General features: G+C 45.9%; 3 protein-coding genes across 3 annotated transcripts; 1 reads left to right on the top strand and 2 right to left on the bottom strand.

The window, feature by feature from the left end:
- The first annotated feature begins 124,005 nt into the window (after window positions 1-124,005).
- LRPAP1 (LDL receptor related protein associated protein 1) lies at window positions 124,006-131,627 on the top strand. The gene is made up of 8 exons (XM_054172392.1): window positions 124,006-124,220; window positions 125,621-125,765; window positions 126,142-126,266; window positions 127,971-128,091; window positions 129,545-129,703; window positions 130,202-130,284; window positions 130,427-130,603; window positions 130,897-131,627. The coding sequence occupies exons 1-8, from the start codon at window positions 124,041-124,043 to the stop codon at window positions 130,960-130,962; spliced, it is 1,056 nt and encodes a 351-aa protein (XP_054028367.1). The 5' UTR covers window positions 124,006-124,040; the 3' UTR covers window positions 130,963-131,627.
- Window positions 131,628-136,656: 5,029 nt separating this feature from the next.
- DOK7 (docking protein 7) lies at window positions 136,657-186,762 on the bottom strand. Its single transcript, XM_054172281.1, is given in 12 exon segments — window positions 136,657-137,454; window positions 139,531-139,683; window positions 141,068-141,139; window positions 142,216-142,281; window positions 146,867-146,909; window positions 166,802-167,676; window positions 169,057-169,164; window positions 175,812-175,931; window positions 179,243-179,443; window positions 183,031-183,261; window positions 186,327-186,471; window positions 186,474-186,762. Coding segments are annotated over 12 exon segments (2,253 nt in total). The 5' UTR covers window positions 186,576-186,762; the 3' UTR covers window positions 136,657-137,317.
- Window positions 186,763-190,679: 3,917 nt separating this feature from the next.
- HGFAC (HGF activator) lies at window positions 190,680-233,020 on the bottom strand. The gene is made up of 14 exons (XM_009910098.2): window positions 232,901-233,020; window positions 231,126-231,180; window positions 227,816-227,912; window positions 224,935-225,008; window positions 219,231-219,344; window positions 217,963-218,094; window positions 217,301-217,411; window positions 207,705-207,879; window positions 204,613-204,698; window positions 203,408-203,648; window positions 200,322-200,461; window positions 198,406-198,546; window positions 197,004-197,152; window positions 190,680-191,026 (listed from the first exon to the last, which is right to left on the bottom strand). The coding sequence occupies exons 1-14, from the start codon at window positions 232,964-232,966 to the stop codon at window positions 190,856-190,858; spliced, it is 1,752 nt and encodes a 583-aa protein (XP_009908400.1). The 5' UTR covers window positions 232,967-233,020; the 3' UTR covers window positions 190,680-190,855.
- Window positions 233,021-240,283: the final 7,263 nt, after the last annotated feature.

Consider the following 240,283-nt stretch of genomic DNA (forward strand, 5'->3'; position numbering starts at 1 on the left):
TTTGCTGATGCCTCTCTGAGCGTTGTGCTGCCCAATGCGTGCTCTGCCCAGCCCAGTCCCACACAGGAGACTGTTGGAATGCATCCAGAGAAGGGCAACAAAGCTGGGGAGGGGTTTGGAGCACAGCCCTGTGAGGAGAGGCTGAGAGAGCTGGGGTTGCTTAGCCTGGAGAAGAGGAGGCTCAGGGGAGACCTTATTGCTCTCTACAACTACCTGAAGGGAGGTTGTAGCTAGGTGGGGGTTGGTGTCTTCTCCCAGGCAACCAGCACCAGAACAAGAGGACACAGTCTGAAGCTGCGCCAGGGGAGTTTTAGGCTGGCTGTTAGGAAGAAGTTCTTGATAGAAAGAGTGCTTGGCCATTGGAATGTGCTGCCCAGGGAGGTGGTGGAGTCGCCATCCCTGGAGGTGTTTAGGAAGAGACTGGATGGGGTGCTTGGTGCCATGGTTTAGTTGATTAGATGGTGTTGGGTGATAGGTTGGACTCAATGATCTCAAAGGTCTTTTCCAACCTATTCTATTCTATTCTATTCTCTGGAGGGATGAGATGCTGCCAGCGTGTTATGCCTTAGCATCTTTCTTACTTTTTGGTGAGGCTTAAGGAGTTAAAAACAACTTCTGGATTGCTTTTACAGCATGCAGCTCTTCCAGTCTGGCTCACATACTACCTCTGACTACCCTGAACAAACTCTGAGGTTTACTTGTGCTTCAGTGTTAGGTGGTTTAGTATGTTCTGCTCAGCTCTTCTCATCCTCTTCTGCTATAATTCTCTCTCAGCGCCTCAGCTTCTTCCTTGCTGTTGTTCAAAGTGCAGTCTGCACAGCGTGATCCTGTTCAGCATCGTTTCTCAGGCAGGCTGTGAAAAACTCAGCCCTCAGAAGTTCTCTTAATTCATGATGCAGCTGCCTTCTCTATGATGCTGCCTCTTTCTGGAGAAAATGTGCTGATCTTGGGAATTACAGCCAGTTCCTTAAAAAAAAACCCCAACAAACAAACAACCACTAAGCAATTTCCTAAATCTGCCTTTATAAGACTTTGTGTTCTTCACCTCTTCTAGTAAAAATGATGTGGCCTTTTATTCCTGCCTCCTTCCTGAGGAGAAATGTCAGTGTGCAAATATGAACTCTCTAACAAAGGGGGAGCTCCTCCTCCTCAGCTGGGATAGCAGGAAGGGCTCTCTCCAGATATTCAGCTTCATTAAAATTGTAGAAATTTCATTTTAACCTTTTCCCTGCTTTAGTCATGAGGTCTGTGGTGAAAGGTTGGACTTGATGATCTCTGAGGTCTCCTCCAACCTTGGTGATTCTGTTATATTCAACTAACATTCACCATCAGTTCTAAAACTCTCTAGCAGGACAGCCATATCCACACACAGATCTCTCATTTCCTTAGGAAACCAGGCTAAGGACACAGTTCCTGAGCAGGGCAGATGAAAGAATTGCAGAATAGCTCGAGTTGCAAGGGACCTCAGAGAACACCTACTCCAACCCCCCTGACACGGGCAGGGAGAGAACAGTAGGAAATGAAGTAACAGGGAGGAGAGCAGAGCCAAGTATAAAACTCTGTGTTTTTATTTTCCCTTGGTCAGTTGAGCTTTCTCTCCCCCTTAGTACATATGTGTTATAAATGAGAATCCACGCCACCTACTCTGCATTACGAGCAGCAACCCCAGCGACTGGGGGATTTTAACAGGAGACAGACTGCTGAAGAAAAGCCAGACATCTTTGAGAACCATTTTCTCTCCCCAGATGAGAGCATTAAAAGAAAGACCATAGCACTTTTGACCTACAGTGGCACAAGTTCTCACCAAGGAGACCGAACAAGCTGCGGTATCCTTCAGGAGAGCCAACTACTTCACGCCATGGAAAGACAAAGAGCCCCACACCAGACTTGCTTTTCTCTCCTTTCTGTTACTCAGGGAATCACTCCTGCCCTGAAGTTTCCCATCTGTCCCACCTCCACTCCTCCTTCCACCATGGAGATTATAAAAAACAGTCTCATTTTTTGTGTTCTTGTCTGGCACAGCTTTAACATCCCACAGCAAGCAACCTCCTATATGCTAACTGCCTTCTCTCCTCCCTTCTACTTCACCAAAATACCTTCAGGCCCCTTAACAATCATGTGTAAAAGAGAACTTACAGAGTCTGCAGTGAAAACTGGCAAAATGTAATTAAGCAGCTTCCAGTGGTAACCCAGTTGGACTTCTTGATTTGCAACCAGACTGCACACCAGGCAACCCTCCCTTTGAGCAGGGGTGACTCTGAAGGTTTGAGATCCCTTACCAGAAAATCAGAGTGGCAGTGACAAGCATCCTTGTGCAAACCTCACATCTCCTCCCTTCCCTCCTAGGATTACAGCTGCCTTTGATACGATCTTCATGCTCTTCCTGAAGCCCAGTGCCTCGAAGCACCACAAACACTGGACACCAGAGATGTTCTGAGACTTCTGTTCTGAACTCACAAACTGGGTTAGATATTCCGTGAAGCTTCTGTCAAAGCCCAAAGCACCCCAAGGCACAGCAGCAACTGTCTGCTTGACTGCTTGTCTTAGGAGTATGCTGTGACTGCACAAAGGTAAATCCAGTGACACAGCACCCAGTTTGAAGAGAGCTTTTATAAAGGTGGGTTGCCTAGGTTTTGGTACCTGCCAGGTGGCCACCTGAATGGCCAGTCACACCACAACCATACAGGAACCATACATCATGCTACCTCTAGTAAAACAATCCTCAGTTTCCTACTCACTTGCCAGCACTGGCAGGGAGTGAAAGGAAGCCACAGGCAAGCACTCAGATGAAGCAGCCCAACATCAGGCTGTCCTCCCTCAGTACCACTGCATTTTAATGGAGACCCACAGCTGAAGGAAATCTGGTTAATATCACAGTAAAACTAAGGTTGGAAGAGACCCCAAGGATCATCGAGTCCAACCTGTCTCCACAGACCTCATGACTAGACCATGGCTCCAAGTGCCATGTCCAATCCCTCTTGAACACCTCCAGGCATGGTGACTCCACCACCTCCCTGGGCAGCACATCCCAATGGCGAACGACTCACTCAGTGAAGAACTTTTTCTCCTCACTTCGAGTCTAAACCTCCCCTGGCACAGCTTGAGACTGTGTCCCCTAGGACAGACACAGACACACCCCCCCTTATGAAATCCAGGAGGGACAGGGTAGAGGCATGCCTACAGGGACTACAAAGGCAAGGCAGTCCCCCACACTTGCCAGCCTGCAGAATAGCTGGATAGATTTGAGATCTGAACATGCAAGTGAGCAGCAGAGCATCAGAGAGCCGCTGGTGCTGATAACTGACCCTCTCCTCTGGGAGGTCACAGCTGTGTCTGTAGCTTTAGAACATAAACCTGAAAGAAGAATTGCTTTATGTTTTTATCTTTTATTTTCTTTTTTAAACCAAAGCTGAAGCCTATAATAATCTAACCACTGGAACTGATCTCACAGCAGGCCTGCAACACACAGAAACCCTGACACTGCAAACCCACTCATTGTCCTCTGCTTTGTGCTCTGAAGAATAAAAGCCACCTAATGGCCTCCCATATCCCTTTCTTCACCAAAATCCTGGCTGCTGGAACGTAGTAAAATCAAGCAGCTGCATTCTAAATACCAACAGCTGCAGAAGCTCCTTGCAGAAACCATGCTACTCGCATTATGAAAGGTTGCTTGGGAAGGAGATTTGCTAGCCAGACAAGCTAGAACAGAAAGGGAAACATTTTCCTTCCTGGTGCTGTTTTTAAATCCCTCTCCCCCATCCTTTCATTGCTCAGCTTGTTTTTCCATGTTAAACATATGGTAATAGTGCTGATATAAAAATCTATAGACAGCTTCTCAAGTACTCCCCAGTCTGGGAAAACCTTCATAGAATCATAGTATCAATAAGGCTGGAAAAGACCTCAGAGATCATCAAGTCCAACCTGTCACCCAACACCTCATAACTGCTAAACCATGGCTTCAAGTGCCACATCCAGCCGTTTTTTGAACACCACCAGGGATGGTGACTCCACCACCTCCCTAGACAGCACATTCCAATGACCAATTACTCTTTGTGGGAAGAACTTTCTCCTCACCTCCAGCCTAAACCTCCCCTGGCACAGCTTGAGGCTGTGTCCTCTTGTTCTGGTGCTGGTTGCCAGGGAGAGGAGACCAACCCCCACCTGGCTACAACCTCCCTTCAGGTAGTTGTAGAGAGCAATAAGGTCTCCCATGAGCCTCCTCTTCTCCAGGCTAAGCAACCCCAGCTCCCTCAGCCTCTTCTCATAGAGCTTGTGCTCGAGGCCTCCCCCCAGCCTCATTGCCCTTCTCTAGACACATTCAAGAGTCACAATATCCTTCTTAAACTGAGGCACCCAGAACTGGACACAGCACTCAAGGTGTGGCCTAACCAGTGCTGAGTGCAGGGGCACAATGACTTCCCTGCTCCTGCTGGCCACACTAAGATTTATGGGGTTAAAACCCTGTTATCCTTTAAGGAAAAGCCAGAATGCCACTTTTCCTTCAGAAGTGTTCTGCCTGTCTTCAGTGATATTGCCACTAGCAGGAAATGTAGTCTTGCAACAACTTTTCCAATTCCTCCAAACACTTCTAGTCCATTAATCCACTTTATATCACCTAAAAGTGTCATACTCTTTAGGTGCCTTGCCAGTGCTCATCTTCCTTATGGCCTTGTTTGCAACATTCCTCATTTTGATCAATGGTCACATTCAGAAAAGGGTTTGGGAAAAAAAATCATCTCAGCATGCAAATAGGAATTCTGACCACTGGTTCTCTCAAGAGAGTCTCCAATTACTTGGTTGGTAAAAGAGATTAATAAAGACCATGCCAGGAGGAGATTTGTCTTCTGTCAGCCAAAAGAAGGAAAATATTCTGGATGTATTAAAGTACAAATCTGATTTAAAAACAGGTATAGAATAGAATAGAATTAACAAGGCTGGAAAAGACCTTTGAGACCATTGAGTCAAACCTATCATCCAGCATCATCTAATCAACTAAACCATGGCACCAAGCACCCCATCCAGTCTCTTCTTAAACACTTCCAGGGATGGTGACTCCACCACCTCCCTGGGCAGCACATTCCAATGGCCAATCACTCTCTCTGTGAAGAATTTCTTCCTAACACCCAGCCTAAACCGCCCCTGGTGCAGCTTGAGACTGTGTCCTCTTGTTCTGGTGCTGGTTGCCTGGGAGGAGAGACCAACCCCCACCTAGCTACAACCTCCCTTCAGGTAGTTGTAGACAGTAGCTGCTATTTGTCTTCCATTTATTCTCCACATTTTCCTCTACCTACCATGGAGTCATAGAATTGGTTTGGCTGGAAGAGACCTTTAACATCATCAGATCCAACCATTCTCTAAACTCCAGCAAGGCTAAGCCATGTCCCTCAGCATGAAATCTCTGCCTCTTTGAAACACCTCCAGGGATGGGGTCTCAACCACCTCCCTAGGCAGCCTGTTCCATGCATGACATCATCTCAAGACTGGAAGTTATCAATGAGCAAGGAATTTGTGCTGCTGCTGTGCTTTTTGTGTATCCTAGAGCGAACTTCCTGTGCAATGTTAGGTTCAGAGCCATAATGCAACTACAGAAGCCCAAACTCCTGTGCTAAGGGGAACGGCAGGGGAGAGACATTTGTACATGAAGACAGAATCTGAGCTTCAGAATCAACATCAGGCTCAGTTACAGCATTTACCTAGCAGTGATGTCTGCTGGGTTGTAACAGATAATAGTGCAAGTCTGCCAAAAAAGACACCATTTAAATATGCTCCTCCCCAAGTGCTGTTCCCCACAATCTCACTTTCTGCCTGTCAAGACTTGTAATTGTCACATTTGTTAACGGCAGAAGATACAGAAATCATAGAACATTCAGCTCTGAAAGCAGTCATGAAAATAATAGCAGGACTTGATAATGCCCAGATCGTTTTGTGGAAGAAAAGGCTCAGGTAGAATGCAATGATTAAGGGAAGAGTTTAGATCTGGAGGCAGCTATTCACTCTAATTTAAGGTTCAATGAATAAACAGATGGTATTTCTACCACAGCCAGCACCTGGGGTGTAACAACACAGAGACTATGCAAGAGACTTGCCTTGCCCAGGTGTTAAATACCCACTTTTCAGAATCTTTTGTCCTCCATCCGTGAATAAAGAGAATCATTTCATTGTGCTGCTGCAATCTCCTGCAAGTTTTCATCACCAGGGGAACTGAGGGTGACCCTCATACACATCAGCTGATGTTTTGACAAAGCATCGTCAAACTGATACCACGGAGCATCTGCCCCCCAGGCCCTTACTCACTGCTCTGACAGACCTCCAGAAGCAGGAAGATTCTGGTGACAAAGCACTGCATCTCTGCACCCAAGCTATGAGAATGGAAAGATTAAATGTGCTTGATGAAGGCATATCAGACTTGTCTGCTTCCAGAGCACACACCGACCATCCCCAGCCAATCCTTCATCCTCTGATCAGAGGCACTCCTGCACTTTCTGCTTCAGTCTGCTTCATTAAGGCCATCTCTGTATTCTCTTCCTTGGCTTTATTTCTCCCAAATGCTGTAAAATTTAGTCTTTGCAAGCTTCTGTCCAATTAGAGGATAAAAATACAAAGGATGGCACAGGAATTCTGCTCCTAAAGAAAGCAACACCTTGAAATGTCAGCCACTTGTCCCCCCACAGTTGCTATGAGAACATCAAAACCTCTTCCCCAAGTCCATCCTCCTGGCCAAGGCATCACCATTTAATGAAGAGCACTTTGTGTTTGTTAAAACTCAGCAGGGCTAAACACTTTCTAAATTCTTCTAATAAAGGCCTGACAAGTGGTTGAATGAGATAGTCAAAGGTGAGGGAACATGGATAGGAGAGAGGAGGATATGCAGAGAGGTTGTCTCTTCTGCTCTGGTTTTGCTTCCCTTGGTACACAGCACTGCTCATGACTATGATGCCTTCTCAGTTCCAGCTGTCACAGAGCCATCAGCATCTTCATGCTGAATATGAATTTCCAGCGAAACCACTCACTCATCTCAACTCCATGTAGTCCTCATGTCACTGAAGGGCTGCATAAAACATCTCCTTTAATACTTGTGAATTAAGTGCTGCTTGTGGAGCATTTTTCCCACAGAGAAGATCTGAATTGTGTTACCTTAGCAACAAAAGCAGTTTAATGTGTGTGTGTGTGTGCTTGCATTCACTTCTTTCTGCTGATGTTTTACAGGAATGAAGATATACTGAAAGATATTCCCAGTTTCTCAAACTGGGATTTTAGATTACATGAGTAAGAGTCGTGGAGATCAACACAATCATGAGTGGGTCACACTGCTGTTCATCTCCAACTCAGCCAAGCAGAAGGTTGACCAGAGAGGTTGTGGATGCTCTCTCTGTGGAGGTGCTCAAGGCCAAGTTGGATGAGACCTTGAGCAACGTGGGCTAGTAGGAGGTGTCCCTGCCAACAGCAAGGGGTTGGAATGAGATGATCTTTAAGGTCCAGTCCAAGTCAAACCATTCTATGAATCCAGATAAACTGAGCTGACCAGAGATTGCCATATGCAGTTTGCCCTTCCTTATGACTCCTAGATTATCTCTGTTGCAGGTAAGGGCAGTTCCGTGCTGGATCACTTTGCCACAGGCTATACCAATCACTTATCTAGTGGCCCTAAAACGCCACTTCCAACTCTACTGTAGTCCAGAATCTGTGAAATTAATTGAATTAACAAGCTGTGTAAATGAACATTTCTGTTTGGAAGTTGGATTAGAAATAAAAGAAATACATTTAGTCTGGAGGAAAGGAGGCTGAAGAGAGTCTACAATTCCCTGAAAGGAGGTTGGAGTGAGGTGGAGGTTGGTCTCTTCTCCCATGTAACAAGTGGTTCAAGAGGGGATTGGATATGGCACTTACAAGCCATGGTTTAGTAGTCCTGAGGTGTTGGGTGACAGGTTGGACTTGATGATCTCTGAGGTCTTTTCCAACCTTATTGATTCTATGATTCTAAGTGACAGGATAGGAGGAAGCAGCCTCAAGTTCCACCAGGGGAGGTTTAGGCCGGAGATTAGGAAGAATTTCTTTGGTGCAAGGGTGGTCAGGAATTGGAACAGGCTGCCCAGGGAGGTAGTGGAGTCACCACCCCCAGGGATGTTCAAAAAACCATGTGGACATGCCATTCTGGGACATGGTTTAGTGGCCATGGCCAGACCAGACACCACTCCACAAGTTTTAGAAGTGGGACAACTAGGACTATGATACTTTCCTGTGCTGGCTTTAATTCCACCTAGCTCCCTAGCAGCTCTGGAGGGAATTTCTATTGGACAAAATCGATACGGGGTGATCCCCCATTTTCCTCTCAAGAGATGCTTCATTATCTTCAGGGAATTATTGTTCTTTTATTGGTTTCAAGCAGCAATGAGAAGAAAGAAATGCAGTACTTTGATGTGTGCACAGGAACAAAGGCCAATACAGCCAGCACACAGACAAAAGCCAACAATGCTCCAGTCACTGTCTCCAAACCATTTAATTGCATTTTACACTAGGTTGCAATCACCTAATTCTGGTGCTGACTTGAAGCATCTGAAACAATAAAGCAGAATTTGGTGCTCTGTTCAATTTTTTTTTTAATCCACTTTAAAGAGAGGACCAAAATGGTCTCAGCATGAGCAACCAAGAGGGATGTTGACTTTTTGGCTTGAGCTGGCTGGCAGGGAAAGAAGTGGGGTTCAGGCAGGACACTCTTTCTGTGAATCTGCAAACCATCAGCTGAAAACAGCAAGGCTGGAATTATGCTTCCTAACTCACTTAAATGGGTCAGACAATGAAAAAAAAAGGAAGATTTCTGCTTGGCAACAGCATTTTAACCTGTGACTGATGGATTGTGACACTCAGCAGGACCATGATCCATTGCACTGCCGTCAAGATGACAAGACACATAAACAAGCAAACATAAGAACTGTCCTCTGGCTTTCAAGAGGTTGAGTACCAAAGCACTGCCTCAAAGGAAGACCTCATCTCTTCTTTCCCCAGTGTGTGAGATGGTATTTGGATTTTTGTCTGTTGGTTTGTTGAGGTCTGCTGGGGTTGAAGGGGGGTTTGTGTTGTTAAAGATGAGGACATGTGAAGAAAAGAAAATAAGCAAAATCCTGCCCTGTAGAGCAGTTGGATGCACAGCATGGATGCACATAAATGGAGTTTCTCACCTCAGAAGAGAAGGCATTGGAACTATAGAATGGAAGGGATTGCAAGGGACCTCTGGAAATCAGCTAGTCCAATTCCCCTGCTAATGCAGGTACACCCAGAGCAGGCTGCGCAGGACCAGAAGAAGCAGAGCTGACTGGAGTTGTTGCTCAATTCTAAGATCTTGAGCATGGGATCCTTCATTTTCACAGGTGCACAGGCCAAACACCCAAGTCCCCCCATACATCTACTGCCCCAGAAATCCACATTGTCCCTCTGATGACAGATGACACAGCCAGCAAAATCCAGAGCCAAGTAATAGCTCTTGGTCAGCTCCAACAAGAACCAGTAGCATCAGCAAGTTCTTAATGCCCTACTGACTCTGCTTCTGCATGATGCAATGCAGGTGGTGCAGTGAAAAAGAGAGGAGTGAGAAGAGCAACATAAAATGTACCTCTGAAGAATGTCATCATGTTGAAACACATCTGTTCAGCTCCAGAGACAAGCTGTGCTAGCTGCAGATTAATCTAAACCAAGCCTCAAGAAGGTACCCTACAGTCTGGACTAGAACAAGGCAGGGATTAAAGCATCTGCCAGTAGGGGTTTGAGTTTGGACTAATTTTGACTCACAGTAGAAAGAGTAAAGCAGAACAAGTATGTTTTTAAAGGCTCCCCAGTTCAAGAGAGACAGGGGAACTGCTGGTGAAAGTCCAATGGAGGGACACGAAGGTGCTGAGGGGCCTGGAGCATCTCTCTGAGGAGGAGAGAGATGGGGCTGTTTAGCCTGGAGAAGGAGGTCTGATCAATCAGGTGAATATGGATCAGTTCTCTCAAGTAACTAGCCATAAGATGAGAGGAAGAAACCTTAAGTTGTGCCAGAGGAGGTTAGACACATTGGACAAATTTCTTTGCTGCAAGAGTGGTCATGGATTGGAATAGGCTGCCCAGGGAGGTGGTGGAGTCACCATCCCTGAAAGTGTTCCTGAAACCTGTGGACATGGCACTTGGGGACATAGTTTAGTGGTCATGGGGGTGTTAGGTTGATGGTTGGACACAATTATCTTTGAGGCCTTTTCCAACCTCATGATTCCATGAAAAAAAAACAACAAACAAATGAACCAACCAAAGTCTCAGAGCTTTAGCCATGGATATTATTTAGGACTGGAGGGGGGGAAAAAAATCCTTTAAAGTAAGTATTTAATTAAAAATTGTCCAGACAAGATATCTTACACTTCCCTCTAAGGACTCTGGCTGCTTTCAGAGCACAACAGCAGAGTGACAGCTTTCCCCTGGAGTGATGTCTGTTCTTTTTGCCTCTGCTCCCAGACTGGGTAATTGGGAATTGACATTATTATTATTATTTAAATCCTCTTTCATTAATGACAAAAGAAAGACAGAGTATATGTGTGCCACTGGGTTGGTTGGGTTTTCTTTTCCTCACAGAGTAATATCATCAGGTAAGAGTTGGGGCAAATATTTTATACTTTTTATTCCCTGCTCTTTCCAGAACCGGAACAAACACACTGCTCCTGCCCTGGATAACATCCTGCCCCTAAAAACTGTTCCCTCTCATGGTGCAGTACAAATGAAAGGACACCTCAGCTCTCCCACAGCCCCTTTGACTGCACAAGAAAAATGCGTCTTCAGGAGGGGATCTTTCATAGTCATCAGTTTCAAAGCTACCAGGAAGCTAGGGATGCTCATTTCTAGAGTGTAATGATTTGAATGATGGTTCTCAGCCTTCTAATTGAGCAGCCAGATGACTTTCCCAGTTCCTAAGAACCTTTTAGGAACATGTTCTAGGTTTTCTTACTAAGACAAGTAAAAATTTAGGGGGGAAACAATCTAGGCAACTCCAGAAGGAATAAATCAATCAATCTAGGTTCTATGCTGTATCTATATATATATATGATGCTATTAGTTGCTAGGTGACAGCATTGTTACCTGTCCTGTCAGAGTACTTGCACAATACTTACAGCCAAGAATATGACTGTTTCAGGATCTCATCAATTCTCTATTAGGTGCACATGTGTGAAAAGGAAGTGAAAGAATAAGTAAAATGAAAAGGAAAATGGTAAAATAACTAAAAGATAAGTTTAGCCATCTTAGGGAAGAAATTCCTTACAGTGAGGGTGGTGAGACACTGGAACAGTGCCCAGGGAGGCAGTGGATGCTCCCTCCCTGCAGGTGTTCAAGGCCAGGTTGGGTGAGGCCTTGAGCAACCTGGGCTAGGGGAAGGTGTCCCTGACCATGGCAGGGAGTTAGAACTCGATGATCTTCAAGGTCCCTTCCAACCTAAACCATTCTATGAACCTATGAAAGAAAGCCATGCTTGAGAAGGAAGCCAACACTGCAAACAGCAGTGAGAAGTGAAACCATTTAGGAGAAGCCGTTGAAGTCAGATATGCAGCTGGAAAATTATGAGATGAGATTAAACCAGCCATTGGAATGTGCTGCCCAGGGAGGTGGTGGAGTCACCATCCCTGGGGGTCTTTAAGAGGGGATTGGAAGTGGCACTTTGTGCCATGGTTTAGTAGTCAGGAGGTGTTGGGTGACAGGTTGGACTTGATGATCTTTGAGGTCTTTTCCAACTTCATTGATTCCATGATTCTAACAAGCCATGCATATCAGGGGAGAACTAAAAGAAAAGCTAAATCTGCTTGATAGCCATCATGCCCACAGGTAAATTGCTCCTGCAGTGTGAGATGAGAGCAGAAAAGCAGCATTTCAGGTCTCACACACGAGGGTAACCATCACTGAGTTGGATGCTTTGCAGCTTTCCACTGCAGCAGCCGGTAAAACACAGGGCAGGCTCGCAAGGACTACATCTACTGAAACAAAAAGCAGCTGGAGGAATCCTGGAATAGTGCAGAGCAATGGTGCCATGGATACCAAGATGGATTTATGCAAACAAGTTAAAAATCATTGCTTATACCTTGATTAAGGGATTACTGAAGAGAGACACGGGGAAATGCCAATATATTAAAGCAGAGGGATGGACAGGAATCAAAATCTGGGGAGATTTTTTTTATGCTTCCAGAGGATTCTCTTAATTCTGAAAGCAAGAGCAAACAGTTTTGACATGCAAAAAAATCAACTAAACCCCTCACATTTTTTATTAATGGCCATAAAAATTAAATGGGAAATGAATATTTAAAGGATTTTTGCTTTGATGAATTATGTACAACCCCAAACACCTCGCAGTTACGTTCAGCCTAGCCACACAGACCCAGAAAGAAAGGGGGCCTGGAAAACCAGAAGAGCAATTTCCATACAAAATATCAACTATGCAGTGGGAATTGTTTTCCAGGCTTCAACCTCACTTTGTGACACTGGCCATGATGTCACTAAAAAGAAGTAGGACACAAACCAAAGCCAGTATCCTCCTCCCCACTATCAAGTCATAGAACACTGCATGAGCCAGCAGTGTGCCCAGGTGGCCAAGGCAGCCAATGGCATCCTGGTCTGCATCAAGACTAGTGTGGCCAGCAGAGGCAGGGAAGTCATTGTGCCCTGTACTCAGCACTGGTTAGGCCACACCTTGAGTCCTGTGTCCAGTTCTGGGCCACTCAATTTAAGAAGGACATTGAGACTCCTGAACGTGTCCAGAGAAGGGCAACAAGGCTGGGAAGGGGTCTGGAGCACAGCCCTACGAGGAGAGGCTGAGGGAGCTGGGGTTGCTTAGCCTGGAGAAGAGGAGGCTCAGGGGTGACCTTATTGCTCTCTACAACTATCTGAAGGGACGTTGTAGCCAGTTGGGAGTTGGTCTCTTCTCGCAGGCAACCAGCAGCAGAACAAGAGGACACAGTCTCAAGCTGTGCCAGGGGAAGTTTAGGCTGGAGGTGAGGAGAAAGTTCTTCCCAGAGAGAGTAGTTAGCCATTGGAATGTGCTGCCCAGGGAGGTGGTGAAGTCACCATCCCTGGAGGTGTTCAAGAGGGGATTGGACGTGGCATGTGGTGCCATGGTGTAGTAGTCATGAGGTGTTGGGTGACAGGTTGGACTTGATGATCTTTGAGGTCTTTTCCAACCCTATTAGTTCTATGAGGCCTCAAGCAGCCAAGTCTGGTCGAGAGCTGCCCCTGGCCATGGTGAGGAGGTTGAAGTAGATGATGTCTGAGGTCCCTTCCAACCTGAGCCATTCTAAGATTCCATGAAAGGTCTTTTCCAACCAAACCAACTCTACGCTTCTATGATTTGGCAGTGTGATCCTTCACACTGCTGTGCCAGGGGAGGTTTAGGTTGGATGCTAGGAAGCACTTCCTCACAGAAAAGCTGATTAGGCACTGGGATGGACTGCCCAGGGAGGTGGTGGAGTCACCGTCACTGGAGGTCTTTAAGAAAAGATTGGGTGTGGCATTTGGTGGCATGGTTTAGCTGATGTGGTGGTGTTAGGTCATAGGCTGGACTTGATCTCAGAGGTCTTTTCATAGCCTCAATAACTCTGTGATTCATCATGGTGGGGATCAAAGGACACAGCTTCCCTGCCCTGCCTTGAGCTCACAGCTGGCCAGCCTGCTATACCTGCTTGCAGAGAAGTCACCAATGTGGTGGCAGGTCCCTTCAGCTTTCAAAACACAGGTACTAGAAAAGGTGTCTTGAGTAGTTACCCCTTCAAATAATCCAGGACAGTTATGGGAGCACACTTCACCTATCACTACGAGTTGTGCACTTGGTGACAACAGGAAAACAATTGGAATTCCCTGGCTCTCCAAAGTGAGCACAAATCAAACTGTGAAGCAGGTGTGAAGCCTCATCTAAAATAGTATAGAACATTAGTGCCTGATTGCTCTCTTAATCACCCTTGTTCTGTACAGAGCATCTTTCTTAGTCATTCTTTTCCCCTATCCCTAACAACCCCCATGTAATTATGCTGCTTTAACATGAGACTATTTTGGATTAAGGAAGCTCCTCCTCTGCTCTTAGTGACAATTAAGTCTCCTCTCTACAAGAAATTGGTTACTTTCCCCCCAACAACAGAGCTGTCCTCCACTGTGACATCAAAGATGCTGTTTGATTAGTTAAATGGTGATGGTTTTCAGCAATCACTGTGTGATGACCATCTACCTCTTCTTTTTTGACACCATACTGTCAATGATTTGGGTTTTTTTCCTCTTTCTCCATATATGGGGTTTGAGAACTCCTTGCTAGGCTTTAAGCCTCAGTCTCAGTAAAATAATAGAAATTGCACCAAGTTTCTGTGTGTGACACAAACCTCAGATCTGTTTATCTTCACTATCACTTGCCATCTATAGAATCATGGAATTGCTTTGGTTGGAAAAGACCTTTAGGATCATCCAGTCCAGCCATTCTCTACCAAGGCTGGGGCTAAACCATGTCTCTCAGCACCACATCTCTGTCTCTTTTCAACATCTCTAGGGATGGGATTTCAACCACCTCCCTGGGCAGCCTGTTCCAGTGTTTGAGAACCCTTTCAGTGAAGAGGTTTCTTCTAATATCCAACCTAAACTTCCCCTGGTGCAGCCTAAGGCCTTTTCCTCTCATCCTGTCACCTGTTGCTAGGAAGAAGAGACCAACCCCCACCTGGCTCCAGCCTCCTTTCAGGGAGTTGTAGAGAGTGATGAACGTGGCTCCCACTCAAATGTCTACCTTTAGGGTTTTTTCACCATACTTGAATGCAATTCATCACTCTGTAGATCTCCTAAGGCTCACAAAACCTTGTCTGTCTTTGGCTGCATAGCGGTCAAGGCAAAAGAGGCTCCAAGTGGACACACATGCATTCTGGGTATGATTAGCATCATGTCAATAATAAGAAGCACCCCCTCAAAGCACCAGCAATGAAATGAATGAATCAATCAGTGATGCCTAAGCTCCTCCTGTCTTTGGAAAACATGGGTACCTGTGGAAAAACCAGAGATGCTGCAAAGTCTGTGTGCAGAGTATCCAAAAGGGGGAGTAATCTGCAGGTGGAGATCCTGCTGTCTCTGAAGTGCTTTTATAGAACCAAAAGATGGACCACATGCTTGCAGAAAATGAAGAAGAATGCATTTACCACTCACAGAGGAAATTATCTGCATTGTAAGAAGTACAGAATGACAAGCCATGAGGACAGTTTTCCCATGGCTCATAAAAGCCTCATTACAGAATTACAGAAGGGTAGGGGTTGGAAGTGACCTCTGGAGATTATTAAGTCGCCCCCCTGCCAAGCCAGGTGCACCTAGAGAAAGCAACATGGGTACATGTCCAGGTAGGTTTTGAAGGACTCCCAAGATGGAGACTCCACCACCTCTCTGGGCAGCCTGTTCCAGTGCTCTATCCTTACATCCTCTTAACTCATCATGGCTAATTGCTTTATAAACCAAAACAATTTCATGTAGATGCTTTCTTTTCTTTCACCATTGCTTTGCCACGTTCTTTGTGAGCTCTTCTCCTAGCATAAATGCTTTAGATAAGTTTCAGAATGATACCCCTGTAATTCTGAGCTCTCCTCCACCTATTATCAAGATCTACAAGCAGCAGCCTGGGGAATGTTTGAAATATACTAAATAAAAAGGAAGATTTCAAAGGCAAAGGCATGAACAGAACTGTTGTGTCTGGCACTGCTTGTACTCGAGATTGTACCTGGGACTGGTTTTGAATCAAATGTATCTTGATTTCTCTTCCCTCTTTGCAATTGGTGATCCCAAGTATATCTACCCAAATCAAAACTTAATAAGTGTGGGAACTGAGAGCAAAAGTATCTATTCATAGCAAATTCACTGACACCACAGTGCCAGTCCCAGCCCATCCAAAATGTGTGATTAAAAAGAAGGGCAGAGAATCAATGCAAATTGCTGCAGACAGCAATAAGCCAGCAGAGGCAGTGCTGGCCAGGAGCCCAACGACTCCTTTTGTTACCTTGCAAAAATGTTACCACATAAGTTTTTAATTAAGATTAGAGAACTATTACCCTCTGTAATTTATAGCTCCAGGTACATTGCCCAGCACGTGGCAACACTCCTCTGAAAGCAAAGGAGAATTTCTGCTCTTGCTCTGGGCTTTTTCCCTTCAAGTGGCACATTGCTCACCCTGCTACCCCTCTGGTGAATCCTTTTTACACAGCACACTTTGTTTAAAGGATGTAATAACTTCCCCCTTCTCCTCTGGGTACCTGCTTCATGTAATCCAGAATCTCCCCACGCCCCAGCAAAGAAACAGAGTCACAGACTCACAGATTACATTGGCTTGGGAGGCATCCTCAAAGTCCTCACTGGGAAGTGTCATTTCTTTCCTTATCTTTCCAAAGCAACACTTGATTCTTTTTGGTTTTCCCCTCAGAGGTATTTCTGCAGCACTGAGTGCCATGATCTGGGAGCATTTCATGAGCCATAATGAATTAGCCTAGCATCATCCAGGGAGATAGAATAGAGTAAAATAGAATAGAATAGACGAGGTTGGAAGAGACCTTTGAGATCATCATGTCCAACCTATCACCCAACACCATCTAATCAACTAAACCATGGCACCAAGCACCCCATCCAGTCTCTTCCTAAACACCTCCAGTGATGGTGACTCCACCACCTCCCTGGGCAGCCCATTCCAATGGGCAAGCACTCTTTCTATCAAGAACTTCTTCCTAACATCCAGCCTAAACCTCCCCTGGCACAGCTTGAGAATGTGTCCTCTTGTTCTGATACTGGTTGCCAGGGAGAGGAGACCAACCCCCACCTGGCTACAACCTCCCTTCAGGTAGTTGTAGACAGCAATAAGGTCACCCCTGAGCCTCCTCTTCTCCAGGCTAAGCAACCCCAGCTCCCTCAGCCTCTCCTCAAAGGGCTGTGCTCCAGACCCCTCCCCAGCTTTGTTGCCCTTCTCTGGACACCTTCCAGCAACTCAACATCTTTCCTAAACTGAGGGGCCCAGAAGGGGACACAGGACTCAAGGTATGGCCTAAGCAGTGCTGAGTACAGGGGCAGAATGACCTTCCTGCTCCTGCTGCAGACTTCAAACTGCCTCAGCAACCAATCTCCTTTTCCCACTCCCAACAAAGTGAACATGACTATGAAAAAAAATAATAATCAGATAATTAGGCAGCAGCAGGTCAGGATTGTGTAGCATTTTGTTAAAGAGGAAAAAAAAAAAGGCAAATAAAGAAATAAAATCTATAATATCCAGCTCTTTGTTGTTCTGCAGTGAAGTGCATAACATTTGCAATGCATGAGACAGCTACTGTCATGTTCTCAATATACACCTCTGGAAATTCTCCAGTCTTCACTAGTCAGAGTAGATATTCCCATTAAAATCCATTCATTTAGTCCATTAAAGGCCATTAAAAACTCAGAGGATGCTGGACCATCCATAACCTCAGCCCTCAGAGAACTCTTGTTAATGGGAAATCCTCACATTTCAGTGCAAACCTCAGTCCCACCAGAGCAGCTTTCAACTGCTGACACACCAGAGTTATTTGGAAATGTTCATTTTGTGGCTCATCTTTATGCTTTTAAATATTAACCTGACTTGGAGGAAAAGTGTTTGGCTCCGGTGTGAGTTTGCAGGTGAACTACAGCAACTTGAGGGCAAGTCACTGCAAATAACATCTTCCTTGGCTCACTTCTGAGTAACTCTCTCCCTGGCCTATTTTGACAGACTCATCAGCAAGGAAATCAGCTGGCACTGTACCTGTTTGTGAATGCAAGGCTGACAGGTCTAGATCATACAGATTTTCCAGGGCTTCAGTGCCTATTTCCTGCTTAAAAGTGAACAAATGAGCAAAACATCTTATTTCTTGTTGTTCTCTGCCTTTTAATACTCTCTGCCTATTTCTTCTGGTGCTTCCCTGCCAGGTAGCCTCCTCTGTGAAAAAAATTGTTTATCTTGTTACAGTCACACAGAGTCTGTAGATCTCATTTGATACCATCCTGGGTTTGGCTAGGATAGAGTTAATTTTCTTGGCAGCAGCTGTTACAGGGCTGTGGTTTGGATGCTGCTAACACACTGATGTTTTAGTTGCTGCTGACCAGTGTCAAAGGCTTTTCATCTTCTCATACTGCCTTGTTAGGGAGGAGGGCTAGGGGTTGGCACAAGAAGCTTGGAGGGGACACAGCCAGGACATCTGATCCCAGCTGCCTAAAGGCATATTCCATGCTGAATAAAACTGGGTGGTGGGCTGCTGCTTGGGTATCAGTGAATTGGTGGTGAGCAGCTGCATTGTGCATCACTTGGTTTGTCTAGTCTTTTACAACTACCTTTAGGGCCACAAGGATGATCAGAGGGCTGGAGCACCTCTCCTATGAGGACAGACAGAGAGTTGGGGCTGTTCAGTCTGGAGAAGAGAAGGCTCTGAGGAAACCTTACTGTGGCTTGCCAGTACCTGAAGGGAGCCTACAAGAAAGCTGGGGAGGGACTTTTTAGAGTGTCAGATAATGATAGGACTAGGGGGAATGGAGCAAAACTAGAAGTGGGTAGATTCAGATTGGATGTTAGGAAGTTCTTCCCCATGAGGGTGGTGAGACACTGGCACAAGTTGCCCAGGGAGGTGGTTAGAAGCCTCATCCCTGGAGGTTTTCAAAGCCAGGCTGGATGTCGCTCTGAGCAACCTGATCTAGTGTGAGGTGCTCCAGTCCACGGCAGGGGGGTTGGAACTGGATGGTACTTGAGTTCCCTTCCAACCCTAGCAATTCTGATTCTATGATTATTTCCCCCTTCCTTTTCTGTCCTATAAAACTGCCTTTATCTTAACCCAGGAGTTCTACCTGTTTTCTCATTCTCTCCCCCATCCCAATGGGGGATGGGGTGAGCAAGTGGCTCCCTGGGGTTTAGTTGCCTGTTGGGTTAAACCACAACAAAGACTCAAACCAATATTTATCTATCAAAGACACATAGGAACAGCTCATCCAAAACAAAGCTTCTGCTTGTGCTGCCTTTGAAAGCGCCAGGCTGCAGAGCAGTGCTAAGGCAAACAGCAGTGCAGTGTCAGTGCAGGTAACTACAAATACCAGCAGGCAGTTTGTAAAGAATGTAGAAAGGCTCTGTTGAAAGCCTTGAATCCACCTGAGCAGTAGTCTGGGTCACATGTACTACATAATCAGTTTGGTGTTTCTCTCTCTTCTCCTACTCCCTGTGTTAGCCCTTTTTAGCCACCTAAAAATCACTTAAACTCTCCCAATTATCAGTGCTTACAGGAGAGCTTGCTGAGAACTCTCCTGCCGAGAGGATTTGTCAAGTTAAGAGATGTCCCCAGCTTCAGTCACACACAGATCTTCTGGCTGGCTATGGGAAGTATAAACCTTGCTGCTTACAGATGGCAGAAGAGAAAAGATACACAACCATTCCTGCCCTGCCTCTGCAGCTGCAGGGTCCCAGCACCGCTCAGCTAGAGATTGCCTTAGCAACTGGAGAGAAACCTAAAATACCACATGATACTGGAGAGAAAGCTAAAATAATCTGTGCAGTCTTGCTACAAATTGAACTGAGATCTTGTGAAGCCCAGCAGTTGTGACCTGTCCTAAGGCATCCTGCTTTGGCAGGGGGTGTGGAGTTGGACCCGATCTCCAGAGGTCCCTTCCAACCCTGCTTAAAACTGAACAAATGAGCAAAACATCTCATTGCTTGTTGTTCTCTGCCTTTTAATACATGTTCTCTGCCTATTTCTTCTGGTGCTTCCCTGCCAGGTAGCCTGATCTGTGAAGAAAATTGGTTTACAGTCATGCAGCTGGTTTTGTTTTCACAGTCAGAGTCTAGATCTCATTCAATATTATCCTGGGTTTTGGTTAGGACAGAGTTAACTTTATTCCCAGGAGCTGGTACAGGGCTGTGGTTTGGATGCTAACACCTTGATGTTTGTATGATCAAAAAGCATGTGAATCTATGCTTCTATGGAGCAAAATTGGAGCTCTTTCCTCGTACTTACTTTCTAAGAAGCGTTTCTGCTTTGCCTAGCAGTAGAGGACTCCACTTGGAGCTCGAACAATCATTAGTTTGATATCAGCCCACAAAAGAAAGGTTAGAACAGTGTCACCTTATAGGTTTCACCTCCAAAAAGGCTCTTCCTGCCAAAGCAGAGCAGGCTTTTTCCCTGCTGAGTAAACGACAGGAAAGGAGGGTGGCATTTGACAAGAGCAAGGGCAGAGACAGGTCAGCCAGCCATGTACATGGCTGTGGTTAAGCACAGCTTCCCTGCAAACAAAGGAAGGTTGATTTTGGCAACGCTTACAGAAGAGCTGATTCCACTTCTCCGCTTCCTGTCCCTGACCAAAGCAAAGATTTGTGTCTTGTGATGCCTGCCTGTCTTTGCTACAGGCCACACTTGAGGTGAGCTGTGAGTAAGCCCCAGGATTTCTGGTACAGTTTCAAAGTGTGATACAGCTTTCCTTGAACAGTCAGAAGAAACTGAAGAGAGAAAGATGAGATCAGGAAGGCAGCAGCTGCTGGCTTGCTGGCTGCTCAACATCTGCTGTCATCAACTCAAAAGTACCCACATCTGATGTGTGTGCAGGGACAGCCTGCTAACATTCATTAGAATTCAGGACTCTTACTGCTCTTCTTCTCTCCCATCTCTAGCTCCACGCTAAAAAGTATGAAGCACTTTTGACTAATTATTTGCCATAGCATAAAAATTGTCCTAAGCAGCACTTGCAGAAATGGGGAGCTCACAGAGTAGCTTCCAGATGAGACCTTTAAGCATTTGGAAAGGGTATGTTCAGGCTTTTCCTTTGGGTTTTTGTCTTAACTACCTAGATAATGACATAAAAACCTGAAGGATGCTGTTCATACATATTAATGAACTACATTTTTCCTGCCTCTGGAAAGCCAGTAATGTAAAGCCCCTGAAACAGCACCGAGGTTGAACTGAGAGAAGAGAGGGGGTCCTGATCCTCCTGAACATTAGCACACAAAGAAAGGACTCTCTTTAATACAGTGTTCTAATTTACACCCCATTCTCATTTAGACAGTATGCTAATTTAGCCAGTAATCTAATTTTCAGTTTAAGCATGGATCCCTGTCTAGACATGTGCTAAATCTCTGCAGCAGTGGTTAGTAATGTGTGGGGAGTAAATTCTACAGCCCAGCTTTCAGACTGGCCATTTTCCTGCTTTATTGAAGTACTGGGAAGTAGAGAGGAACACAGAGTAAATGTGAAATACAGTGCAGTATGAGGAAAGAGCTCTGGCAGCTTTATTGATTCCCTGGGTTTTTTTTCTGATCCTTTTATCATCCACTCTTGGGCAGTCTAGTCAAAGGTGCTTAAATTTGTGGCCAGCAATACTATAGATTTCTAAAGTTTACACTAGAACTGCAAACCCAATTTGCTGCTTCCTCCTTGTGCCATCTGCTTTTTTCCACCCCTCTCTTTCATTTGTAGAGCACAATTGCTAGCATAGACTACAATCACAGAATCATTAAGGTTGGGTAAAAAACCCTCCTAAGATCATCCAGCCCAACCATCAACTCAACACCGCCATGCCCACTAAGCCATGTCCTCAAGTGCAATATCCACACATTCCTTGAACACCTCCAGGAAGGATGACCCTACCACCTCCCTGGGCAGCCTCTTCCAGTGCCAGACCACTCTTGCAGCAAAGACATTTTTCCTCATGCCTACAATGTTGCTCACCACAAAAATGAAGCTGATAGCAGCTGCTGTATCTGGGGGCACTGATGAACAACACAGGAGTTCCCTCCCTTGGGTTGGTCTCAGGTCTACCAAGTCCACCAGCCAAAATCTAGCAACCCTAGTAAACACAGCATCCAATCTGGGGTGTCTTGGGAAGGGGAAGAAGTAGTGGGAAAGTTAACTGCAGCAGGAGGGATGCTCAGGCAATGCTGAGAGAGCAAGACCAGCACTTCCAGCATTGCATCATGTCAGTGTTGTCTTGGTAGGAGACAAAATGGATCCAAATTGGCTACTCACACATTTTGCTGCCTGAGGCTCACATTAATCTGCCTGCCCTTTTACACAGTCCTTGCCCTCATAAACCTGCAATACAAAAGCATCACTTTTTCCATGATCTGGGAGCTAAAGAACTATTTCAGGGTCAACTCCACCTCTGCCAGCTTTAATGTAACACTGAGAGGTCTCTCAAAGCCCTCCCACATCTGGGCACAGAATCTGTCAGGTTGAGTTTGCCTTGACCTGGGCTATGGACTAAAACTGATGACAAATCTTTCCACATCTTTTCATTTCTCTGGAAACCTGGGAGAAAATGAAGATGACAGAGAGAAGTTGATTGGCCTCTCCTTGTACCTCCTCCACAAAATTGCCTTTTAAGTTCAAGTCCCTTAAACTTAGAGAAAAATCACTGAAATACCCAAGACGATGATGGGGGTCAAAAGTGGGAGGTGAAACTTTTGTTCATGCCACTGATGCCAAGTGGTAAACGACCTTGTGGAGGGCAGTGTGAGGGAGAGAAGGTGAGTTTAGGGGGAGAATACACTGCAAGTCATGACTTCTGTGAAACCCAAGCCTTTCTGAGGAGGGAACCACAGAGATTTCTGTGAGCTCAAGACTGTATCCCATCTGACTGATCCCAGCTCTGCACAGTACATTTGTTCAAGCTAGAGAGCTCTTAGACCTCAGGCTGAGTTGATGGGGAGGATTTTGTACAGTCAGAAGAGATGCTTAGGCACAAGAGCACTGTGAGGCTCGCCCTGTTGATGGTCTTTGTGGACAATTCAAACAGTCTTGTTCCTACAAAAGCTTCTTAGGAAAACTGTTTGTCTTTGAAGAGCCTCAGATGTTGGACAGCACAGTCCCAGCCAGCTGTCAAATTCTTCTGGATGTTTATGCCCCTTTTAACCTGAAGGTTACCACCACAAAAGGCAACTTGCCCAGGAAGGCAGGGATCAGCTTCACCCACTTCAGGGAAAGTTAAAAACCCTACAGAAGAAGTCAAAGGGGTTTGAGCTAATGCTATTAGGAAGGCCAGGAGGAGAAAATTGTTCTCTGAGCAGCCTGATCTATTTGGGGATGTCCAACAGGGGTAAATGACCTTTCAAGGTCCCTTCCACCTCAGCGCCTTTTGTGACTCTATGAAAATTAAACATACCTGAGAAGAGGAGAGGATGTCAGGCTGTAAACTTGCATCACTTTGACCATCACTTCCAGCAGGCTGATGTAAAGGTCAAGAAGTTCATGCAGCTAGCTTTGCACCAAAGCAGGCTTTGAGCAAGCTCCCTATGTTCTGCAGCTGACCTGCGGGGCAGTAAGAGAGGGAACGCTTTTATCTAGGGTCATTCCTGCTACTCCTCTGCAGTGACTGTGCATTTTAATGACTGCTCTTTGACAAACAGCAATTAGCATGCTGAAGAGCTTGACAGACACCTTCGTCTGTCTGAAGGAAAGGATGGAGTGATGAGCAAGTTGAAGTCTCCCAGACAAGATGGAGAGACAAAGGTGAAAAAGGGGCAATAGAAAAAGGCACCACAGCCATGAACCCCCTGAAAGGCAGCAAGGGGCAGGGGGGATGTCAACACCCCACACAAATGCATCTGCTCCTCTGTTTCCTTATTCCACATCTGTCAGGTTGGCTTCTCAGCTGGATGCTCAGATTGAAGAAGTCCAGGAACACTATTAATGCAGCAATGGGGCAGTAGTGCTGGGGTCTCCACTGCCAGGAGCTGGTGGTGGTGTCACTGCACCGCCAGACCCCTGCTCCTTCCTCACCCTTATTTTCTGTATGGCTTTTTCACTGCTGCATTAATCTGAAGTACAGGTGCTCAATGCTGCTTTAGTGCTTTCAGCTCTATTTCAGCAAAGCACAGAAACACTTTCCAAATCCCAGGAAACCCCAAAAAATCACCACCTAGGACCCTCATCTGATGCCTTCTTGGCATCTCAGGGAATCACCTCAGACTTAAAAGCCTTGCTGGAAGATGTGTTTACTGTGATTTTTCTTTGTAGAGTTTTTCTGTTTAAAGAAGCTCTTTCTGCTGTCCCTGGAGCTCTCTGCTTTCTCCAGACTTCCCAGCATAAAGAGACAACCTATCTCCTGTTACCTTCCTTGCAGTGAAGCACCTGGGACACGTGCTAGCAAGTTAATGTGTTTCCATCAGTTGTAAGGCTCAGAAATCCCACAGGGTGATAGCTACAGACTCTTGATGCAACCAGAACTGCAGAATGCTATGTCTATAATAATCTCTAGTGAAAAAAAAAACCTGTGTTCTAAATGTTCCAACAAGCATACAACAAGTATGTGCCCAGCTTTACCTGGATGGATTGCCCTAAAGGGTGCACCCTCACTAGTGTTTTAGTTCAGACCAGGAGGATCACAGAATCATAAAATCATAGAACTCTGGAGGTGGGAAGAGACCTCTGAGAGAGCATCAAGTCCAGCCACTTGCCTCAAGCTCACAATCCCACCACTGCTGCTGAGCCACTAAACCATGTCCCTCAGCAACATATCCACACATTGCTTGAACACCTCCAGGGATGGGGACTCCACCACCTCCCTGGGCAGCACATTCCAGTGCCTGAGAGCCCTTTCTGGGAAGAATTTTTTTCCTAATATCTAACCCAAACCTCTGTGGCACAATGTGAGGCCATTTCCCCTTGTTCTGAAGGGAGTGAGCCCCACCTCCCTCCAGACTCTTAAGGTAGTTGTAGAGGGCAATGAGGTCTCCCCTCAGTCTCTTCTTCTGCAGAGTAAACAATCCCAGCTCCCTCAGTCATTCCTCATAAAATTTGTGCTTAAAGCCCTTCATCAGCTTGGTTGCTCTCTCTGGCAGATTTACTTCATCTGCTCTCCTTGGCAGCTGAAATAAACCTGCCAAGCATCCCCAGTTCCTATGCTTTGATTCATGTGGTGGAGAGGGTTTTAAGAAGCTGAACCTCATGGAGGTCCAGCTGCAGAACTGGTCCCAGCCACATCTCCATTCCTGTGCATGGACACTTTGGTCACCTTCACATTCCCAAAGCCTCCAGACTGCAACACAAGGCGGAGTTTTGGTGGAGGGAGGCTTGGATGGAGATGAGCACCAGGAATGAGCTGCGCTGTGTTCTCTGTCTGGTTTGTCATGGTGCAAAGGAGATTTAAAGGCCTGCCCTGCATTTCTTGCTTCTCAGGATATCAGTATTGCTGTGCACAAATTCCCAGGGTCAGGAAAGAGAAACCCAGCACTTAAACACTTGCACTCTGTGTTCTGCTCTCTGTCACTTCCTATTCTGTGGCAGATTTGTCAGACCTGCCCACAGCTCTCCATTTATCTTCAGCAAGCCTTGCAAATACTGGGGGGGGGGGGGGGGGGGGGGGGGGGGGGGGAAATAATATTCTTACAGAAATAGAAACAGGAAGAAAAAATTAAGCAGCTGGAAAGCAGCACACATGCAAGGCTAAGACAGTGCTGGAGCTGACAGCACTGTAATTATTATGCAGGGCAGTGTTGATTTGATTTTCTGTAGTGATAGACTTTCTTTTGATTTTGTTTTGTTTGGGGGGGTAACTCTTTCAGTCCTAAATTCTCATAAGAGAGGCACCTTAATATTATTGTCATGTACAACATGTATCTTCATGTATCATTTTCATGTAGGGTTTTTTTTATGCCATTAAAAACAAATATCATTACACTTATTTGGGCTACTGGTGGAACATGCTAGAACTAAGATCAATGTTATCAAAGCCTTTTCCTTTACACATCCTCTTCTCAGCTGGGCCAGGCCACAGGTGTTCTTTCTTTTACTTTCAGTCTGGAACATGCAGATTAAGGTAAGTAGGTAAAATTGCAAGTGGCAGCCTGCATTATCTTCCATATATTCTCTTGCAGGAAAATAATCTCTGTTTCCTGCTGCTTTCTGGAGGGCCAGAACAAATTTCCACAAGAGGAATGGCTTACAGAATCGTGCAAGGCACTGAGACCTTTAAAGCTCATCTAGTACAACTACCTGAAGGGGGGTTGTAGTAAGGCGGAGGTTGGTCTCTTCTCCCAGGCAACCAGTACCAGAACAAGAGGGCACAGTCTCAGGCTGCGGGGAGGTTTAGGCTGGAGGTTAGGAGGAAGTTTTACACAGAGAGAGTGATTGCCCATTGGAATGGGCTGCCCGAGGAGGTGGTGGGGTCGCCGTCGCTGGGGGTGTTCAGCGCGAGGCTTGACAGGGTGCTTGGTTCCATGGTTTAGTTGATTGGGTGGTGTTGGATGATAGGTTGGACACGATGATCTCGAAGGTCTCTTCCAACCTGGTTTATTCTATTCTATTCTGTTCAATGCAGTCAGCAGGGACATCCCCAACTGGATCAGGTTGCTCAGAGCCCCATCAAACCTGACCTTGAATGTCTCCAGGCATGGGAGCCTCCACCACCTCCCTGAGCAAGTTGTTCCAGTCTTTACAACCTGATGGGCCTGTGCTGCATGATATTTAGGTTTAAACCTCATGTTTACCTCATGGAATTGCACTTAAGTCAGTCTCTTCAAGGTATTAGTCCTGATAAATGCTAAAATGCCAGTCAGGATGCAGGAGTTAACAGGGAGCTAAACAACAGCGAAGGACCAAAAATAAAACCTAGCCCTGGAGACTACCTTCCATTTCAGACAAAAAAAAATGACTAAGATTTAAATAAACAAACAAACAAACAATACAAAACTATCACAGATGTAGTTTCCTCCAAACAGCTGCAGCCTTAAGCAAGCTATCCATGAGGTGCTGTAAGATCTGCAGCATTTCAACTGCCTTGCCTCCTAGATGAGACAGGATAACAAATTCAGTTCTCTACACCACTTCAGTCCCAAGCAATTTATTGGACTTATGTGGGTTTCACACCAGTACTGCACAGCTGAAATTCACTTAATAACCTGAGAGGCCTCCAGTCTTTTTTTCCAGTTTAACTGCACCAAGTCTGGACATCATAGTCAAAACCCTGCATCACAGTTTGCCTTTGAGCTGTTTGAAATGGTGAATGACTGAGAAGTAGCAGGGCACTGAGTGCCACCTTAAAGGAACTAACCTGTGAGCAATTCAGGCATCATTCCTCTACAAGAAAGGCATTATGGAATCAATTCCTTGGGGCAGTCAGTCACTGAAGCAGCCAAGCACCACGAATCAGCTCTGAAATTTGGACATTCAGAAGGAGTTCTTTACCATGAGAGTGGTGGAACACTGGAATGGGATGCTGGTGGAAGCTGATTTCCTTCTAACAGGACATGGAGTAAAAGACATTGGAAATTCTGCTTATGTAGTGGTTTACCCTACTAGCGCCAAAGAACCACTTGCACCATAGCAAGAGCAATTTTCAGTCCTCCTAGCTCCAAAAATTCTCCCAAAGTCTGTTTGCATGATTTGTTTGGGTTTGTTCATCTTGCAAACAGAAGGTGCTGTGGGCATGTCTCTTTCAGACAAACTCTAGGCCAGCTTAAAATCCAGACAAGCTCTATTGAAGCTTTACCCAGGGTTTAGTCCCTGATCACATTCAGTTGAAAACACAGAGGGGAGGCCTAGAGGGAGGACTCTTCAGAGCACAAATCCTGTTGCTTTAGTAAAGATGCATCATTCCTCTTGCCCTTGCACAGCCTGGAAGCCCATTGCTGCTGGCACTTTTTCCTGCCCAATCCTCTTTTCCTACTCTTTTTCTCCATCACACAGTCCTCATTTCTAAATATGTCTGGGAATGGTCTGCTTCACCCTCCCTGTTGTTCAAAGATTGGTGACTTCAGCTTCCCCTGGTGCTTTTTCACAAGCATATTTTCCTCACTGGACAACTTGTCCAGCACAAGGGTTTTTCTCAGAGATTGCCACCATACAGCACTTTTATCAAGAGGGAGGCAGCACATACACCTCATCTCACCATGCTCATAAAGCTCTTCCTAGAGCTGACATATTAATAAAAGAATTGCCATGAAAAGTGGTATTCTAAATTACTTTCCCTTCCCTCCACCCATGCACTCCTACAAGTATTGTCAGTTTGGAGGAAGGGGCAGGACTGCTGCCAAACAAGATTTCCATGCTAACAATTGTGAGAAACAGCCTTACAGTGATGTCACAGGATCTAAAATCCCTCACATCTGCTTTCCCCACCTCTCCCTTGGCTGCCCCCAGGGTGCTCCACCAAGTGCTGGCTGCCAGATGAAGTGTAGCACCAGGGTATCAGAGGTATGATGGAGATTCACCTCTCTGGGAATTGGATGATTGCTCTTCATTGAGCTTTGGGATGTGACAAATAAAATGGTGATGACCAAGCCTTACCCGAGAGGACCCTGCTGCACGGTGCACAGAGGCTGGCAAAAGCCTTTTTTGTTAACTGCTGGGTTAGATCAGAGAGGCACAAAAGGAAATAAGCAGTCACGGCTCAAGGGCTAAAGAAACACCTGATAAATTGTTCTAATTATTTGCTGTGACAGTCAGCAGAGAGCAGCTTAAACACAGAAGCCTTTCTGGGGCTGGGAAGAAGGCACAGGCTGGAACAAGTCCTGTTCACTGAGTCACAGAAATCAGCAAGGTTGGAAAAGACCTCTACAATCACTCAGTCCAACTGTCAACCACCATGCCCACTAAACCATGTCCACATGTGTCTGGAACACCTCCTGGGATGGTGACTGCACCACCTCCCTGGGCAGCCTGTTCCAATCCCTGACCACCCTTGCAGCAAAGAATTTTTCCTGCTATGCAACCTAAACCTTCCCCTGGTGCAACTTGAGGACATTTCCTCTTGTCCTATCACTTGATCTTTGAGAGAAGAGACCAACACCTACCTGGTTCCAACCTCCTTTAAGGTCACCATAGAAATAAGGTCTCCCCTCAGCCTCCTTGTCTCCAGACTGAACAACCCCAGTTCCCTCAGCTGCTACTCTTCTCCCAGACAACCAACACTAGAACAAGAGGACACAGTCTCAAGCTGCACCAGGGGAGGTTTAGGCTGGATGTTAGAAGTTCTTCATAGAAAGAATGATTGGAGTCACCATCTCTGGAGGTGTTTAGGAAGAGACTGGATGGGGTGCTTGGTGCCATGGTTTAGTTGATTAGATGGTGTTGGGTGATAGGTTGGACTTGATGCTCTCAAAGGTCTCTTCCAACCTGGTTAATTCTATTCTATTCTACTCTACTCACCAGCCCTGTCCTCCATCAGCTTTGTTGCCCATCTCTGTACACATTCCAGCATCTCAATGTCTCCTGCATACCACAGCACCCAGAACTGAACCCAGCACTCGAACTGTGGCCTCACCAGTGCTGAGTGCAGGAGCAGGATCACTGCTCTACTCCTACTGGACACACCATTGGTGACAGAGGCAAAGATGCTGTTGACCTTCTTTGCCAGCTGGGCACATTGCTCAATCACCGAATCTCCCCCAGCTGGGAGGAAAAACAAGCAAACCCCAGAGGGCCAGGCAGAAGAGATTGCTTTTTGCTTCCTCTGAGATGGAAAGCAGCCACACAGCCAGGCATGTTCTCCCTGTCACCCCAAGAACTTCACCTCCCTTTCTGCCATGTGCTCAGCTCCAGGCTCAGTCCCCCTCCCTGCTGTCTCCCCTGTTTGTGTGTTCATGCAAGAACTCAAAAAAACCACGTTTCTGAACTGACCTTACCTCTGTCTCATTGCCTTACTGTCCTGGAGGGTGCTGCCAACGCTTCTTTCTCCTCTATGTATGCTAAAAACAACCCAAAACCAAACCCAGAGTCATCCTCATGAGAGATGCAGGAGCAGGTCTGGGGGAGGGATTTCCATTTTCATGCTGGTGCTGAATTCAGCTACCAGGGCAGACTCAGGCTGTAAAACTGGGATCTGCCTTTTGCAGGAAGTTTTGGGTTTGTTTTCTGGTGGTTTTTTTTTTTTAATACTAACTTTAAAGGAATAAAAAAAGCTCTCTTTCCCCTGCCAACTGAAGAGCTTTTAAATATGGAGCTTCCTGGAGACTACAGTCACCTGCCACAAATTTCAGTGTTTTGGAAATGCACTCTTTCAATTTTCTGAATCAATCCCTTCCTGAAAGCAATATTTTGAGATGAAATCAAACCCCAAGCACACCACTCAGAGGGGTTTTTAAACATTCAAACATTACCACCTTATGTTTTCAGGAGACCACTTTATGGTTTTTTCTTTTTTCCTTTGGACTTCAACAGGGAAGATTTCAGCTTTTAGCTTCCATTTCAGACAGGGTAATCAGCACATTAATTATTCTTTGTTTGCAAATGTTGGGGAAATTATTTCCTCCCTGGACTTCCTGAGGAAGTCCTTCACATTTTAGGGTAATTGCAAAGGAATTATTCCTTTTTCAGGCCGCCCAGATTGCTCACACATAGGAGCAGTAAACTATGTTTGGCAACAAGGTGGCTCCGAGTGATGTCTCTCCCTGATTCCACTGCAAGGGGAAGAAAGAATTGCCTCTGACTCCACAGCCCTTTGTGATAGAATAGAATAGAATAGAATGGAATAGAATAGAATAGACCAGACCAGACTGGAAGAGACCTTTGAGATCATCGAGTCCAACCTATCACCCAACACCATCTAATCAACTAAACCACGGCACCAAGCACCCCATCCAGTCTCCTCCTAAACACCTCCAGTGATGGCAACTCCACCACCTCCCTGGGCAGCCCATTCCAATGGGCAATCACTCTCTCTATGAAGAATTTCTTCCTAACATGAAGCCTAAACCTCCCTGGCACAGCTTGAGACTGTGTCCTCTTGTTCTGGTGCTGGGTGCCTGGGAGAAGAGACCAACCCCCACCTGGCTACAACCTCCCTTCAGGGAGTTGTAGAGAGCAACAAGGTCCCCCCTGAGCCTCCTCTTCTCCAGGCTAAGCAACCCCAGCTCCCTCAGCCTCTCCTCACAGGGCTGTGCTCCAGACCCCTCCTCAGCTTTGTTGCCCTTCTCTGGACACCTTCCAGCAACTCAACATCTTTCCTAAACTGAGGGGCCCAGAAGTGGACACAGGACTCAAGGTGTGGCCTAACCAGTGCTGAGTATGGGGGAGAATGATCTCCCTGCCCCTGCTGGCCACACTGTTCCTGATGCAGGCCAGGATGCCGTTGGCCTTCTTGGCCACCTGGGCACACTGCTGGCTCATGTTCAGCCTACTATCAAGCAGTACCCCCAGGTCCCTTTCTGGCTGGCTGCTCTCCAGCCACTCTGACCCCAGCCCGTAGCGCTGCATAGGGGGCAGCCTGTAGCACTGCAGGGGGCCCAGCCCGCAGCGCTGCACGGGGAGGGGGGCAGCCCGCAGTGCTGCGATCCCACAGAGTACTACCAAGTGAATTAAATTTTGATCTGCAAGGTATGATTTGCTGCAGGTTTTGCCACATTAGCCTCAGCTAAACACAAATTATTTATGTCTGTGTTTGACACACCCTGCTATGTAGATGATTATCCATCTACTTGTCATGATACACACATCTCCACTGCTTACACAGCAAATACTTTCCAGCCCCTGCAATTACAGCGCTATGGAACACGCAGAGGTCTCCATTTTTATGGTGGATTGACAGCAGGACTGATTGCACAAAATTAACAGAGAAATCAGACTGCTGCCTTAGAGGTTTTTACACTTGTGCAGTGCAGACAATGAATCCATACAGGGCACCTAAAGAGCCTGGTCAAGGAAAGCAGTTTGGATTTGCTGAAGAAAGGGCAGTGTTTATTTGGATTGGCAGAGAGAGAGCAGTCACTGGCAGCCTTCTGGGCTGATGGAGACCTGCTCTGTTTGGACACCACTGCATTCTCAGGTGAGGCAAACTTAAACAGCAGACCCTCACAGAAACAGCAGCAGAGCCTGCTTGGTATAGCACACTCTGACCTGCTGCTGGGGTGAGATGGAATCCACTGCCTTGTATTATGTACACAGAATGATGGGGGTTGGAAGGGACCTCTGGGGATCATCTAGTACAGCAACCCTGCTGCTTCTCCTAGATCAGGTTGTCCTGAATCACAGTGTCTAGGAGGGTTTTGAATGTCTCCAGAGAAGGAGACAACTTGTTTGGGAAGCCTGCTTCAGCACTTTCAAATTAAAGAAGTTTCTCCTTAAGTTCAAGTGAACCCTCCTGTGTTCTAGTTTGTGCCCGTGGCCCCTTGTCCTATCACTGGCCACCACTGAGAAGAGCCCAGCCTGATCCTCATGACCTCCAGCCACTAGCTATTGATCACCACTGATCTTCTCCAGGCTGAACAGCCCCATGTTTCTCAGCCTCTCCTTGTAAAAGAAATGTTCCAGTCACCTCAGCATCCTCACGACCCTCTGTTGGACTCTCTCCTGTAGTTCCTGCCTCTCTTGAACTGGGGAGCCCAGAACTAGACACAGTACTCCAGATTTAGCCTCACCAGGGCAAAGTAAATGAGGAGGAGAACCTCTCTCAAGGTTTTCCTTTCTCTCTGCCCCCCGCCCCCTCTTCTCTTCTTTTTTGTCTATTACAAGTTTTATTTCCAATGATAGTGGATCCTGGGCAAGCAAAGCTGGCAAGGCAAGAAGAGCTAATGATAATTCCCCAGGTTAGCACATGACTGTTTGGATTGCTTCAGCGTTTGTTTTATGACAGGGCTGAAGCAAACGTCAAGCTAAACAGAGAGATTCCTGCCTGAGGAGGCATGTGAACATCAACTAATAACAACAACAATAATTACATCCAGCTGGAATTCAGATTCCCTTCAGAGCTCCATCAGTGCTGTTCAGTAAGTGAGGTGGAGTCACAGCTTTCATCTTCTTCAGTTAGGCAGCAAACACCAGCACAGCCTCGGGAGGACATGTGGTTAGCGACGCCCCTCGAGGACAGCAGCTCCTCACAATGCTCTTGCAAGATGCATGTTTGCAAGAAAGATGTTAAGCTTTTGATTTCTGATCTCCTTTAAATTACCTGATTCTTCAAATTCCCTGTACAGCTCCCTCATGGAGAACTACATATTAGGAATGCAAAACAATCTTAATTAGCTGTTATGTTAATATTCTCATAGCCCTTTGTCGTCACTGCAAAACTCTCCTGTTTGAAAAAGGGAGCTCCATGCATATTTTTCTTTCCCCTAATGCAGCAAGAAAAGCTGTGTGAAAGTAACTAGGAGCTCTCCAGATAGAAGCAGTTATAATTACCTATTAATTTGGGCTTTCTTCCCAAGCCTGTGAAAATTCCTCTGAGTGCACGACAAGCATCTGAATGTAGAAAAGCTTCATCTTTCCTAGTGAAAAAGATGCTGCTAAGCATCTCCCCATGCTCAGCAAGGTGAGGAGATGGACAGACTTCCAAAGCATCCCACTGCTAATTCTCCAGCTAGCCTTGATAGGCAGAGAACAGGGTTGGAGGAGAGAGCCAAACACAACAAACAATCTAGAGCTTTCTTAGATGCCACCTGAGCTGCCACCTCTGACAAGAAGAAATGAAGTTGCAGGAGGGTGGATCTGGATTGGAGATCAGGAAGAAATTGTTTCCAGTGAGGGTGGTGAGACACTGGAACAGGTTGCCCAGGGAGCTTGTGGATGTTCCCTCCCTAGAAGTGTTCAAGGCCAGGTTGGATGAGGCCTTGAGCAACCTGGGCTAGTGGGAGGTGTCCTTACCCATGATAGAGGGGTTGGAACTTGATGATCTTTAAAGTCCCTTCCAACTCTACCATTCTATGATGCTTTGTCTTTTATTTATTGGTTGTTCTGATTAATTTAGGCAATTGCAGTTCAGTTAAGATACATTGATTTTTAAGTATTTTTATGCTTCAAAAGTAAATAATATGCTGCTGGCTGCAATCCAGTCCAGTCTGGTTTCTCCAATCTGACAAGTTAAAATGAGGCTCTGGTATGGGAACCATAGAACGCATTGGGTTGGAAGGGTTCTTTAAAGGTCATCTTGTCCAACCCTCCCTGCAGTCAGCAGGCATAGCCCCAGCCAGATCAGGTTGCTCAGAGCCCCAGCAAACCTGACCTTGAATGTCTCCAGGCATGGAGCCTCTACCACCTCCCTGGGCAACCTGCTTCAGCGTCTCACCACCCTCACAGTCAAGCATTTCTCCTTAATATCCAATCTAAATCGACCCTGCTTTAGTTTCAAGCCATTGCATTAAACCCAACAGAACTGAAGGCAATCATGAACATTTTATGAACAATGCACTTTTAATTGGATGGAAGGGTTAAAAAAAAAATGGGGAGGCCAACCCCAGGTAATTTTCTCTTCATATTTTTGTCATATTGTAGAGCTGAAACTCTAACAGCAGCTTCAAACATTTGGTAACAGTTGCCTAATAAAAAGAGAGAAATCTTCAAACATTTGGTATCTGCTCTTGTTCAACAGAAAGAAAGAAATCTCCAACACTGCAGCCATTTTGCTTGAGCTATTGAAATCCTTGGCTCTGTGAATAAATTTTCCAGCAATGCACATATTTGCTGCATTAACTTTAGACATATTAGACTCTTGGCTCTAATAATAGTGCATACCATAATATCAAGCTCCTGAAGCTGGAAGAGCAGACATAGAGGCAAAATGCAGGACACAGAGCCTTTGACTCCAGTCAGTTTCCCCACAAGTCTACTTGCATGATGAAGCTTCATTTTTATCCAGTCCAACCATTCTCTAACCCTACCAAGGCTGGTACTAAACCATGGCCCTCAGCACCACATCTCTGCCCCTCAAACACCTCCAGGGATGGGGATCCAACCACCTTCCTGGGCAGCCTGTTCCAGTCTTTGAGAACCCCTTCAGTGAAGAAGTTGCTTCTAAGATCCAGCCTGAACTTGGTTCAACCTGGGGCCATTTGCTCTTACCCTAGAATGGGCCTTGATGTCTGCCCCACAGCACACCTCTATAGGGCACTGAGACAGGATGGGTGAAAGGCCAGGAGCAAGGTGTGACTGAGCAGGGTGTTGGGTGGCAAGCTGGGAGCTGGAGCCATGGGAACCCACCGAGCAGCTTCAAAGGAAGCTCCTGATTAAAGCTCCCCAGAAAACAACTGAAAAGGCCCCAAATCCCACTGCATTTGTCATACAAGCAGGAACTGCTCTTCTGCAGGGAAACAATGACAACACGCAGCAAGAGTGTCCAGAGAAGGGTGACAAAGCTGGGGAGGGGTCTGGAGCACAAGCCCTATGAGGAGAGGCTGAGGGAGCTGAGGTTGCTTAGCCTGGAGAAGAGGAGGCTCAGAGGAGACCTTATTGCTCTCTACAACTACCTGAAGGGAGGCTGTAGAGAGGTGGGGGTTGGTATCTTCTCCGAGGCAACCAGCACCAGAACAAGAGGACACAGTCTCAAGCTGCACCAGGGGATGTTTAGGCTGGATATTAGGAAGAAGTTCTTCACAGAAAGAGAGATTGGCCATTGGAATGTGCTGCCCAGGGAGGTGGTGGAATCACCATCCCTGGAGGTGTTTAAAAGGAGATTGGATGAGGCGCTTGGTGCCATGGTTTAGTTGATTAGATAGAGTTTGGGTGAGAGGTTGGACTTGGTGATCTCAAAGGTCTCTTCCAACCTGGTTAATTCTATTCTAAGAGCAGTGCTCTTGGGCTCCCCCTTTTCAGTTTGCACACAACAGCAGACAGGGAGAAGATTAACTTCTTAGTCCCCTCCTTTTCCTCAAGATAGGAAACCATCCACTGGAATGATTTCAAGGCTTAATGAGCACCTTACTGCAGAAGAAAGAAAGAGAAGTTTGGAAGATTTCTTGCCTCCAGTAGACAGAAAACATTCACAGATACTAAGGGATCTAGGGAAGAAACTCCTCATGAGAGCCACTGGCTCAAAACCAGATGAGATATCTTCAGGCACAGATTTTTAACACTAGGTTCACTTTCTGCCTTTGGATCAACACCAAATGCCTTTCTGGGGAGTATACTTCAGGCAAACACAAGTTAATGGTTCAATAAGAGACACATGAGGAGAAAGTCCGTGCCCAGATAAGATGAACTAAAAGTCCCTTCTGATCTGCTAAATCTATTACTTATCACAAATATCATAGAAATATTGAATATTCATCATTCCACATTTTGAAGGTGATCTTGTTTCCATGGCAACTTGTAGGCAAGCCAGCAGCTGGGTCACCACCTTTCTGGGATGCTGTCTGTTTTTCCTCTGAACACTGTCAGCCTGCCCCTACTTCAGTTCCACCAATTCTGCAAATCACTTAGTTTTAAATAAATAAATAAATAGCAATCCCTATTTAAGCCCAGCCTAGCAAATCTTCTGTTTGCATAAAACAGAAGCAGGCCTTTGCATTTTCCTTCCTTCCTTGGGGTGATTATTTTTCTCTTTTGTGATTCATAAATTCCAGCAGATGCAGAGGGGAGGTAAGGGGAGGAAAAAAAAGTTACATAAAAAGCTTTTTAGGGTAATTATGTCTTCAGCTGGAAATTTTGACATGTGTGATCTCTCCCTTTGATCACTGCTATTAATATCTTTGTAGCAGATATGACTTGCTGAGAGTTAACTAATTGATAGGGAGGGGGGAAAAAAGACCTGCTTGGAGTTGCAAGAGTTTTCCTTTCTTTGTTTCAGCTGAAGTGACAAGCTTGCATTGCACAGGAGCATTACCTTTCCAGTTACTAGAACGCTCCATAGGCAGTGGTAAAAATATGACTGTGACTAGCAAAGAAAAAAAGAGAAAGATTAATGACTCTTATCTAGGATTTAGGTGTTTGTTTATGGTGTACAGGCATATGCATTGACAAAGTGCCTGCAGCTTCAGCATCTTTCAGCATCCTGATGCTTTAAGAGAGGAAGAGCTGCAAGGTAGCACTCCCAACGTCAGAGAGCTGGTGAGCTAAAGAAATAGAGAATGTAAGTGCACAGTGAGAAGATGTTGAGTTGCTGGAAGGTGTCCAGAGAAGGGCAACAAAGGTGGGGAGGGGTTTGGAGCACAGCCCTGTGAGGAGAGGCTGAGGGAGCTGGCGTTGCTTAGCCTGGAGAAGAGGAGGCTCAGAGGAGATCTCATTGCTGTCTACAACTACCTGAAGGGAGATTGTAGCCAGGTGGGTGTTGGTCTCTTCTCCTGGGTGGCCAGCACCAGAACAAGAGGACACAGTCTCAAGCTGTGCCAGGCAAAGTTTAGGCTGGATGTTAGGAAGAAGTTCTTCAAAGAAAGAGAGATTGGCCATTGGAATGTGCTGCCCAGGGAGGTGGCGGAGTCACCATCCCTGGAGGTGTTTAGGAAGAGACTGGATGGGGTGCTTGGTGCCATGGTTTAGTTGATTAGATGGTGTTGGGTGAACTTGATGATCTCCAAGGTCTTTTCCAACCTGGTTAATTCTATTCTATCTGTACTGAGAGACAGGAAAGTGACAGAGAGGAAGATTCAACCCTTCCAGCTGCACATTGAGAACTGCAGGGTTAGAAACCCAAGAGCCATACCTCTGTGGAGCACCTACTGAGAGAAGCTGTACTGCCTTTGATGGTCCCATTCTCTCTCCATGGACCATACAAGCAGCCTAGAATGTTAGGTTTCTCAAGCAATTCAGAATTAGGCGGCATCAATCTACCTCAGAAGAGAGGGGTTGGAACTAGATGATCTTTGAAGTCCCTTCCAACCCAAACCATTCTATGACTCTCTGACCGAGGGACTTGCCCACTATCAGATAGTCCTTGGCTAAAGTAGGAGTCCTGCCCAGACACCATTTTGCCCCAAATTATGGCCCAGACTAACCTGCTGTCAGAAATCCTTCCTCCTTCAGTTTGCACTTATCTTCCACATCCAACCTGCAGTTGTCTGGCATATTATCACCTCTTCTGATGCAAGATTTTTGTAGTGCACTGTCTGTTCCAGGCAGATACTTAGCTTTTGGGTCACTCCATTGAGAAGCAGCATTGTAGGAAATTCTCTTTAAGAAGATGACATTATACAAGTGCCAGCACTTACTTTGTTTGGAGAACAAATTAAGCTCTTATTTGCCCTTTCCATACATAAATTAAGCTACACCTTTTATGGCCTTCAAACCTTGAGACTCACAGATGAGCCCCGCTCCTGATTAAATGCAGTGTGTATTCAGCAGACATTTTGCCATCACATGAAATATACCACACCCTGTGTGCTTCAAATACCCATCTTGATAACTAGAACATTCCCTGACTAACTTGAACAAGCAGTTCCTCTGACCATGCTAGTGGAAAAGCCTCTATGAAGATGACCTTCCCATGAGTGCCATGTTCCTCTCTACAACTCTGCACCGTGGTTTTATCCTTTCTTGCAGATAAGGAGGAGCGGATTTGTGTTTCCTACTGTTCATCCTCCACTTTGACAGGGGGGTTGGACTAGATGATCTCCAAAGGTCCCTTCCAACCCTCACCATTCTGTGATTCTATGATTCAATTCTTGTCTGTTTCAAAGTAGGATTTCCTAGATCAGGTTGCCCAGGATCACATCCAGGTGGGTTTGTGTGGTGGTTTAACCCACCTGCATTAACAAAAGCTCAGCTATCTTAGCCGGGGAAGCAAATCAAAGCTGTATTATACAAGCAACAACTACACTCTACCATGGAATGCAATGAATATGTACAAATATACAGTATTTACAATATTATACAGGCATTTACAGAGAGAAAACAGCATGGAAATCCTCCTTGTCCAGGAGGACACTGCCCCGCTCTCCCCCTCCTAACCTCTCCCTCCCCGGTACAGTGCAATTAGCAAGTACACAACTACTATCTCTCCAGAGAAGGAGACTCCACAACCTCTCTGGGCAGCCTGCTCCAGGGCTCCAGCACCCTTTAAATTCAAGTGAAATGTCCTGTGTTTCAGTCTGTACCCATGTCCTATCAAGGGAAGAAAACTACTGCCTCATTCAAGCACATAAGCCCACATACTCCTAAGTGCTCTAACATGCACAGAAATGGAGAACAAAAATGATTTATCACCACCAGAAGTGCCAGAGTATGTGAACTGGATAGCTGTAACATGGCATATCTTTTAGCTAGCACAAGGTTTTATTACTTTTTATGAGTATTTCTTTTTTATGATTGAAATAGCAGCTTCTTCATAGAAGTTATGCACCATGGATTCAGTTACTTATTTTTCACAGCCAGGAGAATTACTCTCTTCCTTTACTCCCACCCCTCCCAAAGCTGACAGTAGAAAAGATGGAATTAGAAAAGAGAGTTCAAGGAGGAAGAAAAAAAAGGATAGTGTGTGTTTCTTAGGGTGAGGCAAGGATATGGCTGCTGTCAGTGATGCATCAAAGACAGGCCTCTGCTATCAAAGGTCACAGGATCACAGAATTGATTGGAGGGAAAAAACCTTTCAGATCCTTCAGTCTAACCATTCTCTCACTCTGTCAACTCTAGTGCTAAACCACGTCCCTCAGCATCGCATCTCTGCCTCTTTTCAACACCTCCAGGGACGGGGATTCAACCACCTTCCTGGGCAGCCTGTCCCAGCGTTTGAGAACCCTTTCAGTGAAGAAGTTTCTTCTAATGTCCAACCTCAAGCTGCCCTGGTGCAACCTGAGGCCATTCCCTCTTGTCCTGTCACTTGGTACTAGGGAGAATAAACCAACCCCCACCTCACTCCTACCTCCTGTCAGGGAGTTGTAGAGAGCAATAGGGTCTCCTCTCAGCCTCCTCTTCTCCAGACCAAGCAACCCCATTTCCCTCAGCTGCTCCTCACCAGACCTGTTCTCCAGACCTTCCACCAGCTCAGTTGCCCTTCTCTAGACACCCCAATGTCTCTTTTATACTGCAGTACATAAAACTGAACCCAGTGTTTTCCACAAATATAGAATGGCCAACCTATGCCTCACCTGCACTCTATCTCAACTCATTCCTTAAGGACCCATCACTACACAGCACCAGTAGGGAACAGTCTGCCTTTTACCCCCTGTAATCACTGCCTTGGTGCTGCTTAGAAATGCTTCTACTTTGGTAGGAGAGCAATCACTCTCATTAGATGTCAGAACCAGACAGCAGAGTGCTTCTGTTTGAAGGACAGCGTGCAGAACAATGATTTAGAGTCTGAGAGCTGGAGAGAGCACTCCTGTGGAAATTCAGCAACTGACAGCTGTTAGAACATCATTAAACATGCACAAGAGCTCAGGCCCTTCTTGCAAAGTTCATTGCTGTACACAAAATTGGCTCCCACAAAGAAGGAGCTGAAAGGAGAGGCTGCCTGCTGCAGCAGGGGTTGCTCAGCCTGATCTCCTGTGAGAGTGCTGGACTGAAAACGAAGGTGGCAGTGATGACCTTCCAGGAGCATCATCCAATTAATCTCAGCAGCAGAGACTTTTAAATGCCATCCAAATCTCATGCATGGGGGCATGCCAAAAATGTTTTGTGCTGCTTCACGAGCTAACTCTGCTGTACAGGCAGTGACTGCTGTCTCACAAGAGTGAGAGAGCTCGGTCCTTATGCCTTGGGAAACAAGCAATTATTAATCAAGTGTGAAATTTTATTGACAAGCCAGTGATGAGAAAGATGTTCATGCACAGAGTTCCAGTCACCAGAGCTGATTGAACTGTCTAGTTTGGTCTTCTGCACATCTAGTGAACCTAGCAAAAGATGGATTGCAAGTCTAGAAAGAGGAAAGATTACTTACACAAGACTGCCTCTCTGATAGGAAGTAGGAGTAGGGCAGTGTTTGAGAGACTTCCCATCTGGAGAAACCAGGAGTGACTGCAGCCAAAAAAAACCCAAAAGGATAAAAAAACCAACCTAAAGAGAGAAGACTAGGACAGGATGTTTAAGGAAAACAGGACCTAGCCTTACCAGAGGCTAAGAAGAGATGGGAACAGAGAGAAGAGGCTGCCATGATCAGAGAACCGCAGAACCATTAAGGTTGGAAAAGACCTCTAAAAGGAAGTCCAACCATCAACCCAACACCACCATGGCCACTAACCATGTCCTGATGGGCCATGTCTACACGCTTATTTAACACCTCCAGCTCATTAATAAGTCCTTTATCATGAGCTTCAACCTACAAAAAACATCCTCTACAGAAAGAAGCAAACCCAGTCAGTATGCGCACCTGATGGAGACAAACAAGCAAGTTCTGTTCTAGCAGCAAGCAATCAGGGTGAGGACTAGTTGACAGATGGTGAAGGACTTGACACAGCTGGCTCCAATTCAGCTTCCTGAAGGGTTTGAAAGAGCCCCACAGTCTGACAGTACAGTGATGAACAAGCTCCAGATGAAGAAAGCTGGAGCAGTGTTTTCTCCTACCCCAGCTGAGACATCTGCTCAGCTTCCAGTCCTTGCTCACTTCTAGGGGTGGATTGAAACAGGACATTTGCTAAAACCTCCTTATTTCCACTCAAGGGAAATTACTATGAGTAGGGTTCCCTTAGAAAGGAGAAATGAAAACAAAACTTGATCCTTCAACAAGCCACAGTGCTTTCTGAGGACAACCTAGAATCACTGGAGGCTTTGTTCTCAACCTGAGTGGTCTAAAATCACTCCTACCGATTCAGTATGGATGCAGCACAAGAAGTCTCCTTTTTTCCACTCCATTCCCATGTAAATTGAAGAAAATATTTTATCACCAAGCTAAAAATGCTGTGTTATTATCAAAAAGCACTAAAGAGATAAAATACTGAGGTGCATGAAGTACAAACATTAACATTGCGGGGTTACCCCACTCCAAGCTCAAACAGCTAACACACTCAACTATCTAACATGGAATTAACTAGTCCCTAATTCTCACTAGAAATAATTAGACATGTTAACCTGATTTAAAGGTTTATTATATTTATGTCCATCAGAGAGAACAGAAATAATTCAGGCCAATGTCATTGATAATCTGATGTCACTCACAACTAAGATTTAAGTAATCTTGAAAGAGGTAAGATCTTTTATTGCAAGTATGAAGTGGCTGGACAGATGGGCAGAGTCCAACAAGATGACATTTAACAAATCCAGGTGCTGGGTGCTGCACTTTGGCCACAACAACCCCATGCAGTGCTACAGGCTGGGGTCGGAGTGGCTGGAGAGCTGCCAAACAGAAAGGGACCTGGGGGTACTGACTGACAGCCGGCTGAACATGAACCAGCACTGTGCCAAGGTGGCCAAGAACACCAATGACATCCTGGCCTGCATCAAGAACAGTGTGGCCAGCAGGAGCAGGGAGGTCATTCTGCCCCTGTACACACCACTGGTTAGGCCACACCTTGAGTACTGTGTCCAGTTCTGGGCCCCTCAGTTTAAGAAGGACATTGAGACACTTGAACGTCTCCAGAGAAGGGCAACAAGCACAAGCCCTACGAGGAGAGGCTGGGTGAGCTGGGGTTGTTTAGCCTGGAGTAGAGGAGGCTCAGAGGAGACCTTATTGCTGTCTACAACTACCTGAAGGGTGGTTGTAGTCAGGAGATGTTTGGTCTCTTCTCCCAGGCAACCAGCACCAGAACAAGAGGACACAGTCTCAAGCTGCACCAGGGGAAGTTTAGACTCAAGGTGAGGAGAAAGTTCTTCACTGAGAGAGTTGTTAGCCATTGGAATGTGCTGCCCAGGGAGGTGGTGGAGTCACCATCCCTGGAGGTGTTCAAGAGGGGATTGGACGTGGCATTTGGTGCCATGGTTCAGTCATGAGGTCTGTGGTGACAGGTAGGACTTGATGATCTTTGAGGTCTCTTCCAACCTTGGTGATTCTGTAAGCTGGCTGTTGAAGTCAACCTTCCCATAGCTTTACAGGTCACTCCTTTTGATGAATGACAGTTGAAATATTCAAGTTTTAAGACAGATAAGAGAGATGTAGGATGAAGCCTTTAGAAGTAAAGACAGCACATAAAAATCCACACTCAGTTGTAGATTTCAGGTTAGTTTGGCTTTCAAGGCATCTCATCACTTAGAGGCATAAGAACTGGCTTGCTTAAAACTGATTCTTTTTATATAGGATTTCATGCACATGAAAAAAAAAAAAAAGGAGGAAAAGGAAAAGTGTCATTTGCAAAGGACACAAGGTGGAACATATGGTCAGCATGAAGGGGTGATGTACAGAAGAAGTTATGACCTCAGAAACAAGAGTAATATTAAAAATGTGCTGGTCACAGAATGATTGAGGCTAGAAAAGACCTCTGAGATCATCCAGTCCAGCCTATGACCTAACACCACCACATCAGCTAAACCATGCCACATCCAGTCTTTTCTTAAAGACCTCCAGTGATGGTGACTCCACCACCTCCCTGGGCAGCACATACCACTGCTTAATCAGCCTTTCTGTGAGGAAGTGCTTCCTAATATCCAACCTAAACCTCCCCTGGCACAGCTTCATACCATGCCCTCTTGTCCTCTTGAGTTGCCTGGGAGAAGAGCCTGACATGCACCTGACTACAACTTCCTTTTAAGTAGTTGTAGAGAGTGATAAGGTACCCTCTAAGTCTCCTCTTCTCCAGGTTGAACATCCCCAGCTCCCTCAGCCTTTCCTCATGTGACTTTCCCTCCAGCCCCCTCACCAGCCTCATGACTCCCCCCTGGACCCGCTCCATGGTCAGTTCCATGGGGAAGAGACACAAGGTGGGGGTTTGCCACAGACTATGAGCTTCCTGTCTGTAAGTGCTAATGAATGAGGCAGGGGTAGGTGTTATCAGTCAATCATGAGCTGACTGTGAGCTATCAGCATGATGAAGATGACAATGGTAATTCTAGATTATATCAGACAAAGTGTCTTCCATAGAGACAGGGAGTGATTAATGTCACTTTACAAGGGGCTGGGAAAACTTCATTTGTTACACTAGGCACAAGCCTGGCAAAGTGATGCTGAAGAAAGATGAACTGAAATAAGGCAGGAAAAGATGTTAAGATGATCAGAGGAACAGGCGGCTAACTGCTGAGAACAGAGTTTGTTTAACCTTACAAAACCATAGCTGTGATGGGTAAAATGTTACCTCTCTGTCAACACAGCAGTGAAGTAAAGACCAGGCAAGAAAGTTACTTAAGATTAAGGATCATGATGGAGGAAAATGATGAGCCTAAATTGATCATGAATAAATGTAAACTGGAAGTCAGAAGCAGCTTTCTAAATCATTAGAAGAAACCAAACTTGGCTTCCATTGGATTTTTGGCTAATGGCAGATTGGGCCTTGAGGCATCTCGGCGTGGGAATGCCACTTGTAGTTCTGCTGCTAATTTATTTCTTTGAAAATCTCTGTTTAAATGCTGCCACACCTTCACCAGAGGCTACAAGGAGCTCTGTAAGAGGAGAAGGAAGGTGCTAGGGAATTCTGATCAAGGCACTCTGTCAATCTTTGTTGTCCTCTAACAGCCAATACCTCTGCCTGCCTGGGCAGCTGCCTCCAAGCAGGTCAGCTCAATCTCTCTCTTGCTTGAAGTCCTGCACACTGGTCTAATTTCCAGCCTTCAGATGGGAACAGCATGCCAGTGAGAGCCAGCCTGAAGCATTGATGCTGTTCCCTTTCAGAAGTCACCTCCTCCCTTGTGCTAGCAGTGGGAGTTGTGTGCCCCTGGTACTTGACCTGCACAGCGAGCAGAAGGCTATGCTTTTCTGCTTGTTTCCTTGCTTGGTTGTTTCTTCTGGGCTAATGTTTCAGCTCCTATCATAGAATCAACAAGGTTGGAAGAGACCTCAAAGTCCAACCTGTCACCCAAGATTTCATGACTACTAGACCATGGCACCAAGTGCCACGTCCAATCCCCTCTTGAACACCTCCAGGGATGGTGACTCCACCACCTCCCTGGGCAGCACATTCCAATAGCCAACAACTCTCTCTGTGAAGAACTTTCTCCTCACTTCCAGCCTAAACCTCCCCTGGCACAGCTTGAGACTGTGTCCTCTTGTTCTGGTGCTGGTTGCCTGTCTCTAGTTCATACTGGGATCAGCTGAAACCCAGTGCTGGATGGGGGAGATCATGTCCAGGCTAGAGAAGGAAGGGCAAAATAAAACCACCACCTTCCCAGGTGCTGCAACTGAAACTGCATCTCACTGCACCCAAATGATGCTGCAGTGCCAACCTGCTTTCTGTCCCACGTCTGCCTCCATGATACATTGCTGAAAATTCTTGCTGATGGTCTTTTAAAAGGGATCAAATACATGGAAAGAAAAAAAGTACAGCCTACAACCTGAGTACAGACCATGGATTCACTCAGTATGAGACTGATTGCTCCAAACCTGCCTGGTTCTAGGCTCCAGGAGAGCAAGGAGGGACAGGAACGACGTGAGGAGTAATTTCTTCACCTTGCTCCCTGTCATCAGCTGATAAGCAGCCATGACTCTTTCCTGCCTTTCCTAGGAACATCATCTGCTCAGGACAGCCATCCTAGATGGTTTGAGAATTTTTTACATCTGCACAGGTTGGTGCCAGGACCCTTTTGATTACTGGAGCATCATTCCCAGAGGGCCAGAGCTCAAACTTCAGCCCCAGAATTTAAGTGACAGTGATGCCCATTTCAAGACACTATGTGGATAACAAGAGTAGTTTAAGCTACCTGCCTTCACAGAGTGCCCTTGATGTTACTCACTCTTGGTTCACAGGCCCTTTTCTTCAACCACTGACCTCTTTGTGGGGCAGCATAATCGTACCTTCAATGACACCCTTGGGAGCTGAGGTTCCCCCACCATCACAGCAAGCATGAAAATACTAGACCCCAGGGTGCCAGATGTTTGTCTTTTGGAAGCTGGCAACGCTCATGTGTTGATTTAGAAAGTCTAGAGTTCAGATTTTAGCTTCCAGGTCTGGGCTAAAGGGGAAAATTAAAAAGTGATGAGGAAGTGGCTGTACTCTGACAGTGTTTCTTCTTCACAGCAGTGAGCACAGCAGGGCCCCTCCAGGCACAAGTGACAGAAAGCAGTCACTTCTCAGAACCCAGGAGCAAACTGCAAAGCTTAATGTCAAGACATAACATTAACCCTTCAAGCTGCACATACACCTCAGCCTACAGTCAAAAGTTACTCTTCCCTCTCTAGAGACAATGTTGAATGAATTGGTGATTTCACCAAATTCCTGTCATTCCTTGCCAAAGGACTATTCAGATCCCTCTTAGTTCAAGTGGTCACTGCAGAGACACAGTTGCTGACTTACACAATACACCAGGTTGGAAAAGACCTTTGAGATCATCGAGTCCAACCTGCCACCCAACACCATCTAATCAACTAAACCATGACACCAACACCCCATCCAATCCAGTCCAATTCCACCACCTCCCTGGGCAACCTGTGCCTGTCTCTCACCACCCTCATGGGGAAGAACTTCTTCCTAACATCCAATCTGAATCTAACCATTTCTACTTTTGCTCCATGAGGCTTATCTTCAATTTAGGGGGATTTTGCCCCTTTAGTTTTTATTTCAGGTAGCAACCACTGAAAGGTCATGAACCACCCAGCCTACAGCCCAGAAGACTGACTTTGCTCGATCCAGGATTAATCTACCACTCCTTAAAGAGCAGAGAGATGACTGAGTCATTGCATTGTCTGCATTGACAGAAGAGAGCCTGGAGGGATTGTTGCATTTGAGAGAAGTGACATGATCTTAAAGGTCTTTTCCAACCAAAACAATATTCTGATTCTCTGATTAACATGAGGAAAGAACAACTGGGAGGGTAAAGCCTGGTCAAGTGGAAGGAACCAGAGCTGCTCAGAACTCTTCTGGAATTAAAAGATAAAATACATTGGAGTTTTCTTCTGTTTTCTTTACACCTGTAGACCTCAGAAGTACTCTAATCAGGCAATTAACATAGAACCATTTTGGTTGGAAAGGATCATGGAGTCCAACCATTATCTAACTCTACAGAATCTGGTGCCAAACCATCATTTGAGGGGTAGACTAATTCAAACAATTCCAGTGCTGGCTGCCCAACAAACAACTGCAAACCTTGCAGCTGATCTTTCATCCACTATAGAATGGTTAGTGTTAGAAGGGACCTTCAAGATCATCTAGACCAAAGACCCCTGCCATGGGCAGGGACACTTTCCACTAGGCCATGTCTCTAGAGCTCAGCACTGCTGGCAGCTCATTCTTCCAGAGCAAACAAGTAGAATTATTTAACCACCACATTTTTTTCCCCCATATCTATCCCTTTTCTAATTCCATTTATCAGACAACCTCATGCTAGAATTAACAAATGACATGTTTTCTTTTCCTCACTCCTGAGCTCTGCTGCTTTGACTTGTCGGTGTCAGCAGATGTTGATGGAGTACAGGAAGGAATGAGAGGCTGGAATTTCAGTCCTGCAGTTCAAACAGATGGCCATGAGGCAAGGCAGCCAAGACAGCAAGCTACGAGCACCTAGGAGAGGAACACCCAGTTGTGCACAAACTTTCAGTCCTAGATTCATGGTACATTACAATCAGTATCACCATGACTTGGAAAGCAAACCAGGCATCAGTTTGCAAGCCCACCACAGCCATTCAGTGGTCTGGTTGCACTACCTGCAATGCAGTGCTTTAGTGATATGTTCCTTCAGACAGGCAGCCCACTGAAGGTCTCTGTGAAAGGAGTCAGCAGCTTTCTGCAGGCTGGCTGAAATTCAAGCATAGAAGTGACCTAGTTGCATAAACCTGGTCTACAGCTTGAGAAGTGTGCAGAAGTGACACTCAGTGATGTGACTGCCACATAACCTGTCCAAGTGAATCAGCAGAATGAAAGCTGGCTTTCAAGTCTGTAAAGTCACTTGTAATGGCACTCAAAAAAAAACCCCAACAAGCCTGTTTTGATACATTATATAACATTAGGGGAAATGTCTACCTGCCTCTGCTTCTCCAAGGGTTTGAGGAGCACAGCCAGCAGATACATTCACTGTCTTTCAGATTAATTGTACCCTTCAGGTGATTTTTCTTGGCCAAACATTTGCCAGACTGTGACCTGGCCTTTGCATTGCATGATCTCTCCAGCCTCCTATAGAATACTGAGAACCAATGTTAGGATGGAGATTCAACCTGAAGTGAAGGAGTGGCTCGATTTCATGGACTTTTTCTGCACACACCTGCAGTCAGATTGCATGGCTCAGCTGGGGGATACAAATGTTTCAAACTCCTTTGTTTTGCCCTGGAAATGGGGCTAATTTCAGAGGACCCAGGATAGGACAGATTGGGAAGTACAGAAAGCAAGGTGCCAGGTTGATAGTCGTGTTGCTATCTCATCAAGGAACTCGTGTAAAGCCAACTTCCATTAGACATCCAGCAAAGAGCACTGCTACTGATTGCTCTGTGCAGCCTGCATTCAGTTTAGCAGCTGCTGCTACAAAAGGAAAATATTTTATGTCCACCATCTGCACTGGGATTGAAAAGGTTCTAAGTGGACACCTTCCTGGACATTACCTGTTGGAAACCTCTGACATTTATTTCCACTTTGAAGGCACACAAACCCAAGAGCAAGGGGAGAGTTTAGGTCAGAACCTATGATAATGCTCTTATTTTGAGTCATCTGACAGTTTATAGCCTTGAGGGTGGGGGGATCACCATAAATGATGAGAAAAACTAGTTCATCTCTTGTACTAGTAGACTGCACAGCCTAACACCCTTGGCTTTTAGTCTAGGCATCCTTTCAATCCAAAAGTTCCTGAACAGATAGAAAGGACTTGTCCCCCTCCTCTTTCTGTCATATAAACAAGCTGAAGAAGCCAAAGTTTTCAGCTATTTTTTGCTTTCTTTCCAGTGAGAGCCTGTCTCAGTTACAAAAGAAACAGGAACTCTGTGGTAAGGTCACCATGTACAAGCATCCCAGATGCTAAAATAACTTCTGACGCTGAGGAAGGTGAGAAACACTATGAGGTGGAACCCTCTGAAGATCAGTTCTTGCCCAGCAGGTATTCCACTAAGAGCAGGTAATAAGAAGCAAGGGTGAGGAGAGGTGTCTAAAGGTAAACACCTCAGACAGGAGTGATTCATAAATACCTGCTCATGGTGTCCAAATGAATTCCTCTATTTCGTAGCCCTTAGATTGGAACTGTTTGCGCCTGTACATTTATGCTTTACAACATAAATGTTGTAAACATAAATGTTTGACCAGCCCCCACCTCCCATCCCCAGTGCTCTGGTGAGTTTTGCAGACAGAAACCATAGACTGCATTGGGTTAGATGGAATTGCAAAGGTCACCTAGTCCAGAGAAAGATGGTGGCACTGGCTCAGGGTTTCCCCTAACCACCCCATTCCATATCCCTTTTAATTGTGTATCAAGAATTAAAGCTTGCACTAATGCTGTGATATGTGACACATACCTCCTAAATATTCACTTACATCAAGATGAGTTCAAATGATTTCTCTGGAATAACTTGTCAGCTGCTCTTGCAATTCTTAAGTGACCCAATTGAAAAGAACATTTTGGCTATAAATAACCCCTTTAAACATATTAGAACTCAGATCAGGCAGTTTTAAGAAGGCAGAATACATAAAACTAAGCAAGTCAGTAGATTAAACAGTAGATTAAATAGTCAGTGCTATTATTACTGATATCTGAATCCCTAACAAACAGCAGAGTTGCTAGGTTGACGTATAATCTAACATTTAAGTCACCAGAAATAACTCAGCCTGAGCAAAATTTGCTGCAAAGGTCTTAGTGGAGATCTTTTCTTCCCACCATGCACCATGGAAAGTTCTTTCTATGAAATGAAATGGTTGTTCCCCTTGGAATAAAACCAACAAATCTCTGTTTCCTGTCTCTCATGCAGATAGCTTCTCTACAACTTACATAATAGAATAGAATAAAACAGGTTGGAAAAGACCTTTGAGATCATCAGGTCCAACCTATCACCCAACACCATCTATTCAACTAAACCATGGCACCAAGCACCCCATCCAGTCTCTTCCTAAACATCTCCAGTGATGGTGACTCCACCACCTCCCTGGGCAGCACATTCCAGTGGCAAATAGCTCTTTCTACAAAGAACTTCCTCCCAACAGCCAGCCTAAAATTTGCCTGGCACAGCTTGAGACTGTGTCCTCTTGTTCTGGTGCTGGTTGCCTGGGAGAAGAGACCAACCCCCACCTGGCTACAACCTCCCTTCAGGTAGCTGTAGAGAGCAAGAAGGTCTCCCCTCAGCCTCCTCTTCTCCAGGCTAAGCAACCCCAGCTCCCTCAGCCTCTCCTCACAGGGCTGTGCTCCAAACCCCTCCCCAGCTTTGTTGCCCTTCTCTGGACACCATCCAGCAACTCAACATCTTTCCTAAACTGAGGGGCCCAGAACTGGACACAGGACTCAAGGTGTGGTCTAACCAGGGCAGAGTACAGGGCGCAATGACCTTTGTGCTCCTGCTGGCCACACTGTTCCTGATCCAGACCAGGATGCCATTGGTCTTCTTGGCCACCTGGGCACACTGCTGGCCCCTGTTCAGCCTACTATCAACCAGTACCCCCAGGTCCCTTTCTGCCTGTCTGCTCTCCAGCCACTCTTGACCCCAGCCTGTAGCACTGCATGGGGTTGTGGCCAATGTGTAGAACCCAGCACTTAACTGGAAGGCTCTCTTCAAAACCAATCTTTTAAAGGTGTATCTCCTGCCTCAGTTTTACAGTTGGCTTGTCAGAACCCCCAAGAAGCCTGGAGGTGTCCTGGGTGTTACTGGCAAATTTCAGGGGTATTTGAAAGTCAGCTACACACCTTCCTCAGCCTGATTACTGTTCATCAGATTTGAAAGGTGTGGAAGTCATTAAGGTTCCTTCATCCTCATCGCTGCAAAGATCAGCAGTGAAGAGTTAAACCAGGAAAGCTCCTTGAGCTCAGGTATTTCTTAGTTTAGTTACAAACATTCCCTTAAAATCAGATCTTGCAGTGCTTTCCATGCAAAACACAAGTAGCTGGCACACCTGTTCATAGAGAAATTGAGCAGGTGAGCGTGGATCAGTTCTCCTAGGTGATGGGAGAAGAGGAAATGGCCCCAAGTTACACAGGGGGGGTTTAGGTTGGAGATTAGGAAAAATTTCTTTGCTGCAGGAGTGGTCAGAGATTGGAACAGGCTGCCCAGGGAGGCAGTGGAGTCACCATCCCTGGAGGTGTTGAAGAAATGTGTAGACATGGCGCTTGGGGACAGGGTTTAGTGGGCATAGTGGAGATGGGTTGATGCTTGGACTTGACCTTAGAGGGCTTTTCCAACCTTAGTTATTCTATGAACTTACCAAATTTCATTTTCCTCTGCCAGCTGGGCAGGACAGAGGGGTTGTGACAGATTACAATGGGCAAAACCCACTTAGATCAAAAACTGATCATCTACTTGCAGATGTAATCATTAAGTTCTGCATCTTTCCCAGCTTTGAAATGGGCAAGACATTCCAGAACTTGTTTTCTACCATTGTTTGTCCCCTCTGCTGTGTGTGAGGCTCTCATCAGGAGGACTGAGTAGTTCATACCATGTTGTTACTCCTGATAACTCACATTGCTCAGATGTGCTACTGAGCTCCTCTGCTACCAATCACCATGGCATGTCTTAGAACAGATCTGCCTGTGCCTGTCAGAAGGCACACAGGGCCATAAGAACAAGGAGCCACAGAGGAACTATTTGTGTAGGCTACACTTTGGGTTTCTTACTGATAAAAGAAACAATACTGAACAAAGCATTAAACAAGTCCTGGGGTTGTTGGGTTGGGGTTTTTTTGGTGGTGGTTGTTTGTTTTTCTCCTCTTGCAAAAGTTGGAAAATTAATTTCCTTTAAAAGCCATTTTTTGCTCACTGCTGAGCTAGAAGGCAGCCCTGCTCCCTGAAGATATTGGTTCATCCCCTCTGCCTTCCCCACCACAGGAGGATTAAACTATTTCTCAGTGCAGCGAGCCAAATCATTTTGTTCAGCCAATGCAGCTCCTCTCTGGGCAGGGGAGCATTACAGATTTACAGTTTTCATTACCTAAGGCTGGAACTGTTAATGAGGTTTGTGTTGGCTGCAGGGGGGTTGAGGGAAGGCAGCGCTCCACTTGCATGGCTGGGCTGAAAGGACCTCTTGGAGAAGGCACAGGGTGCGACTCCAGACCCATGCACACTCTATAAATGGTTATCTAATTTGCTTGACATGAGCAATTCTCTCCTGATTCACAGCCCCTGGGGAAGCCTTGGGGCTCTTTCCTACAGCTTCACATCATGACCCAGGTTACACTGGTGGTTTGCCCTAGCAGCCAGCTCTTAATCCTGACTTTAGGATATGGCCACGGACCTCAACCCTGCAGACCCTCTCATGTGCACTAACTGCACTAGTGTCCCCTTAAACTGTAGCAGCCTTTTCCCCTTCTTTCTTCTATTTTTCAATTACCTAAGGAGAAGGAAGGAATCCCTTTAACACAACAATAAAACTGCTCTGAGAAGTGAGACATCCCTTCCCAGCCTGGCTCCTCTCTTCATTCCCAGGAGATCTCTCTAGCCAGACAGCTGGGAGATGATCTCAGTGAGAAACATTCAGTATCCTTCCTGCTGAAGCTGTGCCACCGTGGGAAAATAGCTCCCAAGGGCTGGAAGGGGAAGTGCAAGAGAAGCCAACACACATGGCCCTCTGGAGCTGCAGGGATCTCCCTGTTCTGGAAGCTCTGCAAGTCCGCAGTTCCCCAGCAGCTGATCAGCTGCTGCAGAAACAGAGCTCCTCTGGGCTTCAGATGTCTTGGGGTCACAGAGACATTTCAGCAGCTTCTTTTTGGGCAAAGATGAGTGTGTCCTGTTGAGAGAGTGTGCCAGAATCCTTTGGCACATAGGGATATTGCTACAGAGCTGGAGCTGAAGAAGATCCTAGGCAGCTCTGAGGTCATGGGCTGCCCCTCTCGTGTGGATGGGTGTATCCACTGCTACCAGTGACCCAAACACACCAGTGGGTTACAGATGCTTAGTATCTGGGACAAAAAGGAGCCTGAAAAGACAAAGTGTTTCCCCCTAGGTAGGAAAGAGTTACTTGTTTGGATGCAGAGCAGCAGCACAGCGCTGTTCAAAGGCCACATTACACAGCTGAGCACAACCTCTAGGCTGTTGATGTAAGCACTAAGAAAAGATGAACTGCTTTATGAAATAATTACATTGGACAGGTTTTAGCCAAACCCATCCAACAATACACTGTATTTAATGTGTCTAATTACAACTTAAATGGAATAACAGTGCTGTCCTCCTTTCAGCTTTCTAGATCACAACAGGTCTTAAGCTAATAACATATTTACTGTTAGTTCCTGTGCCTGAACAGAACAAAAGTGACCATAATTCTTATTTTAGAACACACAGAAAAGAGTCCTTTTTACTAAAGAGGATATTCCTGAGTGCCAGAAAAGGAACCAGCTTCTACTGTGCAGTGTAATATACCACCCAAACTTTGTGTCCTTGCCTCACTAGACACAAGGCTCTTCTGGAGCCAAAGATCAGCACATGGAGCATTTAGACTAAAAACAACCTAAAAGCATTCACAGAATCACAAAATGGTAGGGGTTGGAAGGGACCTCTGAAGATTGAGTCCAACCCTCCTGCCAGAGCAGGATCACCTAAAGCAGATCACACAGGAACAGATCCAAGTGAGCCTTAGAAGTTGCCAGAGAAGGAGATTCCACAACCACTGTGGGCAGCCTGCTCCAGGGCTCTGCCACCCTCATAGTACAAAATCCCCTCCTCATGTTCAAGCTCATGCCCATTACTTCTTGTCCTGTCACTGGGCACTAATGAGAAGAGTCTGGCCCCATCTTCCCTTAGATATTTGTAATTCAATAAGTCAATTCAACAGCTCAAAGAAACAGCAAGCTGCAGGCATGGGGACACCACCAGGAATAGCAGAGGGTACAGCAAGCACTTGGGAATCCAGGTTTTCTTTATTTATCTATCTCTAAGCTCAAACTCCTGTGTAGCTGTAAAGTTTGTCCTTCACAGGCTTCGAACTGTGAAGGGTTTTGCAAGCTGTTATTATTTTAATCTGATGAGTAAGCTACTCAGAGAATTCAGAGCACAAAACATTGAAAACCTCAAATCAGCTGGGTTTAGGGAGATTTAGGTTGGGGGTTTTTTTTCCCCACATACAACTAAGCCTAAAGAAAATAAAATATTTAATTTGTGTAAGTTAGCTGTGCAGCAAATGTGCTCTTGAGCAAGGCACTGACTGGGCTGAAATGCTTTGAAGTGAGTTTTGCTTCAAAGGGGGTAACAGCCCAGCTGTGATCAAGAGGAAAACATGGTTAGATGTGAAAACAGAGCAGATAGAACACAGGTCTTTAGGAAATGTGTTTTAAGAACACAGGCTCACAGGATGTCAGGGGTTGGAAGGGACACAAAGAGATCATCAACTCCAACCTCCCCTGCCAGAGCAGGGCCATACAGTCTAGCTCAGGTCACACAGGAACATATCCAGACAGGCTGTGAAAGTCTCCAGAGAAGGAGACTCCACAACCTCTCTGGGCAGCCTGTTCCAGTAGCCTGTGACCCTTACAGTAAAGAAGTTCCTCCTTGTGCTAAGGTGGAACCTCCTGTGCTGCAGCTTACATCCATTGCTGCTTGTCCTATCCCAGGGAGCAAGTGAGCAGAGCCTGTCCCTTCCCTCCTGACCCCCAGCCCTCAGATACTTATAAACATCTATTAAATCCCCTCTAAGTCTTCTCTTTTCCAGACTAAAAAGCCTCAGGTCCCTCAGCCTCTCCTCCCCAGGCAGTGCTCCAGTCCCCTAATCACAGTTCTCCACTGGACCCTCTCCAGCAGATCCCAAACTACTCTGGAGCATTGTGATTTAACACAGGAAGAGCTGGTTTATGGTGAGTAGAGCATTACACCCCAAATCCTCAGAGTTTAATTTTCCATAGCCAAAGCACCACACTGTGCCTAGCTCTGCTGAATTTCACACACACACACACAAATCACCCAGATTGGTTACACTGAAAATCAAGCAGGATGCCACTAGGGTTTCAATGGCTTGGGAGAGTGAGGCTGAGTGTTGTTTGGAAGTACCCTCCTGTGATTAGTACCTTGTTTGGCTTTTCACTGATGTGTTTCCTCTCCCTCAGAGTGGAAATAAATTGGGTGAAATGCAATTTTTATTCACAGAATAGGCTTGTGCTTGCTTGCTGAAAGCTCATATCTGGGTTAATTTAAAATCTCCCTCTGGGTTACACTTTGAAATGAGCATTTAATGAAGACAAATATATTCACCCACCCAGAAAAAAAACACAATACCTTTTAATTGCTGTATCTTTGATATTCCTGTTTTCCAGCAGCATTCCAAGGGCATCAAGAGTGCCAGCAATGCAGCAGGCATCGGTATTTCATGCAAAAGTAGAAGATTGACACTGTTCAGTGCCTGATTAATCAGTCCCCTTTGAAGGCAGGGCAAACATGTCTCTGGGCTACAAGAGATGTTGGCTGAAACCTGAAGAGGGAACATGCTCTCATAACCACATGTACCCAGCTGCCAACAGGGCTGCACACCTGAGCTGCATCAAAATCCACCCAGAGCCTGTGTTGGTCTGCATTGGCATTTCTCTGGGCTTTTATCAAAGAATGGCTCAGGTTGGAAGGGATCTCAAAGATCATCTACTCCAACCTCCCCACCATGGACAGGGACACCTCTCAACTAGACTTGGTTGCTCAAGGCCTCATCCAACCTGGCCTTGAACACCCCCAGCAGGGACAAGGCAGCCACAACCTCCCTGGGCAACCTGTTCCAGAGTCTCACCACCCTTGTACTGAAGAACTTCTTCCTAAGATCCAGCCTAACCCTGCTCTCCCTCAGCATCAAACCATTCCCCCTTGTCCTATCTCTAGACACCCTTATGAAAAGTCCCTCTCCAGCCTTCCTGTAGGATCCCTTCAGCTCTAACATCCCCCCCTGAGGAGTCTTCTCTTCTCCAGGCTGAACAACCTCAACCCGCTCAGCCAACCCTCATAGCAGAGGTTCTCCAGCCCCTGGATCACCTTTGTAGCCTCCTCTGAACTCACTCCAACAGCTCTGTGTCCTTCTCATGCTGGGGACCCAGAACTGGACAGAGCATTCAAGGTGGGGTCTCAGCAGAGCAGAATAAAGGGGCAGAATCCCCTCTCTTGCCCTGCTGGCCACACTCCTCTTGATGCAGCCTAGGATATAATTAGTATACATAAATAAGAAACAAGAAGTAGAACCCAGTAAAACTTGCATGCTCCTGTCAAGGGAAAACTCATCCTGGTAGAAGAGAGATGGCAACTTTAAAATGCTTTCAGCCTATTTCTCTAGTGGGTGTTTTTAATTTTATTTTTACTTCACATCTTAACTCCACAGCTCAGCTACAAGCCAGAGGTCTAAATGAGAGGAAACAAGCCTAAAATCCCCTGTGCCTTTTCTAATTTCACCCCAGTCCCTCTGCAAATCAGGGCTATTTGTTCCAGCACCAGTAGGGAAAAGAAACACAGCCCTACTGCAGGCCAACTGCACCCCTGCTAAAGCTCTTCAATCCACTTCTCTGATGGAAAGGGTTTCATTAATTACAACACACACTCTTGACACCAGCTCTGGAACAAGCCATCAATTTGTGCATGAACCATCACCCTGTCTGCATCTGCTCCTTCCACAGCCCGTGCCTTTGTGCTCTTGCTGAAATCTCTCACTACCCCATAGGCCCCAAGTCACAACGATGTTGTCATGTAAATTGTTTCTCTGTCCTTGCTAAATGAAGGGAACACAAACAGCCAAATCTGTTCACTTGCTGGAATGCTGCAAAACCAGCACAACAGCAGCACCTCGTTGTCTTTTTCATGCAAGACACTCACATAACCCCAAAACAACCATGGCTTCAACTAGTCTACAGCTCCCATTAACTGGGTTGATTCTGCTGAAGTAAAACAGTTTCATATTGGACCAAACCCTGAACAACAATAATTTAGTCCAAAAAAAACAACTGTCTGCAGCCCAAGCCCTCACAGCTCCTTTTTCCTCCTCTCTTTCTCCCATCATATTAAGCATGGCATTAGAACTTCAATAAGGCATGGAGCAATAGGATGAGGGGCAAGGGTTTGAAACTACAGTAGGCTAGATTTAGACTGGATATGAAGAAGCAGCTTTTTACTGAGGGTGGTGGAACAGGTTACCCAGGGAAGTGGTGGAGGCCCCATTCCTGGAGACATTCAAGGTTAGGCTTGGTGGGACTCCAAGCAACAAAATCTAGTTGTGGATGTCCCTGCTGACTGACCTCTAGATGTCTCTTCCAACCCAATGCTTTCTTTGATTCTATGAACAAAGCAAGATAATAAACACATCCCTTTGGGGGAGCAGAGCAGCCTTACCAAGTGACAAGAATCATGGAATTGTTAAGGTCGGAAGGGACCTCAAGGATCATCCAGTTCCAGAACCAGGATCAACCTGCACCAGCACAAGAGGACACAGTCTCAAGCTGCACCAGGGGAGGTTTAGGCTGGATGTTAGGAAGAAGTTCTTCCCAGAAAGAGAGATTGGCCATTGGAATGTGCTGCCCAGGGAGGTGGTGGAGTCACCATCACTGGAGGTGTTTAAGAAGAGACTGGATGAGGTACTTGGTGCCATGGTTTAGTTGATTAGATGGTGTTGGGTGATAGGTTGGACTTGATGATCTCAAAGGTATCTACCAACCTGGCTAATTCTATTCTATTCTAGCAGTTATTGTGCCTTCCCAACACACTCTGTGCCTAACAAACTAGGCCTCATAAAGCTGGAAAAGTCAAAAGCAAGGCTAGAGTTGCTAGTCTGATGTGCCACAAATCACATTTCAACCAATAACTCAACCACAGCTTCCTTCAGAAAGAAAAAAAAAGGCAGCTCAGCAAAAGGACTCTGTGAAGTTAAAATCTGCATTAATTTCAGCATTAAACTTGCAACTTTTCAGTCAGCACTTTATTATAGGTACCTAGAGCATGAATACCCATAAATATTTTAAACCAAAATAGACTGAATTTAAAACAAGAGCATTACAAGTATTTTCACTAAACCAATAGCCTTGTGCCTGCACAGGCACACAGGCACTGAAGGATGTGTTCTCCTAAATACCATGGTTGTGTCAGTCTGGGTACCACCTGCAAGAACTCTTTCTGGACAGACAAACAAGTTGGGGAATGAATATATATCACTAACAAATAACAATATCAGCCATGAGAAAGGAGGGAGCCCTTTCTACACCACTGCAAGCAAAACCAGCAAGCAAACCTCCTGCTGGGAACAAAGCTGTCTGCTTGATAACGTGCTTGATTCTTGCCAAGTTGTGTGCAAAGAGGCTCTGTGCCATTAGCAAACACAAATGCAGGTTCAAAGGGATCTTTGAAGTGACAAACCTGAAATGACAGGGGATGGAAAAGCAAACTGTGCACCCAGCAAGGCAGAGCTCTCTTTAATGAGGGGTGTACCTGGAACACACACCAGAGCATAAACATTGGCTGTAAGACCCATTGTCCAAACAGCTCTCAGTGTTCCAGGTTAGTGAATTACCTTTGCAGGGATAGAATCAGAATTGTTAGGATTGTAAGGGACCCCAAGGATCATCTAGTTCCAGCCTCCCTGCCATGGGCAGGGACACCTCACACTAGATCGAGTTGCTCAGAGCCACATCCAGCCTGGCCTTAAAACCCTCCAGGGATGAGGCTTCCACCACCTCCCTGGGCAACATCTTCCAGTGTCTCACCAACATGCAGCAATGCAGCTGCTCAAATCCACAGGACCCATTGTCCCTCCCCAGCTTTGTTGCCCTTCTCTGGACATGTCCCAGCAACTCAACATCTTTCCTAAACTGAGGGGCCCAGAACTGGACACAGGACACAAGGTGTGGGCTAACCAGTGCTGAGTACAGGGCAGAATGACCTCCCTGCACCTGCTGGCCACACTGCTCCTGATGCAGGCCAGGATGCCATTAGCCTTGGCCACCTGGGCACACTGTTGGCTCATGTTCAGCCTACTATCAACCATTATTTAGGTATGCAGAGAAGTTTAAAGCTGAGATGATATTGAATGGAAGCCAATTGCCCCCTGAGCTTTTTTAGGCAGTGACTTCCCTCCTCTCTGCTGCCAAGAGCTAAGCTCCAGCAGGATTCTCACCTTAAGATGTTTTCTCAAGAGCTGATCTATCTGGGTCTCTTAAACCAGATCTGACCTTACACAGGATTTTCCTAAAACCTGTGATACACAGCTAGGGGAGGTTAGGAACAGAGTTTAATGCACAGCTGAAGGTAAAAAAAGAAATTAATAATAATCTCATTGCTTCAAGGAAAGGCTCCAAGGCCTGAGGCCAGAAATGTCAGCATCTCCTGGGCCAGGCAGCAAGATCTGAGCAAGTGCTCTGAGGGTTTCAGTGACATATGACCCATGCCTCTGTGACTAGCGTGACAATGACCTAGCCTGGTCCCTCTGTGGATTTAGTTCTATACATCCAAACAGTTGTGTGAACCTGAGCTTTGATCTGCATCCTCCTTTTATCCACTCAAGAGTGCTTTGTGTGCTGTTTCATGCAGCCTACAAGGACCAGTGTCAGTTATTGTTCTATCCTCTCTGCTTTGGGCACTTTAAACTCAGACACTGAAGAACAAGAAGCTACCAAGGGCACACAGTATACACCTGAGACCTGGGAGCCAACATCTGAATCAAGTGGATTAACAGTCAGCAAAAGCATTCCAACCTCTCCTTGAAATCTCCTACTGAAGCATTTAAAAAGAGGCAAATTCAGTGCCTTGCTTTAAAAGAACTTTCAAGGCAACTGGGATTTGAAGGTGACCTAGTTTGACTTTGAATAACAAGAAGTGAGGGCAGAACAATAAAAAGATAGTGCCTAATACTACACAAATTTACAAAACCAATTTGTTCCATTTCATTAAGGGAGAATGTAAACAGCAGCAAACAGGGAGCAGGAGGTCTCATTTCTGTTTTCTGACAGCACAGGAGCTAAAGAGCATCCAGTTATAACATAGAATTGTCAGGGTTGGAAGGGACCTCAAGGATCACCTAGTTCCAACCCCCCTGCCATGGGCAGGGACACCTCACACTAGAGCAGGTTGCTCAGAGCCCCATCCAGCCTGGCTTTAAAACCCTCCAGGGATGAGGCTTCTACCACCTCCCAGGGCAACCTCTTCCAGTGTCTCACCAACATGCAGCTGCTCAAATCCACAGGAGCCATTGTCCCAGGAACTCACCATGATCAAAAGCAGAGGCTGGCTGAGCATTTTCTAGGGGAGCACTTTTGTTTCATCAGAGAATGGCTACTGGGTAAAAACTACAACAGAGCTGCAGAAACCTGCTTTGACAGAACTGGTTTCTGCCATCTAAGATGGGAATACTGGTGAATAAGAAAGAAAGAAATAGCATTTCTTTACCTGCTGTCCCACCAAAACAGCCTGCTGGGCACTGCACCTCTTTGGCATGTAGAGCATGTTCAAAACTTCCCTGCCACTTTAGAACTTTAATTTCTTTCCTCCCTTTCTTAAGCAAGCAGTGAATGCAATGAGCTGTGAGCTCATTCTGGCTGACCCAGCAGGAAGCCTGAAATTACAGAAAATAGCAACCAAAGGGGGAAGCAACAGGTTTGGATGGAGGAAGGAATTGAGCCACAACTTGGCATTCAAGTGCACACTGCAGCTACAAAAGCAGGGAGAGCTTTCCTCCCCACAAAATGCCCAGAAAATCTGTGAGCATAAATTGATTTTTAAATTGTCCTTTTACTTCCCCCACCCTCCAGCCATCCACTCAGCACTCAACAACTCTGAGAAGGAAATAGCCAGCAGAACAGGTACTGGAGCCATCACAATACATGTTGCCTATGTTTATACTCTGTCTGTAATCATCAACCTTCCTTTTTAATTGTTTGCTAGTCACAGAATGGCTCAGGTTGGAAAATACCTCAGAGATCATCTACTCCAACCTCCCCAGGGCTGGGCCACCTCTCAGCTAGACTCAGCTGCTCAAGCCCTCATCCAGCCTGAGGTTCAGCACCCCCAGGAGGAGACAGCCACAACCTTCCTGGGCAGCCTGTTCCAGAGTCTCACCACCCTTGTACTGAAGAACTATTTCCTAAGATCCAGTCTAACCCTGCTCTCCCTCAGCATCACACCATTCCTCCTTGTGCTGTCTCTAGACATCCTTATGAAAAGTCCCTCTGCAGCCTTCCTGTAGGATCTAAGAACCCCCCTGGGGATCTTAGCTGGAGATCTTAGTTGGTTGGGTGGTGTTGGATGATAGGTTGGGCACGATGATCTTGAAGGTCTCTTTCAACCTGATTTATTCTATTCTATTCTTCTCTTCTCCAGGCTGAACAACCTTTGCTCCCTCAGCCTACCCTCATAGCAGAGGTGTCATGGCCAGGCTCTGCTGCACCAACATAAAATGAGTAACTTCTCCTTGTGATCCTGAGTGGCTCACAAGACTTCCTGGGCAATATTTCTGTTCCAGAGATATGCTGAATTCCTGAAGAATGATGAAAAGCTCTGATTGCACAGGAGCATAACTGCACTTTTCTTTGATGTACTCCAAGTGTCATGTGTTAAACAGAATAAACAAGCAGGTAATTGCTAGGTAGGGCTAAAGTAGGCTTAAAAATTGCATTATGTTCTGAAAATTGTGACAAGGGATGAGGGGGAAAAAAAATTAAATATACATTTTAGCTCAATCATCTTCACAGGCTGGCTTGGGAAAAATGAAAACCTGAAATCACAGCTCTAAATCTTGGGGACTGAACGTCTCAAATGCTTTGGGCTGAATGGGCAAATGTGGGTGTGAAAAATAATGCTTTAAACACTGTTTTCTAGGTGAGCAGCTCAGTGCTTCTCCAGGCAATCACTCACATGCTCTTCCCTGTGGCAGCTGCTGTTAGTGCTCTTCAACCAGATCTGCACTGCCTAAACCAAAACCTACTGTCCTTACTAGCCTCAGGTGAGTTCCTGCCACTCCATTTAAATTGAAGGGAATCTCCCCAGAATAGGAAGTTCAGCAGCTGTTCTTCATGTTCAACAACAAACTGGCTTTTGCAGAGGAACTAATGATGGGAAGTCCAACAGGAAACTCGGGAGTGCATGAAGAACTGATTTGAACCGTGCCCTGCAGGGTTTTCCTATCAAAAGTCTCTCTGCTATGTTGCACTTCCCAGCCATAAAAGGACAGGATTATTTTCTCATAATTATCAGAAGGAAACTACTTCTTTGACCCTGGATGCACAAGCCCTATGAAGAGAGGCTGAGGGAGCTGGGATTGTTTAGCCTGGAGAAGAGGAGGCTCAGGGCAGACGTTATTGCTGTCTGCAACTACCTGAAGGGTGGTTGTAGCCAGGAGGTGGTTGGTCTCTTCTCCCAGGCAACCAGCACCAGAACAAGAGGACACAGTCTCAAGCTGCACCAGGGGAAGTTTACACTGGAGGTTAGGAAGAAGTTCTTCACTGAGAGAGTTGTTAGCCATTGGAATGTGCTGCCCAGGGAGGTGGTGGAGTCACCATCTCCGGAGGTGTTTAAGAGGGGACTGGATGTGGCACTTTGTGCCATGGTTTAATCATGAGGTCTGTGGTGACAGGTTGGACTTGATGGTCTTTGAGGTCTCTTCCAACCTTGGTGATTCTGTGAGGTCTTTGCCAACATTAATCATTCTACTATTCTACAAAAGATGTGCAACCACCTCAAGTGGTGAAGCACCACAGCTGGCTCACAGAGCTCCCACAGTCCCTGATGCTTTCGCATTCTCTTGAAACCCCAAGCACACAACCCTACAAAGTGTAGCAGTGCAATGCATTCCCCAATCCTGTCAAATTCCACCATGGCTGGCTGCACCAACAATCACTCACTGAGCCAAATACTCACACCCCTAATCCCCCCTTACACTCCTGGTTTGCATTCTTCTCTCCAGTGTCTTATTTCGCACGTTCTCACCACCCTTATAAATTTTCATCTGTGTCTCTTCTTTCTTGCTTAAAATGCAAACATCTGGATTAAATCAGCTGAATTCACCCTGTCAGCCTTGCATATGCTCAACAGCTTTTCAGACAGAGCTCCCAGCTTCTCTGTGTTTTCAAAACTCCAGCATTAAGAAAACATGAACTCCCAGCTGATAGATTCCACTGTCTGGTCATGTTCCTTTGACTGATTTGTGCTGAAATGTAAATATAATCACTGCTGTGGTTTGTTAACAAGCTGCAAATTCACAAATAAACACAGATCTGTACAGGCTGCAGAGCCTTCATCTTTTAGCAACAACAAATGGAACTCAGTCGAGTTTCAACCTGAGTGAGCAGCTCTCGCCAGGTCTGAGGCAGTCAGATGAGACTTCACAGAATGGCTTGATTTGGAAGGGACCTTAAAGATCATCTAGTTCCAACCATCCTGCTGTGGACAAGGACACCTTCCACTAGACCAAGTTGCTCAAAACCTCATCCAGCCTGGTCTTAAACAGTTCCAGAGATGAGGCATCCACAACTTCTCCAAACAGCCTGTTCCAGTGTCTCACCACCCCAATGGCAAAAAGTTTCTTCACAATGTTCAGTCTAGAGCTACCCTGCTCTGCTTTAAAACTATTGCCCCTCATCCTGTCACTGCAAATCCACATAAGCTGTTCCTCCTCAGCTCTCCTGTAGCTCCTTTCACATCCTGGAAAGCTGCTCTAACGTCCCCCCAGAGCCTCCACTTCCCCAGGCTGAACAGCCCCAACTCCCTCAGCCTGTCCTTATAGCAGAAGTGCTCCATCCCTCTGATCATCTTCATCCTCTTGACCCTTTCCATCAGGCCTATGCCTTTCTTGAGTTTGGGGCTCCAGAGCTGGACGCAGTACTCCAGGTAGGGGTCTCACAGGAACAGAAGGATATTCTGAGACTCCAGCACTAGAAATCCTGGTGAGTCATATTCCTGCTTAGCACAGAAAACTTTCCCCAGCTGCAAGACCAGCCCAGCTCCAACACAGATTTGATTCTATTTTGGTTTTTTTTTACACCTTGGTGTGTTGACTAATAAACCACATTTCTAACTCGCTTTCTGAATCATGCTTTACTGACATCTCCTCAGCAGGGCACCTACAGGGCACTGCCAGAGCAAACAAGCTGTGTCACAAACAATTATGTGGCAAGCATCTCCAGAGCACAAAGAAATGTGGAAGCTACATGTGGGATAAAAGCTTAATGGAAACAAAATACAGGAAAATTCCTTGCTAACCACACTGAAAACTGCAGCCAGCCTTCAGATTAGCAAGAAAAAACCCCCACCAAGCCTGCTGAGCATCTTTATCAGATAAGGTGTTACCCTCCTCCAACAGCACCCTACGAAAGGAATTCTGAGTCAAAGGGGGCATGAAAGCAAAAACATGATTAACAACAGCTTCTGCCCAGAGGATTCAGATGGAAAATAATGTTGGTATAGCCTCACTAAACCCAAATGTGCCTTGGTTGTTACATCCCCTCTCCAACACATTTCCTCAACAGCCCTCCACAACACCTTGGTATTTTGCTATGTCTCACAGCAACAATTTTTAGGGCCACTCTACGCTTCAGGTGTATAGAATCACAGAATCAATGAGATTGGAAAAGACCTCAAAGATCATCATTCCAACCTGTCAGCCAAGACCTCATGACTACTAAACCATGGCACCAAATGCCACATCCAATCCCCTCTTGAACACCTCCCTGGGCAGCACATTCCAATGGCTAACAACTCTCTCTGTGAAGAATCATAGAACCATTAAGGTTGGAAAAGACCTCTAAGATCATCCAATCCAACTGTCAACTCAACACCACTTTGCCCATGAAACCATATCCCAAAGTTCCACATCTACCTGTTTTTTGAACACATTCAGGCATGGTGACTCCACCACCTCCCTGGGGAGCCTGTTCCAATGCCTGACCATTCTTGTGGCAAAGAAAAATTTCCTAATCTCCAACCTAAACCTCCCCTGGTATAACTTGAGGCCATTTCCTCTCATTCTATCACTTGTAACTTGGGAGAAGAGACCAACCCCCACTTGGCTCCAACCTCCTTTCAGAAAGTTGTAGAGAGCAATGAGGTCTCTCCTCAGCCTTCTTTTCTAACTAAACAACCCCAGTTCCCTCAGCTGCTCCCCATAAGATTTGTTTTCCAGACTCTTCACCAGCTTTGATACCCTTCTCTGGGTCTGCTCCTGCAACTCAATGTTCTTCTTGAAGTGAGAAGCCCCAAACTGAACCCAACAATTGAGACAGCAGAGTGGAGCTGCTGCACATTTAGCCAGGCTGCATGAAAACAACCAGCAAGGGATGCAACAACAAAATGCCTCTTGCTTGAAAGGGGCCCTGTTTTATGCTACCCTTCCAAGTTGGTGGGACATGTGGCTGTAGAGAGGCCTTGAAATAGCATCCACTACAATTATAATTCAAGTAGAGAGGAGAAGCAGGGCTGCAATTCAAATGGCATTGTTTCCAGGGCTGGTTTATCACTATCACTCTTGTCTGAAAACAAGTGGTGTCCATCCTTGGTGCCTGGAAGCCTTCTGCTAGTATACAGAAGTAGTTAGTATTACAAGTATGGAAAACATTCTCCCTCAACATTTTCCCTCAACCTCTTTCCGCTCTTCAGACTAAGAAGAACCTTTAGGAGCATTTTGTTTGGATACACAGCAGAAGATGATAGCCATCAGGTATCAAAAGCTTAGTAACTATTTGAAGAAGGACTTTTCATAAGGTTGTCCAGCAATAGGACAAGGAGGAATGGCTTGAAGCCAAGGGAGAGCAGGGTTAGACTGGATCTTAGGTAGAAGTTCTTCAGTATGAGAACTGTGAGACTCTGGAATAGGTTGCCCAGGGAGGTTGTGGCTGCCTCCTCCTCCCTGGGAGTGTTGAGGTAGGTTGAATAAGGCCTCGAGCAGCTGAGTCTAGTTGGAGGTTGGAGTAGATGATCTTTGAGGTCCCTTCCAACTTAAGCCATCCTAGTTATTCTGTTTATTCTCAACACCTAAAAATATTCTTCCCATGCTCTCCACTTGCCAAAATGTATTTTCAAGGGCCTCTAAGATGACTGAGTGAAATTTTTCCACCCTTTCTAGAATCATAGCTTTCAGCTGGCATAGACACCGAAATAACCCCAAAGAAGCTTTGACAAACCCAAAGTTTTTAATGAGCTAGCAAGTGCTTCAGGCTGTTAAAAGATGTCATTTTTATCCCACCTCAAAATTACTGGAAATTAATTATTTACCCTTCAAGTGGCTTTCAGCTAGCAAACAGAAGTCATTTTCCAAATGCTAATACAAGGTGCTTCCAAAACCTTCAAAACTTTTAACAAGTTTGTCTCTAAAAAGTCACAGAGCTGGGGATCCTCCTCCAGCCACTTCTGCTTTCATTTGATTATTGCCAGGGAAAAAAAAAATGACTCTGGTTATAAAATGTCAGGGAAGTGGCATCTTCAGGGATGAGAAGCAATTAAATGTTCAAGCAAAACAATAAAGTGGAGGAAAGTGCTCAAAAAGTCAAAAGTCACAGGGCCAGCAGAGAACATTTGGAAGATGAACAAAGATATTGCAAGTCAGTAAAAGGATGGAAACTTCTGGGGACTCAACATGAAGTTATTGGCCTCCTTTGTGAAAGGAATTAAATTGCTCCTCGTGTCCAGCCCAAACCTCCTCTGGCCCAATTTTAGGCCATTTCCTCTCATTCTGTCACCTGAGCCTAGGCAGAAGACACCAATCCCTCACCCGCAATAAGTAGAAAACCCAACAGAACAAAAGGGCAACAAAGCTGCGGAGGGGTCTGGGGCACAGCCCTGTGAGGAGAGGCTGAGGGAGCTGGGGTTGCTTAGCCTGCAGAAGAGGAGGCTCAGGGGAGACCTTCTTGCTCTCTCCAGCTCCCTGAAGGGAGGTTGTAGCCAGGTGGGGGTTGGTCTCTTCTCCCAGGCAAGCAGCACCAGAACAAGGGGACACAGTCTCAAGCTGTGCCAGAGGAGGTTTGGGCTGAAGGTGAAGAAGAAATTCTTTCCAGCAAGAGAGATTGGCCATTGGGATGTGCTGCCCAGGGAGGTGGTGGAGTCCCCATCACTGGAGATGTTTAACAGGGGACTGGCTGAGGCACTTGGTGCCATGGTTGAGTTGCTCAGATGGTGTTGGGTGAGAGCTTGGGCTCAATGATCTCTGAGGTCTTTTCCAACCTGGCTAATTCTAGTCTTTCTATTGTTAAGAATAAGTGGAGAAGAAAACAGAATATAGATACCGTTGGCAGCATGAAGAAAGGTGTGAGGAGAGGTTAAGAGATGTGCAGCTGATAAGATGTAGAAAAGGGATTGAAAGACTGGAAAGGGAAAATGGAAAGCACCAGAGGAAGGTGACTTGGTTTGATTTCTCTGTAGGAATGATAATGTTCACTGCTCTTACTGGCTTGAACACAGGAGACAGCAGCAGTCCAAACATCTCTGCAACACTTAAGGCTGTTACCATCAAATTCCCAAATGACTATATTTTTAGCAAATTACTAATTTCATGTATTCAGGCTATCAAATACACCCAGGCTATTACAAAGTACTTCACAGTTTTCAGTACACACTGGAAGAAGGAGATTAGCATTTGTTAAACTCAAAACAGAGAGGTAGGTTGGGGACTGACCTGTTGGAGAGCAGCTCTGGTGAAAAAGTCCTGGGGTCCTAGTGGGCAGAAGGATGACTGTGAGCTAACAATGTGTCCATGGGGCCAAAAAGGACAAAGGTATCCTGGGATGTAATTAATAGGTTGATAGCTCAGAGCTCACCTGTGGAAGGTGTACTCAGGTGATGTGTTCTGCTTGGTAACAGAACTCCAGGAGCAGGTGAGAAGCATCAGAGAGTATGAGTCAGAGGCACACCGGTGGAGGCACTCCCTGCTTTCCCCTAAACAGGTTCAGCCAGCAGTTAGAGCTCACAATGAGGGTGAAGGGAAACAGGTCCCTGCTCAATGCAGCAGGTCACAGACATACATGGCTTCTGTCACAATTATGTGGTTCTGATTCTGAGAAAGGTTCTCTTTCCCCTCTACTCTGCCCTGGTGAGGCCACATCTGGAATACTGGGCCCCTCAGTTCAAGAAGGGCCTCAGGGAACTGCTTTAAAGGGTTCAGCACCAAGCCACAAAGATGCTGAAGGTGGTGGAACATCTCCCTGCTGAGGACAGGCTGAGGGAGCTGGGGCTCTTGAGCTTGGAGCAGAGGAGCCTGAGGAGTGACTTCATTCATGTTGATAAAGATGTGAAGGACAGGGTTGGGAGGATGGAGCCAGGCTCTGCTCAGAGTTGTCCAATGGTAGGACAAGGGGCAATGGATGCAAGCTGGAGCAGAGGAGGTTCCATGGGAACATAAGGAAAAACTTTTTCACTGTGAGGGTGCTGGAGCCCTGGAGCAGGCTGCCCAGAGAGATTGTGGAGTCTCCTTCTCAAGACATTCAAAACCTGCCCAGATGCATTCCTATGTGACCTGCCCTGGGTGATCCTGCTCTGGCAGGGGGAGTTGGACTAGATGATCTCTGGAGGTCCCTTCCAACACCCTAACAGTCTGTGATTCAGGTCTCAGAGTGTAGAGGTTTATAGCAATAGCCAGCACTTCACAGTCAAAAGAATGGATTTTAAAGCAAACATTTCTCTGACACCACAGGGGAGAGGAATCAGCCACATTCAGGTAACATTTTACTCTCCAGGAATGCAAAGCTGAACGTGTAGATGAACTTCACACCCCCAAAAGGAGCCGAATCAAATCCAGCCTGCTGAAATTTTTGCCATCAGATATTAAGCAGGCAAGAGAAGGAAGAAATTAAAATAAGCTCTAAAAATAAGCCTGGAGTTGCTGGGATGAAGATTCTTTGCTCTCTCTTTAATTTGCTGTGATGGTTTCTTATGTACCACTGGCTCTTCTCGTTTGAAAGTATATTCAAGTCTTAAAAACACTTTTGAAGATGCATAACGAGCTCTGTGATTTGCATAAAGTAAATTGTGTCTAGAAATGTCTCTTCCACTCTTGTTAATGTAACAGAAAGAGGCTTCTCTTCAGCTGCATTTCTTCTCTCCACTCTCTCTGAAGGATGAAGGCTTCCCTTTGATCATTTTACATCAACCTTTTCCCAGCCTGTGCTCACGTTACACTCAAACACTTTGGTTGTAGCTGTCCTCTCCCCATAGCAACATTAGATTTCATTTCCTTCATTCTGACATCAGTTTGAAAACAAATAAATAAATAAACTGTGGGGATCTGCAGCTGCTGTATTTAACAGGAAATACTTGGCTCATCCTTTCCCTCCAGCCTGTGTCACACTGGATAGGCAGCACCGATGAAGTCTTCCTCAGCAACAATACCTGTGTGCTTTGTACCACGATACCTTCTAGCAAGACAGCTGCCTTTAATCTGTTTGCTTAGCATGTGGGGCAAGAAAATAAGTTTGGTTTGTTTTTTGTTTTCCCTTTTCCACTTGGGTGTCACAATAGTGAAAGAGATGGAAATGTTCTTTCTTTAATATTAAACCCAACGCTGCTGCCCGCCTTCAGCTGAGGCCACGAAACAGAAAGCTGTGAACGTGGGAGGTGACCTGGGGTGGGGAGTGACTTTAACACCAAGAACCTCATTAAGTGTCCTCCTCAGCTAATTTGTTGCAAATTGGCTGGTTCCTCTTGTGAGCAGGCAGGGTGCTTCCTGGCACAGAGGGAGACCTGGAGGGCAGCACGCTTCAGCTGACTCATTGTTTAGTGCATGCGTGAGTCAGGAACTCCGGCTCTGAGTACCAGCTCTGACACTCAGCCTCCCTAGGGAGAAAGTCCAGCACTGCCAGAGTACTGCAGCCAAACTCCTGCAGAGCTCAGGCATGTAGGAGCTCAACAACTGCCTGTTACTCTCACTGAAGAGTAAAAATAGTCAGGAAGTCATGAAGAGCATCATTTGGTGGTGTTGGCCTGTTCTCCCAAGGTGACAAGATGAGAGGAAGTGGCCTCAAGTTGCAGCAGGGGAGGTTTAGGTGGGATATTAAAAGAAACTTTTTCACTGAAAGGGCTCTCAAAGCCTGGAACAGGCTGCCCAGGGAGATGGTTGAATCCCCATCCCTGGAGGCGTTGAGGCAGAGATGTGGTTCTGAGGGACATAGTTTGGCACCAGAGTTGGCAGAGTCAGAGAATGGTTGGGCTGGATGATCTCAAAGGTCTTCCCCAGCCTAAATGATTCTAGGCTGGACTTCAGTCACCTTCCTCCTTAATGCAGTGTCTGGGTGCTCATGGCACACACTCTCAAGCTCTCCATTACTGCAATTGCATAATTAAAATAATTAGATTTCTTAACTTTCAGGCTTTCATACTATTACTTTACCCTAGAATGAGATTTCTAGATCAGTGAAATCTTAAAAGCTCATTAATGTCATTATAGCACAACCCTGAAGAGGGGAGGAGAGAAAATGTGACATTAGGGGGTGGGGAAGGGGAAAAAATGGGGGAAAAAGTTTTCAAAGAGATACTGTTTTGACTGCTTTGTCACAGGCAACTGCTAGGTCCATGCTGCTATCTCACCACTTCCTTGTCTTGCTGGTGAGGAGATGACAAGGTCTAAAATGTCCCCAGCATGTGAGGCTGGCATATTTCCTGCACAAAACCACTTTGCTTTCTTTTTCTTTTTCATGATCGCAATTAGCATTTTGCATCTTTTAAGCCCCTGATCCGGGAGCAATTGGCACTGTGCTCTTTGCTCTCTTCAGTGGGCTGTGTTTACCCCTCCTTTTCTCATCCACATCACACCCCAGGCAGTTCCCCCCCCCCCCCCCCCCCCCCCCCCCCCCCCCCCCCCCCCCCCCCCCCCCCCCTTTCTGTTTCACTTTAATGCTCTTTCCCATTTTAATATCCCTTGATTTCAGCTCATCCTTCTCTGCCTGTCAGCAAGCTTTCCCTTTTTCTCCTGCACAGAGGCACGCTAAAGGCACCCTGATCTGAAATGTCATCTATAAGCTTGGGTTTCATTTCAAGCACTTCATGAATTCTTCCAAAATTTGGAAGGCCCTGGTCTGCTTTCAGTTTGCTAACACAACTCTAATCACCTTCCCAGCAGTAGTTCCAGATTTACAATGGGCATGAAACACCCCACCCCACCCCCAGCATTTTGCACTAAAGCTGTACTGTGGGAAGAGCAACCAAGCTGGTGAATGGCTTTGAACAAAAGTCTGATGAGGAACAGCTGAGGGAACTGGGGCTGTTTTTAGCCTTCAGAAGAGGAGGCTGAGGGGAGACCTCATTGCTCTCTACAACTCCCTGAAAGGAGGTTGGAATGGGGGGATGGGGTGGGGCTGAATTTGATGTCTTCTTACACGCAACAAGTGACAAGACAACAGGGAATAGCCTCAAGTTGGGCCAAGGAAGGTGCAGGTTGGATAGCAGGAAAAAATTCTTCACAGAAAGGGTTTTCAGGCATTGGAACAGGCTGCCCAGGGTGGGGTGGTAGGGTCACTATCCTTGGAGGTGTTCAAAGAACAACCAGATGTGGAACTTCAGGACATGGTCTAGTGGCCACGAAGATGTTGAGTAGAAGGTTGGACTTGATGATCTTAGAGGTCTTTTCCAACCTTAATCATCCTATTCTCCCCCAGCTGAGGGAGCTGGGGTTGCTTAGCCTGGAGAAGAGGAGGCTCAGGGGAGACCTTATTGCTCTCTACAACTCCCTGAAGGGAGATTGTAGCCAGGTGGGTGCTTGGTCTCTTCTCCCAGGCAACCAGCACCAGAACAAGAGGACACAGTTTCAGGCTGTGCCAGGGGAGATTTAGGCTGGATGTTAGGAAGTTCTTCATAGAAAGAGAGACTGGCCATTGCAATGGGCTGCCCAGGGAGGTGGTGGAGTCACCATCACTGGAGGTGTTTAGGAAGAGACTAGATGGGGTGCTTGGTGCCATGGTTTAGTTGATTAGATAGTGTTGGGTGATAGGTTGGACTCAATGATCTCCAAGGTCTCTTCCAACCTGGTTAATTCTATTCTATTCTACTCTATTCTATTGTATGATTCTAACCACTACACACAGAGAGCAAGAGCTAGTTTCTAATCACGACAGTAGAAGCAAAGCAAGGGAAGTTCAAACTAAAGCAAAATGAGGTGTTCAAGAAGCCATAAGGATCAGTGCTTAATAGGAGCATGGCCTCCCAAAAGCATGCTCCCCGTCCTTCCCAAGCCAGCCCTCCATCATATTGACTCTGATTTAAGCTTCAGCCCATATACACCAGAGAGAAGTTTTACTGTCTCAGCTCTTCCTCCTGCCATGATTCAGTCACTATTGTTCCTTCAGTGCTGGAACTCTTGCTGAGTTATTGTGGCAGCCATCAGGCCATGCTGCAATAATTTGGTGTCTGGAGGAGTAAATTAGGGAGAAAAACCTCAAAACAGTCTTTAATGCATGCCCTGTGTTGTATATTGATAGTCAGAGAGAAAACAAGACCAATAAAAAGTCTGGACTGGGGAAAAATACTCAAAATCCTTCCACACTGTGGATTTCCACAGCAAGAGTAAGGTGAAAGACTGCTCTAAGTCATTCTCATCAAGATGTGGAAGGCAGAAGGAGATTTATTCTCAGAGAAAGGTTCTGGACAACCCAAAGTAGGAGGACAAGGCTTCTGCTGTAACAGGACAGTCCCTGTGTTCACCACCTCTGCTCAGACAGTGTGTGAAGACTGGGGATGCACTGACAGGTTAGGATTTTACTCTCAACCCATGGAAATGCCATACTTTTGGACCAGAAAAGCTCTTCTGCCAGCTGCTTGTCCAATTTGGTGTCACTCTGCCTCCTACAGCATTGCAATGTGCATCTCCACTTTTGGAGGCTCATGGAAGAAATCAGTGCAACAGCCTCTCAAAAGAAATACAGGATAGGATAGGATAGGATAGGATAGGATAGGATAGGATAGGATAGGATAGGATAGGATAGGATAGGATAGGATAGGATAGGATTAACCAGGTTGGAAGAGACCTTTGAGATTATCGAGTCCAACCTATTACCCAACACCATCTAATCAAATTAACCATGGCACCAAGCACCCCATCAAGTCTCCTAAACACCTCCAGTGATGGTGACTCCACCACCTCCCTGGGCAGCACATTCCAGTGGCCAATCTCTCTTTCTATGAAGAACTTCTTCCTAACATCCAGCCTAAACCTCCCCTGGCACAGCCTGAGACTGTGTCCTCTTGTTCTGATGCTGGTTGCCTGGGAGAAGAGACCAACCCCCACCTGGCTACAACCTTCCTTCGAGTAGCTGAAGACAGCAATAAGGTCTCCCCTGAGCCTCCTCTTCTCCAGGCTAAGCAACCCCAGCTCCCTCAGCCTCTCCTCATAGGGCTGTACTCCAAACCCCTCCCCAGCCTTGTTGCCCTTCTCTGGACACCTTCCAGCATCTCAACATCTTTCCTAAACTGAGGGGCCCAGAACTGGACACAGGACTCAAGGTGTGGCTTAACCAGTGCTGAGTCCAGGGGCACAATAACTTACCTGCTCCTGCTGGCCACACTATTCATGATACAGGCCAGGATGCCATTGGCCTTCTTGGCCACCTGGGCACACTGCTGGCTCATGTTCCCTTACTATCAACCAGTACCCCCAGGTCCCTTTCTGCCTCGCCGCTTTCCAGCCACTCTGACCCAAATATGAACCCACACAAAACTTTTTAAACCCTTCCTGACAGACCTGTACAGCAAACTATGGGGCAAAGAGGAGAAGCAGGGCATCTGCTTTCCAGCTCCAAACAAAACCACACAGCACTCTGTGGACTTTTAACTGAGAGGCAGTGGAGTCCTTAATGTCATTTCTTAGTGCTGGCTTCATTTCATCACCAATATGTGCTCCATACATGAGATTTGTCCAGTTCATGCCCCTTCTGCCTCTATTTTGGTAATGTGAAGGCTTAAGGGAAAGGAGTACAGGGAAACAAGCTGGGTTTTAAACTCTTACAGGTTGCTTTGCAATGCATTTGGTGGTATCTCTGCAGTTCAAGCTCCTATCTCATGTCTGTACATAACAATCACAGCTTCCATTTGGAGAACAAAACAGAAGTATCCAGGTTCCTGGAAGATAAGTGGAAAATGTACAGCCTAAGGGCTTCCACACCAGAAAAAAACACCAAGCAACAAATAAAATAAACCATCATGTCAGGGGTGATCTGCTTTCAAATCACCATTTATAATCTGCTCTGGCACCATCTTTGGCTTCTGATTGCATTACTTTTGGAAGCATGAGGCTGTAAATGGTTCCTATACACATATTCAGCAGGAGCCTGGCCCCATTTAGGATAGGATAGGATAGGATAGGATAGGATAGGATAGGATAGGATAGGATAGGATAGGATAGGATAGGATAGGATAGGATAAACCAGGTTGGAAGAGACCTTCAAGATCATCACGTCCAACCTATCATCCAACACCACTTAATAAACTCAACCATGCAACCAAGCACCCTAACAAGTCTCCTCCTAAACACCTCCAGTGATGGTGACTCCACCACATCCCTGGGCAATCACTGTTTCTGTGAAGAGCTTCCTAACATCCAGCCTAAACCTCCCCTGGCACAGCCTGAGACTGCATCCTCTTGTTCTGGTGCTGGTTGCCTGGGAGAAGAGACCAGCCCCCACCTGGCTACAACCTCCCTTCAGGTAGTTGTAGAGAGCAAGAAGGTCTCCCCTGAGCCTCCTCTTCTCCAGGCTAAGCAACCCCAGCTCCCTCAGCCTGGATAGGATAGGATAGGATGGGATGGGATAGGATGGGATGGGATGGGATGGGATAGGATAGGATGGAATAGAACAGAACAGAACAGAATAGAATAATCCAGGTTGGAAAAGACCTTTGAGATCATCAAGTCCAACCTATCACCCAACACCATCTAATCAACTTGTCCTCATCCTATAGGATTTTTGGGTTCCCTCCATGTAAAACTGGCCTGTACAATATTTTTAGGGATACTTGGTTTTGTTGTTGTTTTTTTTTTAACATTTGCTTATATTAAGCTATTTTAATATTCTGTTGCTGGGATGGGATCTAAGTGGCATTTCTGGCAGCTGCAAAAACACCACCACGGATAAAGCACCTCAATGGGATGTTTTCTTCTCCTCCTCCCCCACCTCAGTGCAGATTTGTGATTTCCAACCCAGAAATCATCCTATTTCTAATGCAAATGAAGTTACCTCGCTTCCCTCTCCATCACTGCACAATCAAATAAGTGGCAAAGGAAATTACTGCAATTCCCTGAACTTGTTTTGCTAAGCACAGAAACTTCTGACTGCATCTCGTGTGAGGCAGTAATTAAGTTCCTAACTTATTTACTTCTTCTGTTGCTGCTGCATCATCTGAGGCACAGTCGTTTGGCAGGAATCCCACACAGTCTTCTATTCTAGGGTGTATGACATCCTGAGCTATTCTAGCTGCTCACAGTTTAATTTGGAGATCAACCATAGGCACAGCTGGGATTAGACACAGTGGCCTTACACTGCCTGGCATCAAGTGGTTGTAGAAACACCCCCCTGTGAAAAATCTCCCAGGAAGACAGAAGTGTTATTCATGAGGAACTTAAATCAGGGCTCTCTTCCAGAGGGATTTGAAGTAGAAGCAAAGTGAAAGAGGCAATGGCTGGAGGAAAACTGCCTTTGTTTTACACAGGTCTCAAACAGGGATTGAAGTAAAAGTGGATTTTGCAATTCCACAGCCTCTGAGGATTTTCTGGAAGAGTTCAAGGTGGATATTGCCAAGTGGGGAGAGAATCAGATGTCTGGCTGAGGGTGACTGTCGTGACCAGCCACGTAGTCTGAGGAGGAACAGCAGTAAAGGACCAGAAGCAAAAGTCACTGGGTCAGAGCCACCCACCTGTACACCAAGCACAGATCCTCCCAAGGGCCATTCAATATTAAAGTTATACAACAATCAGGCCAGAAATGTGATGCCATCGAGGTTCAGTGGGTGAGTGAACCTTTGCTAGCAAAAGCTTCTCCTTTTCCCCATTATCTTGCTGTTCTGCCAATTTTGTTTCCATACATGGACTGCTTTCAAGCAGAGGCTCTGCCTGCAGATTCTGCACAGACACCCAATACCCGGCAGGATAAAAAAACCCAAACATAAATCAATCTGCAGCAACAATTCCAGATGTGGAGACATTCCTTTGTGCTTTCCACAACTACCTACACTTCCTTTCTACTGCAAGCATTACACTCCTTGTTGATTCAAAATTCCGTTATTGTCTTTAAATAAAGGCAGCTAGAACAACTGTTTTCCAGACTTGCCCAGCCATATCTCGTTGACTTGTTCTAATTCCAAAGGCTAGAGGTGAATTTTTGGAGTTTAGTGTCATATTTATTGGGGTTTTCTGCCTTAAATCCGTGCTAGGGTTTTATTGAGGGAAGAGAATCACAATTAAAGACTCCCTGCGACATAAAATGCTGCTAACCAGCATAAAATCACAAGAATCTTTAGGATGCAACTTATTACTTAGTAGCTTACTTAGTTACTTTGCTCCCAGGAGAGATGTTCTAGACAATCTCATGAAGAATTCTTTCATTCTTTAGCTCTTAATTGCCAAATGTGTGTTAGCTGCTAGTTAGGGGGTAAAAATGCTGTGATGATAAAGCATCTCCAAGCTGAAGTCCATGGGTATGAGTGAAAATGCCATCTAGGAATGGAAGTAAAGCATCTGAAAGAGGAGCATGGATGTGAGATTTTTCAGACCTCAGTTAAAATAAGAGCTCCTCATCTGGAGCAGGTACAGAGGAAGCTACAAAAATGATCAGGGGGTTTGGAGCACCTCTGCTGTGAGGATGGGATGAGGGAGCTGGGGTTATTCAGCCTGGAGAAGAGAAGGCTCTAAACAGACCTAACAGCAGCCTGCCAGTACCTGAAGGGGGCTGCAAGAAGGCTGCAGAGGGACCGTTTCCAAAGGCCTGCAGTGAAACGAGGGTCAATGGATTGAAATGAGAGAAGAGCAGATTTAGACTGAATGTTAGGAACAAGTTCTGCCCCATGAGGGCAGTGGAACTCTGGAATAGGGAGGACAGGCAAGTGTGAAGCAGCTTGGCCAGAGAGGCAGCTTCTGTCCTGCAGAGGCTTTTCCAAACCCAGGTGGGTAAATTCCCGAGAGTCTCTTTCTGCCCACCCAGCTGACCCAGCTTTGAAATGGAAGCCACTTCCAGTTTGAATTCTCCTGAGATCCTGCATTTCAGCAGCACCTAGGTGACCCCATTTAGCTTCCTCCTAGCTGTCACATTTCCCACCCGAGGAGATCCATGTGTATCAGTGGCCTGTTACTTAACACAGCTAAAGACAGAGTCAGACACTGATTCACTTACTCCAGGACAGGTCTGCTACCCATCACTCCTGCAGCCAAAAGGAGCACAGACCAGACCCATCTCTTCATATTCATTTTTCTTGCCTTGTGTAACCTGCACATGACACAAAGAGGTTTTATCTGCCTGTCTCCATGTTTTGAATGGCTTTGTCCTGTTGCATCTAAACATCATCAGTAAGCCTCTTGTACCCTCCACAGATTATTGTTGTCTCTTTAACAATGTAGTGCAATCTGAGATGCTTTTAAATAACCTGCCTTGCCCTGCCAAGGCTGTGATCTTTGCCTTGCTGAGACAAGTGTTACAATGGCCAGTTAATTATAATGGAAGGGAACTGATTGCTTTCTTTGCCAGCAGTGAATGACAAAGGTTTCCATTCATTTGCTGCTGCCTGCTCTGCTCTTGCCACTGATGTATGTAAAACACTCTGATAAGAACACAGAGGAACCTGCTACTTCACTAGCATCAGGGCAGGAGAAATGTGCTGCAATCCTGCTGTGCTGGAGGCAGGCTTGCACTTAACACTGGAACAGTTACAGACCTGCCTGGGGGCACCTTGGTTGTGAGATTACCAAGTTGGTTCCAGCGCAAATCACAGAATCACAAAAATCACAGAATGTTAGGGTTGGAAGGGATCTCCAGAGATCTTCCAGTCCAACCCCCCTGGCCAGAGCAGAATCACCTAGGGCAGGTCACACAGAAACACCTCAAGCAGGTTTTGAACTAGCATGAAGTAGAAAATAATGCAAGCAGGTCATCCTCATAGGGACAGGTTCTCAAAGAGCCTCTGCACTTCTAGATGGACCAGTTCCAAGGAAATTCTAACTGTGGAGCAAGGGTTGGAGGCTGGAAGAGAGATGTCCTTAAAAACCAAGCCAGAAAAGTGTGATTCTTAGACAACTCCCTGGGTTATTCACTTGAGATGGGAAAATGCATAACAGACTCACAGAAACATTCAGGTTGGAAAAGACTCTCAGGATCACTAAACCCAACCCAGAACCCTACTCTGCAAGGTTTGTTCCTGAACCATATCCCCAAGCACCACATCCAAACCACCTTTAAACACATCCAGGCTTGGTGACTCAACCACCTCCCTGGGCAGCACATTCCAATGGCCAATCTCTCTTTCTGTGAAGAGCTTAACATCCAGCCTAAACTTCCCCTGGTGCAGCTTGAGACTGTGTCCTCTTGGTCTGGTGCTGGTTGTCTGGGAGAAGAGACCAACCCCCTCCTGGCTTGTGGGGGGAGAAAGGGAAAAGGGGGGAAGGGGAAAAGGGGGGAAGGGGAAAAGGGGGGAAGGGGAAAAGGGGGGAAGGGGAAAAGGGGGGAAGGGGAAAAGGGGGGAAGGGAAATAATAAGAATTAACCAGGTTGGAAATGACCTTCAAGATCATCAAGCCCAACCTATCATCCAACACCATCTAATCAACTAAACCATGGCACCAAGTGCCTCATCCAGAGGGATGTGTGTGAAGGAGAAGCTGGGCTATGAATTCTGGGCTCTGCAATGATAATAATTGAATATAAGAGTTGAAAATAAGTAGATTTCAAGGTTTAGTCTTTTTGTAAGAGCTTTTGTCTCTGGAGTCAGTTTTGGATGAACTGTCAGAGTCTTCAGTGGCATAAAAATCTTCAGTAGGCTGATAATAAGCTTTTACTAAAGTTCTTCATTTTGATTAAGAAAATAACTTCTGCAGTATGGTGCCAGCCACGAAGCTTCTTTCAGTAGGTTCACCACGTCACTGGAAGTTTGGGATTGCATTTCTTCCCATTACTGCTGGCTGTGAGAAAGGTGAAACCACAGGAGCCTGTGAAAAATACACCAGCATTTTCTTACCATTGCCTACAGAAATATTTTCTGCTGAATCCAAGCAGGCTGAAGTCAAAACTCCCAGCAAAAACTGTGTAATAAAACTCAGTGGAGTGGATATAGATCCGTGCTTGGCATTCTTTTTTTTTTCCTCTTTCCTTTCATATTCTCCTTCTTTCTTGTCTTTTGCCCAGCTTCTCTAAGCCCAGCTTCCAGGCTTAGTACTTTGCATGGCTTGCCTCCACTCCTCACTATGTTAAGCACTGGGAAACTATGCACCAAAGTATTGGGTTTGCCCAAATGGTCACCCAGATGCAAACCAGAGCACAAGAGGCTGGGAAAATAACTTCTGGCAGGAGTGCTGGGTAGAGGAACAATCTGTAGAGGAACAGAGAGGAACACTGAGGACTGGACAACTACAAAGTTCCCCAGCCTGAGCAAGCAGGGAATATAGACAATCAGGGTGCTCACTGGGCTAATAAACATCTTATTTTGTATGTGATGAGTGGCATTCCTCACAAAATGGTCATTATCAGGCTTTAATAGTTCACAGAGGTTGCAAAGCCCAGAATTAATGAAGCATTTCTTCTCAGGGAGTACCTTGCTAAGAAAATGCTTTGCTTTTTTTCTTCTTCTTCTTTTATTCTTTCCTTTTATTTTTTTTTTTTTTTAACCAATGAATCATCTGAATTAATTAATGGCAAATGACTTCATTTCTGCAAGGATGTTCTGTGCTTTCACCCTGGATCCTGCCACTGTAGTCTACACAGAGGTGATGGAATGGCTTAATAACTGTGGCCCATCAAACAGCAGGTCTGCTGTGAGAGCAGCACAGCCCCATGTCCCTCTGTGCAGGCTGTCCTGCCTGCAGCTTCCATGCAAGAACTGCTAAGTTTGAAGCCAATTCCCTGACATGGGAAGGATAGGGCAGGAAAAAAACAAAGCTTAATTAAATGTTCAGGCTGGGTGTAGGGCTTGGCTTAGCCTTGAGAAATAAATTGTTTGAACTGCTGTACTCTGCAAAGACACAGGAGCCAGAAGCATCCAGAACAGAATGAGATAGTGGCTCATAGCAGCTTTCCTTTGCAAGGAGGGCACTCAGATGGAGAGCTGAGGAGGATGGAGAGCAGAGGAGACTATTTCAGTTGGAAGGGACTTAAAATGATCATCTAGTCCAAAGAAGATGCCCTGTAAAAGAAAATCTGCAGATACCCCTTCATAATTTGATATCCACTCTCCAAACTGCCTTAGAAGCCAGTAAATGATGATACAAACACCACACAGCTGCCAGATGGGTAACTCACTTGCTGCACTAAAAGATATTATGAACTCCATAGGGCTGAGGTTCATCACCTGGAAGAAAACAGCCAAGTGGTTTCTGATTCACTCTTCAACCCAGTGGGTTGGAAAGGTCCCTTAACAGTTAATATTGAGAAAGTCCCCTAAGGAAACTTTAAAAGAAGGCAAATAAGGAAGCTCTTTTCCCAGAACAGAATAGTGAACTCACTTATCCACTTCCCATCTTATAAAATGAAGCTAAAAATATATACTCAGAGCTGGACTATAACATTCTGCAGCACTGACTCCAACAGAAGAAATAAGACTACCTCATGTCCCTTTCTTCAGAGCTGTCCCTAGAATGGTTTCTCTAACATAATCACTCTCTGGTCTTTCAGAGTAACACCTCTAAGTCTCTGGTGACTGCATACCCCTGGGACAATCACAAGCCTTTGGAAGATGGCAGTTCCCGAATAATTAACTGACTGGACATTTGCTGTGTCTCCTCCTGGGCTATGCAGCCAGGAACTCCACCCCAAGGCAGGTAGCATGGCATCGCCTGCTCCTCAGGGATGGCAAATTAAGGGGTTCCATTTCCACCTCAATGTTAACCCAGCCCTGGCTCACCGGCTCCAGAGGGACACCCAGAGGAGGAGCAGGGCAGCTGATTGCTCTTGTCACTGCCCACACAGTGCTGTGGTCTGCAGAGGGTAACCAGTTCTTGGTTCCAGAAGATGGTGTCCATACCTCAAGGTTTCAGTCTCAAAAGCTTACCTACTGAAGCATTCTGTCAGCTTACATTTAACAACATCTGAGCTAGAGAGCTGTCCAATTACACACTCTGCCAAGGGGGGAAAAAACCCCAAGAATCATAGAATCAATAAGGTTGGAAGAGACCTCAAAGATCATTTACTGAAGCTTGCACATCCCAGTCCTTCAGTCCCTGTCATTCACATCTTGCTTCATTTGCATCTGAAACATCATTACATTCAGAGCAAGATCACACAGGGCATGAATTCATCCCCCATTAACCTTCCAGTCCCAGAAAGGTCATCAGTCCACACACTGGGAGCAGCTTTAAACATGCTGCTGCTTCAGCATCTCCGTGTCAGGTTTCTTTTGACCTCATGGAGGCTCCCCAGGGACCTGGGATCCTGTCAGCATGAGATTCTCTGTCCAACATCTCAGCATGGCTGTAATTATGAAGCCATTTACTTAGGACAGTTGTTGTTGTTGTTGGGGTGGGTTGCTTTTTTGACAGACACTTTCTAATTTATAGATGCCTTGAAGATAATTGCTTCATTTCCTTAAAAGTTAAATCTGAGGGGGGGGGGGACAAACTGGGCTGCTGCAAGTGGTCACATTTCAGTGTAATGAAAAGAGATGGGGCCACGTTTTAGAAGTAAACAAACTAGGGAGCTCTAATGAGTATGGGCCACTTAGGCTGATTGAAAAATGAATGAATATTGGCCACATTAGTGTGGGCAAAAGTGGCTTTCCTCTTGAAAAATAATGATGTTTTTCTGTCCAGCTGGGGAGCCTGCATTGTTTCCTTTGGTCAACAGATGAAAAGGATACAAAGGTGGAGCTATACATTTAATTTAGGCTCTTTTTTTGTCTTTTTCAATGGAAACATTGCCATTTGGAAACAATGGCAGAGATGCAGGATTTGGCTACTTGAATGCTCTCCTCCAATTTTTCGTGGCCTAAACAATTTACACTGGAACTAGAAACCTCAGCTTAGCTCTCCCCCTACTGCTCAGGTTTTAATTGAATGTATTTCACTAGGGGGAAAAACCCAACATCAATCTCATTCTGCCTCTGCTGGGAGTATAAAGGACCCATTTTAAAATCTGTTGTGTTCACAACCAAGCATTTTCATCAGTTATACAACCAGACTGCATTTTGCTTTGAAAGATGTCACAAAGTACATGGCATCAAGTGACCAGGCTATCCTGAGAAATCAAAAAGCAATAATGGACTGTCCTCCTCAAGTGGGGAGGAGGAAAGTTATTATCTCTGTTTGCCCTTTTGTTAGCATCATTTTTCCATCATACATTTTTCCATTCCAAGCAGCTTAGAGAGAGAATATTTTATCTCGAGGCTTCTCTCTTTCAACACCCTGGGTAACGGCAGAGTAAGATTATGTCCTGCTTCCAGAGCTCACAGAACAGATGAGCCACAGTGGAAGGAGAAATTGCACAGATGGACTAAGAGATAGGACAGGTCAGTGGCTGGGAGATGAGTCCTTGTGCCTCCTGACTTGCCAGCCTGCCATCCCATACCTTTCTGCAGGCTATCTTCTTCCCTGTTTATCAGCACTGGGACTGGAGGATTTCAGATTGAAATCCAGGTAGCTTGGTTCTGTAATGGCTATAAAGAAAGAGACATTAACCAGGACACTACACAAGCAAATCCACTTATACAGGCAAGGGACACATTGCTGCTCTGCTGTCCCATGGCTTTATTAATGACCATGTGATGCAGCATCTCACAGCTGCCTCAGGAATTCACAGAGTTGGAAGGGACTTTAAAGATCAACCAGTTCCAATCCCCTTACCTTGGGCAGGGACACCTTCCACTAGCCCAGGTTGCCCATCCAACCTGGCCTTAAACACCTGCAGGGAGGGGACATGCACAACCTCCCTGGGCAACCTGTTCCAGCGTCTCACCACCCTCACTGTAAACAACTCCTTTCTAATCTCCAGTCTAAATCTCCCCTCTTTGAGCTCCTCATTTTGAATGGAGTTAAAGCTGAATTAATCAGTTTAAATACAGAGGAACCAGAAATTAGTTCAAAAGATCCTCTCAGGCAAACATACCTGAAAACACTGGGAAAGATTTTAAATAGCTGCAAGCAGAATGTGAACTTTGTGGTGTTGTTTGTATGATGATCATAGTTACCTTACATTTACAGTCTAGCTTCCCAAACCAAGACCCATTTAAAATGCCAGAGAGGATCTGAAATGTCTTGGTTTAATATCAAGAGAAAATGAGCACTGAGAGGTCACTGGAGGTAGAGAGCTGTGGCAGTGTGCTGTCCTCCAGAATATGTTACTTGAAATTATCAGACAAGCTCTGTCACTTCAGAATTGAATGCCCAGGTAGCAGGGATGTAAACAAAGGAAGCACACTAAAAGCCAGGCTGTGGAGCAGGAGCAGAACATCACTGAGGCAAGCTGCCATCCTCTTCTCCCCACTGGGAGATCTTAATACCATCCCTTCAGCTCTGGATGGCAGCAGAAGCAATGCCACCACCTTCAAGCAGCACCCCATAGGCTGCTGGGTTTAGACAGCACAGCTTTGATCTCGCACTACAGGACCCAGTGCAGCATAAAGCCTGACTCAGGAGGCACGAGGGAAAACAAAGCTAAAGAAAACCCCACAACAACAAAATCTAATCTGACCTTTCCAACCCACTGGCCACAATTCACCTGAAAGTACATTTCTTGATCAATGCACAGCCCCCCAATCACAGAAGGCTGGAATTTTCTCCAAGTAGGATGAAGATGGTAGGAGTTGCCAAATAGATGAACTGGCAGATGTCTGGAAGGGGGAAAAGAAAATAAATGATTGCAGTAATTAAACCAGTATCATAATAAATATACACTCATTAGCCTAAGTGGTTTTCATTCTGAAATGTCCTACATTTCTGTGCTTTTCTCTGCTGTCTTGCAATTCTTTACTATCTTTATCTAAAGCAAAACAATACTTTCATGATATCTCTCCCAGACAATTAAGGCTGCTTTCTGATGGCTTCTGTGTAAAGCCCCCCATATGTCAGTACCACTGGCTTGGGAAACAACAACATTGACTGCAAATATCTTCAAAACCTGCCAGGGAAGGCTCTGAAGTCCTAATTTGTATCTTCTGGGGTATCTGTGACCTTTCTGAATTGAATGGGGCAAGGCAGATGGAGCAAGGCTGGAGAGCACTGGAGGCCTCATGGGGTTAGAATTGTGGTTTTGAAACTGTAGGTCTAACAATAAAGACTTACACCTTGTGGGGGTCAGAATTATAGCTTTGAAACTGTAGGCCTAACAATAAAGACTTAAAACACCAATGAATATATTTCATGTTTGTCACCATAGAAAAAACTGAAACCACAACCAGAGCTGGATTGCAAGTCCCTGCTGAGTGGGCACAGCCTGTGAAAGGTGCATAGCCTCCAAGTCTTGCAGCAACAGAGGGGAAAGGACATCCTGAAACCAAATAGCTTCAACTTGCATCTTCACACAGGCTCATGAAGCTTCTCAGGTTGCTCATGTGTTGTTGAGCAGCAACATTCTCTCTGAAGAAGGAAATGTAAATTAAACAGCAGCTGCCCAACTAATTTAACCAGTCACTACAGCTGTTTATCAGACTTACAAAGCAACAACACTCATCTTTGCTTGGCCACACACCATCACACTTGAAAAAATCCAGCTTGGCCAAGAGGCCAGGACCCTGTGCCATGGATATTGTCCTTCTCCTAAGCTGTCAAGTGTATGCAGTGCTCATGCTGTGGATCCAGAAAACATCTGAGCTGCTTGCATTAGCCCTGAAGATCCTCTCTTGGTTCACAAATGAGGCTTCCAGTTCAGACAAATAAAGCACAGTTGTGAAATGTTCATTTGTAGGAAACCAGTCCTCTGCCCACCACACTGGCAGCTACAGAAATTAGAAGCTAGATGTAGATCACCCTCTCTACTCTGTGCAGCCCCCTCCCCCCCCCTAAAAAAAAACCCACTTCAAATATGGCTTAACCCTCAGATATAAAAGGTGCTTATTGTGATTAACACCCTCCTTTGTTTTGCAGCAGAATTGATGATTCTGCTCACATTTGAACTAACACATGCAATATTTTACAAGCTTATTTTTTCCCACAAGCAACAAGGACAGGTTTTTCTATCACTTCCTCCCAGGTGACTCCCCTGGCATAGAATCATTAAGGTTGGAAAGGACCTCCAAGATCAAATCCAACCACCAACCTAACACCCCCCATGCCCACTAAACCATGCCCTGAAGTGCCACATCTACTTGGTTTTCAAGCACATCCAGGGATGGTGACTCCACCACGTCCCTGGGCAGCTTGCTTCAATGACTCATCACTCTTTCAGCAAAGGAATTCTTCCTAATATCCAATCTAAACCTCCCCTGGCACAACCTGAGTCCACTTCTTCTTGTCCTACTGCTTGTTATTTGGGAGAAGAGACCAACAGCCAAGTGCTGCACTTTGGCTACAACAACCCCATGCAGAGCTACAGGCTGGGGTCAGAGTGGCTGGAGAGCAGCCAAACAGAAAGGAACCTGGGAGTGCTGATTCACAGCTGGCTGAACAGGAGCCAGCAGTGTGCCCAGGCGGCCAAGAAGGCCAATGCCATCCTGGCATGCATCAAGAAGAGTGTGGCCAGCAGGAGCAAGGAAGTCATTCTGCCCTCTACTCAGCACTGGTTAGGCCACACCTAACTGTAGGGCCAGTTCTGGGCCCTACAGTTTAAGAAGGACATTGAGACTCTTGAACATGTCCAGAGAAGGGCAATGAGGATGGGGAGAGGCCTCGACCACAAGCCCTATGAGCTGAGGGAGCTGGAGTTGTTTAGCCTGGAGAAGAGGAGGCTCAGGGGAGACCTTCTTGCTCTCTACAACTACCTGAAGGGAGGTTGTAGACAGGAGGGGGTGGTCTCTTCTCCCAGGCAACCAGCACCAGAATGAGAGAACACAGTCTCAAGCTGCACCAGGGGACATTTAGGCTGGAGGTGAGGAAGAAGTTCTTCCCAGAAGGAGAGATTGAGCATTGGAATGTGCTGCCCAGGGAGGTGGTAGAGTCACCATCCCTGGAGGTGTTCAAGAGGGGACTGGACGTGGCACTTGGTGCCATGGTTTAGCCATGAGGTGTTGGGTGACAGGTTGGACTTGATGATCTTTGAGGTCTCTTCCAACCTTGGTGATTCTGTGAACACCCACCTCACCACAATCTCCTTTCAGGGAGTAGTAAAAGGCACACTTCATTTTTGTCTACCAGTGTGAGGGAGGAAAAAAGAAGAACCAGACTCACAATTTCCTCATTATTGTTAGATTTATTATCTCTTTGCCTCTCTGAATATTTCTCCTTGGCTTATACCCATCATTGCCTTCTATCTATTATTGCTACTCTATCACCTCTGCAGGAAGACAAATAGAAAGGAATTCAGCAATGCCCTCCCTGGCTGTTCACATCAAGCTGTAATAACTTGTTCTAGTTTTTGCTCACTATTTCCATTAAGAGTGTAGGTTCTTGGGTGCAGGTCACTCGTAGAAAGGAAAGTTAAAGTTTATTACAACATGAAATAGTGAATTATTTTCTGCTGGAAGTCAGGGCACATAAAATATTAAATGATAAAAAAAAAAAGAAAGAAAGTTTTCCCACTCTAAGTGCCAAAGCACTCTGTTAACCTGCTGCAGCTTTGTAGCCATTTCAGAAGGTCAGAGGTTTCTTTAGGAACTTTCTACCACAGTGCACTGGCAGCCTCCCACCACCCAATGCAAGCCAGCCCTCTCTGAAGTCAAGCAGAGCAACAGCAATTTCTGCAAAACACTTGGGGCTCTCCATTATGAGCACCACTGCTCTTTATCTCTCTGATTTCCTTATTGCCTGCTCCATTTTACCAGCACAGCCAGGGAGATGCTGTCAGTGCAGAATGTCTCTCTCATACTAAATAGAAAGAATTTGTCATTTCAGTCAGCTCTTGTGCCTTGTTATTTCTGTGCTGAGGGAGTAACAACCATTTCTCCATATGGCCAAAGTAGCTCTTTAATAGAGATTGCCTGAGCAGAGAGCTTTGTCTTTGTTACTGGGATTATAGAGCCTGTGAGCTTTGGTTTGTCTTTTGGTTTCATGCCAACAACTTTAAAGTCAGAGTGAAATACCACAGATAAAAAACTAAAACATGTTAACTGGCTCCCACAAGCCCTCCACTCAAATCGAGATGCATTTACAACAGTCAATGTCATCAAGTCAAATGAATCTGTGTATGATGAGAGCAGCTGATCAAATGCTCCTCAAAGTAAGGCCTAATAGGGGAATTATTAGGTTACTTTTACAAAGTGCTGTCAGCCAGGACTCTGGGGTCCCTGCTGCTCTAAAATGTGACTGCAAATGTTGCATGAGCTGGTACCTGGCCACACAACAACCAGAGCTTTGCAGCTTCCTGCCAACACTTACTTGGGTAGACCAGAAAGAAGACTTGGTAGAAATCAGGATTGTCTCCTTGCAGAGCTGACACCTGAATCCCCTTGCAGCTCACATGGCTGTATGATGGGGCAATAAACGCCAAATCTTGGTGCTACCAAGCTGTTGTGCAGCTGCTCCTCATTCAGTCAAGGCTGGGTTTCTGCAGATCCTGTAAAAGAGAGGAAAGAGGTAAGGCAGAAACTGGAAGCTTCCTGGAAAGAAAGGGCACTTTAGGAAGGATTATGGGCTTGGCAAGAGGACACATCTCAGCACTTGGACCAAGCCCTGCTCCTGCTGAGAACAAGAATGCCAGCAAGAACAGCCCTGGGATCCCACTGATTCTGATTGCTGAAACATGATGCTTTGGCTTTCCAGCTCTGCCCCTGTCAATAATGCTGTCTGAGTAAGGCAGATGGGAATTCCAGAAATGCAGTTCCATCATGGATCTTTGCCTCTTACTTATTTTATTTCATTCAGAAGTTTTTCTACATTATTTAAAGGGCACCTGCCTGCAGTTTAAGAGTGAATAATCCAATAACACAACTGCAGAGCAATCTGAATTGATTGGAATGTGGAGGAAGGCTGTTCTAGTTACTAGAAATGATGTTGTTTCTGAACAGGCACACATACATCACTGCCTCCTGCCTGCTTCTCACATTGCACTTCATGGAGTAATATTTGCATGAAGTCATCTTGGACCTAGTAGCCTTGGTGATGTGCTGGGGCTCAGCAGTGTGCCCAGGTGGCCAAGAAGGCAAATGCCATCCTGGCCTGCATCAGGAACACTGTGGCCAGCAGGAGGAGGGAAGTCATTGTGTCCCTGTACTCTGCACTGGTTAGTCCACATCTTGAGTCCTGTGTCCAGTTCTGGGCCCCTCCATTTAAGAAGGACATTGAGACACTTGATTGTGTCCAGAGAAGGGCAACAAGGATGGGGAGAGGTCTCAAGCACAAGCACTATGAGGAGAGGCTGAGGGAGCTGGGGTTGCTTAGCCTGGAGAAGAGGAGGCTCAGAGGAGACCTTCTTGCTCTCTACAACTACCTGAAGGGAGGTTGTAGCCAGGTGGGGGTTAGTCTCTTCTCCCAGGCAATCAGCACCAGAACAAGAGGACACAGTCTCAAGCTGCACCAGGGGAAGTTTAGGCTGGATGTTAGGAAGCTCTTCACAGAAAGAGAGATTGGCCATTGGAATGTGCTGCCCAGGGAGGTGGTGGAATCACCATCACTGGAGGTGTTCAAAAAAAGCATTGGATGTGGCACTTGAAGCCATGGTTTAGTAGTCATGGGGTGTTGGGTGACAGGTTGGACTTGATGATCTCTGAGGTCTTTTCCAACCTTGTTGATTCTATGATTCTGTGATTCTATTTTCTAGGTTTTCAATAGGAAAAAGGAAAGTTGGTCACTGCTCCAGTAATTTAGAGCCAAAATGGAGAAAGAGGTATAAGAGACACAAATGCCCTTGGCACAGATGGATAGATACAGATAAGGAAGAGAAACAACACCACCCCTGGAAACAACAGTCAGTAGGAAAGATGACAGCCTCTATCTGCCAGTGGCCCAAACATCAGTGGGTTTCAGGAATAGAGTTGAGATGCTTTCATGAAAGATCCCTGGAAATTGCTTAAATAGGGGGTAGTTTAATTTACTTAGCTCACCAGCAGCTCAGTGCAAGTGATGAGTTCTCAATACTGTGTTAAAAATACAGATAAGGAAGCTACTGGGTTGGCAAATACAGGAGAAGCATTTTGCAAAACTCATGGGAGAAAGTCCAGGTTTCTGCAAATCCAGCTGGGGGGAGCTTAGTGTTAAAACCTGCTTAGGGGGATGGAGAGATCCAAGCAAGCTGTTGCCACAGCCCTGTTCACCACAAGCTCCAGGAAGGCTGGTAGGTTTTGCTTTGCTGGGGAGAGTCTGTAGCCTGCACTTGTGTAAATGAACAAAGAATAGAAATGGGGGGACACTTCTCTGGAATGGCAGAAGGCTGCATTCCATCAGCTAAAACCTTGCTTAATTAGCAGATGAAAGAGGCAAATGAGCCACATGCAAAATAAATAAATGAACTGGGGGATTACACACTCTGGGAGTTACAGATTTTGGCTAATTGAAAGAAAAACTCTGGGGGACACAGAGGGAGTGAACTCGCCTACACCGGTGGCACGAAAGCAAGAACGTGAGGGAACTCACAGACCTACTGCCTGACATTTTGCTTTCTGCAAGATTCTTAATGCCACAGGAGGTAATGACATTTTAAAGGACTTGAAGGCAAAAGCTAGGCAGCAGCTTCTAGAAACAGCTGAATGAGAGGTTTTGTGGGTGATGTGTGAATTCTGTCCCTCTGGATCTGTGTATTAACCTGAAATAGAAATCACAGAGCTGAATGGATCCTAGAGAAACAAGCTCCTGAAGGGGCTAATCAAAGCCATTCAATGTGGATGTGAAAGGCTGCCATTAGGCTGGATGTTAGGAAGAAGTTCCTCATAGAAAGAGAGATTGGCCATTGGAATGTGCTGCCCAGGGAGGTGGTGGAGTCCCCATCACTGGAGGTGTTTAGGAAGAGACTGGATGGGGTGCTTGGTGCCATGGTTTAGTTGATTAGATGGTGTTGGATGACAGGTTGGACTTGATGATCTCAAAGGTGTCTTCCAACCTGGTCCATTCCATTCCATCCCATCCCATTCCATTCCATCCCATTCCATCCCTTCACTAACTAGCCTTGTCCTGAGGCACTAAGTGAATTTGCTCTGGGTGCCTGCTACGAATGTTCTAGCTGTCCTATGACTGGAAAATGGAGTAAGTTAATAGTCAAAGAAAGGGAACTTTGAGTCTATGATAAGACAGGCTCCAGAGGTACTAAATCCTTGTACTAAAAACTGTGTTTCTTTTAACTGGGGACTGAGATGGAAAAGTTTGCGATCACAGAAAACACAGAATCACAGAATGACTCATATTGGAAGGAACCTCAGAGCTCATCTACTCCAACCTCCCTGCCATGGACAGCGATGCCTCTCAACCAGACTCAGCTGCTCAAGCCCTCCTCCTCCAGCCTGGCCTTGAACACCCCCAGGGAGGAAGCATCCACAACCTCCCTGGGCAGCCTGTTCAGAGTCTCACCACCCTTATACTGAAGAACTTCTTCCTCAGATCCAGTCTAACCCTGCTCTCCCTCAGCTTCAAACCATTCCCCCTCATCCTGTTGCTAGACATCCTTATGAAAAGCCCCTCTGTAGCCTTCCTGTACTGCCAATGATCTCAAACACACACTGAGAGAACCAGCCAGCATATATATAGCTGCCTCTAGGCAGAGACCAATAATCAACAAATCACTTTGTATTGAAAGCAAGGCCAATGATATATTCCTATACAATCCATAACCAGACCATGAGCTCCTTGCTTGCTCTGACCTAGTTTCCTTCTTTACATAATGTCTTGACCTGGCCACTTTACAGACTTCAGTCCCTAGATGAGTTTGCCTGGTATGACTCACACTGAATTTCCATGGTTAGAGCAAGTTTACATGCTGATGTTGACGCTCCTGGCCCCCCAGATCACACATTCCCATTTTAAGACCTTCTTGCTGAAGCTATTACTGCAGCTGAAAAAAAAAAAGAGACTTCACCACACAATGATGATCCTGAAGAAAAACATGTCACCTGATATCCCCTTGTGGAAAAGGGAGATTTAAGATGAATATAGCTTTTCTAAGACATGTTACCTAGGAGAAAAGCAGTGGGGAGATTTACCTTCAAAAGAAGAGCAGAAAAATTACTGTAATAATTAACAAAAAAAAAAGAGAGAGAGAGAGAAAAGAAACAGAAAAGAAAAAAAGCAACCAGAGGAAAATTTAGCTCCTGAAATGTTTTCTCTTTCACTTTGCTGTGAAAGCTTTCTGCTGGTGAAAAGATTCCGTAGCATGGAGTGTCCCTAGTTTAAGTGCTTGCAGCGTTTGGAGTTGAAATTGGTGACATTTGGAAGGGAAAAGACAAAAAAGAAAGGGGAAAAAAAGCAAAATAAGTAAAGGAATAAGAGAGAGAAGTGAAAACTTCCCTGGTTTGGAAATGCAAATTCCATCTCCTGTGCATTAATTATTAGCAATTGCTTGTCTGACTATGGGCTGCAGTGGTCTCAAGTGGGATGCTAATCCCATGCCTGCAGTTACTTGTCAGGACAAGCAAAGGCCAGCAGACCAAACCAACAAATTAGATGTCCCACCTTGTCCAGGCAGAAGTGGAGGCTTTGGTAAAAGTGGTATGTCCTCTTCCCAAGAAGGTCTGGTCAATTAGGTTTCACCTCCACTCCAGCTAGGTCTGAATTCCCACAGTGATCAGGCAGCTGGTAACCACAAACCCAGCACCCACCACCATCATCTGGGGAAAGCACCTTCTCCTTTAGGAAGAAATTCTCCCCCTTGAGGTTGGTGACACACTGCAACAGGTTGCCCAAAGACATTGTGAAGGCTCCAAGCCTGGCAGTGTTCAAAGTCAGGATGGATGGGGCCCTGAGCAACCTGGTCTAGGAGCAAGTGTTCTGTCTGTGGCAGGAGGGTTGGAACTAGGTGATCTTGAAGGTCCCTTCCAACCCAACCTATTCTATGAATGGCTGCCTGGGGAGGTGGTGGAGTCAACATCATTGGAGGTGTTTAGGAGACTGGATGGGGTGCTTGGTGCCATGGTTTAATTAATTAGGTGGTGTTGGATGATAGGTTGGACATGATGATCTTGAAGGTCTCTTCCAACCTGGTCTATTCTATTCTATTCTATTCTATTCTATCCTATCCTAATTCCCCTACAGGGAGTGACCTCAAAGGACAGGATTAGCTCATGGGACAGAACTGCCCCTTTATTAGCTTCCTAGGTGGACAAGTCTCTGAAGCAAAGATTGGCTGCAGTTTCTGTTACAGCTTTTCTAACCACCTTTGTGAAGTGCTTTACACTCAAAAACCCCCAAACCTAGGTGTCATGGCTATTATTTTACTTCAAGGTGAGTCTAAATGTGGCCCTAAATCCAGCACCCATCACTTTATACCCTCAATATGGCTTCCATTGCTCGTCCCTACCTTACTAACATTAGAGATGCCACCTGCAGATTGCTATTTCCACATAAAACATTTGATATCAACGTAGGATTGAATGTAGGAAGGAAGAGTGGCACAAGAGATATGCAGAACATCCCTGGCACAGACGCAGATCTGCATAACAAAGAGCTTTGTGCCTCTGCTGAGAAGTGAATTCCATGAAGCTCACACAACGTTAACCCTGCCTGTGCTAACATTTGGTTTCAAGCCTACCTGGCAGTAGATAAATGACTTTTGGGGAAGCAGGAATCTTGTGAGTCTCACAGCTGATTTCTGGGGGTGGCAGGCTGTGAGACACTGCTGTGCTACAGCAGGGTAGGGAACATGCACCTCTTCCAGCCATGAAGCAGAAAATACAGTGCATTCCAGCATGGTTTTTCTAGATGATTAGCAAACTTGTTTGATAAAAAATGTGCAACTCAGTAGGATAAAGAAAAAAAAAAAAAACCAAGAAAATAACATTGGGGAATGTCTGATAGCAAACATTAGCTGCAAAGCAATTTCAAAAAGGAGAATGTAGCAACTGGCAGATGATTAGTCAGTCTCTTCTATCACCACTGCTCTGAAAGGAGCTTGTTTCAGAGCCTGCAGATTAAAGACTAAAATACATCTACAGCATGGCATGCCTAGATGCTATACCAGCATCATGGAATCAATCATAGGATGGGCAGGGGTTGGAATGAACCTCTGCCCTATGAGGAGAGGCTGAGGGAGCTGGGGTTGCTTAGCCTGGAGAAGAGGAGGCTCAGGGGAGACCTTATTGCTCTCTACAACTCCCATCAAGACTGGTCAGGCATTGGAATGTGCCGCCCAGGGAGGTGGTTGAGTCACCAACCCTGGATGTGTTTAAAGGTTGGTTGGTGATGGTGGTGGTGCTTGGGGATATGGTTTAGGGGTGAACCTTGTAGAGCAGAGATCTTGGTCAGACTTGGTGATCCTCAGGGTCTTTGCCAACCTGAATGTCTCATCAGAATCATCAGAACTACTTGAGCCACCTGCACTGCTTTGGGAGCCAAGGCTGCAAGGCAAGACTTTCTTACCTCCTCCACACTGCATTTCTCCACCTTATCTACAAGTTCTTAAGGCACCTACCAACAACCAGTGCTTTGCAGCCTTACCCCTCACTGACTCTTCATCTTTACCTAAGCACTGCCATGTCTCTTCCAGTATCCTCTGATCACAGGTTTCCAATTAAAGCCTCCACACACCTTGAATTAGGGATTTACTGAAAAAAAATCCACCTCTGTTCTATTGCCTCTATCTTATTTATCCATACCCCAGAGCATGCTTAGCAGCACTTCTACTTGGCAACTGTGTGTACCTTTTTAAGATTAATATCAAAAAACCAAACAGCTGAAGCAGGAGAATGTGCTGGCAAGATTAAATATGATTAATTTGGAACTAATAGGACACTGTCACAGACTTTAGGCATACTTTAAATAAAGGTCAAAGAGAAAGCAAGAGTGGCTTCATCTGTGTAACTGAATTATCAAAGCTAGGGAATTTAAGGCTACTTACAGAAATTGTTCTGGGAGCTGCTTTGCCCATTAGCTTCACTAAACAAATGAAGATAAACAAATTAAAAAGCATACCTTATTTCTTGCCTGAAATCTTCTGCTTTCAGCCTGCAAACCTTGGATCTTGTTATACCTTTCCCTGGCAGACTTGAAGAGTTACCTACAATCAGACTGCTTCCCACAGCTGTAGCCATCTTCTATGAACTTCTGGATCATTTTTCCACTCAGATGTTGCTCACTGATATGTTGTGAAGGGATAAGGTGAAGCTGGAAAAGAAGATGAGCAAAAGGTGATCTTTGAAAGTCACTAACAAGAGGTTTGCTTAAGGAAACAGGAAACTGCTCCTTTCACCATTTCTCCTGTCCTGGTGTAAAACATGCAGTCCCAGTTCACTGCTCTGGCTACAGCTGCATGGCTCTTTTCTGGCCCATTCCCACTAAAGCTGTCTCTAACTTAGTTCCCAGCAGATGGGCCCCTGCTCTGCCCATGAACTGCTGAGACACCATGAGACTTGCTTGACAGATGCATAACAACATTCTACTGGACACGTCAAGCACATCAATCCAAGGTTCAGAAGTATCTGCAGTATTGGAAGAAATGCCCCAAAAGTGGTGTTTGTGTCACTCCTCTATAAAACATCCCAGGAAAGGAGCAGCATCTTGGTTGCTTAACTTCCACAGAACCATACAATCATAGAATGGTAGGGTTGGAAGGGGTTATCCAGTCCAAAACCCCTGCCAGAGCAGGATCACCTAGGGCAGGTCACACAAGAATGCAGCAGGGTCTTGAAAGTCTCCAGAGAAGGAGACTCCACAACCTCTCTGAGCAGCCTGCTCCAGGGCTGCAGCGCCCTTCCAGTAAAGAAGTTTTTTCCTCATGTTGAAGTGGAACTTCCTGTGTTCCAGGTTGTGTCACAGGACACCACTGAGCAGAGCCTGGCCCCTTCTTCTTAACACCCACCCCACAGAGAGTTATAAACATTACTAAGATCACCTCTCAGCCTTCTCCAAAATGAACAGCCCCAGGTCCCTCAGCATTTCCTCATCAGATGAATAGACTAGACTAGACTAGACCAGACCAGGTTGGAAGAGACCTTCAAGATCATTGCATCCAACCCACCATCCAACACCATCTAATCAACTAAACCATAGCACCAAGCACCCCATCAATTCTCCTCCTAAACACCCACAATGATGGTGATTCCACCACCTCCCTGGGCAGCCCATTCCAATGGGCAATCACTCTCTCTATGAAGAACTTCTTCCTAGCATCCAGTCTAAACCTCCCCTGGTGCAGCTGGAGAGCTTGAGAAGTTCTAGTCTATCATCCTCTCAGCCTCCACTAGACGCTCTCTGGTCTATCACCTCTTCAAGCTTATACACACAGTTGAAACTTATATACACAGCTTGTATACATGTGCTGAAACTATCCATTAACATGCCCTGCTCCATCTCCCACTGCAGTCAGCAGAAAGCAGGAGTGTTTGAGGTCCGACAGGTCTCATGAAGGTCTCTGTGTTTGTGCCTGACCTGGAGCCGCGTCCATCTGCTCCACACCACACACCAGCCAGCATCACCCTTTGTCACTTCCCGAACACCAAAATCTGGAAGGAGAACCTCTGTGAGGAACTGAAAGCCACACCACATGGAAAGGAGAGCAGATGGCTGCCTGTGGAGGGAAGCAGAATTATGAAGCCTCATAACCAAACTGCAGCTCAGGCGTTTAAGGAGCCCTTTTCCTTTTCAGCAGCATTTCCGTGCCCTTCAAAACTGGTCAGCTAGAAACAAACAAATCTATTTTGGTTTTTACCTGATGCTTTCACTTTATCTGCAAAGGACAACTAAGTTTCCAGACACAAATAGGGAACCATTTATTCTGAAATATTGCTCTCTACAACTACCTGAAGGGAGGTTGTAGCCAGGTGGGGGTTGGTCTTATTTGATGTCATTCAGAAGGTTTTCTACATTATTTAAAGGGCACCTGCCTGCAGTTTAAGAGAGGATAATCCAATAACACAACTGCAGAGCAATCTGAATTGATTGGAATGTGGAGGAAGGCTGTTCTAGTTACTAGAAATGATGTTGTTTCTGAACTGGCACACATACATCACTGCCTCCTGCCTGCTTCTCACATTGCACTTCATGGAGTAATATTTGCATGAAGTCATCTTGGACCTAGTAGCCTTGGTGATGTGATGGGGTTGAGCAGTGTGCCCAGGTGGCCAAGAAGGCCAAAGGCATCCTGGCTTGCATCAGGAACAGTGTGGCCAGCAGGAGGAGGGAAGTCATTGTGTCCCTGTACTCTGCACTGGTTAGTCCACATCTTGAGTCCTGTGTCCAGTTCTGGGCCCCTCCATTTAAGAAAGACATTGAGACACTTGAATGTGTCCAGAGAAGGTTGTTTAGCCTGGAGAAGAGGAGGCTCAGAGGAGACATGATTGCTCTCTACAACTACCTGAAGGGAGGTTGCTGCCAGGTGGGGGTTGGTCTCTTCTCCCAGGCAACCAGCACCAGAACAGGAGGACACAGTCTCAAGCTGCACCAGGGGAGGTTTAGGCTGGATGGTAGGAAGAAATTTTTCACAAAAAGAGTAATTGGCCACTGGAATGTGCTGCCCAAGGAGGTGGTGGAGTCACTGTCCCTGGATTTGTTCAAAACAGGATTGGTTGTGGCACTTGAAGCCATAGTTTAGTAGTCATGAGGTGTTTGGTGACAGGTTGGACTTGATCTCTGCGGTCTTTTCCAACCTTATTGATTCTATGATTTATTGGAATATACTCACTGTTTTCCAGGCCATTTTTGTGGTGTTTATGCACACCAGCCTCTGCCCCTGACCTGCATTACTAAGCACTGTTATAGAACAAGCAATAAGTAACTGCAGCATCTGACTTCACTTCACAGACTTGAGTTTATGAATCACAGCTACCTGAACCTGATGCTACTTTCAGCTACAAAGGAATTATTTTCTCTTGAATATTCAAATAGGAAACAAATGTTACCTGTCAGATAAGGACACAGAAACATTCCAACATTTTGGCTGATGTAGTATTTGGGGTTAGGGAAGGGCTGCTGAGGCACTGGAACAGGTTGTGGATGCTCCTTCCCTGGAGGTTTTCAAGGCCAGGTTGGATGAGACCTTGAGCAACATGGGCTGGTGGGAGGTGTCCCTGCCATTGGCAGGGGGGTTGGAAGTGGATGATCTTTAAGGTCCCTTCCAACCCAAACCATTCTGTGATTCTCTGGTTTTGTGAAAATGTGTTTCCAACAGCTCAGCTCCTGAGACAGAAGGAGGTTGTGGCCACTCTTGTAGCTCTGTTTTGCAGTGGTGGTTTTGTTTACTTCTTTTCACGGTGTTCAAAATCTAGAGCATGAAGTCCCCTAAGAAGGGAAGGTATCCTCCTTTTTAATTAATTAGTAGTTTCTGTGGTGTGGGGAAGCAGACAGCAAAGATTTATCTGCCTTTGTGGGGGCATTACATAAATAATGCTAAATGGAATATGTGGAGATTATGCTGAACGCCAGCTAAGCAAGGGCTGAAAAGCTCTGCCCCTCCCAAGCACTTGTCAGTACAAAGGCAGGAAAACCAATCACTTCTGTTCTGAATATCCCAGGCAAATGCAAACACCCAAGCTGGATCTCTCCCTGGTTGGGTGAGAAAGTGGAGTGAAAACAATACCTGTACATTTTAGATGTTGCTATACACAAAATGTAGCAATACCAAGAACGTGTTTGCATGACACACAGGATGCCACAAGATGTAGTAAGCTCCTCTCAGAGGATAGGATAATACAGGATAGGATAGGATAATACAGGATAGGATAGGATAGGATAGGATAGGATAGGATAGGATAGGATAGGATAGACCATGTTGGAAAAGACCTTTGAGATTGAGTGCAACCTATCATTCAACACCATCTATGATTAACCATGGCACCAAGCACCCCATCCAGTCTTTTCCTAAGCACCTCCAGTGACGGTGACTCCACCACCTCTCTGGGCAGCACATTCCAATGGCCAATCTCTCTTTCTGTGAAGAGCTTCCTAACATCCAGCCTAAACTTCCCCTGGTGCAGCTTGAGACTGTGTCCTCTTGTTCTGGTGCTGGTTGCCTGGGAGAAGAGACCAACCCCCACCTAGCTACAACCTCCTTTCAGGTAGTTGTAGACAGCAATAAGGTCTCCTCTGAGCCTCCTCTTTTCCAGGCTAAACAATCCCCCAGCTCCCTCAGGAAGCAGAGAACTGAATGTTTGTAATACCTGCACTTTCAAGGGTGGCAGGAAATCATCTAGATGAGAGGGTTAGATGGGCAAAAAAACCCCAACCCAAACCAAGTGTAATAAGAAGCAGAGCCAAATATCCAGACAGTGCAAACTGGAACAACACCACTGAAGTCAATCAAGCTCTGACAACTTGCAAAAGCCAAACTGCTGCTCTAGAGTCTGCTCTGAGCAGAAATCTTTTGCATTGTGCTGTTTCCCTTCATCAAACAGAAGCTGCTCAGAGGGTCAGAAAATTTATTAGCTCCAAAACAGGCATGCTTCCATCAGCTTTGGGAAGGTCTTGGACAAGTGCATGCTCTGTGATTCTGAGAATCCAGCAGGCTCTTTCTGAATCAGGACTTTTGGTGGTAAATTAAAACTTCTGACAGGTATTAATGGGAGTCTGCAACATTCCGCTGCCTCAGCTAGCGAGCTGGATGGTCCTGGAGCTGGGATGCAATTAAAGTATGTGAAATGAAACCTAACTCTCAGTTCATCTGTCAGTTACTGAAGCAGCACAAAAAAAAAAGGTCTAAGCTCCTGAAAGTGAACAAGCCCTGGATACAGATATGCAGATGAATGCCTTCCTTTTGGGAAGGACAGGTTAATCCTTCAGCTGACTTCAAGCATTAAACTGAAATGCTGTCTTGAAGGTTTTTTACTCTTCACTAAAGCTGGAACCTGTGAATCTGATAGAGGGCAGGGTCACAGAATCCTAGAATGGCTCAGGTTGCAAGGGACCTTAGAGATCATCTATTCCAACCTCCCCACCATGGGGAAGAATCCTAGGTGATGTAATGAGTCACTGTTACCAATTGCTGCAACTGGAAGATCAGTTGGAAGTTTGGAAATGGCAGAGTTTGTTAGACACTATGCCAAAGAAATTAACATGCTAAACAATCACTTCATTGATACAGAAATGGTTTTGCTTTGAATGATAGCAAGAAGGTGCTCATACTCTGAAAGACCAGAAAGGACCTTTGTGAAACCAAGCTGGACAGGTGGGCAGAGTCCAGCATGATGGCATTCAACAACTCCAAGTGCCGGGTGCTGCGCTTTGGCCACAACAACCCCATGCAGTGCTACAGGCTGGGGACAGAGTGGCTGGAGAGAAGCCAGACAGAAAGGGACCTGGGGGTACTAACTGATAGTTGCTGTAGTAGTTGTAGCTGCCTTTGCAGCTATCTTTTCTTAAAGGCACAGCCTAAACTGTCAAAATAGTAGGCTGAACATGAGCCAGCAGTATGCCCAGGTGGCCAAGAAGGCCAATGGCATCCTGGTCTGTATCAGGAATAGTGTGGCCAGCAGGAGCGGGGAGGTCATTCTGCCCCTGTACTTGGCACTGGTTAGGACACACCTTGAGTCCTGTGTCCAGTTCTGGGCCCCTCAATTTAAGAAGGACATTGAGACTCTTTAACATGTCCAGAGAAGGGCAATGAGGCTGGGGAGAGGCCTCAAGCACAAGCCCTACAAGGAGAGGCTGAGGGAGCTGGGGCTGCTTAGCCTGGAGAAGAGAAGGCTCAGGAGAGACCTTATTGTGGTCTACAACTACCTGAAGGGAGGTTGTAGCCAGGAGGGCATTGGTCTCTTCTCCCAGGCAACCAGCAATAGAACAAGAAGACGCAGTCTCAAGCTGTGCCAGGGGAAGTTTAGCCTGGAGGTGAGGAGAAAGTTCTTCACAGAGAGAGTTGTTAGCCATTGGAATGTGCTGCCCAGGGAGGTGGTGGAGTCACCATCCCTGGAGGTGTTCAAGAGGGGATTGGATGTGGCACTCGAAGCCATGGTCATACTAAGCCATGAGGTGTTGGGTGACAGGTTGGACTTGATGATCTCTGAGCTCTTTTCCAACCCTATTGATTCTAGGATTCTAACTTTCTAGATAAGGCAGAGTAACAAACTTCCCTGATTTGAACCCTGAGCACACCCTTTAGATAATCTGCATTCTTGGCTTAGAGTTGCCAGTGGTAGAGACTCCATCCAGCACTTCATTAACTGCCCTGCTGACTGGTGACCCTTGCTTGCTTTAGTAAAAATTATCACATACTCAGAACACAACAATGATGCTTATGCCTAGGCTAGATGGAACCATGTTCAAGCCTCCAGGCTTCTGCTCTGGCAGCATATTTGCCTGCTTGATAGAAGAATTCTAGCCACAGTCAGTAGTATTTAAGCACAAAAGTAAGGAGGTAGTGCAAAGGAGCAGCGTGACCCACAGAATACGAGTCCCTTGTGCTCTCACTGCCTTCTTCAAGACAAAATAAAAGGGGAATCATAGTATTACTTTGGTTGGAGAAGCCCTTTAAGATCATCCAGTCCAACCATTCTCTAACTCTACCAAGGCTGGTGCTAAACCATGGCCCTCAGCACCACATTTCTGCCTCTTTTCAACACCTCTAGGGATGAGGATTCAGCCACCTCATGGTGGAATGGATGAGCCCTAGTTGCAGAGCTAGAGTACACTGCTTCCTGAGAGGCCAGGGATGCATCATAGAAAACCCCTTCATTTTGCCTTCCCTTTAGTGCCAGAATCACAGCATGTTAGGGGCTGGAAGGGACCTTGAAAGATCATCTAGAGAACCCAGCACACATTTCCAGGAGTGCAGAGGTCTCATGCCATGAGAACTGGGTTTGGCACACAGACACTTTCTCTTCTTTCTCTGCTGTATAGGCAGAACTAAAGGACTGAGTTTCTGAGAGTCAAATATAGCTATATATGCATTAAAAGCTATTTCTGCAAATGCCATTTAACACTTCAACCTTCCACTTGATGCAGAGCAGTTATTGTGATCTAATGGGCTATCATGGTGACCTTTCTCTGTTGGAATCTCTAAGCATTCCCAGATGTTAAATTCTTTGGCATCAATCATGAACAGTTGGGTGGTTTGTTGGGGGTTTTTTAATTGTTTTAATTGGGGGTTTTGTGTGGTTTTAAACTTCAGTAAAGCCTGTTATCTACAGGAGACCACAAACTAAAGCCTTCTGAAGAGATCAAATATATCAGAGGCCTCATTTATGAGCTGGTTAAATAGGTATAAAATAAATTGCAATGACTGCTGCCTCCCTGAAACAGGGATGTACTTAGACTTGCATAGGTTGGATTCCAAAGCTCTTAGGAATGTAACAGGCCTCGTTCTGTGAGTTGCAAACTTCTGCCTGAGCTAGTTTTTGGCATGTTGTTCTGAAATGGTAATCATGTGGCTGGGACAGAATACAATAAATAAGAAAATGGATGACTTACCAGGACAGCAATTGCTCGTAACGGATTACTGGACACACCTCGTATTTCTGTAAGGTTAATACCTCTTAATGCATACAAAGTGTCAGCAACCTATTTGTTGCCAGATTTTCTCTTCCCCCCCCCACCCTGAAGTTCACTATGGAAGTGGATTCACAGCCTTGCTGCTGAAACTTCTTTTGTAAGAACAAGGGATGTCAACACATAAGCCTGAATCTCTGCTCAAGGGTCTAGTTCCACACACAGACAGGCATGGCTGACACAGCAGAAGGTAGCTCCATGCGCCACAAAACATCTGCAATTGCCCATTTGATCAGTAGCTTAGAGAGCTGTCTGCCACTGTTCTGAAACCTTGAAGATTTTCTTACATCAGTTCTTCCATACATCTGCCCAAGAGCCTTTTTAAAGACTACCTGACAGAGACACAGACCTGGTGAGCACAAAGCGATTGCAGGTTTGTTGCAGTCAAGAGGTTGAAAATTGTGTTATTGAAGCATCAGAGGAAAAGCAATACATTCCCATTTCTCATTTTCAACACAGCTGGATCCTCTTTAAAAAGTCAATGCAGTGCTCTAAAAGCTGTCTTTATGGCATTGCTTCCTTCTTAAAGGAAGCCTCCCTATACAATTTCATCCCAATCACTAAGTCCTCTGGTCCTCCCCAACAACTCCAGGCAGGTCTCTTACCTAGGCAGAAAGGAGCTTTTGGTTGGATTTGCTGTGTTTGACGAGGAGACCACCCTTCTGCTCTCAAAACTGCTGCTGCTGCCCTCCAAATCTTCAACAGGTATTCTCAGAATTCTGTGGCACAGGGGGAGCAATCAGTTTTGTGTGCTGACCAGTCTGACATCATGCTGCTCACTAATAAATGAGCTGCTCTGCTGTAAATGGAAGTGAACACACAGGCTGCAAAGAAATAAAAACAAACTATGTCCCAACATTCAGAACTGTTTGATGGGCTTAAGTCAAATTCCTTATCCCAGCATTTCCTGTAACAACTTAATATTCCTGCTGGTGTGTTTTTCTCTGGCAGCATTCCCTTTGAAGTCAGGACACTGAAATGCAGTGGGTCTGTAGAAAACATGATTCCTGGCAAGAGGCAATCACACACACAGGTGTGGTGGGAAAAGAAATAGGACAGCTCTTCCATGTGTTGTATCCTGGCATACAACAAGTAGCTGTGAAAGGGCTTGATCGGCTTGAAGCTATCAAAGCAATCTTAGAATTGGAACCTTCAAATCATATTATGGTTGCCCTCATCAGCCCGGGGTATCTTAGGGTGAGCCTGTCACTACCAATCCTTTTTGGAGATGTTTATTAACAGAAGAGGTCAAGAAAACACGTGTTACTTTTGATTTCAGAATCGTCCAGGTGGAGCACAAAGCTGTGTGAAGCAACCACTACATGATAGCCGGCAACACAGAGTTAGGATTTGGGGTGCCTAAGTGTCTTCCCAGCAATGGAGAGAATGAGACAAGACCCTGGGCATGTGAGCTCTCCCTTGGACCAGTCTTCAGACAAACAGGCTGTAATCCCCTGGGCTCTGAGCACTCCACTGATAATACCTACAGAAAGCTATGAGATTGTTACACAACAGTGGAAATTTCACTGCAGCTCAGGGGCTTTGATGCTTTCTTTGTAGGATCCAGAAGTGTTACACAAGTACCAATGACTTATTACTCCTCAGCCCTTATGAGAAGCAGTAAGTGTTAGGCCAGTTTTGAAGATGAGGAAAAGACAAAGTTAGGCTTAGTTTATATTTCACTAATCCCAGTGTATGATGAGTTGATTAGGAATACAGTGCCCTTCACGTAACCAGGAGAGCTCTCTATCATGTTTCCATCAAGTACACAGCCAGATGAAACAAAGAATGCAGTGGAAACCATGAAATGTTAAGGCCTGATTTCAGAAAGAAGGACTCTCAGATGAGCTTGGTGAAATTACTTCCAGTTCATTTTCTAGTACCTGCAAGCCAAAATTCCCTTTTATTTATTCCTAATATTTATATCTGAGGCTGAAAAAAACTTGGGTTCACCTGTATTTTATTTGCTACATGAAATCAACCCACTCTGGTCACTATGCTTGGGGGTTTATTTTCACTTCTACTTGAGCCTGCTTATGCTTTCTCTCCTGTTCTCTGGCCTTCTCCAGCTTTTATCAGAGAGGAGACATTTCCAGCTTGACTCAGTTTGGGTTAAGATCCCAAATCCAGAGCTGAAAGTGTTCCAACTGGCCAAGTAGTTAAAACCCAATAATGTCCAGAGCTAACTCCCTCAGCACAGAAAAAAAACCACTTAAAACTACATGATATGGATGTAGAGCAAGACTGACATCGGTGTAATACAGTCACTGCTATGCTCCACTAGCATTTTATCCAACAAAGAATGGTGCAGGTTTCTCATGGGCAGAATGTGCTTATTTTGTGACCTGCTTGACTAGATGAACTGCACCATTTGCTATGACAATTCATTCAAAATACCATTTCAGATGTTTTTCCAACCAGGGCTGAAGAAAGATAGTAAAAAGCAGCCCGTTGCTATCAGGCCTGCACAGCTGTGGGACAATATCATATCTGAAAACTGGGGGAAAAGCAAATTCAAACCAGTGAAGCCTTGGGCATGTCAGGTTGGGAAAGATGTTGAGTTGCTGGAACGTGTCCAGAGAAGGATAACAAAGCTGGGGAGGGGATTGGAGCACAGCCCTGTGAGGAGAGGCTGAGGAAGCTGGGGTTGCTTAGCCTGGAGAAGAGGAGGCTCAGGGGAGACCTTATTGCACTCTACAACTACCTGAAGGGAGGTTGTGGCCAGGAGGGGGTTGGTGTCTTCTCCCAGGCAAGCAGCACCAGAACAAGAGGACACAGTCTCAAGCTGCACCAGGGGGAGTTTAGGCTGGATGTTAGGAAGAAGTTCTTCCCAGAAAGAGAGATTGGCCATTGGAATGTGCTGCCCAGGGAGGTGGTGGAGTCACCATCAGTGGAGGTGTTTAGGAAGAGACTGGATGGGGTGCTTGGTGCCATGGTTTAGTTGATTAGATGGTGTTGGATGACAGGTTGGACTCAATGATCTTAAAGGTCTTTTCCAACCTGGTTAATTCTGTTCTACTCTATTCCAAAACCATTGGCAGTCATCTCAGCTGGAGCCCTCTCTTAGAGAATTGTCATTACCACACTGAGTAGAAACTGACACAAATCATTCTATGAAACTACTTGCAAGACTTGAACCATCAGGTGTGGCCATAACACCTGCAATTGCAATTTAGGCTGAAGTGGGGGGTTTTTTGATTGTAATTAAACTCTAATTCCAAGACAGGAAAGATGAATTGTCACGTTTGCCACAAGATGTTTAATTTTCAGATGCTGTTCCCTCACCTTTTCCCTCTGGAGTACAAATTATCAAAAGAGAGCTATAATTTTGGATCTGACATAAAAAAATCCATGGGTGACTCACACAGACTATGCATCTGTTAGCTTAACCCTAAACACTCAAACGTCTGCTAGATTGAGCTTCTCATTTCCAGAAGAGAAAGCTGAAGTTTCTCCTTTGAATAACATTTCAGCTTTGGTAAACAAGCACAGGCACACTTTGACAGATGATAACTCCAATCAAGGTAAAGCACAGAGCACTTGGTAAGTGGCAGGTGTATTTAAAACAATAAAGATCATAGAATGGTTGGAGTTGGAAGGGACCTCAAGAGGTGTCCAGTTCTGGGCCCCTCAGTTTAGGAATGATATTGAGTTGCTGGAAGGTGTCCAGAGAAGGGCAACAAAGCTGGGGAGGGGTTTGGAGCACAGCCCTGTGAGGAGAGGCTGAGGGAGCTGGGGTTGCTTAGCCTGGAGAAGAGGAGGTTCAGAGGAGACCTTATTGCTCTCTACAACTACCTGAAGGGAGGTTGTAGCCAGGTGGGAGCTAGTCTCTTCTCCCAGGCAACCAGAACAAGAGGACACAGTCTCAAGCTGTGCCAGGGGAGATTTAGGCTGGAAGTTCTTTACAGACAGAGAGATTGGCCATTGGAATGTGCTGCCCAGGGAGGTGGTGGAATCACCATGACTGGAGGTATTTAGGAAGAGAATGGATGGGGTGCTTGGTGCCATGGTTTAGCTGATTAGATGGTGTTAGGTGATAGGTTGGACTCAATGATCTCAAAGGTCTCTTCCAATCTGGTTAATTCTATTCTATTCTTAGTTCAGGTCATCTTGCCCAACCCCCCTGCTTTAAGCAGGGACACCCCCTGCTAGATCAGGTTGCTCAAGCCTGACCTTGAATGTCCCCCAAGGATGGGGCCTCCACCACCTACTTGGGCAACCTTTTCCTGTGTTCCACCACCTTCACAGTATAGAACTTCTTCCTAATGTCCATAGATGATCCAGGGTTGAGAGCTAGGACCCAAGAATTTCACAATGTGATATGGAATACATCTAATGCTTCAACAGAGCCCTGGATATGATGCAAAACCCATCATATTGACAGGTTTATAACACTGCATGGTCACAAATAGGATTAACACACTATGGAATACATAAAAAGAGTGGTTAAGACTCCATCACCAACACTGTCACCCTAGTGATTTGTATTTCAGTGCTATAAAAGGAAGGTGGTGCAGTGGTTATGGTACAAGGAACCGGTGGAGCAATTCATGAATGTGTGACATATTCCCTGGGTTTGCTTTGGGACTGTATCTGTGTAAAAAGCTGAGATGCCTTCCCACAATATTTGGCCTCTCAAAACTCCTTCCAATTCTCAGGGAGGCTTAAAATGGCCTGAACTGCCTGTGTCTTGATGGATACATGAAGGCAAGACCCTGCCCAGCTCTTAGCCCCATCCAGCTCACACTGCAGCACAGCCCCCTTCCTGTCTCGCTTGCAGGATGGCTGATGTTTGCAGATAAACCCAGTCAAACAATAAACCTGAGCCAGAGAAATATTTAATCCCTGTTAACTCACTGCTCTGACTGTCAGAGTATTCACCTAAACCAGGTGCAATTTGTCTGCCTTCCCCACTCCTGTCTGAAGATACTTTTCCACACAGCTCACTTTGAATTTCTTCAGACCTTCTTATTAAATCTATGCTCTTCAAAGAATAATGTTGGAAAAGGAGCCCCTTCCCCAGCACATGTTCCCAGTATTTTCTGCTAGCTGCTCAGCAATTGGAGTCTAGCACTGACCTCTCTGAGGGAAACACCACAGCTACTAGGCTATAAAACCATTCTCACACTTATTTGCCACGGTCTAGTAAGCTCCTCATTATTTTACACTGAGTGAAAGTGCAACAGAAGGAATTGAGAGCTGTGCCCCCAGCTCGGGTCAGGACACCTCTTGCAAAGCAAGGGCTCCTGCTCTCCTCATGAGCTGTCTTTTCTCATCTGCTGCTCCTTGAAGTAAACTTCCCAGCACAGAGCACCTAGCTGCAGTACAGCCACACAGCCCTCTGTGCGGGCAGCCAGTGTCTACAGTTGACTTTGCTGGGACAGCACTGGGACACAGGTGACCATTCCTGCTGCCCCCACTAGCAATGTAAACCCCTGGGGGAGTACTGTCAGACTCCACTGAGCAGCTGCATTTATAAAAATCATACTTGCCACCAAAGTTTTTTGGCTGGCAAGAGAAGCAAGCTCCTCCATTCTGACATCCCCTGAAGGATCCGTGGCCGTCATTTCTTTGTTCCAGTCTCTTCCTTGTTCAGCAGAGGCAATGAATAGGCAGCAGGCTGCCAAAAACCCTTCATCACCTTCTGTAATTGAGTGCTATCTCTTAGGCACCTCAGCACCAGTCACCTTGGGATTAACATTTAGCCCATAACAAAGTAGCTGAACTTTAATTCCCTTGTTCATATGAAGAAAGCCTCTGAGTCCATAATTAAATCAACCTGCTGTTCAAACACTCAGGAGCTGTGAAGCTCATTTTGTAACACCAGCTAAGCAAACTACATGGAGGTTGAATCTGTGGTTCCTGTCCATGCTGTGTGGTGTTTCTGTTCTCATGGGGCAGAGTGAATTGCTACCCAGCCCAAAGTTACTTGCCAGTGTCAGTTTTTCCTTTGGTCTAGAAACATCTGCAGCTCTACCAGGTTGCCCAGGGACATGGTTGAGGCCCTATCCCTGGAGACATTCAAGATCAAACTGGCTGTGGCCATGGATAGCTTGATCTAGTTGGAGATGTCCCAGCTGGCTGCAGGGGGGCTGGACAAGATGACCTCTGAGGGTCCCTTCCAACCCAATGCAAGCTGTGAATCTCACAGAGCTGGCAAATCTAAAGAACATCCCATGTGTGTCTCCTAGCCTACAGCTGATTAAATCTTTCATTTTTCCATAATAAAACACATCTGGTAAAAAAAAAAAAATCAATAAAAATAAGACAATTCTGCTGTTTCAAACTTCCTGGGAGATTTTTCTGGATTTGGGGCAGATTCCTGACCAGGCACATTCTTGCCAAAAAACGCTGCTTCACTACGTGTGCCTTTGTGCTTCACAAGGGTCTGTACAGGCTGTGATTTCTGCTAAACAAGAAAGAAAACTGGACCTTGAAATAGAATCATAGCATCCTAGAATGGCTCAGGTTGGAATGGACCTCAGAGATCACCTACTCCAACCTCCCTGCCACGGGCAGGGACACCTCTCAGCTAGACTCAGCTGCTCAAGCCCTCATCCGACCTGGCCTTCAACACACCCAGGGAGATGGCAGCCACAGCCTCCCTGGGCAGCCTGTTCCAGATTCTCACCACCCTTGTACTGAAGAACTTCTTCCTAAATCCAACCCTGCTCCAATCCAGTCCAACCCAATCCAATCCAGTCCAACCCTGCTCTCCCTCTGCTTCAAACCATTCCCCCTTGTCCTGTCTCTAGACACCCTCAGGAAAAGTCCCTCTGCAGCCTTCCTGTAGGATCCTTTCAGGTACTGGAAGGTAGCTCTAAGCTCCCCCCCAACGAGTCTTCTCTTCTCCGGGCTGAACATCCCCATCTCCCTCAGCCTATCATCATAGCAGAGGTGCTCCAACCCTTGGATCATCTTTGTGACCCTCCTGTGGGCTTGTCCCAGCATATTTCTCTGTGGCTGTAGACATCTTCCATGGGGAATGCTTCTTGCTTAGGATGATCCAAAAGTCCATCCACCATGGAAAAAAAAAACCCACTACATTTGTACTTCTCTAAACAAGTCATTCTGTTAGCTAGTGAATTAGCTGCTGACACCTGCTCTTAGGTGGATTTGTGAAATGAGGTGTTCAGAAAGTGCTGCACTCAGCACACAAAATGAGAGGCTTTTCCAGATGTTTAACTATACCCTTGGTTCCTGGTCTTTGCAATATCATCTCAAAGCAGTAACTTCAGCGTCCATAATGTCAAACATGACCACCAGAGATGATGTAGATCCCTTCCTAATCCATGCTGGGAAGACTTCTATGCTTTCCCCACATACACAACCCTCACACTTCTATACCTTCTGCTTGTCTCCAGAGAGCAAAGCCTTCATGTTCTCCAAGACCCTGCAGCATGTTTAACTGGTGAAGTACTTATTTATGTTATGTTCTGCTGAAGGCCTAACTTTGCCCCTTTTTGCTTATTTTCAGTAAACTAAAATGAGGAACCTCTTCTCTTTGCAGGTAGAATAGAATAGAATATACCAGGTTGGAAGAGACTGTCAAGATCATTGTGTCCAACCTATCATCCAACACCACCCAACCAACTAAACCATGCAACCAAGCACCCTATCAAATACACCACATGCAGCACAGCCAGAAAGCAGAGAGGGAGAAGAGGAAATTTTTGACTGCATGACAGCACAGCTATCAGTAGGAGAATTTCACAAGGAGCTTCACCCATGTCCTTGGATCTTCATTTTCAGTCATAGAATCAATAAGGTTGGAAAAGACCTCAGAGATCAAGTCCAACCTGTCACCCAACACCTAATGACAACTAAACCATGGTTTCAAGTGCCACATCCAATCCCTTAATGAACACCTCCAGGGATGGTGACTCCACCACCTCCCTGGGCAGCACATTCCAGTGGCCAACAACTCTTTCTGTGAAGAATTTCTTCCTAACATCCAGCCTAAACCTGCCCAGGCACAGCTTGAGACTGTGTCCTCTTGTCCTGGTGCTGGTTGCCTGGGAGAAGAGACCAACCCCCACCTGGCTACAACCTCCCTTCAGGTAGTTGTAGACAGCAAGAAGGTCTCCCCTGAGCCTCCTTCTCTCCAGGCTAAGCAACCCCAGCTCCCTCAGCCTCCCCTCATGGGGCTATGCTCAAGGCATCTCCCCAGCCTTGTTGCCCTTCTCTGGACACGTTCAAGAGTCTCAATGTCCTTCTTAAACTGAGGGGCCCAGAACTGGACACAGGACTCAGTCCATGATCTGAAACTGTTCTTTGCAGAATCCCAATGCCAGCTGAGCAGCTATTTTGCTTCACAGCAAAACAAATAAATATTCTGTTTCCCTGCTGTTATGTTTAACTACATTGCCCATTTCTACAACAGACAAATCTTTCTGGGGGGACAAAGAAAGTGCAACAAGACAGCTCAGCCAGTTAATTGGCTTTATTAACCTGGCCATTGTAGTTTCTTTTCTGTTTAGCTGGGGTTTGGGGGGGAGGGCAGGAGGGGGTTGTGGTTTTCTGTTTGTTTTCTCTTTGTGGGTTGGTTTGTTTGGGGGTTTTTTTGTTGGTTGGTTTGGTTTTGGTGGTTGTCTTTTGTTACAGGGAGCACAAAAAGCATCCTTCTGTGTACCTGCCTCTCCATGGTCCCAAACCTAATTGGGCCAATGCCTCACAAATTGCCTAATTGCCTGAACATTCCTAGCCTCCTGATTTTAATCAGGGACACATGGTGTATATCAATAGCCTGCTTCATTAGGCTTGAAGAAGATCCAGGCTCCTGCCCATTTTCAATTAAATTGTATTTAAAAAGAACAGCAACTTGACCTTTTGGAATACTGCATAATAGGTTTAAAAACTTAAGCAGCTTTTTTGCTTTGCTTCCTGGCATAACCAGCAGAGACAGAAATAAGCACTCATCATTGCAGTGTATCACCAAGGAGCAGCCTGTGACACACTGGTGGATCTGTTAGCTACATCTTGTGATGATAATAACACCTGGGGGGGGATGGGGGGAATGCAAAAGAGTGCAGAGCTGTGTGGCTCTACAGACTTGGAGCTTCCTCTTGGCATTTTAACAACATCATTATTATTATTATTACAGAAGGACCTAGAAGCCATTAAAAAAACTAATAAAGGGATAAAGGGACTGAACAAAATGCATAGAATGAGAGTGCTCCAGCTCCCAAAGGCTCCCCCTTTAAACCTACAACTGGAAACAAGAGAAAAATGTTGAAAGGCCTTTCTAAAAAGTTAAAGAAGATAAAGAGCAGGTCACTGACAGAGCTGACAATACAACATGCATCTTCTCATTCCTGTGACACCAACTCCAATGGCCAAATCTATTTATTTCTCCTTAATCCTGCCCCTGACTGGACAATCTATTCTTCTAAGGCTTTCATGAAATCCCTGAAAGGCCATAAAACAGCCAAGAAGATTTTATCATGAGCACAATTTCCCTCCACTTCAGATTTCAGGGGTTCTTTCTGTCTACCTGTGGTGACAGCAGTTGTCAGCCAGGCCCCAGTATCTGAAGGGGGCCCACAAGAAGACTGGGGAGGGACTTCTTAGGATCTCAGGTAGTGATAGGACTAGGGGGAATGGAATGAAGCTGGAGGTAGGGGGATTCAGGCTGGACATGAGGAAGAAGTTCTTCACCATGAGAGTGGTGAAGCCCTGGAATGGGTTGTCCAGGGAGATGGTTGAGGCCCCATCCCTGGAGGTGTTTAAGACCAGGCTGGATGAGGCTCTGGCCAGGCTGATCTAGTGTGGGGTGTCCCTGCCCATGGCAGGGGGGTTGGAACTAGATGGTCCTTGTGGTCCCTTCCAACCCTGACTGATTCTATGACAGCAGTTGTCAGCCAGGATAGTTCAGTGTGTGAGACAAAAGGAGAACTGAATTAGGAGCAATCCATTAGATGGTTCATGAGCAGGCATGTCTTTGGCTGTTAGCTACGACAGGATATTTAATAAGCACCCTCCTAAGGACTGGTAATTTTTTACTGTAAAAATATCATCAGTTCTGGGAAGGCTGAGAGGAAAAGAATAATTATGCCTTGCCAGCTTGTGCTGGGCACGTTGCTGCAAACCTCTCTGGTCTTTTTGAAGCTGGTGCACTGTGCTGAGCAGCTGACTAACTCAAGTACCCTCTCCTGTGCAACAATCAAGACCTGCAATCCGTGTGCCCCAGTGCTTAGGAGCAATATTTTTCTCTCCAGGTGGAATGCCATTGTGGCTCGTGTGAGTGAAAAGTGACAAAGCGCTTTCCCGTTTCCATGGCTTAGGAAGAGGCTCACACACAGTGTGGATTGGCATCACCAGAGGAGATGAAAGCACAAAGGAGAAATAGAAGTGAACATTAACAACAAAACTCTGAAAAGAAATCAGAAAAAAACCCAAAGAAAGATAAAATGATTCACTAAAGAGAACAGCCTTAACAAAGGGTACACAGCACCTCTCCAGACTGAGGGCAAGAGGTGGGTTCAGTTTATGCAGCTGATTAATAGAGACTTCAAATGTCCTTGACCTACATCAGTACAAGTATTTTCTCACCCACCAGAGTAAACAATCACCTACCACTCTCCAGCGAGGAGCTCAGCTGGCAGAGGAAAGAATACTACTCTGAATTCAGATTTCAATCATTTGTTTTGGATTGCCAGGCCCTTGCATGCAAGCTAATCCATTCTTTTTGGAAGTGCACTTCCTTCAAACAGCCTCCCACATGTGGCCAAAGGGTTACTAAAGAGAGAGGGAACAAACTTGAACCACTCAGAGAAGATGTGAACAATGTGAACCCTATACAGAGGGTCCTCCAGGGCCCCTGGGTAATCAGAGACCTAACTTAGACTTGGGTGTTTGGAAGTATCACTCTGTTTTTCTTGCTGACAGAGGGACACTTAGAATCATAGAATTGTTAGGGTTGGAAGGGACCTCAAGGATCATCTAGATCCAACCCCCCTGCCATGGCCAGGGACACCTCACACTAGATCAGGTTGCTCACAGCCATGAACCATCTAATGGATTGCTCCTAATTCAGTTCTCCTTTTGTCTCACACACTGAACTATCCTGGCTGACAACTGCTGTCATAGAATCAGTCAGGATTGGAAGGGACCACAAGGATCACCTAGTTCCAACCCTCCTGCCATGGCCAGGGACACCCCACACTAGATCAGGTTGCTCACAGCCACATCCAGCCTGGCCTTAAAAACCTCCAGGGATGAGACTTCCACCACCTCCCTGGGCAACTTGTTCCAGCATCTCACCACCCTCACAGGGAAGAACTTCTTCCTAACATCCAATCTGAATCTTGGACACTTTGGGTTGAAGTTACCTTTTGTGAAAGCTAATTCTTTCGCCCCCCCATCTTCCAAAAGCCAGCCCCTCCAAAACTTGCTGGACATAGTTAGGTTTGCTTTTCCTAAGCTTAGCCCAAAAAAACATTTGTGACTAGTTCAGCCAGACTGAACTAAAGGCTTTAGGGCCCAGAAGCAACAAGACAAAGCTAATCTTTGTTATTCTTCCCAGGTACTCCCTCCTGAGCAACTGGCCAGACATGTCCAGATCCCATAGCAGGCAGATGACACTAATGATATCCAGGCTGGATAGAAGATGCCATTTTTAAGTGAAGATAATTAGGCATTTCAGAGACTTACCTGGTAATACAGTGAGTTTATTGCCACTGAAAATCTTGAAGCAAAGTGCAGTGTCTTTCTAACAGCCATGTTTTCCATCTCAAGAAGAATCTATACTGGGATTATGGAGTTCAGGTCTCTGCTCTGGTTTGTACAAGAGGACAAATGAGCCAATTCTAGTGGTGTCTTCTAGCCTCTAAATCAGTGAACAAAGAAACAGCAAATATTTCCACGATTAGCCAGGAAAATAGGTTGGCTATATTAGAGAAAATATAAAGAGAGCTAAAAACAAGTGGGTTGGCCTACTAACATTCAGAAGTGGGACAGAAATCAGCATTTAAAGCAACAATCATTGTGAATTATTGAAAGAGTAGGAAAAAATAATTTTATATATATATATATATAAACCACATGAGAACAGAAGAATTCTACCAGTGCTTGGCTATCTTCTTCATCCCCATGCAGGGCATCACTTTCTATTTCTCTGTGGTTTAGCTGATTTGTCCTAAAGGTCACAAAGTAAGTTTGTCTTGCCTTCTGCATGAAGCTATTGGATACCTTAACAGATTCCCTGATAAAGACCATTTCTCTGACACTCAGCTGATATTTGATTGCTCTTGACTTCTTGTGACAGAAACTTCTTGTGACAGAAAATATGTGCAGGTGCCTCTAGGAGCACACTACATGTGTGCAAAGGAGAAAAAAAAATCCCAGGAAGAAGTAACATCAGAATAATCTTTAACATGACCCTTTTCACACATTCTAGGTCTTGGAAAACTGACACTCAAAACCCCAATAATCTAATTCTCTCCAGTATTAAAGGATAAGATGTCCAACTGAAGCATGAGATTTTGAATCATAGAATGGCTTAAGTTGGAAAGGACCTCAGAGCTCATCTCCTCCAACCTCCCCACCACGGGCAGGGATACCTCTCTACTAGACTTGGCAGCTCAAGGCCTCAAACAGCCTAGTCTTCAACATAGCCAAGGAAGAAGCATCCACAACCTTCCTGGGCAGCCTATTCCACCCTTGTACTGAAAAACTTCTCCCTAAGATCCAGTCTAACCCTGCCTCCCTCAGCTTCAAACCATTCCCCCTTGTCCTGTCTATAAACATGCTCACAAAAAGTCCCTCTGCAGCCTTCCTGTAAGATCCTTTCAGGTACTAGAAGGCAGCTCTAAGGTGCCCCCAGAGTCTTCCCTTCTCCAGGGTGAAAAACCTCAGCTTCCTCAGCCTATCCTCATAGCAAAGTGCTCCAGCCCTTTGGATCACCTTTGTGGTTTAAGTAGACTATGATGTAAAGCAAGGAGGAGACTTACCTGAATACATACCAAAGTGCACAACAGACTTGGTTGAAGTGGCTCCCCTTGATTTCCCTTAGCTATATCTGCAGATTAATGATGTGCAAAATAAAATGAAAGCAGCTTTACCCAAGTGCTAATTGCAAAGTGTAGCATTTGCCCCCCCTCAAAACCTTACTCAGCTGGGGAAACTTCATCACATCGTGGTCTATATCATGACTGCCCACCCCGTGCCAAAGACACATTCATTGTCACTCACCAGAGAGAATTTCTCCCCTTTTCTAAACACTTGAGGATACCAGCTCCCAAAAAGATTCCAGCAGTTTGGAAGGAGGGAATTGCCAGCTTGGGCAAGAAGCACTGCAAAGGACTTGCCATTTTCTTCTCCTTATCTCCTTGCCTATGCAAGCACGTCGAAACTGTCAGATTTCTTTCAGTTCCTTTTAGCCAAGTTTAACAACACAAACAATAAACTTCACTCTTGCAAAACAAAAGACAATGTTGTGGATTATGAAACTGAAAACACACTTTGAAAAGTAAAGCCTAAAATAACGAAATTGACATTTAAGAGACACCTGGCATGAATGCTCTTCCTTCCCTTCAATACATTCAGTGGAGGCATAGCAGCTCCTAAAGACAAGCTGAAGAGAAGGGGAGCCCTTTGAGCCTTGGTTTGGAAACAGAAGCTAAAAGGGTAGCAGCTCAGTAGCATTTGTTCCCTGAAAGCTTTTCATTCCCAGTGACCTAGAAGGTTGGCTGGGAAGCTAGCAAGATATCCTTCATAAGCATAGGCCTTTCTAACTTCTAATTGAGTTCAACTTCTCTTGGAGACCATTCCTGGCACCCCAATGACACAAATGAGAGAGTTGGCCCTTAGAAAGCTTCCTGTTCTTTTCTTTTCTCCTGTCTCCAAACTCAGGAGATACCCAGACTCCATAAGTTGCTGTCATATGAATTTTTAAGTACCTGAAGTATGTTCAGAGAGGTATGAAGTACTCACATGTAGACAGAACTCTGCACCAAACACCATTCAAACTAAGTAAACCAAGCATTCCCCTCCTTGTAGAAGTTAAATCCCCTAGACTCAAAGCAATCCTAGCAGATTAAGCTTTGTAGAGAACACACTTCTCTGTGTTTCCATTTGCTCTCATAAAGCCCAACAGTGGTATCTCCTATCTACCCAAGAGCCACAGAAAGCACATTTCACTCTCTAATCTGCTTTGAGGGTATAAAACCCACAACATTTGGAGAATATCCTAACTAAAGAGCCTAGAGAGCTTTCCAGGAAAGATTTGTCTGACCAGCTGAAAGCAAGGACATGAATCAATAACCTAATAAGTTAAGAATCCTGGGTCTTAGTAAAAAACATGCCCTCACCCACTGGGAGAGCACAGAAACCTTCTTAAGAAGAGCAGGGGGAGAAAGATTCACCCTTCCCAGCTAAATCCTCCTACCAGTATTAGGGAGTTACACACTCTCAGGTTCTCTGCATTTGCAAGCAAAACACTCCTTAATTCAGTTTGAAACAGCTGCAGGACTAGGAACAAAGAACCCTTCACCAGCAGCAGGAGGGGCTCCATACTCACTATTGCACTGCTTCTGCCATCTGCCAGTTCTGGCCTCCAAGGCAGAACGTGGGGAGAAGGAGGGCACAACCCAGACGTCTAAACCAAGGATGCAGAAGCAGCAGTTCCCTAAACCACAGCTCTCACTCTGTGCTGCAGTTGAACTTCCAAGAAGGATGACGACGATCACAGCAGTCTAGAGAGGACTAGCTGGTCAATACCTGCAAACACAGCTACAGGTGTAAATCCACTTTCTGATCAATACGGTTTTGATGACTGTTAAACATCATCAGTCCCATTCACCCGCCTCAGGTAGTTGTTTGCAAACCAGGTTTTCAGGGAGTAAAGCACGTCAGGTTTCTTGTAGAACAGTATTGCCCTCCGGTGGCCAAAGGGAGAGGGAATCTTCCGAGGGTTCACCTTCCGTTGTTTCCTGCACACAAGGCTGCACAATCTCTCCGAAGGGAACTTAAAATTCAGAGACTCACCTCCGAGTCCCTCTAAAACCGAGATCCTTAGATGGGATGCAAGAGCAGTCAGGCCAGGGGTGTGGTGGAGTCACCATCCCTGGAGGGGTTCAAGAAACATGTGGTCATGGCACCTTGAGACACAGATAATGGCCATGGTGGTCTCAAACTGATGGCTGGACTCGATGACCTTACAGGTCTTTGCCAACCAAAACAATTCCATGATCCAAAGCTGGGTTGGGCATGTTATGGTGCAGTAGCTGAACAGAAAGCAGAAGCAGCAGCCATGGTGCCAGTCCCTCTGGTTCCTTGTGTTTCTCCTAATGATGTTATTTACAGCAGAAATTATGATTGCCTGCAGTCATCTTCAGTGGTCATGTTTAGTAGTCACAGCATTTCTTTCTGTGCACCAACTAACCAGTCTTCCTCTACCTTAGATTCTCTGCTTCTTTATCACTCCAAAAGCAGAATCATATCCTGCCCACTTTCAGAGCAAGAGGCAGCCCTCTCTCTTTTCACTGCAAGCAGGCAAGGGCCTCCCAGATGTTATTCAAACCCCAGGTAAGTAAACAGATTCTCTCTGACTTTTAAATCAGGCCCTCAGTGACTTAGAGATAAAGCAAGAGTCTGCAGACACAACAATAAGTGACTGCAATCCAGGTCAGGGACTGGCACGGAGCACCCCAGGGCAAAACCAAGGTCCCCCACACTACAAAAGAGATGTGCAAAGCAGAAGAGATCACTGCACCCTTGAAAGTGCAAAGGACTCTCAGAAATCCCCATAACTTAGCCAAACAGTCCACCTGAACCAATCCAATTACAACTTTTAATGGGTAAAACACTCAGAGATAATAAAAACTTGTTGAGTATTGGATCAGCCACACACTTGTGAGGAAGCTGTTGCTAGACAAGAGAAATGACAGGATGAACACTGCTTAAAGCAGCCCCAATTCTTCACCCTCATGTCAAAATGCTGCTGGAAATCAAGTTAGAGTTTCAGTGGAGATTAATTGGACCTGACATATCCCATGGAATCTGCTTGACCTGATCCACTTCACCTGCCAATAGTCTGCTAATATGACTCAGCTTTTCTGTGCTGCTGTCAGTGCTGGAGAAATCAAGTTAAACAGCTCTGTCTTCCTTTTCTGATTGCCAGCTGGGCAGGGCAAGTATGACTTAGCTTTCCCTTCTCACAGATGGTCTCTTTCTGACAGACACCATCAAGGTTACCACAAATTTAAACAGAGTATTGAAAGGAATGATGGTGATGGGACTTTAAAGTATAGCCATGACCGTGCATGTCCCACCCTCATGGCTCTTCTGAAGCATGGATCAGAAAAAAGCTCCACGTGATCATTACCCTTGATACAGCAAAAGGAGAGTCAGCTCTTACCACTAAACCAAACCAAAACAAAAAAAACTGTGATAAAACTATGATTGATTAGGGTGGGATTTATAGGGAGGAAGTCCTGTTTGAATAGGTCAGAATTAAATCCAAGACAACATGTATGCTTTTGCAGAACACAGAAGTAACCAGGTTGGAAGGTTTGAGGTCATCGAGTCCAACCTGTCACCCAAAACCTCCTGACCAACTAAACCATGGCTTCAAGTGCCACATCCAATCCCCTCTTGAACACCTCCAGGGATGGTGACTCCACCACCTCCCTGGGCAGCACATTCCAATGGCCAACCACTCTCTCTCACCTCAAGCCTAAACTTCCCCTGGTGCGGCTTGAGACTGTGTCCTCTTGTTCTGGTGCTGGTTGCCTGGGAGAAGAGACCAACCATCTCCTGACTACAACCACCCTTCAGGTAGTTGTAGAGAGCAATAAGGTCTCCCCTGAGCCTCCTCTACTCCAGGCTAAACAACCCCAACTCCCTCAGCCTCTCCTCATAGGGCTTGTGCTGGAGGCTTCTCCCCAGCCTCATTGCCCTTCTCTGGACACATTCAAGAGTCTCAATGACTTCCCTGCTCCTGCTGGCCACACTATTTCTGATGCAGGCCAGGATGCCACTGGCCTGCTTGGCCACCTGGGCACACTGCTGGCTCATGTTCAGCCAGCTGTCAATTAGTATCCCTAGGTCCCTTTCTGCCTGGCTTCTCTCCAGCCACTCTGACCCCAGCCTGTAGCACTGCATGGGGTTGTTGTGACCAAAGTGCTCTCCTCTGGAGGAGATGTTCAGCCACAGCTACTTAGACTTTTCGCATGTGAATGTGTCATAACTGACAAGGATAACAAAATACCTCAAAATCAGTGCTTGGCTGGTGAAGTCCTTCCAACTCAGCTACAGCTCTTGAACAAATTCTCTGTGACTGTCCCTGGGAAGCACTATGATATCAGACATAGCTGGCAATGTAGATATTTTACTAGCTCTGAAATCCTCTCTTTGAACCCTCCACAGGAAAAGTAGTTCTTTCAGCTGGACTAGAAGATCCCATCTGTTTAGTTGGCTCAGCTTTCTATAGCTCCCAGGACCCTTCTTCTGCCTAAACAGCTGAAACCTCAGAAACAGTAATGAGAATGAAAACGACTCCTTTTATCCTCTCAGTTGTTCATGCCAGAGCTTTTCATACTCAAAACCACCAACCCAAAAATTCAGTCCTGTATATAACAGCAATTTGAAAAATGCCCCTGGTTCTCTTCAAGGATTCTGATACAAATATGCTAGACAATAAAATCATAGAATCACAGAACGGCTCAGGTTGGAAGGGACCTCAGAGATCATCTACTCCAACCTGTCTCAACTAGACTCAGCTGCTCAAGCCCTCAACCAGCCTGGCCTTGAACACCCCCAGGGAGGAGGCAGCCACAACCTCCCTGGGCAGCCTCACCACCCTCATGCAGAAGAACTTCTTCCTCAGATCCAGTCTAACCCTACTCTCCATCAGCTTTAAACCATTCCCCCTTCTCTTATCTCTAGACACCCTGATGAGAATTCCCTCTCTCAGCAGATACAAAAGGATACTGAGACACACCTGAACAATGCAGACCTGTGACAGAGAGCTCACCCTTGTGCAGCTAGGAAAAGAGAGACAGAAGTCCGAGCAGTCAGGAGCTGCAGTCAGGAGCACTAAAACAAAGTGCTTTTGTTTCCTCCCCAAACAAATCAAGATCCACTTTAATCAGCTGCAAAGATCATTTCTAAAAGGGCTGAATCCAACATCTGTTCTTCACATAGTTTAGCAAAGGAAATCACTTCAGTAAGTTAATGGCAACAGAAAGCTGTTACCAGCGCTGAGAATTAGCTACACCAGAGAGATGTTTTGCAATCACATGGCACCAACACTTGGTCTGTTCTTCCACTAAAATGAAGTGCAGAGAAGAAAGGAGACACTCCCTGAGAATACATCTTTAAGTACCAAGCCAGTTGGTTCTTTTCAGTGTTCCAGTAATTCACATTACAGACATAGGTAAGAAGTTAATGTAATAACAAACATCTCCCCAGTTCCTCTTTTCAGCATGCTATGAAATTCATTTTCTTCAGCTTGCCATTGTTTATCTTTCTGCTTGAATGCCCAGAATTATATCCAAGGAAACTAAAAAAAAAAGCTGTTTCAGGGGGGGAAAAAAAGAGAGAAAACAACTACCCAGCTGAACTTAATTTGAATGGACAAAATGATATGAAAAAGAGAAACACAGCAAAACACCAAACAAGTTTCATCCACACGACAAGAGCTGTTTTCCTCCAGTTCAGACTTGGAACAAGAGACCTTCTGATACTTGAAGAAGACACATTGCTTGTGTTTGCTTGGGCAGGGAACTGAGAGTCAGCCATGCAGAGAAGCACAGAGACAGATGCTGCGATGAAGACTGCTTCTCTGGGCTGCAAACTGAGTCTGTACAGAGCAGGAAGGTTTACAGCAGTGTCTCAGGTACAGCTGTGAACTTCTGGGCTGCCTGAGGAACGAGTGAGCAAAATGCTTATCAGACAACTGTGACTCTCCATCAGAGTGAGCTATCACAGAGTCCTTAAGGGCATCTCAGAGCAATCCAGGCACTCTTAGCTCTGCTGAAGTAGTCAAAATTGGTGTCTAGAAGCTGACTCTGACCTTGGGCTGAGATGGGCAGAACAGCACACAGTGAAGGAACAGGATTAATCCCCTGACAAACAGGATTGTGCCTTTGATGAGAGATTTCAGCTCAGTTACTCCAGATATGTACTTCTGACTATTTTGTTCTGGGAAACCTAAAGCTCACCTGAATAAATGCTCTTTAATCTAAGGTGACTTAGAATATAAGAAACTATATGTATCTGTGAAAATGAATGGATAAGATCCAGAATGATGCTTTCTTCTCTGTTACTTACCAAAAAGAAGACAAAAATAGGATCCCTCCATAATTACAAAATCATACTGAGAGGCAGACACCAGACACAGAGAATGCTTTGTGTCACCAACAATCAGGGATCTCCAAAGCCATCCTGATTTGGAAGGTTCCTGTCCTATCAATTACTGACATTAACCCAACATTGTTTTACTGGCATGGACCTGGATCTTTCTAGGACCACATACAGCACTCGTGATCTGGGAGTGTAGGGACAGGATAAGGGGTGACAGCTTAAACTGGAAGAGGGTAGATTTAGATTAGATATTAGGAAGAAGTTCTTCACTGTGTGGATTGTGAGAACCTGGAACAGGTTGTCAATAGAAGTTGTAGATACCCTCTCCCCCAAGCTGTTCAAAGCCAGGCTGGATAGGGCCTTGATCAGTCTTGTCTAGTAGGACATGTCAGAGGGGTTGGAACTGGATGATCTTTAAGGTCCCTTCCAATCCAAACCATTCTGAGAGTCTATGGCTGGACTATGTTTTCCTGCTGAACGGCTGAAGCAGGGGTCTGAGGCTGCAGCCTGGCCTGCCACCCTCCTCACCCCTAGGGTGAATTCAGGATTTACACCCCTCTGTTAAAGGATTGCAACTTTGGTTGTGGTCTGCAGCCTTTTGACTGAAAAGAGGCAGCATTTGCAATCACAAATGTTAATTCCCAAACATCCTCACCAGTGCACACTCAGAAGAAAGAAGCAAAACTTGCTACTTCCTCCTTTTCTTCCCCTTTGCTGGCCTTGCCCTGATTTTTCTCACACTGTGGTTATGGAGCTTCATGCCCTAGCCTAGCTTTTGCAGCAACAGCAGGATTGGTGTTGCAAGAATTTGGGCTCTAGCCAGTGCCTGCTGAACACCCAAATGGAATCTGAAAGTCAGAGCCCCTTGGCTGGCACTTCCCCTTCTGCAATTGACTTGCCTTCTGCAGCTCACATTGGGTGGTCCTTGCCTAGCTTCCTTGATATGATGTACACACTTTCTTTCCTAGAAACTCTGGGGGAACAAAAGGAGGATGGTATGTTCTGAGCATCATGCAGAGAACTCTGCAGCTACCCCAGCTCCAGACCCATTTGTGGTTTCCTTGGCCCCCTCACAGCACCATGAAACTCATGGAATGGAACTGTAGAATCAGTTAGATTGGAAGACTCTTAAGACCATTGTGTGCAGCTGTAAATCTACCACTACCAAGTACACCACTAAACCCCATTCCCAAGTGTCACATCTTTTCAATACTTCCAGGGATGGTGACTCAACCACTGCCCCGGACAGCCTCTTCCAATGCTCAACAACCTTTTCAGTGAAGAATTTTTTCTTAATGTCCAGTCTAAACCTGCCCTGGTCCAGCTTCAGACTGTTTCCTCTCATCCCATCACTGGTTACCTGGGAAAAGAGACTGACACCCACCTGGCTCCAACATCCTTTCAGGGAGTTGTAGAGAACAATGAGGTCTCCCCTCTGCCTCCTTTTCTCCAGACTAAACAACCCTGGTTCCTCAGCTGCTCCTCACCAGATCTGTTCTCTATTGAATCTGAAAGTTGCATCCCTGTGCCAGCCCTTCCCCTTCTGTTGTGTCTTTGCCTTCTTTACCTCAGCAAAACTGGACAATCCTGGCATCACTTCCCCAACATGATGTGTGTATTTTCTTTTCTTGGAACCCTGCACCCGCAGCAGCCAGGGGATAAAAGGAGAGTGGCAGCAGCAGGGGGTGAGCATTGTGAAGAGGAAAGCCCTGCAGCCACTACAGTTCTAGCTCCTCTCTTGGTTCCTTTGGACCTGACAGCACCATGAAAGCCCTCGCAGCTGTGCTGGCCACTCTGCTCCTGGTGGCCATCTGCTCTTGCACTGCTTCATCCCCCCAGCTAGATACAGGTTTGCTCTCCTTCCCTGGGTAAAGCCTCCTCCCCACTGATGGGATCCGTGTGTCCATGGGGAAGGCTGGAAGTGGGTGGTCATCACTGGTGCTGGGAGTTAGCATCAGGCATGGAAGCTTCCAGTGGGAGGTCTTCAGGGATACAGCACTGGTGACAGCAAATCCTCTGCGAGCCCCAGGCAGAGCCTTTGCCACACTGTGGGCTCTCACTGGGGCTGTCTCTCTGCCCTCACAGCCACGCAGTGCTGCTTCCAACACACAAAAGTCTTCATCGGACCCAGAAGGATCGCCTCTGCCTACAGAACCAGCTCGAGCTGCTCCCTGCCTGCCGTGGTGTGAGTACCCAGCACAGCTCAGGCTTTGACAGCCAGCCCAGCACCCCATGTGTGTCCCAGGGTGGCTTGGTGGGAGGATGGGGCATGGCCAGGGATGCCTAGGGTGCTGCCAGCAGGACCCAGCAGAGGCACCCCACTGCCCTGGTTGAGCACCCCACCACTGGTTTCCTTCTGGCAGTGTGGTCACCAAGTCGGGGAAGGAGGTGTGCGTGGACCCCGAGGCACTCTGGGTGCAGAACTATCTGAGGAACATCAACAACCTGAAGGAATGACCCTGCCCTGCTGCCGCCCCAGCGCAGCTTGGCTCCCGGCACCAGGCGCACGACAGACTGCTTAAGCTGCATCCTTCAACAGGAACGTTTATTCTACTCAACCAACATTTGCTACATTAGATTCTGTTTGCTAAGCAAAGCGAAAGTACAACCATTATTCCCAAAGCATCAACATGCCTGCTAACGACCCAGGACTTTAGATGTCTAAATAAAGTGGCTTGATTGTCATATAACCTTTTCGGTGTCTCTGAAGCCCCTGCTGGAACCCCAGCACAAAAGAAGGGACCCAAAGGACCCTCTTGCTCTCGCTACATGTCGGCTTCACTGCTTCCCCTGAGCAGGGCATCCTTGGCCCCACGGCATCCCCTACAATTCTTCCCCATCCCCAGCCTGGGTCAGCTCCTGCCCCGCATCCAGCCCTGTGAGTGTGGTCTCCATCACGTTTTGTCAGCGTTTCTCCTTGAACAAAGGCAATACGGAATTAATACACTAAAAGCGACCCCGTTCCAGTCTCTGAGAACCTTTCGGTGATGGATTTTCTTCCAACGTCCAACCTAAACGCCCCCTGGTGCGACTCGCGTCAGTTTCCCTTCTTCCTATCGCTTGTTCCTAGGGAGAGGACACCGACACGCCCCTGACTCCGGCCGCCTTTCAGGGAGTAGCACAGAGCGAGGTCTCCGCTCAGACACGGATGACACGAACCCGCTTGAAGAGAAACTGCTCAACCCTAACTCCCCCGCTAGGCAGCTCCTGAGCTGGGCTTCCAGCGCCTGCTCCCCGCCAGCCCCCTCCGTCCGGGCCGCGCAGGAGGCGCGGCGGGGGGTGGGAGGCGGCGTGACCGGGATACGCGCGGCATCTCGGGCGTTGTAGTTCCGCCCCCGGTGCGACATGGCGGCTTGCGGAGCGCTGGCTGCTCTCGCTGCCGCCTTCCTCCTTGCCGCTGGTGTCCAGCCCAGCAAGTATTCCCGGGAGGCCAACGAGGGCTTGGCGGACGCCGGCGCCAAGCGACGGGAGAGCGGGGAGTTTCGGGTGGTGAAGCTGAACCAGGTCTGGGAGAAGGCGCAGCGGGTGAGTGAGGCGGTGCGGGAGCAGCGGCGCCCACGGCGGCTCTCTGCGGGGCTGCTCCCGCGAGGGCCCAGGGTCGGGCTTGGCCGCTTTGAACGCTGCTCCCCTGGCAGCAGAGGAAGAAGCGGCGCAGGCGGCGGCTGGGGCTGGGGGCTGTGTGTGAGGGGAAACCTAGGCGGCCCGGCCCGGCGTCTCCACGGCGGGCTCCGGCTTGGTGCTGGGCCTCTGGGGTGCTGCGGAGGCGGGGGAGAGTCGTGTGGTTGTCAGGCCAGGCTGCCACTGACTGGCAGCTCAGAGCAGGACTCGCACAGCTCCGCTCCCCGGGGGCTGGCCCAGGCTGCGGGGAACAGCGGTGCTGTGAAAGGGCTTCTCTTAGGAGGTTATCTCCTTCCCCTCTCCTGCCGTGTTTCTCTCTGCGTGATGATCGTCCCATGTGTAAAGCCAGCAGTTAAACCATATACATGCCCTGGAAGTGGGAGAGAGAGTGGAGTCCTTCTGGAGTGATCTGGGGCTGGTGCCTTCACTCGCTGGTTTAATGCTTCAGCCCTATTGTTGAGGGACGTGATGGTCACATCTGTCTGCAGCAGGTGGCCATAGGTCCTGCTTTGCACAGGACAGGAGCTCAGTGCACGGGACACCAAGGAATCCCCCACCTTGGTGGTTATAGAATAGAATACATAGAATAAACCACCTTGGAAGAGACCTTCAAGATCATTTAGGTCACCTTCATTTATACTAAGCAGTGTAGTCAGAGGAAGAAGCACCAGCAAATGTGTCCCACCACTCCCAGCTGGCTTGACTCTGACAGTGACAATTGATTACCTCTCTGAGCTAAAAAAAATATATTTGAAGTGAAAATAGACTAAAACTATTTTATTGTGGTGGGAATACTTAATTACAGCTAAGCAGAATGGCTCCAACAGGGGGGAGGAGCACACTAGCTGCCCACGCTCATCTGACTACTGGGGAGCAGGGAAGTTTGGGCCATGGCTGGTAAAGGTTCAGTTCTTGTAGGTGAAGGAATGTGGTTAATATTAATTCTGGATTTCCTGTACTCTGGATAGACACCACCAGGGCCACTAAACCACGTCCCTAAGCACCACATCTGTGTGTCTTTTGAACACCTCCAGGGACGGTGACTCCACCACCTCCCTGTGGAGCCTGTTCCAATGCCTGAAAACCCATCTGTGAGGAAATTGTTCCTAGTACCCAACCTGAACCTCCCTCCATGTTCCTAGGCAAGAGATGTTGTGCATGCAGTGGCTCATCCCTTAAAGTCCCTACATTCAAGTGGACACAAAGCATTAAAAGAAAGGAATGATGTGCTGCACATCTGTGCTGGCTTCTTGCAGCAAGAGGTGACTCCACATAACTGAATGCAAACATTTCTCTGTTCCTGGTAGCTTCATCTCTCTGCTGTGAAACTGGCAGAGTTGCACAGTGATTTGAAAATACAAGAAAAGGATGAACTGAGCTGGAAAAAGCTGAAGGCTGAAGGGTTAGATGAAGATGGAGAGAAAGAAGCCAAACTCAGGCGCAACTTAAATGGTAAGGTAAATCTTTGGAAGGACTTAGGTGGAACTTAACTGATAAGGTATTATCTTTGCAGGAAGACTTTGCTTCAGGCATGTGATCAGATACCAGTGTTTGTGTTTGAGCCACTAAGTAACAGGCTGGCTTTTCCAGAGCGCACACAAGCTCTCTGGAGGCCAGCAGGGAGCCGCAGGAGGCTGAGAGATTCCCCTGCTCCTGATATTTTCAGAAGAGGTCATTAAATCTGGGGCCTCTTTTGTCTTACTCTGTTAGCTTTCCCAGCCATGAGCTGCCAAATCCAGCCCTGCAAGTCAAGGGTGCAGCCCATCTCTCGTGTTCCATACATCCAGAAGTTAGTGCTGATGTTTCTGTATCTGCTGTTCTCTTGCAGTCATTATGACCAAATATGGAATGAATGGAAAGAAGGACTCTCAGCTGGTTGATACCAACTACATTAAAGATGGTGCAGAAAGTGATACACTAGATGATCCAAGACTGGAAAAATTATGGAGCAAGGTGAGGAAAGTTCCCAGGAACTGGAGTGTAGGAAATCAGTGTTTCTTCACTGTGCCTTCTGAGAGCCCCCCAGAATTGGCACTGAGTAGTTTTAGTACTCTGCTTTAAAGTACTGACCAAGCTGCTGTAGCTTACATCTTTGTGACCTGAGGGCATCCCCTCTGCCTCCAGGTCACCAGGTGTGGCAGGTGTGCCAAAGCAAACACCCAGATCAGTCAGCCTGGAGGGTAAGATCCTCAGTCAATGTTTCATTGACCTCAGGATTTTCCTTTGTGTAGCAATTGTCCTTTTTGTTACATTTTAAATAGAACTGTTTCATAGGCTCTTAAAGAATGCAATCTGTACTGGGAAGTTGCTCAACCTGGTATTCCAGTGACATCAGTTATGCATTAAACCCCAGAAAATGTATTGTCAGGCTGGGAAGGTAAAACTGGTGAAGCCAGGATCTTCAAAATTGAAATCATTCAAAGCTTTAAGAAACTAGTAGTCAGGTAAAGCAAAGCATTCTTAATACCTGTCTAGCACAGTGGTAGTAAAGCAGAGAAAACCTGTGTGGGGTTTAATCTTATTTGTAGCTGGATACAGCTCTGGCAAGGTGGCATGTGCCAAGAAAAGAAGGGCTTGGGGCTCAAAAACATTCACTTTTGATGGTGCATTGCAGGAGATCAGTCACCAGAGGTGTGGGTAGTGCTCCAGCTGCCTGACTCTGAGCAAGTGTGTCCCTGCTTGCTAAAAGTAATCCAGTAAGGAAGAAATCATAGTATCATAGTATCAGTCAGGGTTGGAAGGGACCACAAGGATCATCTAGTTCCAACTCCCCTGCCATGGGCAGGGACACCTCACACTACATCAGGCTGGCCAGAGCCTCATCCAGCCTGGGCTTAAAACACCTCCAGGCACAGGGCCCCAACCACCTCCCTGGACAGCCCATTCCAGGGCTTCACCACTCTCACGGTGAAGAACTTCCTCCTCACGTCCAGCCTGAATCTCCCCACCTCCAGCTTATTCCATTCCCCCTAGTCCTATCACCACCTGAGATCCTGAGAAGTCCCTCCCCAGCCTTCTTGTAGCCCCCTTCAGATCCTGGAAGGCCACAATGAGGTCACCTCGGAGCCTTCTCTTCTCCAGACTGAACAGCCCCAACTCTTTCAGTCTGTCCTCACAGGAGAGGTGCTCCAGCCCTCTGATCATCCTCATGGCCCTTCTCTGGACACCTTCCAGCACCTCCATATCCCTCTTGCAATAGGGGCTCCAGAACTGGACACAGTACTCCAGGTGGGGTCTCACTGCAGAGCAGATGCACAGCAAAGACAAAATCCTCACTTGCCAGTGGAGCAACACCAAGTAAAGATTGTACTTAATACCAGGCTGCATCCCTCGTGCAAGCAGTGCCCTTGCAGTTGCAGGGCCCTTATATCTCTATTAAATTGTTCCCTATGGTATAGAAGTGTCTCCTTTCACTGGCTACTCCAGAGCAAGTCCGGCTTTACAAGTCTGAAGCAAATTCTCTTTTTGACATGATCAAAGCCCCTGTATGCATCAATCTCTAGCTCCTGACTGCATATAAATATAAAAGGATTTGAAACAAAAGATCTTAGGAAAGCTGGGCTTAATTTTCTAAAGGTGGTGGGAAGTGGAGAGTTTTGTGGCGCACACTCCAAAGCACTTGGCCTGGAAAGCAGAATTTGCTGGTGTTTCTTTCAGGCCAAGACCTCGGGGAAGTTCTCTGCCGAGGAGCTGGACAAGCTTTGGCGAGAGTTTAAGCATCACAAAGAAAAGATCCACGAATACAACATCCTGCTGGAGACCGTGAGCAGGACAGAAGGTGCCTGGAGAGCTCTCTGATGTTTTGAGATGAGTTCTACTCTTGGCTCTGACCGTGGCCTTCATTGTTTCCAAGTGTCTTTGAAACTCCTGAGGGCTGACATTCCTGCCTGCAGATGCTGGCACTGCCAGGCACTTACTAATTCTATGATAAGGTTGGAAAAGACCTCAAAGATCATCAAGTCCAACCCGTCACCCAACACCTCATGACTACTAAACCATGGCTTCAAGTGCCACGTCCAATCCCTATTTGAACACCTCCAGGGACAGGGGCTCTGCCACCTCCCTGGGCAGCACATTCCAATGGCCAGTCTCTTTTTCTGTGAAGAACTTTCTCCTCACCTCCAGCCTAAACTTCCCCTGGCACAGTTTGAGACTGTGTCCTCTTGTTCTGGTGCTGGTTGCCTGGGAGAAGAGACCAACCCCCACATGGCTACAACCTCCCTTCAGGTAGTTGTAGACAGCAAGAAGGTCTCCCAAAAGCCTCCTCTCCAGGCTAAACAACCCCAGCTCCCTCAGCCTCTCCTCACAGGGCTGTGCTCAAGGCCTCTCCCCAGCCTCATTGCCCTTCTCTGGACACATTCAAGAGTCTCAATGTCCTTCTTAAATTGAGGGGCCAGAACTGGACACAGGACTCAAGGTGTGGCCTAACCAGTGCTGAGTGCAGGGGCACAACGACTTCCCTGCTCCTGCTGGCCACACTATTTCTGATGCAGGCCAGGATGCCATTGGCCTTCTTGGCCACCTGGGCACACTTGCTGGGTTGGGTTCTACCTGTGTTTCAGCAGATTAGCAACACTGGCCATGGTAGCTGAGTGGAAGTTAAGCAGCAAGCATAGATCCACTGCTGCAAAATGTAGTCCTGCAGAACATGCACGTTTTATCTCACCAGCTTGGAGCCCAAGGGGATCTGTTTTATGATCTTAGGCACTGAGCCTGAGATATGTTACAGCATCAAGGATCTGAGTCCAGCATGCAGTACTGATCCAACTAAAATCTTTAGAGCCAAAGCATTCTAAAGCTTTTAGGCAGTTTGATGTTTGCATTGTAGAATCCAAGCTAGAAGCTGCTGGAAATCAACATCAGATGTCCTGATGGCTTCATTAAATCCCCAAGGAAGAGAGCACAGGACTCACCAGCCATGCCTATCCTGTCTCCTTGGATATTACTAACCTAGGAAAATAAGAACATTTCCTTACTAAAATCTTGGCTGATGGCCAGTGGGAGTTAAAAAGCACTTCTGTAATTCCACTCTGCAGAGCTCTGAGGAGCATTGATCTCACTCCTGACTTGCAAAAGGAATCAGTGCCTCCAAATGGTGCTGCTGATGCTTCATTCACACTCACCTGCTGAGAGCTTCCCATCTTCTATTCACCTCACATCTGGGGCATTTCTGCAGCTTTTGACCTGTGGGAGTTTGGCCAAAAACCAGTAACACTTTCCTTCTTCTGCAGATATCCACAAAAATGTCATCAACCCCTCTGAGGAGAACCTGGTAAAAGAGGAAATCTTGCACAACAAGCACAGAGAACTCAAAGAGAAGCTCAGAAGCATCAACCAGGGCTTTGAGCGCTTGCGTAAAGTCAGCCACCAGGGATATGACACAACCAGTGGTATGATGCAGTGGGGTTTATGCTCATTTGGGGTTCAATTCACTCAGCAAAATTACAAATCAGTGGGCAATAACAAGATGTAGTCACAGGGTCACAGTGCATGGGGTCCCCACAAAGGGCTGGAGAGGTACAGCAGCCTGTTCTGTTTAAATCCAGCACTAGAAGCCTAATGAAGGGATAAGGACAACCTGTAAAGACGACAGTCCTGTCTGCTGTGCCCATCTGAAAAGGGATATTACATCTTCAGGAGGGCAGGCAAGGGAGACAACATGCAGGGCAAGCAATGCCACAATTCAGTTCCTGGGGGGAAGTTTCACCCCTTTAAAAAATACTTGCTCCAGCAACACTACAGTGAAGTATTTGGATTTTCTCCCTTCAACTAGCCCCGTTAGTAATGCAGTGCTCAGTGTGTCTGTGGGTTTGCTTGTGAGAAAGCATGCTCAGCTTGCATACAAGCAGCATGTCCAGATGTTCATTTGGTGCTCTGTGTCTGTTTAGAGTTTGAAGAACCCAGAGTGATTGATCTGTGGGACATGGCCAAATCAGCCAATTTCACCGAGAAGGAACTTGAATCTTTTCGGGTAAGTAGAATTCCAGTGAGAAGTGAAAAGGTTTTCTGAGCTTCACTTAGTGAAACAGCATTAGGGATGTCTTAGCAAGAAGAGAGAGAGGAAGGCTTGGAAAGAAAAGCCTGTGAATCTTTCTGTGTATTACTTGTCCTAGGAGGAGCTGAAACACTTTGAAGCAAAGATTGAAAAACACCATCATTATCAGAAACAACTGGAGATTTCCCACGAGAAGCTGAAGCACATAGAGGGGACTGGTGACAAGGATCACCTGAACAGAAACAAAGAGAAATATGCCATGCTGGAAGAAAAGACAAAAGAACTGGGATATAAGGTCTGTATAAATCCAGCAGACACACAGGTTGAAAGTTTACCTCAGTGGCAGAGGGGGTGCAGGTTATCCAGCATGGATTTTTCATGCTGTTTGAGTAGCTGTCAGAGGAGTTGTTTAAGGCACAGCTCTGCTCCATGCCTGCTACAGGCTGTGCATGATTTTTTACAGACCTCATTCTAAAATGCCTGAAATTTCCCTGGTCCTGGTTCTTCTGGTGTCACAGACCCTGACAGCAAACTGTGACTATGGGACATGGATACATAAGACTGATTGATGTGTTCTTTTCTTACTAGGTAAAGAAGCACTTGCAAGACTTATCCAGCAGAATCTCTCAAGGTCTTCAACACAATGAGCTATAAAAACATGCTGTCCTTCATGGGATCAATGCATTAACACAGAAAATGTGGGGTTTGAACAGGACTGACCAAGGAGTCCTTCTGAAATAGTAAGGATTGGACAGGGTTGTCCTGTAAGATATTTTTTTTCCTTCACTTAATTGCCAGTTTTGTATTTGCACTACCAAATGAAATGAGTAGATTATAAATGTGAGGTACACATCTTGGATCATTTAAATCTTGCATCTGAATCAAGTAACAGCCTTTGAAATAAGCAGTCATGTCAGAAGGAAAAGATGTGTATTCTCAGAGGATTCCTGCTGGTAAAAAACAACTGCTGTCATAGTCAGGAAAGGTTTTCTGATCAATGAAAGCAAGCACTGAGGTACAGGGAGTTAAAACAGGCCAGAAAAGTCTTTTATGTCAATGCTTTTCCTACTGAAGGTAACAAAAACATTTCTACTGCCTTTGAGCAGTGGCTCAGAGCTGCACTGTGTATGAATCTTTCATGTGAGAGGAGGGAAGGAAGAGTAAGGAGGGAACAAGTATTGAGGTCAAGTTACAGACTAGTTACAGACTAACCCATAGGAGGTTACTGAGTGTATGTACAATTACCTTGTTCATGGTTGCTGGGGTTTGTTACAGTTAGTCATTAAAAACATCCCAACTGTACTGGTGAGCCTTTGTTTTGCTTTCCTCTCATTTAGGGAGAAGTAAGCAGACCTGTGCTTTGAGCATGTTGCCTTTCTTTCAACTGAAGTTCACTCTCACATTGGTTTTTTTAAGACAGGAGGGATAGTTATGCACCACAAGAATGTGTTCCTACCTTCTGAATTAGACAGAAGGCTAAAGCAGCTTCTGTATTCCAATAGTCAAAGACTGCTACCACTTTTGTGAACATTTTTCTGTTATATGTGAGAACTGTGGCAGCTATTTTAGCCTTCTGGGTTGAGGTTTTCTATACTGCCAGTTCTGACCCTTTCTCCCTAGGGAGTGTTTCACTGTTCACTGAGCAGCTGTCCAGGAGCAAGGTTAAGGCAGAGACCCAGTGCAGGTGAATGATTACAGCTGCTTGGTTAAGAAGCTCGGTCCCTCACACACTGCAGCCCTGTGGTGTGGCAGCTGTCCTCCAGCCTCAGCTGCTGACACCCCTGCCCTGAGAAATACTGAGAGGTCTGTTCAGTCAGAACCAGCACTCTGTGTGTTCTTTACCTACTGCCTGGGTCCACAGTGGGCTCAAAGTAGTGTGATCCTTGTGCAAAGATTATTTCAGGTTTCATCTCTTACCTGGAGGTTCTGCATATCTTAATTTTGAAGCAGGAAGGCTGGAGGGGGTATACTTCTTTCTTTTCATGTCAGCCAACATTTATATTGCCAAGAATCAATCCCTCAGGAGCCCCACAGGCTACCATTAACATTAGAGATGGGCCTGTTCCTGTAGGCTAGGGGCTGTGTCCCCTTTGCTGGGTTAGCTAAAGAAAGTCAACCCAGACAAAATGACAAAATGTTTTGTTTTCTTCTGGACACTGCACCCCATTTCTTCCCCAGACTCACCTGAAGGGCTGTCCCTCCTTCAACACAGCAGGAGCTGCACTGCCTTACAGCTTTAGCTTCATCATTCTGTATCAGTTTTTGCAGGTGAATGCAAAGAGGAATGCATTCTGTGCTAGGTGTGGGAGGTGCAGACTTCACTCTGGCCTTTGGTTTTCCCTTTGGTAGAATAAGAAATGAATCCATGTACCACAGGTCAGCTTGATGGCTGTGGCTTGGACAGGGGCATGACCCACGGCACTGGCTCCTGGGTGAAGGATTTGAACATGTGCACTGAAGGCAGCAGCAGAGGAAAGCAAGCAAAGCTCTGAGCAGGTCCTGCTTGGCAGGTCTAGCTGGGTGCTGCAGGAGTGCACCACAGGAAATGCCTTCTCACAGCTGGCACTCACAGTCACATCACACACACTGAGACAACAAAGACAACCTATGACCAGTTGCTGGGCTCTGGTGGACCTGTCATCCTCTAGCAAATCCCCCAGCTGTGGGAAGTAGCAGTGGTGTAGCTGGATGTGGAACTGGGGCACCTTCATGTCAAGTTAGGGTGCTCTCTGTCTCACAGCAGGGGTGCAGCTCCCACCATCCCTCACCCAACACACACTAAGCTTGCCACAGAGGAGAGCAGCCAGACACAGGGTCATTCCCTCCAAGGTCCAGACCAAGTCAGCACAAACTGGGACCATCTTCATGGCTCTATGCATGGACGACAAGCCTGTCACACATGGAGCATGACAGTCTGCCTCTTTGGAGTGGCCACCAACATCTAACTATCCCACAGTTCCACTGTTGCTGGTGGAGACAGTGCCAGCACATCTCCTGCTTGACCAAGGACACAGACACAGCCTCAGCTTGTGCCAGGACACTCCACTTCCTTGCTGCAGCCCCACTTGGTGCAAGCAGCAGCAACCCAGCCTCCAAACTGCCTTGTACAGACTCAGTCACTCTATCCTGTCACTGTCCTGTCACTACAGTAGCAGTCCAAAGACATCTGTTGCTTTCCAGCTCTCTGCTGACATCTCCCTATTCCTCCATCAAATTCCAGTAGGCACTTTTCCTGTGCTTCCCAGTTTGTGTCCTGCACTGCTGAGTGTTGGTCATCAAAGGACAAAGCGTTACAACAGTACAGGAGAATAACAAGAGTGGGCAGGAGGATTGCAGACATGCTCCAGGGACATGCAGCAGGGTGTGGAAAGCCACATAGATCATCCTGATTGTTCAGCTTGGTGTGTTGGACAAGCAGAACACCTGTCTGTAGATAACATGGGACTGTCATGGACTTCCTATTGGACATGCTTGAGATTCCTGCCCTACTGTGTGAAAGATCAAAGCACGGCGGCTAACTGCGCCTGTGCCAGTCCTCCATGAACAGGCCAGGAGAGCAGATTCCTTCAGCACACACTCAGAATGGTGGGGGTTGGCAGGGACCTTGGAAGACCATCTACTCCACCCCCCCTGCTAGAGCAGAATCACCCAGAATAAATCACACAGAAAGCAGGTGGGGTTTGACTGCCCCCAGAAATGAAACTCCACCACCCCTCTGAGCAGCCTGGCCCACTGCTCTGAATGATGTCTTTGTGTTTTAATGGAACATCCTGTGTTCCAGTCTGTCCATTGCCCCTTGTCCTGTCAACAGACACTACTGAGAAGAGCCTGGCCCTATTCTCCTGACACTCACCCTGTAGACACTGATCAGCATTAATGGGATGCCCCTGCAGTCTTCGCCAGGCTAAACAGCCCCAGCTCTCAGCCTCTCCTCTTCAGGTGGTTGTTCCAGTCCCCTCAGCATCTCAGTGGCTCTCTGCTGGACTCTCTCTGGCAGTTCCTTGTCCTTCTTGAACTGGGGGGCCTAGAACTGGACATAATATTCCAGCTGAGGCCTCACCAGGACAGTAGAGAAGGAGGAGAACCACCTTTAACCTGCTGGCCGCACTCCAGCATGGACCAAGCTGCACCCTGCTCGTCGTGAGGCACCAAGAATAAACTCACCCTTTGCATTCCCTCTGTGGTTTCGTGGCTGTGTCTGCACCCCACCTGTGCTGTCCCACAGGAGCAGCCAAAGGCAGGCCATGGGTACATCTTCCAGCTGCAGCAGACAGAGGCACCAATACCTGTTGAACCTGAACAACTCATTAGATAGCAAACCTTCAGTATCCAAAGGGCAGGCTCCTCTCCTGCTCTTTCCTGTGTATGAATTGTCTGTAAGCTGCCAGCTCAGCCCACAGCTGGGTAAAATGTAACCTCTATCACATGGATGCCAGGCCTTTTCTTCTTTTCCCCCTATTTTTTTTTACATTATTTTTTATTTTAGAGATTTCACAACACCAGGATGTAATGTGGAGACAAATTACTGTCATGCTACATCTGCTTTCTGATCCCACCCCCTCACTGCACAGCCCTCAAATAAGTTGATGCTCATTATTGCAGTCAAGCGGTGATGTTCCACACGCCTCTGTGTACACAGTGGGATCAGAAATGGGAATTATTTCTAGATCCTCTGATGCAGACAAATGCTTGGGAGCAACTTCTGAAGTTAACTTTTTGCTCACCCTGAAGTTTTGACTAACCTCAAAGTTTACTTGGCAGCTGCACTTTCCTGAGCACGGCCACTGCCTTCTGAAGCTCTTTGCGGTCTCAGAATTGGGGACTGAATCACATCTGTTTGCCTGTCTGTGACATCCCAGCCTTGAAAAGAAGAGACCACAACTGATCTTTCTGTTCAGGTATATCTGTGCTGTCCCAGAGCAACTAGAAAAGGGACTTACCAAAGGGTGCTCGTTTCAGAGGATCATGGAACAGCTCAGGTTGGAGGTGAACTCGGAAATCAACAACTTGCCTTTGTACCTCTTTACAAAGCAGATCTCCACTGCCCATTTGGCAAATCACAGAATCACCAAGGCTGGAAGAGACCTTAAAGATCATCAAGTCCAACCTGTCACCACAGACCTCATGACTAAACCATGGCACCAAGTGCCACGTCCAATCCCCTCTTGAACACCTCCAGGGATGGTGACTCCACCACCTCCCTGGGCATCCCGTTCCAATGGCTAACTACTCAGTGAAGAACTTTCTCCTCACCTCCAGCCTAAACTTCCCCTGGTGCAGGTTGAGACTGTGTCCTCTTGTTCTGGTGCTGGTTGCCTGGGAGAACAGGAAAACAAAACCTTTCAAACTGGAACTATTTGTATGAGAGTCCTTTTCCCTTCAGAAATATGCTAGGCTGATAGAGAAGCAGATCATCACACAGGACAGAGGAGAGTGGCAACTGTCAGCTCTCAAACACATTTGTCTTTATTTGAGATATTTCTGATCTTTTACATTCCTATTGAGGCTACATTCAAACAAATGCTTGGGTTAACTTCTGCCTCAAACAAACAGCCACTCCTCATTCTAAGTCACTTAGTGAAACACTCACTGGCACAAAACATCCAGTCACCAACATGAATTACAAAGCATATCTGAAACAGAGAATTGGGCTGGGATAGCCTGTCTTAAGAGGACACAGCCAAAGAATCATAATATCCAAGATACCACCCCCAGTAACATCTGGAAGCCAAAGCTGCTCTGTTATCACAGGCCAAGAAGTTGTCCTCATAAGAGCACTGCCTGTTAGCCTGGTGTCACTGCTGGAGGGGATTTACTTAAATGACATCTGGTAGCAGAGCACAAGGATTACACAGACAGGGCAACACCAGAGACTAAGCCAAGTTCTGAGTCACTCAACCTCACTGTGCACAAGCCAGATGTCTCAGACTTGTGGATACCCCTAGAGCACCTCATCCTGCTGAGCCTCAGTTCTGCAGGGTCTCTGAATACATCACCCTCTTGCACAAGTCTGGTTTTACAGTATTTCAGGGCAGCAAAGAACGAGTCAAGTTGTAGACTGAAGGTGGATGACTTGCTGTTGATGCTGCTTTTGGAGCTGCAAGTAAAGGGCTCCATTACCAGAAGTGAAAGTTTCCTTTGAGTACCCCGATTTTAAGATACTCTGCATGAGAAACACGAGACTGGATTTGCAAAGAGGCTGACAGCTCCAGGAAACTGCAGCTGCTCAGCAGCTATGAAATCAAAGCCTGTGTTTTGAGACGGGGGGGGGTTAGGAACAGAAGCACCCAAAATGTCCCTTTGCCCTCACTTTGGTTTCTAGACACAACGAAATCACTTGCATGTGTGTGTGTGCTCTTGCCTACCTGCATCCCTGACAAGGCAGCTTTGAAATCTGAGCAGCTTCAAAGCCACAGATCTGTTGGTGAGGTACAAAACTGACTTAGTTACAGGTAAAGTTAATCATGGCCACAGATAAGCCCAGAACTTGAACAAAATTGTGCCTGCAAAAAAATCAGGCACTGAACTGCCCTGGTTTTGTAAGAGTCCATGAATGTATTACTAGAGGGTTTCTGTACTTTATACACTCAGATATATACAGATATCTTAACAGTCACACTCACACTCACCCTCACATTCACCTTCCCTTATCTGCACACACTCCAGTTCTTTAATGTGAAAGAAAATGCCACCATCTAATAAACACTGGAACTGGTTCCAGGTTCTCCAGGATTTTAGACATCTAGCAAAAAGGTAACTTCCATCTGACATTGCAGATGAGGAAAAATCTGGACTTTATAACCAGATGAAAATAAAAGCAAGACCAGACCTCCTCCCCCCTCATGCTACCAGCCTCCCAATCAGGAGTCAAGACACTGGAATGGATCTGGTATCAATGCCACAAGAGATGGCAGCGTTTTGCATGAGTGTTTTGTACAACAAATGTGGATCTTTTGGAAGAGAAATTGGTACCAATTAATGGTGAGCAAAAAGTTCTTTCCTAGACAGGTCACTGCTGAGCCCCCTTCTTCTTCTGCTCCAGCTCCTGCAAACGTTCCTCCCGGCACTGGGCGTGCTGGGTCCCCACTTTGTGGGCTGTCTCCGTGGCTGCGATGTCGATCTGGGCATAGCGAGATGATCCGCTCCCTGAAACACCAAATGAAATCCTGTACAAGACTACACCCCTCACACATTCCTGGGTAAAACAGACCCAGAGTGGTGGAGGGTTGGAAGGGACCTTGAGTGATCGTCACATCCAACCACCTGCCAGAGCAGGATGACCTAGGGCAGGTCACACAGGAATGCCTCCAGGCAGGTTTGGAATGTTTCCAGAAGAAGGAGACTCCACAACCTCTCTGGGCAGGCTGGCAGCCAGGGGTAAGTTATTAGAATCATAGAATCAGTAAGGTTGGAAGAGACCTCAAAGATCATCAAGTCCAACCTGTCACCCAACACCTCATGACTATTAAACCATGGAAAGTGCCATGTCCAGTCCCCTCTTCAACACCTCCAGGGATGGTGACTCCACCACCTCTGCCACCTCCCTGGGCAGCCCATTCCAATGGCTTATTCTCCCACAGATCCCCTAGATGCTCTTGGTCTGGTCTTAAAGCAAGCTCTGTAAAGGGAGTAAGGTGATAACAACTACAAAAAACAATTCCAAATCTTTCTTATCTGCCCCAGGTTTGGATCTCCACTCCTAATCACAGCATCCCAAAATGCCAGTTTGGAAATATCTCCAAGGATCACCTGGTCCAACCTTTCTAGGTGAAGGTGTAGTTGAAATGAGCTGACCCAGCACCCTGTCAAGCTGAGTCTTAAAACTGTCCCATGGAGGGTTATTCACTGCTTCCCTTGGGCGATGATTCCAATGTCCAACTGTTCTCATGGGGAAACATCTTCTTCTGGAGTCCAATTGGAATCTCCCCAGCAGTAACTTGTCCCCATCACCCCTTGTCTTTTCCATGGGACTCCTTGTACAAAGGGAATCTCCATTGTCCTGGTAGCCATCCTTTATGTACTGGTCCATGGTAATAAGGTCTGCCCTAAGCCTTGTCTTGAGGCTGAACAAACCCAGCTCTCGCTCCTCCCAGCAGAAGACAAAATTGAACTTCGCTCAACACTGAGCTGAGTGGCAGAGCTGAGCAGAGGAGGCTTCACCAGCAGCCTGCTTACTGACTAGTAAGTCAGTCAATGAATAACATCTGGTACTTGAACAGAAACCACCTTTGGAAGGGATTCTTTGTGGGGATTAGGCACTCTGGGAGCGTTCACCAAATCAACCGCTTCAGCCTCAGACAGAATGACTACCATTAGGAATAAGGGAGGTAAAAGCTGCTTAGTAAGGTAAGGAGTGAGGTAAATCTGTATAGGTGCAGACACAAAACTCTAGAGGTTGAGAAAACTTGAGTATGACAAAATAATTATGGTTGTTCAAAGTTCTACAAGTTGAGCTTGGGAAAGCAGCTGATAGTCAGGAAAGTTTATGTCAGTTTATGGAATTTGGCTCTTCTTTCTGAATGCCATGGCTCACTGTCTTGAAAAGGAAGACAAACCACTGCTTTTACATCTCAGCAGGATGCTGTACAGAGAACTACACCTCTAAATAACAATAGAGGCCCTCTGTATTGCAGGCATAGGTGCTGATTGTCTGAGTTAAGCACTAGAAGGAAAATAACCAGATCCAGACAAAAGAACTAAAAAACCCCCAAACATCTATTTTAAAGAATTCAAATCCTTTAACTGGCTTCCTTTCTGCAGCATTGTCACACACCCTCATGGAAAGCAAATAGAACACTGTGGTCTAGTCTGAAGTCTTTGCTGCATGGCTCCAGAATCAGTTCCTTCAGCAGCAAGCCCTGCACTCCTACACCCAGAGCCCTGTTTCTGAAGCCAAGACAAATGAAATGGAGCCCTAATACATGCCATGAAACCCTTGGCAGCACAAAGCAAATTCCTGTCTGTCAAACTGCAGACACAGGTGGAGTTTAGGAGGAGTGCACATCCAGTGCACCTGACAGAGGGACAAAACATCTCACAGAACCTCTTTACTTACCAATCTCATCCAAAGGAGTTGGCAACTCCAAGGAGCACCTCACAAACATATCAGAGTTCGACTCCTGTGCTAGCAGGAGGCCATGGGGAGATGAGAAGTTCAGGCTCCCCACACATTCTGCATGACTGCAGCCCTTGCTGTTTACATGGTGGTGCAGAATGGCTTACCTCTCACGCTCGTGCTGGGTTCCTGCAGCTCCAGCTCCATGTAGTGCAGCTGCTTTTTGGAGGTTGGGCTGACAGGAATATTCACATAGGTGGCTGTCTCGCTGTGGGGTCGATCTGCTGCAGGGACATCAGCTGAGTAACCTACCGCCCCTTCTAAGAGAAGCAACAATATCATCAGAGACACTCTAACCAGGCATCCACCTCACACACAGACACAGTGCCATCAAAATAAACCCTCAGCAGCAACAACTGCTTGCCAAACAGAACGCTCCTCACTCAGAGAGGGCATATGAGAAGACAGGTTTCTACAGAACAGCTCCCGAGAGACTGATCTAGAACAAGTCTTGTGAGGGGTGGCTGATGGACCTGGCTTTGTTAGCACCAAAACTAGCAAACTCCTTTACAGAGCTAAACAGGTGAAAGGTTTCAGAAAGCTGAATGTCACCCTTGAAGCAGACAAGCCAAGTGATTTTCCTGCGAACTAAAAACCCACGCAAGTGTTAACTTGTGGGATTTCGTGCAAGAACAGCAAAAGCAGCACACAGATCAAAGAATCCCCTAACAACAATCAAATATTCTTGCTGTAACTTGACTCCAAAGTTTAAAAAAAATAAAGAAGAAAAAAGAAGATTAAAAATAAAGTTGGGCAAAACTGGCATAGATGGAATGTCTTCTGCTGTTTAGTCTGAGCTGTCACAGAATCACCAAGGTTGGAAGAGACCTCAAAGATCATCAAGTCCAACCCATCACCACAGACCTCAGGACTAAACCATGGCTTAACAGAAACTCTGCTTTCTTTGTAAACATAGAGATATTGGGGGGGTTGGTTTTCCTTCAAATAAAAAAAAATCCCCTCAGACACTAAAACCTGGCTGGGATTTGAAAAGAAAGGCTGGTTTGTAAAGCACAAGGCAGTCAAAAAGCTCCTAATGAGAAAGCAGGGCACAGAGAGCGAGCTGTGGACTGAACTCTTCCAGCAGCCTGTTCTGGGTGGACAGGAAGAAGAACCTTACAGGTGGGGTCCAAAGGCCAGTGTTTGAGATCATTAGGGAGGGAAAATGAGGGAGAAAAGCAAACCAAAATGCCTGATTAAATCACTCTGAAAGAATGATGATTGCTGGAAGAGAAAAGGGGCAAAGGTAGGAAGGAAAAAAGATAAGAAATAACAGGAGCAGAGTGAAAGAGAAAATGCAGTGGCACTGAAATTAGGGGGAAAGAAATTAAAAGATACTAAAATTGGGGAGGGAAGGAGAAAGTGATACTTCACTATTTGATACATTTCATATTTAAGCCTTTGGTTCAGCAAGTGTTAGTTGTTCATATTTTCTACCCTCTGTAGGCATCATTCCCAGAAACATCTGATAACACAAAGTAAAACCCAGCACCATAACCGCAGCCCCAAGATACATGTGAGAGCATGCATAGCAAGCTGACTCCTCAACAAGAAACCTTCAGAAGAGATCACAACAGATAAAAAGGAGATGGAAATAGATGTTAGTGTCCTCTAATGCAGCTGGCTCCAAAGATCTTCACTCACCAAGTTCCTCAGAGCTAGTGGGAGTTCCAGGTTCTGCAGGAAGTGTTAGCATCTCACAGCCACCTTTAGGAGCTAGAATACAGGAATACCATTAATGGCTTTGGATTTAGGAATCTGTGCAGTGCAAACAATGCTTGGGATTTTCTGGGTCTGATTTGTAACTCCCTAAGCTGAAAACTCATGCTGAATAACCTCGGGAGGTGTCAGCAGCGCTCAGCTTTGGCTCCTCTGTAGCGGCAACGCCAGCATTCCCTAACGAGTGTGACACCAAGGAAACAAACACTAGGACATGTTTACAAGCACTGACAATGAAGGCAGGCCACTGAAGCCTAGAGTGTGTTTTGCTGCACCTGGATGAGGGAGCAAACCTGTCTTGAATGCATGAATCAGGGAGAAGTGTGTGGGTGATCTTTAGGAGCATCTGGAAGGCTCTTGTTAAAATTCCACCTCCAGCATGATGGATAACTCCTTGATTTCTGACACAGCTCTGCAGAAATGCTTAAGCTAGCCCTGCCAAAGAGAACTTTGTTTTCCAAGTGCAAAGCAGCCTCTTTGCAAGAAGTCAGGCTGCACATCACCAGGGCTTCCTGAGCACTACACTGGAAAAAAAACCGATACTCAGATTCTCTCATGATCTCAGATTCCAGCCCAGTTCAGATAAGGCAAACTAAAAAGCTCTGCCCACAGGAGGAATATATTTGGGTTAATTTGGAATGACAAACACTCATCATTTTATCTGCTGGTGTTTCTTTCTCCATCATCATGAAACAGCAGCTTTCAACCTGGGGGAGCTTCTTCCCCACCATGTCAGTGCTAGAGTCCTGGGTTTCTCACGGCCTGAGGTGGGATTGGTTTTTTGGTGGGTGCCTTTTGTTATTGTTAAAGTGCTGGCAGCATTTTGCTGCCATGAATAAGGTTGCTGCCTGTCCTCTGACACTTAGCAGCCACTGCTGCTTCTAAACTCATCCCATCTGCCAATGCCTCTCTAAAAAAAACCTCTGCAAAGCAAAAAATACCAAAGAAATACCTGAGTCCTACAGTAGGGAATTGAATCACACATTATCATTTCCTGCAGTTTGAATTAATTTGTCTTTTCAATTAATTTCATTTTACATGCACACACATACCTCAGAACCACTTGGACTTACCAGCTTGGAGACTGTGCCCTCTGTGCACTTTCAAAGACCCAGAAGCTGCCATGACAGAAGCACCACCTGATTTGAAAGGGAGATCATAGAATGGCTCAGGTTGGAAGGTGAGGAGAAAGTTCTTCACTGAGAGAGTCGTTCGCCATTGGAATGTGCTGCCCAGGGAGGTGGTGGAGTCACCATCCCTGGAGGTGTTCAAGAGGGGACTGGACATGGCACTTGGTGCCATGGTTTAGTAGTCATGAGGTGTTGGGTGACAAGGTTGGACCTGATGATCTTTGGGGTCTTTTCCAACCTTATTGATTCTATGAAGGGATCTCAGAGATCATCTACTCCAACCTCCCCACCATGGGCAGGGACACTTCTCAACTAGACTCAGCTGCTCAAGCCCTCACCCAGCCTGGCCTTCAACACCCCCAGGGAGGAGGCAGCCACAACCTCCCTGGGCAGCCTGTTCCAGAGTCTCACCACCCTTACACTGAAGAACTTCTTCCTAAGATCCAGTCTAAGATCCTGCTCTCCCTCTGCTTCAAACCATTCCCCCTTGTCCTGTCTCTAGACACCTTTATGATAAGTCTCTCTGCAGCCTTCCTGTAGGATGCCCTCAGGTATTGGAAGGCAGCTCTGAGGTCCCTCATGAGCTGGCCCAACAACCTGTGAAGCTGAGTCTTAAAACCACCCAGTGTAGGTGTACCTACTGCTTCCCTCACGAGATGATTCCAATGACTGACTGCTGTGACAGGGAAACATTTTCTTCTGGAGCCCAGATCAGGACTACAGGAAAGGCAGGGCTCAAGGGTTGTTGTGGCAGGAGCCTTCTGTCATTCCCAAACAGGGAACAGGAACCTCCCGGATTGACTCAGCCCAGAGTATGAAGCAGCAGCATTTGAATCATTCTCTAGCATATGGGTTAACCACTGCAACTTTTTTTTCCTCCTCCTGTCACGCCTCTGTAGCTCAGACAGTCACCAAGGGCAAGGCTTAGCCTGTAAATGCAGTGCATATTTTAATCAGCTTACTCCTTCTGAGCTCCTTTTGTTCTTTCCCCTACAGATTCATTTTGAGTGCACTTATAAAACAAAGCACAATCAAGAAGGAGCTTGCCATAGTATGGCAGGGCTTTATTGAGCACTTTCTCATTTCACTAATGCCCTTCTATGCCAGTGTTAAGCACTGTGAGGTAGGACATACTCATGGGGGAAATTGCTCAGCACATAGTCCTCTACTGGCTTAATAAAAATATCATGGGGTAGTTTGTCTCCCTGCATCTGAAGAAAATGTGTCCAGAGAAGGGCAATGAGGCTGGGGAGAGGCCTTGAGCATAAGCCCTACGAGGAGAGGCTGAGGGAGCTGGGGCTGCTTAGCCTGGAGAAGAGAAGGCTCAGGAGAGACCTTATTGTGGTCTACAACTAACTGAAGGGAGGTTGTAGCCAGGAGGGCATTGGTCTCTTCTCCCAGGCAACCAGCAATAGAACAAGAAGACGCAGTCTCAAGCTGTGCCAGGGGAAGTTTAGCCTGGAGGTGAGGAGAAAGTTCTTCCCAGAGAGAGTTGTTAGCCATTGGAATGTGCTGCCCAGGGAGGTGGTGGAGTCCCCGTCCCTGGAGATGTTCAAGAGGGGATTGGACGTGGCACTTGGTGCCATGATTTAGTAGTCATGAGGTGTTGGGTGACAGGTTGGACTTGATGATCTTTGAGGTCTCTTCCAACCTTATTGATTCTATGATGTAAGTGTTGACATTTCCTGACACCAAAAAATAATAATTAAAAATATTGTGAACTATAAAATTCTTTTCAACTAAGCAACAGCAACCAACACAGCATGGCCCAGCTTCTCCTGTCTCACTGCTCCCAATTCATTCCTTGAAAGCTTATTCCTAAGCTTGGAACAGAAGCATCAGGTTTGCAATACAAATTCTTCAAAAGCAGGAGGGGAAAAAAATAATAAATCAAAGCCTACTTTTGCATCAGAAAAGCTAAGCTGTCAGACAGCTGAGTTCATTTTCAGCACCCATCATCTGCTAGAGACTTCATTTCATTCTTTCTTTTTCTCTCCTGACCTCAATTCCCTGAGGACAATTTGAGAGGTGCAATGCTCACAACCAGCACTCAGCTGACACTCCAGCTGAATTCCAATCCACAGCTTTTTTTTTTATCCCCCTTCTTTAAATGTTTATTCCCCAAATTCATCCTCTCAGAACATCTCCCATGGTGTAGGTTTGGTGTTACAAGCGCACAGGCTGTCAGATAGCGAGCGTCTGCTGCACTGCTGATGAGTTTGTTCCTGTGGAATACTGAAAGAATGGAACTGCACTGCCAAGGCTCAAAGGAGAAAAGAGAGTTTCAAAGTCTGCTGCTTCCACAGGAGGATGAAAGAAAAGAATGCATCTACAGCAAGTAGGAAACCCTATGGGGCTGTAAACACCGGAGTTGGTCATGAAGATTTACAAGAGGACGTAAGGGTGGAGCACTGGAACAGGCTGCTCAGAGAGGTGGTGGAGTCTCCATCTTGGGAGTCCTTCAAAATCTACTTGGAACCTGCCTTGGCAGGGGGAGTGGACTCAATGATCTCCAGAGGTCCCTTCCCTACCATTCTGTGAGTCTGTAATGAGGCTGAAAGACATTTATTAACTTCTTTTCCTATTCAGCTGTTGATTTTTTGTGATACCAGAGCCACAGCACAAAAGAAGAGGGAGATCAGAGCTCCCACTAAAGATGTTTAATTTGACTGTTGAAATGGCTAAGGCTGGGTCTGGCTCTTGGGAGTGCCTGGACTGTCAGCTGTCCTGCAGGGAACAGACAAACCTTTCTGATACATGGTGCATAGAGCCTGCACGAAATGTCTTCTTCAGGGACTGCAGAAGGACTTCAGGTGACTCAGGTGCTACATTGGCCTAAAGCATTTACATTTATTCCCTGCAGTATTCAGTTCTTTGCCTAAATAATATTTTCCCAATGTACCAGACAGGAAAACCTCACCCACTCAAAGTTCTGCAGCCTTGCATCTTCCCTTTCTGTTGATCTAAAAACCTGTCCTGTGTTTCAACATTTCCAATTGGTTTAATGCTAGGTTATATCAAAACAGCCAACTCCACCTGCATGGGTAGCCTGGGATTAAGCTTTCAGCAGGTATCATCTGCATCCACAATTAATGTGCCACTGAAATTACTGCAGGAATAATATTGTGCCCACCACACACAGCTACAGACCCAAGGTCCCCTCTGTTTACACACACTTTAATCAGAAGCACTCTGGTTCCCTTGGGTTGATTAGAGGACTAGAAACCTGAGCAGCAGAAGGAAAGATAAAATTAGAGCTAATGATCCAATTTGGGCTTCTCCTTACACTTCTATAAATCAACAGCAATTCCACTGACTTGAGTGGAATAACTAGGAACAAGATCTGCTAAATGCTTCTGGATTTTCTCCTGCTAAGACAGACAAAGGAATAGAGTTACTGTAACCTTCTCCAGACAGCTCCTGACCTGAGGCATCTTCCTGGGTCTGTTCACACATGAATCACTCAGCTCTGCTTCTTCACCTGTTTGGCAGGGTTGAGAAGAGCAATAAAGAAACCCAAGCACAAGAGCTGTTCTACGCCTATTGGAAGCAACCTGAGGAATGTAATGGATCTGCTGAACTATCAAGGAAACACTTCAAGGAAGATTTAAGATTAAGACACTAAACAACCTCTTTGCACAGATCTCTCCAAAGACTAAGATGGAGCCAACACACAAACACAAATGCTTATGAAATGTCATATTTGAAGTAAGGACATTGGGAAGAGGGTGGTGAGGCACTGGCACAAGTTGTCCAGAGAAGCTGTGGAGGCTCCAAGCCCAGCAGTGTTCCAAGGCAGGTCAGATGAGCCTTTGAGCAACCTGGTGTGTAGGAGGTGTCCCTGTCCATGGCAGAGGGGTTGGAACTAGATGATCTCTAAGGACCCTTCCAACCCAAACCTTTCTATGATAAAATGATGAAACAAACAAAAGGTGCCAGAACACTCTGACTAAATTATCTTCTCCAGGCTGAGCACCCCCAGCTCCCTCAGCCTATCCTCATAGCAGAGGTGCTCTAGCTGACCAAAACACTCTACTGATAGGCAGATCTGCCATGCAAAGACAGTCAGCCTGTCACTTGGCCTAAATAATCTCCCCAGGCTGCACATTCTGCTTCCTGCCTTTACTGAATTTGTTGCCCAACAGCAGTTCCATTAACATGAGGGAAGTATCTCCATATTCACATCTGGGAAGGATCCATTCCTGTGTTTCCCCTGAGTGTTAAAATACTTAAACTGGACACTTTCTTGATGCTCTTCAACTATGTAAGTAGAAAAAGCACAGGACTTTGAACATCTTTAGATTACAAAAGGAAGGGAAAATAATACACTCATGTTTGGAACCAAAGACACTTCAGGTTGCAAAATGTCTTTAGATTACAAAAGGAAGGAAAAAATCATACATTCATGTTTAGAACCAAAGACACTTCAGGCTGCAAAATGTATTTCCTAACTGTCATAACTGCAGCAGAAAACTCAGCCACAAACAGGACACCTCTCAACATAGTCCTCTAGTTCTGCTTCCAAAAATGCCTCATCACAATTGGATGCTTTAACATCAGTTATCTGTTTTGTTAAAGAAGAAATGACTCATACCTGGCACAGCTGGTAAGGCTCCAGACTGTAATATTGCTGTTCCCTAAAGAAAAGAGAGAGAAAAAAAAAAATCAGGATTAAAAAAAATCATTGCAAGAATGAGAAACTTCACAAAGCAATGGGAGAACAGCAGAAACCACTTCAGCATCACCAAAGCTTTACAAGTGGTTTTGAAATCCAGACCAGACACAAAGGCGCTCAGGCCTAGAGGTGTTCAAAGCAAAACCTTTGTGTCCCTCAGTGAAGGTTACCCAGCCTGGCTTTGGATGCTGTGCAGCAGCCAGAGCAGGCACAGTGAAGCTGAGCATTACAGAATCAGTCCTGAATTAAACAGCAGAGAGCAAGAAAAATTGATAGTGGGAGGAAGACACCAAATTGGAGTAACAGAATGAACAGCCCCAGTCAGGCATGGAGTACCAGTGCCCACTCACACTTCAGAGCATGTGTGTTCCAAAGCATGCTTGCAGGCCAGGTGTCTCCCCAGCTATACTATTCAGGTGATTCAAAACTGATCTAGAGGACACCGCTGGCACTTCCATCTCCAGGTGCTTCTGCATAGCAGCATCAAGGTACGCTGTGAAGTCAGTCAGGTCTGTGTTACTGACCACAAGTGGGACAGAGAGAGCTTCTTTGTTTGTTTATGCAACCTTGGTGAGAAGAATTCATCCTCATGATCCATTCTTTTTGGTAAATGAAGGTATCTCCTGGACTTTGAAGCGAAAAACCACACCATACCTACTGGAGCTGAGGAACAACACTGCTTAATCCCAAACCATTTTATATTGACAAATGACCTACACACACAGACTTGGGACCTGGATCAGCTCTCCATTTCCTTGGCTTTCTCACCAAGTGCTGGCTCATCTCATCACATTACTCACAAAGAGAAACTACTTGTCTTCCCAATGTGGATTCTTCTCCCTGTGCCACAGGAGCCGAGTGCTGAAGCATGAGCCGCATGGCTGTCAGCTCAGCCGGCCTCCCCACTACAACACCCACAGTAAGCAGATATGTACCACTTGGATGTCACACAGCATGAACTACATGTCCAGGGCTATTTTAACTTGGGCAGTGATCTGGCTGCTGTCAGATGACATTCATTTTTGATATTCTGCTTCTTGGGTAGGGTTCAATGATAGATGTGAGGAGAACCCACTACTTTTGCCACGCTGTAGCATTATTCGTAGGATGAGCTCTGTTGCTGTAAACAGAACCTAAGCCTTGGCACTGATTTCTGGGTGTGCAAATAACCATCACAGTGCATGATCCTTTTCACAATCAAAATGGGATCCTGTTTTCTTTCCCCTCTGTGTAAATTTGGGATATCTCTGAATTTATCTCCTTTTCTTTGTTTTTTAAGTTTCATTTTCATAGAATCTTAGAATGGCTCAGGTTGGAAGGGACATCAGGGATCATCTACACCACCATGGGCAGGGACACCTCTCAACTAGACTTGGCTGCTCAAGGCCCCATATAACCTGGCCTTCAACACTCCCAGGGACGAGGCAGCCACAGCCCCCGTGGGCAACCTGTTCCAGAGTCTCACCACCCTTGCACTGAAGAACTTCTTCCTCAGATCCAGCCTAACCCTGCTCTCCCTCAGCTTCAAACCATTCCCACTTGTCCTGTCTCCAGATACCCTTATGAAAAGTCCCTCTGCAGCCTTCCTGCAGGACCCTGTCAGGAACTGGAAGTCAACTCTAAGGTCCCCTCAGAGTCTTCTCTTCTCCAGGCTGAACACCCCCAGCTCCCTCAGCCTGTCCTCATAGCAGAGGTGCTCCAGCCCTTGGATCACCTTTGTGGCCCAGGTTTTATGCACTTCAAATGCTATGAAAGCCAGGATTTACCAGATCAGTTCTCATTTAAAAAAAAAGATTACCAGGCACAAATATTGTCCCACATAGAGAGCATTATTCCTACCTTGCTCTAGATACTCAAATCACTTTCCATGGATTACATCCCCAGTCCTGCTCCACTGCTGCTAATGGGAGTTTTAGGCTTTGGTCACAAGATCAGCCCCCAAAGTCCACATATTCCAGTGCAAATTCCATAGCAAGGAGCAAAGTTCCTGTACTGCATCATTTCCTATTCTTGGAAGATGTTTTGCAAGATTCATAGTGATGAAAGGCATCACAATTGCTTTGGAAACTCATCTCCATGGTGTAAAAGGGAGTGAGGAGATTGCAAGTCAGAAGGACAGAAAAGAAAGAAGGAAATCACTGTCTTAAGAAGAATCCCTCCCATTCCTGGCTCCAAGGGCAGGAACTGATAGACTGCATTCCATGCAGCCATCTATTTTCAAAGAACCAAAGCATTTTTGTGTCATATTTTTCCTCCTAAAAAGGAGGAAACCACACTTCCAAGAAAGAGGAGATCAGCTTCTGCAGATTGTAATGCTGAGCTGGGGCTCCATCATCACTGGCAAGAGGAATGAAATGCCATTTGCCTGATAACTGTCAACATTTCAGACACACCTCATCAGTCACTGCTTATGCAATTCCCTTTGTGTATCTTTAGAAATGAAGCTTTTCTTTCAGCTCATCTCTGTTTGGCAGCTTTTTATAGCTTCATTATTCTGAAGCTAGTAAGATTTAGACTTCTCAGCACAGGAAAGACGTGGACCTGGTGGAGTAGGTCCAGAGGTGCACAAAAATGATCCAAGGGCTGGAGCACAGGAGAATGAGGCCAGGCTGAGAGAGTTGGGGTTGTTCACCCCGGAGAAGAGAAGGCTCCAAGAAGACCTTATTGTGGCCTTTCAGTTCTTAAGAGAGGCTGATGATAAAGATGAAGACAGTATTTTTAGCAGGGCCTGTTGCAATAGGACAAGAGGGAAAGGATTTGAAAATATGAGAGGGAGATTTAGACTAGATAAAAAAGAAAGAAAGAAAGGAAGGAATTATCTATGATGAGAGATGAAACACTGGAACAAGTTGCCCAGACAGGTAGCAAGTGCCTTATCCCTGTACCCATTCCAGGTCAGGCTGTAAAGGGCTCTGAGCAACCTGCTGTTGTTAAAGATGTTCCTGCTGACTGCAGGGGAGTGCTCTAGCTGATCTTTAAAGGTCCCTTCCAACCCAACCCATTCTGTGATGCTAGGATTTGTAGTTGTCATTGCTTTAGTCTCAGCACATGTATGAAGTTTTGCCCAATTTGGGCCTTCAGACTGGAAGCAGAAAGGCTCAATAAAAAAAAATAAATGAGAGTGCCCAAGGCCTCAAGCACAAGCCCTACAAGGAGAGGCTGAGAGAGCTGGGATTGTTTAGCCTGGAGAGGAGAAGGCTCAGGGGAGACCTTATTGCTCTCTACAACTACCTGAAAGGAGGTTGTAGCCAGGAGGGGGTTGGTCTCTTCTCCCAGGCAATCAGCACCAGAACAAGAGGCTGTGCCAGGGGAAGTTGAGGCTGGAGGTGAGGAGAAAGTTCTTCCCAGAGAGAGTTGTTAGCCATTGGAATGTGCTGCCCAGGGAGGTGGTGGGAGTCCCCATCCCTGGAGGTGTTCAAGAGGGGATTGGACGTGGCACTTGGTGCCATGGTTTAGTTAATCATCAGGTGTTGGGTGACAGGTTAGACTTGATGATCTTTGAGGTCTTTTCCAACCTTATTGGACTCCATGATTCTTCCTACAAAAGAAGAATTCATGCTCAACAGTAGCAGAAGCAACTACCTGCACTCAGAAACAGTGGCAACAGTGGTCAGCCACCTCATCTTCAGAGAGTATCATGGAATGACAGAATGGTAGAGGTTGGAAGGGACATCTGGAGATTGAGTCCAACTCCCCTGCTAAAGCAGCATCACCTAGAGCAGATCACAGGAACTTAACCATATGGGTTTTGAAAGTCTCCAGAGAAGGAGACTCCACAATCTCTCTGGGCTTGATCTAGGTTTTATTCTCCTCTCTCTTCCTATAAAGGTGCTCTGCACTATATCAAGGCCACAAAAAACCCCATCAAAATCAGGGCTCAGAATCCAGAGGATGGTCCCTGGAAAGCAGGCACTGTGAAGCAGACTTCTCTAACAAGTAAAACACTCTCAAGTTTGCTCAGCATCACAAGAATGGAAAAAGTGCCAGCTGCTTTCACAAAATGGGAAAGTCTTGAGCCTGTCCAAAGTTCTACAAAGCTCAGGTACTTCAGCATGAAACTGACACCTATGGGACCTTCCTGATGAGTTAAAGACTTGCAGCAAATCACCAGCTAAGTTTAGAGTTGGAATGCTTCGGCTGCCACAGGGGTGTGATGGGTTAATGCCCATCCTGGAAGCAGCGGGGGAGGGCTTGTGAGGGCATCGCCCTCTCTGCAAGGGGTTTTTCCCCTAGGAAACTAAATTAATCTGTTCCACTCCCCCTCCCTGCCCAGCAAGGCTATAAAAAGGAGGACACTGCAGCCATTAGCTCTCTGGGCCCTGCCTTTGCTTGGATGAGGACTGCTGGTGGCTCCCTGCTTCTCTGCCACATGGTCAGGCCTGATCCTTCTCCCTGCTACCTCCACACCTCTTCAAAGAGACTGGGTTTGTATTCTTATTTTTTAATCCCATCCATCCCTGTTCCTTACCCTTTTGTGAACCCTACCTGTTACTGTTACATAGATATGTATTGTTTAAAGAAAATTCTTTACCTCTCTACTTCCATGCTGACTCCAAATTATTTCTTGGTGGATTTGCTCCTTCCCTTTCTTTTTCCTCTCTATTGGAAAAAAGGAGGGGGGGAGTGAGGAAGGGATTCTCAACCTTGCCCCCATCTGAGCTCTTAAGTCCCAGTTAAGGCTCAAACCACCACAATGGGAAAAAGAAAGAGAAAAAAAAAAAAAAAGAAAGAAAGAAGAAAAAGAGGTTCCCAGGAAAGGTCACTAAATACAGACACATGGAGCAACCTTTAAAGGTCACCTGCTCTGATGGGCTGCTTTTTAATGCTCAGCAGTTGCTCAGGCTCTGAACAAAAGACAGAAAATGATTGAACTCTACAATCCTTAATAACAGCTCCAAATGAAACAGAAACTCCTGCCCATGGCATGCTTCAGGTGCAGGGCTCCAATTTCACAGCCACAAAGTTCTGATTACTCAGCTTCATCTGTCGTGAGCCAACTGCTGGCTTACAGAGAGGCTGCTGAAGTCAGCTCAGGAGCATCTCGGTTTGCTCGGCCAAGCCCAAACATCAGCTAGCTTCTGAAGCATGAAGCTGGGGACTTCAATGGCACTGCCTCCTAAAACCTGTGGGATAGCCACAGCTCAAGCTCATCTCCAAGCTACAGGTGTTGGTCAAAGAACACGAGGAGGAAGAAACAGGCTGGTTAGCAACATTACAGCCCCTTTTCTGAGCCTGGTTCAGCTGGGCTCCTGATGGCAAGAAACCACCTCTCCTGAGGCACAAACAGAAACTCCAGCTGAAGTACTTCAGCAGAAGAGTTCAAACACACATTTCTCCATGACTGGTGAGGGGTCAGCAGCACACTCACAGCACTGCTTTAACCATTCACATTTTCACAGCTGAACACAAGTGCTGGAGGTGTTCAAGGCCAGGTTGGGTGAGGCCTTGAGCAACCTGGTCTAGAGGAAGGTGTCCCTGCCCATGGCAGGGGAGTTAGAACTGGATGATCTTTAAGGTCCCTTCCAACCTAAACCATTCCATGAATCTAAGAATCTATTCATCATGCAGCTGAACAACAGTGCAAGCAGCAGCTTTAGCCATGCAAAAAGATGTGTTTCTCTTTCACAGCTGCTAAGGCCTTTAAGGACAGATAGCTGCTTATGAAGAATAAAAATCAGCATCAGCTATAAGAGGTTCCAGATTTCTGTGCCTAGGGTAAAAGAGGAACATTGCAGGCATCTGTGCCTGCTGCTGTGTTTCAACAGGAAAAGAAGATTGCATTAAACATTTCTGAAAAGCAGAGAGAAAACAGCTTTCCTATTTACACCCAAAAAATCTTCTCCTTTTTCTTTTCCCCCTTTCTTTTTTCACCCCTTTTTTTCTTTCTTTTTTTCCCCTCCTTTTTTCTCCCCTTTTTTTCCTTTTTCTCTTTTTTATTTTCTTTTCTTCCCCCTTTTTTCCTTTCTTCCCCACCCCCCTTTTCTCCTGTTTGTTGTTGCTGTTTGGGGGTGGGGAGCTTTTGGTTGTGGGTTTTTTAATTAGACTGGCACTCCCAAGTCCTCATCCAGTGGGATGGAAACAAAGTAATGGAGGCAAAGCCAGAGAGGTTTCAATTCCATGCATTTTGCTTTAGCTTCTAAATATTCCTGTTTCCAACAGGGGGTAGTGTTACACTACTACAAACACAGCTGATATTTCCAGTACACTCAGTTTCCCCACACTTGCTGTCTCAGCTTCCTTACACAACAGCTCTGTTAATTTCCACTCATTCTGCACCAAGTGAAAACCAGAAACAGTGAAAATAAAGCTCAGATGGGAGCCAAACTGGTCTGAGGAACAGCAGCCTTGACTCTGCTGTGCAGATGACAAGCAGTGCAGTGTCCTCATCTCAGCCTTCTTGCTCATCATTGTAGAAGACACAGGAGAGGCAAGGTGCACATAGACTGGATGGCAACGGCTCAAATGCTCCATTTCTTTTGTGATTTCAAGATGAGCTCCAATGTGTCTGAGATATTTTACCCTTTTCAATCAAAAATAGCTCTTATGCCACTGTATTGAGAGGTATCCTGACTTGGAATCAGTGAATTTTTCCAGTTGGAAGAGACCTCTAAGATCATCAACTCCAGCCATTGACCCAACACCACTATGGCCATTAAAATATATCCCACAGTGCCATGTCAATAAGTTGCTTGAACACCTCCAGGAAGGGTGACTCCACCGCCTCCCTGGGCAGCTGGTTCCAATCCCTGACCACTCTTGCAGAACAGAAATTTTTCCTAATCTCCAATCTCACTCTCCCCTGGCACAATTTCAGGCCATTTCCTCTCCTCCTATTACCTGATGAAGAGACCAACCTCCACCTCACTCCAACCTTCTTTCAGGGAGCTGTAGAGAGCAATGAGGTCTGCCCTCAGCTGCTTCTCCACACTAAACAACCCCAGTTTCCTCAGCTCCTCCTCACCAGCCCTGTTCTCCAGACCCTTCACCAGCTTTGTTGCCCTTCTCTGGACATCCTCCAGCACCAAAATGTCCATCTTAGAGTGAGGCGCACAACACTGAACCCAATATTCAAGGTCTGGCCTCACCAGTGTCAAGTCCAGGCACAGACTTAGACAACCATTCTTGTCAAAGAGTTTCTGATTAAGAGACAATCCCACCAACCATCAAAGTTGCATGAATTGTCCCTCTTACTCAAGTTTCCTGTTTGTAACAAGATTTAAAATCCGGGTCATGGAATGGAATGGAATAGAATGGAATGGAATGGAATAAACCATGTTGGAAGACATTGGAGATCATCAAGTCCAACCTATCATCCAACACCATCTAATCAACTAAACCATGGCACCAAGAACCCCATCCAGTCTCTTTTTAAACACCTCCAGGGATGGTGATTCCACCACCTGCCTGGGCAGCACATTCCAATAGCCAATCACTCTTTCTATGAAGAACTTCTTCCTAACATCCAGCCTAAACCTCCCCTGGCACAGCTTGAGATGTAGAAAAGGGATACACTTTTTTTTTGGCAAATAAAGAAGCACTCTACAGCTGTAGTGACAAACAGTAGGTAGAGAAGGGCTCAAATGTGAAAGTAGTTCAAAAGTTGGCCAAGTGAAATCTCAGATGTTAGAAGCAAATGAAACCTACCTCTAGAGACTCTTAGAAATGGAGAAAATTTATGGCTAAGATGTAATTACCAGTTGGAAACACTCACCTAGGGACTGCCCTAAGAAAAGCCTTTTCTTTCTTCTGCTTCCCCCAAAGAGAGTTGTTCCACAGCGTGAGCTTAGCTCATGCTTGCACTAAAAATACACTTGGGCCTGGTTTGCAGCAGATGGAGCTATGCCAATTTACATTAGACCAGTTATTTGATTCCTTCCTTCCAGCCCATTCCACATAAAGACACGAAGAAAAGAATCCTTGTTATAACCTGTGCATCCTGCTCCACACAGAGAGAATGAGAGTGAGCTTGTGAGCCTATGAAGAACTGAAACAAAAAAATAAGCCTTGCAATATGGGCTCCACATTCATTTTTCTTATCAGCTGACACTTACAGCTAAGGTTAGTCAGATTCTGTCAGGGAAAAAAAAATAAGATGATGAGCAATGATCATCATTAGAAAGAAATGGATGAAACTAGAAGGTCAAAGGCGGGGGGCAACAAGGGGAAGGGGGAGAGAGAGAGGGAGAGAAGGGGAACAAGGGGGGAGGGAGAGAGAGAGGGAGAGAAGGACGACAAGGGGGGAGGGAGAGAGAGAGGGAGAGAAGGGCGACAAGGGGGGAGGGAGAGAGAAGGGCGACAAGGGGGGAGGGAGAGAGAGAGAAGGGCGACAAGGGGGGAGGGAGAGAGAGAGAAGGGCGACAAGGGGGGAGGGAGAGAGAGAGAAGGGCGACAAGGGGGGAGGGAGAGAGAGAGAGAAGGGCGACAAGGGGGGAGGGAGAGAGAGAGAGAAGGGCGACAAGGGGGGAGGGAGAGAGAGAGAGAAGGGCGACAAGGGGGGAGGGAGAGAGGGAGAAGGGAGAAGGGGAACAAGGGGGGAGGGAGAGAGGGAGAGAAGGGGAACAAGGGGGGGAGGGAGAGAGAGAGAGGGAGAGAAGGGGAACAAGGAGGGGTGAGAGAGAGAGAGGGAGAGAAGGGGAACAAGGAGGGGTGAGAGAGATAGAGGGAGAGAAGGGGAACAAGGGGGGAGGGAGAGAGAAGGGCAAAAAAGGAGAAAGCTCAAAATAGTAAAATTTAAGTAAGTGTTTTCCTTTATCCCCAGCACATCACTGAAATTATGGTTTGTCAAAGGTAATGAAACTATAATTAAGCTGCAGATCTTCAAAGGCTACAGATGGTTAACTATGCATGGGGCTGCTCCCAAGCTTCTCCCATTCTGGTGAGCACTGCTATAGATCATCAGGCAGAATTCCTTCTGTAGCTTTGCAAAGCCTGCCATAGGAGCTGTCTCCACAGAACCTGTGCTCTGCTTGACTTTGTGTCTCAAGGAATGACATGAACTGGCAAACTTCACCTGGAAATGTTTCCCTCATGCTGCAGAGGACTCCAGTATACAGTTACCAGCCCCACTTAGCACTTCTCTGTCCTTGTAATAAACCAGAGCTGGAAAAGGTTTAGATTTCCTTAATATTTTCCAGGCTCAGATTTCTTGTACATTCAAAATTGCTTCCAATCAGCATTGAATTAGCAAAGGATACCACAGAATCCAGACTACTGCAGAGGATGTGGCTAGGGGAGAGGGAACACTGCCAGGGTTCATGTCCCACTGATTCCCAGCTGTTGAAACAGTCATTTCAGTTGACTGACAGCTGGCTGCTGCAGTTTAGACTGTGAATAGCCCAATCCTCATGTGACAAGACTTAAGAGTACAAAGTCAACTTTAAAGCCCCTTTTCCATCTACCCTTTGGAATGGTGTGGGACTGAACTGCTTCACAGACAGTCTTGAGGACTGCTTTCTTTCATCTACCCTGCTTTAGGGCAAGAAAATATGGAAATACATAAAAGGTAACACCAAGGAAGACATACAAGCAGAGCCTCCACTCAGCAAAAGCACTTCACTGCAGCCTAGAATTTGCATGCAAGCCCCTGGCATTCACTCACCCCAGCCTGGCTGTCATTTATCACATGGATCACACTACCAGCGATTTGTTTTGATCTTAACATCCCCATCCCACCCGAGGAAGCTCAGCCTAAATTTTTTAATGCACACCAAAAAAGTGCTGTCACAGAGAGACTGATGCATCAAATTCCACCAGTGCTGAAGCTAGGGAGATAGGGGGGAAAAAAAACAGCACCACAACAGCTCCACAAAACATTTTCCTTACACTTCTATCCTCCTCCCATGGGTTGCACTACTCCCTGAAGCAAGTTAAGAGTTTTTCAAGAGATCCTTCAAGATTCAATATGTTCTTACATGGGCAAGGATGGCCAAAATGCAAGGAAGTCCTCTCCTCCACAATGTCATTTAGGAATGGAACAGAAAGGACTATGTGCAACTGCTAAGCAATGGGGTGAAAAGCAGGTTTGACACTAGAAAAAAACATATTTGCTCAATTCATAGAATCCTAGAATAGCTCAGGTTGGAAGGGGCCTCAAAGATCATCTGCTCCAACCTTCCAGCCACAGGCAGGGACACCTCTCAACTAGACTTAGCTGGAGTCAACCTGGCCTTCAACACTCCCAGGGAGGAGGCAGCCACAACCTCCCTGAGTAGCCTGTTCCTGAGTCTCACCACCCTTGTACTGAAGAGCTTCTACCTAAGATGCAGTCTAACCCTGCTCTCCCTCAGCTTCAAACCATTCCCCCTTGTCCCTCTGCAGGATCCTCTCAGGCACTGGAAGGCAGCTCTGAGGTCTCCCTGGAGTCTTCTCTTCTCCGGGCTGAACAGCCCCAGCTCCCTCAGCCTGTCCTCATAGCAGAGGTGCTCCAGCCCTCAGATCATCTTTGTGGCCCTCCTCTGCACTCGCTCCAACAGTTTGTGTCCTCCTTATGCTGGGAACACCAGAACTGGAACCAAGGAAACACAGCTGGAAGTATCTACTTACTTAAGATGGGACAATTGACTAGCTGAAATACTTAACTGCAGATCCTCAGACAGCTTGAACTCTTCCAGAAGTTCCCTGCAGTCCTCTGCTCTCACAACTCTTACTGGGGAAGAGCTCAGAGTTTTACCTACTCCCTATTTAGGCAAAATGGCTTTTGACCTAGAAAACAAAAATAAAAATTAAAGGGAAAAAAAAAAATCCTTGCATCCTAAAAAAAAAAAAAAAATAAAGAGTGCAAAGTTTGATTTGATGCCATAGGCTCCTCCATAAGGATTTAGTATCACAGTATCAGTCAGGGTTGGAAGGGACCACAAGGATCATCTGGTTCCAACCCCCCCGCCACAGGCAGGGACACCCCACACTAGATCAGACTGGCCACAGCCTCATCCAGCCTGGGCTTAAACACCTCCAGGGACGGTGCCCCAACCACCTCCCTGGACAACCCATTCCAGGGCTTCACCACACTCATGGTAAAGAACTTCTTCCTCACATCCAGGAGAAAAGAACACATGAAGACATCACACAATTATGCTTTTTTTCTTTTCTTCCTCTCTGCTTACAACTTGGCTCAAACTTCAGTCAGTTCCTCAAGCATGTTCCTCATCACTTGCTCCTTTCCAAATGCTAAAGAATTGCTCCAGCCTCAGGCTAACCCCCTGCTTAACAAAGAAATTATTTTCAACCACCATGTCCTCAGCTGCTGCCTTTCTGAATCCAAAGAGTGGAAAGGTTCCTCCATCTGTAACTCCTTTCCAGGAACTCTGCGCTTCTTGAAAGCCACCATTCCTCAAGCTCAGTTTCGCACCAAACAAAGGCTGCTGAAATCATGCATTCAGTGCCACTGCTCTGTGATCTCTCATGAAACAGAAACTGGCTTTGAGTTATTTGTTGAAGTTATAGACTTGCCAGCACTTAAGGAAAAAAGAAGGGGGAGGGGGGGAGTAATAAATTGTAGAGCAGCTGCTCCATCCTGGCAGGTTGATTCCATCCTGGCAGGTTGATTTTCTTCTTTAGTGACTCTTATTAATGAGTTCCTTTTTCTGTGCACGGTTCACTTCAAAGCCAAAAAGTTTTCTGTCTCTCTCACTGCAGCCTGGAAAACATCACACACAACATAATCCTTAGCACGTGGATAGAGCTGTCCATGTCCAAAGTCATGGAGAAACTATCCCATCAGTCCTGACAGTAGCAAACAAGGGAAATATTACACAGCTAGATAGGCTGAGGGAAGCTGGTCAGAGCCACAACAGTGAAACCAAGCACAAAATTCCTGGATCAGTCCAAACCTCAAGCTTCATACCTCTCTTGCACACCCTAGAATTCTCCTCCTACTTAAAGTGAGGCAGTGTCCAAAACACCATCATCTGCAACACGCCATCACAAATTCCTGCCAGGAGTCTGCAGCAGACAACTCAATTTACAGCACAGTGAATCCCACAGTAAATCAGGCAGAGCAAGGACACAACAAAGCTTAGGATGGATTCTTTCTTTCCTGGGGTCCAAAGCAACCAACCCCACTCTCCTATGGGACAGGGATTGAACTCAATCTCTCTTCAATAGCAAAGATCCTTCTTACTTCTTTTAACTCACACACAGCCCAACTCTCCTATGGAGCAGATGTTTAATGATGTTGATTTCACTGGCCCTACTTTTCAGAACATCAGAAGAAAGCCTGAGTCTGCAACAAGGCCTCTGCTGACCTCTTGGCAGGTCACTGCAATTGCATGGGAGATAATCTGGCAGTCCCATCTACTATGTGGACTTCTAAAGAACTGCCTTTTTTTCCACCTCTGGACAAGTTCCTTAGCACTTCAGCAGCGGCACTCAGAACTGTGTCTAACAAAGCAGTACAGACAATCACAAGGCAACTCTAAGAGTCCATCCTGCAAACAGTTTGGCAGGCATCTCTGCACCAGAATGGCTCACCCACATCTTCTAACTCTTCTGCCTATGGGAAGCATTCATTCTGTTCTGAGCATAGAAATATTCTTTGGTGATTCATTCCTCAAGTTCAGTTTCAGTGCATTTTGTTGTGGAGCAGGTAATAAACAATCTCCTGCTCCGCGGGTTTGCTGCCACACTTGCCCTTTTCTTGCCAACAAATGCCAAAACCACATCACCCACGTGAAGATGTTGTCAAAGAATTAAACTTTACTAAGCCAGGATTAGAAGGGGGGAAAATGTTTTCTCCTTATGGACAAAGTAATGGAATTTGGCATAAGGTTGCACGGTTAGAATAGATTAGAATAGAATTAACCAGGTTGGAAGAGACCTTTGAGATCATCGAGTCCAACCTATAATCCAACACTATCTAATCAACTAAACCATGGCACAAAGCACCCCATCCAGTCTCTTCCTAAACACCTCTAGTGATGGTGACTCACCACTTCCCTGGGCAGCCCATTCCCATGGCCAATCTCTCTTTCTATGAAGAACTTCTTCCTAACATCCAGCCTAAACCTCCCCTGGCACAGCTTGAGACTGTAGCCTCCTCTTCTGGTGCCAGTTGCCTGGGAGAAGACTTCTGTTACAAAGAGCCTACATCACAACCTCAGCACAACTGATACCTAAGGATTTTATCCTTGGGACATCAGACTTCACTGAGTTAGAGAATGGTTGGACTGAATGATCTTGAAAGTCTTTTCCCACTGAAAAGATTCAAAGACAAAGTATGTCCACAGAGATCTCGAAGCAAGGAGTATATTGGGCATCTTGAATTCCAAAACCTAATACCACTCATGTGCCTTGTCATGGGTTGTGGTCAAGTTTAGGACCAGTTTGGGCAGTTTTGTTGGAACACATTTCATCCCTCCAATCTGCATAATTCCAGTTTTAAGTGGTTCTGTAAAAATGAGTTGGTAGGAGAGGTTGCACCCTGCTGAGCATCTCTTCAGTCCTGACATCAACTGGGCAACAAAGCTGTGGAGGGGGTTGGAGCACAAGCCCTATGAGGAGAGGCTGAGGGAGCTGGGATTGCTTAGCCTGCAGAAGAGGAGGCTCAGGGGAGACCTTCTTGCTGTCTACAACTACCTGAAGGGAGGTTGTAGCCAAGTGGGGCTTGGTCTCTTCTCACAGGCAACCAGCACCAGAACAAGAGGAGACAGTCTCAAGCTGCACCAGGGGAGGTTTAGGCTGGATGTTAGGAAGAAGTTTCTTCATAGAAAGAGAGACTGACCATTGGAATGTACTGCTCAGGGAGGTGGTGGAGTCACCATCAGTGGAGGTATTTAGGAAGAGGCTGGATGGGGTGCTTGGTGCCATGGTTTAGTTGATTAGATGGTGTTGGATGACAGGTTGGGCTTGAAGATCTTGAAGGTCTCTTCCAATCTGGTTAAGTCTATTCTATCCTATTCTACCTCACAGTGAGCTGCTGTCAACCCTCCAGGCATCCCATCCAAATGATTGCTGGCCTGCTGGCGCACCAGTTCCTTCTGAGCCACGCAATTACTTTGGTATCAGTGACTGTGAATCAAAACAGAATCTTTTCTGTATAAGCCTTCTGTAATCCACGGTCTTCAAAACGTAATGCTGGGAGACATCACAAACATTTTGCAGAAATGCAAGGCAAGGAATTGAGGGGCTTTTAAAGTAACTCTGTTTATGATCTTGCAGAAGGAGATGAACCACGTGGGAAGCAAAGGCTGGAATCTTAATCCAGGGCTGCCAGGGGAGTTATTTGCTTCCCTCCACGTTTAGCTCAATGCAACCCATGCTTTCCCTAAGCTCTTCTTGTGCTTTCCTCCCCCCCCCCCCCGCAGGTGAATTCTACTTTGTCTCCTTTAAATAAAAATCATTTTAAAAAAGGAAGACAGAAAGTGTCTGCTAACACTTTAGAGCTTCTGTAGAATTTTTCCAGGAAGAAATGGGTTTCTATTATGGAAAAAAAAAAAAAAAGAAGAAGATAAAAAGATGGAAAAAGAATCCTTCCATTTGGGCCACATTCCAAGGGATCTGATGAGTGCCTTCACCACTGCACTAAAACCAATAAACCCACAAACCTACATTCCAAAGGGAGCCACCTTCTTCCCCAGCTGTTTGGGTTTGGGGTTTGTTGTTGTTGTTGTTGCTGGTTTTGTTTTGTTTGTTTGGGGTGAGTTTTTGGTGGTGGTGAGAGCACAAAGATTAATTCCTGCCAAAAGCCAGTAATACCCAGAATCAATGGTCCTCAAAGCACACAAGAGCTTCACAAACTGTCTGTCACTCAGGGCAGGAATACTGACAACTGACTTCAAGATTCCTCTGAGGTGCAAACTGTGCCTGTCACAGTTTTGACAGTGTGTGTATGTGTGTGTGTGTGCTGCCTAACTGCCCAGAGCTCAGAGATTAGAGCACAAACCCCAGCAGAAACAATGCTGCAGAAGATGACAAACGGCACCCTTCTCAGCCGAGAATCCAGCCAGCCTCCAGCTTTTCCAAAGGTGGGAGGAGGTATAAAATGTTACAGTATCACCCATCAACGCTGTAAAAGCAAAAATCTTTTTTGGGGGAAAAAAAAAGAAAGACAGAAGGGGAAAAAAAAAAGATGTAAAAAGTGTGAAATTATGAATAATCATGTTCCCATACTTCAGAGAAAGCAGGGAAATAAACACGCTCCAAGATAAAACACTGAAGGTGTTCAGTCTCGTGGGGAAAGAGCAGTGGCTCCAACAGAAGAAAAACATCTACATTAAAGAGGTGGATAACAACATATTGTGATTTCTTTGGGATCTGCTTTAATACTACATTAGAAAAGTACCTGAAAAGGAAACCATCTCAGTCAGAGGCAGACTGCAGGTGCTAGGTCTCCAATCTCACTACCCAAGTTTACACCTTGCAGGCCTTCCCTTATCACTATCCAAAGCAGTGTCTACAATGAAAGGAGACACACCAGCTAAAGCTAGGGTTAGGGGTGTTTTACAGAATTTGGGAGATCAAGGCTATACTCCCAAGCCAGTTATAGCTGTTCATGACCAAATCAGTCCAACCAGGACCCACAACACACAGAGACCGCAGTGCAAGGTGCTCCTTAGGTCTCCAGCCCCTCCTCTGCCTGAGGACACACATCTTGCTTCCCTTGAGGCTTACTGACCTACACCACACAATGGAAACACAGATGTTCCTAGTAGCCCTAGATCCCCATAGAAACTGCTCTCTCCAAAGGCTGCATGTGATTAGCAAGCCCTGCAGGGCCATGGTCAGATACTCTGAGCAGAGTGCCCGCTCCAGGGTCACAGCACAGGCATGTCCTTGGCTTACCTTTAAGCTGTAGTGCAAAATAAAAGAGTTTCCACAGAATGGACTGAAAGGGATTTCCTAACAGTTAAAGCAACTCCCCACTTAAAATGAGATCCACAACCCTCCACTGCAGGTACCAGAGCTCCAGAGTGGCTGCTTAGCCACTCGGCACTGTGGGTCCTGCTACCTGACACAACCCCTCAACTCACTGCAGCGTGACCACAGCATCCTCCTATTTCCACTTACTAGAGGCCCCCCGGGAGATTCACTGTGGCAGCAGGAACTACACAGCTATCTCACAGAGGACTCGAGTAGACCAGCTCCTAATGTGAGAGCACTTTCTCCAAGGAAGTTTTGGTATTTTTAAATGATCAACTGAAGTAGGTGGCTGAGTATCAACACAGGAGTGATGATAGGACCCACACACAAGATGACACTTTTTCCTCCTCTGTCATGGCAAGTTAACTACCAGAGCAGTAATCAAGACTATATTTCTACATACACAAGAGCTCCCACTGACATAAATCTGAGTTTAGGGTGAGCTAGAGATACATAAAAGTCATTCCTACTAATAGGCACATTTTGAGCTGTCAGCAGTGATTTGAGTACAACACTTAGTGTGAAGAGACAGCCATAATCATTCCATATGGGGTTGGACTCGGTGATCTCTGGAGGTCCCTTCCAACCTCTAACCTTCTGTGATTCTGTGCTGTTAAATCAGCTTGCAAGAAGATGAAGGTCAGCTGAACAAAAAGCAAATCAAACCTAAACCCCAGTACTTGTCAGATGGAAAAGGAACAAAACCAGTTGGAAAACATTTTTATTTCTTTTCAGAGGTCTAAGAAAATTTACAAACAATGGTGGTGTAAAAAAAAAAAAAAAGAAAGAAAGGAAAGAAAGGAAAAAAGAGAAAAATACACCCTATAAAAAAAGTTGACATCATTTCTCAAACTATAGCATCAAAGGAAGTTACAGAGCAGCAAGTGTACAGTGAAAGTCTATTCAAATTAGTATTAGCTACTTAGTGGAAAATGCAGTAAGTCTAATAATTAATCTCTACAGCCAGCTCAGAAACCCCATAACAATCCAGCATTCTGAGCTTAAAATACACAAAGAATTCATCTCTGCAGTCAGCTATGGCACTGAAGTCACCTAGGCAAAAATTACATGGCAAAGGCACAGCTTGGGAGGTTTGTGAAGGAGGACATCTTGAGCACACTCCAGTTAACACACAACAGAACGCAAAGCTCCCTGCTGGCTGCTTATTCATCCCCACTATCTCACATGAAATGCAGTGTAGAAAGAACAGAAGCAAGATGCAGTGACTGTGTTCATGCTGGTTCTGGTTTTCATCCAGAGTGAAACACAAAGGTTTCCTTGCCCTGTTTTCCTGTTTGAACCTTGCCACATCCTCCCTATGTTCATCACCATCCTTATCATGAGTGGAGCAGGTGGTTCTTAAGCAAGCCAAACCCAACCACAAACACCACCATGTCTTCCACAGGTGCATGCCTTCATCCTACAGCCTGGCTGCACTCTTCACATGCTGAACTTGACACACATAGAGAGCATGCCCACCTCCAACTTCAGTCTGGCAAAGTTTACACACAGAGCACAAACCAAACCAATGCTCAGATCCTTGGCTACTGCTACAGACTTTCTTCTACTCAGGTCACCCACTCTAAATAGCAAGCATTTAAAAAACAACACCACAATTTAATTAAGAGCTTAACTTGAAATTGCAAAGGAACTCCAAACACTGGCATGACCAAAGTCTTTTGAACATGAATAAACATGAACTAAATAAACATGAATAAACATGATGTCTTCATTAATCTACAAATCAGTTCCTGACCCTGAATATATCGGCACAAAAACCACAGAATTCCAGGTTGGAAGGGTCCCCAAGGATCATCTGCTCCAACCTTTGCCCATATTGTGTTCAGAGCACAAGGCAGAATTCTTGTTTTCCAGTTAAAGCAGATGGATTTGTGCTTCTTATGTATTCATCATGGGAAAAGCCAAAGTTGGTGTCCACTAAACACAGCTAAAATAGCTCATCTTGACAGTTCAGGGCATTGTAATCAAAAGGTTATTTTTTCTTTCAAAAGCAAAAAAACCACAAACCAAACCCACAAATCAGTCCATTAATGAGACTTCTTTCCCAACTCCTTACAAATGGGCAGCAAGAAAAAGATAAGCAGGTGTGCATATCTCACCCTAAACCAGGAGTTAGTAAGAGGGCTGCACCAGTCTCTCATTTCAATTTGGTTAAATATTGTCAGTTCCTAAGATTCTTGCCAAGTGATATTAGAAATACCATGAAACCTGACAGCACTCTGCAAAAAAGAAACCCCACCACTATGTGGGTGTGGATGCTGTTGGGGCCACCAGGTACAGAAGTGACATAATTTGCCCTTTAATGGCTTTGAAGACGTACAAGGGAATACTCATTTTCAACTCCCTGTCTGCCACAGAAATCCAGAGTAACCTTTGATAAATCCAAATCTAAACTGACAATTCAGATCACCCAGAAACATGCAGAGCATGTGAGCTAACTGTACTTTAACTGCTACCTTCCTCACTACCTGTAACAAAGCCAGAGCAGAGCCCTTCTAGGACTCAGTGTTGCGCACGTTTCCCAGCTTCTCTCTAGCTGCAGGAAGCCAGCAGCAGATTCTCTGCCCTGCAATGCAGGAAACGCAGAAGTGTGAGGCTGAATCTCAGGCTCTTGCATCCTACCAAGCTTCCAGAACTGGATTAGAGGACTAGTGAGGGCCTTTGGTGTGGATGGCTGGCAAGGATGGTCCTGGAAGAACACAGATCATCGTGAGTGTAGACACAACCTGCCACATCAGTGTCAACCCCCATGGAGGCTACACAAGCACCTCAGGCAGACACCATTTTCTACTTTTCAGACATGTGAAGGCAGTCAGTGGTGCAAATGCATGAAACAGCCCATGAGAAGAAAACAATCCCTCAAGTTTTATCACCTTTCAGTTTTTCTTTCATATCTTCCAGCCCTTTTCACAGCAGTGATTGCTGTCATGTCGCATGCTCAATTGAAATGCACACACTCCAATGGGCAGCAGGCAATTCCTCACACAAAAGTCCCTCCTGCTGAATCCCTGCTTCACACATTCCCTAATTTGAACACCCCCTATAACCTTCCCAATCTTTCAACAGCTCACTAACACAAGCAGCTTTACCTTCTTCCAGTTCAGCAAACACATTGACAAAGATTCTTCTCCAGAATGGCTGAAAACAGAATCTCTTCATGCAATGTACAGTGAATACAACACATAGTGCCCTGAAAAGCCAGGAATTTAGTAGGCTCAAAAAGAATTTATGAGAGTATCAAAGTCCTAGTAACAGACACCAGCAAGTTGTTCAGAAAGGCATAAAAATCTCCATCCTTTAAAGTCTTTCAAGGACTGGTCATCAAAAGTAATTTTGTCCTGCAAATACACAGCCCTGATAGCAGCCCACTGATGGGTTTCTGTATAATTCCTTTACAGTATCTGTCTCTGGCTAGTTAGAATACTGCCTTAGTTGAGCTGCTATGGATTGTCAGGCTGACTTGATTATCTTCTCTTTCCCCAGTGAGAAGCTTTGCTAATCTGGCCTCTTTGGCAAGACATGCTCAAACCACAATGGTAAGCAAAAGAAAAACATCCATAAAAGGAAAAAGCAAAATATCAATGAAAGAAAAATACACACAGTGGTCACCTTAAGAGCAGCAACATAACTAGCTGAACTTCCTTCTTGTGAAATACCAGCAGCAAGGCAGATCAGTATCCTTCATGCTAGATAATAACTATGACAAATTCAGCCTCCTCGGCGCCTGCGAAGTTCCTACCTCTGTCACTGTAAGCCACTCACATACACCCAAAGCCCAAACTGGCCAGTTTAAAAGTCATGATCGATGGCCTCAGTGTGCTAAGCCTCTCAGCTTGAGCATAACCAACACAAAAGTTACTACCTCTTCAAACTCCAAGGGAAAAGATAGTACTTGTGACCTGCAACTCAAGTCATTTTAAATGAGTCATGCCATATTAAATAAGGCTTGTTAGCATCTGCTCAGCGTTGGGTATTTACCTTTAGTCCACCACAGACTGGACAAGATGAAAAAAGAGCTCTTGTCATCCCAAGGTGGGGGTTACATGTGTCATAGGGGTCAGCTGAGGCCCCACTAGGTGGTGACAACTCACTACTTTTGGAGTCTGACACCTGTCCTTGTGCTTTTGTGTCTGACCACCTCGAGACAAAATCCACATAGGTCTCATAACTGGAGTCCTTGCTGCTTTCTGCAAGTAAGGATGAAGGCCTCCCTCTGTCCTGTCTGTGCTCAGATACCCTCCATGCTTCCAAGTGGGGTAGTAGCAGTTTTGGGTCACTAGCACCTTGAGGTGGCAGGGCCTGGTCCTTGGGTAGCGTGGAATCTGCACTCTTCGGATGCGCATCTTTAGCAGCCGCCTGTACCAAACTCCTGGGTGTATCATAAAGGTGTCTGAGAGAGCTGGGCACCTGGTACTCTGAGCCCACACCTCGCTGGGGCTCACCGTGCAGACAAGTACATAAACTCTGATCCGAAGGGAAGTTCAACGGCAAGCTCAGCAACGATCCAAACTCATCGCCGTGGCAAATGTCCAAGCTCCCAGCATAGGAAGAAAAGCTTCCAGAGTAAGAAGAGTGACTGCCAGTAGCAATTCCACTGTCCGAAGAGCTCTGACGGCCAATTTCCTGTAGCTGTCTGGATCGCAGGGGCTTTGGAGGTGGTTTAGTGGTGCCGCGTGCCCCTTCTGGAAGGGCCTTTTCCTCCCCGAGATGAATGCCCTTTGCAGCTGCCAGTCCGTGGCTCTCTTGAGAAGTGCTGGCAGAAGACTGTTCAGGCCAAATTGTCAGTCTGCTTCCAACACTAACATCCGAGTGGCTGGTATCTGAAGATGAGCTTGAAAGACTTCGGTCGTCTCCTAGAAGAGAAGAAAACACATCAACCTGTGTTTAAAACACAATCCACAGGCTGAAGCATGGCAACTGTGGACAGGAAAGACCCCAAAGTTCCATTTGCTCCTATTAAGGGGAACTTCTGTCAGAAAGGCAGAATTGCTGCAATAATTCTTAGCCTGACAGGCAAAATAAAATGCAAATGGTTACCTTGCCATAACACTGACCTTGAGGTGGGGGGGGGGTCAATCATCCACAATCATTTCAGGGTTAAATTTTTAGAGTTTATGCACCAATTCTCCCCTTTTCAACCAGATTTTACTTCCATAATGTTATTTTGGTTTATTTTAGACACTCCTATATCACAGGCAATAGCCAAAGTCCCAAGCTCAGAATAGCTGAGAATGCCCTGAAGAAAACCTTGTACTGTCACCCAAAGTCATCTAAGACAGTTCCATGTTTCCACTTGATCTGAATCAGCCAAACTAGCATCTAATTTTCACTCCCCAGCCCCCATTTAAATCTTACATGAATTACATTAAAGTGAATGTTACAGAGACCTCAAAAGTAAAAATCAAACTTAAGACTGTCCTGTTCCCTCCTCTGAGCTCTCCTACACTGCACTTCTCCACAATATCCATACCATATGCAGCCATATCCCCCTGTAACAAAACCAATTCGGCCACAAACTATATTACTCAGTAGTGTCAAGACTAAGGTAGCCATGGACACATATGGAAGCATATAATTAAGCTTCTGAGGATCTCCACAGAGCCATTTCTAGGCTTGCAGGTGTTAGTGTCAAGAGCAAAGCAGATGTTTTGGGGCTCTAACATCTGCTATTAAACAATTCCAATGGCAGCTGAGAGCAAAGGCCCTTTTATAAATCCAGTGCTACACACCAATTCTACTTTGATACCTAAACAGCTCCAGAAGGGACATGCACAAACAGCACTACAAAGAGCAGTAAGAACACTCAGCACCAAAGCACAAAACTCCCAGGTTTTACCCCCAAAAGCTGCTGTAAGCCTGAACTACACAAGTCAGTCCATCTCACAGGCTGGAGTCAAGCACTTAAGCAGATAACAAACCTGATGCAGACAGCTCTTTTGAAGTTGCACATGCACAAAATCAGGAGGATTCTGAAGGATTTTCCTCTCCTAATTTTGTTTGATCCAAAACTCACCCTGCTTAGCTGAAAAGCCCCAATCACTATCAATGGACTCTAGACAATGCTCTCAAAGAGCTGCCCCACAAGCAACAGCAGCCAAATCCTGACTGTTTCACTACTGTTTTCCTTCTAAGCTCAGCATCTCATAATTCTCTCCATAGGATCATTTCTAGAGCCTGAGGAGGAGGAGAGGGAGGAAAGGAAAGCCCTTTATTTAATTGGAGATATTTCTTACCTCCACTGCCCTGGCGACTTGTATGGGACAGCAAGCTCAAGCGCTTTTCTAACTGCAAGGCTTCATGAGTCAATCTTTCTTCAGAATAGGCTGGGTTTGCACTTGGATCTTTCAAAAGAAACAGAAAATGCATAAACAAATGTGAAGAAACATGGCAAATGTATAGAAAGAAGGAAAGAATATGCCTTTTCTTATGTTAGATATTCTTATGTTCCTATGTTTGATCATCTACTACAGGAAAGCAAAGTGCTGGTCAAAATGTGTGGGACACTGCCTACAAGCACAGCCTGCAGAAATGCAACATAAGAAGTTAAACTTCTAAGTGTCAAAGTCTTTCAGAGATGGTATCCCACCACAGAACCCTGAAGAGCACAGGACAGAAGACAATAGCTACAGATACTCAGCATTCAGCAAGCAGAGGAGCTAAAAACCACTAGGGGACCTCTAAAATGTGTCCTGGCTTCACTGAACTCTTCAGGATTTTTAGCATCATGAAAACCGAAGTCTTCATCCTGCAAATTTACACTAGCAAATCACAGGGATTAAAATGATGCCATCCAGTCCAGATCACCTATTTGCAAAGACATTGCTTTCAAGTTTGACCTTCAGAACATCATGAAGTTCAAAAGCCAGGGCTCAAAGAAACAACTCGGTGGCTCCCTGTCTCCATGTTTAATACAAGTTAGAATGGTAAAAAGCACTCCTAAAATGTACTGGGGGGCACTTCCCTCACATATTTTGGTGAGTTTGCCATTCCAGATTAAATTACTTCACTGAAGAAGGCTCATTCCATTCCAACACAAAGAGAAAGCCCAGAAGCTACAGAGAATGTGGAAGAACTTTCACCAAACAGGCCAGTTTCCTCTAAATCATTTTGTTTCCAGCCAGGCACCACAACAGAGCCCGATGCTGGAAGCAATCATAGCCATTATCCCAAGAGAAATCTGACAGGTTTCTGCAAACAGCACTGTTTCATGTTCAGCAGTTGCAAAGGCTACGGTCTGCTGCCTTGTTCATCATCAGAAGCTTCAGTAGCTCTTATTAACTACATAAGGAAGGTAAATAATACCAGACAAAACAGATTAGCCTCCTCACAACCCCTGCTCTTGTATATCTGATCAAACGGGTAGTAGCTGCACACCACAAACATTTAATCATGGAAATACTTAACAAGAGGAAAGAAAGGATGAAAAGGGCTGCACATTCCTGTGATTCGGTTAGCTAACATGAAGAAAGGTTTCATTTTGTCTTCCAGTTTTAAAAGACTTGGGTTTGATGGTGTCAGCACAGCAGTCAAAGCAAGCTCACAGTCAGGGGAAGGAGCATTGCCAAGTGAGCTGAAGCTCCATGGGAGCTACCCAAGACACAAACTGACACATCTCTCCTCACTAACAACGTTCACTGTCTGATCTGTCCTGGATCCGAGTGCATCACAGGAACAGAAGTGACAATGCTGAACTTTCCCATGAGAGGGGGTTCCATCTTTAGCAGTCTGCAGTCTGGGTAAGATTAGCATAACAACACAGACACACACACAGAGTCCTTCTGTATCAGCATATGCTAGAAATCAGCGCTGTTCTAACCGGGACAAGGCAACAATGCCTGCGGCAAACAGGGTCTGTGACCTGTGTCTCCCAGCTCAATGTCAGCCTGATGTCCGTGTGTGACACTTTCCAAAGCTAACTTGAACAGGAAAGAGGACTGTCTGATATGGATTATTTCACTAGGTCTCCATTCCCATTTGCTCTGCAATACAACTTATATCAAGCACTGACTAGTTCAAACCTGTGTAACTGCTTGCTTAAGCAAACCCCCCAGTGCTTCCACAAGGTCCTGTGCCAAAGCAAAACACAAGATTTTCCCACCAGCACCTAGGGTGCAACTCAAACAGGTCTGTGCAAGGATATGGCCAGTGGCATACAGTGTTACAGCCTGCTGCTTCGATCTATTTTTGCATGTCCTCTGCTCCAGTTACTCTGCTGTGTGGAGATAAATGCCCGTGTGTCCAACAAAGATGTTCTATGAGTACTCTGAGTACAAATACAGCATAACAGATCAACAAATTGGTCTGTGCCCTGAGCAACATGGGCAGGAGGGGGTTGGAAGTATATGACCTTTAAGGTCCTTTCAAACCCAAGTCATTCCAGGATTCTATGAAACTGGTCAAGCCAAGATGTGATACCAACCTCTCCCACAGCTACAGAGCACAGCAGGTTTCACCCAACAATATGAAGTCTCTGGACATACTGTCTAACCAACAGGACTGAAAGACTTTTGGTTAAACCTCCCTTGAAGGATAAAAACATGTGTGTAAAACTGAGTTCAAATTATGTGCTGTGACCTCTCTTCACCAGTTTTGTGGAAGATTGATCAGAAAAACCTTGTCTTAGGAACTCCTAGGAAACACCTAGAAAAACAGGTTGATAACCTGCCAGACACAGAGAGACTTGAAGCCTTAGGCAGCTAGTAACAATGACAGTCCACCAGTCTTACTCAAGTCTTCATTTTGTCTTTAATTTTCTCTGCTAATAAGCAAGAGCCTCTATGGAAGACAGACCCAGTACTGCTCTCCAGAAGGAGCAGATTCCTGTTCCAGTGGTTTTGGTTACAGACTAGCAACCACTAATAATGAGGTTCTGCTACAAGACCAGACTAAGGACTGAAGTCACCAGCAGCCACCTTTGGAAGACCAGTCCTTACTGGAGGGCATAACTTACAACCTCCTGACACAGGAGTGTAAAAATATGGCCTAAAAAGCCCAAACCAAATCAAACAAACAAACCACCACAACCATAAAACCTTGGGTTTTTTTTAACAGAAAACTTGGCTTTCCTAGCATCATCCTATATCTTGTGCATGCACAACACAAAGCCTCCAAATAACTGTGTAATAATTTGATCCATTACTAACTCAGGAGGACAGAAGCAGCAATACTGAGACAGCTGTCCAATGAAGTTCTTCTTCTGTTCAGCTTCTGCCCACACAACATCCTCCAGGAGCTCCAGCACCTCTAATTGCAATTAATATCTTCATTTCCCAAATTAACAAATGCATCCTAGAACATAATTTACTCCCATGGAATACAGACAGAGTCACTCAAGTCCTTCCATTAAGGAAGTGTTTTCTCATTTTCCAACCAAAAATGGATCCCTTGCCGTGACTAAAAAATCTTTCATATGAGGCAAGCACTGAAATCATCTCAAACACTGCCTTGGGGCAAAAGGGAAGGATGACATTTAAATTGGCTGGGCTAAAAATGCCTCTGATGGAGATTTTATTTTTACAGTACGTTGGTGGGTATTCAGCAAAGCCACATCAGCTGCTCAGGGTGGGAGATTTTGAATACTTCAGTAGCATGTGAATAAAGTGTCACAGTAACTCAAAGCTCCAGGGTTGGTCAGTAAGCACCTGTCAGGAACAAAAAAAATGTGTTGTATCAAGTTAAGTAAGCAGCTCCCTAAGATATATGCTTGATTCTAGGCATCTTCAAAGTGCAGCACTTCATTGAACAAAGTTGGTTAAGTCAGGCTGAACACCTCTCCTTTCTTTCTTCCTTTGTAACTGTAGGCACACCTGCAAATCAGGCCTGGACCCTCACCTTCATGCTAACATCTCCACACCTTGTAAGATGTCTGGAGGAATGAAAAGAGGCTTTAAAACTTTGAGGAGGATCCACTTGCTACTGATAAGGCAGAAGGCAGCCACAGAGCTGTCTTGCAATGGCCAAAGGTGCATCAAGCTTCAACAAAAAGAAAGAGCATCAGACAGCTCCTCGGTAAGCAGCACTTCACACTCTCCAGTCAGTCACAAAGCAGCCTGAAAGAGCTTCCAAAATCAAAAGAGAGCATCAAGACTATCAACATCACACCTGGGGTTTTCTCAGTCTGCACAACTAGACTGTCCCATAGCTACAGTTTAGAGAGCACTGACCTGCCCACTGATCAAGGACAGCACTGAGAGGCTCTTGGGCCTTTGCTCTGTTCATCTTTGACATCCATGATGAATCTTGCCAGTGAAAAGAAGGAACTCAGCACGCAGCTGGCAAACAAACAGCCCTCCAATAGTGTGCATGCAAATTCAGTATGGATTACAAAGCATGCAATCAGTGACTCACAACTGTGGCAATACCTAGACTTCTGTCATGACAACAACATAGGGTTTTCTGCTCTGTTTTCTAAATATGTCCTCAATTAACAACAACAAAAAAAAGAAGAAAAAGAAAATGGGGGGTCTATGCAAGTAGCTAATTACACCAATTATCCTCCAACCAGTAGCTGGGGAAAACACGCCAAAGATATCCTGTCACATTTCAGACCGTTACTTGAAAGGCTAAGCTGCCTAAAACCATCTACAGATACCTACACTACCTTTGCATTCCCACTCAGTGCCATCTGTCTTAAAGTTGAGACCTGATCATGCAGCCTTTAACAAATCCAAGCCTCCGATGAGCTGATTGAGTCACCAACAGGAGTATTTTGGTACAACTGTGCACAAGTCAAGTACCACCCAAAAGGAGTACCACACAGTAGTAAACTGTAAAACACCTCATGCTCTCTTCACTTTTCCACTTCATTTTGCATGTGCACATAATAAAATGACTTTTATCATGTTTCTATTCATCTGGCACCCATTTCCAAAAAGCCACAGAATAATTCAGTTTGGATCTCAGGAGTTCTCAGGTCTAATCTCATCTATGAGAGATCAGACCAGATTTGGATACTTTGCAATGGTCAGTCGAGTTTGAGTTCCAACGCACAGCAGTCTCTTTACATGTTCTACAGAGTACATAGTACAAATGCATCAAGCAATCATGTACCTGTGAGTAAGGAAAAAGGAAGTAAGGTATGTTTTTGTGTTGGGTTTCTTCCCAAACTCCAAGCCTGAAAAGAAGATATGAATCTTGTACTTGAGCAAACACCCCTTGCACATGCAGTTTACAAGCTCCTTTTGGATACTGGGCTTTTTACTTGTGTTCAAAGAACTACTGTGGCAAGTCAAAGTGGGAGAACTTGGCATTTTCCAGTCTCTACCAATTCCTGATAATGTCATCAATACTTCAGCATTCCATTTAACCATAATGGTTGAGCTGTTTGCACATGAAGCCACTGCCTTCATTCATCACCCTTTCTCCACAGACAAACTAGATGATGACTGCATAACGTCTAGATCATGTTTGTGCTGTGGGCATTGGGGTCCACTGACAATGTGACACTTTGTCACCACATCACATTATTTTCTCTGTAAAGCTGCCCTTTGGCTATTATTCTTTCTTGAAAATACCTAAGAGTTATTCAAGCATGTTTCAAGTTCAAGTTGGCAAGGTAGAGGCAACACCATGAGGCCAAATTGAAAGAGCAAACTGTGGAGAGAAGGCTGCATCTCATAAAAGCTCTTAAATTAGACATAAATAAAGCACAACTGAGGCTGTGCAGCATTCTGCACTGCAGTAAGCATGAATAACATGGACTAGGTGTTTTTTGGTAGAATCCTCAATCTGGAAGTTTTCATCTCATCACCTGAGCTATGCAGATGATTCATCTATTTAGCTAATCCTTTCAAAAGGTTGAGTGAATTTCAATCCTCCTGCTAGATACAGTATGCAGCTGGCAGAGACATGACCTTTGCAAGCAATACAGTACATTCTGTGTAACAGCAGACTTGATAAGGACAATTAGTCTACAGATGAATCACTAGTTATGTACATGTTCCTTTGACAGGTCTGTGCAAGCTTCTGCACTGGATAATACATGAAGGGGAATACAAAAAACCAAACATTTTCTGTGCAAAGATGTGGGGTGACCACAATGTGGAAGAGGAAAGGGTAAGAGAAATGTAAGTTAGAGGGGTAAAAGTAGCTTGGAAAAGGGCTGCAGAGGAGTCAGGAAGAATGTGAGCACAGTTCCCCAGAGAACACTGCTCCTGTCCAGGGAAATCAGGTGAAATTGGGTGGCCGAGTACATCTTCACCTCATGTTAGCAGCAAGTCTCAAGGATGGAAAACAAATGAAAAAGATCTCAGAAAATAGGTTTTCCCTTACAAAAAAAAAAAAAAAAACCAAAACAAAAATCACCAAATCATCCCCAGGATATTCCACATCCACTTGGCGCATTTCAGTGAGGTCAGAGCTCTTGAAGGAGGGCATGTAACCTACAAACTCCAGAGGTGATAACTAGGATGCAAAAGTATATGAACTTCTGCATAAAAAAAAGGATTTTTCAAACAGCAGGCCATGTAAAATTGAAATAATGGAAGAAAACTTTTTTAAAAAGCCAAAAGAGAGTCATTTTGTGTAGGCTTCATTTTTCAGGCCATCAAATTTTGTGAAATGAAAGTTTCAGGAGTTGTGTATTTAGGATTTTTCTAAGGTTGACAAGACTTAGTTCTAAGTGGTTTGGATGAATTCCAAATGCCCCACAAGTTAAGCTCCCCATTAAACTGTCAAAAAAGGCAATGCAGACACGGGTGCAAACCCAACTGTCTACGTTTAAAACTAAAGGTTAAGGTTTCTTTCAATTCAAATTGCCACATTTCAGTAGTGTAAGGCCCCCATCACCAGCCACATGAATGAGCCACGGCAGCACGGGCGAAGTGAGCACATTCAATTGATAAATCTGTACTGTGACATTTCAGAATGAAAACCACTTTGCACTTTCCACACCCTTGGGGCCTGCAAGCTGTTCTTACAGTCACAGCAGTAAGTGCTAGACATGGCAAGTTCCTACTTTGCTGGGTTATTCTATACTTCCTATATTAACCTGGTAGGACTGGACGCAAACCAAAAGGGCCCTTCGTCGGGGAGATGCCACGGACGATACAGTCGAACAGAAAGCTGATCTGCTCTCCTTCAGCACAAGAAAGGAAAAAAACACCAGCCCCTGCAAGAAAGCACAACATAAATATGTGGGTTTCACCTGGATTTATTAGAAATGCAGTTAGCTGAAGCTATTTATAACAGAGCAGTCAAAAGAGTCTAAATAACAGGCCATGAAAAGAGATCGACAAGGCACAGTTCACCACAGAAATAAGATCAATATGCACACTGTGTCACAAACATGCACAAATTCAGCAGCTACCTTATCACTTCTGATAATTTTCTGAGATTCAGGCACTGACAGCAAGGCCAAAATAAAAGCCATACCCTCAACAGCCCTCTGTTACAGAATCACAGAATGACAGGGGTTGGAAGGGACCTCTGGATATCATCTACATCAACCCCTCTGCTGAAGCTGGTTCACCTAAAGCAGGTTTGAATGACTCTTAGAGGAGACTCCACCACCTCTCTGGGCAGCCTGTTCCAGTGCTCTAACACCCTCAAAGTAAAGTAGTTCCTCTTCATGTTTGGATGGAACTTCCTATGTTCATGTTTGTGCCAGTTACCCCGTGTCCTGTCACTGGGCATCACTGAAAAAAAGCCTCAAAGTATATACCAACCCTCTAAGTATTTATAAGCATTTATGAGATCCCCCCTTCAGTCTTGTCCTCTCCAAGCTAAAAAGCCCCAAGTACTTCAGCCTTTTTTTTTAGAACAGAAATGTTCTAATCCCCTAATCTTACTTAACCCTAAAATTTTGTAGATTAAGCCTTAACTATTCAAGTGTCAAGGGTACTCCAAGTGTCCTCACCCAAATGAGCCAAGGAAACTCTACTTTTACCCACTTGTAACCAAAAGCAGCTTTTTATATCCCAGTGAATGAGGATTTGGTTATATTGCTGGATTATAGTATAAATTTTCCTAGACTAAATCCAGTGTGCCTATTCTTAACAGAACGTAACACAACTCCACAGGTTGTCATCAGATCTTTACCCTTTGCTCTACTCTGATATTTTGCTTTCCATTCATTAAGAATAGCCCCAAGCAAAATTAGAACAAGAATCACTAAATAAACAAACAAGTTCTGAGTTCTATTATGCATGGCTACGTGGCCAACACACAAGGCTAAAAGTGCTCCACAGAACATTGGGCTTGAGAGTTGTCAGGGCAAATATCACACCAGAAAATTAAAAAGAAGTAAAAAAAATCTGAAAACAGCAGGCAAAAGACCACCCCAGTAACAAGTGCTGCCTGTTCACCAGAGCAAGGCACAGAGAACCACAACAGTAGGTCCGAGACCTGCAGAAAGGTTTCCCATGTTATTTTCCCCGGGCCACAGACCCCTGATCTGGACCTAAGTTTGACTTCTGCACGTCTGTAGACAATCCTGAGTTGCAAATGTATTTTTGCCAATTTGACTCAAATCAGCAGAGCTGGTCTTGACCAGAGAGCCTGTACCCCCCATTGTTTTCCACACCTAAACAGTTCCATGTGGCTTGATAAATCCTCCACATCCACACTGCCATTCAGGAAAAGAAGATTCCTCAACTATTTCTGTACCTAAAGAGTACATCTGGACCACTTTGTTCTTTTATTGCTACTGTCAAGAATCTTACTTAAACTACTAAGAGGCTCTGCAAGCCTTTGACTTCAATGGAAGCAAAAAGGGCAATGTGTGCAGATGAGCTGGCTGCTTAACTCCAAGGATTTCTGTAAAGAACTATCACACATTTGGAAGTCCCCAAACCAAATGGCCCTTACCTAACTTGTGCCAACAGTGCCTGCACACACGAACACGGGCATGAATCCCAGACACCTATATGCTTCAAATATTGTTGTTCACAGAATCACCACAATTGCTGATTGACTCCACCAGGAAACATTTCATTTGTTTTGCTAGGTGGAACTGGATTGGATGGGAAGGAGTCTGGGGGGTCCTTGCAAAAGGCGAGATGACTGAATGGGTAAGGCTTAACTAAGTTATGCTTTAAAAGCATGTGGAAGAGCCAGCAATTGCATCACATCTTTACTGCTTTCTTGAGAAAGCTGATGAATCCATTACTAGAAATTACACAGCTCTGTCATGTGTTGGAACAGATTTGGTGCACAAGCATTTGGAAGCCAAGGAATATGTGGTATGCATCCCTGTAATACCACGCAGCTGTCTACTAGGCTGCGGAGCTCACATACTCTCTCTACAGGGTTTGAGAGTTGGGGAAAAGCAGCCTGCAATCACTTGCAGAAGGCTGAAACACTAGGCCAACCCTCTGTGGCAGTTAGCAGTAAAGTACTGTATGGTCTCCCAAAGGCTCAAGAGAAGTCAGCAATTTCATAAGGCTTCCAAATATTATTAAATCTTGCAATGCTTGATTTGATTAAAACCAGCAAACCCACGGGCAGAACGCACGGCAAACAAAACACGCTTGAATCTCAGTAGTGTGTGAAAGCAGGGAGGAAGGATCATAGACTCACAGAATCATTTTGGTTGGAAAAGACCTTTCAGATCATCCAGTCCAACCATTCTCTAATTCTACCAAGGCTGGTGCTAAACCATGGCCCTCAGCCCCACATCTCTGCCTCTCTGAAACACCTCCAGGGATTGGGATTCAACCACCTCCCTGGGCAGCCCATTCCAGTTTTGGCAACCCTTTCAGTGAGGATATCCAGCCTAAAGCAGTTCATTAATTATATTCCATTTTCAGCTCTTGCATGGGAGTTCTCCATTTTATCTGGAGAGAGAAATGTGTGAAGTCCTGAACTGGACATTAGAACAAGAGATTTCTCCCCATCTAAAGGTGTAGGTTAGCTACTAGGCTACAGAAACCAGCTGCGGTTCGCTTGCCTTCTTTTTTGTCTCCACGAATCTCACGGTCCCATAAAGTGAGAAAACTATTACCAAGGAAGCAAACAGAGAGAAGTTCTTAATTTTTAGGAGCTAGAAGTCTTCTACAGAATTTAGACATTAGGATTTACACAAGGAGAGGCTTGGTGCTGCCTATAACCTCAAAGCCCCGTATCATTTTCCCTCTGGAAACAACAAAATAGTTATTCATAATTGAATAATCTGAACATTAAATCATTTTGCCTTATCTCTTGCATGACACAAGACATAAGATTTCATGACCTTATTTTTGCTCCACATCCACTACCAACAGCCAACATTTTCTGCAGAGCCACAGGGCAACCTTCAGTCAGGACTCTCCAGAGCCACATTTTTAGTGAACACCAGGTTGAACGGCCCCTCTGGTCTGAGGCTGCCTGTGTGCCACAGCAGCCCAGCTGGCTCTGCAATCTCCACTTTGACTGCAACTGGCATTTACATGTCTATGAAAGGTTTCAAACAGCATTTAGAAGACAGGTTCCATTTGTACTTACAGAAGCCGCACCTGGTACCCCCTTCAAAGATGAATCCGTTTGGGACAGCTCCGTACCGCCGCAGGTCCGAGAGCTTCCACTGGCCCATGACACTAGGAGGAAGGTCTTTCACAAGGACGAGAATGTCATTGCAGAAGTGCAGGGTAGCAGGCCCACTCTCTAGTTTAGTGCCAGGTGCTACAAAAACTTGAAATCTATGAACTACCAGATAAGGAAGAAAAACAAGTTACCATAGAAAAGAGAAGGAAGGTGCCATGAGCTGTGTCACACAAGTTATTATGCTCAGCTGTGGGATGTGGGTCGACCCCTGACCACACCATCAAGATTGTAAGCAGAGCCCAGGCAGCCTCACATGAGTAGCTATAAGCTCATTAGTCTCTATTATGTCGGTTTAGGGTTGGATAAAAATGTATCTTGGCTTAATGCTACAAATGATGAAGATATAACACTACCTGATCTTATCCTAAACCTTCCAGGCTACTCCCTTCAGGCCTTTCATTACTACATATAGTTTCCTTCAGTCTCTTCTAAGGGCCCTGTGCCTCTCCTTCCCTTTGTGCGTGCACACACATAACACTGCCCAAAGAGCCCAAAAACCAAGGCTCAAAGCAGCAGGCGTATTCCAGCCAGAGCTCTGTCACTGACTCATTTGCCACCTTTAGTAAGCTGCTTCGCTCCATTCCTAGCAGTAAAACAGTGGAAATTACATTTTCCCACCTTTGTGAATCTTTTGGGAGTTGGTGATGCCTAGACATTTAAAATGACTAGGAAATAAAGCAATTCACGGGTAATAAACACTCTCAGATGTTGGTTAATTCTTCACATTTAACAGCCTAAACCTCAGAAGAGGGGGGTGGGGAGGGAAACATCTGTCTCATTAAAATGTACAAAACCCAGGAACAAATGCTCCACTACTGCAAGGTCCTTACCCAAAGTAGCAGCTCTTCTAGGCTGATCCCCCATCTTCTCCTCCAGAGTTCTTGCATTCTGAATAATAAGCCACTAGGAGCACCTCAAGAGCTCAAACCTCACAGTATTTCAAAGGGAGCAATTCAAGAGAGCAAGCACCTAATTCCCAAGCAACTGTTTTGACCTCCACTACTCCTCTAGTTACTTCCATCTTGTGATTAGACAATAAAAATCAAATTAAAAAGAAGTCTCATTTCCAGTCAGAGGAGCATTTATCAAGAAGCACATAGATTTGGCTTTTGGCTGTCCATCAAAGATCATACAAAGAGCTGCCTGCCCGTGAAATCTACAGGGTAGCTTCCAGCTACTCTCACTTCCTACAGCCACTCTTTTTCTTGCCTAAGCTGCTTCATCATGAATTTCAGCTGGGTCTGAGTCTTGCTTCTCATCTAAACACTTGTTATATTCTTAGATACCATCTTATCTGCAAGTCAACTCCTCATCTACAACATGCAATTTGTAAGTTCCCCAAGGCTCCAGCAGAATTAGCCACAAAGTCATTTGAGTGAAATGTGCAAGGAGACAGATCCAACTAACCACAGCTCTGCTTACAGCTCTGCCAGTAGGACTGCTGGAGAGCAAATCATTGGCCACCCCATGTCCCATTTTGGGCACACAATTGTTACACAACCTGCTTGAACATAAAACTATGAAAAAGAGACCCAAACCATCTCAATTAATAACATTCAGCAAGGAATCTTTGCTATAATTTGCACAACTCTGCCCAGTACTTTGCTGGCAATCAAACCATGGCAGCAGAAGCCTCAGGGTTTTTTCAGCCCCATAAGTGAGCAATGGAGCACAATCTTCACCAAGCAGTTGCAAGTTACAACAGCTGCTGAAAACAAAGAGCTCCAATTCTAGACCAGTATCCAATCTGAGCAAAGCCAAAGCAGAGGAAGAAACAGACCTGGACATGAAGCTTTGGCCACACACTGCTTTGTTGGTAAACTGGAATTGCCTTTTCCTCTTCATAGCTATTCACTGACCTGCAGTATGCTACTTTCATCAAAATGAGATGTGGGCTCAAGCACCCTGCTCACACCTGACCTACTTCAACTCAACTGTTTTCTCTGATCCTGGTTCTTTTATTCCAGGAATTACATCCCCCTCATCTGCTGAAAATGAAGAGAAAACACCAGGAATTCCAGTTCAAACACCTCCATTCTGTGGTCATCAGTCAAGAACAGCATTGACTCCTTTCATTATTTTTTCCCTTTTGCTTCCCAGACTCTGAGGTCATCTATCCCTAGTCTATTTTTATCACCCAGCCACCTCACTCCCAAGGCATACAAAGGCACCCTGACTAAGCTTTAAGAAAAAACACTAGTCACCATCCTCTCTTCATCCAAGTCTCGACTCTTGTATATTTCTCTCTACCCAAACTACACTCACTTTAATCTGACTCCATTCTCCTATCTGAACCTGCAATGAAAGATAAAATCCTGAATTCAAACAAACAAGCAAAAATCTATACCCTGGTCTATCCTCTTTCCCCTAAACTTTATTCCCCACCCCCAATAATGCTCTGCAAATGACATGAGTTCAACCAATTACTTTTGTTTTCTCCTTCATGTCTTCATTTCCATATGCAATCCCTCCCCTTCCGTCTTTACTCCATGGCTGCTCATATCATCATCCAATGGGCTCTATTCCTACCACACTCACAAATACCCTTTAAAAACACAAAGCAAAACTGTGCTGCATCTGTGTTTCCTCCTACCACAGCCATAACCTTCACCCCCAGAATGAGATTAAATGCTCTCTCCATAAAGAAAAACAAAAAAGATCACCAAAGTCAGACCTATGCTGGCAAATTTCAATTCTCCTTCAGGTTTTAGGACAATTCTATGCTCTACATAGATCACATATTAGTAAAAACCAGAGCTGGATACAATACAGCTACAGTGTATGAACTACTCCAGCTACCCATGCTTGTATCCTTCAGAAACCCCCACTAACCTTTCCCCTTATGCAAGACTTCCTTATCTGACAGCTCCGAGTGTTCATCCACACATCTCTCTTCCCATACTTCTACACTCCATTGCTGCAAAATTACCAGACCACTTTTCTCTGCATGTACTGCAAAGGAAGGAGTCCACAAATGCAACAGATGGCAAAGCATATGTAAGAAGTGATTAAGATGGCTAATGTGTGTTTCCCACACACCTACCCTCCTTCCCTAGTTCTGACTAAACAAATGTAAGACAGACACTGTGGATTACCAATATGACCACTCTTTGTGCACCAAAGAACCTTGTAGAGCTGCTAACCAAGACAATAAAACAAAAGGATGCATAAGAGTGAAGTTAGGTGAAAGACTGTCTGCTGACACTCCTTACTGCAAGATGTCCCTCTTCCTCTTCCTGAAAGGGAACAATAGCAGCAATAAACATTATCAGTGAAACACCTAAGAGGCACCTCAGAAAACCAGCACTGAACGAGCTGAGTTTTACTCAGGACTCTGCTTCTCTTACCTCAGGCTCCTGCAGAATCCCCTTGTCAAAATCCCCAAGTAAATTGCAGGACAAGAAGTAGAAGCCTGATCAGTTTCACACTTTCTGATCAGTTTCACACTTTCAGTGCCAAAAAAATCAAGAAATTAAGAGCTCTCCCAGTTAGCCATCAGTACTGGGCAGTACTGTAATCAAAACCTATCTTAAGGGACACTCACTTGAAGCTGTCAGGGGAGGACCAGCCTCTTCACTCTCAAATGAGTGACAGTCTTCTCCTTAACTGTACTCAATTTGCATTTTAGTTATGCTTTGTTTTTCTCCTTCTGGAGAAATAAAATGAAAGTGTGAGAAGACAAAGGTTACCTTCCCCCAGACTGTAGCGGATCCGTACATCCCACGCGTACATCGTCTCCTTGTTCTCGAATCCCAGCATCACAACTTGAGAGAGACAGATGATTGCAAGCGTGTGATTCAAGCCCTCATAGGAGAGCCCAGGATCCAAGCCACAGATGTCTTCTAAGGTCACACTGCTCCTCTCCTTATGCCCTTTAGCTCGTTCAGATTTATCCTTGTAGACCAGCATGAGCAGACAGTCTAAAAGAAGCAAAACTGTCAGAGATGATGAGGCAGAACAGAAACCGTAACACACTTCTCAGTGCTTCAACACAAACCTGCTTCAGACAACAGCAGGGTCAGTCTGACCAAGTCAATGCAAGAAATCAGTTTCCTTTCCCCACCCCACTCCCAGCTAGTCTGCAGTTCTTGTTTTCAGGGAGTGCACACTGAAGGCACGTTTTCAAGGGGAATCTGTAGGCTCAGAGAGAAGGACACAAATCAAAAGCAATCTGTACTTTATGCAGTGGGTTTTTCCAGGTCCTCCTGAATCCAGAAGGCACTGATTCGGTTCCGAACACTAGGAGGTAGCTGTCCACATCACAAACACCCAAGGCCGAGAGGCTATTGTCATCTGTATTTCCATCAGAACATACTGAACCACAAATGAAATTCTTACAGTCGTTCACAGATTACTCAGCTACTAAATGGCGAGCAGCCTGCACTGCCAGATTGTTAGTGGCAGCTCAGGTTTCCTGCTCAAATGTTACACAGTAGCCATTGCGAAATAACCATTATGCAGCACACCTTGCAGTTTGCTTGCTGCCTTTTTTCCCCCTCCCTTTCCTTTTTGAAGAATTATTTTTAAATACTGGCTTCTGTCTTTTTTTCCCTTTTCCTTTTTTATTTCTTTTTAAACCCCTTCCTGCAGGTGTTTATTACACAGTAACTATGCAACAGAAGAGAGTCATTCGTAAGGGACTCATCTGTCTAATGAGGAAAGGCTGAGAGACCTGAGGCTGTTCAGTCTGGAGAAGACTGAGAGGGGATCTTAATAATGTTTATAAATATCTGAGGGGTGGGTGTCAAAAAGAGGGAGCCAGGCTCTTTTCAGTGGTGTCCAAGGGCAATGGGCACAAACTGGAACACAAGAAAGTTCCACCTCAACATGATGAAAAGCTTCTTTATTGCAGGGGTGCTGAAGCTCTGGAGCAGGCTTCCCACAGAGGCTGTGGAGTCTCCTCTGGAAACATTCAAGACCCATCTGGATGCATTCCTGTGTGACCTGCTCTAGCTGATCCTGCTTTGACAGGGGGTTGGGACTTGATCTTCAGAGGCTCCTTCCAACCCTACCATTCCATGACCCTAAGGGCCATGGTCCAGTGGAAAAACACTTTTCACAAGCAAATCCAAAAAAAAGAAGAGTGGAGAGACCTCTCCCACCTTCTGCATTAACAAGGACACTTCACTTCCCCCAGGTTCCCAAAACATAGCACACAGCTGTAAATTAAATCAGTGGTCAACATCAAAGCTGCAACATTCACAGCTTAAGCTGACCCTCCCACCACAAAGGAGAAAGCTCCCTATGCACTGTTTTATGAATGTTGGTATGTAGTGCTCCGAGCCCTGACAAGGTGCCCCATGGCTCTCAGCTGGGCAAAGGACTGGCAAATCTCCAAAGAGGTGAAAAATGACTGAAACACTGAACCCTCTGCTAACTACATCAGAGCTTAGCATGGATTCTCATTTGTTTTCGTGCACCTGTTAGCAAAAAACAGCTGCAACTAGGATATTTCAGCATTCTGCAACACAGCTCTGTGTCCGAAGAAAAAAACTATTGTGTCTGAAGGCAGATGAAGAAAAAGCAAATAACTGGGTTTGTTTGTTTGCCTAGTTTGTTGTTATTGTTATATGGGTGGGTTTTTTTCTGGTAAACCTGCCTAATTTTGCTAGAATCATAATACAGCTTTTGAGGAATAGACTACACTAGCACTCAACAAGTTTTCAAAACAATCCCCCTCATCTCTCCCCTTCAAACTTGGCTTGCTCATGTTAGAAACCCAGGCCCACATTCACATCCAGATACTTGCTCTAGGAACAGAAATTCATGCAGAGAAGCTTAACAGGTATTTAGTCAAGATACAGGCACTTAAGACACTAACTGTGGCAACTCAAGAATTAACTTTGAAAACCTTTAATTGCTAAGAAACCTTCAGCCTACCAGCAACAACCTCAAAATGATGCCATAATCCGTTCTGCAGCGTTGCAAGTCCACATTTTCTAAGTGTAAGCAACATTCCACTCTGAAAACACACACATTTGGAGCCCAAGTGCTTTCCTCCTTCGGAATAGATGGGGAAACCCGAAACCCACTTTCCCCTCTCCAGCAATACAACATCATCTCTGAACAACATTTCCAATTTCCCCTTCACAAGGATGGAAATTATTTTGGGGTGGTTTTTTGGTTTTGTTTTGTGGTGCCTTTTTTTTTCCCATTCAAAATGTCATTTTATTGTTTAAATTGGAGTGCTATTCTATGCCAAAACACTGCTCAAACTACCGAGCTCACAATGCCAGGGTTTGGGTTGTTTTGTGTTTTGTTGTTTTGTTTTACAGCCACCAATCCTTCTGAAATAAAACTAACAATAATAATAACAAAATAATAATGTAAGAATAAAACTAATAATAATTAAACTAATAATAATCGTCACACACAAAAACATTTGTATTTTTAACAGGAACCAAAACCTGAAACCTGAATAAAAATCACCTTTCCCACTGGCTTCAGCCAGCGCCTGATAACGAAGCGACTTAAAGCCTTCTCTCCAAAGCCAGACGCACAAACGCTACCCCCCGGGCACACGCCTCATGCCTCGGAGTTACCCCCGGTAACGTTCCCCGCCCTGAGTGCCCGGAGCGTTTCTGCAGCCGCTGCACGCCCTCGGGTGAAGGAAGAGGGGCCCCGAGCCCTTCAGGGCCGCCAGCCCGAAGCCCTAAGGAGCTGCGGAGCGCTGCGCTTCGTTGCACCTCGGGGGACCCGGCAGCACCGGTTCCTATTTTGGGCCTCCGGCTCCGCTGCCAGATAATTTATTCCCTACTCCCACTATTAAAATTAATAATAATCATAAACAAATAAAAATATTAAAGAGTGGAAACGGCTTGAGAAGAGCCCCGCCGAGGGAGATCTCCGGCGGCTGCTTACCCCCGAGGGAAGCGCCGTAACTCCCTGCCCCGGAGCCCCAAACTCCGGCCTCCCAGCTCCGGGGAAGTGGGGGACGGGCGCCCCGGCGCCTGCCTCCCCCGCTCAGGACGGGCACCCTTCTTACCTGCCACGGGGGACGGCTTGCGCAGCACCAGCCACCTATTCTTCCACTGCAACGAGAGGCAAAAGGAGAGGGTTAGCCAGGGTCGGAGCAGGGAAGAGCGGACTCTCTCCCCTCCTGGGAAAGGGGGTGTCGGTCGGGGACCCCCTGCCCCGGCCCGCCGCGGGACCGGGCCGAAGGGGCAGCGGGAGTAGGGACCTTTTTTCCATCTCTCAACTTGACGTGACCCTCCACCACCACGGAATCCGTCATCTTCAGTCATGATTCCGGACAGCTGCGCCCGGCTCGCTGCTCCCTCCCCGCGCTCTGGCCGAGGGGTCACTTTCAAAATAGCTTTATTAGGGCCCCGCACAGGCACAGCGAGCGGCGCCGGCGAGCGGCCAGCGCGGCCCGGCCCTTCCCGGCGCCCCCGGCCCCACGGGAAAGAGGATCCCGGGCAGTTTTTTACTGGTTCTTTATTCCCTTTTAAAAAAAAAATTATTAGTATTGTAGGGGGGGGGTGTGTGTTTGGTTTTTGTTTTTTTTTTAATTTTTGGAGGGGTTTGACTCGAGGGTGTCGGAAGCCGGAGACACAAGCCGAGACTCCCGGAGGGCAACAGCCGCCTCCGCCGATCTCATCACCCCCGGGCGCACGACCCCGGTGAAGCGCCGAGTGCCGCTCCCGCCACCCCGATCCCGCTCCGGGCTTTGCAGCTGACCGCCGGGGCAGCCCTGCGGCTGGGGGGCGGCGGAAAATCCCGGACTGGATTCCCTTCTTCGTCTGTTTCCGCGAGTCGGGTCCTGATGGACCCAAACAGCGCTTCCCGGCCCCCCGCTGCCAGCGGCTTCCTCAGAACGCCCACATTTCTCTTTCCAAAGTGTAATTACCGTTCCCCTTGGCTCTCTGAAGATATGCAGCCAACTATCCTGGATAAAAATACTCCTTTTTTCCTTCTTTCCAATGCAACTGTCACAAGATAACAACCCACTTACACCCAACCCAGAGCAGCTACAATTAATAGAATAAGATGTGTTAATGATGTCCTCAGATTCATTTCAACAAGAAATGGACTAATTAGAGTCCATTATTCTAAAAATACTCCTACTACATCTTTGATGGTAATTAGTTCTTCAGCTTGTTGGAGTTGTTTTTTAAATAGCACCACAGCACACTTTTGTTTCAATAGCATAATGAAAGGGTTTTTTAGATGTTTGCCTTTATTTCCTCCCTTTGAATCGGTCAGTTTGCATGAAATAACACATCACTTAATAAAACCATCCTTAAGTGTGTTTCATAATGAATTAGGGACATGTTGGTTCAACTGGCTTTAAATTCTAATTTCATTTCTGTATAAATGATAGGGGAAAATATTCAGATAAGTTTTATGAGGACTTATTTTAGTCCTCATAAATATCAGATTAGTCTTTGGAAGAGCAGCTGAGGGTACTGGACTTGCTTAGCTTGGAGAAAAGGAGGCTGAGGGAGACCTCATTGTTCTCTACAGCTCCCTGGAAGGAGATTGGAGCCAGGTGGGTGTTGGTCTACCTAGTACCAAGTGACAAGATGAGAAGAAATGGCCTCAAGTTGTGCCAGGGGAGGCTTATGTTGGAGAGTAGGAACAATTTCTTTGCTGCAGGACTGGGCGGGTGTTGGAACAGGCTGCCCAGGGAGATGGTAGAGTCACCATCCCTGGAAGTGTTAAAAAAATATGTAGACATGGCACTCTGGGACATGGTTTAGTAGCCATGGTGGTGTTGAGTTGATGGTTGGACTCTATGATTTTGAAGGTCTTTTTCCAACCAAAATGTTTCTATGATTCTATAAAATTTTACTAGTCAATTTAAGTTGGATTTTGATTTTTAACCCAAGGGATAAGCACTTAAAAAGAGGAGAAAAATACAGAGGATGAGTTTCCATGAGGTAATGCTCAACAGCAAGGCAGGAGGCAGAAGGTGGCTGGAGTGCCCTACAGGAATGTCACCAATGTCAGGGACATGAGAGGTCAGGCAAGGACCTTTCACTTAACCTGAACATTTACTTTCCACTCCTAGTCTGGGTTTGTGGATTGAATACAGTGCTGGTCACCTTAGAGCAAATGCTGTAATTAATGAGATTTAGTTCCACCAAATCAATGTGCTAACAGTGGACTGACGGTCTGCTTTGAGCCACAAATCAGTTTTAATACACACAAAGTATGACAGTATTGACTGAAGATTTGTCATTTAGACCTTTGAGGGTGGAAAATAAACTGCTTCACTTGTAAATGTTCAATATATTTAAAAAATATGCTTTATTGATGGCATTGGTGTTGAGCTTTAGTTGATTTATAGTGATACAAGCACTTAGTTTGAAAACAGGACAGCTAAAAAGCTCTAAACAAATTGTCACAACCACCAGGCTGAAACCTTTTCTACCAAACTGCCACCTTCTCTGCAGCAAGAGAAGGCTGAAAGAGTACACAGAACACAAAATGACCAGAGTAAAAGCATGCACAATGTGGATGGATATTAATTTCCAAGTGAAACTGAAGTTACAAAACAGATATGAATGTTCAGAGTGGCATAAGCCTTTGTGTGGAAACCTGTTCCAGATGAATTCCTTCCAAAGAAGAATAAATATTTCCTTCATGCTGATTTAGTACTTGTCTTTCAGCAGCAGGTACAGTCAGTCTGGTCACAGTCACATTCATTTCACAGTGCTAAGCAAGCCAGGCTCATACTGCTGATGGCCAGGAAGGCAAAACCAGACAGCAAGAGTCTTGTTTTGGAGTCGAGGCTCCAGAGGTGAATCTCAGTTTTTCAGTCTAGTGCTTAGTGCTTCAGAAAAAAACAAACTACAGAACTTCAATCTTACTGTTCACAGTATTGCTAGCTGAAAATCATAGCTAAGCTCTTACATCTGTCTGCTGGAAATTTCTGCAGCACTTGCATGGAAATGGGAGCATCACCAGCTGAAATTGATCCTCATGCAGAGCTTTTCAGATGCCTTTCAAACACAGGGAAGTGTTCATTTCGTTTCTCTAACCACCTCTCAACCAGCTGAACAACTCACAGAGGGACTCAAAGGTTTAATTCTAACTGTATACATAACAGGCTAAGTGCAAGAAACAGAAGGTAAACATTTTCATTAAACAGTTTACATCATTCATCTGGATTAGCATTGTTATATATTTGTACTGCCCCAAGTCCAGGTTTTGGTTATTTTTCCTTAGGAAGTTTCTTTTAACTGCAGAAATCGCTCACCACAACAAAGACACCCATGGAGACACTGCCAGTACTATAAAACAAAACATGTAGCTGAGTATCTAAGCACCACTTGAAAACTCTGTACCTTACAGCACAACTTTGCCTGGAACACTGAAGAGAATTCCAAGATGTCCAATGTCACAGGAGAAATACATTTCACATTAACACAGCTGACATGGCTAAAGCTTTCCTCTACTGAAAAGGAAAAAAAAAGTTGTAATTTTCCATTCTTCTTTATCAAATTAGATTTGTTGTTGTTGAATGACTCTCTGCTAACACAGCTGTCTCCACAGCCTCTAAACAGCTATATATTGTAATAAGTTCTTTGATTGTTCCCATAACAATTCCATGGACCGTGCCAACAAAGCCTGTGGTTTGTGATCTCACCAAATCTCCAAGGGAAATGTCAAGATGCTCTTCCAGCCTCCTTTCTGAAATATCTAAACAGTTGAACAACTTGTTGGTAAAACACCTAAGATATCTTTAAAACATTGTCCAATCCAAAAAAATATTTAGGTGAAGTATTTCCATTGCTGTCCCCAGGGTGAGGAGCAGCTCACAGGCTGCAGAAGGTCCTCACTGAAATCAGGTGCTTTGACTTCCAACACTTTTTCACTAAGAAACCTTGTTCTCTCAAGGAGGTTTTCCATCAGCCTTGCTGGAAAACTGCACACCAGATTCAGCAGAGCTCTCAAGCATGTTTCTGATTTTATGGCAGTGGAACATAAAGCTGTGCTTACATGTTTGGTTGAGTCAAAACCTAAACCCTCTGTTTTCCCCAGAACTGATTCGTCGCAGTTACCTGAGGAGCAGCTTCATCTGCGTTGTTCTATGGATGTCTCTCAACTTGAACTTCAAGAGATCACTTCTGAGGGGGAAGAGGGAAGAAATTTCATTTCTGTTGCTCCTCCTCTTTATTTTTTCTACTCATCTCAGCATACAAAGCCAATGTTGTTACAGGTCGGTTTAGGAGATGACAAGTCCACCAGAAACTGAACAAACCCATTCAAATCACTTTTTTGATGTGATCCATCAAGCAGACAAACAGTTGTAGACTTTGGTGCACTGTCTCAATGTGTTTATTAAACCCAATAAAGACACATGCAAGGAGCAATCCACAGCCCTAAAATTCTAGGTGGAGGATGCTGACATCAGATGTGGTAGGCCCACTTTTGGTGGCCTGGTTTGGAATTGCTAACAATTACCCTGACAAGCTTTCATACCAGCTTACAATAAAAACATTTATACCACTTCAATGAAACCAAAAGACTCCTGAGCCTCCTTCAATTGGCAGCAAGTTTAACTCTTCAGCTGGCTTTTCGGGGAGCTATTTTCTCATTGATCCACTTTACATAGTTCGTCACTCGTGTGTATACTCCGGGTTTGTTGACTCTGCCACAGCCATCTCCCCAGCTGATAACTCCATAGAGATAAGAGATTTCATTTTCCTCACAGGCCAGAGGTCCACCAGAATCTCCCTGTGTTAAAAGGAAGCACAGCTTCATAAAGTCATGGAATCAATAGGGTTGGAAAAGACCTCAGAGATCATCAAGTCCAACCTGTCACCCAACAACTCATGACTACTAAACCATGGCTTCAAGTGCCACATCCAATCTCCTCTTGAACACCTTCAGGGATGGTGACTCCACCACCTCCCTGGGCAGCACATTCCAATGGCTAACAACTCTCTCTTGGAAGAACTTTCTCCTCACCTCCAGGCTAAACTTCCCCTGGCACAGCTTGAGGATTTGTCCTCTTGTTCTGGTGCTGGTTGCCTGGGAAAAGAGACCAACCCCCTCCTGGCTACAACCTCCCTTCAGGTAGTTGTAGACAGCAGTAAGGTCTCCCCTGAGCCTCCTCTTCTGCAGGCTAAACAACCCCAGCTCCCTCAGCCTCTCCTCACAGGGCTGTGCTTGAGGCCTCTCCCCAGCCTCGTTGCCCTTCTCTGCACATGTTCAAGAGTCTCAATGTCCTTCTTAAATGGAGGAGCCCTGAACTGGACACAGGACTCAAGGTGTGGCCTAAACAGTGCTGAGTACAGGGCAGAATGACTTCCCTGCTCTTGCTGGCCACACTATTCCTGATACAGGCCAGGATGCAATTGGCCTTCTTGGCCACCTGGGCACACTGCTGGCTCATGTTCAGCTGGCTGTCAACCAGTACCCCCAGGTCCCTTTCTGCCTGGCTGCTCTCCAGCCACTCTGACCCCAGCCTGTAGCACTGCATGGGGTTGTTGTGACCAAAGTGCAGCACCTGGCACTTGGACTAGTTATTTTGTTAGAAAGCAGTCAGAATAAAAGATCAGTTTGGAAAGTCCTACAGCAAGAATGTTTGTGCATTCTCCCCGAAGCTGTTCAAGGCCAGATTGGATGAGGCCCTGAGCAGCCTGCTCTAGTAGGAGATGCTCCTGCCCATGGCAGGGGTGTTGGAACTGTTGGAACTTTAGGGTCCCTTCCAACCCAAACCATTATATGTGAGATTTAAACTAAAAGAAATGAATATGGAAACAGTGGTCTAAAGATCAGTGGTCTAATCATTATAGAAAGTTGGGGGTTTTTAAGTAATACCTCTAATGGTGGGGGCTTTTAATCCCATATCAAACAGAAGTATCAAAATACCAGATTCTGTTTAAAAATCTGAAATTCTCTTAGGATCAGACACCTAGTGAGGACCATGAGTGATCTGAGTCACTGCCAATGGCAGGCAGCAAGTCCTGGAGGCTACACTGAGTTGTAATATAGGCACTATGTGGAAGGATTATGTAAGGCAGAGACTATTTGGAGAATTTCTCAATGATGCTTATTGCAAATGTCAGAGATCATGAAAGTCTTCAAAGAAAGGTGTTGCATGCGTTCACACTTTTTCATGTGACTGTGGGATGCTATAATTTTATGTGGCATATGGATTTTTTTCTGTGTGTTGCATCTGATGCTGCTGGAGCATTTACCTTGTCAGTAAAAGCATAAACCAAACATAAGGGCAAACCAGTGTTTGATGACACACAACAGCAAAGATTAATTTAGAACACTTTTGCTTACTTAAAACCTTCCAAATACTCAGGAAAAGAGTTTTTTATTACCACTCTTAGCCTGTATTTCTACAGAAATGAAAGAATAGAATAGAATAGAATAGAATAGAATAGAATAGAATAGAATAGAATAGAATAGAATAGAATAGAATAGAATAGAATAGAATAGAATAGGAATAGGAATAGGAATAGGAATAGGAATAGGAATAGGAATAGGAATAGGAATAGGAATAGGAATAGGAATAGGAATAGGAATAGGAATAGAATTAGAATAGACCAGGTTGGAAAAGACCTTTAAGATCATCAAGACCAACCTATCACCCAACACCATCTAATCAACTAAACCATGGCACCAAGCACCCCATCCAGTCTCTTCCTAAACACCTCCACTGATGGTGACTCCACCACCTCCCTGGGCAGCACATTCCAATGGCCAATCTCTCTTTCTATGAAGAACTTCTTCCTAACATCCAGCTTAAACCTCCCCTGGTGCAGCTTGAGACTGTGTCGTCCTGTTCTGGTGCTGGCTGCCCGGGAGAAGAGACCAACCCCCACCTGGCTATAACCTCCCTTCAGGTAGCTGTAGACAGCAAATGGCCTCAAGTTGCAGCAGAGGAGGTTTAGGCTGGATATTAGAGAAGAACCTTCTTTACTGAAGGAGTTACTAAACAATGGAATAGGCTTTCCAGAGAGGTGGTTGAATTCCAATCCCTAGAGGTGTTTAAAAGATTGACAGATATGGTGCTAAGGGATGTGGTTTAGCACCATGCTAGTTGTAGGGGGCAATAAGGTCTCCCCTGAGCCTCCTCTTCTCCAGGCTAAGCAACCCCAGCTCCCTCAGCCTCTCCTCACAGGGCTGTGCTCCAAACCCCTCCCCAGCTTTGTTGCCCTTCTCTGGACACCTTCCAGCAGCTCAACATCCTTCCTAAACTGAGGGCCCCAGAAGTGGACACAGAACTCAAGGTGTGGCCTAACCAGTGCTGAGTACAGGGGCCCAGTGACCTCCCTGCTCCTGCTGGCCACTCTGAAATCAAGACAAGCACATAAATACTTGCGTGTTAGAAGCGAAAAGAAAAATGTGACTTTGTGCTGGTGAAAGAAGCCACCACTCCAGTTATTTGAGTCTAAGGAGAAGTACATTTTTCCCTGTATAAAAAGAAAATCCCTGGAGAGTAATATTGGCAGGAAAATGGTGTTGCCTTGAGGAGACCTCTGTGATAAATGAAGTCTTGCATCTGAGATCAATTTATTTCTCAGAGCCCTGCTTCGTTCTGCACAACGCGGCTCACCGATTTCCAGAGCAGTGCAATGATTTTTTTTCTTTACATATACATTTTTATTTTTTTTAATAAAGAAAAGTCTCCAAGAAAATCTTGTAAAAATAATCAAGCAGAACACAATATCTGCTTGGTGCTTCTTGGTCTTGAAAGATTCTTATAAATAACAGATGGTTTATAGCTTAATTTCCTAAGCGTACATTAGGAAAGCTCAGGGGACAGCTAGGTTTGTTGTGACATTAAGAGCGCCGCAGTATTTTTCCTTAGACCACACTGCAACAGGAGGCAAACAAAAAAAAAACTTAATTAAAAGTGATTGATTTAATTTAAATTAATTAAATCATCAATGGAGTAATTATTTTATGCTGTGAGCGCTGTTCTTCGGCAACATCTCTGACGCTACATCGCTGCTTCTCCGACACTGCAGCTCTCCAGAACGTTTGTCACTGTTCAGCTCCTCGTTCCTCCCCTCCACTGTCTTCTTTCTGCCTCTCATTCCTCATCACAGCATCACAGAATCACCAAGGTTGGAAGAGACCTCAACGATCATCAAGTCCAACCTGGCACCACAGACCTCATGACTAAACCATGGCACCAAGTGCCACGTCCAGTCCTCTCTTGAACACCTCCAGGGATGGTGACTCCACCACCTCCCTGGGCAGCACATTCCAAAGGCCAATAACTCTCTCTGTGAAGAGCTTTCTCCTCACCTTGAGCCTAAACTTCCCCTGGTGCAGCTTGAGACTGTGTCCTCTTGTTCTGGTGCTGGTTGCTTGAGAGAAGAGACCAGCTCCCTCCTGGCTACAACCTCCTTTCAGGTAGTTGTAGAAAGCAATAAGGTCTCCCCTGAGCCTCCTCTTCTCCAGGCTAAACAACCCCAGCTCCCTCAGCCTCTCCTCGTAGGGCTTGTGCTCAAGGTCTCTCACCAGCCTTGTTGCCCTTGCCCTGTTGCTCCCAGGGCAGGGAGCAAGGACCAGCTATGATGTCGTGTCTTCTCTCTGCACTTCCTGGGTGAGGAAAACTGAGCAAGCAAGGTGGCATCCAGTTCTCTGGCTAGAACAGACACTTGCAGCAAAACTGCAACCAGTTCTCAGCCCTGGACTGGAAAATGAAAAAGGCTGCTGCCATTTCATCCCTGACATCTTTCTTTGGGCTCTTCATGATCTCTATAGGAGTTCCAGTTCCAGCACAGCATATGTATTTTATTGCTTGCTTTGCTTAATCACACTGCCAACTATTAGCTATGTGCTGCCTGTTCTCAAATTTATGCTACTAGAACATAACCCTCCTACTTCAAAATCACAGAATCACAGAATGTTAGGGGTTGGAAGGGACCTCGAAATCTCATCCAGTTCAACCTCCCTGCCAGAGCTGGATCACTGATACCAGATCAGACAGGAACACATCCAGGATGGTTTTGAATATCTCCAGAGAGGGAGACTCCACAGCTCCCCTGGGCAGCCTCTTCCAGTGTTCTGTCACCCTTACAGTGAAAAATATTTCCTTATGTTTCTATGGAACTTCCTATGCCTCAACTTCCACCCATTACACCCTGTCCTGTCGTCAAACATCACTGAGAAGAGCCTGGCTCCATCCTCTTGGCACTCACCCTTTACTGAGGATAAACTCTGAAAGGTTTATGTAAGGAATAATCTGAGCACTCATTTAAGAAATTAATCTCATCTATCACCACAACAACTCTGCATCCTTATATTCAGACCCAGGATGTGACTCAATTCAAAGAGATGCAAAGTAGCAAGAGCATGAGTTCATTCCATGAAGGACTGAAGCCAGGAATCTCTGACTGGTTGCTTTTCTACACCATTAAACCCCATCCACGATAAGTAATCTCAGCTCCTTGCTCCTCCAAACCTCACTCCTCCCCAGGTATCCTTATTTCAATTCAAGCAGCAGCTCAGAGACTTGGCTCCACACAGGTACACATTGGTTGGGCTGCCAGCACATCCCTGCCAGCTGGCCAGCCTACCATTGCCATCACACTGCAATCTCAGCCAGGAGCTAAAGCAACTCACCCTCCAGTGCATAGCCACCATCTTTTATGAAAGCAGGAGGAATATAACACCCTGGAGGGTTGATTTTTTTTGCCCTTCTGTAGAACCTAACTGACACTGAATAGGTTAAAAAAACATGAAGGTGGGAGCAAACAGTGCAGCCATATAAACCAATAGAATAAACCAGCACCAGGTTGGAAGAGACCTTCAAGATCATTGTGTCCAACCTATCAACCAATTCAACCCACCTAATCAAGTAAACCATAGCACCAAGCACCCCATCAAGTCTCCTCCTGAACACCTCCAATGATGGTGACTCCACCACCTCCCCAGGCAGCCCATTCCAATGGGCAATCACTCTCTCTGTATAGAACTTCTTCCTAACCTCCAGCCTAAACCTCCCTTGGTGCAGCCTGAGACTGTGTCCTTTTGTTCTGGTACTGGGTGCCTGGGAGAAGAGACCAACATCTGACTGTCTACGACCTCCCTTCAGGTAGTTGTAGACAGCAATAAGGTCACCCCTGAGTCTCCTCCTCTCCAGGCTAAGCAAGCCCAGCTCCCTCAGCCTCTCCTCATAGGGCTTGTGTTCCAAACCCCTCACCAACTTCGTTGCCCTTCTCTGGACTCATTCCAGCAAGCCAACATCCTTCCTAAACTGAGGGGCCCAGAAGTGGACACAGGACTCAAGGTGTGGCCTAACCAGTGCAGTGCACAGGGGCAGATTGACCTCCCTGCTCCTGCTGGCCACACTGTTCTTGATGCAGGCCAGGATGCCATTGGCCCTCTTGGCTGCCTGGGCACACTGCAGGCTCATGTTCAGCCTACCATCGACCAGTACCCCCAGGTCCCTCTCTACCTGGCTGCTCTCCAGCCACTCTGACCCCAGCCTGTAGCTCTGCATAGGGTTGTTGTGGCCAATGTGCAGAATGGATGTGTTAAATCTCATGCCCTTGGATTCTGCCCATCTGTCCAGTTTCTTTTCTTTAGGACTATTTCTTTAGAAACACTTTTTTCTTTTCTTGTCTTTTCTTATTTTTTAGGAGCACTGTAATGTCAAAAGTAAGCACTGTGATACTGCAGCATTTCTGGCAATGACAGACATTGATACTCTCTGCCCAGGGATGACTCACAACATTACCTGACAAGCGTCAGATTTGCTGTCGAAGTAGCCGGCGCAGAACATATTTTCAGTCATTTCTGCTCCATAAATTTCAGGGCTTCTGCACTTCTCCTCGGAAATAATTGGAATCAGTGTTTCTTGCAGGACATTTGAATAGCCAGATATATCTTTAAAAATTCCCAGAGAGGAAAAAAAAGAGTCATTTTTTTAATGGAATGTGAAGTAAGACAGAAACGCAGCGTGCAATACAATATATAAACACACTTAACACCTCATAATCATATTCCTGTTGTGGATCTCTTTAAAAGACACTAATTTTCCCAGTGATCAAATCACTATTTGCTCCTCCAGTCAGACTCCATGCCCTTTAAAATAAGAGTATGTCATGCCCAGACAAAGGCAGAATCCACTTTGGATTCTCTTATTTCCTAGAGACTGAGGAAACCATCCCCTCTTTCTGGAGATGACATTAAATCACTGATTTATCCAAAGCTCCATTACCTCTTTTTGCCTTTAGACTACACATTCAGACCAGGACAACATCTGCTCATCTCTTAGAAAAAGGAGGCAGCCCCCTCCCCCATTCTTCTCTATACAGGTCTCTGCTATTGCTATACCAAAGCAGTTTGACCAAGGCTTATAATCCAGAAATTCTTCATCCAAAATGATGAGATGGGCTTGTTCACCTCACTCAAGAAACCACTTCTTAGCCCAAAGTCTCTCCAGCTTTCTGCTGAAGATGTTTCCAAAGTTTCTTCCTGGCAAAGATAAAGATGTCCTCCATGGCAGACTAGTAAATTGATTGTGCTTGGTTTGCAGTCTTTAATATCTACCTTGGGAAATCAGGGGTAGGATTCACGAAGAGAGGCTGAGGGAGCTGGGATTGCTTAGCCTGGAGAAGAAGAGACTCAGGGGTGACCTCATTGCCCTCTACAACTACCTGAAGGGAGGTTGTAGACAGGCGGAGGTTGGTCTCTTCTCCCAGGCAGCCAGCACCAGAACAAGAGGACACAGTCTCAAGCTGTGCCAGGGGAGGTTTAGGCTGGATGTTAGGAAGAAGTTCTTCATAGAAAGCGAGATTGGCCATTGGAATGTGCTGCCCAGGGAGGTGGTGGAGTCACCATCACCGGAGGTGTTTAGGAAAAGACTGGATGGGGTGCTTGGTGCCATGGTTTAGTTGATTAGATGGTGTTGGATGATAGGTTGGACTCTAACTCAAAGATCTCTTCCAACCTATTCTGTTCTGTACATCTAAAAGCAGGAAGTGACTCAGGAAGTCCCTTGGAAAACATTTTACCGCACCCTCAGTTGCATAGCATATGCTCGAGCATTATGCTTTGAGGTATTTTATGTTTTAATTACTATCATGTTTTAATGACTATCAGGTTTTAATGCAGACACCAAGCCCCATTTTACTCACTCTCATGCTTGTGTCCCCATCCAGAAATCTGACATTTGAACTGCTCAGGGAAAACAGTGTCACTCTCTGGCAAGCAGATGGGCTGAACAAACTGGGACTTGACAGCACAGCGTTGGCCGTTCTTCTTCAGCTTAATCAAAGCTGCAGAACAGAAAATATAGGAGGAATCAAGTAACTGTTCCCTTTCTTAAACAGGATTGGCAGCAATGGGTCTCAGATATAACTTTAATTATCCCCTAAGCCGCTCTTAATTAAGATATTTCAGTTGAAGACAGACAGACTCATCTCAACAGCACCTGATTTCACAGCAAATTGAAGGCTGAAGCATTCAGCTACTCCCCTTGTGGGAATATGTATTTTTATGCTGCATTCACAAAGCTGATTTGGCTTCACTGCCTTTGTGGAGAAGGGGGAAGACAGAAAACACGTATGTCTCCTGCCACCTTAAATACCAGTGGCATATCCACAGCTTCCAGCTGAAACAAGTGGCATCTGCAAGTGCTCACTGCTTCTGAAAGCCTGGCCACCTGCCTAATTCCTATGTGATTTACAAAATCAATTACTGCAAGAGCTGGTGTATTTTGTGCTCTCTTTTTACCGAGTTCATCAAAACTCAAGACCTTGAAAATGAAGGAATTAAACAAAATAATAAATCATGATATTTCCAAACCAAGCTTCTGAAAGCTACAAAGAATTAGAGAAGGCACACACCTTTTCCTGTCCTCTCATGAGGCTGAAGAGAGTGTAAATATTGACCTGTGCACATCAGGAGCTTGATGTGGAAAGAATATGTCCGAGGTAGCAGAAATGTTGGCTTCTCTGTAGCAAAACCCCTGTGTTTGGCTGTGTTTGGCAGAAGAGGGGGTTTGTGGTTGGTGTAACAAGGAGAGCACGTTGTGTTTGGGCACACTGCTCAGACAGAGCTGAGGTAATGTGGATGGCACTCCTTAGAGCCTTTAGGAAGCTCCAGGTTTTCAGAGCACAGCTGTGTCCAAAGCAAGAGATGCCCTTGGATAGCTTTGCTTCTCTGCTGACTGCATTGTTTGGCCTTTGTGGAACATGTAAAGAGAAGCTCACAGGCTGAGAAGCCCACACAAAGTGTGCTCCAACGCTGAGCATCTTGCTCTTCCCACCAACTCTGCCTGTTTCTGAATCCCCCAAACTCTGTGAGCAGACACTCAGGTGGCAGTTTGTTTCCTACAGAAAAGCATTTTCAGCAGGACATCTCTTCTGCTGCACCGGTAGAAATCACTGACAGGGAAGAACGTGCTGCTGTCTCATTGCCATAGACAAAGTGGTCACCCAACTTGCTGCCCCAGGGTGATGTGCCACCTTCCACAAAAGCAGATCAGAAAACAAACAGCAAGTTGCTGTTCCATGGTCGTTCTGACCAATATTTTAAGGTCAATCAGAAGGGAATTTAGCTTTTGACTGTGATGCAGCTGTTTTCAAATCTCTCTCGGTGTGAAAAAATGATTCTTGGTGGCATAGATGGTCAGAGCAGATGGGGCTATTATGTTCATCTCATCAGATCCTCAGTGCAATGCAGACAACAGAATTTCACTAAGTAATTCCTGCATCAAGCCCACGGTTTCTGGTTCAGCTGGAAAAAAAAACCATAAATGCCTAATCCCACAAAGACTTGAAGTGGTGGATGAATCTGCTGCACATCTTGGAACACTGCTGCAAAGGCTAATTATCATAATTATTTTAAATCTGCAGTTTATTTCTCATCTGAATTTGTCTAGCTTTCAGATGCTCTCTTAACTCTGACAGCAGTAAGAATGCTCCGTGCTCAGAAGCCTCTCCTGCTATCTGTGACTCTACCACTACGAAGGCAGTTTTTAACAGGTCAGCTAAACCTGACATTAAGTGCAGCAAGCAGAAAACAAAACTGCAAGTAGAAAGTGACTCACCAATGTCATGTTCAGTGGGGTTGAACACAGAATACTCAGGATGCAAGATGTATTTCTCTATTTCAAACGTTTGCGTTACGTCAGTTGTTTTATTAAATATATGCTGACCCAGAACAACTTTAATGGTGGATTTCAGTGGACTGTAACACAAAGAGAGAATAAGGAATTCTGTGCTTAGCAGGACAAATGAAGAGCAGTTTCCAATGGCTGTGTATTCCATGAATGGTTATAACCTCAGTCCCCTCCCCCCCCCCCTCAGTCATGTCTGTTATTTACCCTTTCATAATGCCCTGACCTGATTCCCAAGCTTCCAACCTACTGGAAGGCCTAACATCACAGTGAGTCCCAGGCTCTCTGGGGCCTGGTTATCCCAATTAAGGGCTGCTGCTCCTTGACAGAAGGCAAAGGCAAGCACAGGCACAGCTGCCCAGCTGCTGTCTGGCTAACAAGAATCTTTAGGGGCTGTAAGCACTTCTTGATCTAGAAACTTAAACTGAGTCAACTCCAGTCAGACTTTCCTGATGAGAGGAAGAAATGAGGGTCTCAAAGAGATCTCATTTCTCTGGAAAACCAAGCTTTTACAAGTATTACAGGCATGGGTCAAGATTGTAAACGTGCTGGCAAGCTGACAACTCAGGAACATTTTGGCAGCTTCCACCTGAGAGCTATTAGCGCTTCTGCTCTGTCCAGAATCAAAAGCAATCTGTAGCTGGAAGGTCCTAGCAGCATACCACTCTAATGGGAAAATCCTGCTCAGAGGAGAACACAGTTTTGGTAATCCACACCATCTTTTACACCCATTGTGTGTTTACCTTATAAAGGCCACAAACCTCTTCTATCCAGTGTCCCAGGACAGACAACTAATAAGAACCAGTATAACAGTTGGGAAGAGAGAGACATTTGGGAATAATCAGGAAGTGACTGGAAATACAATAAACTCTCTAGCTATGAAAACAACAGAATACAAACTTCACTCCTTCTTTAGCAACGATTAGATCTGCATGTTGCATAACTCTACATTGAATGTTGTTAGCAAGTGCCTTCAGCAGCAGAGCACTCATCTGTTTTGTCATGCAGTGCAAGCAGTAGAAGAGAGCTGCTGTCATGCATCATGAGCAGATGCAGAGCGCTCAACATCGTTGCAGTTTCCCTTTTTGTGCTGCTGAGCATCACCAACACCCATCAGATACAAAAGCACTGCGAAGTCTTCTCTAGTACTGAGCATGAAGCGATCACCAACAGTTACGTACTAGGAGGAAAGAGATTCTCAGTAACTGCAGCAACCCTGCAACAGTTACTGTGTTTGTAATTAACCAAGGAAAGGGTGAAGTTTAATTTTTTTGTGACTGGGGAACAAACAATAGAACTGAGAAAGGATCTCATAAATGCATGGAGGTCATGAGGATGGGGCTGGACTCTTCTCAGTGGTGGCCAGGGATGGGACAAGGAGCAATGGGCACAAACTAGACCACAGGAGGTTTCACTTGCAGCTAAGAAAAAGCTTCTTTACTTTGAGGGTGCTGGAGTCCTGGAGCAGGCTGCCCAGAAAGGTTGTGGGGGTCTCCTTCTTTGAAGACATTTAAAACTTGCCTGGAAATTGTGATCCCAGGCAAACTGATCTGGGTGAACCTGTTTCAGCAGAGGGGTTGGATTAGAAGATCTCCAGAGGTCAGTTACAACCCTCAGCATTCTGTAATTCTAATATGTAATGGCAGGATTTCCACAGTGTCCTTGCAGTGCTAAACCAACCCCTTTAAAAATCAGATTGGGGGCTGTAAACCAGTGTGGAGGTTCACTTCCCAGGATAGTATTTAGAGCAGATTTTAAAGGCACTGAAGGGTTATGGAACAGGCAAACCCAACCCAAGTGAGCAGCACAGGTATCTATTGTCGCCTAGTGGAAACCCATTGAAATTGTGGCTCCCAGAGCTGCTAAGCATACAGAAGAGTGCAAATTACAGTGCAGCAATTATGGAAAAATCTCTATGTACCAAACCACCAGCTGGAAGTGGGTGGAAATGCCCTGAATAGCTGCCAAAGTTAGGAGCTATTTCACAACATTTGAAAAACAAATGCGTTGTGGCTCGAGCTCCGAATGCTTCAGTGCAGCACTCGCAGTGGTATTATTAGCTCCACAAGCTAGCAGTGCATGTAGCCTGGCATGAGGGTTTCTGTTTCTCTTGGCTTCTTTACTATGCAAAGGAGCAATGGGTATGAAATGATGTAATATTTTTTTCCCCATCAAGGTGATCAAATTGAAAGCAGGGGAAGTGTTCAGCAGCTGTAGAAAATGAAGCCTTTGGAATAAAGAGCATCCTAGAGTCGTATCTTCTTTTTTCACTCCAGTGTCCTCCATCTGGAGGACAAATTAAACTTGAAAACCCCCAAAACAATTCTCAAGGAAATCAGCCTCAAAAAATTTATGAGTTCAGGCCTTCCCTTTGGCTTTTTATGATGCTCAGCCTGCTGTGTTTTTGTCAACCGACAGTGATTTATTGTCTCTAATAAATCATTGCTTGGCTGTCTCAGCCTTTCTGAACAAAACACAGCAGTGAGCATAGTTATCTCTGTTACATCTCAAAGCAGGCATAAATCTTCAAAAAGGTAACTGAGAAGAGGAGAAATATTTATATCACCCTGCAGATGCCTGCACATGCAAGCTCCCATACTGTTTCCTGCTCTGCCCTACCTTATTCCTTCAGTGGAGCCATTTAGCTTCTTTGAGAATCCTTAAGGAACATAGAATCCTAGAATGGCTGAGGTTGGAAGGGACCTCAGAGATCATCTACTCCAACCTCCCCACCATGGGCAGGAACACCTCTCAATCAGACTTGGCTGCTCAAGACTTCATCCAACCTGGCTTTCAACACTCCCCAGGGAGGACAACATGCTCAGGTTTAGGAGATAATAGGGCTCCAAGCCACTTGCTCTCCTGAGCAAGCACCCAAATTGCCAGGAATTCCTTTTGAAATGTTAGTCTTTCCTAACCCCATCTTCTTTCTCACTTGTTTCAGTCCAGGTTTGATGTCAGACACAAGCTGAAGGTGACTACGAGGGGGAGAGGAGCTGCTGTCAGGGTGCATTTACCTGTTAGCAAAGCAGTGTGCTGCCGACACAACCCAGCAAGTCTGAATAAGGCTTCCACCACAGAAACTCTCTCCAATATATATAGCTGCTGTCCAGGGATGAGATCCAGGCAGAGATGAAGATCCCCCAACAATCCTGGGTCTCACGAAACTTCTTTTTTTGTGTCTTCTCCCACACGGCCTTTTGGTGACTGCGTAGGTATCTACAGTGTCTGGAGTTGGTGGCTTCCTTTCCCTGCTTGCTAAGATATAAAGGGATATGGCATCAGACTACAAATCCTTGTGATTTAGAACTTTCACAGAGGTCTGTAAAACAGGAGTTCAATGAAATGATCATTAAATATTCACATACAACTGAATCTCATTCAGTTCCTCGAGGGAGATGCAAGATCGAAAGCCCATTCCCAGCACTGGCTGGGTGTGTGCCAGTGTAAATTAAATGCACTTGTGAGCACACCCAGACACTGTTCCATTTACCAGCACAAATGTAACCTTCACTACTTGAAGGGGGGCACAGCAGATTGCATGATACATCACATCTTCCCTTTGGGATCCTGGACTGAGCCGTGCCTTTGCAATGGCAAGGATTAGGATGCTCATGTTAATGTCATCTACCAAATGCATTAAGGGAAACATAAAACCATCAAAAGGAAATCAAAGGGCCACTTTATAAACTGGCTTTGCAGTTGAAAGCTCTCTGCTAAAGGTCAGCTTCAACATTAACAATGGTTAGGCATTAATTTAGGGGAAGAGCAGAATTTATAGGTTTGGGAATTAAACGCCGTCTCTCATACATCTTCAGGATCCAGTCCTCTCTCTGCTCACAGACCCCATTCACTTCTCTGGGCCCCTAATTCCCTGAGTGGTGACAATTTGTACCAAAGCATCAATCATTTCTGACGCCTTGCATGTTCTAGCAGAAAATTTGGTGGCATTGGGATGATTGCGACTGAAAGCAGTAGGGTGACACTGCTGTTACTGCAGAACAAAAATCACAGATTGTATCACAACTGAAAACACACCAAAAAAAAAAGCAAAAGAAGCAAAAAAGAAGCCTGCTATTGTCATTTAATTTACTGCAAACAGTACAAGATTCAACAGCAGAATGTTTAGAGTCACGCAGTGAAAGCTTCTTCTAGTATCAGTGAATCTGCCTCCCTTCACCCATAACATGGTGTGATGGATTTTAAGAGAGCCTTTACATACCACAGGATGGAATGTCACAGTACTCCCAGGACAAACTGTGGTCCTTCATGATGTAACACCAGGGCTTCTCATCCTCATCTGGATTTCTAATTCATTCAAGGGGACAGTGAATGACAAGCATTAACCACAAGGTTGTTCCAAGCTCCCCAGAGGTTTTCTGCTCTTTCCTTTTGCACCATGCAGAGGACTGACAGGACTCTCTGCTTCTGAGCCATCTGACAAAGCACTGAAGCAGCTGCTAACTGAATTCTTCATGCTTAAAGCCAAGCAAGTCTAAGGATCTCTAGGACCTGAAATGCAGACACATGACTAAACACCTGTAAAATTTGCCTACCAGTATTTGGATGTGTGTGCACATGGTCTAAATACAGCCCACACTGAAGTGCTTTAGCAGCTCTCAGCTCAGCTATTTTCAGGACTAAATCCCATGGGGAAAATTCCCAATTGTAGATTTTGTTTCATTTTTTCTTATTCTATTTTTTTTTTAAGTGAGGAAATTCCAACACAGGTAGGTTCATAGAAAATCCATAACAAGAATTCCTGGCAAAAACAAATCTGGGAAGCTGAGGTTCACGTTCCCTGGAGAGTCTGAGGAAATGAAAAACTGCCTCAGGAAAATATTGTATGTTTTAAAAGGGAGGAAAAACCAAAAAGAATAGCAGAAAAGTTTAACCCTCTCTTACTTTGGTGTTAAAACAGGTTTGGGGTTGATTCCATTAGTATTTCCCCATGGTATAGATATAGATAGATTTAGATATATATATATATATATACACACACACATAGAGAGAGAGAGATGGGAGAGATGAGAGGGAGAGAGGAGAGAGATGGTAGAGATGAGAGAGGGATGGTAGAGAGATGAGAGAGGGATGGTAGAGAGAGGAGAGAGGGATGGTAGAGAGAGGAGAGAGGGATGGTAGAGAGAGGAGAGAGGGATGGTAGAGAGAGGAGAGAGGGAGATGGTAGAGAGAGGAGAGGGAGATGGTAGAGAGGAGAGAGGGAGATGGTAGAGAGGAGAGAGGGAGATGGTAGAGAGGAGGGAGATGGTAGAGAGATTAGATATGGATATATCAATGCCTTATAAATAAGCAGAAATTTGCACAGATTACTCCTCCAGGAATACAGGGAAACTCTGAAGACCCAGAAAGATCTCCAGCAGGCCAAGAAAAATAGACAAGGAAATTCAGGACTCCGGATGAACAGTAATTCTGCTTCAGCTGGGTTTATCAGAAGCACTCTCTCTTATTGTAAGGCTCTTCAGCTTTTTATTTTGTGTTTGGGTTTTTGTTGTTTTTTTTTTTATCTGACTGCTCTTCAGAAAAAAAAAAAAAGGGGGGAAAAAAGGGAAAAAAAATATATATTAAAGCACTTTCAGATTCTCAGAACCGAAGATGCAACACAGGTTGAGTCATCTTCCGCCAACAGTGTTTCTAAATTAGACTGTTTGAAGAAGCAGCTATCTGCAGGATTATGTAGTGTGGCAGAGATATCCCCAGAAATTGTAACAAGCTGACAAAAAAAAAAAATAAAATAAAAGTGAAAAGCTGCTTTTTCTCAGCTCTACAGAACATGGAACACGTCAGCTTCTACACCATTTTGTTCTGTGCCTTGCAGCTCTGCAAGTGAATACTGTGCTGAAATGATGCAAATCAAAGGGGAATGTTTTGTCCAAGCATAAAGTATGTGCCCAGTAAATTTCCTGACTGTGCAGGGACACTGTAAATCTCCTACCTGAGTGCTTGAATCGGGACCAAGCCTTGGAAAGCAAGCCCATCTGGATTAAAGGTGGGTGTAGAGACTGCTTTTCCACAGGATCACAGAGCCACAGAGGTTGGAAGGGACCTCTGGAGAGCACTAGTCCAACCCTCCTGCCAGAGCAGGTTCACCCAGAGCAGGTTGCACAGGATGGTGTCCAGATGGGTATTGAATGACACCAGAGGAAACTGCCCCACCTCTATCTCTGGGCAGCCTGTTTCAGCACTTCACCACCCCCAAAGTAAAGAAGCTCCTCCTCATGTTTAGATGGAACTTCCTGTGCTCAAGTTTGTGCCCATTACCTCTTGTCCTGTCACTGGGCACCGCTGAAAAGAGCCTGGCCCCATCCTCCTGACACCCACTCTAGGTATTTAGAAGCATTGATGAGTTCCCCCCTCAGTCTTCTCTTCTCCAGGCTAAAAGGCACCAAGTCCCTCAGCCTTTCTTCCTATTATTAGTTTATGCTAGATAGAGAAGAGCTTTTTATCATCAGACAAATTAGGAAGTGCAGCACATTCTGATTTTCCTGGTCTAACATCCATAGGGGGGAAAAACCAAAGCAACCAAAACTTAGACATCAACCAGCATCACAGAATCACAGAATGGCAGGGGTTGGATGGGACCTCAAAAGACCATCCAGTCCAACCCCCCTGCAAAGGCAAGATCACCCAGTATAGCTCACACAGGAATGCATGCAGGTGGGTTTTGAAAGTCTCCAGAGAAGGAGACTCCACAACCTCTCTGGGCAGCCTGCTCCAGGGCTCCAGCACCCTCACCACAGAGAATGTCTCCTTGTGTTGAGGTGGACTCTCCTTCCAGCTTGCACCTGTTGCTCCTTGTTCTATCACTGGGCATCACCAAAAAGAGCCTGGCACCTTCATCCTGACACCCACCCCTCAGTTATCTATAGACATTGATCAGATCCCCTCTCAGCCTTCTCTTCTCCAGATTAAACAGCCCCAGATCTCTTGCTCTTTCTTCACAGCAGAGATGTTCAAGTCCCATAGCTCTCCATACACTTACAGCATTCATGTGAGAAGCTCTGTACTATGAGGGTGGTGGAACACAGGAACAATTTGCCCAGGGAGGTGGTGGAGGCCCCATCTCTGGAGACTTTCAAGGTCAGGCTCAATGGGGCTCTGAGCAACCTGATCTAGTTGGGGATGTCCCTGCTGACTGCAGGAAGGTTTAACTAGATGAACTTTGGAGGTCCCTTCCAGCCCAATGTATTCTATATGTCAGTCTAGTTTACACCTGCTTTGAGATTCCTGGTCCTTCTCCCTTCAACAATCCACCTCTTGATGTACAAATGCAAGGCAAACAAGAACTTTTCCCACCTGCAGTAGGAGAAGGGCCCCAAGCCAAGCTGTACTGCTTTCTCCACGGTGTCAATGTGAAGCTCTTCATAAAGCAAGTCTGAATTCCAGGGCAAGCAGCTGTACCCAGAAGTGGTTGTATTGGCTGTGCCTCTGTATTCCATGCCATTGCCAACGTAGCACCGATGGCTAGGAACTGGAAAGGAAACCAGGAGAGAAATCAATGCTGATGACATGTGAAATACTTCATCACAGCTGAGCTCCCAAATGACAGGCAGCAGGGCCAGTTCTTCACAGTGCCTGTCACCTTTCACAGGAATTGAATGCATCAAATGAGGATTGCTCTTCATGTATAAAAAGAACCCCAGAAGTCAGAACTTCAGTTTAAAATTAGTAGTGAGTTACCTTCATTTTACACATGCACAAACTGCAGCACAGCAGGCAGCATGGCAGAAAAGGAGACCTCAAATTTGTGCTGTGTGGGGAAGATTTTTAGTCAGCAGTCTGCAGCAGGCAGCAATATGGCTGGGATTCCCCCTGCCTAATTTTAGACACAACTGAGCTCATCATTGGAAACTCCCTGTTTAGTCAATTAAGGGAAAGAAGCATTTCCAGCACCAAACTGACCCAGTCAGAATCTTGGCCATTGACTGAATCTGCATTGGCAATAAGGGGAGCTAAAGTCAACCAGCTCAGACAGATCTGGGTTGTAAAGCAGTGAAAAGAAATGTTCAGTTTTGGGCCACTCACTACAAGAAGGACATTGAGGAGCTGGAGTATGTCCAATGATGGGCAACAAAGGTGATGAAGGGTCTGGAGAACAGGTCTGGTGAGGAGCAGCTAAGGGAACTGGGGCTGTTTAGTCTGAAGAGGAAGCTGAGGGGAGACCTTCTGGCTCTCTACAACCCTCTGAGAGGAGGTTGGAGTCAGGTGGGAGTTGGTCTCTTCTCCCAAGTCACAAGTGACAGGACCAGAGGAAGGACAGCACCAGGGGAAGATTAGGTTGGATATTAGGAAAAATTTCTTTCCTGCAAGAGTGGTCAGGCATTGGAACAGGCTGCCCAGGGAGGTGATGAAGTCACATTCAAAATGCATGGATGTGGCACTCTGGGACACAGTTTAATAGCCATGGTGGTGTTGGGTTGATGGTGGGACTTTATGATTTTGAAGGTCATCTCCAACCAAAACAATTTTATGACTCTATAAAATTGTACTAGTAAATTAAAGTTGGATTTTTATTTTTAACCCAAAGGATAAGCATTTAAACAGAGAAGAATATGGAGGATGAGTTTCCATGAGGTAGTGCTCAACGGCAAGGCAGGAGGCAGAAGGTGGCTGGAGCGCCCTACAGGAATGTCACTGATGTCAGGGATGTGAGAGGTCAGGCAAGGACCTCCTACCCTGGCAGCAAGGACTTAAAAGACCTGATTTTGGAAAATACTTGGGTTTATGGCTTCACACCAAGCCATATCTATACACACACTACACCCATGTAGATTATATAGAGTAGAGTAGAGTAGAGTAGAGTAGAGTAGAGTAGAATAGAATAGAATAGAATAGAATAGAATAGAATAGAATAGAATAGAATAGAATAGAATAGAATAGAAGGGGTTGGAAAAGACCTTTAAGATCATCAAGTCCAACCTGTCACCCAACACCATCTAATCAACTAAACCATGGCACCAAGCACCCCATCCAGTCTCTTCCTAAACCCCTCCAGGGATGGTGACTCCACCACCTCCCTGGGCAGCACATTCCAATGGCCGATCTCGCTTTCTTCCTAACACCCAGCCTAAACTTCCCCTGGCACAGTTTAAGACTGTGTCCTCTTGTTCTGGTGCTGGTTGCCTGGGAGAAGAGACCAACCCCCACCTGGCTATAACCTCCCTTCAGGTAGCTGTAGACAGCAATAAGGTCTCCCCTCAGCCTCCTTCTCTCCAGGCTAAGCAACCCCAGCTCCCTCAGCCTCTCCTCACAGGGTTGTTTAGCTTGGAGAAGAGGAGGCTCAGGAGAGACCTTATTGCTGTCTACAACTACCTGAAGGGAGGTTATAGCCAGGTGGGGGTTAGTCCCTTCTCCCAGGCAACCAGCACCAGAACAAGAGAACATAGTTTCAAGCTTCACCAGGGGAAGTTTAGGCTGGAGGTGAGGATAAAGTTCTTCCCAGAGAGAGTTGTTAGCCATTGGAATGTGCTGCCCAGGGAGGTGGTGGAGTCACCATCCCTGGAGGTGTTCAAGAGGGGATTGGATGTGGCACTTGGTGCCATGGTTTAATTAGTCATGAGGTGTTGGGTGACAGGTTGGACTTGAGGATTTTTGATGTCTTTTCCAACCTTATTGATTCTATGATGTTTCACTGTGACCGAGACTCAGAGGGTTTCTCATCCCAGCCACGTCAGCCTAAGTTATCTGTGACATGTGCAAGACTGGGGGAATCTTCTCCTAAAGTTATGAACATAGGTATCTAACAGCCTGTTGAAAAACACACCAAGAGGGTGACCCATCTCATCTCGCAGTGTGAACAGCTATTGCCCAAGATCTCTTTGTTTTGACATAAAAAGGTGACACATGAACTGGGAGCTAGAGCCAACACCCGACTAGTGAATCACGGCACTGAATGTCAGTTCTCGTTCCAAGCTGTCAGCAACAGACCTCAAAACCACAACCAGATGGCATCAATTTGGGAGCTGGAGGTCCAAAAGTTCAGTGCAAGAACTGCAGTGTGAGCCAACACGCAACACTTCATAAACTTTGCTTTCTAGCTTGGCCTGGCAGACACTTCTGAGATGATGTTTCAAAGAGGCAGAGATGTGGTGCTGAGGGACATGGATTAACACCAGACTCAGTAGAATTAGAGAATGCTTGACTGGGTGACCTTCAAGGGCTTTTCCAACCAAAACCATTCTATGATTAGTAGCTTCCCATTGATTTATTTCACACTCCAGCAAGCTTTATCTGACTGGCCTACAGTGACACCACAGAAGCCATGTTATCACCATTAAAGGGCATTCTTTATGTATCTAAGACCATTAAGAATAATATCATCATATCATAGAATGGTGGGGTTGGAAGGGCCCTCCAGAGATCATCCTCTCCAACCCTGTGATCTTAAAGGTCTTTTCCTACCAAAACCATTCCATGAGCTATTTTGGATGAGGTTTGAGCAGCTGAGTCTAGTAGAGAGGTGTCCCTGACCATGGCACATGGGTTGTAGCACAAGATCTCTGAAGTCACTTCCAACCTGAGTCATTCTGTGATTCTACTATATCATCTAGACTATTACCTAAAAAGTTTGGACCAGATGACCCTTGAGGTCCCTTCCAGACTGGCATTCTGTGATTCTGTGTGATTCTATGCCACCATCACCAATGTTTTGTGGTTTGTTTTTTTTTTTTTTTAATGAAAATAAACCAAAACCAAACCTAGAAATAATTTCTTCTTGTGTTTGACTTTTAAAACCCTCAAGGTTTGAATAGCTCACATAAGGCATTGCAGCAGTGTTAGGATAGCATGCTTTATCAGTTTAGGAAAGATGTTGACTTGCTGGAATGTGTCCAGAGAAGGGCAAGAAAGCTGGGGAGGGGTCTGGAGCACAGCCCTGTGAGGAGAGGCTGAGGGAGCTGGGGTTGCTTAGCCTGGAGAAGAGGAGGCTCAGAGGAGACCTAATTGCTCTCTACAACTACTTGAAGGGAGGTTGTAGCCAGGTGGGGGTTGGTCTCCTTTGAAGGACACTCACATGAACATTGCACAGTCTCAGGCCATTTCTTCTCATTCTATCACCTAATGCCAGGATTCTTCCACAGCCATGAAGCTGGTTAGAATAACCCTGTCTTTTACCATCCTGGCTTTATTACTAATTCCAGTGCTCCATACAGGGAAACAACAGGCAGTATCCCAGCCCCACTTACAAATGCTTTCCAGCCCTTTGTCCCCAGTTAAATTAAACTCTAACCCCAAAGCATTCCAGCTGATTAGAGAATCACATTGGTAAACCCAAGACAAAAAGTTCAGGCCCCTTATTTTCTTCTCATTGTCTTCTTCCAAAGAAAAAGATTGAAAACTTTGCCTCCAGAGTTGAATTGCCTCACTGAGCTACCTTTTTCAGTAGAAAACTGCCAACATCCTATTTCAGTAAAGCAACCACTAAAAGGGGTGAATATGCTGTATTTTTACTTCTTTCATTACTTCAGACTCCCCCAAAGATGTGGCCAAGAGGTGGAGCTTTTTTCCCCCCCTATAATTATATATTCAGCTATTCTGTCATCTTCCCTTTCTAAAGATCTTCAACCTACATATGACATACAACAACACATCTCCTTATATAACCATAAACCTTCCACAATTAGCATTCCAACTCATCCTTGCTTTAAGGCTATGGTACCACCCTAGCTCCATTATCCTAGGAAAAGGGGGAAAAAATAAATCCAAACACTAGGAAATACAAAGGGCTTTCAAAAATACCTTCAACAACTTCATACTTCACCATGACCAAAACACCAGCAGAATTGTTGCTACCTAAGTCTTTACCCAAAGGACACTCAAAAGATACAACCCTCTCCAACTTATTCTACTGCAACCTACAACCAGAGGGACACAAATCCAAACAGGCTTTCCAAGTTCTGCTTTCTACCTCCTCATTAGTTTAATTATGAAGAGCATCAAAATCTGCCTCAACTCATCCACTGATTTACTTTCATAGAATCAGAGAATCCTAGAGCAGCTCAGGTTAGAAGTGACTTCAGAGATCATCTACTCCAACCTCCCTGCCATGGGCAGGGCCACCTCTCAACTAGACTTAGCTGCTCAAAACCTCATTGAACCTGGCTTTGACCATCCCCAGGAAGGAGGCAGCCATAGCCTCTCTGGGCATTCCAGAGTCTCACACCCTGGTACTGAAAAACTTCCTCCTAAGATCCAGTCTACTTTACCACACAGCTACTTTGTTCTCATAAGCAGTTCCACAAGAGCCCACCCTGAGCTGTTGCTGAGTCCTGGTATGACAAATGAGGCAGAAATAAATCATAGAATCATTTTGTTTGAAAAGACCTTAAAGATCATCAAGTCCAACCATTACCTAACTACCATGTTCAATATAGCACCCAATTATTAAGGTAATTCTAGACCCTATTAATACAGTTGGAAGATGACAAACCATTGCCATACATCAATTAAACCTCACCTCAGTTATCTGCATGTGACTAGCAGCTATTCCTCTGATCACCCACATGATAGAATGGTAGGAGTTGGGAGGCACCCCTGGAGAGCATTGAGCCCGATCTCCCTGCCAGAGCAGGATCTCCTAGGGCAGGTCACACAGCAAAGCATCCAGATGGGTCTGAAAAGTCTCCAGAGAAGGAGATTCCAGCAGCCTCACAGTGAAGAAATTTTTCCTCCCCTTTGGGTGGAAATTCTTGTGTTCCAGTTTGTGGCCATTGCCCCTCATCTTATCACAGGACACCACTGAAAAGAGCCTGTCCCCTTCTTCTGGACACCTACTCTTCAGATGTTTGTAAACATTAACACGATCTCCTTAACACAACAAAGTCACCTATATAGTCCAAATGTTTTAGCATAAGGCTTGGAAACTAATAAAACAGAATAAAGAAACCCCACTAACTAGCATACCCTTCAATAAATCCAGAATAAACCTAAAGATAAAAATGAGACCCCAAATTAATTAGTAACCCATACCCCAAAACAGTACCAAAGCAAGGAGTCCATGATAAGGCAGTGATCAGAGGGCTGGAGCACCTCTCCTATGAGGACAGACTGAAAGAGCTGGGGCTGTTCAAGTCTGGAGAAGAGAAGGCTCCTAGGTGACCTCATTGTGGCCTTCCAGTATCTGAAGGGGGCTACAAGAAGGCTGGGGAGGGACTTCTCAGGATATCAGGTAGTGATAGGACTAGGGGGAATGGAATGAAGCTGCAGGTGGGGAGATTCAGGCTGGACGTGAGGAGGAAGTTCTTCACCATGAGAGTGGTGAAGCCCTGGAATGGGTTGTCCAGGGAGGTGGTTGAGGCCCCATCCCTGGAGGTGTTTAAGCCCAGGCTGGATGAGGCTCTGGCCAGCCTGATGTAGTGTGAGGTGTCCCTGCCCATGGCAGGGGGATTGGAACTAGATGATCTTTGTGGTCCCTTCCAACCCTGACTGATTCTATCATAACTAGGCAGTGGGGCAAGATAGGTGTTAGTGTCCACTCATTCTTCAACTAAGGATTATAGTGTGATTAAGGAAACTTAAAGTCACTAATGAGGTGAAAAAAAGCCCTCTACATCTCCATCCTTCACCCTCCGACTCCTTTACCATCTCCATAACTTCTTATTATAATGCCTTGTTTATCCTCTGGCCAAACCGCTCCTCCTCCGCCTTTAGCTCCATGCCCTCTGTGTTCAACCAACATCTCTGCCAGGGATCCTTCAGACAAGCCAGGAAATAGCAAATTAACTTGACAATTACATGCTTATAACCATTTCTCATGCTGTCACCTCACAGGGAGTTAAACATTTTTGAAGTGAAACATTTCTCCAAAAGCCTTTACAATTCCCTCTCCACCAACTTGGGCCAGAGAGAAAATATCCCCCTCACATCCCTCACAGGTTGCACTCCTTCCTCACACTTATGCCTGCCAACATGGTTGGGGCTGAGCCCTATTTGTAACTTACTTGGTACAATGAGGTAACTTTTGCTACTCTGGGTTGCATAATTAGCTCTGAATTATCACCTCCAGCCTAGATGCAGAGATCCTGCAGCAAAACCTCTCTCTCCCAAGTCCATGCAGCTCCTCTCTTAACACAAAAATCCTTAATTCCAAAAAATGTGTATTTAAGTGCAAGTATTATGAATTAAACTTCATTAAAAGTGCATCCTTGAACAATTTTAAGCAGCATCTGGGTTTGGGGATGGAGTTGCTGGTGTTGCACCTAAGCAAACTTCCCTGGAAACCTGTGCTAGAAACATTTTTGCAGCGGCAGTTCTTGCTTTAGAGCTGAAAGTTCCTACTTTAAAGGCTGGAAAAACAATATATTATCACAAAGAATAGAAATCTATATTAGAAACTGTCTTTTGTATATTGATCTCCTTTGTTAGAGGCCTCACTTAGGTTACATTTATCTCCTCCCATATTTTTTCTTCAAGCAAGCTCATCATTTGCCAGGAGCTGCATGGCCATTAGGGCAAAAGGAACAATATATACATAGGTATAGACATAGATATATATTAATATCATGATTGTTTGCAAGACAATTGTAAGAACAGTGAAAAGATGACTTTTGAGTCCTGACAGGGACCCCTTGATCCAAAAAAAGAAGCCACTAAGAGACAGACAAATAGGTATCTGTAAAGATCACAAAAGTTATGATTATTCTCTGTTACTCACTGTTCAAAGGGGGAAATGAAATGCTCAAGCAGGAGGTTTGCAGCTAACAATAGAAAATGCTGTTTCTCATCACAGCTATTGAAATTCTGGAGCTTCTTGACATAACATGCTGGGAAAGGCATAAAGGAGCTCTAAGGAGTTGAGACAAATTCATGGGAGAGAGGTAAAGGTCTATCAAATAGACAGTCCAGCAGTGCACTAACAAACCCCTGAGCAGGACAAGTATGGCTCAGGGATTTCCTGCTACTCACTCTACTCCTCAGTCATCCTCTGCTTTGCCAGAGCTCGAGTCATGATAATGACTGACCCCAGACTGGAGATCTGACCTACAGTGTCACTGTTTGTATTAATATTTGTGAGTGTGACCAAGACAACTTCACTGGTGTTCCATTAAAAACATGAAGCCTGGTTGTTCTTCATAGAAGCCAAGAGCAGAGGACATCAGCAAGACCTCAGACATCACACCTCAATAATATTTTAGGCTTCTTACTCTTTATTACATTGATTCTTTTTAATTTTTTTTTCTCTTTTTTTTTTTTGCATCACACTTGGGTTTAAGGTTTCCTCCGCAAATGATTTACATTTTTGAGGCCACTGTCAATTTCTCTGAATCAAGTATCAGAGAATTGTTTTGGTTGGAAGAGACCTCCAAGATCATCAGGTCTAACCATTATCTCAGTGCTGCCAGGTGCCTCAGCTCCACATAGAATCACAGAATCAAGAAGGTTGGAAAAGACCTTCAAGATCATTGAGTCCAACCTATCACCCAACACCATCTAATCAACTAAACCATGGCACCAAGTGCCACATCCAGTCTCTTCCTAAACACCTCCACTGATGGTGACTCCACCACCTCCCTGGGCAGCACATTCCAACAGCCAATCACTCTTTCTATGAAGAACTTCTTCCTAACGTCCAGCCTAAACCTCCCCTGGCACAGCTTGAGACTGTGTCCTCTTGTTCTGGTGCTGGTTGCCTGGGAGAAGAGACCAACCCCCTCCTGGCTACAACCTCCCTTCAGGTAGTTGTAGACAGCAAGAAGGTCTCCCCTCAGCCTCCTTTTCTCCAGGCTAAGCAACCCCAGCTCCCTCAGCCTCTCCTCATAGGGCTTGTGCTTGAGGCCTCTCACCAGCCCTGTTTGCCCATCTACATAGCTTTTAAACCCCACCAGGGATGGGAACTCCACCACTGCCCTTGGGCAGCCTACTCCAGGCCTCAACTAAAGGGTAACCTGACAACTCAGTCCTGTTGGACAAAGGAAACTACATGACACAGTAAAAAAGAAAACTAAGAAAGGAAAGAAAAAGGCAGCAAACTAAGAAAGGAAAGAAAAAGGCAGCAAACTAGGAAAGGAAAGAAAAAGGCAGCAAACTAGGAAAGGAAAGAAAAAGGCAGCAAACTAAGAAAGGAAAGAAAAAGGCAGCAAACTAAGAAAGGAAAGAAAAAGGCAGCAAACTAGGAAAGGAAAGAAAAAGGCAGCAAACTAGGAAAGGAAAGAAAAAGGCAGCAAACTAGGAAAGGAAAGAAAAAGGCAGCAAACTAGGAAAGGAAAGAAAAAGGCAGCAAACTAAGAAAGGAAAGAAAAAGGCAGCAAACTAAGAAAGGAAAGAAAAAGGCAGCAAACTAAGAAAGGAAAGAAAAAGGCAGCAAACTAAGAAAGGAAAGAAAAAGGCAGCAGTGCTCACAGCACCAGATTAGAGGGCTGAAGAAAAAAAATGAATCCAACATCTGTTTAAAGATCAGTTCTGAGAGCCCAAGCTCCCTGTGCTTCCACCAGCATGCCATTGCCCCTTGTGTACTGGAACTACCGGGTCAACAGATGCCAATGCTAATTTATTTGCATTAATTCAGGATGACTAAATCCTGGCAAAGAGGGGGCTTTGTTGTTTGGTTTTGTTGGGTTTTTATTTCTTTTCTTTTTTCTTTTTTTTCATTTTCAAACTTCTTTGCCAGGCCCTGACACATTAACAGAATCCTTCAGTTCCTGCTCTGCGTGGGGGTGTTAGGCAGTCGAACGCAGATGGGTTGCGAGCATCTAAAGCCATTTGTTTAGCAAACCAAATGCTTGCTTTATTATTTTTCAAGTAATCAAAGAGCACCTGCTTGGTTCTTGTTCTCAGCTCCTCAACAGAAACCAGTACTGCAGCTCTAACACTCTCACCCTGAATTGATAGCCCAAGCCACGTTTCATACCCAGAAGAAGAGTCCAACTTCCCTGCCCGTGGAGGGTTGTTGTACTTACCAATATTGCAATACTTTCCTGCAAAATTCCCTTTGCAGTCACACACTATTTTCCCACTGAAGGTTGCCATTCTACATTCTCCACCATTCATGCAAGGATCATGAAGACAGCCTACAAGCAGAAACCAAAGATACAAACTTGACAAGAGAGCAGGGAACTGGGGTTGTTTGGTCTGGAGAAAAGGAGATCATCTTGCTCTTGGTCTGGAGAAAGGGAGATCTTCTTGCTCTTGGTCTGGTGAAAAGGAGATCTTTTTGCTCTTTAAAACTACCTGAAAGGAGGTTGGAGTGAGGTGAGGGTGGTTGTTTCTCCCTTGTAACAAGAGATAGGGCAGGAGGGAATAGAATAGAATAGAATAGAGTAGAGTAGAGTAGAGTAGAGTAGAGTAGAGTAGAGTAGAGTAGAGTAGAGTAGAGTAGAGTAGAGTAGAGTAGAGTAGAGTAGAGTAGAGTAGAGTAGGAATAGACCAGACCAGACCAGGTTGGAAGAGACCTTCAAGATCATCGCATCCAACCCATCATCCAACACCATCTAATCAACTAAACCATGCAAAGGGTCCACAAGCATTATTGTGCATAACAGCACTGAGGCTTTCATGTTCTTACTGCCTTTTACCCCCACTCCATGCAGGCCAATAGCTGTAGTCCAAAACAGTGCCTTACTTGTGTGTGCAATGCTCCTGCACTCAGTGTGACCATTCACACATGTGCACTCCTCCACAGCTCCATGTTGGATGCTTGTCCAGCTCACACCCACATCAAAAAACTCATAGAGACTGTTGTCAAAACATTTCTCTGAAACACAGGTTTAAAGAAAAAAGCAACACAAGGTCTCTGAGGTCCTTTCTTGCAAGGAATGGCATCACATGCCTCATCCTTCCCTGCTCATCCCTTTTCTCCTGTTGAGCAGATGCATGTTTGTTGACAGTGCTCCTCCAGCACAGTGTGGAGGCTCTAAGCCGCTACAGCAGCAGCACTAAGGTCCTTGAGGCAGAGGTGGCTGTCTCCTAAAGCCCTGTGAGCATGAGGACACCACCATTACTGAAGCTCCTTGTAAAGCCCCTCCAGCAAACAAAAAAACCCACATCAGTGGTGTATATTTCTGTCTGTCCCTTTGACTGCATCCTCCACAGAGGATGGGCTGTGCTAGGGACAGTGGAGCACAGCTGGGAAAGGCTTCCTTGCTTATTGTTGGGGACCAGCCTAGAGCTGCAGAGAACATAGTTTACTGGTGGACTTGGCAGTGCTGGCTTAATGGTTGGACATAATGGTCTTGAGAGCCTTTGCCAACCTAAATGACTCCCCAGTTCTTTGAGAAGCCTTCACTAAACAACAGCAAGCACAACCCTCGGTGTAAAAGCCTAATGCCTTGCTAGATGTGCAGTAAACTGTCCACCATAAAACTGGAAAAATAACCCAAGCAAAGCCTTTTGGGCTTGACTCCTTTGAGAATGAGTACCTTGAAGGTGGAGTAGCTGCCCAGGTGCAAAGCTGGCATCACAGGAAGAGTCATATCCAACCAAGTGAGCATATATAGAAGGGATAAGGCATCACCTGAAACTAAGCTGCTTTTTCATGTCTCTGCCCTTCCTACTAGCTGATATTATTAGCACTTTCCAAACATGTAAGGGCTATTTAAATCTTTAAAACAGCCAAGGGCGGGGAAGAGGCTCTTTGTGTTTCCCATAGCTTAATATCTGACTGGCTCAGAGCGTGCTTGGATTTGTAATTGTATAATCAAGCTGGTTTCAGCTGTCCTGACAGCTATGGATTGTCTGTCTTTACCATTTGGAAATCCACCTACACAAACATTCATGCTGCAGTGGTCTCCCCCCCTCACAACAGCACTACCTTTTCGTTAAGCAGACAGTCATGAGCTCTACTTGCTGCTCGTGTGTCATGTTGTAACAGTGATGGAAGAAGATACTCACTGATCTGGCAGTCCTCACCCATGAATCCCTCAGGACAGGTACAGTGGTAGGTGCTGTGGCCATGGGCAAGGGAACAGCTCCCTCCGTTTTGGCAAGGGTTGTTTGCACAGAGATCTAGAAAAGACACGTAAGTTGTGGGTAATAGGTGCCAGATAAAGCTGTGCTGTGTTAAGTGTTGACATGTTGCACCAGGGGAGGTTTGGGTTGGATATTAGAAGAAAAATCTTCACTGCAAGGATTCTCAAAGGCTGGCACAGGCTGCCCAGGGAGGTGGCTGAAAGCCCATCCCTGGAGGTGTTTCAAAGAGGCAGAGATGTGGTGCTGAGGGCCATGGTTTAGCACCAGCCTTGGTAGAGTTAGAGAATGGCTGGACTGGATGATCATTAAGGGCTTTTCCAACCTATGATTAGTAGCTTTCCATTGATCTGTTCTACACTTCAGCAAGCTTTATTTGACTGGCTTACAGAAGCCATGTTATCACCATTAAAGGGCATTCTTTATGTATCTAAGACCATTAAGGATAATGTCATCAAATCATAGAATGGTAGGGGTTGGAAGGGCCCTCCAGAGATCATCCAGTCCAACCCTGTGATCTTAAAGGTCTTCTACCAAAACCATTCCTTGAACCATTTTGGTTCCATGCAAGCTGGGTTTAATACCATCTATTAACCTAACCCAAAGCTCCCCCAGCCAATTTACCCCTGGCTTTGTGCCCAGCTCTATATTTATCCAGCTTTCAAAACCTGAAGTCACTGAACTGAACCTTCTTCCTTTGCCTATGAAGATGGGAGGTCCAGGCAGGCATGAAGTTGCCAGAGCTGCAAGCGTGATGAGGAAGAAGATGGGACCAAAGCCCACAAGATGGAGCTGTGCCTTTACACTGGGGAGGGAAGGCTGCAGCCTCGCCTCTGCCTGCTGCTGTCCCAGCATCGCTGACCAGGATTCTGCAGCAGGATTTGCCATGGATTTTTGGATAATGTCTAAAGCTAAGGGACAGATGGAACAAAGGGGGAGGGGGTGGGGGAATACATAAAGGAAAACAAAAGCACATCCAAGTAAATCAGACTAGATCAGTTTAGTATCTCTCTGTTCTCTAAGGAATGTTCTGAATTGTTGGGAAATATGGTGGAAGAGGAGGGGATGTGCCAGGACAATCCTCTGGCTCCTGTGATAGAAGCTTTGTTTGGCAATGGGTGATGCAAAAGCTGCAAGAGTCTTTCTGGCCAGACAAGATTCCTGATTTCAGGCAGTGCCAAGGGTTGAATTGAGCTCCCCAGCTCAGGAGGGTCAGGGATATATTAGAGAGTGTATCCAGTGGATGCTGTGGGGATGAAGGGGCTGGAACATCTGTGTGATGAGGAAAGGCTGAGGGACCTGGGCTGTTGAGCCTTGAGAAGAGAAGGATGAGAGGAGATCTGATTAAAGTTTATAAATCTCTGAGGGGTAGGTGTCAAGAAGAAGGGACCAGGCTCTTTTCAGTGGTGTTCTGTGAGAGGACAAGGGGCAGTGGGCATAAACTGGAACCCAGGAAATTCCACCTCAATGTGAGGGGAAAAATTCTTCACTGTGAGGGTGCTGGAGCTGTGGAGCAGGCTGCCAAGAGATATTGTGGCATCTTTCTCTGAAGACTTTCCAGACCCACCTGGATGTGTTCATGTGTGACCTGCCCTGGGTGATCCTGCTCTGGCAGGATCTTCCTCCTCTTCCAACATAGACCATTCTGTGGTCTATGATATACCTCACCTGAAGTTAACCTGCATCATAGTTTACACCTGTTGCAGAGCTGGCCCAACAGCTTGTCTGCATTTGGATCTCCTGTTTGAATGGTAGACAAAGTCTGAGGGAGAAACTGAAGAGTTACTCAGTCCGGGTGTTCGTTCAGCTGGAGCCTGGTCCTAAGCAGAGGATGCAACACAGGGAAACACAGGCACACACATGCAGGGCTGAAGCTTGCTACAATGGTGTGAATGTGAGGTTTCCCCACTCAAATCAAAATGTTTACTTCAGAATTGAGTGGTGTCACTGATAGGAGATAGCAGGCCTGGGTGTATTCACTGGCAGTTTCACTCCAGGATAACATCAAGGCAAAGCAAGTAAAGGCAGTGCCATTCCTACTGTTTCTCCTCTTTGATGGTTATGAAACTTGTAGTGGTGTAATGCTTCCCCAAAGGAAAATCCTGTATTTCCTATTCCCATCACATCCAAATCATGACTTGATCTCCAAGCCATCTTCTGGTACAGCAGTAGCTCAACTCATTCTTTTGTTCCCTCATCAAATCTGCAAAAAGCACTTCCCCAGTCCAAGTCCCTCCCTACCTCCCATCCCAGCACTCCAGTTTGACCTCCCTGAGGTTTTCTGCATTTCTTGTTTCCTGGATTTCTACTCAGAAGCACAGGGACTCATCACAGTTCCCTGAATCCTGCCCACCATCCATCCTGCCTGCTCAGTCTAAAGCCACCCAGCAGTATCTACTCTCCTCTTGGGTAGAACATTCTGTGCTTGCTAGCAATCACCTTTACTACAGCTTCACTTCCCTGAGGCTCTGCTGAGGGCAGAACCCTTGTCCCATCTTTCTACACTTATCTTCTCAGAAAGCATTCTGTTTCCTCCACCCACTTGTCCCAGAACCAGAACTGTTCTTCCCCAGAGCAATTCCTGGGATGATGCCACTTCCTCCTGTCTGCACAGCCCACACTGCTCCACTTACTCTTCCCATATCAGTCCAACATCTCTTAAAAAACCTCATTGTTTGACACTCTACTCCCAATTCTGGGGCTCCCATGAGGGGTTTGGCCATTTGACCAAGATTTCCAGACATTCAGAGCAGCAGTCCTAGCAGCCTGCCCAAGATCTGCAAGTCCCACAGGCAGAGACACTGCACTGTTGTGCATACGTGTGTGCAGTCGTACCAACTGCACATTTACAGCCCAGAATGCCTATCTATATGAAGAGGTCACACTGGGCAGTTACTGCACATGATCTCCTCAGAGACACCCTGGGCAGGAGTGGAGGATCCTTTGGAAAGCTAAAGGCAGCAATAAAGCTCCCACTGGTTTCAGGGAGGGGATGGGTTGGGGCAAGTACCTTGGATGTTGTCATGGTGAGCTCTGGCTCTGTCCAGTGCAGCACTAATATCTCCCTCCAACACAGCCTGCATCCCTGAGCTTCACTTCATCCTGAAGTTAAACAATTTTCAGTTAAACCTTCTCTTAAAGCTGGCAGATGCATTTTTCTGGATCCATGCCTCCAACACTTTTGTAAGCAGCTCTGATGGTTTCAAGTCAGCTCTCCATGTACACTCAGTATTCTTGGCCTGGAGAGAACTCCTGCTTCAGCCTTTGCTTTCAAGCAGCTCCTTCCCTGCCCCAGTTCACACTCCTCACCAATCTCTCATTACCAAAGGATACTCTTTTCTCCCCAAAATTTCATTTCTTCTTGCTTTTCAAGAGTCTCTAAAGTGGTCAAGATAACCCCACAGAGCCTTTTGGTTTGCTTTCACAACAAAATCCTTGCCCACGTTTCAAAGATTGGCATTATTGAGTCTGCCTGCTTCTTTCTTCCCAGCTGTTTTCCCCAGCAGGTAAAATTTCCTTCCATTTGCTTGAAATTCCCTTCAACCATTACACTGCTCCTTCCTTTCAACCTCACCATAAATCTTTCCCCTTTGAGCTATCCCTGGTGATCTGTTAAGCATTCTCCAAGTCCAAATACAGTCCCTTGCTGCTTAAAAACAAAACCAAAACCAAGACCCCTAGACTTATGCTTGTGACTAAATGGACACCTTGAGAAACAGTACATTAACTGAATCTCTGTTTAATTCTACAAAACTCTTAACTCTTTATTTGTAGAGTCTTTTCTTTGCAACAGCCAGCAGTGATCCCTTCCAGCTACCCCATCCTTCTTTCTCTCTCAACACAGATCACTCTACTTTGTTTTCCTGGAGAAAAGCCAGCAGCCAGGACAAGTCCTCACTGTTAAGCTGTGTCACCAGAGGAAGGCAGAGAGGGTAGCTTTCTCAGCACAAGCCGCCCTATCCCAGCCATTGTGGTGGCTAATGGTCTAAAATGAGCCAGCAAGCTCAAAAAGGCAGCAAGCTCTCTGCAGAGCTGGCTATGAGCAGGGCTGGCAGGGTAATGGCATTGGGCAGATGGAGGGATGGAAGTGGCACAAGGAACCCCAAAAAATGCATCATTAGGCGTGGAAGGCTCCTTCCTGGACTACAGGAAAAGCCTCTTTGACTACAGCCTCTGACTTAGCCAGCCATGACAGTCAGTGTTTCGCTGGAGGATTAAAGAAGCCACAAGTCACAGTTTCCAACCTTTTAAGTTCTGGCAGGGCACTCATGAAGAATTGCAGCCCTCATCACCTGAGTCTTTTAAGCAGGAAGTGTCTCAGAGTTCATGTTCATATCTGACATACTTGCATTACAAAGGCACAGGCATTTGCTCCTTGTTTTGGCCTTAGGTCACTTGTCTCTGATGTGCTGTTAATCTGCTTTAAGGCCAGGCTAGAAAATAAAGTTGTTAAGCTCCAAATGATGATCCTGTGCCCTGCTTCCTTTTAGACCATCAGCATGATTCAGCCAACACTGCCTTTTCAAGCACTCTGGTAGACTGCAGTCAGCTTGGCTATGAGCCTGGTGGAGAATTCCATGCAAGGGCATGGTGGAAAATGTCCTCCTTTTAAAAGTGGGAAGCAAAGATCTAAGAGCATCTGGTTATATCCTGCAGACTAACCAAGACAGGTGGCATTTGAAAGCAGTGAGATGGAGAAGAGGAACATGATCAGCATTTAGACACAGGTCCAAAGAAAAATAACCCTCAGAGGCATCAGGTCTGATCAGCCTGTACAATTTTCTCACAAACTGAGATTCCCCAACATCCAGCTCCTGAAACATGCAGTTGGAGACAGGGACAAGGACAGGCCAGCCATCAGGGTACTGCTGAGGACAGGGATGCACATTCCCCACTGCCAAACTGCTTGGCATGTGGTGCTTTCACCCAGCCTGACAGTTAAATGATTTATATAGAAAGGAGACCTTGGCACAGACCTTGGCTTCCCATTTTAGACAGACTTCCACTATGAGGTTATTGTAGCACTGGAGTGTGGTGACCACATGAAGCCCTAGCACTGCTCAGCTAAGTAACCCTTTCGTTGTCCTTCAGTACTCCTGCAGTGAACGCATCTGCCCTCTGGTCTTCTTTGGCACAACCCAAAGGCCAAGCAAGCCTGGTTGGGAAGGTCTGCTCTTTAGCCTGAGGTCTGAAGGAAGGACAGCTGGAAGTGCTGGCTGTGTGTTGCACAGGGAGTGGAATACTTCTGTGCCTTCTAAAAATATAACTGGTCAGACAGAAAGGTGTAAGTGATGAAATGAGGGCACCACTCAAAGGTGCACCCAAGCCATGAGAGAGGAGAAGACAAATGCCTCTGTGCTCTGCTCCAGCAGAACTTTCCACAATGACATTACCATGATTTCTCTCCCCAGCTTTGTGTTAGTCAAAAAGAGTGAATGAAGACAGTGTGATACCCACAACCTAATGCTATAGTCAAGCAGAGTCACAGAGAGATCCCAGAGACAGTCCATGGGAAGGTTTGCTCTGTATACACCAAGTGAAAATAGCACTGAAGGCACTGTCCCTCCTTGCTGCAGGGGGCAAAGCAGAAGCCAGGTGTCTGGAGCAGCTCAGCAATGGCTCAGTTTACCTGGGTAGTCTTTGGTCAGCGAAGTGCAGTGTCCCCATCTTCTGTCCCTGTCGTAGTTATGTGTTGTTGAACACCTGGAAAGAATCAAAGGTGTAGTTTAGTGCAGCTTCAAACAACCTGGATGTTTGCACTGAGACTGCTTGGCCTTGAGTCTTCAGCAACCTGGAAATTCTTGCCCCCTTTTTTTTCCCCCCTCCTAATTAGCATCTATCTAATTCAAACTCTCTTAACACCAGAATTAAGGATTCCCCTCCTCATTTCTCTCAAACAAAATACAGATTAGGAAAGAGATGTGGAAGCAGGACCTGAGATCTCCAATGAATCCTCCAGAAAACCCCAACTTTCTGGATTTCTGATTAGAAAATGAAGAACAGAAACAAAAACCAAAACCAAAGCAAATAATTTCTGTCTCCCTTATTCATTACAAAACAAGCCCAAATTTTTTTGGGGGGTGCCTGTCAGTTACTTCAATTATCTGGAGAGGTAAGAAACTGGCCACAGAGGGACTTCTCCCTGGCTTTCAGCAGCAAACACATTTTGCACTCAGTTCCTTTAAATCATTTCTATTTTTTTTTCTTGCCAGACAAAAATGAGGAAGCCACTGACATGGGGGTGATTTCCAAACCTCTCCTTTTCACAGAGCACCAGTCCTGCATGCCACACTGCCTGTGGGATCCTTCTGAGGTAAGGAGAAAGTTCTTCACAGAAAGAGTAACGTGCTGCCCAGGGAGGTGGTGGAGTCACCATCCCTGGAGGTGTTCAAAAAAGGACTGGATGTGGCACTTGAGGCCATGGTTTAGTTGTCAGAAGGTGCCAGGTATTAGGTAATAGGTTGGACTTGATGATCTCTGAGGTGTTTTCCAACCTGGTTGAGTCTATGAAACTTGGACAACTCTTTTATCCACACAATCTCCTTGCCTTCATCATTCCGGTAGCTCCAAGGCTCCAGCCTCCCATCATCTCCATCCTAACTAGCAGCTTGCAGGCAGGCAGGACCTTGAAGAACACAAGCTTTGCCCTCACCTGCTGCTTATCAGGTTCCCAGGGATCAGCATCAGCCCAGCACGGGCTAGTAGCAGTTCACACAGAAACGTACAAGGTGAGTTTCCCGAGTGCTGTTCTGGGCTCCTTTCCAGGCATCTCTGCCTGAAGTCACACACCAGGTTGCTTTTAGCTTATGAAGGAAGAGTAAACACTGGCCAGAAGGTCAGCCAGGGGGTGAAATGACCTGTCAAAACCAAACAGCTCCAGCTGTCCTCCTCCTCATCTCCCCATTTGTAAATGGCTTTTTAAAAATGGGAAGCATGAAAGCAAGTTGTCCAAGGTCAGCTCTAAAGTGTGCTCTAACCTTGGGTCCCAGCCATTCACAGCTTTTTCCACTATTTTTCTTTCCCATTTCTGTGGCCTAACCAGCCAAAAACAAACACAGAGAGTGTCAGGTATTAACCAGATCCATCTTAAGCACTGCATGAAATGAAGTGAATCCAAAGGTCAAACTCTTTCTGGCTGGAGTTCATCAGAGCCAGGTTTCAGACTGGAACGTTCTCCCAGTTCCCTTCCTTTGGTTGAGACATTTTTGACTTCTCATTTCCTGGTGGCTTTTCATAGGTATCTGTGGTTCTTGGGGAAAATCAGAAGTGGCCTCCTAGCCTGGAGCTGCATCAGTTTGTGTAAGAAGGGTTGGGTTGGGTTGTGTTGTTCACATTACACTAGCACTTACACTTAAAACATCAGAGAGATCACAGAATCCTAGAATTCTGTTGGTTGGTAAAGCCTTGAGGATCACCAAGTCCAACAGTCAATCCACCACCACCATGGCCATTAAATCATGTCCCAAACTGCCATGTCCACACTTGCTTTGAATGCCTCCAGGGATGGCAACTCCAACACCTCCCTGGGCAGCCTGCTCCAATCCCTGACCACTCTTGCAGGAAAGAAATTCTTCCTAATATCCAATCTTAAAATTCAACAACCCATTATATATTAAAAGAGAGAGAGAATGAGAGAAAGAGTTCTGCCCTGCACAACTAAAACTCTACAAAACACTATCTCCACCCTGAGGAGATGCAAGCTTGAGCCTTCCACACAGCTCACCCGTGCAGGTATTTTCTCACTACTGGTACCTCTATGTTCCCTGCTTTGCTGCCTTTGATTTCTGTTCACACATGCCCATGAAATAGGTTTGTCTGCACAGCTGCTCTTGTTTTGTCACTGCTTGCTTCACCAGGGTTCCCACCTGACTGTCCCTGCCCCCAGATGAATTAATGAATACTTCTAACAACTTCTGCATTGGTAAAAATAATAACCTTTGCCCAAAATAAGGAGATCTGGCCTCAAACACTAGTAGAATAAATCATTACCCAGCAAAGAGGAGTAATGCCTCACCTATTAGTACTGCACTGTCCAAAAGAGACTTGGTGCCAATCTGGACAGTAATTAGATGTGATGGAGGGGGAAAAAAAAACAACTTTCCTCAAAAATCAGATGGTCTTTGCTGTGGGACAAGCGTGTTTCACCCAAATCAAACAGTGCCTTAACCAAGTGACACTCTTACAGGGGTCTCCACCTGTCCCAGCAGAGGGTTTCTATCAGGTTGTTCCTGCCCTTCCTGCACAAGCTCTTGCCACTCATACATATTGCAATGCCAAAGTGAAGGCCAAAGAGCAAACATCTCTTGAGCTTTCCCTGGCCCTGGAGACCTTTCGTCCAGGTTCCCTGCCTCATGAGCCCGAGCTGAGCTCAGAGCCATGACCCTCAGCAGGACAAACTGCATGGCTCTCCATGTGCAAGAGCAAGCCCAAGTGAATTACTCTAAGGGGAAGGTGAAAGCACGAAGGGGAAGGCCTTATGCTGCTTCCATTTATGAGCCATGTCAACTTACCATTTCTTTTGGGAAAGGAGGTTTGATAAACAGGAGTGATAAAACCTTCCACCGTACCGGAAAGGAAATCTGCATAAATCTCCATCCTCTGTAAACACTGAAAGAGAAGAAAATGAAGTCTCATCATGCAGCCAAACACCAACCTGCAGATACCTCTGCTATAGGCTATTATTTGAAATTACCAAGGCAGATATAGAAGCATAGAATCCACTGGGGAGGGGCCTTTAAATGTCATCTAGTCCAACCCCCCTCCAGTGAGAAGGGACATCCCCAATCAGAGCAGGTTGCTCAGGACCTTGTTGAGCCTGACCTCAAATGTCTCCAGAGATGGGACCTCCACCACCTCCCTGGACAACCTGTTGCTATGTTCCACCACCCTCATATCAAAGAACTTTTTCCTAGTGTCCAAATATCTTCCCAAAATCTTCAAGTTCTACAGCTGTGTTTTGGACCCTGTGTCTCTGCAACTTCTAGTGTGTGAGAAGAGGCTGCAAATCCTACATCATGACAGAATCAACAAAGATGAATGGGCTCTGCAGTAGCATAAAGATCACAGACCGTTTCAGAAATGTATTGCAGTTTCTGGGACAGCAAATGCCAATTATCTTCATTAATTGCAATTATCATTTCTAATTATGGAGTATTGCAAGAGCATATTAAATTGATTTCTGAAGTAGTATCCTTTCAGGCTCCGTATCACATAACATCTGTTTAGAACAATTAAGGCACCAGACAGTACCATCTGAAATAGAAAGAGTCCAGGAGGAAGAAGGTTTTGAGGGTTGGGGGAGATAAAAGATCATTTTGATCCCAGCACCTTCCCTTTGGGAGAAGCAGATTCCATCCAAGTGGGGAGAACCCGATGGGTCTGGTGTCAGAAAAGGGCAAGTTCTATGTTCACCCCATCAGGGATGGGAGTCTAAGGAAGGGTGGTGAGAGTCTGACAGAAAAAAAAATATCCTTCATGATAAGTCTTGAGAATGAAGGCAAATGGAGACAAAAAAGGCAATGAAAAACTGTCAGAGCTCAGTTAACCATTAAACTAAAAGCAATCACTTTGGAGAACCAGGAGCGTGAATAGGAAGCCAACCGCTGCCTGGAAGAGAAATGGGGCATACAACCGAGCTGGCAGCACAGCCCATGTCCACTTCTCAGTGGCAATGTGTGACTGCTCCTCATCCTGAGCTTACCCCTTCCATGACAGCTGGGGCTCCTGCGCACCCTTGGGATGTCTGTTAACCCTCTCACACCCAGACTCTCAGTCTCAAAGAGCTGCTGAGGCCAGTTATCAGCATTATGGAAAAGAATAACCTGTCCCTGTGGTCCCATCTGTTCCTAACAAGTTGGAATTGTGGTCACTTTACCTGTCCTAAGTGTCCTCTTACCTGTCAATGTGAGACAGCTAATTCCAGACCCTGCTAGCCCTTTTTCAAGCCTGATTCTCATTGTCTGAACTAATTAAGCAAAAGTTCAGGTATTTACCTTCTCTGTCTGATACCTCCCTTTTAAGCAGCTAGGGCAGTTGTGAAAATAGACTCATAGTCATTTCAGACTCACAGAATAATTTCACTTGGAAAAGACCTCCAAGATGACAGAGTGCAACCAACAACCCAACACCACCATGGCCACTAAACCATGTCCCAAAATGCCATGTCCACATTTTTTTTAACACCTCCAGGGGTTGTCACTCCACCCCTTCCCTGGGAAACCTGTTCCAAAGCTTGACCACTCCTCCATTCAGAGGATGTATCACATCCCAAAGTCCATTGAAGACTGTTCTAAGCTATAAGGCACTCCTAATGGCCCAGGTCATGGAATCCTTGACATCAACAGCAAAGGACAGTAAGAGCTTTAACAAATGGAAGCCTGCAGCACCCACACACAACCAATACATCACTTTACTTAGGTGACCTCAAAACCAACAGCAATCCAGCTGATTGCATGGTGCTCAAATGCTCTCCCACAGAGGGATCGAGGGCTGTGGCAGAAATGGAACCTATACATACCAGGAGCTTATATACTTTACACTTGCAGGTGCAGATTGTGACGGTTTGGGCTGTGCCTTTGAGAAAAGATAGCTGCAAAATTCTCCAGCTGAACAGTTGGGTGTAAAAAGGACAACAAAAATTAATTCTTAAGGAATTTCATTGGTCAGATGTGAGATGTACCAGAGCAAATCTCTCTCACACTCCTTTCTCTCAGTCACTCCATCTTCTGTCTTTCTCCTGGCATGCATGCTGTCCTGGACAGAAAGAGGCCGCTTATCAGCAAATGAGATAAGCAAAACTAACTTCTTAACAAAGCTTTGAGCTAACTGAAATGCCCCTTAATATTTCCTTCCTTTTCTCTTTTCTTATAATTAACAGAGGAAAAAGGGATGGGAGAGAGGCTGGGGGGGAGGCAAGGTTGAATCCTCTTGAGCACAAGCCCTATGAGGAGAGGCTGAGGGAGCTGGGATTGTTTAGCCTGGAGAAGAGGAGGCTCAGGGGAGACCTTATTGCTGTCTACAACTACCTGAAGGGAGGTTGTAGCCAGGAGGGGGTTGGTCTCTTCTCCCAGGCAACCAGCACCAGAACAAGAGGACACAGTCTCAAGCTGCACCAGGGGAAGTTTAGGCTTGAGGTGAGGAGAAAGTTCTTCACTGAGAGTTGTTGGCCATTGGAATGTGCTGCCCAGGGAAGTGGTAGAGTCCCCATCCCTGGAGGTGTTCAAGAGGGGATTAGATGTGGCACTTGTTGCCACGGTTTAGTCATGAGGTCTGTGGTGATAGGTTGGACTTGATGATCTTTGAGGTCTCTTCCAATCTTGGTGATTCTGTGGGGTGTTTTTGTCCCTTTGTAAATTCTTGTATAATATTGTAAATACTGTACATCTGATATGTATTCATTGCATTCCATTATTGCTTGTAAAATACAGCTTTGTTCGCTTCTCTGACTGAACTCAGCCGAGCTTTTGTTGATGTTGGTGGGTTAAACCATCACACTGCAACACAGATGCAGCTCTGAGCGAAACAAAGGGAGCTGCACACCTCCAGTCATACCATGTCATGAGTGACCATAAGCCACGCCAGCTGAGACTAACATCCCAGCAGCACCTTCCCATTAATCCACACCTGAAGGAAAATCACCAGAGATTCCTCAACTAATCCCAAATTCCCCCCACTCTGTGCTGAAATTAATATTGGCATAAGCACTCCATAATCCTTTTTCATGTTGAAACAAAGACAGGCTTACTGTGGACTTGCACAGCATGGATACAGACAGGCAGATGAGTCTTACTGTCATGAAACCTGCTGGGTTTGACTTTGTACCTTGTGGGCGAGTGAACTCATGTTTTGAGCCTCTTCCTGCCCCAGATTTGTAGTGCTACAAAGAGAAAGATAAATCAATAAATAAATGTGGATTGGAAACACAATTTCACTCTGGGAACCAGCCTACAGAGACAAATGTGCTTTCCAGGGTGCCCTGCAGCTGCCTTTCTCCCAGGGCTTCTGCAAGGATCTCTGATTTTTCTGATGGGGCACGGTCCAGGGAGGGAGGGGGGGTTAACGCTGCCTCATGAAAGGGCTCTGCTAAACCCAGGAAAATACAGCACAGCACACACCAAAACAAGACAAAACAGAAGGTCAAAGCTCTACTTCATGATATCTTTCTATTGCCAAAGGACCCAGCCCCTCTTTTTCTCTGCAGGAAGTGTAGAAGCGCTCTAGGGCCAGGTCCCAGCTACAAACAGCATCCCAGCTTTTGACTTTTCCTGTCTTGTAGCTGCATCCCCCAAGGGCATTAGGTAGAAACCACAGCCTCTTGGGGGTTTGCCATTCACTAGGCTGAGCTGATTTTAAGCCAGAAAGAATAATAAGGAAAAAAAAAAATGGTAAAACACATAAAGCTCTGCTACCACCAAAGGTGTTGACAGCTGAATTCCAGGGAAGTAAAAATCTCCCAGAAGCAGCACATCAAGAACCTAGAACTGGTTAAGGGACATAACAAGTAAGGGGTGAGACAAAGGTGTTGGTAAGATGTATAGGGAGGGCTTGAGCAGTTCTGAGGAATCACAAAGTGGTGGGGGTTGGAAGGGACCTCTGGAGATCCCCCTAGTCCAAGTCCACTGCTAAAGCAAGATCATCTAGAACAGGTGGCACAGGATCATGTCCACACAGGTGTGAAAGTCTCTAGAGGAGGAGACTCTACAAGCTCTCTGGGTAGCCTGGGCCAATTCTCTGTCATCCTCAAAGTAAAGAAGTTTCTCCTTAAGTTCAAGTGAAACCTCCTGTGGCTAGTTTGTACCCACTGGCCCTTGTCCTGTCAGTGGGCACCAGTGAGAAGAGTCCAGCCCCATCCAAGAAAGCTTTTGCACCTTGCACTGACTCTGCCAGCACTGAGAAGCCTCCAACAGCTTCAGCCAGGGCTTATCTCTTAATCACCATAAGTACTCCTCCTGCTCCCATCTCCAGTATCTCAGGAGATACTTCTGTGCATCACTGGGGCAGTTAGGATCAGAGCATCGTTTAAATACATCTAAGCTAGATTTAACTCAGCTAGTCAAACGAGGCTAATCACAAAGCCACAGAGCTGGAGACCCAGACTATTAGCTGTGCTGTTAGCCTGTGGTTCCTGCCACCACAGCACATGACGAAAACACTGAAGGGCATGGTATGGAAACAGGGAGAGGTCTGCAAAGGAGGTGGTTACCTAGGCTGGCACGCTCAGCTACCAGGCAGCAGTGGTAAAGCTTGGTGGGGTAGCACTTCCCCTCCATGCTTGTGCCAACACATTTCTGAGGTGCATTTTCAGTGTACTTAATATTTGGTGGCACTTCCTCCCCTCCTGTTCATCCTCCCTAGCAAGACATGGATGCAAACAGTTGCTTTAAATGCAGATATGTATGGGACCAGCCAGCCTACAGCCCCCCTGCTTAGTCAGCACTGCTGTGAGCCTTCCTCTAGCAAACCTCTTTTGTTTTTCATTTGAAGGTCTCTTCCTTTTGGTCTGTTGGTGACTACACTCATCCAGCCCCAAGGCAACACAGTCCTGCCAGCCAGCACGTAGGTGATCCACCACTCCAAAACAGAAGAATCAGACTTACCAGCCTTGCACAGTCACTGCTCAGAGCCAGAGCCAAGACAACAGTGAAAGGAACACAGACTTTCATCTTTGCTCTCCTCTCATGAAGCTTTTGCCTGGCAGAGGGAAACCTTCCAGGGCTGGGCTGAAGCAGGAGGGTGAATCAGAACCAAGCTTTCGCAAGGGACTGGGATTTACTTGACTTTAGGGGATTTTAGTCTTCTAAGTAAGCAGAGCTTTTATCACTGTTAATCATTAATGTCTTTGTGGGTAGATGGGAATGCCATGGAGCCAGATACTCTCCCTAAACCACAGAGAGTGAAGAGTTTACCAAGTGCCTGACCCTGCAAGAAGAACACTGCTGTACTCAGCCAGCATTTAAGAGCACCTGCAGAGGAGCTGAACCAATGTTGCTTGTAATCAGAAACGATTCACCATCCAGCTGTTTCCCATCTCTCTCCCTCCAGGAGCTAATTAAAAGCATGGTATAGCAACAACCAGGAGCTCCAAGCAAGCCCACTCAGGAGATGGCATGGCATTGCAAAACAGGACCCAGATCAATGCCGATATCAGACACAAGGATTACTCATTAACAGCTGGTTACCTGCCCAGCTGGGACTTACAACAGCAGGCTTACAACCTTTCAGCAACAGACTGGGAAAAGTAAAAGAGAAAGAAAATAGATATTTCTCTGATAAGCATTTAGGGCACTAAAAAGCTGCCTTCTGCAGCCACCTGAGCAAAGCCACCTCTGTCTTCTGGGTGCCTGGCTGAGACAGCTGTGCTGCAGAAGCATTTCTCAGAGGCACACAGAGGGTATTGCCAAAACTGAGATTTCACCAGTGGAGTCTGTTTCAGCCCCACCTTGCCCCACAACCAAAATCCACAGGTTTGGCTGGTGTGACCGTGCCTGTGCCAGGTCTGTCCTGTCAATCAGGGGCCACACCTCTTTCACACCCAAAATCCCCTGAGCCACAGCAATAGAAAGAACACCATAGTCCTGGCTTCACATGTGCTTTGCCTTGTGAAGTGTCACCAGCACAGCCATGGCAGGGATGTGATTTTGAATTATTTCTTTTTTTTTAAACCCAGCAAGACCACTCCTTGAGTCCTGTGTCCAGTTCTGGGCCCCTCAGTTTAAGAAGGGCATTGAGACACTTGAAGGTGCCCAGAGAAGGGCAATGAGGTAGGGAGAGTCCTTGAGCACAGCCATTTGAAGAGAGGCTGAGGGAGCTGGGGTTGTTTAGCCTGCAGAAGCGGAGGCTCATGAGAGACCTTATTGCTCTCTACAGCTACCTGAAGGGAGGTTGTAGCCAGGAAGGGGTTGGTCTCTTCTCCCAGGCAACCAGCACCAGAACAAGAGGACACAGACTCAAGCTGTGCCAGGGGAGGTTTAGGCTGGAGGTGAGGAGAAAGTTCTTCCCAGAGAGAGTTGTTAGCCATTGGAATGTGCTGCCCAGGGAGGTGGTGGAGTCACCATCCCTGGAGGTGTTCAAGAGAGGATTGGACATGGCACTTGGTGCTATGGTTTAGTCATGAGGTCTGTGGTGACAGGTTGGACTTGATGATCTTTAAGGTCTCTTCCAACCTTGGCGATTCTGTGACCATGCCAATATAGCCCAGCAGTGCTGCAGTGGATCTGCCCCAGCACTCTTTTGCCTTGATGGTTTATAATGTTGGAGAAGATTTCCACTGCCTGTGCCATCACACTGCTCTGTCTGTCGTCACAGCAACAGCTCTTGGTATAGAATCACAGAATTGTTTCAGCTGGAAAAGATCTTTCAGGTTATCCAGCCCAACCATCAACCCAACACCACCATGCCCTCTGAATCATGTCCCACAGTGTCATGTCTGCAGGTATTTTAAACACCTCCAGTGATGATGACTCCACCACCTCCCCGGGCAGCCCGTTCCAATGGGCAATCACTCTCTATGAAGAACTTCTTCCTAACATCCAGTCTAAACCTCCCCTGGTACAGCTTGAGACTGTGTGCTCTTGTTCTGGTGCTGGTTGCCTGGGAGAAGAGACCAACCCCCTCCTGGCTACAACCTCCCTTCAGGTATTTGTAGACAGCAATAAGGTCTCCCCTGAGCCTCCTCTTCTCCAGGCTAAACAACCCCAGCTCCCTCAGCCTCTCCTCATAGGGATTGCCCTCAAGACCTCTCCCCAGCCTCGTTGCCCTTCTCTGGACACATTCAAGTGTCTCAATGTCCTTCTTAAACTGAGGGAAGAAACACCAACACCAGGGGCCACTTCAGCTGCTAGGACAACATTGGAGCTGATCCCGCCAGGGAAAGCACAGCTGGCCTCTGGTCTGCTTTCCTAAGAGAATTCCATGTTCCTTCCAAAGAAAGGCACATTCTGGTTCCTACCTTTGCTGCACACAATATTGCACACTTCCTGTGGCGTGCACATCAGCCAAACACGTTTAGAGCCAGATTCTGCTCCTGCTGAAGACAATGAAAGTTTTCAAATTAAGACTAGGAACTTTTTATTGCATTGGCAGGCTGTAATCCTGTATCAAAGGCTGAAATCCTTCAGTTTCAGCATCCTCCCCTTAATAGGGACCTCAGCTTGGGAAAATGAGAAGGCAAATAAACACTAAATGAGCAGAGAGAGACAGAAGTCCTTGCTGCAGGGGGGCACAGCACATGCTGATAATGCTGCCTCACACATCTGCCTTTTCCTCACTTCCCACATTGCAATGGTTTTTCATGTCTTTAAATTCAACAATAGTTGCTAAAAGCCCAGATTCTGAATGACTTTGTAGTAATGAAACAACATTAACGACCATCCGAAGTCATTAAACACCACCAAAAAAAGTGAATTGACTGAGTCAGCCACCAAATGAAAGAATAAAATTGCCTTTTTATTTCTTCCTCTCACTAGGCATAAGTGGAAAAGACAAGTTTAAGCAGACTTGCATCCCTTTGTGTTCACCGCTCTGGAGCAGCTCCCAAGCAGGCAGGGGGGGGGAGGGTTGTCCCCTGACTGCAAGTTCATCTGTTCTCCATTTTCACCTTGTTTCACAGAATCACAGATTGCATCAAGGTTGGAAGGGATCCTCAAAAGCCATCTTCTCCAAACCCCCTGCCATCAGCAGGGACACCTCCAACTAGATCAGGTTGCTCAGAGCCCTATCAAGCCTGACCTTGAATGTCTCCAGGGAGGGAGCCCCAACTACCTCTCTGGGCAGCTTGTTCCAGTATTTTGCCATTCTCATTGTGAGAACTTCCTCCTTCTATCTAACATAAACCTACCCTTCCTCTAGTTTCAAACCACTGCTCCTACAAACTCTTCTAAACAGTCTGTCCCCAGCCTTCTTGTAGGTCCCCTTTGTGTCTTGAAACACAGCTCTAAGATCCCAGAGCCTTCTCCAGCCCCAAGTCTTTCAGCCTATCCTCATAAGAGAGGTGGCCCAGCCCTCTATCATCTCTAGCCCCCTGAAGTCATACAGGGAGCAGCTGAGGGTGCTGGGGTGGTTTAGATGGGGAGAAGAGAAGAGTAAGGGGAGATCTTACTGCTCTCTACAACCTGAAAGGAGGTTGGAGTGAAGCTGGTGTTGGTCTCTTCTCCCAGGTAACCAGCAATAGGATGACAGAAAATGGGTTTAAGTTGTGCCAGGGGAGGTTTAGATTGGTGTCACCCCCTCTACTCCCTGGGAATTAGTTTTCAGAGAGGATTGGGGTCCCTCTCTATCTGCTTCAGCTTCTGCTGTTAATTTCTGCAGTCCCCAAGCTGTGCACAACCTCTCCTGAGCTGTAACAGAGCAAACCAAGCCTTCTCCAAACCGCCCTCCTCTCTCCTGGAGGCTGCAAGGCTGGTGGTAAAAGCCCAGCTGCAAAAGGCTGGTTGCTGGGCAGCTGGGATCCAGCAAACATAGATTTGGCACTGCTGAGCTTAGCAGATAATGCTGGGACAGAAAGAAACGCCTGCACCCAAATGTTTCCTCCTCCTCACTCCTCTCACCTCCCACACTCCTCCAGCACCTCCAGCAGCTCTCCTGGCTTCCCTCACCAGCTCACAGCTCTGGGGGGTTCTGCACCAATTTCCTTTCTCTTCTCTCCAGGGACTGAAACTGTTCCCAGATCTATTGTGTTATTCATTTCATCTCACTCCCTCATCACCGAGAGGCATGGCTTCTCTGGTCTTACTCTTCACTAGCGTCTTCTAAACCTCCCTCACCACAGGGTCTGCCCCCAGGGCTATTCCTACCTTCAACTAGAAGTATCAGAGCTTGGGCATCCCTCCCTGGTCTGAGGGTTGTTGTCTCAATGTGCCTCCCCTGGCCCATAGCTCATCATCTGTGTCCCACAGGAGCAAGCACAGGACCCTTGAGGACAGGTCTGGGCTCTTTTCAGTGGTGCTGTGACAGGACAAGAGCCAGTGGTTTCAAACCAGAACACAAGAGGTTTCACTTGAACCTAAGGTGAAACTTCTTCACTTTGAGGGTGATGGAGCAGTGCCCCAGGCTGCCCAGAGAGGTTGTGGTATCTCCTTCTCTGGAGACTTTCAAACCCTGCCTGGACACCATCCTTTGCAACCTGCCCTGGGTGATCCTGCTTTGGCAGGGGGGGCTGGACTCAATGATCTCCAGAGGTCCCTTCCAAGCCCCCACCACTCTACAGCTCCAAGATACTATGCCTGCAGCCCGCCGAGGGTGTGTTTGCTCGAAGAGACTGTTCCTCCTACTGCATGAGTAAGAGTGGAAAGTATTCAGCTGCATTCTGCAGGACTTTGCTGGGAGCCTTTGCCGATAACCCTGGCTGCAGCAGCAGGCCCCTGTACAGAGGCGTAGGATTCTTTTTTAGCCGTGTACTCACCGAAAACTGACAAGAAGAGGTGTAGAGGCACCCACCTTCCAGCGATGCCAACCCCTTTAGGTAACTTCAGCACAGGCTGATTTGCAATTGTTAGGCTTGTACATTTTTAGCTGTGCTCAAATTCCTGCTCCTTCCACCCACTTTCCTCATTAGCATATCAGACGCCCCCGTGGCATCCTTACTTTAAAATGGGCTAGAAGTCAGGATGTGAGGAAGGTGGCTCCACTCCTGCAGCTGAAGAAGTCTTCCCTTCCCAAGCGGGAAAGAGCACTAGTAGGGAAGGGACAGCCCCACAGAGAGGACACCAGCCCCTCAGAGAAGACACCAGCCCCACAGCCTGCCTCTGGCTTTGGGGTCATTTCCTATGACCTAAGGTAGGGTGCAGAGCAGCGTTCACCCACAGTGCTCTCATTGCTCTGACTGCAGCCCTAAAAACACCCTGGATGAAAATCAGAGTATGTGTAGAGGTAGGTATTTCCCATATTTATATACATATGTGTATGGAGAGCAGATGTCTTCTCCAACATTCACTTCTGCTTTGGATGTAACTCATACACCTGAAACCCAGCTGACACTCACTGCTCAGCCACAGGGTGAGGTGCCCTCTGCACCCTGCACTGGAGGGCTCCTCTCACTCAGTGTCACTGCAGCAGCTGCCCAGGGCCACCAGTGTTGCCTGGACACTAGATTTTGCAGTATCCCCATCAGGATGCTCACCTTGGATTTATCAGTCTGTGCTCTCCACCTGTTACTCCAGCACAGTGTTTGCCTAGGCTTTCCCTTGGGTTTTTGCACCACAAATTTGTTGATAGTCCGCTAAGAGACACCTCCAGCTTCTCTCTTCAGTCTCCTTGCCACCAACCTCTTGTTCCTACACAGGAGCAGGACCCTTGGACATTGGTCCCATGGCCTGGGGTATGTTTGGGAGAGCTGATAATGGGTAGAGAGAGGTAAGTTTACCTTCTGGAGAGAGGGACGTGGATGTTCCTAAGCAGAGCTCCCCGCTCACTGCACATGAAGGGCCTCTACTGATGGTCTCTTCTTCTCTGTCACCTTTCCCTGCTCTCACCTGTCTGTGGGCTCATCCTATTGGAGATGGCTGCACATTTTTTTCATCAAATCAAAGTTTCCATCCCTGAAAATACCCAAAAGGCCCTTTTTCCTGCACTCCCAAAAGTAAAGTAGGCAGAGATACGCCAGGAAGAACCTCCTGGTGAGTACCCATCTCCCAGTTGCACAAGTCCTGACTTCAGAAGTGATTTGTGTCCCTCTCACAACCTCACTGCTGGCCTCAGGAACAGGCTGAGGCTGAAGACTCCACAGCATGGCCAGCAGCCCTGCCCTGTTTCCTTCTCTCTCTTTTCCCCCTTGTTTCCCTGTAGCTCCATTGCCCCTCCTTGTAATTGCTCAGAAATGTAATTGCTGCTCTGTGTAATTGCTGCAGAAACGATCTGAGCTGTCACTGACTTACATTGTTCACACATCAGGAGAAACTGGCAGATCAGAGTCACCCCACCTAACTTCAGGGACCTCCTGCATATGTATGTACAGATGAGGCAGGGATCAAGGCTCCCTCTATAAGCATCAGAGACCTAGAAATACAGGAGAGCTAAATTCAAGCTATGAGACACGTGTCCAAAAGTGTGTTTCAACTCAAGGATGAAACAAATCCTTCCTTACATCCATGGACTGCAAGAGTGGTCAGGCATTGGAACAGGCTGCCCAGGGAGGTGGTGGAGTCACCATCCTTGGAGGTGTTCAAAAAATTGGTTGGACATGGCACTCTGGGACGTGGTTTAGTGGCCATGGTGGTGTTGGACTTGATTGATGATCTTAGAGTGTTTTCCCAACTGAAAAAATTCTATGGGCTGTATTAAACAAATAATCCAACATATCCATAGACAATATCAATGCCATCTCTGACAAACAGGAAGGCTAACACCTGTGTTTGGATACAAACCCAGCTTTGGAGCAGGCATCTAAAGTCAGGCAAGACCATCCTAACTGGGTTCTCCTGAAAGAGAAATCATCAAGTTTTCCTATCAGCTCTGTTAAGTCCATTTTAACTTCAAGTGGACTTTCTTTCTCCCAAGACTCTTACCTGCACACTTGCCTAGAAGATTACATCTGATGGCACCACGGAGCAGGTCCTTTCCTGGTTCAGGCTGATGTCATTGCAGTGAATGGCAGCAAAATCTCACACCTCTATACCTACCCCTTTGCCACAAGAGCATAAAACGAACAGGCACGATGCAGTGGAAGAACCAGCATGCCCCAAGAGACTGAGAAGATCCAGGATCAATGGAGCATGCTGAGCCATCCAGCACCTTCCAGCAGGAAGGTGAACATCTGCCTGTTTGTGCCTTCACCCTCTAGCCAGGGAGTAAGTTGCAGCACACATTGCTCTGGATTTTCTAACACACACATGCACATTTTACTCAATGCCTACTTGAGCAAGGACAAGATCAAAGATCTGTGCCTACCATCACTGATTATCTCCTGGTGGCAAACAAGTTTCAGCTAACTGCTTTGCACTGAGAGCTAATCTCAGCAAGGCATTGCTTCACCCTGGCTGTAGAAC

This window comes from Dryobates pubescens, chromosome 23 (assembly GCF_014839835.1).
Source record: "Dryobates pubescens isolate bDryPub1 chromosome 23, bDryPub1.pri, whole genome shotgun sequence".
Classification (NCBI taxonomy): domain Eukaryota; kingdom Metazoa; phylum Chordata; class Aves; order Piciformes; family Picidae; genus Dryobates; species Dryobates pubescens.

What these genes read in the sequence shown, in the direction of transcription:
- LRPAP1 (XM_054172392.1), top strand. Translation starts at nt 124,041, where the DNA reads ATGGCGGCTTGCGGAGCGCTGGCTGCTCTCGCTGCCGCCTTCCTCCTT. An exon ending in TCTGGGAGAAGGCGCAGCGG is followed by an intron (nt 124,221 to 125,620) that starts GTGAGTGAGGCG and finishes TGTTCCTGGTAG; the next exon opens with CTTCATCTCTCTGCTGTGAA. An exon ending in GACCGTGAGCAGGACAGAAG is followed by an intron (nt 128,092 to 129,544) that starts GTGCCTGGAGAG and finishes CTTCTTCTGCAG; the next exon opens with ATATCCACAAAAATGTCATC.
- HGFAC (XM_009910098.2), bottom strand. Translation starts at nt 232,966, where the DNA reads ATGAAAGTCTGTGTTCCTTTCACTGTTGTCTTGGCTCTGGCTCTGAGC. An exon ending in CTCCTTTCCCAAAAGAAATG is followed by an intron (nt 225,009 to 227,815) that starts GTAAGTTGACAT and finishes GATTCTTTCCAG; the next exon opens with GTGTTCAACAACACATAACT. An exon ending in GGGCCCTTCTCCTACTGCAG is followed by an intron (nt 204,699 to 207,704) that starts GTGGGAAAAGTT and finishes TGAATGAATTAG; the next exon opens with AAATCCAGATGAGGATGAGA.